We start from the raw sequence: 282,772 nt of genomic DNA on the forward strand, positions 1-282,772 counted from the left end.
CGAAGCATGTAATCACTATTCAGTTTTATTATATTCAAATGGATGTGTTTCCCAAGTGTTGGGCTCTTAAAAAGAAATAAGCACAGTGATGAACCTCATATACTAAATTCTAAGAGCTAACTACCCATGAATCCCCAGTTATTTCCCTGCCGCATTAGAACCATTATCATCTGAGCACACACACACTTTTTCCTCAGTACCATTATCATCTAAACACACACACACACACACACACACACACACACACAGCCCTCTAGAACTTAAGCCCCTTGGGATCTGAGATTTCTGCCCACATGATTCACTGATGAGTGTCTGGCATAAGTAAGAAGTCGGTAGGTAACTGCTGAGTGAGCCCACCCACAAACTGTAGCTATCATCTATTAGTCTGCTTCCCTGTTAAACCGAGAATCTATTGTTCACACTAACGTACTAGAACACCTAATTTCTCCCCTTCCTTTCCGTTGTGGATTGAAGGCATCTTCTTAAAATTCAGGTGGTGTGATGGTATGGGAGTTTGGGATGTCAGTGGAATGTGATAGTAGAGCCTTTTTTTCTCATTTGTGTATGGATTCACTTTACATCCCAATCAAAGCTCCCTCCTTCCTCTCCTCCTGGTCCCATTCTCCTACCCTCTTTGTCCACCACCCCTTCCCCTCCTCCTCAGAAAAGGGGAGATCCCCTCCCTCTGTCCCCCGTACCAACCCACCCCAACTTATCAAGTCACATCAGGACTAAGCACATCCTTTTCCACTGAGGCTAGGCAAGGCAGCCCCACTAGGGGGAAGTGATTCAAAAGGAGGCAACAGAGTCCATATCAGACATACACACACACACACACACACACACACACACCGCTCCACTTGCTAGGACATCCACTTGAAGACCGAGCTGCCCATCAGCTACATACGTGTAGGGGGCGTAGGTCCAGCCCATGCATGTACTTTGGTTGGTGGTTCAGCCTCTGTGAGCCCCCATGGGCCCAGGTTAGTTGATTCTGTTGGTCTTCTTGTGGGGTTCTTGTCCCCTCCTGGTGTCTCGAGTGATAGAACTTTTGTGGGAAGTCAGAGGGTTTGCCTGGTCTCTTTCTATTGTTAATAATTATTATCACTACTATTGTTGTTTTCATTGTTCCAGTGGTGGGAACAGAAGGACACTTCCATTAAATATCCTACAAGTGTTATTGACTGATTACTACTTCAATGATTATGGAGACTTTGAATGTTGCAGATCCAGATCCAAAGTACTATGGACTATCTTAGACTCCTAAGTAGCAATTTATTGCCCAGCTCTCTCTGTAATGTAAGATCCCCTTAGGCGTTAGGTTCACCAACATAATAATCAGACAGCATCTGAGACCCACATCCAAGGTCTCCTGGTCCCTGTAACCCATTTACAAGATGTTTCCAACCATGTATTTGAAAAGTGCCCTGATTTGTGGCTTCCTTTTCCCTGTTACTGTAACAACTTCATGAACCTCTTTACCATGTTAGAGCATGGGATTTGAGAGAACCTGAGTATGTATTCTCAGACCCTGGCTGTGTTTTTCTGTATTGACATTATCATGTGGGAATGTCAGAAGAAACTGGCAGTCTGCAACCTAGGAGGAAGTCCTTAAAAGAGCCGGAACATACAGACATACACACACACATACACCTGCCACAGACTCCCCTCATCCAGAACCGTGCTTCACAAGCTAGTTTACCTCTGATACTCTGTTAGAGCAACTGACTCAAACCAAAACAGTGTTTCCCCCCAGCCCCCACCCCTGTCCATCTGGCCAGACCGACAACCCTTTGACCTAACTTCAGTCTTCTCACTTAAACCCACCTCCCATCCCCCCTAACGATCAAGGCCCAAGACAATAGCATATCTTGTCTCAAATTTAAGACAATGAAGTTTGTTATTATTGCGATACAAGACCATCCCCCCCCCCCAGTACAAGTGGATATAAAGAAAGTTATATTCAGAAAAATATAATCAAATAAATAAAACCCTAATAATTTAGGCAAAGGCTTTCAAGTTAACAGAATCATTACCTTGAAGTACATTCTACATGCCCGAGAATATTAGCACAGACTTAACGATTTGAGATATGCTTAACGATTGGGTGTCCACAGTGGTCAGAATATGTTAGAATCATACAAAATTCCTTTTTATCTTTTACACTCCACTGGTTGGCCAGAAAATCCTTTTCATTTCTCCCTTCAAGCAGCATCCAGAAAGTCACTAATTTTTTTTTTTTTTCATCTTTCCGCTGTCTCTTCTCTGTCCCCAGACCCTTCTCACCCAGACTACTTGACTACCCTCCTGACTCTGGCTTTCTACTCCTTCCTTCTCTACTGACAAAACAACCGGACATGTCTCCTTAAACTAACCTGCACACTCCTCAGAATCTGCTCCCTGCTCAAAAGAAAACCCCAAGCCCTGACCATGACCCCAAAGTCAGCACTTGGCCTGCTCTCTACTCCTGATGTCTCTGACTTCATCTGCTGCTGGCCTCCCTATCCCTCACTCCTGTCCAGGCCTGTTCTAGGGCTTTCTTCTGTCTCCCTTGCCTGGGTGTTCTGTAGACACCCTCAAGTTTACTCCACTCCCTTTTTTACTGGCTTTTGCACAAATGTCACCTCCTCTGTCAACTTACTTGGGTTCATTACTTTCGTGATTTTATCTTTACTGTCTTCCCTGAGATACCGTATATCTTTACCTTACATTTCTCCCCCCAAAGAACGCGCATGCTACTTGGGATTTGGGGCGCATTACTACTGTACTATATTCAGTCACTACAACATGTAACAGGGGTTGATAACAAATTGATTGAGATGTTGTGCCTGTAATCCAGTCTCTCGAGACCAAGTCAAGAGGACCATAGGCCAGAGGCCAGCCTAGACTACATCCTAAGACCTGCCGAGATTTTAAGTCAGAACATTGAGACAGGAGCTCCAGTGCGGCATACAAAAGCTCAGTTTCTTCTCATGGAAGCCGAGGACATGGTCACATGAGAGAGGAGAGCGATGCTAACAGGGTTGAGGATGTGCAGTGGAAGCTCTTTACTGCTTTTCCAAGGTGGGAGTAACAAGATATTAACTATATTCAAGAGAGATACGAAAAAAGAAAGTTTTGATATCAGCCCACTTGAAAAGAAGTCATTAAGCTCGGTGCTGGTCAGTGAGTAAACTGATCCTTTGGAAAGTTCCAGAATGCAGTAGAAGATGCCCTTGCTGCTGCCTTCCTCCCACATGCTTCTGCTTTATGTACGTGTTTCCGGCGTTATACAGCTTGGTTGGGATGTCGGCTTTAGATGACAAGGCACATGGGATACATTTACCTGGCACGCTTTCGGTTCCTCTGTGATGACGTTTTTAGAATCTAACCTATTGAACGACAGGGAGAAAGTGCCTGTTTTCATGTTTTGTCTAAAATACTAAAGTAGGTTAACAGGGTTGGGGAGAGACTTCAGTGAGGAAGAAAATCCATCAAGCATGCAAAGTATGAAGACCCTGATTTGGTTAGCCTAGGTGATCCGCATCCTAAGATGCACAAAGTCACTGTTATAAAAGGAGAGGTGATGATTTCATAGGATAGAAGAGTTCACTGTGTTGGTCAGCTTTCATCATTATGGCATTTGGAGATCCCAGCCCATGGTAGGTTAGGCCCATAGTGAAACAGCATATCATGGCAGGGGATGGGCAACAGCAAAATGGCTCACTTCATGGACAAGAAGCAAAGATGGATGAGGTGGGGACAGACACCTGGAATTTCCTTCAGTGACCCTCCCAACAACCTGAAGATATTCCATTAGGCCCTACCTTTTGAATATTCATCCACAAGACCATTTTACACTGTGCTGTCTCCCACGTGCTCTTGTTCTTGGACACTCTCTCAGCTGGCTTTGGTGGAGCCTTTATGAGGCACGCCTGTCTGATAGAAGTAGATGACTAAGGGAGAGTACCTGAAGGTAGTACCCGCTTCAGCTTTTAGCCTGCTCACTCTGGTTCCGCATCCTGCTGCCATGTGACAGACCCTTTTTGCCACATACTCCTTCTACTACAAGTTCCCTTCGCTGTAGATTGACCTGTTCATCCACCCTACCTTTCCCTCTGTGATGGGTGATTCCATAAATGAAAATATACTCTTTCTCGCTTAAGTTGCTTTGCCACAGCAATGTGCAAAGTAACTAACATAGACACCAGATTCACAGAAGGGCTTTACTTCCATGGTCTAAGCTCCTCTGAAAAGCCCCACCTTCTCATTGCATCACATGAGCAGGTTGCAACAGCAGAGTTTGGGGAGGGTATTGACACTCATACCATAGTGTCCTAGGATTCTTTCTGCTGCTGTAATCAACACAACCAAAAGCAACTTGTGGAGGACTATGGAGCTGGGAGAAGTTGTGCAACTAGGGGAACCAGCCTTGAGCAAGAGTGAGGTCCATGCATGTCCAAACCTTAAAAGTCTTGTCCTGGCACCAGCACATATCCTTATAACCTCCACCTCTGTCACCCTTGAGGTGATCATGTAGCCTGGTGGCCAGATTATAGGATAAACTCCCTCTCTTCTTATAAGATCATGTCCAGCAAGCACCTGGAATTCCTCTTTGTGCAAATAAGGCATTCCCAACACCTTGACCCTGGCCAGTATTATACGATCACCCTGAAAGCCTCTACCCACGCTTCAAAGGCTGAAATAACCTTTGTTCTCCCCCCTCCAATTGAACAAGCTGTTCAATGAGTGTCTGTTCTCACCTGCTCACCAGCCACCCAAAGTCTCCAACAGCCCCAGCCATTCCTGCCTCAGTGTTCCTCTCAGGCCACTGATCATGATCTTGGGTGAATACACTGGGAGTGCAGAGTAGGAACAAAAGAGGGAAGAGTTTATTTCAGCTTACACTTCCAGATAATACTCGAGCAACCAAAGAAGTCAGGGCAGGAGCCTCGAGACAGGTTCTGGAGGGAGGAGCTGAAGTAGACTATGAAGGAAAGCTGCTCACTGGTTGGTTCCCAGGCCTATGCCTAGCTAGCTGTCTTATACTTTCCAGACACGCCTGCCTGGGGATGGTGCTGTTCACTGTGAGTTGGGCGCCTCTTATGGCAATCATCAACGAAGATGATGGAGAAGCCCACATACTAATCTGATCTAGGCAATTCCTCACTTGCAGTTTTGCCTTCCCAATTGACTCTAGATCCTGTCAAGCTTTTAGCTGAAATTAAGTAGGGCACATAAAGCACAAAAATGAATAAGATAGAGTGTTGTAGTAAATAAAAATGAGTGTTTGACTGTATAAAGTTTATTATTAGTCCTATGATTATTGTGGCAGTATTATTTGACCTGCTATCACAAATAACAAGATACAGACACCTGTTAGATTTCATAACTGCCTTATTACCTTGGGCTGGGCAGATATTCTACCTACACTATCTCAATATCCTCACCATCCATCTTTCAGCCTGCATCCAATGCCATCCACCTTAATCATTCCTATCTAGGCTACCTTCCATCCATAATCCCAAGATACTTGCTTGTATTCTTCATCTGGGCCTTCTCATGCCATTATTGGAGTCCTTCCTCCCAGCCCACATGGTTTCTTCTCCGTGCTAACCCATCATGGCATCCTCCTTCCTTCTCTCTGGAAATCCCAATCTGTCTTTTGCTGTGATTCCCCTGTCCTCTAAAGCCCAAGAACCTTAGCCACAGCTACTCCATTCTGCTGTGCTCAGGTATAGGCTGTTAATCAACCAATCAGTTTTAATGTCTCAGGCAGGTTTACAAAACAACCAGAACTTGAGGGCCAGTAATTTGCATCGAAATAAAGCACCAGAACAAACCCAACAATAGAGTGTATAGTTTTGAACCAGCTTAAGAATGGTGAATACAATTAAATGCCGTAAAGAGAATTAGGACTTGAATGAAGTTAAGGCTAGAGAGAAAGACAGTGGTGTGTTTCTGTTACGTATCCTTTGACATCTCTGCCAATGAAAATAGGCCAGGTGAGACAGTCCAAGGACCAATGTAGTATGTGGTTCTAACATTTTTTTCTAAAAGATTGTGGTTTAGATAAAAAATTACATTTTTTAAACTTATTGAGACTTATATTACAGTCTAGTACATGATCAGTTCTTGGGGGCAATATTCCAAATGTGCTTGAGAAGAATATTTATTGTTGGATATACAGTTCTTTTTTTTCACATTGTATTTTTATTTATATTTAATAACCGTTTATTCACTTTGTATCCCCCGTACCTCCTTTCTTCCTCCTCTTCCAACCCCACCCACCCTCCTTCTTCCTCACCCATTCCCCTCCCCCAGTCCACTGATAGGGGAGGTCTTCCTCCCCTTCCCTCTGATCCTAGTCTATCCGGTCTCATCAGGAGTGGCTGCATTGTCTTCCTCTGTGGCAGTTCTAACATTATTATGCCACAGTTTAATCCCATCAACTCCACTGTGAAACCAAGTGTATCACATAGCATATGAAAAAAGAAAAGAAAAAAAAAAAGTCTTACAACCAGAATTACTTTAACCAAAGAAGTCTAATTTTGATCCGAAAGACAGAAATGCGCCCTGGCATGTGTGCCAGCTTATGAAGACCCTTCTCTCTCTCTCTCACATGACTAGTTCATGTTGGCTCATAGAATTTTGCTCACCAATATTGTATCATTCTGGCACTAGTCTTTGTGAAGATTCCAGACCTCCGAGCCAGATTCTTATTTCTTAGCCTACAGCATTTCTAACCCAGTCCTGGGGAAGTGAAGCGTTCTATAAGCAGTCATTCCCAGGCTAACTTCAGCTCAAGCGCCTTTGGCTCTTAACAAGTTCATGAACTCAACCTGCCCCTGTTGGTGTGTATCATTGTTCAGAGCAACACAAACATCTCCCATAGAAAGCGCTTTCCAGGTTTAGACAGAGCAGCTTGGTACATTCGAAGTAACCAAACGGCTGCACATTCGTTTCCCCTATGTTTGATCTAGCCAAGTTATCTGGCTCCAGATACAGCTAGCTAGTGCAGATAAGACCAGACATAGGTGAGTTTACTGATTAGTCTTCTTCATTGTCTCAACAACCTGCTGAAGTGACTCTTTGCAAATCCAGCCTGTGTGGTGGTGCTTCTAGGAAGAAATAGAGAGCTCGTCAAAAGTTGGCAGCAGCCAGGCTGGTATAGATTGGACACTGTTCATGAAGTGATGCCAAAAATCATGGTGGTAAGCCACGTAGATTCTGTAGACCCAGTAAATAATCAAAGTGTGTGTGACATGGGGGTGGTTGAGATCATTTCTAAAATCACAGAGATTGTAATCTGAATGAGCATCTTAATCTAGAGATAAATTTCTAGTGGAAAATGAAGCTCTGTGTGTTCACAGGTAAAACCTTTTGATTTTTATTCTTTAAAGAAAGGTGGTGGTGAAATCATCCGTGGACCCCAAAGGGGTGAGCTATTTCCTGTGTCAGTGTACTAAATCTACTTCCTTCTTACTAGGTGGACAGTCACTGGACTGGGCACTATTTATCATTTCATTAAAGCCACAACTGGGAGGTGAGGTCAACAAAGGACAGTGGGATGGCGTTAGGCCAGAATGGACAAGAGACAGATAGTTTAGGGAGAGGTTCCACAGGAAAAGGGCTGTGGATTTATGCCCAGGTTGAGTGTGAAAAATCAGAGGCAGAGGGATGGCAGGTCTCAGGCCGTGTGCTCCCACGTCACTGTGTCACTAGATTGGTGGCTTCAATCTGGGCACTGGTGGTTGGACCTCCTCAACTGGCATTCAGGGCCAAGATACAAGTAAGCAATGGTCCCTGTCCCTTTCTCACTACCCCTGAGGTGGTTTGAGGTGATGAGTGTATGTGCTAGAGCAATCTGGAGAAGATAGGTAGCCTGTGAGTGTATATGGAGGCAATGGAGGAGCTATGGAGAACTATCTTGATAAAAGCCACGAGTGGTGAAACTTTTACTCCATTACACAGCGGGTAAAATCAGGCAAAGGGCATGGTTAGTAAATGATTTCATGGGAAAACTGGAGCACCCAGCAAAGGCCAATATATCTTATTCAGGAACACAGTGATCTTTCCAAGCTTTTATGCCGGAAAAACAGGCGGTACCATCTGACCCATCTAAGTACCATGGGTATAGTCTATCTATCAGCCCCAGCCTCAAGCCCATCCTCATAACACCTGATGCCCTCCCTGCTCCTGGATGTCCCAGAAGTGATGGTGACATATGTAAAAGAGGCCATAGGTCTACAAAGACCAAACTGCTGGGCTTGCTTCTCTGAGCACCTGCTAGGCCATCCATCTATAGCCATTAGTGCAACAGTTCCATCTCCGCTGCCTTTTCATATTTAACTGCATCCTTTTCAGATGTTAAAGGTTTATTACCTCAGTGGGAAACTCTAGTGGTCATTATGGGGGTGGGGTCTATATCTATCAGCAGAGAGTACCAGGGCCATTGTTTGATTCAGAGCCTATTGACCACAGGCCACGGAGTTCCCTAAAGGGCATCCCTTAAGGGTTGCAGATGTGGGGCTACCTCCTCTGATTACATTTTGGGGGAAAATAATAATCCATCATGCTTCTTACCATGTGTATTGGCTCACCATGCCCTCTGCACAGGTATGTTCTTGGAAGTATGCTGTCTTCTAATTACCTCACTCCAGTGCCCAACAAAAGAACAGCAATGGGGATGAAAAATCACAGTACAAACATCTGGCATCCCCATGTGGCAGTATAGGAATGGTGACACCCAAGTCTAAAGACAGGGCACACAGTACCAGCAGGAAAAGCCATGGTGAATTTAGGAAGAAGTAGAACCAGAATGCCCACACTATGGGTCTCCTCAGAGTCTTTAGGCACTTAGACAGGTGTTTTGCAGCATGTCCTGTTCTAGGAAAAGGTGTCTACAATAACAGGATGTGCCACAGGACTCCTTCCAAAGAGCCATTGTGCAATGTGAAGAGTATGACGAGGTTTGGGGATCACTGGTACCATAACTGAAACCAAAGGAACAGGTATGTCTGAAGTCTATAAAAAATAAAACTACAGAGTAGAGGCCAGGGGACCTCGATTTTGCCTGACCTTGGATTTAAGGAGATACATGGAAACAAAACATTGTAAAGATGGAAACACAGAGCAAACAAACTTATAAAGCAGCACACAAGGGGGCAAGCCCTTCTTCAGGAAATCCGCACGTATGTGCCAATGAGAGGAGCTCTCGCAGGCAGATGAAGGCAGAAGCAAGCACCCACATTCACACTTCGGGCAGAAAGGAGATACACTAGCCCTCTGTTGCTGGGCACAAGAACATCTTTCCTTCTTTTTCTGTCTGATGAACACATAGTATCATTTAGCACAGGGACCCATAAGCTGCAATCATCTAAACCATCTCAGCTACTTTTTTTTTGAAGTATTAGTTATTAGGCCTGTGTAGAATGAACCAGGTGTCACACAGTAGAACCATAACATGTGCTTTGATGGAGATGATCCAAGACCCGGGCTCAAAGCAAACACTGGCACACAATCTAACTGGAAAATTGGCCTTGAGAGTAGACAAATTGGCCCCCATGGGGTTTGCTGTAAACTGTGCACATACCTTGGTCTGTGAGCTGGTCCATTTTACTCATAGCTATAGTAGATATTCACTCACTAACAAATGCCAGAATTAGAGTCTGCCCCTTGGTGGGCAGTTCTGGGTGCTGTACCAGCTGCATTTTTCTTGCAATGATCATTTCTATAAGGCCTCACCTAGACTTGGCTCATTCCCCTTAGCTGTATATAGGGCATCATTGTATGTATGAGCACCGTAGGATCATTCTTCCTAAGGGATAGAGAAGAGCGGTAAGGCCCTTTTTATTCTTTACTTTAGGGTCTCGTGTAGGCCAGGCTAGACTGAAACTTGTAATAGCTGAAGCTGACTTTGAATTTAGATCCACTTCTATCTCCAGAGTGCTAGGATTGCATGCATGAGTCACCACCTGGTTTATGTAGGGCTGGGGATAGAACCCAGGCTTTCACGAATGCTAGGCAAGAACCCCACCAACTAAGCTGCTTCCCCAGCCCTGTTCCCTTTATTTTTTGTCCTGATAAATTTTGCAAAGCTGAGCAAGTCAGCTGGCTTTCCAAATCCTTAGCATATTGCCGAACACACAAAAAAAAGATGTCATGAAATAGGTAAGAAAAGAAAGTTGATTTTCAACAATGGGGAGAGTGGAGCTGGGAAACAGTATATAGTATGCGATAAAGTTATACATCTTTGTTGTTTGTTGCGGAGGCCACAGATAAACCTTCCTCTCCACTCAAATAGTGATTGTATCAGAGTAATACACCGGAAACTAGACTGTAGGAGCCAAACAACACTCCTACTTCCAGGAAAGGAAATTTTTGTATTACCCCACAATAACAAATAATAGCTTCTTTCTCAATCACGTCTGGGCTCAGCCTTGCATAATATCTTAGTTACTTTTTTTCTTGATGTGACAAAATATCTTTCAAAAGTAACTAAGGAAAGATTTATTTTGGCTCAGAATTTGTGGCTGCAGTCGCATGAGGCGGTTGGTCTCGTTGCTGCTGGAGTCCAGAAGCAGAGAGAAGAATTGGGGCTCTAGATTCACTTTCTCCATCTAGTCACCCTGGGGACCCAGCCTACAAAATGGTACCACCCGTCTCAAGGGTGGGTCTCTCTGGAAACAGCATCACAGACATACCTAGAGCTTAGTCTCCAGCATGATCCTAAATTCTGTCAAGTTGGCAATCCAGAATAAGCATCACACATAGCACAAATAATTTAGCTTAAAAGAAACACTTCTAAAATATGGCAAAATATGGTTACCTATGGGACAATCATATATACTAGTTTGCGCATTACGAGAGCCAAGTCTCTCATGCTGACATACATATTGAAAGGCCTAAAATTAAGGGTCAGGATCACATGCCGTCCTGACTTGTTGAAACCAGAAAGATGAACATTCTAACTGGAACTTTTCTGCTCTGCTCTGCTCTGCTCCCATGAATAAGTTCCCCTACATAAATAATGCTCTTTTATCAAGGCCATTGGAGGCAGTTCCCATTCTGCCAACTTGGAGAATTATTCCAGCAACCAGCAGACACCTCATCCTGGATACTCTAAATCGTGCCTCACACAGGCCCTGCTTGTTCCCCGTGTTCCTGCGTGCAGCCTGCATGTCCTCCTCTCTCATGGGGCTGACGTAACAAGTAAGCCACTGTGAGTGTGCAGTTGTTGACCATACTGTTAGCTTGAGGGCAGGCATCTCACCCTCACAAATGCAGTGAAAGGAGGTGATTAAATCGCAGCTTTTCCTGGTGAAGCAAGAACTTTACTGAAAGAAACTATAACTAAGTTGGAACTTTAGAAACTATTAGAAGTTGTGTGTTTGTTTAAAAAAAAAAAAGACAAAACAAAACAAGCAATCACGATACTGAAGCAATCCACTCAGATATTTCCATAGCTTGTCCATGTAGTAGACCAATAAGGCAGGCTGTTGTCAGCAGCCATTTGCCATGGGTTGTGAATCCACTCTGTCTTCTGAGACAGGTATCATTATCCACATTTACGAGTGAGGAAATGGCCTTAGGTAACTTAGGCAAAGCTGCAAAGCTATCAGAAAGGGAAACCTGGATTCGGATCACAGTGAGACTTCCTAAGAGTAACTGCGCGCATCTGGGCATTTGGGGAGTGAAGAGTCTAGGGAGCAAGGATGGAGTGGGTGGCACCTGGAGCCACTGACTCCCAGTACAAAGCTAATAATAGGGCAGGTCATGCCTGTAACACAAGTGCAGACAATTTTGTTTTGGACAGAAAAAAACAGACCAACTGTTTGTCCCATAAATACACACAGGTGGGGACCAGTTGTAATACAGGTAGACCCAGGCAGTAAGAAGGGACAGTTGCCAGGAAATGACATCCAATAGGTAGATATCCACATGGAGTTGGGATGTTACTTTTTGGATAACCGCAGCTCCACACAGCCTCCTCTGTAGAAAAGCACAGTTCCAAACATGTGTGCTCTGAAAAACATTGATCAGCGCTCGGCTCCATTCTCCTTACATAAGTGTGTTTATGTTACGTAACGTCAATACCAGAGCACCAGCCAAATGATGTTATGCTAACTGATGGGAACAGGGAAGGACTGCAGAGCGCAGCACTTCCCAGCAGCTTCCTTCTGATAGTATCTAGTAACAAAAAACGACTCACCTTGGGAACGCACCTCCAGCAAGTCTATAACAGGTTCCTCTGCCCCTACTGGGCCTCTCGGTGAAAGCCTGACTTTAAGTCCCATTGATTTCATATACATGTAGATTTAAGAAAGTATATTTTAAAATTCCCCCTAGTTAAAATCAAAACAACAACAACAACAGAAACCGACTTGCAGATGACCTGCTGACTTTAATTAAGTTTTCTTGAAGGAGTCCCCTGTTTGGAGATAGTTAGATGCAGCGATTTTATAATGGCTTTTAAGGAGTTCAATGGAGATTTGAAAGAGTCTTTCGTGTGTCCTGTAGATTTGAGTTATATGTAGGCTTATGTGTCAGTGCAGAGCAAACATTTACACTAACATGACATCGCAGTGTCTTTCATGAAGTCCTCCTATTATAAGAGTAGATTCCGTTAGTCTTTCTTGCCACAGCAGGACTTTTTTTTTTTTACTAGTATTTAAGCTACAGTCTAGGCATATAATCATGTGCACACACCTGCTCTGTGGTCTCTAATTTACTTGGGTTCCTTTTTTATTGCATTGAAACTTTGAGGTGAGGGATGTATATATATATATATATATGTGTGTGTGTGTGTGTGTGTGTGTCTCAATATATAAAATATACATATATACATACATGTATTTGCTTTGACTTCAAAACACAACAGACTATTTTTTATGTCATATACTATTTACTTATTTATTTATTCACTTTATATTCCAACTGTAGTCTCCTCTCTCCTCTCCTCCTGGTCCCACCCTCCTTCCCTCTTCCCTGTGTCCCCCCTCTCCTCACCCTCAGAACCCCCACCCATCCCAGCACATCAAGTGGCATCCTCTACCACAGTGGCCTATCAAGGCAGCACCGCCAGGGGTAAGCATGCAGGAGGGTCCTTGTCAGAGACAGCCTCTGCTCCCCTTACTAGGGAACCCACATGAAGACCTAGCTGTCTATTGTGTACATATGTGTAGCGGGCCTAGGTCCAGTTCATACATGGTCCTTGGTTGGTGTTTTGTTCTCCACAAGTCCCCCTGGGCCCAGGTAATTTGTCACTCTTGGCTTCTTGTTGAGCTCCTATTCCCTACAGGTCCTTCTGTCTTCCTCCCACTCTTCCCAAAGGTTCCCTGCACTCTGTCCAGTGCTTGGCTGTGACCCTCAGCATCTGTTTTGATCTATTGCTGGGTGGAGGCTGGCAAAGAACAGCTAAGCTAGGCTCCAGTCTGCAAGCATAGCAGAGCGTAGCTAACAGTGTCAGTGGTTGGCTCTCCCCCGTGGTGCGACCAGGCATTGGTGGGACATTCCCTCAGTCTCTGCTCTATCTTTATCCCTGCACATCTTGTAGGCAGGGTAAATTCTGGGCCTAAGTTCTTATGGGTGTGTTCATGATCCCCTCCTTCAACTAGGAGTCCTGTCTTCTTAGAGGGTGACCTCTTCAGTTTCCACATCCCTTGCTAATAAAGGTCTTCACTAGAGTCACCCCCATATTCTCCCAGAAACCTATCCTGTCTTAGATCTCCAGCCTGTCTCAGAGGTGCCCCAAGCCACGGTTTCTCTTCTTACTGCAAGGCCTCTGTCCTCATTCTCCCACTTCCCTACTCTCCTTGTATCAGATCCTCATCCTCATTTCCCTCTGCATGCCCTCTCCTATCCTGTTCCCTGTCTTTGAGCACTTCCTCTGTCTGTTCTATTTCCAGTCTCAGTGAGATTCCTCCTTGTTACTTAGCTTCTGTGAGTCTGTGAATTGGAGTATGGATATCCTATATAGTATATAGGATATGTATATACTATATATATGTATATACCATATAGCTAATATCCACTTATAAATGAGTATATACCGTGTGTGTCTTTCTGGTTTTGGGTTACCTCACTCAGGATGATCTTTTCTAGTTCCATCCATTTGCCCACAAATTTCATGATTTCCTTGTTTTTAATAACTGAGTAGTATTCCATTGTGTAAATGTACCACAGTTTCTTTATGCATTCTTCAGTTGAAGGACTTCTGGGTTGTTTCCAGTTTCTGGCTACTATAATTAAAGTTGCTATGAACATAGTTGAGCAAATGTCCTTGTTGTATGATAGAGCATCTTTTGGTATATGCCCAAGAGTGCTATAGCTGGGTCTTGAGGTAGAGCTATTTCCAATTTTCTGAGAAACCTCCAAATTGATTTCCAAAGTGGTTGTACCAGCAATGGAGCAGTGTTCCTCTTTCTTTACATCCTCACCAGCACATGCTGTCACTTGAGTTTTTTTATCTTAGCCATTCTGACACATGTAAAATGGAATCTCAGAGTCATTTTGATTAGCATTTCTCTGATGACTAATGACATTGACATTTCTTTATGTGCTTCTCAACCATTTGAGATTCCTCTGTTAAGAATTCTCTATTTAGCTCCGTATCCAATTTTTAAATTTGATTATTTGGTTTGTTGTTGTTTAATTTCTTGAGTTCTTTATAGAGTTGGTGAAGGTCTTTTCCCAATCTGTAGGCTACCATTTTGTTCTGGAGACAGGCAACAGACTATTTTTTAAGGTACCCATTTAAGGTGAAAGATGTATCTGTTATTTGTTTCTTTATAGAAAACACTTCTTTCATTTATCACTCTCATTTTCTTTCCTTTGCATTTTTAATTAATACATAGTGGATTTTCTAATATAACTTATGAAATTGCTACTCATAAGCTGGCTAATTACTCATTTGCAGAATATTGTCATTGTTGTGATTTGAATAGTGGATGATAGGAATATTCTGAATAATGTCTCATTGACTGATGCTAAATTATTGTTGTCTTGAACACCAAAGGTTGATATTGTCTTTCCTTCTATTTTATCTAAGCCATTCAATTCTGCAGAGCATGACTCTGGAATCAAGAAGGATTCTTGTAGAGAAGAGGCTTATCTCCAAAAGTGGGCCATGTATGCCCAGAACAGTTTTCTCTGAACCTAAAAGGAGTGCTTATAACACCCAAAAAGTAAGGACAGGGCCAAAACACACATAATAAAATGATGGCAGGAATCCCCCTGCTAACCACAAGATCAAGTTGCGTTGGTAAATGCCATGAGCTTTTTTTTCTTTTCTTTTCTTTCTTTCTTTCTTTCTTTCTTTCTTTCTTTCTTTCTTTCTTTCTTTCTTTCTTTCTTTCTTTTTTGGCATTATTCCAGTCTCCAGATCAGCTCCATTTTATGAAGCAAAAACCATCAAATGTACATTAGGAGAATGCTTTATAACTGTTGTGAAGCACAGAAGAGTTCCAGGGATCCTCTGCCATTTTGAATAGATGGAATCCAGTTATCCTGTGCATCAGTGAACACATCTAGGAAAGGAAGAGCATATATGAAAGGTTTGCTTGGTCTGATCTAGAAATGCTGTACATCCCTCCTGTTAAGTTCAAAGCAATGCCCCACCCTCACCACTGGCAGTGCTGTGGACAATGTCATAAACAGAAGGAGTTTGGCTGGGTAAACAGAAGTCTAAAGGAAAGTTCTGTTTACCAGAAAATGGATCTTATGGTGGGTATCTCGTTACCAGGAACCATCCTTAATCTTCCCCATAGGTACCTTGGGCAAAGGCACCTAGTTCCAGACAATTCTGACAGCCTGTGTTAGCTCAAAGCCCCCATCCTGCTGTCATATAAAATCATATAAATTCTTTTCTGCCATTTTTCTCTTCTCTCTACTTTCCCTCTCCCCTGCTCCTGAGAGGGCTTTGATGGTTTGATCCCAATACACCTTTCTTTCTACCCACAGAGTGGTCTAGTTTGGTGGTTTTACTGCACCCTGGTTTATATCTCTCCCTCCCACTTGCATTTTTCTAGCTATAGTCCTATCTATAAGGGAGATAGGACATGTAGACTGACTGAGGGAGGACAGAAAGACAGGAAAATTTGTGGGTATAAGAGAAAAGATCCCCACATCCTGGAGACTGGTTAAAGCCTCTCACCTGCTGAAAAGTAAGAGTTCCAGCATAATTAATATTTGCTGTAAAGATTGTTGACATAGAGATACCAATTCCATTCATATACAGATATTTTATGTTAGAGTAGCAATGAGCCACACTCAGGATCTAAATGTATTTGAGATCGAAAATGGCCTCATTCCTTTCCCCAGACATTTTCTGGAAAGCTCAAACAAGATCATTAATTTTGTTTACAGTAAAGATCTCCTATCCTCCTGCAGATGTGCCGCCCCCAAATTGCTATGTGATATTATTTATATTCCTTATCAATCCCTTGAATACACAAGCTGCAAAATCTTTGTATAAAGTAAAGACAGTGAAACACAGTTCTCTTTCTGTTTATGACACTTGAACATGTATTTTTTCCCCTCTGAGCATCTCTCTTTTTCTTAATACCGATACTTAAAAATCTATGTTTAAGATCCCCTTTAATAAATGATGACTTGTTCTTACAGAAGCCCATACCCATGCTCTCCAGCTTCCTGTTTGTTTTTAATAATGGTGCTTACAACCCATATTAAAATATCATGAATAAGTTCCAACTCCGCTTCATACTGGCTCTATAAATACCAAGAATCTCCGCTTGCCCCTAACAAAACTTGTCAAAGGATTAGCATTCCTCTGACTGCTGGGGAACCATGACCCTGTCCTGTCCCCTTTGATAGGACTGGGGGCCAGAGAGAAGAAACAGCCTTAATGATCACTTAGTTACTTCAGTCCATCCTGGGATCCTGTGGCTCTCCTGTATCAGAGTGTCAAGATCTACAGGGGAGGATCAAATTACTGGTAATTGTGCTCATTGAAAACATAGTTCATTAATTGTTTGAGAATTTTATAAGTGCAAACAATGTATTTTGATTATCTTCATGCCCTATTATTCCTCATAATTCCTCCAAGATCTTCCACCACCTCACCACCCCCTCCCCTTCATGGCCTTTTTTGTTTTTAATTACTAAGCTTAATCCTGCTAGTGCTGCTCATAATACAGCTTTGGGGCCATCTACTGGGGAGTGGGTCCCCCTAAGGAAGATTACATCCTTAAAGAAAACTTACTCTTCCCTCTTCCCCCAAAATCAACATCTCATATGTTCTCAGCTAGGGTGGGGGCTGTGAGCCTTTCCCACCCTGTGTTGCAACATTGGCTGGCTTGATTTTTGCACAAGTTGCTTGTATAAGCAACCACAGCTGCTTTTGAGTTTGTGTTGTCCAGGAGACACTGTTTCATTCTTGTCCTCCCTGACCTCTGGCACTTATAAGCTTTCCACTCTTTCTTCTGCAGTGGACCCTGAACCTTGGGGATGCATGTGACACAGGTGTCCCATCTGTGGCTAAACACTCCGCTGATACTTTCTCTCCCCTTTGATCACTTGTGGGCATCCACACTAATTGGTGGTATAAATTTTTTGTGTGTAGAAATACATCTTTAGAAGGAAGGTTGATGCTATGTCCATTTAGTAAAATAATAGTAGCAGGTTCACTAGAGGACTAGAAGCTCCTCGACCATGGCCAGATTTGCAGTACCAGGTATGTGCTTCCTCCTGTGGATGAGGAATTAACACCAATCGGACTGCAGTTGTGCCATTACCTTTCTGCCATTATTGCTACTATAGACGTATGTCATTAATTCACAGCGTTTGCAGCCAGGTAAGACTATTGGTGATTCTTTTCTACCAGCAACTTACGCAGTACCTTCTGGTACTATGAAAGCTCGCCGACAAGGACTTGAGTTTTCCATGTCCTGTAACCAAACCATGTTGTGTCTTCAATAATGGGGTCTTATCCTTAAGTTTTGATAGCAACCAAAAGCAATGGTAATAACTTGCACTGTTGGACGCGGGAGGTCTCTGAAACACTCCTGACTAACAACTTGAGGGGAAGTATCCCACATCTGGCGAGTTTGGTTTGGCAACCTATTGTTTCTGGGAGGAAACCTCCATAGGTTAAGGATAACTTCAATCAAATCTTTATATAAATATACAAATATATTTGTATGTAAACATATACGTACACACACATCTCACATATACACACACATGAAGCTTACAAAATGGTAGGTTTCTTTACGGCTTCTTCAAACATCGTGTTAGTTACTCCTCCTTTACCCCTCCTCTTACCTATTTTCTCATCCTTCTCCTCCATTATTCCCCCTTTCCCTTTCATATCTCCTATGTTCTACTTTCCCCCATCACTTAACATCTTTCTCCTCCAAGCCCTCAATGGTCCTCTTCTATTTTTTTGGATTCTATAGGGACACACACAAAAAAGATTCCATGCTAGGATCTACACGTGAGTAAGGGCATGGGACATTTGTCTTTCTAGATCTGGTTCCATCCATTTACCTGCAATTTTTCAGTTTTTTAAAAAAGAGGTAGTAAGATTCTGTTGTGTAGAGGTACCACATTTTCATTATCAGTCATCAGTTGATGGATATCTAGGCTGTGTTGACATCCCAGCTAGTGAGAACATATCAGCTTTGAACATGCCAACACGGTATGAATTTTACTAGTATGGATCTTGCAGCATAACTTAAAATTATGGAAGCTGATAACTAGCCATGTTTTTGTTGTTCAGGATTATTTCTATCTCAAGTCTTTTGAGATAGAAATTCACTTTGCTTCCAAGTGAATTTTAAGATTACATTTTTATTTTCTTAGAAAAATTGTAATGGAATTTTATAAGGATTTTGTTGAATCCAAAATGGCTTTGGTAGGACCACCATTTACATAGCATTAATCCCACCAATCCACTTGCATAGGAAGCCTCTTCATATCCTAGTGCCTTCTTTAATTTCTTCAGTGTCTGAGAATTTTCATCATTCACATCTTTTACTTCCTTTGTTAGATTTATTCCAAGAACATCTATTTCAGTAAGTGGGATTGTTTACCTGATTTCTTCCTGAGTACACATGTTGTTGATATGCAGGAAAGCCAGTGATTTGGCTATGCTAATTTAATAACCTGGCACTTCGCTGAAAGCGTATCTACTGTAGTAGTTTCCTGGTAGTGTCATTGGGGTATGTGATATATAGACCAAGGTCATCTGCAAGTAGAAATATTTTGCCTTATTTATTTCCTATTTGTATCTCCTTTATTCCTTTCTCTTACTTGATTGTTGTAGCTAGGATTTCAAGCATTATTTCAATCAGGAGTGTCAAAGGTAGATACACTTCTCTTGTTCCTCACTTATGAGGGAATGTTTAAGTTTAATCTGATGGTGTTTGCCATGCATGTAATTATGTTAATATATTCTCTCCATCCCTAATATCTTCAGGGTTTTTGTCATGAAGAGATGTTGCATTTGACAAAGGTGATTTCTGCAGCAATTGAAATGCTCGTGTGATTTATATTTGAGTCCATCTTGTGCTTAATTACTTTTATTGCTTTATGAATGTTAAGTCAACCCTGCATCCTTGGGATGAAGCTCACTTGACCATGGTGAATGATCTTTTTGATGTGTTCTTGAACAGAGTTTGCAAATACTTTATTGAGAATTTTTGCGTCTGTGCCTGTTGGAGAGATTAGCTTATAATTCTGCCCCCATCCTACTCTCTAGCTGTGGGGTATTTGTTTGGTTTGGTATCAGGGTAATACTTGCTTATAAAATGAGCTTGGAAATTATTCCTTCCTTCTCCATTTTAAGGAATAATTTAACTAGTATTGGTATTATGTTTGTGAAGGTCTGATCGAAGTGTGTGCTCAATCCATTCAGTCTTGGGCTTGTTTTATCTGAGAGAGTTTCAAATTACTACTTCTATAACATTAGTCTGCTTAAATTATTTACTTCATCTTGGTTTAACTTTCGTAAGTCATTTGCATCTAGCAATTTATCCATTTCTTTAAATTTTCCAGTTCAGCGAAATATAAAAATTTAAAGGATGTCCTTATGAATCCTTGAATTTCCTCTGTATATTTTAATGTCTCCCTTTCATCTCTAATTTTATTAATTCATGTCTTCTTTACCCTTCTGTTTAATTTGTCTAAGAGTTTGTCAATTTTGTTTATCTTTTCACTAGCTAACGGTTGTCTTGTGGAATCTTTAATTATTTTTATTATTTCAATTCTATTATATTAATTTCTGCCCCAATCTTTATTATTGTTCTCTGTTTAGCACTTTGAAAGTGATTTGTGCTTGCTTTTTCCAGTGCCTTTATATTCATTAGGTTGTTCATTTGAGGTAGCTCTGATTTATTAATATGGGTACTTAGAGTTACAAATGTCACTCTTAGGACTGCCTTTATTGCATCTCATAGATTTAAACATGACATTTTCATTTAATTATATGAATTAAAATTTTCTCCTTCTTGACTTCTCCAATGAGCCATGTATTATTCAAAGTATGCTTTTTAATCTCCACGAATTTGTGTATTTTCTGTAGTTTCTCTTGCTGTTGATTTCAGATTCATCCCATTTTGATCAGGTGGAATATACAGGATTATTTCAAGTTTTCTTTATTTGTTGAGACTTGCTTTGTGTCCTAATATGTGATTTGTTTTAGAGAAGGTTACATTAGGGTGCTGAGACAAATGTATCTATTTCTCCTGTGTGGGTGGAATGCTCTTTAGATGTCTGCTAGGTCCGTTTGATCTATGTACTAATTCCAGTGTTTGTTTATCCACAATTTTTTTTTTGTACAGTCTGTCAAATGGTAAGAGTAGGATATTGTCCAACATTACTGTTTTGGAATTAATCTGTGAATTTAAAATTAGTAGTAATTGCTTTACAAAATTGAATGGACCTGTATTTAGTGTGTACATATATTTAGAGTTGTAATTTCTTCCTGGTAGATTATCTCTTGATCAGTAGGAAGTAACCCTCCGTATTGCTTCTGATAGGATTTTGGTTTGAAGTCTGTTTTGTCAGATAATAAAATAGCAATGATTGTTTGTATCCTGGTTTAATTTGTTTGGAATATGTTTTTCTATCCTTCCACCCTTTCTAAGGTAGTGTTTATCTTTGAGTATAAGCTATGTTTCTTGAAGGCAGGAAAGAAAAAGAATTGTTTTCGCATCAAATCTTTTTGATGCATGAATTAAGATCAAAGTTGTTATGGAAAGGTCTGTGCTGCTTGCTGTCATTTTGTTGGTTTTGTGGCATTTGAGATTTCTTAGTCCTCTGTTGTTTAATAAGTGGCATTGCATCATTTTTTCCCCTTTCTTAGTTTCTTGAGTGTTGTTTATTTTTCTCTTTAAACTAAAATATTCCTTCCACTATCCTCTGTAGAGCTGACTTGGTATTCACAAATTCTTTTTAGTCTAGTTTTCTCACTGAAAGTTCTTTTTCACTTTCAATCATGATTGATAGTTTTGCAGGGTATATTACAGCAGGTTGGCAACTGTGATCCTTCAGAATTAGAGAGACATCAGCCCAAGCTCTTTTTGTTTCAAGGCTTATTCTATGGGGCCCGTCTTTGTATGTGTGGCATGTGGCTTTGGTCCTTTTTGATTTTTTTCAATATTCAATGTACTTTCTTTGTTTCATTTAGTATTTTAAGTATAACACGGTACAGGGGGTTTAATTTCTGGTCCCGTTTTCTGTGTGCTTCTTATATCTTGATGGGCTTCTTTTCTCCTAGATTTGGAGAATTTTCTCTTGTTGCGGTGAGTTAATCATAAACTTATTTTCATCGCTACTTCATGACTGTAATTTTGTTATTGTTACTATGAACCATGATGCAAATATCTGTGCTTTCCAATAGTCTTAGGTGACCCCTGTGAACAAGTCGGTCAGCCCTCAAAGGTCGCAGCTCAGTGCTCTACAGGTTGAGTATTGTCTTCAGTAGCAGTCACTTTTCCCAGTTCACCCACTCCGAAAATAGAGCAACGGGAGACTATAGAAGAAGCATGTCAACTACTGATTGATTTATGCAGTACTAGGTATACACTGGTTATACACGAATGGAAATGGAAAGAAGAGGTAAGTGGTCACAGTCAGTCTAGGGATAAGTATCAGTTTCTTACATAAGAAATTGCTGAGAGAGACATACGTGAGAATGGGAATAATTGGGGCAAATAAAACTAATAATAGTGGGGATATGTGTAGGTTTGGGTTAATAGTAGACTAAAAAGAGAGAGTAAAGATGTGTACCCAGATGTTGTCCATCAATTCAGCCTCTAGGCTTTAAGAGATGTAACAGTAAAAGGAATGGAAAAAAGAATGAAAAAGGAAGGCAAGGGGGAGGGAGGGCAGAAGGAGAGAGAGAAAGAGCTCATAACATAAAGGGGTGAACAGCAGGGGACAGTGTTGGCTTGTCACAGTGACTAACTGTATAGAAACAGCTGCAGAGGAGGGAGGAGAGCTGGGGGAGATGTGGCGAGGATGGACAGACAATGGAACCACTGGCAGATGAGGATCAGCTGTGGTGAGAAGGAGCACTGGGTGAGACCCAGGAAAATGGATCACTGGCCTGAATGCTGTTTTTGTCTTCTGCTGTCTTGTCCTCCTGATTCTGGTCTGTAGAAGGACTGGTCGGTCCTTCTCTTGTGGGCTCCCAGCTCCCCGTGTGTGGAGATTTCTTGACTCTGTTCTGTGGGCTATGGCTGTCGCATCCCTCCAGAGCAGCTGGGGGCTGGGATACTAGTGCTTCGCATTGTTTGGAGCTTATGTTTATCCTTGCAGGGTGGTGACCCTGGCAACAGCCACTGGGACCTCTCCTTAGAAATCCCTACTGGCACCTCCTGTGTAAATTTTCTGGTCAGTCTTTTAAACCCAGTTGCCTGTGCTAAAACATAACATTGGTTGCAGTCCTAACACCAACTCTATTCTAACAGAGAGTTTCTAGGTCCAATTGTAGAAGTTTATTGGGGTGTTAATCACGTTGATTTGGAGAGTGGTGAGGCAGCTGATGAAGTAATAATATATTCTTTTTCCCTTTGTCTCCCATACTTTAATTAGCCACTTACTCTGATGTGGCATCTAATCCATGGAAACTGTGTTTTATTTACTCATTACACATGGTGACTTACAACCATCTGTAACTCCAGGGGATTGAGTACCATTTTCTAACTTCTATGGGAACCAGCCATGCACATAATGCACAGATATACATTTAGAGACAACACACACGCACACACACACACACACACACACACACACACTCACACACTGAATAAATGCAAAATCTGAAAGGATTTTTAAAAGAATTTTTAGGATTTTTGACAAAATATAATAAAAGTATATGTAAATGTACTAGCATGAGTATCCCAGACCCCAGCTGCTCTGGAGGGATGCAGCAGCCATAGCCCACAGAACAGAGTCAAGAAATCTCCATACACGGGGGAGCTGGGAGCTCACATATTTGTACATACATATTGTATACATATAGATATTTTCAAATTATAGCTCTATTCAATAGGGTTATAGACTGAACCTGTAATTCTACTAAAAAACAGGGAGATCTGTGTAAGTTCAAGGCCAGAGAGGAAGAGGAAGCACATTGGAAACTAGAAAGAAATTACAATGGGATTACTAATGATCACAGACTTTTAAGTTGTATATCGCTGAACCTTTTCATTTCCATAACGAAAAATTTAAGACAGCCTTCTAAGGAATGTGTTTCGTTATGCATTTTCCCAAGAATTTTATCATATCTAGCACAAACTAATTTTATGTTTGAAAACACCAATGGTAAATGTTACATATTTAAAGGTAATGTTTTCTAATACATGAAAAGGGCAAGTCAGGCAAAGAAATGACACCATCAATCATGTGTTCTAACAAATATTTATAGGGCACACACCAAATGCCAGGCATTGTTCTGTGCTTTGGAGATAGAGAACACTGAGCAAACATGTCACTTCCTTCTTGCAACTGATACATTAGACAAAGGTCAAACGAGTGGAGATACGTAATGGACACATGCAAAACAGCATGAAAAACAAGGAGTGGGAGGCATGCCTTGCCCCACGCTGAAGTTTTGCTTTTTAACTTCTTGCAGAGAAGTGTCTGAAACGGAGCGTTCTGGGCTCTCTTTAGTCCTTGTGACCTTCTGACTCTTAATAAGAATTATCCACAATTTGAGACCTACAAACTCAAAGTAAGCTTTCGGTTACAGGTTTTGCATTTGAATTTTAGTGGCTAAGAGGAAACCAAACAGGAGGGAACCCCAGGTAGAAGTAATCAAACAAGGCCTTTGTATGTGTTTATGAACTGGCTTTTGGGTTTCTTTTGTAGTGACGTAAGCTACTTTTAGCTGTATGGGGACCAGTCCTACTGTTCTACACAGGGATCCCAACCCTAAGCTACACATCAAAATTCTTTGAGTAAGCCTTCCAAGAAGATTCTGCTGAGCTCAGAGTGACTATCCTTGGAAGCTCTGAGATGATACTTGGATTGTCACAACAGTACTTGATTCTGACATTTAAGATCTTCTGATTGCATAGCTGTATGTTAACTGTGCCAGTATTAAAAATTATACCGTTGGAAACAATTCTTCCAAATTCAATCAGTTCTAACACCAAAAGAATGTCCCAGAACGGATTCTATCATTACATCGTATTTTAAACAAAACATGGTAAATGAAAGTCTAAAACAAATGTATGAATGGGAATGCTCTAGCTGAGGTTAAACAGAGATAGTGGGGGAATTAAAACTTATTTGCTAGCCTACCTATGGCACCAAACCCTGGCCTGCTCTTTCCCCAGGAGTCCCTGGGTCATCTCCCCAAGTTCCTTAAGATACGCTTTAAAATCAGTTACTCTTCGACCTACCATCTGACCCTTGATTTATAATACCTCGGCAGCTCATGTAGTTTCATTTTGTGCTCTTTCACTATTGGCTTTTGATTACTTTTTAAATCTTCCTTGTTATCTTACCTAGACACAAGAAAATATAAATCATGAATGTTATGTAGTATAATGAGTGCTCAGAGGGAAGATATATAATAAAAAGTGAAACAGTCAACACACCTGTCAGAAGGCCAGCAGTAGGAGCTCTGAGACTGTATGTGTCCATATTTCCAACTTTGCCAGCCACGTAAACGTGTAGTAAATTCACGAGAAAAATACAGAAAACCATGACTATGAGGCCAATTGAGACTACAAGAGTCTTTTCCACAAGACGCCCTATGCTTCACTCAGTGTTTGGCCGTGAGTCTCAACATCTGTTTTGACCTGCTGCTGGGTGGAGCCTCTCAGAGGACAGCTCTGCTAGGCTCCTGTCTGCAAGCATAGCAGAGTATCATTAATAGTGTCAGGGATTGGCTCTCTCCCATGGGGTGGGTCTCAGGTTGGGCCATGCATTGGTTGGACATTCCCTCAATCTCTGCTCTGTCTTTATCCCTGTACATCTTGTAGGCAGGGTAAATTTTGGGTAGAAGTTTTTGTGAGTTGATTGGGATAGAAGGATCTGGAGATGGCAGGCACCGCACAGGAAGACCAGCAGAGCCAACTCTCCAGGGCCCAGAAGGGCATGCGGGAACTGAAGCACCATCCAGGGACCATGCATAAACTGAGCAGAGACTGAGGGAATGTCCAGCCGGTACCTGGTCTCACCACGGGAGAGAGCCAACCACTGACACTGTTAGATACGCTCTGCTATGCTTGCAGACAGGAGCCCCGTATAGCTGTCCTTTGCCAGGCTCCACCCAGCAATAGATCAAAACAGATGCTGAGAGTCACAGCCAATCACTGGGCAGAGCGCAAGGAGTCTTGTGGAAGAGTGGGAGGAAGATAGAAGGACCTGTAGGGGAAAAGGGGCTCAACAAGAAGCCAACAGTGGCAACTTTCTGGGGCCCGGAAGGGGAGGTTGTGGAGACTGAAACACCAACCAAGGACCATGCATGGGCTGGACCTAGGCCCCCTACACAGGTGTAGCTGATGGGTCGCTCAGGCTTCATGTGGGTTCTCTAGTAAAGGCAGCAGGTGCTGTCTCTGACTTGGACTGTTGCTGCTTTAGGATCACTTCCCCCTGCCTCGCCAGGTGACAGGGAAAGAAGACACAATCCTGATGTAACTTGATGAGCTAGGGTGGATTGGGGAAGTAGGGGCTCCCCATTTCTGAGGAATAAGGGAGGGGGAGGGGGAAAAGAGGAGGGCGGCACCAGGAGGGTGGAAGGGAGGGGCTACAATCAGAATGTAAAATTAATAAATAATTTAATTTAAATAAAAAAACAAAAAAGAATAAACTAACTGTAAGCACCAGCTTGTTTGATGGACCAAATATATATGAGTCCTTTATTTTTGGTCAGAGCCACCAAGAGTGGTCTTATGCCCCAAAGTCTCTTGGTACCGAAGCTCAGAGGTACAGCGTTTTAAAAATCAAAACCTACAATCACGTCAATATTAGATGAGGCTCGCAGTCAGTTTAGGCACACATAATTATTTCAGATACATTGTGACACTTCATTTTGACACCCATACCTTCTTTAGTTATTTTACTTTAAGTTTGTATAAACATTAATTATTTTGGTTAATACATCTGGACCATGGTCATGTGTGTTGCCAAGGAAGAGGTGACTGTTAAGAGGGGTGCTGGAGGGGGCTGAGAAGTGTCTAAGCAATCACAAAATAGAGTCAAGACAAGATGGTGTCACCTCTGTCATGTCAGCCTAGGAAGGTGGCAGAGTTAATAGCTGTTCAGGTGACTCTGGGATTTTCTTCCATTCACCCAGAAATGTGGTTTCTCTCCCACATTGAGGAGAGCCTTTCCTGCCTGATTAACTGAGCTAAGTTAAATGTATTTTCCCAGTTTCACTCAATGGAAGACTACTGCAGTCGTTCACGTAGGAAGTAAACTCGTTCAGATTTCAGATATACTTTATATACTTTAGATGTGACCCTTGAATTCCTGGCAGGAGTGAAAGTAGGTCCTTGAGGAATCCAGGAGAACAACTATTGTTTTTTATTGAAAGCACACACCTATATGAAGTACCTAAGGAAACAGACAGGTTACGTAAGATAAAAATATCATGGGGTCATTAGGAAAAACATCCCAAAGGACTCTTGAAAATGCCAGGAGAAAGGTAATGATATATATACTCATGTAAGAGACTTCCAACCAGAACTACGTAAGCTTACCAGTGTGACCATGCTGGAATTTCACTCAATAAATGTCATGTCTCAGAGTACAGGACAACAGCTGTTCATTCAGCAGCAAGCCATCCGCTGCCAGGAGAGCGGCTGTAGGATAGAACAGGGGACCTCTAGAAGACACCTGCAGAAAACAGTTCACGCAGGAAGTGCCCCTGTTCAGGTTTTAGATATACCTTATACACTTTAAAACATATGGCTCTAAGAACGCGAGACCCCTCAGAGTCCCTGTGACTTGAGAAAGTCTGCAAGCTGAGAAGTACAGTAGTCTCTTAAAGCCCATGTTCTTATTCCAAGGCTTCTTTGCTTGTTTTTACATTAAAAAAAAATCTGGCATCATAATTCTTTAGGCTGGCAGAAAGAAGTAATCAGCTGGTTTCACATTTTCCATCACAGGAAAACCTTGTTTGCAGATGTGCCGAATTTCTACTGGGGCAGGGGGGTGCTCCTTCCTATTCAAAAACAAGCTTTGTCTATTTTGTTACAAGGATGTCCTTTATCTTCGAAGCTGTCAACATTTCAAAATCGCAAAATGGTCTCTGTTGATGTAACCTGCTCTGTTATATAGCTTTTAAAGTGTGTTTGTGTTTACAGAGCTTACGAAGCATATAATGAGCATTAACGAGCCTTTCCAGGCAGGCTTTAGCTCATTCCTGGCATCCAACAACTGTTTTGCTTACTGTGGTGAAGGTTTCTTCCAGATAAAACCTGACTTTGGCCCCGGATCTTATTTTTCCAATGGCTATTAATCAATTTTGCAAGCGGCCCTAAGTCCTTTCTGGAGATAAGTAAGTACAAATAATCACTGGTTCGTCCAGGAAGTGCAAAGGCACAGGCTAGTTGTAAGTGTAAAAAAAAGCATGTCCAGGCCATGGGAGTGCAGAAGGCGACAGACTGATTCTTCTCCATGGCCTCAAAGGTCATGCTTTGTAGGTCAGCCTTTTCTGGGGCCTCAAAGGGGTCATAAATAACATGTGATCCAGGAGTTTTCTATCAAAACAGACATGTTTCATAAGATGCAAGCTGTAACTTGAGATAATTTAAGCATATATAGAATGTTTTCTTAAAGGGCCTCAGCATCTACAATTAGTAAGACTCACGAAGAACAAAATGAACTAGGCTTTTCACACAAAGTCAGAAACTGCTTTCCTTGCATCTGAAGTTGACAAATTAGATTGGTGAGTCAGAGTGTGGGCATAATTGGTGAAGAAATGTCTGTATTCTACATTAAAGGCACTGTTCACCACATTTTGTATGCTGAAAATAAGTATTCAAAGTATAAATGAAAAATAATTAGGTTTGCCTTACATTTGTGTGTATAGGAAAAACTATCTGCAGGTTTGAGGCTTGGGAAACATCATCAGATATAGAATGATTGATGGGCCAAAGAGAGAAAGCTTAGGGCAGGGCATTAAGTGTAGCACAGACCTCACATTACCACAGTGAATTTGCTCTCTCTCATCCCCTCTGAGAGTGGAGGGGGTTGGGGGATTAGGGCCTTAATTATTCATAGGAAGCTAAACTCACCAGGACACCTGAGGAGAGCTGCTGGCCAATCAGCTTCCTCCTGAACGATGAGGACTCCGGTGCATGTCTTCGTGTTTGGGAAGTGTGGGGAAGGACCGAAAGGAAAAAATAATACACACAAATAAAAGAAAATAGTTCAAGATTCCGGTACACTCCAGTCATGACAAATAAAAACAAAGCAAAACTTTTCTCAGCCACAAAACAACAAATCCTCAAACAGTATTATATGTGTGTCTTTTACACAAACTATTTAATTATGGAGATGTTTTTGTCTGTGATGCACAGCCATTTTATCAATGAATGAAGACTTTAATTTAAAAGGAATCACCATGAGGTTGCCTATATATTCTAACTATGTCTATGAGTCAAAAGTTAACATTGTCACACATGTTAAGTAAGTAATTAACATGCCATATATGCTGGAAAGCAATTGAAGACATCATACTTTGGATGAAGAGTTTTAACACAGGCAGGGAGGTCTCTCACTAGCAGGACACTCTCCTAGTATTTGCCAAGCTCCATGTTTAACCCCAAATACTGCAAAAGCAAGCAAAGAAAAAGAAAACAATTTTCAAAAAGCAGATTAAAGAGCCTTCCATTCAAAATAAACAGCCAGTGTGGGGGGAAAAATCCCAACATTCCATTTAAGAAGGAGATGGGGGAATCAAGTCCCCAGTATTTATATTTGTGTGGGACTGTGGGACCTACAGGTTTGTCTGAACAGTTTGAATACCACAACCTATAGTAACCATGTGGAATCAGCTCTGCTCCTCATAACTCAGGCCTGGAACCCATGTATAAGATGAACAAGCAAGTCCAGACAAAACAATTAGAAAGTCAACAGGGACCTACATATACTCAGGCATTTTCTTTTATAATTCCAGGGCTTAAGGAAAGCATCATTCCTTTTGCATCCTTATATGGAAAAAGAATGCATATTGCTAGAGAAAATTAAAAATAATGAGCTGGATTTATGGCTAATTTCCCCAAAGGATGTTTCTCCGTTGGACTTAACCTAAGGATACTTAGTGAGGTGATGGCCCAATTCTAAAGACAGGCGCTCCTGAGCTGCCTGCACATTTGCGGTAGTCTAGGCTGCTTCATTCCACCATGCGCTGAGGGCTAAATTTCCTCCTGAATGAGGAAATGAATGAAGAAGGTGGGGAATGTTGGCAGCAGAGCATTGTCACCGATTACCCTACTTGATAACTGACCGTGGTTATATGACATAGTGTCATGAGTTTGAAAGATGCACACTGGAGTCTTTACAGTTAGCAGCCAAAGCTACAGTGCTACTTCATTACTGGCTTCCGTTCTGTCATTTCTTCACTGCCTATTAACCTTCAGACTTCTAAAAGTCTTTCTCTCACCTCTCTAATTTGAGCTCAGATAGTCTGGCTCAGCAGCTGTCACCATTACCCACCAAGGCACCTCACAGGTCCCACCAGTCAGCATTTGAGTGACACGCAGAAACTCGGTCAGTCTCAATAAAGGACTCATCATATCATTCAAAAGACCTTAGGGGTGTCTGTTCTTTTACACCTTCTTCATCCCCCAAATATGGACACCAAGCAGGAGACTCTCTGTGTGCTTTCTTCCGTGAGAGAAGTAAGCTGGTTTGCTCTGAAGCAATGCAGAAGAGCTCATGAATTTAGAGACACACAGCAGAAGACCCTGCCCTGAGACAATGAGGGGCCAGACTGTCTGACCTTCTGCAACCAGCCGCAGTCAGATGGTCGTTATTCACACGCCGAAAGATTGCCAAGCCGCTCCTTACTCTCTGTTTTTATTAAACACACCTATCTCGAGATGTGTCTGAGGAAACAGTCAGCCTGCGTACACCAACACCCTAGTATTTGCTTCAACCAGGAACTGTGTCCATAGTGCTCAGGGTCGAAGAGAGGCCTCATCAAGGCTAACAGAAATTTTGCGCAGTTCTCAAACCAGAAAAACCTCATAATTCATTTTCAGAGAAACATAAACATACAAAACAATTATACAATTTAAACCTCTTATGATTAACAAAAGTATCTTTGCGTAAAGTTTTTATGGACAGTCTTAAGTTTTTAATATTTACTCATTATTTATTTGTGTAGGGGAATAGATCTTTTCCTAGTCCACAAAATCTTTTAAAATGTTTCTGTTCATTGTTAAATATCTTTAAAATTATGCTAATAATACCTAAATATCTAAACTACATCATCCCCCAAAGATGATATGAACTAATTGGTCTTTGTTATGGAAAGTCAGATCTGTCTGGGCCAGGTGGAGTGGGCTTATACTCCTGGTTTATCAGGAACTTGAAGAAGGAGTTTAAATTCAAGGCCTCCCCATGAAACTTAATGAGATGGTGTCTCTAAATAAAAAGCAGGGACTAGGGAAATTTAAGTGTTTGCCATATTGCATGAGATCCTGAGTGTGAATCCTTAGCACAAAATTAAAAGGTTTTCACGGCAGCACACTCCTATCATCCCAACAATGGAGAAGCAGAGACAGATGGATCCATGGGGCTTACTGGCCAGCCAGTCTAGCTGAGTGGGTGAGCTCTAGGTTTAGTGAGAGACTCTTTCTCAAAAAGTAAAGTGCTGAGAAAGGAGAAACTCACTCTGCATGCATCTCTGGCCTCTGCATGTACAGGCACCACACATACACATGAATACACACACACAAAGTAAAAAAAGTGACTAAGGTAAAGTTCAGTGTATAGCATTTATGTATCAGGAATGAGGCTATAAATTCAATCCTTAACACCAAACAAATAGAATACAGTGTAGCTATGACCTAAAGTTACACTGTCTTTACGGCTGTACGGCCTCTCTGGGGACGCAGTGTCTACCTCAGTGATGGCACTCAACAAACTGAGATGCATTGCTATTGTATGCTAGAATAGGTCCATCCATCATGGACATGCCAGAAACTTCGGATGGAATTAGTCAGCTCTGCAATCTTGCGCAGCAAAGCTCTCCAGTGATGCAGAAGAGAACACTAGCTGAAAACCAATATTGCATGAAAGTGAAGTTTCCAGGGAGAGTATGTTGAGGAAACAGGGGTGAAAAACGCTGTGAAATAGTCGATTATTATAAACCATACGCATCAACAATTCCAATAGTTTGGGGCTGGGAGGAAGCTCAGTTTTTAGCATTTTCTAAGATGATTTATACCTTCAGGTGGCTGTATCCAAGGTGGGATGCCCCATCCACTGGGTGTACACGAAAGGATTCACTGGGGACATTCCATTACCATTTAATTTTCATCTAAAACCAAGATGGGTAGTAAGATTTATAAATATCTAAATATGAGTTGACAATAGGGTTGACTCAGGGGAAGATGTGGGCTCTGGCACCTGCATGCCTGTCATCTTCATCTCTCAGTCTATTTGGATAAGCTCATATGACCCAGTTAAGTTAGTTTATGAATCACATGTTCGAACCCTAAACAAATGTACTAGGCAAAGGTCAAAGAAGAATCCAAGGTAAACTCAAACAGACACCTGTTTGAAGACAAAACCATGCAAGCACAGGGAAGTAAGAAGATAAAGCCGGGGTGGGTGTTTCTGGCCCAAATAGATCTTCCATGACCGTATTATGAAGTTAAACTGATAATGATTTCACGCTCTGAAAAATTCTAAGAATGCTGAACAGTAGCAATTACCAAGATTTCTGAAATTAGGACTTATATCTACAATTTCATGACCAATGAACCCCTGAGCACCTTGTGCCTTGATGAAACTGTCCAGTAAGACGACACAGTTATGGTCAGAAGATATAAAAAGTAATCACTGGAAACGTGAAAACATACTTTCTGGTTTCCTTCAGTAAAGTTTACTCAGAAGACATTTAGTCAGTTTCTTTAAACTCTTTCAGAAGAGTTAAGGAGTTCCTGGACAGGTAAGTTGAGTAGCACATGTGTGAAATTCTTATAGCAACAGCATTCCAACTTCCATGATTTCTGGACAGAACTTACTTAGTGACGAACTTATTTAAAAAAAAAAAAAAAGAAGCTTGATGAGCTTCAACTTTGCGTCTTGGAGTAAATTAAGTGGTGTACAGGGAAAAAAAATTGCCTTTTCTCTATAGGATATGGCTCTTGTAAAAATACTATTATTATGCTCCATGCAATAAAGTTCTGAGACACCCTGGCCTAATCATTTTGAAGTCCTAATGGATGTATTTTAATGTTTCAAAAGAGTTAACACTCAAATAGATGTAAAAATGCCTCTCTACCCTGAGCTGTGTATCCTTCCTAAGATATTTCTTTCAAGGTATTTAGATATACAGAAACTAAAGTTGGCTGAGTAAATTTTTAGAGGGACTTTTATGTAGCATTTGTGTTCCTAATCTACCTTCAAAATAATAATAGTTTTGACTTATACAGAGCCTGTTATACTTAAATATATTTCTGTGTTGAAGGTACAAAACTATGATGACTAATTGCAAGGACCAAGTGAGTAAGTTCTCTCAAAGAAATTATTCACAACAGCCAAGCCCAGAGATCCTGGTTCTCACTGTAAAGAGTGCAGGGATGTTACCATGGGAACAGCATGGGGCTGGGCCAGCAACCTTAGTACCCAACTTCCAATCAAGTTTATTTTATGTGTATTAGTGCTAAGTACTTACATATGTGGACCATGTGCATGACTGGTGCAAGTTCCTGGAACTGGAGTTATTAAGTGTGGTGGTTTGAATAGGTGTGGCCCCCATAGATTCATGTTTTTGAATGCTTGGCCCATAGGGAGTGGCATTATTGGAGGAGTGGCCTTGTTGGAGGAAGTACATCACTATGGAGGTGGGTTTTGAGGTCTTGTATGCTCAGGCTACTCCCAGTGTGACACAGTCTCCTGCTGCTGCCTGAGGATCAAGATGTAGAACTTTTTCCTCCTTCTCCAGCAAACTTTGCCTCCTACCATGATGATAATGGACTACATCTCTGAAACCTTAGCTAGGTGCAATTAAATATTTTTGTTTGTAAGAGTTGCCTTGGTTATGGTTTCTCTTCACAGCAATAAAATCCTAGGACATAGAGGCTTGTGAACAGCCACATTGGTGTTGGGGACGAAGTCCTATATTCTCTGCAAGAGCAGCAAGTGCTCTTAATTACTGAGCCATCACTACAGAGCCCTGTACAGCCTTTTGATTTTGACTTTCCATAAAATACCTCACTACAGATCACCTTATACCTCCCTCTTCTCTTGTAAGTTCTAAGGAATTTCACATCCAACCATAGATTTTTGAAAGTTTACATTCGAGTCATAGTTAAATACAAAAATATTTACATGTGTACTTAACATTTCTCTCTCTGGTGCTTGGCTGGCAGTCCAAATGCATCACCGATGTTGGGGAAAATGCCTTTAAAGATTATTTGTTGAGTTAGAGTTTCTTTGTGTAGAGCAGGTTGTCCTCGAACCCATGATCTTGCCTCAGGATGCTGAGTTCTGGGATTCTGGGTGTGTTCTATGTACAAAAGGCTTCTAGAACAGTTTTCTGGCTCTAAGCAAGCCTCAACTGAAAATCACCAGGACTCAGTGTCTTAATTCCCATCAGCCAATTCCGTTTGCAGAATTTCTTTCCTCGTATAACTATGATAAAGCATGTTTTTTCCCCCGATGCAGATATTTCAGGCTGGGTTTAATTATTCTGGTTTTTAATAGCTCACTAAATCTGCTCTTAATTCCTTCTACCGCAAGCTGCTAAAAATTGCAAATCAAGTGGTAAATGGCACTGATGGCGACATCCTGCCATCAGCAGAGATCAGAATTCATGGGACATATATTGTTTCACAGCATGATTTCCTCTCTGGAGAGAGGGAAGGTACACGTAATGACATTTGGCAGAACGTGACGCGGGCCGTATAGCTTACTGAGTGACGCATGCTTGATGTTACTTGTATTTGCAGGTCCTGGAGTGGTAGAGCGTGCAACTTTAGTTCATTTCTTTCTGCCTAACTTATAGCTTAGGTGACGGGGACCTGAATGTCATCTACAATGGAGCAATAATAATAATAGCAGCATCAACATAATAGAGTTTCTGTAGTGATTAAATGAATTAAGGTTTTCTAAATAAAGGACTGGGATAATGCCGGCTACACAGAAGAACTCAAAACAAACATCATTTAGAGCTGACCCTGAGTTTTAAAAAAAAGCAAATAAATCTAATCTGGTGACAACTCAGATATACTCCCCGAAGTAGATCTTACTATTTCCATTTTGTTAGAGAAAACATAAGCTTAGAGAACTGAAGAGATTTTCTTGGGTTTTTACAGAACTAACTGATAGTGATAGCAATTGTGTCAATGCTGGATGAAGCTGCTCAAAAATTCAAAGTCTTTCCTCTGTCTAAGCATAGGTTTATGTGTACCTATTTGTATATATTTATTTCTATCTCATAAGAGCTAGCATAGCTTTATAACAGAGTTAAAACTGAGTTATAAGTGGTCTTCATTTCTATTTTTCTGGAAACGGGCTTTGATAAAATTCCATTCAGAACACCAAGTGAATAAGGCAATGGGTTTTGTTCTAAGTTGAAGCACCAACTTATGAGAAGTGTGAAAAGATACAGTGTCCACGGGTGATACAATAATCCCTAGCACCAAGTTGTTTTTACAACTCTCGAGTAGCACACGGAAGAACAAAGGTAAATACACATCCGGTAACTTCTAAATATGCTTCTTTGCTTCTAAGTGTGTTCTTATGAAAAACACTAGACAAGCTAGGCTGTTTTGTGTATGTGTGTGTGTTTTGTTTTGTTTAGAATAACTGTTACAGCAGGAAGCTCTAAGTCTAGAAATGAAGACACTTGCATTGGAGGGGGTCAAGTGAGTGTCAACAAGGTAGCAAGCTTTACTTTCCTGCTACTTTAATAAGTAGGACAGCTCAGGCCCCATATCTAATCTCTTACATAAGACTTATGCAAGCGACGTGAGCCAGCTCTTTCCTGAATCAATGCCAGAGAGACATTTAAAGGCCTTTGCTTCCTAATATCCCTGGTAAATGTGACACGCACACTCATTTCCTCAGCTCACTTAGGTTATTTTAGAAATACTTGGAGGAAGACACACATTCGCATGTATAAACATCCTTGCCAACACAAGGAAAGCTCACATTGTATGTGTTCAGGTGTGCTCAGCCAGGGCCTGTGAAGGCCAGACGGAGAGAAAGGTTTGGCATAATTGATAATACCCCTTTAATCCTTTCTAGAAACACATACTCACTGGACAGGTTGAAGAGATGCGGTTATTCCCTGGGCCTTTTGCAGGACATCTCCCTTTTGCTGAGAACCATTCATCAGCCTTATTCGCTGGCCCCGGAATGTAATTTTTCTCATTTGAAACAAAGAAAACAAGGAAGCTGAAAGGTTTGCCACTCTGTTCAAGAATAAAGAGGAAGTCTGCAAGAGGGATGGATTGGGTCCCAGAAAACTCCTTTGAATCACAAGAGTAGCATTGGAAAAAAAAAAAAAAAAAACCCTCAAAAGACACAATTCAAGAAAATTTCTAAGCCTTCATTCCAGGGTCTCTTCTGAAATCAGCTGCCTAGTGTATGTGTGTGTGTGTATACTACAGCGTCGGTTTGAAGGTTAAAGGACTGTTTTTTGTGTGTTTGTCTGTGTGATGTGACTGCATGGCCCACCCATGTGGGACAGAGGACAACTTGCTAGTGTCAATTCTCTCTTTCCACAGTGGGTCCTGGATGGAGAATTCAGGTCTTTAGGATTGGGCCATCCTCCCAACGGCCAGCTATTCTCTGTCTTTGGGGCTTACCTGGCCTAATTGCAGACTAGAGGGTGATCATGCCAGTTCATTTCTGTGGCTTCTTGTGGGACTCAGCCTTGATTCAGGGCAGCCATTGTTCTAGAGGCAGGAACAAAGCCCTGAGCAAGCTTGGCTTGGTTCCTGTCTCTCATGAGTCACTGATTTAGCACTGTCCTCCTTTATGCTGTATGTAATCCAAACCAACTGGAAGCCTTTACAAACTATTACACCTGTGGCCCACTGCCCCAGAGAGACATACTCATGTGACCTAGGATAGAACCAGGGAGCTGCCCGTGATAGTAGAGAAATCTTGGTCCAGGGACAGTTGCCTGGGGCAGGTAGCCATGGTTTCCATGATTTGACTTGTTTGTCCAGTGTGCATATATGTGTGAGATGAGATTTAGTAATCAAGTGATGAACATTTTTTTTGAAAATCCAAATTGTGACATATTTTCTCCGTGCACTCAAAAAGCAAACAGTTGCCACAGTCAGCTTGTAAGTTCAGGGGACTTTTGCTCAGTACTCCAGGAGAGGCAACTGTCTCTTTTTCCCTTCATCATGTTTGCACAAAGAGCAAAGCACATACATTTATTTAATATAAATTTTCCACAACATGAGAACGCTCGGGAAGAAAGACACCCCTCCCCCAGGGCATGAGAGGTGAACATTCATTCTCCGAACTGGGCAAAGAGCAGAAAACAATGAGGCTACGACCAGACAAAGGCACAGGACGGTTCAGGGTCGAGAAGCATGTAGTGAGATGGGTGCTTATTGAGGCTGGCGCAGACGGTTTATCTCAGCTCTGGTTCCCCTCTTTAGTGGAAAAAATGGTTCTTTCTGGCATTGAAGGAATTCCTTCCAGAGGGGGGCACGAGGTTCACTTCTGCTTTTAGGAAGAAAAGGTGGCAATGCTTTTGTTGCTCTGCCTGGTTTTTGTAAGTGCCTGGAGCTTAAAATAACCCTTACGCCACAGTGAAATATTTTAGGGTGGCATATTCTTCTGCCTTTTTGCACAACACTTTGAAAGTTACCTTTTTTTTTTTTTAAGCACAGCAATTAAAAATAGAAACATGAGTCAGGTTAAATCCAAATATTAAATAAACAATCATGAGCATCACTGGGGATACGGCAAAAAAAAAAAAAAAAAAAAAAAAAACAAGTTAGATGAAGCATGACTACAAATGATGCTTTTGAAGTGTGGGAAACGACAAGACGCGGGCATGCGCAGGTCTTGGGTGGTCTAAGGGATTTTCTTGGTGGTGGTTCTCAGGCATCTACCAGTTTCAAGGTAAGAAGTGACCTGATTCATTCGGTTTGCTGTTTGCCAAAAGCAACTAACTCAACTCTTAGAACAAACACAGGAAGACCGACGCTGTCAGCTGGACCTTTTGATGTTTCAACACACAGTCAGGATCAGAAGTAGACACTGTCCTGCAGAGCGGAGACAGCAGGATGCACAGTGCAAATCTCATCTCTTCTCGCAGAACCTTGGAGAAGTATTCTTGCTTCTGAAATTCGAACCCCGCTTAAGATTCAAATACAGCTGAGCTGTGCCTGGGGCACGTTCGTGGGGAGGTGTCTGCTGTGGCTCGGGGCGGGGTGTGTGTGGGGGTCAGTGTGTGTTGGGAGGGGTAGAAACTGAAATTACAAAATAAAAGACCTTAGCCTCGGGAACACTGGCACACACTGTGAAGGCTTTTGCTGAAGTGGCCCTTTCTGAGTCTGCAGCTTGGTAAAGTGGCTTTAGAACAGTAGCGACCTTCCTGGTGGGAAGCCGGGAATGCACATGCGCAGGCGAGTCTTCTTCCATACCTCCTTTCTTCAGTTCTGTTGGCAGTCAGCGCCTTGTTGCAACCCTGCAGCCCTCATCAGCCTGCAAGCCCTGCTCAGGAACGTTTGCTGTGATGCCTTTCATCTCAGGCTGTAATTTAGGACACACAAACCCAAGTCCAACCAAGTCAAATAGCTGTGGCTAGAAATCATGGGAGCAAGATCCATTCAACTATCAGTGGGAGATAAATTTTAATCAGGATTTTTAAAAAGTACTAAACACTTATAAAAGGACTAATTCACATTAAAATAATGAATGAAATACATTTAGTCCTTGAATTCAATTAATAATTTAATGTACTAATCTTTAGTACACAGCGAGAATTCTGTACCATTTTGTAACCTTTCACTTCTGGTGAGTGTTGCCTTGTCAGCTGGTTCTCTTCAACATGACTTAGAACTCTTTCTGTTCTAGACCACTCAGGTCAGAATTCTCCTCTTGACTCAAGTCTACAAGCACTATTGATCTTTTAATGTGTCTTCTGTGCGGTTCTCAAGCTCTTTTATACAAGGATGTCACTCTTGTGTATTAAATGCAGAGCAAAATAGTCTCTTTTATAATACATGCTCAGAGTGCTGGATTTAGACGCAGTATTCATCTGCTGCATTCAAAGAAGCTGCTTTCCCCATGGGTTCCTGCTAAAATGCCTGCACTGTAATGGTAGCATTATGTGACAAGGTCTCTTTACGATGTGACCTTGTGCTTATCTGGCTTGAATGTCTACATTTTGCTCTCTATCGGCAACGGGAACATGGGAAGCTCAGAAACTCCAGCCAGGAAAGTAATTTCCTGATTGGTTTGGAACACTTATGTCCTTTCTCCTGCTTTATGTCAATCAACAGCATGATAGTCCCGGTCAAACATTACCTGTTAGGAAAGTCTCAGGGTTACGTTGTTCAGCCATTTCATGCTCATATTATACAAGCCACACTGTGTGCTACATACGACGTGCTGGATGAATTTAAAAAGCAAATATCGTAAAAGATGTACCTGGCATACTTGCCATACTTGTCCATCTCCACACTTATGACCCTTCTGAGAGATATTTCAGACTTCAATCTAGTCATTTATGCAGAGAGACTGGGACTAGCCATGGACATAAGAGGGCAGATGTCCACTCACATATCAAATAGATCTCTATCTTCAGTCTTCCAGATTGCTATGGAAACTACACTTAGGACAGAGAAATTTATGAGGTATAGAAACCATTACTTGTCACTTCTGGAGGCTGGAAACTCCAGGATCATGGCATTAGCAGATTTTGTGTTTGGTGAGGACAGCTCTTCAGGGATGGTACCTTAAAGTCCCCTGGGCTTCTAAGGGCATGAAACTAATTCATGAGGGCAAAGGACTCAGGGTCTATTATCTGCCAAAGTTCCCCCCTCTAAGCTTTCCTATATGGTATATGAATCTTGAAAGGCCACACGTGTTCAGAACATTCCAATCTTCAACTACAACCTTTCCACCTAGAATTCTACAGTGGGAGGCTTCGGGATATTACTTCAATTGGAAAATTCAACTCTTCCCATAAAGAGGCTTATATGATGCCTTCAAAGGTTGACATCCAAACTCAAGCTAGTGTTCAGCTATCTGGAACTAAGATGGGCTTATGGCAGAGGCATAAGAATGAAATTATGCACAGGTACTTTGAGAATGAAAATAAGCATATGGGGGTGAGGGGGAAGAGAAACAAAGGTGGGGCATCTCCTAGGACAAGCTGAAGACCTTCCACAGGATACACCCCTGGGAGAATATGGGGGTGACTCTAGGTAGATTCCCAGTAGTGAGATCAGTAAGACTGAAGTGGCCACCTCATAGCTAGGCAGGACTTCCAGCAGAGGAAGGAGTATACCAGCTCACCCACAAAACCTTCGACCCAAAATTTACCCTACATATAAGAAATGCAGGGATAAAGATGGAGCAGATTAGGGAATGGCCGATCAATGACTGCCCCAACCTGAGACCCACCCACACGGGAGGGCCAAATTCTGACCCTATTAATGATACTCTGCTGTGCTTGCTGACAGGAGTGTAGCATAACTATCCTCTGAGAGGCTCGGCACAGCAGTGGATTGCAACAAATGCTGAGACCCACAGCCAAACATTCGGAGGAGCTTGGGGAGTCTTGGGGAAGGGGGTGGGGGAGGATTGAAGGACCAGAAGGGGACAGGAACTCCACAAGAAGACCAACAGAGTCAACTAACCTAGGCCTGTGGGGGCTGAAAGAGAATGAAGCACCAAACAAAGAGCAGGCATGGACTGAACCTAGGGTGCCAATACATATGTAACTGATGGGCAGCTTGGTCTTCGAGTGGGTCTTCTCTAGCAAGCGGAGTGGGGTTGTCTTGGACATAGGCTCAGTTGTCTGCTTTGAGATCACATGCTCCTAGCTGGGCTGCCTCGTCTGGCCTCAGGGGAAGAGGATGCCCTTACACTGGATTTGGATAGATGAGCTAGGGTGGGTTGGGGGGGTTTCCCTTTTCTGAGGAGAAGGGGGGAAAGGGAGCAGAGGGTGGGAGATGAGAGTGGGAGGAGAGGAAGGAAGGGATACTTTCAGGATGTAAAGTGAATAAATAAGTAAACTAAAAAAAGAGTAAGGGCGTGGGGACTGGTATAGAAGAGATGAAGGAACAGCCCATTTATTCCCAGCTCTATGGATGACTAGCAGGCCACTGACAAGTACTTTGTGATAGCCATAGCCAAGCCTGCAGACAGTCTCTGGGTTAGGTTTAGTATTGCCCAAAAGAAATTTCTCAACATAAAACCAGACACACTAAACCTGTTAGAAGAAAAAGTCGGAAAAAGCCTTGAACTCATTGGCACAGGAGACAACTTCCTGAACAGAACACCAACAGCACAGGCTCTAAGAGCAACAGTCAATAAATGGGACCTCATGAAACTGAAAAGCTTCGGTAAAGCAAAGGATACTCTCATCAAGACAAAACAACAGCCTACAGATTGGGAAAGGATCTTTACCAACCCTGTATCTGACAGAGGGCTAATATCCAAAATATATATATAAAAAAAAAAAACTTAAGAAGTTAAACACAAACAAACCAAGTAATCCAATTAAAAAATGGGGTGCAGAGCTAAACAGAGCATTCTCAATAGAGGAATGTGGAATGGCAGGGAAACACTTAAAGAAATGTTCAATGTCCTTAGTCATCAGGGAAATGCAAGAAACAATGACCCTGAGATTTCACCTTATACTCATCAGAATAGCTAAGATAAAAAACTCAAGTGACAACACATGCTGGAGAAGATGTGGAGAAAAGGGAGCCCTCCTATGTAATCATCGAAAATCTACTTTATCCATTGAATACATACTGGTATTCAAATTGTGGTTAGTGAGAGTGAGTAACAATTTTTAATTTGAAGTTTTAAATATAAATCATCTCATGAGGCCAGTGGCTACTGAATTAGACACCAGAGGTTGAGACAATATCCCCTGTAAGAGATCTCTACAAACCACCAAGACAAAACTTCTTTAACTTTTTCATAACTTTATTAACTTCTCCCATATACTGAGCATGTGCTAAGCACCAAAGACTTTTTAAGATCTATTAATTCTCATAATAAGGATAGATATTATCATTCTTTCCTCAATGAAAAGGCTGGAGTTGCTTGAGGTCATGAAGGATGTTACAGAGATAGAAGCACAAAGTGCAATTTTTACACCTAAATCTACCTACTTTAAAATTTATATATGGTTTTCCCCATATCATATAACCTACAACAATGTTTTCAAATTATATCTACATCTGATTTTGTAGCTCAAACTACACGTCTGTTATATTTGATTAGCATAAAGACTATAATTTTCTCTTGCTCCATCCCTCTCTGTAGCTATTTTTCTCTGCCATTTTGATACAAAGAGAGTGACTGTCATGCACAGCAGCAAAAGTTCTCCTGGGAAGCACAAATGGACTCATAAAAGACACGAACAAATTTATGACTAATGGGGACATAAATTGCGACTAGCACTCTGGGATACAGTTATTTTTACAGCTTGTTAAGGACAGTTGCATGTTCTCACTACATGCTGTTAGCGGTAACTATTCATAGCTGAGATGGATTAATCCTGTTATGACTGAATTAAAATCCCATGTTCTTAGCATAGGCTATTAGCAAATTAGAGAACCAAAAATACACACAGGTTTTAGTGGTAAACCAATGTCGAATTAGTTCAAGCGAGGTCTCAAGATTTATCTACTGGTGTCATTATACAAAAATGGAAAATGTAAGATTTATGACACCAAACAAATGCTTATATTCATGAGAAGTAATATTATTTCCTGAGTGGGGAGCAATGCATTGGCCACACCTCTTTACAGAGATCCCAAATTTGAGAATTCTTTTCAGTTGTCAGATTCAGTTTTCTAGAACCAGAGTTTCCATGGCGCTAAAATGAACCAGAGCGGAAAGAGAAACATGGAGTATTCAATTAGACCCACAGTGTCAGGATGAGGCCATGTCTCAGAATAAGCAAGTCAGGCTAAAGGTCAGATTTTCCAGAAATAAAAAATACCTAGATATATAAGCTGTAAAGAAGCGCTTAAGTGCTGAGTGTTCATTCTCAAAGAAAATGGGGCAGTATACAAAGCAGAAAGCCCTTAGCACCTGCTCTTTAGGGATGGTTGACCCGTGTGGTGAGGGTGTCTCAGCTGATAAAGGCTTGCCTTACTAGCATTGTCCTCCCCAAGCATGAACACCCATGAAGCCATGTAAAGTGCCAGGCATGGTGATACATACTTGTTGTTACAACACTGGAATTGGAAAGGTGGAGAAGGAGGCTCCCGGAGGCTTGCTGGCCAGCCAGTGTAACCCAATCAGACATGAGCTATGAGCTATGTCTCAAAGGAACTGAATGCTGTCCCTGAGAATGGCACCTTAGGCTGTCCTTTGACATTTTGCAGCCATACCTGCATGTGTACATGCACCCATATAAATACCCGTGTGTGTGTGTATGTGTGTATGTGTGTGCATGTGACACACACATTTTGAAAAAGAAAAAAGTGAAATCCAACAGCTGGGCCTGGTGGTGTGCACACCTGTAATTCCAGAACCTGGGAGGCAGAAATAGAATGCTTCTGAGTTTAAAGACACCTTCAGTTACATAGAAAGTTTGGAGTGGGCGGGTAATTGGCACACACTGTCTAAAGGACACTGCATATAATGAAATGGGAACAATGAAGGCAATAATAGAAAACTGCAACAAGGGGAGGGATTGAGGTGCAGGTCAAGGAAAAGCATCTCTCAGAGGACAGCATAAAAGCCTAGCCACTGAAATGTGTGGGTCAAAGGAAAGAAAGCTAATGATGAGCCTAAACATGCAGCTTTGAGTGAGCTGTGTGCAAGACTGAGTCATTGCTGAGTAAGTGCACAGTGACCTTCTAATCAGGGAAATGGGTGAGGAACTGGCTGGGCGAAGGAAAGACTCATTTCAGATATCAGGAATAGTGAGGCCACTGGTGTCCAAAAAAAGGTGATTCTATGGGAATCAGCACTAAATATAGCCCTTCCCAGAGCTGGATGAAAAACGTTAGAGGTACAAGGTCTTGCTCATGAACCTGAGCAGTCTGACCTCCTAGCTGTATAAACCTACCCCTAATCTGCATATGTAAAAGTTGTGCAAGCATTTATATGCTCTTCTTTATTTGCCCATAGCCTTGGATTCCAGGAAACATTGGGGATGGGGAAGTCATAGGTTGTGTTTGTACCTTGGGGTCCGTTGTTAAAACTCAGCAATCGATTCACTCTCCTTTTATTGCCTGTGGTTGACTCTCTCACAGCCCCTGTAAGCCTTCTGTTTCTGTGTCTTTTGAAGGTCTTGATTGTGCTACAGTTAACAGACCACCAGAGGTACTCAGAAAAACACCTTGCAATCTGGTAGTCACCGTAAAAACCACTCAAGCAAACATCACATGTGAACGACAGGCTTACAGGAGTTTGGAGACATGTTCTGTAATAAAGAATGGAGTGTTCATTTTGTCTAGCAGCATTATATGCCCAGAAGGCAAAAAAGATGCTGTTGAGCACTGAGAAAGAACATTGTCAAGGCTCTACTTGGAGCCTGCTGTTTGGGGGGATTATGTTCTCAGATGGACATAAATCAAACAATCGAATACTGTTTTCTTAGATCTAACATGAAAGCCCTAGGCTTCTGAAATTCCCTTACTTGTTTCTTTGTTTGCAATTCTTTTTAAAATTTGCTTTTTGCTTCCTATAAAGAGATTTGAAAGAAGCAGGTCTCGGCTGGATCAAGGCTATAAGAAAGACCAGCCTTTGCTTAACCAGGCATACAGGAGCTGAGAAGGGTAATGAGAACTTCTAGAACCAAGGAAAACTACCAAAGAAGCTCATTTTTATAAATGCTATTGTCTTATATAACCCTCTGGAAGACACCCAGTTCTCCTTTGTAAGAGCTCCTATGAGTCAATTTGTCATTTGATATTTTGTAGAGTTTGCAGTGAAGTCGCGAATTCTACTAAGCTTCAACTACAAACTATTCTGCTCTTTGATTATTTGGAAAATGAACAGGAGGAAACTATTTTACCTTTCTTTGTTGAACCCAACTACTTTCAACATCTAGAACAATGTCTTCCTCTAGTAGTAGCAAGTGTCCGGAAATCGTTTGAAGGGTTAAAGTGAATTCTGAGAGATTTTCTTCCTTTGAACTGAAACACTCAGAGTAGGGATGTTTTGCCTTTCTCCCTTCCCAAACCCTGAGGACATCAGTTACCCAAACAGCTGGGGCTTATTAGCCACACCCTTGTCTTCCTGCCCCCCACCCCAGCCTACCCCCCTCTTCTTGTGCTGGTAGTTTTATGCCAACTTGACTGGAGCTAGAGTCCTTTTTAGAAGAGGGAACCTCAGTTGGGAAAATGTCCCCACCAGACTGGCCTGTGGGCAAGCCTGAGAAGCATTTTCTTGATTAATGATTAATGTGGGAGAGCCCAGCTCACTTCCCCTTTGCCACCCATTGGCTAGTAGTCCTGGATGCTATAAGAAGGCAGACTAAGCAAGCCATATATGCAGTTTTCATTCCTCCATTTCCTTCACTTTAGTTCCTGCTTCCAGGTTCCTGCTGCAACTTTTCTAGATGATCGACTATGAACTCTAAGATGAAATAAACCCTTTCCTTCTCAAGTTGATTTTGATCATGGTATTTATCAACCACAATAGGAACTCAACTAGACCTTTCTCCTCCCTTCTATTTTTCTTACTCCTCCTCTCTCTCTCTCTCTTCTGTCTTTACCCACCCTCCTCCTTTCCCTTTTCATCTTTCTTAGCATTCGCATCCAAGGAGTCATTCACACAGCAAGAACACAGCCAATGGAAGAGTGGGGTGCCTCTTTATGCATAGTTGAGAAAATGCTCAATATTTCTGACTCTTGGTTCTTAGCAAGGCAGTTATGGAGATATTGGACTTAAGTGAGTGAAGGTAAACCCTCTGAGTTTACTGGGAAGTCTCTGCTCCAAAAATTCCTCAAAAGGCAAATAAAAAGGTCTTACAGCAAAATGGCAGGCATTCCCAGCTTCTCTACTTTTTTGGGAAGCTAAAGAAGGAGACACATTTTCTTTTTGAAGCCCAGCCAACCTTCAAGAGCTGCCCACATGGACATAAGAAACAAGGTAGACTGAGTCACCACAGGCCTGTCCTGCAAAACAGAGGTTTTGACCACCGGCAAAGTGCATCCTGTGGGTGGTCACATTTTCAGCAGTCAGGAAGCAAGGAAGATGCCTTAATGGGGATGGAGATTGGAGGGACAGGCAGAAGGATGGAAGCATTAGCCTCCCTCTTGGACAGAATTGGAACGTGGAAACTGGGTTCTAAAGAGTCTAGGGTGGAGAATTGGCACACAGTTGTACAGCTAGTTAGGGGTTTTGTTTGATCTGTTTTACCAAAGAAACCTTGACATAGAGTTATGATTTTGGCCTGGACCTTCCTGCAATTATAAGAGGACTTACCATCTGCCTCCTACCCATGTCAGCTCTCCATGTGATGTCCACTCTGTTCTTTGCAAGCTTCCACCACATTAGTTTGTGTCTTAGGTCCTCAAGCAGCCTCCATATTTTGTGTCTTTATTAATCCTGTATAAACGTATGCATCCTGCAAGACTCAGTTGAGATACTTTCATTAGAAAATCTGCAGCTGGGTGTGTTTGGCAGTGCCTAGAGAAAGGATCTCGAATCAGAGTCTGAAATGTGGACATGGCCTCCAGCATCTTAGCTCTTACCTTGAGCAAGTTATTTACCTCTTACTTGGTCATCCTGTCATATTAAGGGGACATCATTTACAACTTTAGAGAAACATAGATCACAAGATATGGAACCTGTTATGTTTAAAAGATGCATCTTGCTGCAGACTGTAAGATCTGGTGGACTACATTTATTTGTAGATTGTCACCTCGGCACAAGCTATAGTCACTTGAGAGGAGATAACCTTGATTGAGGCAGGCCTACAGCCTGCCTAAGATCTGGCTGTAGGCAAGCCTGTAGAGTGTTTTCTTAATCAGTGATTGATGGGGGAGGGTTCAGCCCCCTGGAGGTGGTGCTATCCCTGGGCTGGTAGTCCTGGGATCTATCTATAAGAAAGGCTGAGCAAGCCACATAAGCAGCATTCCTCCATGGCCCCTGCATCAGCTACTGCCTCCAGGTTCCTGAATTCTTGCATAGACTTTTTTTTTTTATGATAAACAGTCATGTAGAAGTTTAAGCCAAATAAACCCTTCCTTCCCAAGTTTGTTTTTGGTCATGGTAAATGACCAATAGTAACCCTAAGAAAGGCAGAGACCTGACTTATTCCCTCGCACTGGGTTAGTCTCTTGGGGTAGTACAATACAATAGTTGGCTGCATACTATTGCTTCTCTTCCATCACCATCCAGGTATCATGTATTATGCCCATGATCAAAGTTCACACGATGCATGGATGGACTCAATGAGCTAAAATAGACTCAACTATATCAGGTGGTATAGTACGCCAAGTCTTTAATCACTGCTTACCTCAAACATCTCACAAATTAACTAATCAGTACTGTAGAACTTTCTGTGCATTAATTTATTTCAAATATCAGATTATCTCTCTGTATTTATATATCAAACATTTTTCAAGAGCAGCATTTCATGTGAATAAAGTACTGTTGTCTGTTATTCATCTGTTTTAACTTTTGCTTATCTTTTACCAGAAGTTCAGACCTTTCAAAAAATTCTTTCCCATGTAGATAAGAACTAATTTCACTTGGCCTGGTGGCCTAAAATCTGTAATCTCAACTGCTCGGGAGGAAACAGGAGTATTACAAGGTCAAGGCTTTACCTGGCTACAGGGTAAATCCAAGTCCAGCCCAGGTAACATAATAAGATGCTGTCTTAAAATAAATATTAAAATAAAAAAAAAACTGAGGCTATAGATCTGTGATAGAGTACACATGCTTATCACAGATAAGAGCCTGGGTTCAATCCTTAGAACTGAAAAAATATTCTTTCAGTTTAACCTGTTGTTTGTTTGTTTGTTTGGTAGCATGCTTCTTGGACATGTAGGTGTGCATGTGTGCACTTGCCTGAGCGTGCAGACTCTGGTGGTGGACAGCATGAGTCTTCTTTTGCTCTCTAGCTTAGATCTCTGAGACAAGATTGCTCACGGAACTCGAAAGTCTCTGTTTCTCCTAGGCTGGCTGGCCAAGAAGCCCCCAGAATCTGCCCATCTCTTCCTCACCGTGCTAGGGTAACTGACTATAATTTCAGCTTGTATGTGAATGCTGGGGGATCCAAGCTCAGGTCCTCGGATTGAGCAGCAAGCTCCCTCTATAGTCACCTCCTCAGTTCAGCACACTTGGTTTTCAGTCCTCGGCCTTCCCTCCCGTGAATATGAGGTATTTAGAGCATATCTACCCTCTCCCACCACCTCCAACTCTTCCGCAGCTACCCCCCATCTCCCTCTTAACTCCATGACTCCTTCTTCTTTCTCACTGAGTCCAGTTAGTGTTGTCCATACGCACATGGAGTGGGGCCATGGACTGGAGTGTGTGTAACCTGCCAGCGGCCACAACCCTGAAAAAAAGTGGTTCCCTTTCCTACTTCCCCATTAACTCCCATTAGCTCCTTAACTAGGCATGAGACCTTCTGAGCCTCTCTTCCCCTTCCAGGCTGCAATGTTGGCAGGCTTAATCTTGCAGGTAAGCTTATTGAGATAGAGAATCAACAAGCTAATGGAGTTTTTTTTTTTTTTTAATGATATTGATAATGAAAGGTCACGTAAGTTTCTAATCAGCCATGTCCTATGATGTTTTGCTTTACCAACGGCAGGCTCATGGTGAGTTTGCAGACAGAATCCCTTTGTAAGTGTATCTGTTATCAAACACACATTTAAAAAACACAGTTTAAAGCAACATGAAATGGCTGAGGGTGTGGAGTGTGGCCTAGCACTGAATTCAGTTTGATCTCTAGCATGACAACAACAAACTTTAAATTCAAAACTATCAATAATAGACACATCAGCAAGTTCCCTCCCCCACTCTACCCACACTAAGGGGCAGTTTCTGTCCCATGAGCTCCAGGCAGCTCCACAGGCTTAGAGGCTTTCAGAATGTGGAAGAGAGACACGGAGACTTTGTTCCAGGAGTGTACTTTCCCAGGAGCGCTTCCAAACCCAGCAGGCCCAAGGGGCACCCACTGGCCCTGGGCCAGCCTGCCAACCACCAATGATGGTTCTCAGCAACCTTCAGCTGCTGGCCAGAGTGTTGACAGGCTCTGGAGCAGAAAGAGCAGGCTGTTCACAGGAATCCACAGCTGAGGTAGCCAGAAACTAGCTCACTCATGTCTCCCAGTTCATCTTCTAAGGCTTCCTCTCTCCCCCCAAAAATCCTATTACATACAGGCTTTGTTCTGAAATCCTTCTAACAGTGTTTGCTTATCTCCTGCTCCTTACTGATTAACACTGAAGCTCGAAGGTGCTCTAAAAAAATGGAGAGAGTCTGTGTGCTCCAGCAGTAGTCAGTCCTCTGGGACTGCAGGCAGAGGACGGCGTGTGTGCCGAGACATCTGGCATTTCTTCCCACCTCTGGCGCAGTCGTGTCCTCTTTCAGGTCTCCCCGGGAAACATACGATCTATGCTGTAGACAGGCATGTGGGAAACCCGGTCTTCTGCAAACCATCTAAGTTTTCCTTTCTGCCAAACAATGTTCTGTTTTTCTAAAAGCATATCTAATCTATGCCTCTTCTGATAGTTTGAAGGACATGGGTGCTAAAAGCTGAGTCTGGGAGTGGGTGCCTGTCACTCCAGCCTTGGGGGATTGAGAGAGGCTGACCCCTAGTGCTCACTAACCAGCTGGCTTAGCGGATTAGCAAGCTTGCGGTTCAGTGGGGAACTGTTGAGGAAATCATCCCTCTTCCTGCTTTGGCTTCCCAGGGCACAGCTTGCATAGGCACATACATGTAACACACACACACACACACACACACACACACACACACACACACACAGAAAGAGAGAGAACAGAATGAAATTCTGAGTTTGTACTCTGGAAAGCTGAGAAATGTGGAGAGAGGACAGAACAAAGGAATGAGAGAGGATGAAAAAGAGGAAGAAGAAAGGAGAAGGGAAGACAAGGAAGAGGAAGAGGAGGAGGCAATGGCCCAGGAAATCATTGGTAGAAAATACCAGCTGCCATAATCCTGATTTTCTCCTACAATGAAAAAAACCTGTTGACATTTCCTAGAGACATCTGACCACTTGGAGCAACAGTACCCTTTCTCAAGCTCCCCAGTGACATGGCATATAGGCTGCTTCAGCCATACTTTGCAGATCAGGCTCCTAAAGCCTGGGGCACAGTTATTCTTCCCTTACTTCCTTAGTCTTGATGCATAGACAAGATGCTTCCTTGATGTGAGAAGCATGTCCTACGAATGGCAAGAAAACAACTTAAAACGTCTTAGCCCTGGAGTGTTTGTCTTTGGGCTACCACACAAGAGGGAAACAGTTCTATCCTGTTTATGCCACCGTTCACCCGAGTTTCAATTGTATTGTGTGTCACCAATCACGTCTAAACAAAATGTGTCTTTCATAAAAATATAGTTTACATAAAGATAATGACTGTCAGCGTCAGAGACTGACCCTTGCTTGAGGAGGAATTTCAGTAGCTAATTGTCTGGTTGCAACAGAATACCTGAAAGAAGCCACTTTAAAAAGAAGCTATTTATTTTGGCCCACAGTCCCAGGAGGTGGAGTCCATCGTTATGAGGAAGGCATGGCAGCAGGAGCCTGCTGTGGCTGGTAACACTGCACCCATAGTCAGGGAGTGATGAAAGCTGTGCTCCACTGGCTTTCTTCTGTTGTTCAGTTTAGGGCCCCACCCATGGAACAGTACTATTCACGTATAGGATAGATCTTCCCATCCCCACAGACATTTTTTCAGTGGTATATTTCCCCCAACCAGACTCTACTTCCTACAATAGTCTGCTTCCTGCCAATGGTCTATTCAAGATTCAATCAATCGATTGATTCATATTTATTAAGCCAAACACATTATGGCCTCAGTGTCTCTGGCTTTGATCTCATAGACACACCCAAAAGGGCTCTTTACCAGCCATGGCTGTCCTCAGCTCAATAAGGATGACAATGAAGAGAAACTATAACAACTACCGTATACACAAAGGAGAGTAAGAGCATCCTTGACTCCCTGGTAAATTATAACAAAGGCTTTGTGTCCTTTCAGTGATGAGAAAAAGAGTTGGTTTTCTGAGAGAAATATGGGTAGGTTGAGTAATTGAATCCTGGTATATCATCTCCTGCTTTCCTTTAGACGATGGCCTTGACTTCAGTCTTGTTCTTCTATGTCAGAGATAAGATTTGTCGGTTGCTGCTGCCATTGCTGGGTGATGTCAGAGCTTTGTCAGTGCAGCCAGCTTGCAATGGATTTCGGAGTGATGTGAAAATACCTGTTTTGCTTTAACAACAATTCTCTGGTTTAACTGAGTCTAAAAGGGCCAAAAGACGTCAGTAGAAGAGTTTGAAAAGATTAAATATTAATTAGTTTATCCAAAATTGCTCAACATCGATATCCAGGAGCTACTGCTGCCCTCTTAGTGTCTTTGGTGTAGAGCTAAGCAAATAGCGGAACCATGGTTTGAAGCCAGTGCCTTGACATCTAGAAGTGAATGGTATAATAGGAATTTGCAAACTACTATCCATCTTGCAGAAATTGCCCAAATAGTACTTTATTGAGTTTGCTCAGGATAACGTTAGTATTATCTTTGGAAATGAGTTAATTTTGTCAGTTTAGGAATACTGATTGTCTCGTGCTTGGTAGATGTTCTCTTTAACAATCTTACAGCATTGTTTTTTTTTTCCTTAATTTAAATTTAGATTTCATGTGTGTGGGTGTTTTGCCTGCACAAATGACTGTGGACCACTTTGTGCCTCATATCCACAGAGATAAGAAAATGGCATCAGCTCCCTGGGACTGGAGTTACAGATGGCTGTGAGCTGTCACATGGTTGCTGGGAATCGAATGCTGGTCTTCTGCCAGAAAAACAAGTGCTCTTAACTTCTGAGCTATATCTCCAACCACATGTGTTTTTTTTTTAATTTATTTATTTTATTTATGTGTATGTGTCTCTGTGTCTTTGAGTGTTGGCAGGGGCCAGGGGTTAGATCCCCAGAAGCTGGAGTTACATGCATTTAATTGTGAGCTGCCTGGCATTGAAGCTGGAATTTGAACATGCTCGGGAAAGCAATAAGTGCTCTTAAGTGCTGAGCCATCTCTCCAACCCCCATACATCCTTTTAATAAGTGAAAAATTTTCAAAAATAATGTGAAGCATGAGGATAATAGAATAATAAAATTTTTGACCTTGGTGAAGGCTTTTTGTTTTTTGTTTTTGTTTGATTGTTTGTTGTTTCTGTTTTCTCCAAGGCAGAATTTCTCTGTGTAGCTCTCGCTATCCTAGAATTCACTCTATAGACCAGGCTAGCCTCAAACTCAGTGATTCATCTGCCTCTGCCTCCCTAGTGCTAGGATTAAAAGTTTGTGCCACCATTGCCTGGCTGAAAGGGATTCTTGATTGCTAAGACATTATAAAAGTATACAGGGTGAATCCTGATCATATGAACCCCCTCTTGCTGCACACTGGGAAAACCAAGGCAGTCTTCCAAATACATTGTTCTATTTCTACTAAAATTCATTACTTGACTTAATGCATTTTAGCTATGACCTTCAGAGTTTCCTGTGCAGAAATTAAATGCAATTGTCTGGTTGATTTCCTTAGGGTTACAGAGTTGTCCTGTGTTGTTTTAATGACTGTCTGGAGAGTGACTTTGTTCTCAGAACAGAAGTCAGCAATGCTAAAATGTTTACAGCTAGTTTATACCTTTAACAAACACCTCAGTCAGGCTACACTGCTCCTGTGATTAAAAGACAGAGCCTGGGAGGACAGCAGTACTCTCTTCACAAAATCTCAGGCTCAGAACCAGAGTATGTTACATAAAGAGGGTGATGTGCTGAGTCAGCTTGTCTCTCCTCTCAGAGGCGATAATCCCGCTAGGCTTTCCCACACTCTCTGGCATCCTGGAGAGCATCAGTAGAAATGGCATCATCCAATCCTCCTTGGGATTTCTATGACCTCTCTAAACACCAAGTCAATATCACTATGTTTAGCATACATTTGTTCTTAGACTAGAGCAGGTCATCTTAGCAAAACATTTTTCGCCCTCTGAGAGAGACGCTCCAGAATATGGACTTTACTTTGTTTTCCTTCATTCATAGGTCCTGTGGTAAGCCGTTGCTCACTGCTGCTTTTCCTAACAAACTCCTTAAGACTAGATCATTTTCTCTGAATGGGGGACTATGCCATAATATTCTCTGTTAGGACAATAACTCCCTAAGTGATTTGCTTGGATGTAAGCTTTCTTATGAGGTATATAACATTGCTCATACCAATATGAAAACACTATCAAAGGGTGCAGCTGACCTGTGATACTGTAACTATTCATGGGGCCACAACTAAAATAAGAAATAGCATTCATGGGGCCACTTCTGGGTCACTCCTCATTGTATTCAACTCCAGAAGGTTCCTGACTTCAACCCCCCTTGGTTACTGCTGCCTCTTTTAAACTTGGGTAAATTAGGCTGGCCACACGTGCTCTTTTTACCTCCCTGCTTGCTGAGCTGTCCAGAGCAATAATTTTGTTTCTATTACTGACATCCTCAGTGTATGAAAGTACAAGCAATTATTTTGTTTTGCCACTGACGGATTTTCAGACAGTTTCTGACATTTGACCTAACAAAAATGGCTGCTCATATCTCCTAAGAGAGTGTGTATACGTATATCCATAAGTGACATTTCTGGATCCTGAACAGAGGTGTGCATATGCAAGCTTCTGCTTGCTCTTCAGAGCCACTGTTAATGGTTGGAGGGATGGCTCAATGGTTAAGAGCATTTGCTGCTCTTGTAAAGCACCTGAGTTTGGTTCCTAGCACCGATGCTGGGTAGCCACCTGTGACTTTAGTGCCATTGAATCTAGCATCCTCTTCAGGCCTACCCAGCACCAGCTTGCATGCATGCCCCACCCCCAACCATGTATGTGTGTAAATACTAAAATAAATCTATTTTTTAAAACCCACTATCAAAGTTTTAGGACATTTACAATCCACCTGTTCAGCATAGCTATTAGTAAAACTTTTGCAAATTGAATTAAATTGTTTTTAAAATTATAATAACACCCCAAGCATTTTGATTTCCAGTTATTTTGACACTATCTGTGCTTTTGATATTATTTGCAAACATTGTATCTCTACATTGGAAATATCACTTAATTGTCCCCTCTCTGATCCACATTCAGAAACATCATGCTGGTGCAATGACATTAGATATGATGGTACTATTTAATGCTAAGAGTATTAGTGAACACAAAAAATTTGTGTCTCAATTTATTTGGACAATTACTGAGATTTAAAAAAGAAATGCGAAAAACATTACTAGTATAAATTAGATCTAGAATAGTATACTATCTTACCCATTATGTTGTAGATCACATAAAGATTAAGAAAATGCTTTTCAAATATGTGAAAACCATGAATTCAGCAAATAATAACTCACATAATTGAAAAGTAAATGCAGGTGGAAGATGGAACTTTTGTTTTCATTTTTCGTCTTGTTAATGCAGGCAACGATATCAACATTCATTCTGGAGTTTCACTTGGAAAAGTGAACTACTTACCAATACATACACTGCTGATCAGGAAGGGCAGTATGGTCAATGAAAGTAGAATCCATCAGTTTCCTACTTATGTTCTCATCAGCATATTTGAGAGCTTCAGTTATTCCTGTTATTCATTAATTTCTGTTGTAGATACTTTTCCATTTCATTTTGATCGTTGTTGTTCATCTACAGAGGCATCTTGTTGCTTTTTATGTTTCCTTAGTGAATAATGTTGTTGTGAGTCTTGTCAAATGCTTATTAGCCTTTGAAATGTTCTTTAAAAGGAAAGTCTCCATCTTTTAATCATTTGAGTAGCTCCCCAGTGGGTCCTGTGTGCTTTTCTTACTTCATGGGAGCCCCTTACAACATGGCCATAATCAGTATTTGTCTTCTCTCTGGATTCTTTTGCTTTTTTCCACTGATCTTTGCCAAATGCCTATTTTTTGTTTGACTTTTTCAATCTTTCTTTATTATAACATTTTTATTAATTACAGTTTATTCCCTTTGTATCCCACCTGTGGCTCCCTACCTCTTCTCCTTCCAACTCCACCCTCTTTCCCTCTTCTCCACCCATGCCCCTCCCCCAGTCCACTGATAGGGGAGGTCTTCCTCCTTTTCCATCTGATTCTACTCTATCAGGTCTAACCAGGAGTGGCTGCATTGTCTTCCTCTTCGGGTTGGCAAGGCTTCACCCCTCTAAGGGGGAGGTGATCAAAGAGCAAGCCCATTAGTTTATTTCAGAGACAGTCCCTGTTCCCATTACTATGGAACCCACTTGATTACTGAGCTGCTACGGGTGACATCTGTGCAGGGATTTTAGGTTATCTCCATGAATGAATGGTCCATGGTTGGAGTATCAGTCTCAGAAAACACCACTGTGTCCAGATTTTTGGTTCTGTTACTCTCCTTATGGAGCTCCTGTCCCCTCTAGGTCTTTCAATCTCCCCCTTCATGTTTCCCTGCACTCTGCCCAAAGTTTGGCTATGAGTCTCAGCATCTGCTTTAATACCCTGCAGCGCAGAATCTTTGGAAATCAATCTGGCTCTTTCTCAGACAATTAGGAATAGTGCTACCTCAAGATCCAGCTATACCACTCCTAGGCATATATCCAAAAGATGCTCAAGTGTACAACAAGGACATTTGCTCAGCCATGTTTGTAGCAGCCTTTATTTGTAATAGCCAAAAGCTGGAAACAACCCAGATGCCCCTCAGATGAGGAATGGATACAGAGATTGTGGTACATTTACACAATGGAATGCTACTCAGCAATAAAAAACAAAGAAATCATGAAATTTGCAGGCAAATGGTGGGAACTAGAAAAGATCATCCTGAGTGAGGTATCCCAGAAGCAGAAAGACACATATGCTATATACGCACTTATAAGTGGATATTAGACATGTAATATAGGATAAACATACTAAAATATGTACACCTAAAGAAGCTAATTAAGAAGAAAGACTCTGGGTAAGATGCTCAATCCTCATTCAGAATGGCAAAGAGGATGGACATCAGAGGAGGGGGGAAACAGGAAACAGGACAGGAGTCTACTACAGAGGTCCCCTCAAAGACTTTTTCAATCTTAATGGTGTCAATTGGATCTCATTTTCAAGTTAAGTTGATTCATGAATTTTCCTCTGTGGTTTTAATGTACCACTTATGTGTTTGTTTTCATTTTTTAAATATTTTGTGGTGCTGAGGTGAGTCATCTTAAAAACATTCACCATGAGGATATAGTCATATGTTCTTATGTGCCTCAATTGTCATCCCAGAGTTTTTCTTGTTCTTTTATACTTAGATTGATGGTGCATGTAGAATTGATTTTTCACTTTGTATGAAGATTAAAAATTATTTTTCATGCCATAATATTTTTAAAGAGTGTTTGTCTTTTACCTTTTAAAGATAGACATTGAAAAAATTACGAATGACTTGGTAAGTTTGGAAATTGTTCAAAATGTTATGGCAACTATCAGAAATTATTTCTGTAAAGCCAAAATGGATCAAACATCTATGGTGGATTGTAAACCAGTGAGCAGATGGAGGTACTAATGGAACCAATATGGCCAGGATTTGATTAATGTTAAAATTAAGGTGACGGGCTATGAGTACATTTTACTCATGTTCTCCTTCTTATGTGTGTACAAATTTCCACAATAAACCACAACAACGGGCTTGAAAGATGGCTTAATGTTTAAAGGCATTGACTGCTTTTTTAAAGGACCACGGTCCAAATCACAGCACCCACATGGCAGCTCACAACTGTGTGGAACTCCAAAACTTGACACTCTCATATAGACACAAATGCAGGCAAAACACCAATCCATATAAAAGAAAGAAAAATAAAAATTTAAAACTTTAAAAAACCTACAACAAAACAATTTTAAAAATCATTTTTGTATGCAATTATCCAAATACTATCTGATTTTACCACATGGATGTACAAATATCCAAAGAACATGGTTATTAAAAAGAATGTACTTATTTAAAAGACTATCTTACCCTATTGTAATAAAATAATTCTTGTCATAAGTCAAATAAATAAATATATATATACATATACAAATATATATATGTATATATATATATTCCTATGGATTTTCTGTTACAGTCCACTTATCAATTTGTCTGTTAATGTATTCAAAATACAATTCTCAAAATAAGTCTTGATATCTGCTTTTATAAATTACCTACCTTTATTGATCTGACATAATAACAAAGATAATTATTTTGGTTATTCTTGGTTCTCTCTCATATTTTCATAAAATTCAGAAATGTGTATTCTTCGACTTGAGGGAAAGAGACAGGCCGTGTAACACTCTCCTGTTAGAGAGCACATGAGTGTCTGTATCCATGTGTGTACCCATGCATTTGCATGTGAGAGTGAATAGCAAATCCTCCAGAGTTTGACAGTGAGCTGGATTTGTACATTCTACAATAGATGTATGTGAGATGCAAGTAACAGAAAACATAGAATCAACTGGCTTACTTTTGTATTTCCTCACTGGTTTTCTTCCTAGTAAGACTCTCCTCAGCTGACATAGCTCCTTTTTTTATGTACTCAATATCTATGGGCCCACTTACATTTTTTTGGCCTCCAAGTGTTTTAGTTTTATCTCAGTATGATAAAAGACAACCACAGTACTGTGTCCTGTCCATAAAAAAATAAAACCCAAAGGAAGAAGCACTGTTTCTTCTTTGTGTCTTTCTTACAACATTATAACCAGACTTCTTCACCTTGACATGTCTACCTCTATGGGTAAACAAGAAAATCTAAGCTGCTTTTCACTTTTTACATCCTCAGTTCTTTACTCCTGACAGGAGTTATGTGGGGGTTTCCCATGCCCTAAAAACCCAATTCACTTTTCTGGAATACAGAACTAGGATGTCCTATAATTCAGTCCAATTCCAACACTAACCCAAGTGCAGACATCACAGGTCTCAGTCCTAGAACCCTCCCTGCGTTCTTCCTTCATATGCTAATTACTAGTTTGCCTTTAAGTCACCCTGGGGTATAAACTGGATATTCTTATGTCCCCTTCTTTGGAAGGTTTGCTGGAGCAGCTCGCAGAACCCATGTAAACAGTTTACTCACTAAATTATGATTTATTTCAAAGAACATGTTAAAGAATGCAAACAAAAAGCCATGTGAAGGAATGTGTATGGAGGAAGGATGGGAGACAAACAGACAGAGAGGGTTTCTAGAACAAGAAGTTCTGTCCCTTTGCAGTTTGATGACAATCCTGACACTCTGGTGCATTCTTGTTCATCAGAGCAAAAGTCCTGTAACTTCCTTCCCTTGAGGTTTTGTGTCCACTAAGTACTGGCGAAGGCAGCAGTTGGGTAGATAAGTAATCTCAGCATCCAAATGTACTCTCCTCACTGTGACGAAATACCTGAGATCAACCTAAGGGAATAAAGACTCATTTGATCCCATGGATTCAGAAGCCTCAGGCCATGATTGACTTGCTCCATTGCCATGGGCAGGTGGTGAAGTAGAATATTATAGTGGCAGGAGGGAGGGCATCACTGATCAGAGGGTGAGGCATAGCCAGTCGTCACAGGGTGTCCAGGAAGCCAGGAAATAAAGAGGAAGGAAACATTGACGAGGAGTACCCTTCTAATGCATACTATAAGTGACCTACTCTGTCAACCATTCTAGTTTCATAATAATGCTAGTAAATTATTGATCCAGGCCTTTAACCCCAGCATTTGTGAGGCAGAGACAGGTGGATCTCTATGAGTTCAAGGCCAGCCTATTCTACAGAGCTCGTTCCGGGACAGCCAGGGCTACACAATGAAGCTATCTCGAAACCAGTAAGTAAGTAAGTAATCCATAAATGGAATCATCAATTGATTAGGTCAAAGACCTCAACTTCCAATCACCCCTCAATAATTGGACCCATAAGCTGAGGATCAAGTGATTCAAAGGAGGTTTGGGGAGCTATTTCATAACACCACCATACCATTAATCTGAATCAGGCTGCTTTTGACTGCTACAGTATTGTCAGTCTCTAAAGTGGCGAGCCTCTCAATAGAGAAAGAGTTTGTTCATTTAACAGGGAGGCGGGTGCAGTCTACACCCCTGAGGATAAACTAGGAAAGTCTGTGGAATGGGGTGGAGAGAGGTGAGAAAAGGCAGTATGATCACAGAGCTGCACAAATGTACACAGACCTCCTACAGGGAATGCACATTCAGAAAACGGCCATTCTTTCAAGGTCTGAGTGTATGGTCTGTCCCTCCAACACAGAACATACCCTTTTGAATGCTTATTGGAGCCCAAGTGATGGCTTTAATCAGTTTGAGGTAAAGAAGGCTATCTTGAAATCTCTAAAACATACATGAAAGCAGGCAAAGAAACAAAAGCTGAAGACAGTCAATTACCAAGAAGACAGTACATGCATGGTGTTGCCTACAGTTCCAGGGTCTATCACTTGTGCTTTGTTAAACAACTCTTACCCCCAGTTTTTAAACTGAAAAACATGTTTATACAGTGTGTTTTTCTCATGTTTCTCTCCTCAGTTTCTCTCAGCCTCTCTTCACATCGCCACCCACCCTTCCTTACGTCCTTTTCCCTCTTTCTCTTAAACAAACAAACACACACACACAGCAGCAGCAGCAGTAGCAACAACAACAAAACAAACACACATGCACACAAACCACAAAAATAGGAATCAAAATAAACAAGCAAGAGACCTTTACAGGTGGCCAACCAGAGCTGACCACCCAGACTCAGCTTAAAGCAATTCAAAGTCTTTAGTCCAGCCAGCTGGGACCATACCTAGGGATTCATGGACCTGGGTGTGAGCAGAGTGTCCAGAGCACAGTGTTTTTGAAGATAGAGATCACTTCCTGTCATCTCAATGGGCAGCTACAAGGGGCTTCACCAAAGCAAGCAGTAAGCTAAGCTAAGCTAAGCTAAGCTGGTGGCTGGAGCAGCTTCACCATAAGAAGGTGGTTTAAAAGATCCATGATGAGTGAGCTGGGGCATCTTGACCTGGGTTCCTAGAATAGAGTTCGGTAATTTTCCATTTGATCTCCATCAAGATCAAATTCTAGTTAAACCTGAAATGACCTCAGCAAGAATACGAGGTGGAGGGACCTCTACACCGTCTTGCCCTGTCACAGGATTAATAGAACAGAGAATACCCAAACAAGGCAGAATGTGTTCAATGACTTCCAAGTGCATTCATGAACACAAGTAATGAAAGGCAAGAGAGGCTGGGGAATATATTCAGGTTTCTCTTGAGTTTCAAAAGAAAGGATGTGCCTTGTGGTTTTCAAATTGAGGAGAGGGAGAAAGTGATTCCTGCCTCTTACAAAAGAACATTAATAATTTCTCTATAGGGGCTCAAATCATAGGACTCTTACTTATGTGATCAGAGCACAATGGGAGATAAGACTCACTTATGCTGATTTAAGGGAATCTTGTCTCCCTGATCATACAGTTGAATAGACTGGGGTCTATCCTTCGTAGAATCCCATTGTGTTATGATTTATCATGGCTCATAGCTACCAAAAAGGAAAAAAACAAACTGTATTTTTAAAACAGATATTATAACACACACACACACACACCACAACACACTTTGAGAGTTTGCTTGTAACAAGAGCCAAAATTCTGCTGAGCTGCACCGGTAAAACTGGAGTCCCTCGTTTGTAGCACAGAGCTCCTACAGACCCAAGCAGCTTGTCTGGCAATGATTTGTTGTGATGTTATATCACAGTCTCCTCTTTCAGAGTTTCAGAGAGGAAGTGACTTTCTCACTATTGGGTCTATCTCATAATCTTCCCTGTGGCCCTTAGGTGGGGAAAGGGAAGAACAAGACAAAGGCGGCCCCCATTTTTCTTTAAACTCCCTCCCCATCTGTAATCCCTCTGATCCAACAGGAGCTAGCCTTCCCTGTGAAATCTATGATTTTACATTCCCCCCCCCTTTTTTTTTTTACATAGTCCCATTACTCCGTTCTTCTGTGGCAGTCATCCACTGTGTAGTAGGGAAGCAGATCTGTGGTCTGAGTTGGGCGGAAGTGACAGGTGATATGAGAATTGAACTGTTGAGTGGTCCGGGGATAGTCTGACTTGCCATTCTCCTGCTATTCCTTAATCTACTACATACCTTTGCTAATTCCACAAAAATGTTCCTAGGGAAATGACCAGCTGGTGTTGTTTCCTTCTGTATTGAATTGCTCCACTCGGGAAGAATTCAAATCGTGCCAGCCAGTAAGCTTGGAGGCTATAGAACTACTTTGGTTGGTTAGCAATAAAGCAGTCAGCTGTGCCAGCACGGTAATTATAAAGATTACTGGCACATCACATGATACCACACAGATAGACATAATTTTGTCGCCTTTGCGATCAGCAAAAAAAAATATTTGTAAATTAAAAATTTTAAAATCTGAACAATATATTTGGCACGAACAGCTTGTTCTAGAACCTGAACATGCTGAGGTACAAATGTGCTATTCAGGTTTGCACACTGGGAACTTGCACTGGTCTCCTTCTGAAACATTCAGCCTCCAGGTTTAAAGTTACTATGTGGAAGTTACTTCAGAGAGTGCGCATGAAGGTCTTTTCTGTAAACAAACAAACAAACAAACAAAAAACTGCTAACCTAAACATGGATGAGGCAGGCTCCGGTAGTGCAGCTCTTATAGAGGCTCAGCCCTTGAGGAGAGGGCCTAGCTAAGCAGGAAAGCTGCAGTCCTGTAGCCAGAGGTGGGGAGAATGAGAAGAAGGTAAAGAGAGGGGAGAGAGAGGCAAAGGTCGGAGGGTTGTGCTCTTGGACTCCTCCTCCCCATACACAGCTTTTTCTCCTGCTAGTTCCCTCTCTGTTGGGTGGTGCTCCCCACATTTGGAGCCCTTAGGTAATTCTCTCTGGAAACACCAGAAAGAACCAGAAGTATATTTTACACATTTGTTTCTGCATTCAGTCAAGTTGCTAATTAACCATAAAATCATAACAAGAGTGCTGTGACTTCCTGATGACTAAGGACTTTGAACATTTCTTTAGTGTTTTTCTGCCATTCGATATTCCTCTATTGAGAATTCTCTGTTTAGCTCCGTACCCCATTTTTTAAGTGGATTACTTGGTTTGTTACTGTTTAACTTTTTGAGTTTTTTATATATTCTGGATATTAGCCCTCTGTCAGACATAGGGTGAGTGAAGATCCTTTCCCAATCGTAGGCTGTTTTGTCCTGATGACAGTGTCCTTTGCTTTACAGAAACTTTTCAGTTTCATGAGGTCCCATTTATTGATTGTTGCTCATAGAGCCTGTGCTGTTGGTGTTCTGTTCAGGAAGTTGTCTCCTGTGCCAATGAGGTCAAGGCTTTTCCCCACTTTTTCTTCTAAAAGGTTTAGTATGTCTGGTTTCATGTTGAGGTCTTTGATCCACTTGGACTTTAGTTTTGTGCAGGGTGATAGATACAGGTCTATTTGCATTTTCTACATGTAGACATCCAGTTAGACCAGTACCATTTGTTGAAGATGCTATCTTTTTTCCATTGTTTTGTTTTGGCTTCTTTGTCAAAAACCAAATATCTGTAAGTGTGTGGGTTTATTTCTGGGTCTTTTATATCAAAACAACCCTGAGGTTTTACCTTACACCATCAGAATGGCTAAGATCAAAAACTCAAGTGACAACACACTGACTGGCTGAGCCTCACTGCCACAGGCTGAGCCCCAGTCCATCCAGACAGGACCTGGAGTTGCTGTCTGACCCTGCTGAGGTGTTCTGAGGTAGAGAGAGGAGCTGGAGTCCAGGATGGCCAACACTCCACTCCATGCCCTCTTCTGCTTCTGTCTTCCTCTCACTCTGGTGCTCATGCATCCCAGGACAGGGTGGTGGCCAAGCAGACCCAGCATATTCTCCTGGGTAATGAGGGGTTTGAGCAGGCAAGGGAGTGAAGTCCCAGAGAGTACTGGGTGGGGGTGGACCTTTTGCAGCTGAGCTGAGAGACGGATTACCCCAAACACTTTGCCCTATCTCAGCTTGTCAGAATGGATTCGATAGATGTTGGGGATTCTGGGTCACGAGGCTCCCGTAGCGCTGGGACAGGAATGTCAAACAAATGACTCGCAAATTACTAGAAGGAATCTGATGAACTTATGCTCCGATTTCATCACTTGGCAAAGTCACTCTATAAGATTCATGGGCTTTTTTCCTCTTAGCAAAGAACAGAGGGAAGAGCATTTAAACATTTTAAAGCATTTAAGCATTTTAAAACATTTGGGGGTATGCGTCTGTAATTTCGGTACTTGAAAGGCCAAGATGGGAGGATCTCGAGTTAGTGGGTCAACTGGGCTACACTGTGACTTCAAGATCGGTCTGATCCAAATGGTTAGACCATATGTCAGAAACCAAACCAAACTTGGGAATGTTGCTCAGTGGCAGAGTGCAAGGCTCTGGATTTGATCTTCCTGGTTTTCAAGTCTGCTTATCAATTTATAGTACCCTCCTGATGTATTCAAGATTATGGAAACCACCTTTCTCTGAAGAACTAAGTTGCCAATGAAAATATTTTGCTTCTGGCATATGGGAGGATTTTAAGCTTCCCCACACTATGGGAAATCAATCAACTGAGATATCCTTGATGTCTAGCTTGCATAACAGCGGCATCTTTCTTTGCTGTAGCCCTGAATACTAAGTGATTTTTTTTTTCTGTCCTTTCCCCTCCACCTTCAGTCCTATAAAAAGGCATCCTTAGAAATGCAGGATTCGTCAGTCACCATTCGGTCTAGCTTCCTGAGCATCTCTGTGACCTGGCTGTGCTGGGTCCGAGGGCTGTTATCCTCATGCCTCCTGAACGATTCTGAGATTATCAGAGGCTGCACCCACAAGCCTCAGTACACAGCATTTGGGTCCTGGATATTTCTTCTTTCACTCCCCAAAGGGCTTATGTTCTGAGAGTCCTCTGACCCTTTCCCTCTGGAATGTCTTTGTAGTCATCTCTTGGAAAATTTGTGCATTAAATCTGCCTGCTGTAAATTCCATGTTTTGAAGGCTTTGAGTCCATTTGTCTCTCTCCTTTTGACATTAGTGTTGATGTAAAAGCCCTTAATCTTCAAGCATAGCCAGGCATCACGGAGTCCTTGGACACATTTCTCTGATTCTTTCCAAGGCATGAGCACTCAGTGATCATAAACACAATTTATGCATCCCCAGCCTCTAACAAATGCCAATTTTGCTTATTCCAGTGAATTAACATTTACATGCAGTAAGACCAAACTGATGTTGATGATAAAAAGAGCTTATATACGATTTCTCCAGTTGCTTTTCAAGATCAAATTTTAAATAATTAAATGTTCTACTTCGTATGAAATATCTATCGTTTGCTGTAGTTGTTATTTTCTTGTTAGTTGTATTCCCAAGGAATCCACCTGTAGATAGTGTTTCTCAGAGCTCTGTTGCTAGGTTAAATAATTTCAAAATGTAGCTTAAGGTGTTTCAAAATATTTGTTTCTCTCCTTCCCCTAAATTTCAATGGCTTCCTGTATAGTCCTACTGATAATCTTTGCATATATCCAGTAGGATGAGTTCATTTTCATTAATTTCAGCTCAATTTGATTATAAAATACTAAATTGCTTTGAAACAGACAGCCATATTTGAGAATCTCCCTCTCCCTCCCGCTCCTTCTTCCCCACCTCTTTCGTGTGTGTGTGTGTGTGTGTGTGTGTGTGTGTGTGGTATATGTAGGTGTGTTTATGAAGAGGGGGTGGAAAGAGGGATTTTTAACTAGCTGTGTGACCCCTGGGAAATTCATAGAGAAAAAAATCTGAGGTCTACTCTTAAGACTAGCAACTATTCACAACAGCCAGTTGACATTAAGTTATTAAATGTTACTCTGTGTGTGGCCTCTGGTAGATATCAGACAGTGTTAGTTGATCATAACCATATTTCCTGGTTCTGAAGAAGTTGTTTTGCACAAGACAACAGTAAAACCGTGCAAGCTTTGTCAGACTCAGTTCTCATAGCCACAAATGATGTTAAATGCAAAAAAAAAAAAAAAAAAAAAAAGAATTGGACTCTGTTCAAGTAAGTGACAATCTAATTCAAAAATAATGCAAAGCAATTTGCCAAGTGAAATCACAAATCCTGCAAGGGGAAAAAAAACTCCTTCACAAAAGTGGTTTTGCAGAAACTGCTCAATGAATGCATAAACCTATTGATTAGTCGACATTTGCTAGAATCGAATAAAATAAGCTCTGTGTATTTTTTGGCAGAAGAATGTATGTCAACGGTGTTCCAAGGAGCTGTCAATAAAATATGCCAGGTCTCATTCCATTCCAGCTTTCAGTGGACCCCAGACCAATGTGAGCTTTAGTTCCATAAACCAATTCTTCCAGGAGCCAACAATGTCTGGATTAATCATGTTTAAAGTTTTGAGCTGAAAGAACAAGGAGACTTGTTAAAAGGCTAAGGGTGACTGTAAATCTTTCTGGGCTGGTGAGTGCTATCAATACTGTTCATGCCTTCTCTTTTTCAATCATTTTTATGAAGGTAAAATTCATATTATGTATTTTGATTAAAAAGTATATACTTCCATTAGTTTAGCATATCCTCAATATTGTACAAACATGGTCACAAATCTCAGCTCATTTTCATCACCCCATGTCATTTAACGTGAATATGCTTCTGGAAGAGCAATTCATAAATCTGATACTAATACTTATTTATTCCTAGAGTTTTTTCAACTGATGCAAAACATTTTAAACTTTTCCCCCTTTTAAGTAAAAGTTTTATCTCACACAATGTTTTGGTCCTGTTTTCCCTTCCCCCAACGCCTTCCAAATCCTCTCCTCCTTCCTGTCTACCCAACTTTATATTCTCTCTCTCTCAACACACACACATACCACACACACAAAGAAAGAGGGAGAGAGATGAAAATAAAAAAAAAATGCCCAAAAGAAACAAAGAGTACACACACACACACACAAATGTGTTTTTGCTTTGTGTTAGTCAACTACTTCTGGACATAATGTCTACCCTGGAGTGACTGAAACACCCAGGACCCAGGACCCCCATGGGAAGAAAACCTATCTTTCCCTTTGCCGGTGGGTATCCATTGCAAATAGCTTCTCAATAAGCTGTGTTCACTTCCCCCTTTCCGTGCTGGGACACCATCTGCTTTGAACCTGGCTCGTCTTCCATGTGCTGCCACAGTCTGAGCTCTTGGTGCAACAGTCCTGTTGTGTCTAGAAGATATTGTTTCCTTGGTGTAGTTTATACCCTTTGGCTCTTACCATCTTTCTACCTCCTCTTCCACATAGAGATCCCTAAACCTTGAGGGGAGGCATTTGATAAAGACGCCATTTAAGACTGAGGGCTCCAAAGTCTTTCACTTGCTGTTACACTCTCCAGTTGTGGAGCAATATGTTATTTCCCATTGATTGAAAAAAGAAGCTTCTCTGATAACAGCGGAGCAAAGTACTGACCTATGGGTATAGCAACATGTCGTTAGGAGTCCGTTTGCTGCTCTGTTTGCATAGCAGGACAATAATAATAGATTTTCCCTAGGCATGTCATCTCTAGTCTCAGGTTCTTGGCTACTTTAGCAAAGTCAGGCATGGGCTCCATTACATTGCAGTGTCATAACGTTTGTGCCACTGTGGCACCATTATATCTTGCAGGCAGATCAATATTGTAGGTCACAGGGCTTGTAGTTGGGTGATACTGATGATTACCTTCCTCCTCCAAGAGCGTGCAGAGCACCTTCCAGCACCGTGAATGATGGTCAGTGGTGGTGAAGCTTCCAGTTGGGCACCAGTTTGATGTCTCTGTATTTGATGACATAAGTGTTGTTTTCAACAACAGGGCTTCACCATCAGTTTACAGAGAGCAAGTAATAGCCTTGGAAATAGCCTGTGATGTTGTCAGGGGGCATTTATGAAACCCCTTTGGCCAACAACTCAACAAGTTGTAACCCATTCTTGCCACTGGAGGTTTTACTTGGGGGCAAAAGATGTCAAGTTGGGGTATTATCTCCCCAGTATAAAGTGACTCAATTTAGATTCCATTCATGTGTGTGTATGTGTGTGTGTGTGTGTGTGTGTGTGTGTGTATACACATATATGCATATATATGAAAGGAATCTACTACATAGCTATGAAAGGAATCTATATATATGAAAGCTTCTAAGTATTAGATTTTTCAAGGCCTTTTTAATATTAGTTGTTCCTACCCACATTCCCTCCTTAAAATTTCTCTTTCATCCTCTCCCTATTTAATCCTCCTTGTCTAGATTTCCCTTTACCTCTCTATAACACTATATTCTATTTCGCCTTCCTTAGGAGATGCCCCACCCCAACTCCACCCTGATCACTTCTTAGGTGACTAACCTCTGTGGTTATTCAGATTGTAGCACACATGTTGAGAACTTAAAAGCTAACATGCACATATAAGAGAAAAACAAACAATATTTGTATTTTTGGGTCTGAGTTGTTTCCCTCAGGGTGGTTTTTTTTGTTTGTTTGTTTTGTTTTGTTTTGTTTGTATCTCTGTCCATTTACCAGAAAATATCATGATTTTATTTTTCTTAACAGCTGAATTATATTCCACCATGTAAAGCTTTCACATTTTATTCATTCATCAGTTGGTGGATATCTAGGGTGTTTTGAATTTCTGACTACAGCAACAATTAAACATGAATGAGCAAGTGTCTCTGTAGTAGGGTGTAGAGTTCTTTCAGTGGTAGAATGCCCAAGAGTGCATAGCTGGATCTTGAGGAAGATCAATTCCCGGCTTCCTGAGGAATTGCCGCACTGATTTCCATGGTGGTTGTACAAGTTTGCACTCCCACCAGCAATGAATAAGCGTTGTTTTTTCCCCACATCCTCAACGGCATGAGGAATCATTTGCTGTTGTTGTTGTTGTTGATCTTGGCCATTCTGATTGGGATAAGATGAAATCTCACAGTAGTTTTAACTTGCATTTCCCTCATGGCTAAGGATGTCAAACTTTTCTGTAAGTGTTTCTCAGCCATTTGAGATTCATCTTTTGAGAACTCTCTGCTTAGTTCCATACCCACTTTAAAATTGCATTGTTTGTTTTCTTGAAGTTTTTAATTATAAAAGATAATGCAAGGGAAGAGAAACCATGATCAAAATATATTATCTGAAAAGCATTATTTTCAATAAAAAAAGAGGATAATACAAAGTACAATGGACAGGGGGAAAGCAATCACTTGAAGCAGGCAGAGAGGAACATGGAGGCATACATCAGCAGTTTATTTATTATGTGAGGTAGCTATGCTGTCCTGACTTTACAATGGCATCCTCACCTCTGACTTATGCTTGTCCCATATTGTGTGGTTCCCTCTCAGCTCATGTTGGATTTGGTCAGTGTGGACAGAAAGATTCTGCAGAAGTCCTGCTCGTGACTTTGGAATTTTGACTGTGAAGAACTCTGTTCTTCGATGTTCCATCTCTCAGATGGCTTAGCCTCTGTGGAGAAAGCCGGCTGTCACATCATGACAAAACACAGCTCTCACAGTGGCTCACAGGGGACCTGAGCTCCATTCTCCTATGAGGAATTACAGCTTCCTTCCTATACCTATTGTCTTAGTCAGTGTTTTATTGCCATGAAGAGAGGCTATGACCATGGCAACTCTTATAAAAGGAAATATTTAATTAGGGCTTTCTTGCAATTTCAGAGGTTTCGTCCATCATCCTCATGATAGGGAGCATAGCAGTGTGCAGGCAGACATGGTGCTGAAGAAGTTGAGAGTTCTACATGTGGCTCCACAGGCAGCAGGATAAGAGAGTCACTGGACCTGGCTTGGGCCTCTGAAACCTCAAAGCCCACCCTCATCAACATATTTTCTCCAACAAGGCCACACCTACTCCAACAAGGCCACACCTCCTAATCCTTCCCACGTAGTATGACTTCCTGATGACTAAGGATTCAAATATATGAGCCTATAGGGGCCATTATTTTTTTCAAAACACCACACCTGCATAGGGGCACCACCTTGGGAGCAGATTCTACAAGCCTGATTAAGATTCAGATAACTGCAGTCTTGGCTAACACTTTGATGAAAGTCTCCCAAAACTCAGATCCAGAACCACTCAGCCAACTCTTCTTGGATTTCCAACCCTTACAAAGTGAGTGTGATAATAGGCTTAGTGGAACAAAACTGTAATTCCAGCACTCTGGATGTGGATATGAGAAGATCAAGAGTTCAAGGCCAATAGTAGCTACATAATGAGTTAAAGGCCAGCATGGACTACATGAGACCCTGTGTCAGAATGAAGCAAATAGAAGAGAGGGAGGGGAAGAGGTAGAAGATTTGTGTCCTACCCTTTCCTCCCTTCCTTCCCCTCATGCCTTTCCTTTCCTTCCTCTCCTTCTTCCTCTTCTTCCTTTTTTCTCTCTCTTCCTACTTTTCTTCTTGCCTACTCTATAATACAGGGTGGCCTCAATCCTTCCCCCCATCACCCAGTCTCAGCTTCCTGAAATGTCTGTGTTTTTTATACTGTTACTTCACAAAATAATGAGTGACAATATAAGAGGGAACTAATGCTATGGTATAAGATGTGCCATTCAGGAAAGCTGCTGGACTGAGAGGAGAAAGCTTGTCTGCCATAGAAGGCAAAAAATACTTGGACATGCAGACGCACCATTAACATACATACACACACACCCTTCAACTGCCACTGACCTTGACCAGGCAGGCTGAAGTCCCTTCAGTAAGGTGCTAAGCCTGTCACCAGGACGCTTTTGTTGCCACTTCTATTAAAATTAATCTTTAATTATGTATATTTGTGTGTATATACTCAGGTGAGAGCAAATGTCAGTAACGGCCAGATGAGGTCCTTGGAGCTTTCTGGAGCTGAAGCTACAGGCAGTTGGGGGTGCTGGGAATCCAGCTCGGGTCCCCGAAAAGAACACTACACACTTGTAGGCATGGAGTCGTCACTACAGCCTACCCGCTAATTATAACCTAGATCATTCTTAGTCAATCAAGGAATATATCTTATAAAAGTCAACATAGAAGCCAGCATGGATAATCTTCTCTAGGCCCCATGATTGGTTAGAGATGGAGTTCTTTGAGATCCTTAGTCACCATAGGGGTGGGAGGAGGCTGACCTTAAAACTTTCTTGAGAGGAATTTGCTGGCTTTCTGTTTGTTTGTTTGGATTTTATTGAAAGAAGTAATATATGTATTACATACAAATGATAATGTTAGGCCCAGCAAGAGCCTAAATATAAGAAGGTATGAAGAGAACTCAGGAAACTAATCATCCATCGATGCAAAAACGCAAGAGGTTCCTCTTGACCATTGCGCAATGGGGTCACCCCTGCTGGTCAGCTAGGAGTGGCACCGGGAGACAAAGACCTTAGGTTTTTAAAAGACACAAGGCGGGAATCTCCTGGGGTTGCTATCTTGGCAATTCAGGATTGGATGAGGTGTTTAACTTTTAAAATAATTGGTTAGTTCTGGTCACCCTTAGGTCCAGTCAGCCCTGTTGTAAATATCTGATCTTCAAGTCAGTTTGGAATTTCCTGCCATCCACAGTTAAAGGTGGGAGAATGATTAACTCATCCCATGTCTGTTCTGAGGAGTGGGGATTACAGGCTTTGGATCAAAGGTCAGGAGAAGGATTGGGGCCATTTGGCCCAGTTTCCAAACAAAGCCCATCTCACCGGCACCAGCCGGTGATTTTTCTCTCCATTTAGTAGAGATCTCTGCTTGTTCTCTTCCTTATCTCTGCCCTCACAGATAGCTAATGTCAGGAACTTTTACATTCCTCGGCTCTCTGGAGAAGCACTAAGAGGCTTTAATTAACATGGGCCTAAAACTTGAAAATATAAGTTATAAGGCAATTAAAGGAAACATAGGTTACAAAGTTAGTCTGATTCTTTCAATAACAAACCCATTCAAAATGAGTAGGAAATCAAAACAGAGAGTTTAGCAATATTAACTCAGATGCTGATGTCTTTATCATTGTCTACCTTTCAAGAAAAGGAATGCTTTCCTAGGCACCACTTAGAAACCTCCTCAGGCCCTGTGTTTTAGAGTTGTTTAAACCATTCTACAGAGTTTTCTCCTGGCACCAAACGTGTTTACATAACTTGAGCCTCCAGTCTGTTCAGCTCTTGTTAAAACGTGCCGAGCGTTGCAAACTCCCGGTGAAGCAGGCCATTTCTTAGAGTTTGGGCAGTTAGGATTAAGCTGCTTTCTGATGAGCTGTCTGCCTGATACCATCAATTTCTTGTCCCCTAGTCAACAAATTACTGAGGATAGAGGCTGCAGTTATTTAGTTTTCTTTTTGTGGAACACAGACAAAAAAAAATGTGTTTAGTGATCCAAGATTCTGGCTGTCTCTGATTTGCAGAGCTTTTAGATGGCACCTGTGGGAAGAGGCCAGATGCTGTTCGGTACTATAATCAACAGTTGGGAGCCTGGGGAGCTAGTCCCTTGCTTCATCAGATGAAAATGTAACACGCATGCATTAACTAATTGGCATGAAGGGCAGACATCAGATTCACAGACTCACTGGTCTTTTACAGAGACAAAAACTACATAGGTAGATAGATAGATAGATAGATAGATAGATAGATAGACAGACAGACAGACAGACAGACAGACAGACAGATAGATAAAATAATCAAGAGGAGGTCTGGAGTTCTCGGAATCAGGTGTGCCAGAAGCAAGATGGTGTTAGAAAGGCTGGCCTCCTCAGGCAATGTGCTCTCATTGTGTTCGTTGGGCTCCTCTAAATTGTCCTTTTGCAGTGAGCTCACTTAAAAAGAATGTTGCTTCAAGGACTCTGCATGGAGATAACCTAAAACCCTTGCACAGATGTAGCCCATGGTAGTTCAGTATCCAAGTGGGTTCCATTGTAATGGGAAGAGGGACTGTCTCTGACATGAACTAATTGGCCTGCTCTTTAATTACCTCCCCCTGAGGGGGAAGCAGCCTTACCAGGCCACAGAAGATGACAATGCAGCCACTCCTGATGAGACCTAATTGACTGGGATCAGAAGGAAGGAAAAGAAGACCTCCCCTATCAGTGGACTTGGGGAGGGGCATGCATGCAGAGGGTGGAGGAAGGGAGGGATTGGGATGGGAGGAGGGAGGGAACCACAGGGGGGGGACACAAAATGAATAAAGTGTAATTAATAAAGAATTAAAAAAAGAAAAAGAAAATACTTGCATACTAAAAAAAAAATGTTGCTTATGTTTAAAACCATTTCAATTCTAAAGAAAAGTCCAGAATACTAGAACAGATACCTTTTTATATAACATCGAAGCAAATATTAAAATTTGGATTCTGGGTTTTTTTTAATTTTTATTTTTATTTTTAATCGTGTGTGTGAGAGGATTGTGTGTTTGTGCATGCAGTGTCCATGGAAGCCAGAGGCATCAGATCTGCTGAAGGTGGACTTACAGGTATTTGTAAGCTTTCAGACATTGGTGCTATTCTGAATCAAACTCAGTTCCCCCGTTACATGATCTTATCCAGTGAGACAGCCCCTGGATTCTACTTTTTGAAAAAAAAAATGAAAGAAAGAAAGAAAGAAAAAAAAAACTTTATGCAAAGTCATGCTCTAACTGTGTGTTGGATGCAGCTTAGGGTAGCTACCAGTCACCCGCCCTTGAATGGTGCTCTGCCCCCAAGCCAAATACACTTTGATTTGATTCTGACCAATAGAAGGATGATGGGATACCATCCATTGATTAGGTTATACTCTATAAAAAAGGATAAGAGGTTTTCTATGTAGAATTAAAGTCTCTGGTCAGAGGAGTTAACATTGACAAACAGAAATTTATATTCATAGCAACTAGTCAATAATGGAGCCTTATTAAGCAAGGTCTAGGGACCAGAGACCCACCAAAACAGACTGCCTTCCTTCATGGAAAGCTGCCAAAACAAGATGCCAAAATTCTACAGCTGTGAGGAATTGCATCCCACCAACAGCCTGAGGATGGTTGGAAGTACTTGCTTCCCCACTGGAGGCTCCAAGTGAGAACATTTTGATTTTAGTCCGTGGGAGCCCGACAAGAGTAGCTAGCTTACTATGTTTAGCCTTTTTACCTACAGAAATTAAGAGAATAAGTAGAAGCCCCATCTCATTCCTCTCTCTCCTGCGCTAGAGGCAGGCATGCAAATTGATGGTCAGCCTGAAAGAAAAAGAAAACTCAAAATAATAAGATGCTATTTCACATCCACTAAACTGCCAAAAACTAAAATGTCCAAAAGCCCAGGCATTGAAAAGAAGGGAACAAAGGGATTTTACAGAAACTTCTTCTGTTTATGTGATCCAGAGATTTCCCTTCTGACATGTTTATAGACTACTGCTGCCCATAGCCTACATATGCTTCAATGGAGATTAACCACAAACAAGAGTTGCTATGTTTTAAGTTTGACATGAACAGGACACTTTTACAACTTTATTTTTTGAAAAATGGGCATTAATTTTTCTTAATTCTGGAAGGAAGGAAGCCACAGATTAAAAAGCTGGTGGCAGGCTTCTTTTCCAGTGAGCGCCCCTTCCGGTCCTTAGAGGAAGCTTGCAGCTGTGTGCTTACATCATGTTATCAAGATCTGCTTAGTGCTCTGGGGACTGCCCCAACCTTACACTAGGCAAGTACTCTCTTGTGGAGCTACACCTCAGCCCTTTTGTTTTTACATTTAGGCTGGTCTTGAACTTGCGATCCTTCTGTCTTACTCTTCTAGGTTCAGCTAAGGTTTGTCTTAATTTCTTAATGTGCGTAGGTTACACTTTTTCATTTTTGGAACAGGGTCTCACCCTGCTGCTCAGGCTGCCCTGGCACTTGCTCGGTATCCCAGACTTACCTCAACTGATCCTCCTGCCTCAGCCTTCAGAGTACCAGCATTACAGGACTTTCAGATTTTTATTCGGTAAGATATTTGATTCTTTTGCAATAGCAGCCTATGTTTTCCCGGACTTGCATGGAGGCGAACCCATCTGTACCCCATCTTGGGCTCAGTCTTTCTAGGGTGTTGCAGTGGTTCCTTTTCTGTCGCTGTGGTGAAACACCACGGCGAAGGCAACTTACAGAAAGAAGGGTTTATTTGGACTTAAGATTCCGAGGGGATAAAGGCCCATCACCATCAAGGCAGGGAGGTGTGGCACAGACAGGCTTAGTGGCAGGCACAGCGGAGAGCTCACACCTTGAACTGCCCTCACGAAACAGGAAGAACCAACTCCAAATGCTGGAACTGCCTCCGATGACATACTTCTTCCCGAAAGGCCACACCCCCTAAGCCTCCCCAACAGTACTCCACCAACTGGGAACCAAGTATTCAAACACCGAAGACAATGGAGGACACCCCATTCAAACCACCGCAGGTGTGTTCTCAGAAGTGAAATTGCTTGGTCACACGAGCATTATAAAACAGCTTTCCTAAATGGCTGTGTTGGTGGTTGGTAAAGGGAAGCTGCTCCCATCTTTCCATATAAAAAGTTCAGAATCTAGGAACCAGGAAGAAGATAGAAGAGTGGGCCCTGCAGTTGTCTTGAGGTCCTATTGAATGTTAACATTCCGGCTTGCTAGCTTTGTGACCCTGAGCCAGTGCTTTGAGCAATCTCAGCTTTCATTCTCTTGTTTGTGAAATAGATCACAGTACTTTCTCCATAGAACCACTTAGAGCAGTAGTTGTCAACTTGTGGGGTCATGACCCCCTGGAGGGGTGGACCTTTCACAGTGGCAGCCCAAGACCATTGGAAAACACAGATATTTAAATTACGATTCATAACAGTAGCAAAAGTACAGCTATAAAGTAGCAATAAAATACTTTTATGGTTGGGGGGGTCACCGCCACAGGAGGAACTGTATTAAGGGGTTGCAGTATTAGGAAGGTTGAGAACCAGTAGTTAGGGGCACAGAATACTGATGAACCAGTACCTTTCACTTGAAAGCCATGGCACATGCCATTGTCATCATCATCACTGCTAGGGGAATAAGAGCTGGAGTTGGATAATCATGAGAGAATGGGACTAGATGGATAGATACCTTGGTTGGAAAGTGGGAGCACAGTAAAATGTCACATATGATTGTTCCCCAGGTCTGGGGAGGCAGAGCAGGCAGATGCTTGAGGCTCCCTGGGCAGCCAGCCTACCCTAACATGCAAGTTCCAAAACAAAGCTGCAGGTAAATGCCTTTAATCCCAGCATTCGGGAGGCAGAGGGAGGTGGAGCTCTGTGAGTTCGCGGCCAGCCTGGTCTACAAAGCAAGTCCAGGACAGCCAAGGCTACACAGGGAAACCCTGTCTCGAAAAACAAAAAAACAAAACAAGATCAACTGAAGAGGATGACAACTGAGGCTGTCCTTTGGATTCCACACACGTGAGAGCACGTGCACACATGTGATAGACTGTTATAGTGTCTCCATTACAAATGTCAGTTTGCTGCTAATAGAATGCAAAGGAGAAGAGAGATTATGTACAGGCAGTGATTGATAGAGATTGCGAAAATTCTTCACATACCATTTACATGTAGCTTGGAAGAAAGGCCGGGGTGACAGAAGCAGTCAGAGATCCAAATGGAAGGAGATTTTGCAGATGAAACAAGAAGTGGAGGTATTTAGAAAACAAATAGCAACCACAACAAAGCTTGAGAATCTCCACTGGGTAGACTGGGGTGAGGGTGGGGGGTGAGGGAGATAGCATTGAGAAAATGGGGTGAGGGGAATCTGTGGGGGTGACAGGTTTGTGTGTGTGTGTGTGTGTGTGTGTCTGTGTGTGTGTGTTACAGCAGGGGCTGTTGTGGATATGCTGGGAAGCTCTTAACTGTGGGGGAAAAAAAGCTGGCTCACTGGAAGCTTACAGGAATCCTTGACTAGACCACGTCACACATTCTACCAGAGGACTGCATCAGGCTGGGAAATCACATGTCACACAGGGCATCACTGAGTGGACCATCCAGGGGTGGGAGCTGTGGTATGACAGTGATGTCGAGGGAAGGGGCCCAGTAGGTACATTAGCAGAAGCAGGTGCTGTGTCCCTGGCACTCCAGCAGCCAGCCCGAAGCTGCTCAATTACATCCGCTCCAGACAGCAGCAATATGTGTTGGCCGGCTTGTTCATTTTTTCCTCTTAGATCAAAATAAATAAATAAATAAATAAAAATAAAAAAATAGGATCGTAAATTAGAAAAGATAAGGAAGTGTGTATCCTTTGCTCAAACCTAATTCTTAATCTCTAGGCAATAGTTTGAGTACCATCTCTCTCTCTCTCTCTCTCTCTCTCTCTCTCTCTCTCTATATATATATATATATATATATATATATATATATATATATATATAAAGTTAAACGAAATACTTTTTTCCAGAGGTTTTTGGACACACTATGCATCTCATGTCCTCCTTTTAAAATTTAAGGCTTAAATCATAGATGTTCTTTTAAACATAGGGCTCAGTTGTACCTAACTACGCTGAGTCTATACTTACTGAAATTTACTTAGTTTTGCAGATGAGGTGTTTTTCCTACATGACCACTGACTTTAAAAAGATGTTTGGAGGCTAGTGAGGTGGTTCAGTGGGTAAAGGTACTTGATGCTAAGTCTGAACAACCTGTGTTCACCACATAACCATAAGGATAGAACTGATTCCCCAACATTGTCGTCTGGTCCTCCCAGCAACACACAAGTAAGCAAAACTTTTTTTAATTAAAAATAAAATAAAGACAATTTTTTTGGCATCATAATATTGTTGTCTTACCAATGGAAAATTCTAAAAAAAAAAGCCCTTTCTACTTACTCACAAGAGAATTGAAATAAAAATAACTAGATATGACTACAGATTTGTGCATCCAAATTATGAGTCTGTGCTTCAAATGATTCCTGTTTTCTAAGTGTGTGCTAGGCTTCTGCATGAAATGCTTTCTCTCAAACAGAAAGGGGCAGACAACTTCATTGGCAAAATGAGAAGTGAACTGGGCCTTTAGACGATTCCATCTTGAGATCTCCACTGTGTCCTATTTATTAGAATCCTCCCCTAAAGGAAAAGCTGAGACTGTTCCCTGAAAGTCACTAAAATCTAAAATGACTCTGTGGTATCGAGTCCCAGTGGGCCCAGGCAGGGAGCTGAAGGGGTTTTTTAGAAACTGTCACATTTCCCTGATTTTCTGGCAGGTGTTTTGAAGCTTCTGCTATGATAGAAGGAATAGCAGGTGTGTTTGCTGCTGTGTGTTTCTGAGTGTTTGGCTTAAGCCTTTCAATCTTTCTTTTTATCCTAATCTAATTAGTGGAAACCATTAGGTGCTTTTATGAAACAAAGTTATTGTAATGCAAGTTTTGTTTTTTTTAAATCTGAGAGTTTAAGACTGAATGAGCAATCAATTAAAACACTCCTTCTTTTTAAAGCCAAAAAACAGAGGGGGAGAGTGTGAAAATAGGAGCTGATAGCTGGCTACTTTTAAAGAGCTTGTTTTTCTATAAAACAAAACTGAAGGGGAAGCAGAGAGCTATGCCATAGGCCCTCAGCCCTCAGCCATGCAGAAACTCTCTTTCCATCAGCCCCCCCCCCCAACAGCATGTGTTTGGTACCACCGAGAAACCTATTGGCCCTGCAATTGTCAGCCAAGTTCATATTTCCCCTAGGTTTGCTCTTGGCAGTGGGCAGCCTATAGGCTTTGATGTATACCCACTCACAATAGCATCAATAACAGTTTTTCTGTCTTGAAAGTGTGCACTACCTATGCCTCCAATCTAACCCCTGGCGACTGCCAGTCATTTTGCTTTCTCCGTATTGACAGACGTTCATTTTGCCTTTTCCAGAATGTCCCATAGTAGGAATCATCCTTTTCTCGGTGTCTTCTTGACTTAAGATGCAATAAAGATCTTCTGTGTCTTTTCACAGTACGGTGCCTCATTTCTTTTAGGCATTCAATGACATTCCACTGTCTTCCTGTACCTGCTCATTTTTCCACTTGCCTGTTAAAGGACAGATGTCTTGGTTGCTTCCAAGTGGGCAATTATGAGCAAAGCTCCTCTATACATCTGGGTACAAGTTTGGTCTTTACCTTGGGCTATGGTTCTCAGCCTTCCTAATGCCGCAACCCTTTAATACAGTTCCTTATGATTGGTGACCCCTGATCATAAAATCATTTCATTGCTACTTCATAACTCTAATCTTGCCATGGTGGTGAATATTGTAAAATGTAAATATTTTTGGAAATAGAGGTTTGCCAAAGGAGGTCTTGATGTGATCCATGTGTTGAGAATTCCACTGCCTGTTGGGTAAGTACAGAGTGTGATTACCAGCTCATACGAGAGTGAGTTTGGTTCTTCAGCAGCCGGGTGATCTCCCAAAAGGGCGGTAGCCTGTCCTCCCCTCCAGCACTGGCTGCGAGCCCCGGATTCTTCATCTCCTAGAGTCCTCATTACCTGTGTTCTGAGGTCTGTGCATTCTGACAGGTGTCTAGGGTTGACAGCTAGTTTTTATTTCTTGTCATAGACATTTCAGCTGTTGTTTTTAAAATTAATATTAAAAGGATGTTACCCTTCTCTTTCACAGAAGGTATGAGTCTCTGAGAGTCGACTCCCAGTGAGGTATTGACCTGATGGCAGTTCCACTGAGAGACAGGCATCCCTCTATTTGTCTTTCAAATTGTGAGTCTCAAATGACCCTGGAAACGCGGTTTTCATCAGGATACTTTCGCCTTTATTGTCGAAGTGAGGCGTCTTTAGAAGATTTCTATCAGTTTGCTCAAAATTTCCTCAAGTAACTGCTCCAGATGGCAATTAGAGCGGAATGTGAGGAATTAAGCGTTTTCGGGATACAACGCTGTCTCTAATAACACTTTCTTCTCGATAACATGGCCAACCTTTTCCTTCCTAATGCCTTCTAATTAACCAAGATGAGAGCTGCCAGTAGGAAAATTCCTATTTTTTTTTTTCCCCTTTAGAATCCAGGCTGTTTTTATGTAGACTTTGGCACCTGCAAAGCCTGTGCTGCAGCAGCCCACACGGGTGAGCGGTTTGGTCTTGTTGGTAAATAAAACATACACACTTCTGATCAGTTTCATTTAAAATTAAACCCAGCTTATAATCCAGGCCCATGAAAGGCATTGCCTTTGGCAGGGCAGCGTCTCCAGCGGCATCACTGACAGTGTAGCGCACAGCTCCAGGTGGCACGAAGTACACATCGGCACAGACTGCTTCTCCTTCCTGTTTTTTGTTTTGTGTTTTAATATCCAGATTCCAAGAATTCAGTTGAGCGTAGGACTGTCCTTCAAAGTAAGGGTCCATTACCACGTGGCGCACGGGCCTGACCTCATGTCGGCTCCCAAGACAAGTGGAAATGGACTGTCTGATTCTACTCCGCTGAGGAAAAGATGACAGAAAGTATTCTTAGATTAGCTTTAAGCAAACTTCCTTGGTGTGGTTCCATTGTGTGTGTGTGTGTGTATCTGTGTGTCTGAAATTCAACACTTTTAGCATCATGCCCTTGGAGGAAAGGGAAGAGGCCTCTTTATTTTGTAGCCCACCCACAGCCCTCCCCTAGTCTCTGGTCCTTGGCCACCAGAGCCACACTAACAGTTGGCACAGGAGCCCATGACAGATGGGCTGTTAATAAGCTCTCCTAGAACATGACTTGGCTGTGCTTGGACCCTCTTCTCCATTTCTCTCCTGCTTCATTTGATGGAAGCCACTGGGACTGAACGGGGTCTAAAACTGGCCCTTGACCAGCAGTGCATGGACTGCAGGCAGACGCTCTTGTCTTCAAGAACAGACAGAGACTTCAGAGCCTGCCCCTTTGCTCCTCTATCAGCAGTGGATAAAAACAAAGTGCTAAATCCTAGTCTTTTCTCACTCTCCATATAAATAAGACCTTTTGGACTAAAGGGTCAGTTGATTTGGATAAAAAAAATGTTCTTTCTGTCTCTCAGGTCACCTTCCCCAGGGCCACACAGCCTCTGGTGGGGAAAGGGCACTCTGGTTGGGAACTGGATTTAAACCTGTGATAGGCCACATCTGCTGGACATCTAAGGAGATGTCACTTAATCAGGTGTTTCGAAAGCAGTTTTGGGTTAATGAACTCGCAGGTTGTGAGGGTGCTGTGACAATGCTCCCAGAAAGGGCTCCTGGGCTATCCTGGGCTGACTCAGCTTCTCTTTATGTCCTTTGGCCTCTTGTTCCCCATAGAGGGTCTCTCCTCTTCCACAAGATGGCCTGCATTGATGGTTCATCCTTAGTGTCTGCTCATCCTGACAGCCTCGCAGATGCTGCTCTAGCCCTCCATCGTGTCCGCATCATGAGGAAATGGAGGGAGGCCTGGGAGGATGAACTTCAAGGCCTTGCTTTCCAGGATGCTCCTGGACTGCTTCTTGCTTCGTGTGGAGCTGTCTAGACAGTGTCCTTTTCCGAGACTTAAATAAACAGCACCGTCATCCATGAACTCTGTGTCAGTACTGTGGCATCTGTCTGGCCATCTCGTTCTCTCTCTGTCCTTTACAGAATTGCCTCAGGGACAGTGAAGAGGGTTCTTCCTATTCTCTTGCTCTATTTGCCTCTTACAAAAAACTCAATGGTTCAGCCAACCACACTGAAGAAAAAAATTAGATGAATTTAGCTAATCCCCGCGTGCATGTGTGCATGTGTGTGAAAAGCCTTTGCCAGAACGGCTTTTGTTTTGCTTCATTTAAACCACATTTCTAATGTTTCTCAACATTCTAAATGTTTTTCTTAGTTAAAACTAAACCATATTCTGAGCCAAACTGTAATTTAAATGACAGAAGCTAAGTATTTATCATTTTGTTGTTAATTTTGCTTTGTGTTCCCTTTATCAAAATCTTAATATTCCTCCCTTGGGCGGATGGAACACCGAGGGTTTTCTGATGTAGGCCATGTATTTGTAAAGTCAGAAGTAAAAATTTAAACACACACACACACACACACACACACACACTCCTATATTATTACCCAACTCTTCCATCCATCTTGTTCTTATGCTGCCCCATCCTCACAGCAAGTTAGCAAAGTAAGTATAATTTTGAATAAGTGTGATTTTAATGCTTTTCTATATAGAGGAGGCAAAGTTTTCTTTAAACAGACTCTAACTGTGTTTGGCAGGCTCCGAGTCTACGTTCTTGCCTCCATACGGTGGTGTCTCTGGAGAACCTGCAGAAAGAAGGGCAGAAAGGGGTTGCCTACAGCACCGGCCACCATTTACACTGCACAGATTCTCGATCGTGAGAGGACAGAGCAGGGGAGAAATCAGTGTGGCTTCTGTCCTGCACACGCCAGAACCCATCCCGGTTCCTCCCAGTGGTCCTAGGACATTGCGACCAAGAAGCTGCCCCTCTGAAGATCCACCGCACGTGAGTGTTCATTAATAATAAGAACAGACGCCACCGGTGGCTCAGTGAAGGTCTTGTAGCAATGTGAGTTCAGCACTGGGTACGTTCACTGGTGACTGCCCTTGCCCACTGGCCGGCATGGCATCTCCTAGCACTGGGGAAGCTAGCCATCAGGGAGGAGTTTCCAAGTCAGGGCTAGGCTGTATTCTCTATGTCCTGGAAGTATATTGTGTCATAAAAACAATATAGTCTTGCCATTTAGCTATAGTGCATGACAGCATCCTGTGTTCTTCTGGGGTCCTGTGAGAGCTCCCTGACCAATACTTTATAGGGAGGTATATCCCACACCTGGCCATGCAATTTTTATTTAACAACCCGTGTCTTCTGAGGGAAGTCCTGTCTGTTTATGTAAAGGTAATCCTGTCCAAACTCTTTTAAGAATAATTATACTTCTTAATTTGCTTACAGAGAAGTGGGTTTTCATAAGACTTTCAAATGCAGTCAATCTTTTCTCGAAAGTCCCTTAAAGGCCCGTCCAGAGGCATTTATCTTGCGAGGTTCTGGATTTTATGAATTTGACCATTAAAATTAACCATGATGGTGCTAGTTCAGGTTTTACTTTTGGAAACTCACTGGAATGTTTCTTAAACAAATACTTATGGCCTAAGTTTGGTTAAAAAGGTAGATGCAGAGCCCATGGGTTTGGAGAGCTGACTATATTCAGAGGTAAATAAACAAATTTGAATAGACATACTAACTTATGTTTCCAGCTCCATCCACTGACAGTCTGTGTGAAATAATATTCTGATGCCAATAAAGAAGCTACCCCAAAAGGAGATCTGTTCCTTACAATATCACCCTCCACAAAAGAGAGCCAGTGTCCCTCAAAAGCTAGGCAAAGACTGTGAAATGAGGTGAAATCATCTTTTTGAGTCAAAACTCTAAAAATATTCAAAGAACGGTGGTGACATGCTATATGAACCAATTTTAAGAAGCCTCTGTTGGTCATAGTAGGGCAATTCCCATTTCAGTAACTGCTGGTTACTTGTTGTCAGCTTGACAATCTAGAGTCACCTGGAAAGAGGGAACTTCAGTTGAAGAATTTCATCCAGCAGACTGACCTGTGGGCATGCCCGTGGGGCATTTTCTTGATTGATGAGTTATGTGGGAGGGCCAAGCCTACTGTAGGTGAAACCACCTCGAGCAAGTGGTCTTGAGACTCATAAGAAAATAGCCTGAATAAGCCATGGAGAGAAAGTCAGTAAGCAGCATCCTTCTGTGGCCTCTGCTTCAGTTCCCATCTGCAAATCCCTGCCCTGGCTTCCCTGGATGGTGGACCGAGTCTTTCCCCAAGTTGTTTTTGGTCAGTGTTTTATCACAGCAAACAGAAACCCAAGGAGGACAGTAACCTGAATCCACTGTCTAAAATAGGAAACTGTAAACCTGCATTGATTGTAATAAATTATGAATTCAATGAGGAAGGAGATATTCTCAAAGTACCTCTACACAGAGCACTTATTACAAAGATGAGAAGGGTATCCCTCCGTTGGAGAATACTGACAGATATCAGACTTGGTCAAGTAATCAGAAGACATCAGGAACAGGGCAAATGAAAATAGCACATTGTCAACATCTGTGATGCATCTGCCAAAGAAACAAGATTGAAATCAAACACATGCATGCCACGGGACATGCGTGAAGGTGAGAGGACTACTGTACAGATCAGTTCTTTTTATCTCATTCTACCAGGTAGATCCTGGGAATCAAACTCAGGTCAGCAGCCATGGTGCTGCCTTTACCCACCGGCAATCTTGCCAGCTGTATATATAATTTTTAAAGTGTGTGTGTGTGTGTGTGTGTGTGTGTGTGTGTGTGTGTGTGTTGCATTCAGGCCCAGGTGTATAGAGTCCAGAAGAGGATATTGATGTCCAGCTATATTATGCTTCCTCAAGACACTCTCTCTGAACTCCAAGCTAGTATGTCAACCAGCAAGTCCCAGCAATCCTCCTGCCTCCACCCCCAACAACACTGGCATTATAGGGGTATGTGGCCACACATAGCTTACTGTGTGCATGCTTGAGATTTGAATTCATGTCACTATGCTTTCACAGCAAGCTTTCTTGTCCACTGAGCCCTCTCCTGCCCCCCCATATGTTTCTTTCTAAATGATTTTGTTGTAATTTCTCAGCATTGATCCTTTTCCCCCTTAAATATTTCTTTTTTTTTAATTAAATTTTTAATTTTTTATATTAATTACAGTTTATTTCCTTTGTATCCCAGCTGTAGCTCCCTCCCTCAGTCTCTCTCAATCCCTCCCTCCCTCATCTCCTCCCTGCCCCTCTCTAAATTCACTGATAGGGGAGATCCTCCTCCACTTCCATCTGACCCGACCTTATCAGGTCTCATCAGAACTGACTGCAATGTCCTCCTCTGTGGCCTAGCAAGGGTGCTCCACCCTCGGGTGAGGGGAGTAAAAGAACCAGTCACTGCGGTCATGTCAGAGACAGTCCCATTCCCCTTACTAGAGAACTCACTTGGATACTGAGCTGCCATGGGCTATGTCTGAGCAGAGCTTCCAGATTATACCCATGCATGGTCCTTGTTTGGAGAATCAGTCTCAGAAAAGACCCCTGTGCCCGGATATATTTGGTCCTTGTGGAGCTCCTGTCCTCTCCAGGTCTTCCTAACTCTTCCTTCATTCATACGATCCCCTGCACTCTGCCCAAGGTTTGGTTATGACCCTCAGCATCTGCTTTGATAAGCTGCTAGGTAGAGTCTTTCAGAGGCCCTCTATACTAGGCTACTGTCCTGTTTCTTGTTTTCTCCTACTTCCAATGTTCATCCCATTTGTCTTTCTACGTGAGAATTGATCATCTTACCCATCTGTATGTTTTGCTTGCTTGTCTCATTGCTGTAACAACAAGCCTGACAAAAGCAACTTGAGCTTCCGATGCCACATGGTTTCAGGGTGTTTCAGTCTAACAGAGAGATTAAGGTCAGTTACAGCCGTGGGGGTGGGGATGTATAACAGCCTCTTCACACAGTGTGGACCAGGAAGCAGAGAAAGCAGGCCAGAGCCAAAACTGGGTGTGACTTTCAGGGTCCAGCCTCAGTGAGCAGCTTTCACTAACTAGGCTCTACCTCCTAAGAGCTCCACAGACTTTGAAATCAAGTGCTGTAGCTGGGGAACAACTATTCAAAATACGGGCCCAGGTACATGTCATATCCAAACCATGACAGTCTAAGAATAAGAACATTCCTTTACAAAATTATGCCACCAGGATCAAATTCAGGAAATGCAACATGGATATAATGCTCTATTTAATATAAAGTTTATGTTTAAAATTTTTCAATTTTCATTTTTTTTAAGATAAAGTCTGGGTACATAGCCCAGGCTAGTCTTGAAAGGTCTTGCTCCCAGCTCCTGAGTACTGGAAGTCAAAATGTGTCCCACCATATGCCAAGATCAATTTATGCTTAGAGCAACTTCTTTCTCTGTTTTGAGATCATCCATTATGTTCAGGTGCCTTGTGGCTAAAACAGGGTGATCTCTCCGGCTTACTTTGTCTTGCATAATGTTGATAGTTGCTTTATATCATGTTCTTCATCTCCAGATGTTTTCACTGGACTATTTTTCACTTATGCTCTCTCCTTTGTGCCAGTTTTCCAATGTGTACTTTTCTTTGCCCCTTTGGGTTCAACTAAGTCCCAGAAACAGACATTTGTGTTGATGGATGAGTTGTTTACAACATTAGTGTCTTCTAATCTTTGTTTTACTTTGTTGAATGTCCTATGGATCAGTACATGAAGATTTTCAACAATTTGAAACTAGATAAATGAAACAAGGGACTAGTAGAGAAATGTTAAGTATTTGCCATTAATTGAACAATTCAGATTAACTCTATACAGCGAAATGCAAACCATAGCTTTGCAAACTATCTGACCCACAATGTGTGCTTGGCATTAAATGGCAACAGCATCTTTTGAAAGTACCTCTGAGGGATGAGGGATGAGGATGCCTTTTCTGTCCTATGAGGGTCTTCCCTAAGTTCTTCCTCCACTGTGCTGGTTCATTGTTGATCTCTCACATCTGCCCTCTCCCTAGTAACAGAACCTAGTAACTGCAGTGGATGTGTGAGAATTTGGAAGGCAGGGAACTCATCATCAAAAGAAAAAGATGGAGCAGCCTGAGAGGAAGAGGATACTAAGTGCACTCGGCCTGTGAGGGGATGGGATGGAGATCAAGGTGAGGGGGTTGTGCAAAGTACAGAAAGTGATGCCCTGGAAACACATAGGAATGCAGAACTGTGAAGTAAGAAAACGGAGAACAGTAACAAACCTCCAGGTTGTCAGGACAGTATTTTTTTATTCCTGCCCACAAGAGCAGCCACTAGTTTATGAAGTGCAAACGTAGCAGTGTGCAAGCGAATGGAAATGTTTGTTTGTTTCGGCGGATCCATTCACCCGGAAGGGCACGGCTCTAATCCCACGCATGTTTCCCAAGGTTCTCAATGGTTTTGGTTATATAAGAGGCAAGAAATATTCATACACATATCCCACCGCTTAGAGGCCCCACCAAAGGAGAAAGCTTACGTTTAAACAAGTCATTGAATGAGATAAAGTTATTTCTAAAATTTTATGAGCTCACCCAAGAAAATGACATTTTAGTGTTTCAGGTGCAAAATATGAGACTCAGTAGATATGAGCAGTTGGCACCCCTGCCGTTGCTGGGCACGTGCTGCCCCCTGGTGTTCCCTGGGCATCTCTATCTTTTTGGCCAGTGGGCTTGCTTTCAGGCCAGTGGGCCGTGGACAGCAGATCTCACCTGGGAGATGCATCTTTTTCCTTCTTATCCCTGATTTTTACATCCCCGGTATTCTCCCCCGTGCTTGGCACAATGGTTGACATATTGTGCCTGACATAGCGTTCACTATTAGTTCAATGAATAAATGACTGACACCTGTCACTCAAACTAGAAAACAGGATTCTATTTTATACTCTTCCTTTACTTCCCATCAAATAGCCAATGGTTTTTAATCTACTGTTTCAGTCCAAGCATTCATCATTTCATGTGTGGACTAGCTCTCATGTCTTTCCTCTCAAATGAAGTTTCCACCCCACCCCCACCCCCTGAAACTCTGGATATCACTTTCTTTGGCACTTACAATGCTGGTTCTCTCTGTCGGAGATGCGTGGCTGGAGCGTAGAGTGAAGATGGCGTTATTCTTTCATTTGGGCATTGCTGGCGATGAAACCCGGGGTCTTGCACTGCCAGCTTATACCCTTGGGCCAGACAAAGCTGCAAAAGCTGTGTGTGCAGACTGTGGGGCAGTTTTGCCACTTGCCTGCTGGGTAAGCTGCCATAATAGTCTCCTTAAGCTCCAGTCCCTCCATCCACAAAGTGAAGATAACAGCCTCTTGCTTGAGGTGTGCAGTGAGCTGCCAAGGCTTGCGGAATGACACAAATTTCTTCCTGTTGATGTTACTTTTGGGGTGTGTTTGTGCTTTGGAAACAGGCTCTTCCTACAATGCTACAACCTATAGACTGGCCTTGAACTTAGTAACCACATACTTCGGTCTCCCCAGGGCTGCCATTGTAGGTAGGCACCAACACACCTGGCTAAGGATGTTCTTCAGAGAGACTGCTTCCGTTTGAGTGGACCGAAGGATACTTAAGGCAAGAATCGCTGCCTGGGTTGGAAAACATTGCCTTGGAGTTTCTTTCACGTGCAATGGGCAAGGCTACTTGACCCTCCCCATAAGCCAGCTCACTTTCTATGTAAGGTTTCTTTAACTCCAGGAAACCACAGCTTCTGCAGGGAGCAGGATGTAAGTTTGATGCAGTTTGGAGGAAAAGAGTAATGGATGGAAAAGTTCCCGTCAAAGAAGAGAACTGTTAGGTGCAGGATATTTGAGCTTGTCTCCAGTTCTCTGTGTACTTACTTTTTCTTCTTACTGTCCAGAAAAGTATGTTGCCAGAATGAGTGTGATGAAGTTTATGGGACTGAACAGAAGAGAAAAAAAATTCCAGACTGGCACAAAGATAGCATGGAAAAGAGGAGCTAGTGGCTAATTCAGTCAGGGAGAAGAAAGCTAGAAGAGGCAACTTGCCACCTACCCTCACCCATCATAACACACCCTCTGAAAGCTCCCTAAAGGCGGTGCTAGATATTTGAGGACTTTGAGCCTTGTGGGGAAATGAGGGTCACAGTGTTTAATCTCAGTATTAAAGGAGACAGACCCACAGAGAGCTGAAGAACTTAGCATCCGGGTTACATTAAAGAGCACTTCACACCAGGCCTAGGACCAAGCAAGCGTTCAAACACAGAAGTGGTGTGCTAGAGGGCCTGGGTTCAGTGTTACCGCCATATTTACGTAGAAGCAGATGGCAAGTGTAAATGTTCTAGAATATCCCTTATAGGTCCAAATGAACTTCTTGTTCTTCCTAACTCCCTCTCTCTCTCTCTCTCTCTCAAATCTTTATTGTGCACTTCATTGTATTTGAGCATTTTGCTCAAATGTATGTCTGTGCATCGTGAGCATCATGCACATCCCAGAACTGGAGTTACAGACATCAATGAGGCACCATGTGGGTGCTGGGGCCACCTGGGTCCTCTGTAAGAGCTAGTGCTCTCAACCACTGAGCAACCTCTCTCTAGCCCTGTGATTCTTTCTAATGCGTGTTAGCATTTAATCTTCACTTTGATTTCTTCCCAGTGTGGGGTGAATTCTGTAAGAGACGGCAGATAACTCGTTTTTTGGTTTAATGCCTCAGAGCATTAAAAAAAATGAGGCACTCTGAATCAAACTCTGAACCTCATAAATGTTACATATGCCCCTTTCCACCAATCTATTCTCCCAGGCTTATTTTCACTCCTAAAATTTTGAAATGGCATCTTGCTTGGTTGTCCAGGCTGGCCTTGAATCTGCAATGCTCCCACTCCAGCCTCCAGCACAGCTATTATCACAAGCTGGCACCATCATGGCCAGCTTTCCCTTTTCATTTATGCATTCTGTTGGGGATCAGGAATCATGTGTGCTTGCATTTAGACATCCAGGTATCAGCTCCCTCCCTTTTAATGAAGGGCTTGACTCTTGAAACAGAGAGAAATGGTTCTAGTTCAGACCTCCCTCTCCCCCCCCCTTTTTTTTTGGTTTGGTTTGGTTTGGTTTGGTTTGATTTGGTTTGGTTTTTCAAGACAGGGTTTCCCTGTGTAGCCTTCACTGTCTTGGACTTGCCTTGTAGACCAGGCTGGCCTCAACATCAACCCACCTGTCTCTGTTTCCCAGAGTGAAATTAAAGGCATGCACCACCATGCCTGGCTTCCTTGTCTTTTTTCTTTTTCTTTTTTTTTTTTTTTAATTTTTATTTCTGGAGTTTTAATTACCTGTTTCAAGACTGTCTTCCTGAAAATACTTTGAACCAAATATTTACCTAGCAGGGTCCTAGCATGGAACCTATTCAAGACAATCCACAAGCAAAAGAACCTCATTCAACAGCAAGTAACTCAGGGCTGTAACTGAACTCATCCTGTAACTGGGCTCCAGGCTCTCCTGCTGGTGTGAGGCTGCGGCACATACATTTCTGTGGCTGAGATGGCCTCTATCCAAACACCTCTGTAAGCCATCTGTGCTGTGAGGAGGTGGCTCCTTGACTTACAACTGGAAGCATCAAGTGTGACATCACCAGATGTGACATTACTTATTTGTTTGCTCACTTGGTGCTAAAATAAAAAGGACCACTAACACTGAAATAGGGAGTCAGAAAGTGATTGGGAGGCCGGGGGTTGGGGGAGCTAAGGGAGCTTTGGGGCCTGCAGGACCTCACAAGTTGCAACCAGTTTCTTACAATTGAGTATTTAATTTAGCATCATGAAATTGCTTTTGAATAAAGCTGTAGTTAAAAGAGCAGGAAGAAAAGCTGTATTTCGTTACGGACGCACAAGAAGAAAGAACAGAAGAAAAGCAGATAACACTCCAACCTCAGGAGCATGGTCACCTCCGAGGGAGGAAATGGAAAGATGTCAGTGCCTCGCTCTACTAGTACAGTTGTAATTTTCAAGCTGTAGTGCTTCGGGGGTGACAGCAGGAAGATCAGGAAATCAAGGTGATCATCCTCTGTCACGCGTCTGAGTTATAGTACCTCTACAGGTTTGTAGTGGGTTCCTTTTGTGATTGTCTAGTTGGCAGTAGGGCATACTATCTAAGTAGTAATAACAATAACAATAGCAACAATAATAATAAAAGAATGCTGTTTGATACCTCTCACCCATGGGACATAATCACAAAAAGGTTCAGTTTCATTGTTCTCCAAACCCAGTCTCCACTGGCTTGCTCCCATTACTCTCCCATTTGTAGCTCTCTGCTCAATACTAGAGTTCACTCCTTTAACACCACTATCCTCATGAGAAACCCACTTTCTGTTCCCTTTGGCCCCCAAATTCTCTGCCCCCTATCAGACCTGAGCCCACTCTAGTGGAATATCCTACCGAGTAGCCATGAGAATGCACCTCTCAATAGAGGGTGGGAAGTTTGCTTTGCTTGCTGCTGTAGGATGAAGTCTCCAAGGGATGCCGTCACATAACAGAAGTCCCTTAAACATGTTTGGGATATAAACAACCAATGGTTTAACCACAACATAACCCAGAACACCGTGCAACATGAATAACCAACATGCCACTGGAAGCTTTTGATAGTGAGTCCAGCTCCTTCTCAGCTTCTAATGTTAGACACAGGCCAAGAACACCAACACATCCTTACATAAAAATAAAGGAAATATTTTAAAATAAAGAAAATATTCTTTTAAAAATTAGACATTCTTAAAAAAAAAAAAGCAGAAATGAGTCTAAAGTTCCAACCTTAGTTTCCTGCTTTAAAAACAAATAAAGTAGTAACAACAACAGCTGGCAAATTACTGAAGCAACCAAAATGGTTTCTGTATGGAAACCTTGCATCACATTGCAGGAACCAAAATTGGGAAGAGGGAGAGAGAGGGAGAGAAAGAGAGAGAAAGGGAGGAGGAGGGACAGAGAGAGAAAGAAACAGAGAAGGGAGGGGGAGGGGAAGAGCACAACAGAGAGCCTTTTTAGAAACTTCATTTAAAGTTTTCTAGCCTGCTCCTAAACAAACATTTCCAAGTAAAATGACCACAAAAATAGCGAGCCAATGTCCTGAAGCAAAACCTTGTCAAACGCTCTCTGAACTCAAAAAACACATAAATTCCCAAATGTTTTATTTTTTCCCCCTTAAGGAGGTTTCCTCTATATTTTCTGAAACCTTCCCCATAAAGGTAATAAAAACATGTGTGTGGTGTGTGTGTGTGTGTGTGTTTTAATGTAAAAATTCCTGTTCTAAAAAAAAGTTTGATGTCTATTTAATAAAACCGTTGAAAATATGCTGCACACGCTTGTAACTTTTGGCACGACTTAGAAGCTTCTGTGGGCTGGAGCTGGCACCGGGGCCTGTGTATACTCCTCAGATCTGCCTTTCTTGGATGAGGTTTTTTGTTTTTGTTTTTGTTTTCTTTAACTATTCTTTTTTTTTCTGTTCTCCCTCTCTTTCTTCCATCCCCCCTCTTTTTTTTTTAAGATTATAATTAAATCACTTCTCTCTTCCCTCTCCTCCTTCCAAACACTACTTGCTCTCTTTCAAATTCATGTCTTATTCTTTCATTAATTGTTGCTTCATAGAATACATGCATACGTGTATACATGTATATTGCCAAATATAACCTTCTCCATCTGTGTAATGTTACTGGAAGGTATGTTTTCAGGGATGACCATTTGGTATTGGATAACTAATTGTCTTGCTCTTCCTGGTGAGACTGTTTCTAGTGCTCTTAGTACTCCTCAGTTGCCTGTGTTTCTCTGTATAAAGGCCTCACAGATTTTCCCATCTACTATAGCTTGTCTGGTATTGTCATCCTCACTCAGCTCATGTTTAGGCAGTCATGTTGGTGAGATTTCATGACTGTAGCTTCTGACATTACTAGAAGACACAACCCCGTAGCAAACTCCTTGAACCTCTCTGGCCCTTACTATCATCCTACCACCTTTTCCACAATGTGAGCCTTAGCTGTGGGAGTTTTTTGTGAATGTATCCAAAGGATCTAGACTCAAAACTCCACATTTTGATCAGCTGTGTTTTCCTGTAGTGGCTTAGGAGGGTGGTCAACATCTATGACATCACTAGCCTGAGTAGTGGCCATGTCCCCAGTAAAGACATGTTTTCCCTCTTGTTGAGTGGGTCTTATGTTCAATTGGAGAGTTGCTGGTTACTGTGAAGATATGTGTGCCACTACTGCAATGGGTGAGATGTTTTTAAGGAAAATCTAGAAGCGACAAACAGGTACCTTTGTAAGAACCCCTCATTCCATAATCCTTTTGGAGGTTTGTACTTTCATTTTCAATTATGTGCATTTGCTTGTGTGTGCATATGGTCATACAAATACCTGCAGAGGCCAGGAAACTGGAGCTGGAGTTACATAGGTTCTGCGGATGGAGCTTGGATCCTCCACATGAGCCATCTGTCCAGCCCCAGGGACTATATTTTTATCAGTATATATTAACTGTATAAAATAATGGGTTTCAGGCTACATTCATATATGCATAGTATATACTTCAGTCATATTTGCACCAATGTTACCCTAATTTATCCCTTTCTTCCCTATCACTTTCCTTGTTCCTAACAGTATTCCCCTTCATTTTAATCATTTTTTTTCTTGATTCTGCATAAGATAGACACTCCCAAAACTTAGGTCTCTAAATCTGGCTTATTTCACTTTGCATCGTCTTTTGCAGATTCATTCATTTTCCTGCAAATGTGAGTTTGTTCCTTATGGCTGAACAATTCTGCATTGTATATCTATACTGCATTTCCTTGTTCGTTCATCTGTAGGTGGGCACCTAGCTGATTTTACTGGCTCTTTTGAAAAATACCACAGTAACCACAGTAACCAGGAGATTGCCAGTGCACCTGTAGCATGCAGACTTAGATCTTTCTCAGGCACATACCTAGGAGTGGAATAGGTGGAACACACGGCAGTTCTATTTTCTTTTTCTTGAGGAATCTCCAGGCTGGGTTCTACTTATGTTTCCATCGATAGTATGTAAAATATTTTTTTCATGTATTTATTGGCAATTTGAATTTCCTCCCCCTCTTCCTCTTCCACCGCTTCCTCCTTCTTCTTCAAAGGCAGGGGTGAAGATTTGCTCAGTTCACTTGCCTTTTTCATTGATTAAATTTCTTACTCAGTCAGTGTTTGATTTGTTTTAGGTCTTTATGCATTATTCTGGGTATTAATCATTTGTTGACTGGATGGCTTGTGGAGATTTCCTACTCTTCCATACAGCAGTATAAACTTTACTTATAGTTTCCTTTGCTCTGCAGACATTTTTAATTTGGTTTGACCTAATTTGTCCACTTTTGTTCTTATTTCCTAGGCTATCAAAATTCGATTCCAAAAGTCCTGACCTGTGTATCTTAAAGCATTTTTTAAAGCCATGTTTCCTCTAGTGGTTTCAGAATTTAGGTCTTACAACAAGGTCTTTGCTCCAATTTGAGTTGATTTTCATTCAGAGGATGGAAATAATAGTTTCATTCTTGCGTGTTTACATGCCCCCTGTTTCTTGTGGCACTGACTGAGGTTGTTTTCCTCCCGTGTGTATTTTGACACTTTTCAAAATCAGACGACAGTGAAAGTATCAACTTTTGGACTTTCAATCATAATGTCAAAAAGATGACCAAGTAGGACGTTAGTGTTTTGGAACACAACCTGCTCCTGGGTTACCCAGCAACTTATGATGTCATCATGTGTCGCTGGCCAGGTGGCCACACTTGGAAGGTGTGGTTACCTTGCCCCTTAAAGGGACAACCCCAACACATGGTCTCTCTTTCTCTCACTCACTCCTCTTACTCTTGCTTCTCTCTCTCTCTCGGGGCACCCCATTCCCCTTTCTTTCTCTCTCCCCATCATGTCCTGTTCCCCCCCTCCATACCCTCCTATTAACCTGTTGCATAGAAGATTGGTTGATGGAGCCTCATTTCTTTTAATATAGATCTAACATTGGTGCATTGCTGGGAAGGGTCTCTCCTGGCTTTGCCAGGGGCTCCCCTAGCTTTGCTAGGACCCCTTTCGGACTTCAGACTCCTATAGGACGGTTGCAACCGATTTTCTCTGCTCTATGCCTAAAAACCAAGCCCCAGCGAAAAGCATCAGCTTGCAGCAGTGGCTGTTCTGGTGCGCAGACCCCCTAGGGCCATGGCCTCGAGGCTTCGCACCTCTCTCTGTCCTCTCTGGTTTCCAGGGCTGCTTCGGCTCTCCCCAGGCTTGGATCCCTGTGCATAGGACACAGCCATCGACACAGTGGCTGCGTCTGGACCCTCGGCCCCAGCAAAATGGACTGTTTGGTAGGCGCTATACCCAGGTCCCCTGGCGGAGGGGGGGGGGAAGGCTAGCGAAAGGGACTGTGCATGTTTGCTATTCCGGCTTCGAGCCTGGGAGATGCACACCCTGCTAAAATCAACTTTAAAGGCTTGGCGCACTGCTTTGGGTAGGACAGTTCTAAGAAGCCAGCACAATCAGGGAACTTTTAAATCTCCCTCGGGAATCTCCGGCGCCATGTTGATCTCGGGAGGAAATGGGCGAAATGGGCGTACCTATAGCTTAACCATAGACTTAACGTGGCGCAGCACCATCTTAGGTTCCGGCAAAGAGGTCCCGCCTCCCGTGTTGCCCCGCCCTGGCAGCTGAGGAAGCCATCTCCCCATGCGCTTCCCCCTCCTCTACCAAGCTGCTTTCATTCCTCATTCTGCATTTGTACTCTGACTTTTAAAATTCCGCATACCTTAAAGTGCTGTTTCCAAGCTTTAAAAAATCTTTTTTTCTTCCTGATTTCTGTATACTCTGCTCTTATATTTTAAATGTTTTAAATTCCTTATCTAATGATTTATATAATCTTCTCATGGGGTTTACATTTATAAGTCTTAATCATAATTAACTATTTATTTTATCTTTTAGACTAGGCTACAACAACAAGCCTCATTTCAAATTGGTATGGATTTTTCTAAAAATTCAAAGTTACATTTTACTATCTTATGATTCAACCCTGCTTCAAAATAAATTTTATTTAATAATAAAATTTCAAAGTTATAAATATCTATTCAAATTAAGTTGGTTTAAAATATAAATCTAAATGCCTGTCTTTTCAGTTCCTAAATTAATAAAGGCTATTACTATCTCCTGTTATATGTTGCTCAAATATAATTTTAAAACTGCTTTATACCAACATTCTAAATTAAGATCTATTAATTTTAGAGGTATTTATTTATGTTAAAACTGGGTCAATTTGCTACATCTCTACTATCAAAAGGTTAAAATATGCTTGGTTAATTTTAAAATTGTTTTATACTGTTCTGCTAAATTGTTGGTTTTAAACTTATAACTCAAGGGTTCATTATTATGTACAAGTTGTTTACCAATATTCTAAATTAAGCTCTATTAATTTTAAAAATATATTTATATTAAAACTGGGTCAATTTACTGTATCTCTACTATCAAAAGGTTAATATAAGCTTGGTCTTGTTCTCTTAAAATAATGTTATTAATCTGTAGTATAGCCTTAGACTATTATAAGCTATAAACTTTTACATATTAAATCATACAAAAATTCTTATGTTCTCACTTTAATAAATTATATTCATGACTTTTAAGGTTCTAACTTAGCAAGGACAAAACCTAAAGTCCTAATATTTAATGGTTAACAAATGCAAGTTAATAGTCATTTCATAAGATATATATTTATAGTCCTACAGATGCAAACATGGTCTCACAGCAATTTTTAATTAACAGCTGAGGATGGTCCTTGAGTCATCAGATAGGAGTTGGTAAAAATAGTAAGTGCCATCCCAACTGGCTCTAGACCTTAGCTGCGCTCTGAGGCTGCTGGTGTTCCCGCAAAAAAAAGGTAAGAGGTTTGCATAGTCAAAAGTCCATTCCACCAGATGATGTTTTCAAATGCAGCCAAGGTCCCATGCTGATGTAACATGCCATAGCTGGCTGCTGGCAAACTGGCCTCTGGAAGTCAAAATGCTCCCAAGCAGGCTTGTCCTCTGTGTCCAGCCATGGAGGTTCAGCCAGCACAAGAGCCACAGACACTTCCAGCCTTCTAGCTTGTTGGCCTGGTGGAAGACGAATGGCTCCTTGACTTTGCAACCTCCACAGCTCTCGCACAGGTCTGTTTTTGACCTCAGAATGAGGTCCCACAGACATATTGCCAACTTCTGTGTTGGGAAACTTCAGGTGCCTTCCCAGTTCCCTTCATATGCAGGAGACCAAGCCTTAAGCCTAAGTCCTAGAGCTGCTATTTTCAGGCCTAGACACAGTCCAGACTCAAGAAACAGGCCTAAATGAAACCTTTTACCATTCCTTTAGCTAAAGGACAATAAATGTTCATAGCAGTCTCTACCATGTCTCATGGTAAATAACTAAATACAAAGGTCCCTCTCAAAAAACATATTTGAGAGATGTCTTAAGGATGATAAACATAAGTTATACATGTTTGAGAATCTAAGAAGGTGTCTTAAGGTTGATAAATACAAATTATACATACTTGAGAGTCTTAAAATGTATCTTAAGGTTGGTAATGCAACTTATAAATGTTTGAGAGTCTAAAAAAATGTTTTAAGGTTGGTAAATGCAAGTTATAAAGGTTACAAGGTCTAAGGTGATTTAAGGTATCTTAAATAGGTAAAAAGGCTTAATATTTCCTCCTGTTGTTATGCTACTGTTGTATTGACTGTCCAGAGTTTTAACCGTTATCAATAGGGCTCTACTTTATTAATCTGACTCTGATACAAAAACATTCCACTACACCACGTACTGTTATGGTTCTAAGCTCAAGATTGTAAGCCTCCGTAATATGTAGCTTATACTAAAAGTTAAGATCAAGTGTGTTTCCCTTTTACTTCATAAAAGGCTTCTGCCTTTTCAGACCTCACCTTAAAAAATACTTATGCTATTAACACAAACATGTATGTCTACTGCCTTTTTCTACAATGCAGAGTACAATTGTGATACTAACATGTCTAAAGTTTTATCTCCTTCTTAAAACTTAAAAGTAATTCTTGTAAGCTGCAGAAAGTCCACCTAAATCCACCTCTCAGGTCAATTGGACTCCAGATAAGTACTGCACTTATTGCCTATCTCAAAAGGTGGGACTCCTCCCCTTTTCCTGGTTTTAGGACTTCCTTTACTGGCTACCAGACTGCTATTTACTGCATGCAACCACTAACTGGATTGGTGAGTTCTCCTTATTGACCAGCCACTAGATTGGTGAGTTCACTCCATTTTTCCAGCATAAAACGCCTCTCTTGGTAGGGGAAGCTTGACCACAGAGCTCTGGCAACTTTATACTAACTTTTGAGACGGAGGGACCCCCCCCCCAGCTGTAGCCTTAACTGACTAGGGTTGACCCTCTATGCTGACCTCCATTTTAGGGTCCCACTCTCCCTTGGGCGGTATGTCCCCACTCGCACACGGTTCCTTCTCCCCCTCTCTCACTTGCTTGCTCATGGGAAGACCTAGCACTAGGTAAAACGTCGTGCCTCAGCCTTGCCCCACTGGGCATCTGCGCCCCAGTCCCTGGCCAAAAACTGATGAGCTATTGGACCAGGTAGTACCCCTCTTGCTCAAGTCACACCTTGCCATTGGGACACCTCTGGAAGGTCCCTGACTTCTGCCCCCAATGGGAGATGCCCAGATGCCTGTCCCTCCAGACAGGATGTCCTCTGGAGAATTTCAGATTTCTGCACCTGGTACCAGCTGGCACCAGGGCCTCCAAGTTTACACACTTCTGTAACTAACCTCACCTCAATGACAGATCCAGAACAAAGCCTCTTTAATTATTGCCAGTGATTGGGTAAATAAAGGTCCCCCTGGGTAGACAGAGGTTCCCATGTTCAAGTCTCATCGATCCAAACCTTCTGTTTCTGTTTGCTCTCCCAAAAGTTTTCAATGTATAGCTAAAGGATTTTCTCCATAACCTACTCAAATTTATCTTTTGCCTATATATGTGTTTCAGTGTCCGGCCAGACACAGATGTTTCCTATAGCCACAACAGCACCAAAGCAGCTACAGGTATTCAACTCTGATCTCACAGACTTCCAACAAGCTGGACCTGCACCTTCCCTCCCAGCCATGGATGTTCTCACAGACCCTGGAAAGCATCAAAGCAGCCTATTCTTTCTGGACTTGGCCAACATTTCAGCCTTTTGACCTCCCTACAGCGCCCCCAGTGTCAGCAGGAAGTAGCCAGAAGAGAATCTGCGCCCATTATTCGCTTGTTGTTAACAAAAGGCTGAAATGGTGTGCTTCAGGACCAGGACAGGTGGCTCCAGGTTCTCCCAGCATTACTCAATCCCTACCTGCTGCCTTGCATGGCTGACAACTCTATTGACAACCCTCTACCCTAAATTTTCCAGGGCAGAGGCTTCCCTTACTCTTGACCTTGCACTCTGACCATTTTGTTGCTATAATTCTTCCCGCTCTCAACCCCTTGCATGACAACCAAGAGCTGCTTCCAATGAGCCTAAATTTATATACTTTAATTTACCTTATAAAAAGCAGCCCAAGCTCCCCATTTTTTAATTATAGAAAAAGCAAGGAATGTTAGTGTTTTGGAACACAACCTGCTCCTGGGTTACCCAGAAACTTATGATGTCATCATGTGTCGCTGGCCAGGTGGCCACACTTGGAAGGCGTGGTTACCTTGCCCCTTAAAGGGATAACCCTGACACATGGTCTCTTTCTCTCTCACTCCTCTTACTCTTGCTTCTCTCTCTCTCTTGGGGAGCCCCATTCCCCTTTCTTTCTCTCTCCCCATCATGTCCTGTTTCCCCCCTTCCTTCATACCCTCCTAATAAACCTCTTGCATAGAAGATAGGTTGACGGAGCCTCATTTCTTTTAATGTAGATCTAACATAGGATTTAAAGAATATACTGCTTTGCAGAGTGTCACTGTGTGAGGTTCGTAACTGACATCGTGTGTATAGTATTAGGGTTAATATTCTTACATACCTTGTTCAAAATGGAGTCCTCAAAGACTGTACAGTCATCCTGAGGGCATTCCCATTAAGAGCTGGCTAGAGACAAAATTAGGCAATGTTTTATGCTTTTTAGGGGAATAGTTTTAAAATCTTTTTTACAGAGAAGGGTGAGAATCTTTTTGAACTCCCTAGTTTAGAGCTACACACATTTGAGTGATCCACAGGCATCTACAGTGGGGGAAAATGCTTCAACTTTAGTTTTGTCTGTTTGTTTGTTTTTTGAGACAAAGGTTTCTCTGTATAGTCCTGGCTGTCCTGGAACTCTCTCTCTCTGAAGACCAAGCTGGCTTCGAACTGACAAAGTTCTGCCTGCTTCTGCCTCCTAAGTGCTGGGATTAAAGGGATGTGCCACCACAGTATGAGACTGAGAGTGTAGTAAGTGAGCGAAACCAAAGAGAAACCATCATTCCTAATTTTACTATCACCGTTATATTACTATTTTTGTACTAGTCAAAATAAATGTGTCTATAGAAATAGAAGATTATTGGTTTCTGTGGGTCTTGAGAAAAGTAGATGGGCAGTGGTCTCCTTTAGGGATGATTAGAATAAAATAGAATAGATGAAAGCATGATTTGTGTGACCTTGTAAATACATTGTGTAAAATAATATACTTTACAAGGGTCAATTTGTTGTTGTTGTTGTTCTATTGAGGCAGAGTCTTGCTATGTATTCCAGCCCGGCTAGAACTCACCATGACTCTCAGAATGGTCCTGAATTTAGGAAATACTCCTGCCTCAACTTTCTGAATGCTAGAATTATAGGCATGAGCCAGCCACACCATTAGTTAAAATGGTTGGTTTTAAACTATATAAATTTCTCCTTGATAAAAATTAAACACATATAAACATAAACATTAAACATCAAAATTTACATGAAAACATTGCAAATAATTATTCATAATTTCTAAAAGGTCTTATGGCAGAGTCTGTGCATTCCTGAGATGCCAGAGCCTGCCAGCGGAGTCGAACGGTTCTTGAGTAGAGAGTGAGGATTAAAATTAATAAACTAACACACAACTCATGGGACTTTTCCAAGAGGCTCTAGTAGAAACTAGACATCTGGCTTTGTTTCAGACTCCTTTTAAGCCAGAGTAAAAGCAGCTCAGCACAATGAGTTAAATTCACAAGGAGATGAAACAAAAGGTATGATTTTGACAAGGTATCCCACCTGCTATCTCAAACAAAAGACCTGGAAATTCTTCCCTGACTCCAGTGAAGCCCTGGTAAAAGCAGTTTTTCCACTGAGATTTAAATATCAAAACAGCTGCTAGAACAGTGGCACCCAGCACTTGGAAGTCTGAAACTGTACTCTCCTCACATCTGTAGGATAAGGCCCCAGCCAAATCCAGAAACCTTGACTGGTACAAAATCCTGCTTACACTCATTTTCTGTGGTACGGAAGATGGAGCCCAGGACCTCAAGCATGACAGGCAAGGGTTCTATGGCTGATTTACACGCCCAACTTCTCTGCTTCCCACATGCTGGAATTTACAAGCATGCAACTGTCACACACAATTTTCCCAGCCTTTTAGCCACGTGTGTGTGTGCGTGTGTGTGTGTGTGTGTGTGTGTGTGTGTGTGTGTGTGTGAAAGAGAGAGGAGCAGAGACGGAGAGAAAGAGAGGCAGAGGAGAGAGAGAAAGGGTCTCACGAAGTTACTTAGTAGCCCGGGTCCAGTTAGCTCATGGTGAACAGCCTTTGTCTGGTTATCTTGTCCTCAGACAAGCCTTCTTCCTAAGTGTGCATCTGGAAAATTAATCTACCACTTGCTAGAAATATATTTTCTACTTAATTTACCTTTTAAAAAGTAGACGTAAAAGCTCATTTTAGCCACGAAGACACTACTTTTATCTCTCGCTCAAGATGCTATAGGACAGAATCGCGTTTTAAAAGGCTACTGAGAGTGGATAAATGTACTAAACCAACCAGCAGGGGGAGCCCAGTTTCCAAACGTGGGTTCTACCTTCTCTGACATTCAGCAAGGATTCAAGAGGGAAAAATACAGCATTTGGCTTTGATAAAAATTCATCAGAAACTCAAACATACACTACAAATAAAGAGCATTCAAATACAGGAAGGTGTTGAGAATTTATCTGAACAGGGTCTGCATTGCCCAGAATATAGACATAGCCCTTGTCTATATGCATAAGTATGTATATATGTAAGAGCCAGTAGAAACATTAACTGAAGAACTCAAGAGTTTTAAAAGGTAGTCTCTTTTTAAAAAGTACTATATTGGCTTTTTAAAAGAAAACAGAATGTACCATGCATTTATATTCTCTGATCGAGTCTTTTTTATAATACGTAAACTGTAATTTTCAGAAAACCCATTCACATAATCGAGGTTCTTAAAAATCCACTTGGGTGGATTAAAAATATATGAATGCAATAAAACTATAATTTAAAATTCATTTGGTAAGAAAGTTGGCAAGATTATTTTAGCTTTTATCTGAAAATGCAAAGTGGTAGGAAGGAATTTGAAATGCAAAAAAAAAGGAGGAATAATTTTTTTCATAAGAGGGAACTTGAACTTGCAAAATTTTGTATCTCATTCAATGCCAACATCATTCGCACAGCGTGACACATGTGCTAAAATATGCAGATCCAAAGACTAGAATAGGCCGAGCAGACCTTTGTCTACGGGATTAGATTAGCATGGCTTCCCACACTGTTGAGCAAATTGTGAATTGTTCAGTAAATGTGACAGCCTAATGATATGAGGAGAAAAATTATATACTTCTTAGCATGTTTTAAAATAAAGTCCAGAGGGAAGACGTGTTTAAATGCAGTATTAATATGTGTAAAATATATTAAAGGCAATATACTATTCCTATGATGATATATATACATATATGTATATGGACATTCTCTATGTGATCAACAGCCTTCCGTTAGTGCGTAGCAAAGTTCTGCCATACTTCTGTGGGTCTGGGTAATCACCTGTCCTTTATTTTCTACCCACTGCCTCTCCTTCTACCTACAGGACTGTCTCTATTCACAACAGACTGGTCTATTCTAATGGGGAAAGTACTTTTCTGTAGAGAAGAGGGCTGCTGGCCATTCTCAGCAGAGGGATTTAGAGGAAACAGCCTCTTTGCTCTGGCTCCAGGAGGAAATGCCAGTGATTTCTATTTTTCTTCCTGTTCACAACTGCTAAAAAATTTAACATTCACAGAGGTAGAGAAAATAGTATTATCAAACTCTTGCAGCCATTATGTTGGGGAAACATTGTCTTAGTTTTCATACTCTTAAATGTCCTCCAAAGATCCATGTCTTACATATTTAGTCTCCAAGGTGGTACAGTTAGGAAATGGTGAAATCTTTAAAAAATGGGACTTGGGGGGGGTACCCTAACGTTAAAAGACCACTTTCTTTTCTATTTAAAATTTTTTTAATTTTTTTATTTTATTAATTACACTTTATTCATTTTGTATCCCCCCATAGGCTCCTCCCTCCTCCCCTTCCGATCCCACCCTCCTTCCCCTTTCTTCATGCATGCCACTCCCCAAGTCCACTGATAGGGGAGGTTCTCCTCTCCTTTCTGATCTTAGTCTGTCAGTTCACATCAAAAGTGGCTGCATTGTCCTCTACTGTGGCCTGGTAAGGCTGCTCCCCCCTCAGAAGGAGGTGATCAAAGAACAGGCCAATCAGATTATGTCAGAGGCAGTCCCTCTTCACATTACTATGTAACCCAATTGGACTCTGAACTGCCCTGGGCTACATCTGTGCAGGGGTTCTGGGTTATCTCCATGAATAGTCCTTGGTTGGAGTATGAGTCTCTGGGAAGTTCCCTGTGTTCAAACTTTCTTGTTCTGTTGCTCTCCTTGTGGAGACCCTGTCCTCTCCAGCTCTTACTATTTCCCACTTCTTACATAAAATTCCATTCACTCTGCCGGACAGTTGGCCATCAGGCTCAGCATCTGCTTTGATAGTCTGCAGGGCAGAGGCTTTCAGAGGCCCTCTGTAGAAGGTTCCTAGGTTGTTTCCTGTTTTCTTCTTCTTCTGATGTCCATCCTCTTTGCCTTTCAGGATGGGGATTGACTGTTTTAGTTAGGGTACTCTCTCTTGCTTATTTTGAAAGACCACTTTTTTCGGGGGGGATTATAGGACTTCAACCCTCTTCTCACTCTGCCTCAGAGCTATAGAGTGTGCAGCTGTGCACCACAGCTCCTGCCACTGTCATCCAAATTCTCCCTGGACACCCAGAAAACAGTGATTCTGCCTGATTAGACGCCCCCCCCAAAAAAAAAAAAACAAAACTTGTTACCGTGATTGAAAGCTAAATAACACACCTGCCCCCGCTCCCTTGAATTATTCTCATCATTTTTGACTCAGACATCGGAATACTAATTATTTCACTCATAAAAACTTCAGTGTGCACAGCTAAAGGACGAGGGCAATCCTACCAGAACACCTAAAAACTCAGGCCTTGCATTTTTCTAAGGTTCAATACACAGGCAGCGTTGGAAGGGCCCAATTATGAAATAAATGCTTGTGTTGCTATTGTCAACCTAAAATCACAAACGAAGAGAGATTCACCGACAGCCATGAGTTTACCAGGGAATGATCGTTTCAGCGACTGGTGTGCATAGTTAGGGATACCAAGAGAGACAAGGGCCTTGAAGGCTACCTGGAAAGGCTTACATAAGTTGTTTTGAAACTATTACCCTCGCCGGGGAGGATCGATAACAATGGTGGCTCGAGTCCAAGGTTAAGGAGTCAGTTGCTGGGCAGATATTCTTACGGAGCTGTTTTCTGGGCGAGGTTACCGCGGGCTTTGGGCAGGACCGCAATTGCAGCCCTCTCCTTCGGCACCTCTTGCCTCTGTTTCTAAATACTTGCAGAGCTTTTCACACAAGCCGCTTCCTTTTGCTCTGTTCGCATTACACCCTCCTCCGCTTGCTCTGAAGTATGTTTTTTTATGTTCACTACTCCCAGGGATCTCTGGGTACCATACTGTAACTGGTCATGCCTTCTCCCTCAGAAGATGGAATCTGTTCCGGGAACTGTGAGGTTCTAGATAAAAACAGACAACCGTCGACGTGACCAATACATCCAACCGTTTTGATGGCAAAGCGTTTAGTTTTTAAAGGGCCCCGTCGGCTTGGGAGTTAGAAACGCAGCGGTTTCCTCTGCCGCCAGTCTCAAAGCAGCCTATCACTATCGGGAGCTCCACATCTCTGTGCAGTAGCTAGTTGCTAAGAACGTACCAACACTAAGAATTCTCCCGGTTACTTCTGAGACTTTTCAGAGATGCTTATATGTTCCAGAAAGAAGATCCCTGGGTCTCACCCTCAGTTTTCCAACCTAGATCCCTTGCTGCTGACTCTCATGTGATGCCCTCGTCAAACCTTGTGCTCCTGGGAGGGACCCTGTGTGAGTGGCTGCCTCTTAAAAAGAGTGACCCACCCAGGGGACCCTTTGACCTCCAGCTACAGGGAGAAGTGGTCGCTCTTGTGATCCTGGGTCTGCTCTTGCAAGGTGGAAGATGGTCTTTTCATGCAGCCTGTAGCACAGCTAACCCACTGGGCATCTTAATTAATCCCCACTTATTCCTCAATTGCCGCTGTCATGAATTTGTAGGTCAGGTGGCCCCTGTGGTCTACCCATTGCGGGTACAATTCTATTTCCCCATGTCAGTTTTCAGTAAGAATCCAATGAAGCCTCAGTTTCAGATTGCCTTTATTTATGGAATGATATAAACATATATAAATCATGAGTCACCAATTAAATAGCAGGTATTTCCTGAAAAAATCTGGCAGGTGTAAAATCCTGAGTTATTTCTTGTGAAGTGAGAAGAATGATCAAGACAAGTTTCACTTTCGTATCATCCAGGAGCTAAAGCAAACCTGGAAAATCAGCTTTGATTCGGATCCAGCTGCCTCTGGTAGCTGGCAAGTGAAAGTTCGGAAATTTCTTTTTTAAAGTTAAACGCCTGGCACATTCGTCTCTGTAATGCAGCTGGTGAGGTTTGCAATAGTCCCAGAATTCACTGCAATCTGACAGCATTCAGAAGAACTCATTCATCTCTGAGTCCCCACAAAGGATTCTGCATTTTGTGTCTTCCTTACTTGGTCTGATTGTTCAGCCTGGCTTTTTTTTTTTTTTTTTTTAAGAAATATTTGTCTCTTGGGTCTTAAACAGATGGCAGGCTAAAGAAGGCAGACAGATTCATTGTTTCAATTGTGGAAAATCCACCAAGAAAATCCCATGCATTCTGTCAGAGACTCGGTCTTCAGAATTGAGAGTTTGCATTTCATATGGCATCATACATACTCCGGTCCATTTTCTTTTCACCATTGGTGTCTGGAATGTGAACCTGGGTTCTGGAGTCAAGTACAGCTCATAACCTCAGCATCGCTTGATAGTTCATGTTATGTGACATAGTCACTCCTGTACATAGTAAAGGTCAAGATGTCATCTCATACACTGTTCTGTTAATTCTGTGTGTGTGTGTGCGTGTGTGTTGAGATACATTTGCTTGTGCGCTTTTACACTTAATGTACAAAGTCAACCAATCATTAAGTACATGTTACCCCTAATTAGGGGAGCAGAGTACACGCATTTTAGTTGTGCTTTCTCTGTGTGTTCATGGATGTGCAGGTGTGTGTGTGTGTGTACCTGTACATATGGAGACCAAAGGTCAACCTTAGCTGTTGGTCCTCAACAGTTACTTGCTTTGGTTTTTGTTTGTTTGTTTTTTTGTTTGTTTTAGGGTTGTTTGGTTGTTTGTGTTTTTGCTTTTTATGAGATAGGGTCTCTTATTGGGACCTGGGGCTGGCTCTAGGCTAGGCTGACTTGCCAGCAAGACATGGAAATCTTCCTGTCTGTGCCTGCCAAGTGCTGGTTTTCCAAGTGGGTTCTGACATCCAAGTCATGCCCTCATTCTCGCAACGAAGCTATTAGATATCTCCTCAGACTCCCTATTAACTGAGTTTTCAGCGCGCCAACCATATAAAATGTAAACACTGGAATGGATCATTCACCCGTGTGAATTCCCTTCCTATGACCACCATCGAACCATCATACCAATGCTTCCCAAAGAGTGCTCGTTCATAACAGTCCTGGAGGATAGCAATACCTTCTAAAAAGAAAGGCTTCTGTGACTAAATAATTTCAGCACAAAAAAATGCCCAAGATCAAGACAGTCAACCTGCTACCACAATGGGGCAAGGCTCATGAGCCCGACCCCTAACTACACAGATGTTGGCTTCTGAGGAAACGTCAATTTTCCTTAAAGATGTGGACCCCAGAAGGTCAGCCATGCTCCAGTAGATGGCCCCACAGCCATGTGTATCTGGGAAACACAAATTAGACTCACTGGTTTATTAAAAGAAAAAAAGAAGAAAGAAAAGAAAAGAGAAAAGAAAAGAAAATATATAGTTGGGAGGGGGTTAGGAAGTGGCGGGTAGATCTAAGAGGAGTTGGGGGAATTGGGGGTGAATCAAAGCACATTCTATGCATCTATGAAATTCACAAAGAATTAATACAAGATATTAAACATAGCTTCAGCAAAACCGATTGTTAGGTAAGCAGCTGCAGACTGTTTTTGTGGTTTTGTTTTTGTAAACAGATGCTGGCTATCTATGGTTGCTAGGTCTGAGGAAATACAAATGTCCAGAAATGAGCTCATGCTGGACTATAGAAGGCTTTCTGATGGTTAGAGAAAAGCCAGCATTCCTCAGGAACTTGTGAAAATGGGTTTCCTGTCCCCAAAAGGAATCGTTTTCCTGCCCCTGGTAGAATGGACATATGAGTCCACCGACCTGCAGGACTCCTCGGTCCCTAGTCATAAGCACTGGTAACACATTTCAAAGCCCCCACAGGACATCCTGGACTTTCTCACCTCCCCAGGCTTCCCTCCTCCTGCTGTTTGTCCTCCACATAAGAACAGGTTTTCACCCTTTGCCCTTCCTGTTTTGCTGTTTTTGATATCCTCTTGCTCTCTCTATTCTCTATTCTCCATTTTGCATTCACTATTTTCTATTCTCTATCTCCTGCAATGTCGACTATCCGCTCTGGCTCTCCGGCATCCCTAGCACAGCTTGTGTCCAGTCTTTTTTTTTCTGCTCTGGACCCTTCCAGACAACTCCGTATATCTTCTCTCTCTTATTCACAATAAAAATTCCTTCCCATTAACCAGACGGTGGAACAGCCATTTCAGTGATTTCTTTATTGAGCCCCCTCACATACAACAATCTTTCTGTACAGCTTCAGCGTGCAGCTTTTTTTTTCCAGTCTTGTTTGCATGTGGAGCATTTTATCATCATGTAAAATTAGCGATCTTCAGGGGTGATATTTGGTCAAAGATCCCATCCCGAATGGAATGCAAAGGGAAACAAATGGGTGATGCTGAACCATGCTGCAGCCATAGAACAACTCGAATCCATAGAACAACAGTTTGGTGCTTTTCTGAATGATAGACCAATAACTCTGTTCCTTATATGACATGTTCAGAAACACAGAGCACCCAAAAGAACAGCTTTGTGGTGACTCTACTGCTATTCGCTCCCCTTTGAAAACTTGTTACGGTGAAATCTGTCATCGCCCATAATTGTTTCTGTTCAACATTAAAATCTGGACAGCAAACACTTAAGTCCTAACCCTATAAAGAAATATAAAAGGGCAATGGTTTTAGCCATCTTACTGGACCTACTTGTTATGGAAAGGACCACTGTTGAAAATATTTTCAGATTAGAATCATAGTTCCGCCATGTTTTGCTCATTAAGAGTATCTTAGGGCCATGCATATAGTCTAATGTCTTACGGATATTGCAGTTAGAAAAGTTACAGAGCATAAAAATATTCATGCGACTTTACTTACTTAAACTTGACTTTGTAGCGTGTATCAAAGAGAAGCGTATTCATTTCCCTGTCAGTTTTACAAGCCTAACAAGGAAGAAGAAAGAACCCCACCCCACCCACCTACCACCCCCACCACTCCTACCCCACTCCCAGCCCTGCCCAAGGCCAACGTAGGAAAACCTAAGAAACAGATTCAAAAGCCAAAAGGGGAGAATGGCTATGTGGAGCTCTGTCAGTGAGAACAAAGATGGGGCTGAGTTTTGATAACTGTCAAGAGACGTTTGTGAACAGAGCTCTTCCCCCGGAATCTAAGGTGTCTGCAGGAAAGAATAACCCAGAGTCATAAAAGCAAGATGCAATCAGCGAGGGTGATGACTGAGTCCTCCAGGTTTGGGACAATGATGGGTGTCTTCGTTACTTTTGTCATTGCAGTGACCAAATACTGGCCAAAGCGACTGAAGGGAGGAAGGCGGTGCTTTTGCTCACAGTTTAAAGGTACAGACCATCAGGACAACAAGAGCAGCAGAGGCCTAGTTGCGTTGCGTCTGCAGTCCAGAAGCACAGAGAAGAATGCCTGACTTCCTTGATTTGTTCTTTCTATTTCAGTCTAAAACTCCAGCCCATGGAATGGGGCGGCCTCATCCAGAGCAGGGCCTTCTTTCTCAGTTAAGCCTCTTTGGAAATGTCCTCCCAGACACATGCAGAGGTTTCCTTCTGTGTGATTCTAAATCTCATCATGTTGACCATCAGGGTTAACCATTACAGAAAGAGACTTGTGGGTACTTTTCCAGGGGTCTTCAAGGGATGTTGCTAAGATGGTCTTGAAAACATTAAAAATGCTTCTGTTTCTTTTATCAGTGTCTGCTGAAAAGAAGAAGAGCTACCATTTTAGTTAACTCTTTTTTCTTTTCTTTTTCTTATTTATTCACTTTACATCCCGATCATTTCCCCCTCCATCTCCTCCTAGCCTGACCTGTCCTCCCTCTTCCTTCTTCCCCCTCCCCTAGTCCTCAGAGACGGGGAGCCCTCCTCTCTTACCAACTGACCCCAGACTATCAAGTCTCTTCAGAACTGTCTGAGTCATCTTCCTCTGTGGCCCAAGCGAGGGTGCCCTGCTTGGGGAAATGATGGAATAGCATGCACCCAAGTCCATGTCAGAGACAGCCTTTGCTCCCTTTACTCAGGAACCCACATGGAGACTAAGCTGTCTATTGGCTACATCTGAACATGGTATTTGGTTGGTGTCCCCACACTGGGCCCAGATTTGTTGGTTCTGTTGGTCTCCTCATGGAGCTCCTGTGCAAGTGATTAAAAAATGCTTACATTTAGAGGCGAGAAGGATAAAACAAAGGCAGAGGGGCTGGTGGTGGCTCAGCGGCTCAGAACACCTACTGTTCTTGCAGAAGACATGAGTTCAGTTTCAGTACCCATATCTCAAAACTGCTGAAACTCCAGCTCCAGGGGATCCAACACACTCTTCTATCATTCTTGGGCATGTGCACATATCCACACATAAACATACACATGTACATACTTAAAATAATGAAAATAAAAGATAAAATGAAGACAGAAATGCAAGATTGTATCTTGCTTTTATAGGACACCTGCAGGCCCAAGTGAATGGTCAGAGCTTTTAGCTAAAGCAACCACTAGGTTTCTGTCATCAGAAGACTTCTATTACTTTTTTATTATATATCTTGTTTTTACTGAGGTTATCTATTAATTGTGGTGGAGACAAACACATGCATGAGCATATCCTGGCAAGCGCCAGATGGTCAGAGAACTTGTGAGAGTCCTTTCTCTCCACCACATGGGCCCTAGGGATTGAACTCAGACTGTCAGGCTTGCCAATAATTACCTTTACCTGCTGAGCCGTCTATCAGCCTGAGACCTCTGCTTTTAACACACATCAGTCCCTTGGACATTTTTAAGTCCTGAAGATTAGTGGGGATGGGAACCTCAACTGTCGTAGCCATTGTTCTGTTCCCATGGAGAGTCAGTATCTGGCACAGAGCCAGGTCTCGCTGGATAATATCTGAATGAGTAATGCTGGAAGTGGGTGAATTCTGATACTTTCAAAACAGTGTCTGAGGAGAGCTGACCTTATTAGGAGAAAGAAGGGATAAAGAAAGGGGAAAGGTTGAGAGAGGTGAGAGAAATGTAAACTACAGCACTCAACACAATTCGACCAGATTATATCTCCTCCAAACTGCTTAATAGTCCAGATCTGGAAACTATTCATTTCAACCAAGAGTTTCAAAGAGAAACAACATAAGTGGTCATAAGCGCACCAACATTTTGAAGCAAAACTAAACAATCTTAGAATCTTTACTGCCTCTCTTCTGAGATGTTTAAGTGCAGGAGTTTGTGTTCTAGAAATGTCCACTGAAGTTGGGCACCCCAGGATCAGCTGTTCTCTGTTTTTATCAGATGTGGGTTTCTGTAATGGTCTCGATGAGTTGGAAAGAGATTATTTGGTGAGGATTAGGAGGAACACTGGTCTGTGAGCATAAGATAAGTATTTAGAATGCAGTTAGGAATTAGACTGGCTTAGGAAAGTGGTGGTTGTAGGTTCTCCTCTAAGGTCCATGATATCCCTAGCTTCAGGTAGCTGGCTAGGTTTCTAACAGGAGGCATGGTTCTTCTCCTGTTGAGAGGCATTAAGTCCAATTAGACAGATGTCCATTGCCATCAAGGCAGGAGTGGAACTATTGCCACTATTTCACCTTTATTGAGAGCTTGCTATACTAGTCACTGAATATTATTTTTACAGCTTCTACAGCACCATGGGAAAGAAAGCCCATGACTGAGGTTAGCTGAGGTACTTTTTACAGCACTGCTTTTGTGGTGATCACAACCATAGGCCCTCCTTTGTCTACCCACACATAAACAGTAGACTAGCTGATGATTATTTACTGCTAAGTTAATGTATTTCTTTTTCCCCTTTTAAAACACTGCCAGAGACTTTTAACAAAGGCATTCTATTCGCGGTGTTCTCGTAACCAGTCATCCTGATCACAGGGTCGCCACCACTAAACAAAAGTTAGGCCTTTCCCAGATGACATTTGCTGAGGTGGCAGTGGCTGCTTTCCCAGCTCTCTGGCTGATTCTTAGTTCCAGGCTCTTTGTATATCCGTCACTATTTCTCTGGTGTCTTCCAGGCTCCCGTTTCTGCCTCATTGCTCTGTTCAGATTCAATATTTTAAAAGCAAACGAGGAGAAAAATGAAAACGCCAAACATCCTCTAAGTGAAGGAGAAGAGGTTGTTCAAAGACACACGAGACCCACGGGAAACTGTTTTTAAAGGCCTTTTCCCGAAATTCCCTAGACGAGAAATAATTTCTGGAGTGGGTGGACGGAGACTCTTCGGTGCCGTGGCTGCCTGTCAGTTGGGCAAGGAACTCCAGTAACGCAGTTTTCACGAGCTGTCGTCCATACAGATGTGGGCCTTAAGTGGCACAGCTGCCAGAGTCACCCACGTTCTTGTAGGTAACTCCTTGCCTATTATTGCTAAGCGTACTGGCCTGTCTCCGAAGGATGTGTGTACTGAGCCTTCGTAGCGTCGCCATGCTCAGATTTCACCCTCTGCTCGGCAGCTAAAGCTCTGAACTAGAAAAAACAAGGCCTCCTGTAGCTCCGTTTGGATTTCAAGGCTCTTATGAGTGACTTGCAGCCATTCTCAAGTGCAATGGTCCTGCTTAAAGGGTATTTTTTTGTGGGTGTCTCCTTACACGGCCACTCCTCCTGTGTAACCACATGGCTGAGAGGAGGAAACAGAGGTCTGGAGACCTTGTAGGTGCTGAGAGCTGAGTCAATTTCTGCCTCTGCTTTTCTTCTTCACTCGAATACATTCTTTAGTGCGCGGTTCCCAATGAAATTTGCTTTTCTTTTGTTCTGCAATAGGATTGCTGCAGCTGCTTTCTTAAATTATCTGCTTCGGGTGTCTGCCTTCCCTAAACAATTATATTCCTCATGAAGCGTACTGAAACTATATGGAATGGTTGTGTTTTCCCTCACAGAACCTCAGAGGCTTTTACAAAATATTTACTTTTACACACACACACACACACACACACACACACGTATAAATATATTTTTACTATATATTTTACTTGTATATGTATATATGTATATTTTACATATATATTAAATATATACATTTATCTGTAGATATAAATGTGAACCACTTACGTGCTGTCTCCTGGAATTAGTGTTACAGGCAGTTGTGAGCTGTCATGAGGGTGTTGGGAAGTGAACTTGGGTGCTTTGGAAGAGCAACAAGAACCTTTAACTGTTGAGACATCTCTCTAGTCCCAGGACCTCAAAGGTTGAGTCTCACTTGAATTCTGCCCAAGAACTTTATGTTCCAGAGACAATTCAGTAGATTTCCCAGGTCTACCCTTTGGTGGAAGATCTAAGAACATTCTGCAGCTTCTAAACCGTTACTGGAAAGGGAGTTGTATGATAGAAATTATGTCTCAAAGAATTATGTGTATGGATTACCACTCTTAACCAACTAGGCTCTGAAACAAAGTCTTTTGCATCTATTTTAAAATCCACTGCATCTATAATCCATGAACAACATGGAGTTCTTTACTGTGTTTGTTCAGTACAGAAATTGTAGATCATCTCTCTAAGTATGTGTTATAATCTATAAATAAATAACATTTTCAAATGTACTTCATGCTAATGTATTCATAAAAACTTATAAATAATTCCATTTAAATTATTCTCCTGTCCCCTTAGGTATTAAAGCACCTGGCTCTGCCTGTAAGAGGAAGGAAAGACTGTGGGAGGCAGTGTGCTATTGGATACATAGCCAAGCCCTTGCTTATCAGATAGACGTGATGTTACATTTTGGCTCTGTCCTGACTTTGTGACTTTGAGTAGATCACTTAGCCTTCACAGTCTGTTTCCACATGGCGAATGTGAGAATTCGTAACACTGATGTTTGAAACTGTTTGAACTCAGCAAGTACAGAACCTGGGGAATAGTGATTCATGGTTGCTTGCACACAGGGACACACACACACACACACACACTCTCATGCACATACTCCAAAAATAGAAACTCACTTGCCTTGTCTCAGGAGAGAAGTCAGCTGAGTCCTAACATTATTGTCCTATACAATGTGCCCTTTATCTTTTGTCAGAATTTACCTTTTAATTAATTTTTAAAACTTGAGAGTGATGGATACTGACTTGGATTCCTTTGTGCTTATGTGGTCTGGGGATTCTTCGAGCATATTGGATCACTAACATTTTCCACTCAGTGTCTCAAATCTGAAGTCTGTCTGTCTGTCTGTCTTTCTATCTTCCTTCCTTCCTTCCCTCCTTTTCCCTTTCCTTTATTTTGAACTGAAGAAGAGTTTAAAAGAAAAACCCTAGGGAAAGCAAGCTGTAAGTCTCAGCAGCTGTCTGGAGAAGGGAAATTGTGGGAAAGGCCATGCTCATTAAGTTAAACCAACCTGGAGGTCAACCACATGGAGAACTAGTGGCAGGATTGGGGGGAGCTCTAGCGAATGTTAGGGAAAAAACATACTTAAAAAAGAGATAGAAAGAAGACCAGGGTAAGTTACACTTTTATAAGTAATTCAGAAAAGTGAGCAGACTTACAAAGCTGTGTGACTACTGCTTTGTAAATGGCTTGCCGGACATTATTTTTTTTTAATTGTGTGTGTGTGTGTCTTTACTGTTTTTTCACACCTGCCTTTTCATTTATGTTACTGATTTCCTGTGAGTTTTTAGCTCATCTGAGGAACACACTGTTTCCCATGTGCACTTTCTCAGTTCATGTTCCATTAGTTAATCTATGAAGCCTCACACAGTTCCCTAGTCTTCCAGGACCACTTTTCTCTTAGCATTAGATCAGGTATAATCTTAGAAGTCAGCTTAGACATCCGTCTGCAGATAAAGTCAGAGAAGAGGGTGAAATCTCCCAGGGAGGGTATGAAGAGGGAAAGAGAGACTTCAACATCCAACTAGAAAATGTCCCGGTTTTGAGAAAGAGAACAAGCAGTGTTCATAAAGTAGGTTACAAAAGAAAAGTCAGAAGAGTAGAAGTAGGGATTTTAGAAGTCATTTATTTTAAGTATCGGGGGTTGGACCCATAATCTTACACATGCTCTACCAGCGAGCTACAACCCAGACCAGAAAAAAAATATGAAAACAAAACAAAATCCTCTTATTAAAGTAGAACATTTATTTCTATCAAGGTAGTAGCTATGGTTCTTCTTTAAAAGCATATTGTGAAAAGAAGGCATGTTTTAGAGTTACCCCTCAGGATGACAATTAGGGTTCAGGAACATTGACTGATGATTGCAAAACATCTAAAAAGTGTGGATCTTTGCATATGGTGTGTGCCACGCACAAAACAACCCCAACAAAGGCTCTCATATTAATTCTAGGTAATTTGTTTGAAAAAAAGTTTGGTCAAAAGCTCAGCAACTTATGGCCTCACATTGCACGGAGCAGAAAGCATTTTCCAACACATTCTCTTTTTCTGTCTACCATTTCAGATAAGCCAGAGCCAATACACTGCTTCATAAAATTCTTATCTACTGTCTGATAGTCTGGTCATCAAAAAGCCACCACCATGCACGCTTGGCTATGTATCAACGGAAGAATTACTTTCCTTGGTAGAGTTAAATAAATGAGATGGCCTTCACATGGCATTCTTAATGAAATAAGGAGGAACACACCAGTGAATTGCTTTCATTCCCGCCCAGATTTCTATCACTCCCTGCAGTCATGTATCATTTAACAACTGGCATACGTTCTAAGAAAAGCCTCCCTGGGCAATATCATGACAGTGCAAACATCACAGAGCACGTACAATGAGCAGAGCTTAGGCTCGGTACTAGAGAAAAATCACTCCATCAGGAGACTCTGTAAACATGAGATGCATAAGCAGACAGCTCCCATGTGATGAGGCACGCTCTTTCACAGTAGTTTATGAATATGAATGCACTCCAAAATGACCATAGGAGTTAGCATAATGAATGCATATGCCAGCAATACAGCCATTTATGATCAAGTGCTTTAATAAGCATGTTGCTATATCTTTACAGGATGGGAAGTGCAGTAGCTTTCTTTGTAACAACATAACTATAAACATGAGTAATAAATGTTCTATAACATTAAGAAAAAACTGTATTTAGAAACGAAAGCTACTAGCTGGGTGTTGGTGGCACATACCTTTAATCCCAGCACTCAGGAGGCAGAGGCAGGTGGATCCCTGAGTTTGAGGCCAACCTGGTGTACAAAGTAAGTCCCAGGATAGTCAAGGCTACTCAGAGAAGCTCTATGTCAAAACAACAAAAGCAATAATAAAAGAGCAAGCTCCATTTTCATCTTATGGGACTCTTGCTTATGTTGTCCAGCACTGACTATGACATCATAGGTAGAAGTAGAATACTTTTGCTTCACTGAGAATGGCAAGTTCACTTTACGTCAAAACAGGTGGCTGTAAAGGACAATGAAAACAATAGAATATTATAGCATTATAAAATAGAAAGGAAGGTTTGATAGGTACCAATTGGCACCAACAACCACCAATCCAGAAGCAAGTCTTCCACACTCACCCACCTCCCTCACTGAAAGAAATATAAATATGAAAAAAAATCAATGAGCACTAGGTAGGGCAAAAATATGTGTTATAAAAAAGTGGTACCTATTTCTGAAGAACTGACAACTGTGGAAATAAAGCTAATATGGGAAAAAAGAATCAACAGATTCAGACTTTTGCGACAACATTAACGTTATAACCACAGGCAAGAACATTAGCTCTGACAAAGAAAGCTCAAAACCACCCAGATAGCTAAAGAAGGTGCACGTGTTGCTTGTTTTCTTTCTGCAACAAGTTACGTGATGAAAACAACTTAAAGAAGGGAGGTTTTATTTTGTTTTCCAGTTCTAGGGTAAACAGTCTATCATGGCAGGGAATGGGCATGGCAGCAGGAAAAGGAGGTGGCTGGTTACAGTGAATCCTTAGTTAAGGAAGCAGAGAGACATAAATGCTGATGCTTGCCTCTCATTCTTCTTTTATTCAATCTGGGATACTAGCTTAAGGAATGGTACAGCCCACATTTACGGTGGGACTTCTCACTTCAATTTAATAGTCTAAATAATCCTTCATACACATACCCAGGGATTTGCTTCCACCAGGATTCCAAATCCCATGTAGTTGATAATCAAGATTAAACATCACAGAAGAGCATCTTATGAATGTTTGATTTGTAAGAAGACAGCTTTTTCTATCATATTAATACAGTTGAGAATGTCTTCCTTACATGTATAGCATTCTTGGAGACTTAGTGAATCAGAACAAATATCATTTCCTGCACACGGAAAACAGTAAATACACGAATGATTTTAAATCCCAGTAAATAGCAACTTTCACCCTTTTCACCTATGCTGAGCATCTCTATTTTGAAGCAACAAGATATGAGTTGGTATGGGGTTTCTGTCTCCAGCTGAACATCCATAGTATAACCCCAACACCTAAAGCTCAGAGGACATCATGAAAGACCATAAAAGCTTTTATGTCCTATCTGCCCTCAGCCTGGGAAATAATGGAACAATTATAGGTACCCATATATTTCTAATAACTTACTATGCTGTTTAGGCAATCTTAAACAATAAGAGCTAATTCTTTCAACAAATGCTAAAGAAACGGCAATTGTCACTGCGATTTTACTGAAAATGTATTCTCTCTTAAACTCTGTCACTATATCTCAAGACAACATATACCACACATACATAAACCATACACACATCATACACATATACACATACATACACACATATATACACACACATACACATATACACTCATATATGTACACACACATATGTGGATAACACATACATGCGAAACAAAAAACCTACATCTTATTCCCTGTTTCTTCCTTTCTACAGATTGAGACTCTAAAAAGTTCCAAATTTCTTTCTATTTAATAAAAATGTCCTCCAAAATTAAGACTGTCGAACAAATCTTATAATAGGATTTATATCTGATACAATGTGGAAAAGAACTAAGTCCAACCCTTTGAAAAAGAATCAACAGTAAAATTAATTTAGCAGGATTGACGAGTCTAGCACATGATGCTAGAAATAAGTGATTGTCTAATGAATAATGCATGGCTTCTTCAGTTCAGATTGCTCTCTCCATATTTCTTCATTTTTTTCCTTTTGTAAACAGATCTATATTAGTTATCAGGATTGCTCTGGTAAGCATTCTGTTCAATAATTAGTTGCAAACTTTAACAAAAAGTAGATTAGAAAAAAAAACATGTTGGATATTTGGTTGCCTTGGAAACCTAAGCATCTGCATGAACTGAAGAAGAGCAGCTCACCTGGGTTTTGCTTCAAGTCCATTACAATTACTGCACTAGGGCCCTCAGGGACATCTAATTGTGAGAAATTTGCCATTATGATGCTCCCTGGTGTCTGAACTTCAGTTTTGTTCTGGTTAGAACAGAATGAGCTGTACTGAAGGATAAGAATAAACAGTCCAAACAATAGGGAAAATGGACACTCCACAGTTTATTAGGATTTTTTTAATGATGCAAAATGTTTACTCAAGTACAAGATTGTATTCTATAATGCAGATGTTTTTTATTTTAAATAATTATCATTTTTACAGTTGTGATTTTTATAGGCAAAAATAATCCCAAATGCATTCCAGAAGGTTTTGTTTCCTCATTTTTGTTAGATTTTTTGAGAGTTTTATACAGCATTTTAATCATATTGACCCCTTCCATTTACTTTTCCAACATTCATTCCCATTCCCTCACCACTTTGTATGCTCTCTTAAAAAAAAATCAAGCATAGTTTATGTTCCTCGTATTCTTCTCTTGGGTGTGCGACCTTTACTGAAGGATAATCTATCCACCAGAGGTGGGCTATAAAGAAAACTGACCCTTTGCCAGCATCTATCAGCTGCCAATATCTCCTTAACCAGGGACAGGAGGTTATGCCTGCTTCCACTCTCCATGCTGGAGTTTTGTCTGGCCTGAGCCTATGCATGTCTTCTGCATGCTGTCTCACCTGCTGTGCATCCGTATGTGCAGTTGCCCTGCTATGTCCGGAAAACAGTTTCCATGTAGCCATCTATCATTTACCCGGAACTTTCACTCTTTGCACTTCCTCTTCTGCCATGATTCCTGAGTCATGGGTAGAGGGGGTGTGATATTATGTCCCACATGAGGCTGAGCACTCCATGGCCTCTTATTTTCTTCACCTTGATCAATTGTGAATTTCTGTGTTAATCACCATCTATGGCAGAAAGCTCTGATGAGGCTGAATGGTGCCCTTATCTATGGGTCTAATTATAAGTCATTAGAAGTTTGTTAAATTCTACACCCATGTAGCAGAGTAACAGTATATGGTTCTCTCCTAGGGTCTACGACCCCTCTAGCAGAGATTCTTGATCCCAATAAGAGTGCGAGGCATAGGTTTCATCTTGTGGAGCCTCAGCTTCAATTATGAAGTGGTTGGTTGCTTCCGTAACATTTGTGCAGCTATTGTAATGGTGGGTGCATGTTGTCAGGCTGCTCGTTGCCGTAGCTCACAGGATTCAGACCGGGCAAGACTGTTGGTTACTCTTCTCCTCCAGTAGCACTCATACACCTTCCAATATTAGAAAAACTAGATGGTATGGGCAAAAAGCTGAATCAAAAATGACTGGATTTTCTTAATCTTTTTCACTAAGTGGGAGAAGGGGGAAATGTAGATACATAATCCCTTCTTTATCTCTCACACACACCTTTCATTGCAATTTTGTATCTGTGTCAAAGGTTTTCTCCAAGAGTAATCATAGACAAATGTGAAAGGTTCATACCCAACAAATTCTTAAAATTGTGAATAATCTTATCTGAGCACTGAGGGGACACTCGCCAGCAGTGTTTTCAGTCAACTATTTCTGATTGCTTTGACTCCCTTAAGGCATATAACATTTCAGTTTCTCTGTGTGCAGAACTTTTCCAGACAGAGAATTATTTTGTGTAATCCAAGCTAACTCACACACACACACACACACACACACACACATATATATATATATATATATATATATATATATATATATATATATATTCCACACAAAAAGATGAATCTAAGCATGTGAGAGTTACTAAATGAAGGTATGTTACTGCCCAAGGCCTATGTATTTAAACCCTTTCCAGCTTTAAGTTTTTATATAAAATAATTGAGTTTTAATATGACTGATTATTTGAAATGTTTCATACACATACATATATAACAGTATGATTACCTCATTAATTACAGCATGAAAACATTAAGCATATTTCTTTGTTTGGATGAAAGTCCATGTTTCTATGTGTTTAATTGACAGTTCTGGGGTTCAGTTGTGCTTGTATTTTACCATGCTAATTCTCCATGAATTCATCAGTCTTTAGAACTGGGCATGACATTAATTATTAAAACCAAACTTGACAATAATTGGGTCATTGTAGATTTTCTAAAATATTTGTGGTTTGTTCTTTTGGCCAGCTTTGAACTTGTAGTCTTCTCCTTCCCAAATGCTGAGTTTAAAGGTATGTATGGACCAGCACACTTAGCTCCACACACTTCTTTTTTCATTTTCAGAACTTTTCCCCATTATTAAATCTCTAAATATCAGTAAGGTATGAACCTTTATTATACATATATATATATTTCTAAAACTTAAGATGTTTCTGAGTAACAGTTTCCCTGAAGTTTAAATTTCCTGTCAGATAGCTTATAATTCAGTCCGCCGTCACTAGTGTTTTTGGGTTAATTTGGGGGAAGTTGTCAATGGAGTGTTCAATGACAGTGTACTTCAGAAGTCAGTGACTCTCATGGCAAGTATAAACATGTACACATTTGTTCGGGGTTAAGTGTTCTGTGAGAAATGTGGATATTTTATTTTCATTTTGTGAAAAGACTTCCCTTGTGAATTTTCTTTAAAGGTCACAGAACGCACTTGGTACAGAAAAAGAGAAATACATTTGAAGCTCATTAAAATTGAGAAGTTACGTTCAGAAAAGAAGACCGACATTGTTAAAGAACAAAAGGCACGCAGGAGACTGGGCAAAGGCATCGTGGCACCCTTTCTGCCACGGGAGTCATGTTTAAGCAGAAAGCTAATAGTCTGCTAAAAAAAAAAATAGACAACTCAATGTCCAACTTCCAAAGGTGTGGATGAAGCAAATTTATAGGATTTTAAGGTGGTTCACTAGCTAAAAGCACTTGCTGCCAAGCTTGAGAGCCCGAGTTTGATCTGCTGAGTTTGATCTCCTTCTGAACTGATGCCCACAGGTTGTCCCTTAACCACCGTCTGCATGCGATGCTATGTATGTGTCCATCTACGCACAAATACATGGGATTTTTTTTTTAATGAGTGAAGTTAAACAACATTTCACAAGGAGACATCTGAAATGGCCAATAATGCGACGAGACAGGTCACAACACAACTGACCACCAAGGAAATACAAATTATACCCACAGGAAATACTGTACAAGTGTTTAAATGTGAGAGAATTCACGGGGCCCAGTCTCTCGTACCACAGTGGTGAGTTTAAATGGCCTCACTTTGACAAGATTTTTCAGGTATGATTTACAAAGTACCCAAAGCATTTTAATTCTATGAGCTAGGATTTCTAGAGAAATAAGTGTCCATGTCCACTAAAGAAATCTTCAGTTGGTGCTCCCTGTCTCTAGGATCCACGCCTGAGTTCAACTAACTGCACATGGAAAATACTAAGAAGGGAATTGCATGTGTGTTGAGCATATATATAGTTTTATTTCCTTTTTTCCTAAACAAGATTGTATAACAACTATGTATAAAGCATTTGTGCACGTGGAGGCCAAGAACAACCTTGGCAGTGCTCATGTTTTTTGAAACAGGATCTCTTGTTGACTTGGAAGCCACCAAATAGGCTAGGCTAGATAGCCAGCAAGCCCAAGGGATTCACTCAACATCACATCCTCAGGGCTGACAAGCATGAGCTACATGAATAGCTTTTTAAAATGGCTTCTACAGGTCATTTTAAACTCCTCATGCCTTAAAGGAAAGCGGTTTACTGACTGAGATGTCAACTTAGCTCAAGAGTCATTCTTAATCATCCCAAAGTAGCATCTGTCCATCAGTCAAAATAAGTAGCTTGGCAAAGTGGTGCATGCTTATTATCTCAGAGCTCAAGAAGCTGAGGCAGGGGGATTACGAGTTCAAGGTTACTGTGGACTGCATAACAAGTGTGAGGGTAGTCTTGGCTACTTAATGACCCCTAGTGTATCAATGCATGTCTTAATGTGTCAATGATATTATAATGATACATAATGTATCAGTAGAAGAAAAATCTGGGCTGGAGAGATGGCTCAGCAATTCAGAACGCTAGCTGCCCTTCCAGAAGTTCTGAGTTCAATTTCCAGTACCCACATGGTGGCTCACAATCGTCTGTAAGAGGGTCTTCTGTCATAAGTCTACATGCAAGTAGAGCACATTATATGTACAAATAAATAAATCTTTAAAAATATAAAAGGGAGATTGGTTAGTTTGGCATATGTGAATTCTTAAAAATTCGGTGAAAAAAAGCTGCCACGTCGGTGAAAAAAAGCATGGTATGGGACATGGCTGAGAGACACAGCACGGATAGAACAGCATGTCCTCATAGCCGCATTCATTTCAAGTCCGAAACTATTATCAGTTAGCAGTGAGGGAAACCAGGACAGTAATATTTTCATAGGGTTGGCCGTGAACTGGGAGAGGGCGTGGGGAAGCCTTCTAACTTATGCAAATGTCTTCTATTTTGATCCATGTACCATAAATGTAATGGACATATTAGCTGAAGGTCTCTGCAGTTGTGCTTACGACCCCCGGCGAAAGCGTGTTTTAAAGCAGGGATCAAAACTTAACAGAAATCCCAACCGAGCTTGAATTTATACCCAGAGAAGAAAAGCACTGGGGAGAAAATGAGTTCTAAAAAAGGCCTAGAGATGCATGTTTTATATACGATGTATATCATCTCAATATAGAGTTAGGTAGCACTGTGGTTACTCATCGTTGGTGAGGTTGTTTGTGATGTATTTAAAGAACACCCCCTCCCAGTTCTTTTGCTATTAGAAAAGCAATCAGTTTGATTTACATAACTTGACTTTGGTAGAGAGCTCATTTCTACCGAGTCATTCTAAAGTAGGGCTTCATCACCTCCCAGCATCATTTTCACTTCATTAATTAACATCTGATTTATAAGCATGTCAGCAACTGACACATCTCATAAATAGGGCAAACTAAAATAAGTACAAGTTTGAGCATCTTGGCAAAATGAAAAAAATGGCCCTTTCCTGTTCTATTTAATAGTTGAAAAAAAAAATCTCTCACTGTGAAGACTTCTTGACCTGCTTAGTCACAAATAATCATTCCATTTTTCTTCTTTCTGTAACATTTTGTTCTAACCTTTATCCCAGCATCTGCCCCTTTATAAATAACACTTGCTAACTGGAGTTCACTGAGGACAGAGAAGGGCCTTACTAATCTGCTCATACCTTTTGCATTGTACAGTGGGCTTTTGGTAAATGTTTGCTGAAAGACTGAATGCATTAATAGACAATTCCCTTTGAAAACTCTGCCTCAGAATCTGACATGCATTTTTACCCACCTTGGAAAGGAATGTAACATTACCTAGTCAGGATTCTCCAGACCGAATACTTAATCACATTGTGATGGCTGGCTACAATGTTTTTGTTCTATGCCCCTCTTCCTTGAATGCGTTCCTCCATTCTTTAGGATTCAGTACAAGAGTTCAGTCTTCCTTCTGCCTCCTCTGACTGGGTTGTGTGTCCTTAGCATGTATGGGTCTCTAGCTGTTGTCAGGTGAGTCTTTTTTTTTTTAATATTGGGTCTCTGACTTCTTTATATATTTATCCAGCACTTAAACTAAAATTAATCTTTAAAGGCCAGAAAAATGTTAAGGATGCTCGGAATAAATCCATAGTGAGTGGCTGCCACTTTCCATTGCCTCATTCATTCATTCTGCAGTGAACTAGAACGATGTAGACACTGTCTGTCCCAGTGAGAAGTCCTGCAAGTCCAGAGCTCAGGGTTGTAGGCCCAGTCCCTCCGTTCTCACAAAAGAACCGGTCACCACACGCTTTGTGCCTGATGAGGAATACACATACATACATACATATGCACATACATATATATGTATGTATATTCTTAATATATGTAACATATGTAACATAATATGTCATATATGCATGCAGTAACGATTAGTGAAAAAGAAGGCCATGAATTTAAAAAGAAGAGGGGAGAGACATATGGGAGGGTTTGGTTGGGGGAAAGAGAAGGGAGAAATAATGTAATTTATAATCTCAATATTTTTTTGTGGTTTTATTTTATTTTATTTTATTTTTAAATTTTTCATCAATTACACTTTATTCATTCTGCATCCCCCAATAAGCCCCTCCTTCCTCCCCTCCCAAGCCCACCCTCCCTCCTCCCTCTGCTTGCATGCCACTCCCCAAGTCCACTAATAGGGGAGGTTCTCCTCTCCTTTCTGATCTTAGTCTGTCAGTTCACATCAAAAGTGGCTGCATTGTCCTCTACTGTGGCCTGGTAAGGCTGCTCCCCCCCAGAGGGAGGTGATCAAAGAGCAGGCCAATCAGATTATGTCAGAGGCAGTCCCTCTTCACATTACTATGTAACCCAATTGGACTCTGAACTGCCCTGGGCTACATCTGTGCAGGGGTTCTGGGTTATCTCCATGAATAGTCCTTGGTTGGAGTATGAGTCTCTGGGAAGTTCCCTGTGTTCAAATTTTCTTGTTCTATTGCTCTCCTTGTGGAGACCCTGTCCTCTCCAGCTCTTACTATTTCCCATTTCTTACCTAAAATTCCATTCACTCTGCCCAACAGTTGGCCATCAGGCTCAGCATCTGCTTTGATAGTCTGAAGGGCAGAGGCTTTCAGAGGCCCTCTGTGGTAGGTTCCTAGGTTGTTTCCTGTTTTCTTCTTCTTCTGATGTCCATCCTCTTTGCCTTTCCGGATGGGGATTGGACATTTTAGTTAGGGTCCTCTCTCTTGCTTAGTTTCTTTAGATGCACAGGTTTTAGTGGGTTTGTCCTATGTTGTATGTCTATATGAGTGAGTATATACCATGAGTATATACCATGTGTGTCTTTTTGCTTCTGGGACAACTCACTCAGGATGATCCTTTCCAGATCCCACCATTTACCTGCAAATTTCATGATTTCCTTATTTTTCATTGCTGAGTAATATTCCATTGTGTAGATGTACCACAATTTCTGCATCCATTCTTCAGTTGAGGGGCATTTGGGTTGTTTCCAGCTTCTGGCTATTACAAATAAAGCTGCTACAAACATGGTTGAGCAAATGTCCTTTTTGTGTACTTGAGCCTCTTTTGGATATATGCCCAGGAGTGGTATGGCTGGATCTTGAGGAAGCGCTATTCCTAGTTGTCTGAGAAAGCGCCAGATTGATTTCCAGAGTGGTTGTACAAGTTTACATTCCCACCAGCAGTGGAGAAGGGTTCCCCTTTCTCCACAACCTCTCCAGCATGTGTTGTCACTTGAGTTTTTGATCTTGGCCATTCTCATGGGTGTAAGGTGAAATCTCAGGGTTGTTTTGATTTGCATTTCCCTAATGGCTAGTGAGGTTGAGCATTTCTTTAAGTGCTTCTCTGCCATTCGGTATTCCTCTACAGAGAATTCTCTGTTTAGCTCTGTTCCCCATTTTTTAAGTGGATTACTTGGTTTGCTGCTTTTCAGCTTCTTTAGTTCTTTATATATACTGGATATGAGTCCTCTGTCAGATAAAAGGTTGGTGAAGATTCTTTCCCAATCTGTAGGTGGTCGCTTTGTTTTGATGACGGTGTCCTTTGCTTTGCAGAAGCTTTTCAGTTTCATGAGGTCCCATTTATTGACTGTTGCTCTTAGAGCCTGTGCTGTTGGTGTTCTGTTCAGGAAGTTTTCCCCTGTACCAATGAGTTCTAGGGTATTTCCCACTTTTTTTTCAAGCCGATTTAATGTGTCTGGTTTTATGTTGAGGTCTTTGATCCACTTGGACTTCAGTTTTGTGCAGGGTGATAAGTATGGATCTATTTTCATTTTTCTACATGTAGACATCCAGTTAGACCAGCACCATTTGTTGAAGATGCTATCTTTTTTCCATTGTATGGTTTTGGCGGCTTTGTCAAAGATCAGGTGTCCATAAGTGTATGGGTTTATTTCTGGGTCCTCTGTTTGGTTCCATTGATCCACCATTCTGTTTCTATGCCAGTACCATGCAGTTTTTAAAACTGTTGCTCTATAGTACAACTTAAGATCAGGGATGGAGATACCTCTGGAAGATCTTTTATTGTAGAGGACTGTTTTAGCAATTCTGGGTTTCTTGTTATTCCATATGAAGTTGAGAATTTTTCTTTCCAGGTCTGTAAAGAATTGTGTTGGTAAGAATTGTAAGAATTGTGATGGGCATTGCATTGAATCTGTAGATTGCTTTTGGTAAGATGGCCATTTTTACTATGTTAATCTTGCCAAGCCATGAGCATGGGAGATCTTTCCATCTTCTCATATCTTCTTCTAATTCTTTCTTCAGAGATTTGAAATTTTTTTCATACAAGTCTTTGACTTCCTTGGTTAGGGTTACTCCGAGGTACCTTATGTCATTTGTGGTTATTGTGAAGGGTGTTGTTTCCCTAATTTCTTTCTCAGCCCTTTTGTCTTTTGTATACAGGAGGGCTACTGATTTTTTTGAGTTAATTTTGTATCCGGCCACTTTGCTGAAGGTGTTTATCAGCTGTAGGAGTTCCCTGGTAGAGTTTTTGGGGTTACTCACGTATACTATCATATCATCTGCAAATAGTGGTAATTTGACTTCTTCCTTTCCAATTTATATCCCCTTGATCTCCTTCAACTGTCTTATTGCTCTAGCAAGGACTTCCAGCACTATGTTGAAGAGATATGGAGAGAGTGGGCAGCCTTGTCTTGTCCCTGATTTCAGTGGGATTGCTTTAAGTTTCTCTCCGTTCAGTTTGATGTTGGCTATAGGCTTGCTGTATATCGCCTTTACTATGTTTAGATATGTGCCTTGTATCCCTGATCTCTCCAATACTTTGAAGATGAATGGATGTTGGATTTTGTCAAAGGCTTTTTCAGTATCTAGGGAGATTATCATGTGTTTTTTTTTTTCTTTCAGTTTGTTAATATGGTGGATCACATTGATGGATTTCCGTATATTGAACCACCCCTGCATACCTGGGATGAAGCCTACTTGGTCATAGTGGATAATATCTTTGATGTGTTCTTGGATTCGGTTTGCAAGTATTTTATTAAGTATTTTTGCATCAATGTTCATAAGGGAGATTGGCCGGAAATTCTCTTTCTTTGTTGAGTCTTTGTGAGGTTTAGGTACCAAGGTGACTGTGGCTTCATAGAATGAATTTGGTAATATTCCTTCTGTTTCTATTTTGTGGAATAGTTTGAAGAGAATTGGTGTTAGCTCTTCTTTGAAGGTCTGGTAGAATTCTGTGCTGAAGCCATCTGGTCCTGGGCTTTTTTTGGATGGGAGACTTTTGATGACCGCTTCTATTTCTTTGGGGAATATAGGACTATTTAGTTGATTTACCTGGTCCTGATTCAGCTTTAGTAAGTCAAATCGATCAAGAAAATTGTCCATTTCATTTAGATTTTCAAATTTTGTGGCATATAGACTTTTGAAGTAAGTCCTAATGATTGTTTGGATTTCCTCAGTGTCTGTAGTTATATCCCCCTTTTCATTTCTGATTTTGCTGATTTGGGTGGTGTCTCTCTGCCTTTTAGTTAGCCTGGCTAAGGGTTTGTCGATCTTGTTGATTTTCTCAAAGAACCAGCTCTTGGTTTCATTGATTCTTTGAATTGTTTTGTTTTTTTTTTTTTTTTTTTTTGTTTCTAATTGATTGATTTCAGCCCTGAGTTTGATTATTTCCAGCCGTCTACTCCTTCTTGGTGTGCCTGCTTCTTCTTTTTCTAGGGTTTTTAAGTGAGCCATTAGGGTGCTTGAATGAGCTGTCTCGAATTTCTTCTTGAAGGCACTTAGTGCTATGAACTTTCCTCTTAGCACTGCTTTCATTGTGTCCCACAAGTTCGGGTATGTTGTGTCTTCATTTTCATTGATTTCTAGAAGGACTTTAATTTCTTTCTTTATTTCTTCCCTGACCCAGCTGTCATTTAGTAACAAGTTGTTCAGTTTCCATGTGTGTGAAGGCTTTTTGTTATTTCTATTATTGTTGAGGTCCAGCTTTATTCCATGGTGATCAGACAAGATACATGGGATTATTTCAATCTTCTTGTATCTGTTGAGGCTTGCTTTGTGACCCACTATATGGTCTATTTTGGAGAAGGTTCCATGAGGTGCTGAGAAGAAGGTAAATTATTTTGTGTTTGGGTGTAAAGTTCTGTAAATGTCTGTTAGGTCCATTTGATTCATGACCTCTGTCAGAGACATTGTTTCTTTGTTTAATTTCTGTTTAGTTGACCTGTCCTTTGTTGAGAGTGGGGTGTTGAAGTCTCCCACTATTAATGTGTGGGGATCTATATGTGCTTTAAATTTTATCAATGTTTCTTTCACAAATGTGGGTGCCCTTGTATTTGGGGCATAGATGTTCAGGATTGTGATGTCTTCCTGGTGGAATTTTCCCTTGATGAGTATGAAGTGTCCTTCCCCATCTCTTTTAATTAATTTTGGTTGAAAGTCTATTTTATCAGATATTAGAATGGCTACTCCTGCTTGCGTCTTGGGTCCGTTTGCTTGGAAAGTCGTCTTCCAACCCTTTACCCTCAGGTAATGTCTATCTTTGTGTCTTAGGTGTGTTTCTTGTATGCAACAGATTGCTGGGTTTTGTTTACGTATCCATTCTGTTAATCTGTGTCTTTTTATTGGAGAGTTGAGTCCATTGATGTTGAGAGAGATTAATGACCAGTGGCTGTTAGATCTCTTGATTTTGATGTTGGCTGTGGTCATCAGGTTGTGTGCTTGGTTGCTTTTTGTTTTACTGAAGTGAGGTTATTTATTTCCTGTGTTTTCTTGAATGTAGCTAGCTTTCTTGGGTTGTATTTTCCCTTCCAGTGTCTTCCGTAATGCTGGATTTGTTTGTAGGTATTGTTGAAATTTGTTTTTGTCATTGAATATCTTGTTTTCTCCGTCTATGAGGACTGAGAGTTTTGCGGGGTATAGTAGCCTGGGCTGACATCTGTGTTCTCTTAGGGTCTGCATGATATCCGTCCAGGCCCTTCTGGCTTTCATAGTCTCTGTTGAAAAGTCAGGTGTGATTCTAATGGGTTTGCCATTATATGTTACTTGGCCTTTTTCCCTTGCAGCTTTTAGTATTTTTTCTTTGTTCTGTATACTTACTGTTTTGATTATTATGTGGCGGGAGGATTTTCTTTTCTGGTCAAATTTGTTGGGTGTTCTATAGGCCTCATGTATTCTAATTGGCCTCTCCTTTAGCTTGGGGAAATTTTCTTCAATGATTTTGTTGAAAATATTTTCTGGGCCTTGGAGAAGGGAGTCTTCTTTTTCCTCTATACCTATTATTCTTAGGTTTTGTCTTTTCATATTGTCTTGCATTTCTTGGACGGTCTGTGTCAGGAATTTTTCGGATTTTACATTTTCTTTGACAGATACGTCGATTTCTTCCATTGTATCTTCTACACCTGAGATTCTTTCTTCCATCTCTTGTAGTCTGTTGGTTATGCTTACCTCTGTAGTTCCTGTTTTCTTCCCTAGATTCTTCCTTTCCATTATTTCTTCCATTTGTGTTTTCTTTAATTTTTTCCAATTCTATCTTCAGGTCTTGAGTTGTTTTGTTTATTTCCTTCACCTGTCTGATTGTACTTTCCTGTTTTTCTTTTAGTTCCTTCAACTCTGTTTCTATCATTTCATTCAGTGTTTTAAGCATTTCCTTTCTAAAGGCCATAAACTGTCTGGCTGCAGCTTCCTCTATTTCTTTATGGATGGCAATATTCTGTTTGAGTTTATCTTCCTCTATGTCTTTACGAATCTTATTTGTTTCCTCTGTTATCATCTTCATGAGCATACTTGTTAGGTCATCTTCTTGGATTTCAGTTATGGTGGGGTGTCCAGGGCTACTTGCCCCTGGGTAACTGGGTTCTGGAGATGCCATATTGCTCTGTCTTTTGTTGTTTGAGCTTTTACGCTGGCCTCTACCCATTGTGTTATCTTAGGTGTTTAGGTTTATCTTAGGTTATTTTCTGGTGGTTCCTGGGGATCCTGTGGTGGAGAGAATCCCCTTTGCAGAAAGCTGGTTTTTCCTGAAGGATGTCTTCTCAGCTTTTTGGGTATAGTCCCTGGATGACTGGTGTTTTTTCAGGAGTTGCTCACCTCAGGGATATAGACCTGAGTGGTAACTGTGGTCTTTGTTAGTCGAGAGGGTTCTCCTCTCACCCAGGGAAGTCCTGAGGGCAGCTGCCCTGTTTCTGGGTTTCTTGTTGTAAATTTAATGATCAGCTGCTGTGACCCAGTTGAACATCAGGCGCGCCTCAACTGTTTGTGCCTGTGTCTGGAGCACAGCTGAGTGCTGGTGCCTCGGCCCCACTAGAGTGCTAGACTTTTTCTAGGGAAGGATTGGGTGATTTAGGTCAGTACAGTTTCTTTCCTTCCCCGTGGATTCTCTGGAGACACGGACTCCCAGTGTCTTTTTTTGCCCTGGTGCACACTGCTCAGTGTCCGCCAGCTGGCTGGCCGCAGAAACTGCCTGTGCCTGGAGCACAGCTGTGTGATGGCGGCTCAGTCTCTGCCAGCTGTCTGGTGCGCAGAAACTGCCTGTGTCTGCCTTTGCGGCTTTTGGGAGCCTGAGTGCCTCCCTAAGCTGGGTAATTTTCCGGGGACCTTTTCAGGTTGGGGTGAGCTTAGTGCTCTGAGATCAGACCCGCCGTTTCTATCTCCGGCGGCGAATCAGGCATGCAGGCAGGCAGGGCTCTGTGCCGGAACCTAGGTCCCCGGCTCTGGCTCTGGCCTGGCTCCTGGGGTGCCCGTGGAACCCGCCTGAGTCTTTTCCAGGGGATGTCTGGGTGACCTAAGGCTGGTCCCAATCGTTTCCTGTACCCTGGGGTTATCTCTCGACTGAAAATTCCAGTCTCTGATAGTGTGGGGCACACGGTTCAGTCTGGGACCTTGACCAGAGACACTGGCTTGTGGCTCTGGGCTGGGGCTGGGGCTGGCGGCCGGCAGCCAAGCGTCTGGCGGAACCGGGATCTCTTCCGCGGTTTAGCCGGGTGAGTTAAAAGCTGATTGAATCCCCCACCGTGGGGTATCCTCTCACCTGGGAAACACAATGACTGTGTTTTATGGCCGAGAGTTCTGATTGCTGGTCACTGTGCTGATCCTGCTGTGTTGCTGCTCAGAATGAGAGTCCTCCCGGCGCCGCCATATTGCCCCTCCGTCCTATAATCTCAATATTTTTTTAAAAGTGGGAGAAAAGGAGACATTTTGCACCATATTTTTTCTTTTTTCTTTACACTTTTTAAGTTTGATGCTTATTTATGTGTTTATTTATCTAGTGTTTTGACACAGGGTCTCACTGATGTTGTAGCCCAAGCTGACCTGAAATTTACTGTGTAGCCTCAGCTGATCTTAAACCCACAGTTCTCCTACCTCAGACTTCTGAGTGCTGGGGTGATAAGCATGCACAACTATGTCTGGATCAGTGTTCAAATTTTCAAGAACCTAACAGTAACAGTAATAGCTGTGTGCAAGGATAAAGGAGGGGGGGCTCGTTTGAGTTAAGCCTTGGCGTTTGATAGATAAATGCTTTCTACCTTTTGTGATGTGTGCCCCTGGAGGCACATAATTCTAGAATACAAAATCAGAAAACATCTTATCTACCTTCCCCTCACTTTTAACTAGACCAGCAGACATTGGGTGCTGCTTTCAAGTTCACACCACAGGCTGGTGAAGGTCAGAGTTGGGAGCCCAGCCAGCCTCTCTTGACTACTCACACCTTTGTTCTGAGCTCGAGATCACATTTCCAACTCACTGTTTATGCAGAGGGTGTTTGAGGTCACATGCAACTCAAATGTCTCTTTACAATATTTGTTTCTCTCTAAAAGTAGGAAAATCAGCAACTGACCTCCTTAGCTTTTCAATATTGTAGAGCTGGGACACAGTTTAAACAGTGGTTCTCAACTTATGGGTTGAAATATCTGATATCCTGAATATTAGATAATTATATTATAACATATTTACATTTATAACAATAGCAAAATTACAGTTATAAAGCAGCAACAGAATATTTCAGAATATTTTTATGATTGGTAGTCATCACAACATGAGGAACTGTATTACAGGGTCACAGCATTAGGGAGGTTGAAAACCACTGGTTTAGTGAAATCATGAATTTAAAGTTTTTTTTTTACTACATTATTTAAAAAAAAATACCTTGGAAATAAATAAAAACATCACACACCAAACTTAACTAGACCCAAAGACTTTAAAACTTAACAAACTTACATGCAATCAGAGTGGCATTCAAAATAGAAAGTATTAAGCTTCACATTAAATTTATACACTTGTCTGCCTCTGAAACTAAAAATATTCCAGACAGAATAAAAACTAGAAAAACAATTAGTTGTGTGTGTGTGTGTAAGTATGTGTGTGTGTGTGTGTGTGTAATACATGCATACGCTCTTATCTTCTTATATTTGACTTTCTTGTTCTCTTTTTTTCTGTATGTTATATGAATCCACATGTATGTTTGTTCACATATATACATATATGATTGGCTAGGTTATGCACATGAGAGATAACGTGTGGTTTATTTGTTTTATTTCTTTCTGAGTTTGTGTGACTGGTCTTAACTATACATTCTAAGTCCGTCCATCTTCCTGGAAAATTTCAAACTTCATTTTTTGAGTTGAGTAGATTTCATTATATATGCACACAGATATACTCATATATATGTATATATATTTCAGTTATCCATTCATATGTTGAAAATAATGAGTTTGATTCTAATTTTTTATAGTGAATAAAGCAAATTGACATTTAATACATTTTTAAAGAATCTATTTTTATTTTATGTGTATGAGTGTTTGCCTACATATATTTATGGGTGTCACATATATGTCTGGTATCTGCCCTTTGGTGGCCATAAGAGGGTCTAGCATTACCGAAAACTGGAGTTACAGGTGTTGGTAAAAAATCACCATAGAACCAAACCTGAGTCCTCTACAAGGATATGTTCCTAACCACTGAGATTTCTCTCCATCCCCAGCTCATTTTTTTTTTAATTAAATTGCTAATATACCCCTACCTACCCTTAATTTAGCTGGATAAAAAGAGTGTGCATCTCCTGGAAAATCTATCTAAATTTGAGGTCCCTAATGTTCTGTTCTTTCCAGGAAACAAACATCTTTTGAATTTTACAAGTAAAATATCCCTAGCTTCTGGAAAATGACTATAAAACTGCTCAGAGTATTTCATTGCTTTCTATGCTCAAATCCTCAGCAAAGAACTGAGAAGCAGAAATTAGTGTGCCTTAAGTGTACCCAAATGACTACTTCAATTATGATGACTGGCTGAGTCAAATTAAATGGGGGAACCCTGTTAGAACGGCTATTGTTTAAAGGGATAAAACAATCAAGGGGGTCATCAGGTAAAGGCACTTGACACACAAACCTGATAACCTGAGCTCAGTCCCTGAAGTTTTGATGTATCTGAGAAAAAATATTATTATGAGGCCCACTGCTCTGTACAATAAATACTCGTTAACTGTGTGTAAACAAGGACGTGACTGCTCCAAGGCATGGTTAAGAGAAAGGATTTTGTTGTTGTTGCAGATATGAGAGAGAATACAGCATCTGGAGGCATCTGGAGGATTCCATAGCAGAGAAAGTAGTAGACTGAGTGTGGCAAGTGGACTGGCCGTGAGAGGAGGGGCAGGCTGGGTGGAGAGTGAAAGAGAAATACAGAGATAGTGTGGGCAAGAGACTGAGGGCAAAGAAGACCAAGAGAGAGGGACTAAGAGCGCACATAGCTGAAATAGCAGTGTTTTATGAGAAGCTTGGAAGAAACAAGCCCATAAGCTAAAGAAGTTGAGTAGGGCGGGATGAAAAAAGCAGAGAAGAACCAGGATGCCAGCATGGACTCTGTCACAGTACTTGAGACACTGACGGAGCCTGGAGGCCGCCATGTTCTCTGGTTCCTGTTCTTTGCTGCTGCCTCCATAACATGTTTCCTTGCCCATAACAGCTGGTGGCACCAGCTGTTATGGGCAAGGAAGCTTCTTCTGCAGTCTCATGATTGCAGACCAATGATTGCAGACTTGTAATTAAGAATGAGAGACAAAACCAGGCGTGGCTGCAAATGCCTTTAATCCCACACTCAGGAGGGAGAGGCAGGCGTATCTCTATGAGTTCAAGGGCAGCCTGATCTCCAAAGTGACTTCTGGACAGCCAGGGCTCTGTTACACAGAGAAACCCTGGAGACAAAGACAGAGAGACAGCAACAGAGAGAGACTGAAGGCTCCTTTGCCCCCCACAAAAAGAAAAGAAAGAAAGAGAGAGAGAGGAAGGAAGGAAGGAAGGAAGGAAGGAAGGAAGGAAGGAAGGAAGGAAGGAAGGAAGGATAGAGAGAGAAAGAGAAAGAAAGAAAGAAAGAAAGAAAGAAAGAAAGAAAGAAAGAAAGAAAGAAAGAAAGAAAGAAAGAGAGAGTCCAGATAGGCAACTATTGAAGAGAGGCCTTAGCAATTGTGACAAAGATGCTGAAGTGTAGCTCTTCACAGCGGATGGCTTCTGGCAGGGGGCCAGTGAAAGGACTCAGTTGTCTTTAAGGGGCTGGCCAATGGGAGTTTAACCATGCTCCAGTGAGTATATGGGCAACAAACACAATTAGACTTGACATACTATTTTTCTGTTTCTCAGGAGAGCAAAAGGGTGTGAGGGGTGGACCTGGAAGAAATGGTAAGTGAGTGTCATTGGGATGCATTGTATGGAACTCCCAAATAATCGATAATGATATTACACTGGAAAAAATAAAATAAATAAAAAAATTTAAAGAGTAATAGTTTATTGAGTAGCTAATAAATACTTCACTCTGCAAGGAAAAGAGAATAAAAGGTAGAAAGATGGAGCAGTGAATAAATGCAGGCCTTGCCACTGGCTCATTATGGATTGTCCTAAGTATTTTTGTTGTTGTTGTTGTTTTGTTTTTCTTTTAGTGCGATGAATACCATCACAGAAAACAGGAGAGGATTTCTGGTTTACAGTTTATAATCCATAACTGAGAGCAGCCGCAGTGAGAGCTCAAGGTAGGAACCTGGAGGCAGGAGCTGGAGCAGAGATCTGGGCTCCCAGCCAAGTTTCTTTTATCTCCCTGGACAATCTGCCTAGGGATGGCACCACACACAGTGGGCTGGGCCCCCCTACATCAGTCAGTATTTCTGAAAATGCACCCAGACATGCCTACAGGACTATGTAATAGAAGCATCATCTCTACTGAGGTTCAGATGATGTGACTCTAGTTTGTGTCAAGCTGACAAAAAACTAAGCAGCTCATGGACCTAGGGAAAGGCCTGGTCATTGGTCCATGAAGCCATCATACTTTTATTTAAAAAGATGCAATCCCAACAATAATAATTATAGTACGTGGGGTCCTAAATTCAAGTAGTAGTGGTGACACTGAAGGAATTAGAAGAGGGAGAGAAAAAGGTGGGAAGGATGTAAATACAGTATACTCATGTATGAAATTCTCAAAATACAACCACTTTGGAAATCAATCTGGCGCTTTCGCAGAGAAGTAGGAATAGCACTTCCTCAAGATCCAGCTATACTACTCCTAGTCATATATCCAAAAGATGCTCAAGTACACAACAAGGAAGTTTGCTCAACCATGTTTGTAGCAGCCTTATTCGTAATAGTCAGAACCTGGAAACAACCCAGATGTCCCTCAGTTGAGGAATAGATTCAGAAATTGTGGTACATTTACACAATGGAATACTACTGAGCAATTAAAAATGAGGAAATCATGAAATTTGCAGGCAAATAGTGGGACCTAGAAACGATCATGCCGAGTGAGGTATCCCAGAAGCAGAAAGATACACATGGTATATACTCACTTATATAGACCTATAAGATAGGACAAACATACTGAAATCTATACACCTAAAGAAGATAAACAAGAAAGAAGACCCGGGATAAGATGATCAATCAATTTGTTAGAAAGACAAATGGGATGGACATTGTTTATGGGAGAAAACAAATAACAGGACAGGAGCCTACCACAGAGGGCATCTGAAAGACTCTACCTAGCAGTGTATCAAAGCAGATCCTGAGACTCATAACCAAACCTTCAGCAGAGTGCAGGGAATCATATGAAAGAAGGGGGAGATAATATGACCTGGAGAGGACAGGAGCTCCACAAGGACCAGAACAGAAAAGAAGAAAACTCCTTTGCTCATTGGTTTGAAATAATCCCCACAGAGACCTGTTGTGCTCCTCGGCTCAGAGGAGCCCCCTCTGTAAAGGAGAAGAACCAATAGTGCCTTGGCCTGGTAGCTGCCCTGGGGCACAGGCTCTTAGGTGCTTGGCAACTCTCAGCCCTGCATCTTCTCTGATTAGCGGATGCTCTAGGAGTTTCGAGCAAAGGCTTGGGGCATAGCTTGATGTAAGGAGCAGGAAGGCCCTTGTCTCAACTCTCTGCAAGAGAAAGTTGTCTGTTCATCTCCCTTGCTAGTTGGTGTGATGGGGAAAGGGAAGGGGGCCATTCATCCACCGGATCTGAAGTCAGAGAAACAGACTCATTATTTCTGCTCCATAAAAGTCCGTCCTGAGTCCTGATTATTTTTAGCATCACTTTGTCGAAACTGAAATGTCAATTGAAAAAATGTCTTAAAAGGGACTAAGGGGAACCTCCTCGAAATACAAAAAGGTTCCTCTTTCTGGCTTCCCCACTATAAATGAGCAGTTTAACATAGAGGTGGAGGACCACTAATGTAAAACACACACACACACCAAACATAAACTTAATTAGCTTCATCAACAAACACCCCACATCCTAGATGCACAAGCAAGAAAATAAGCCATTACTGAAAGACTACAACAACAAGCCAGCCAGTCAGCAAAACAAACCAAAACAGAAACAAGGACCACAGCGTGATTTAATAGATAACTACAGAGACTGTGAACCTTGATACACATTTGAAAAATATAGTTCTCACTCGTCGATGCATTTCTAATACCATGGCTAATGACTACACATTTAATTTGTCTTACTTAAAGTGTAAGTATGAGTGTAAAATCCAAGTTGGTGAACTTTCCTCCTCGGTGGTGGTGGTGGTTTTTAGATCACTTTTGAAATTTGCACCACTTTTTTTTTCTTTTAATTTTTAAATTCACACCCAAGGTAATAGATATCATTATAGAGATGTGTGTTTTAGTGCTTTCCTTCGGAAATATGCCACCTGAAGCTCTTAGTGTTGCTGGTGTTTGCTTTGCATAATGGTGTCTAGGACAGCCCTCGCGGGGTCCCAGCCGATAAATCTGGTTCCGTGTGGCCTGCTGCTTACACGTTTACACAGGAAAGCACAGGAGACTCTGAGTCCTACAGCTCACCTGGAGCAAGATTCTCCGTCAACTGTGATTTTCAACTGTTTATTTTGCCTCTTTAGGCTGGAATCCCTTCATTTGTAAAACTGTAAAATGAAATTAGAGCAGCTTAGGTCACCTTAAAATGACTCTAAATATCCCTAATTACATGCCATACAGAGGTGTTCCACAACAATGGTATAAACACTAACAAAACCCCATGAATACATTATAGCCACGACAGAAATTTTTGGTTAGTTACACTGAGCAAATAAGCTGATCATGTGTATGAGATTCTAATATCCCCAGTCAGTGATAAATTAATTTTGGCAAAAGAAAGAATTTAATTATTTTTTTTAAAGTGACTATAAACCTTGGGTATAAACCTTGTGGTGCTTTCCATCCACATTTAAAGTGTGATATGGCCAAATTATTAAAATAACAGTAAATCTAGTCTCTAAAAAAGTAATGTGCTACATAATAGCCACCGAGGCATTCCACATTAGCTTTTAGGACCTCTAGGGTAATGAGTAATTGTACTACTTTTTATATACTTAGTATCTGCTCATTGTAAAATAGAAGCAAGTCTATCAAATTGATTTATGACTAAGTTATAAAAATAAATATCTGTGAGTCGGCTGGTTCTAAGGCTCATTAATAGTAAGAGTTTGAGAAATTACTCTGACAACCTGAAAGTAATCCTTTACTTACTGCCATAATAGATATCTCTTCCATAAATAATATATTAAAATATTTTTCTTGGAATCCAGGCACAGTAGGGCATGCCTGTATCCCAGCACTTGGGAGGCAGAGGTGGGCGGATCTCTGTGAGTTCCAGGCCAGTCTGGAAATAAATAAATATATATATATATATATATATATATATATATATATATATATATATATCCCTTTGGCGTTCAGTGTAGTGAAACCTCCTGCTGAGCAAGCATAAGGACCAGAGTTTGGATTCCTGTACCTAAGTGAAAATAAAAAGCAAAGATGGACGCACACTCATGTTATGTCAGCTTGAGGTATGTGCCACCATTCCTGGATAGCTCGTTGTAGGTCATATCACTTTTGAGAAAGAAATTTCAACGTATTTTTCAGCACAAATAGGAAGGGAGGAGGCTGCAAAGGGGAAGGGGAGGACCTACTCAAAATACATGTAGGAAGGCAGCTTTATAAAATCCATGCCACGTGCAAAGAGACATTCCAATAAAAATATTCTGACGTGTATGTTTATTTATCCTCTGTGTCTATAGGTTCTCATTTTCTCACCTGCAGGTTACAGAAGAGGCTCATACACACTCCATTCTACAGTAGACACCTCAAACTCTTCTTTTGCCAACAGCGTAAAGATGAGGAGCTAAGTTATGCCATCCATCTTTACAATAAGTGATGATAAAGGAGAAATATTTACCTGCTCCCCCCTATGAACTAATATGTCCCAATACCAGATAAAGACCAAACACCCCTGTAATTGAACTCGCACTCTCTGTTTATGCATATCATGTAAAAGCCAACCTCATCAAAATAAAAATCTCACTAAGTTGTCCTGTCTAGTCTTCAATTCACTCTGTAGTCCAGGCTGGCCTTAAACTTTCAGTCTCCAAGTGGTTGGAATTACAAGCTTGTGCCACTAGCCCCAACTATTTGTTTTACAAGCCAGACTGTCTACTTATCCTCCCTCCCTCTGTGACCTCTAAGATCTATTGAAAAATTTTTTCTTCCAGTGTCTAAAGACATCTCAGGACATGTCCTGCACTTACTGGCCACTCCCATCTTTTCTCTGGCTTTCTGCTCCTATTCCCTGCATAGCAACAAGCTCTCCCTAGGTGTCCATTGGTGAGCACTCACCATGGCTCCAGCACCACCATGATACTTGCCAATTAGAGCATTGCAAATGTAACCTCTCCTTCCACTGCCAGTCTCTTACCATCTGTTCGTTTTTTTTTCCCTCAGAACATATTACCTTCACACATTCTGTGCAACTTTGTTATTTTTGTTTATTGCCTCAGCAAGTGCCCCCATTCCCTGAACATAAGGGCAATAAGAACATTTTACTTCATTGTTAAGTGCCTATCTAAAGAGGAATGCTCATATTTATTTGACTTTTTTGATTATTTATTATTCATTAGTCGCTTCTCTTTTCAAAAGTGTTTCTTCTAATATGTGTGTGGGGGTAAGGGGTAGTGTGTGTATGACCTCTATGGACCAGTACAGGTGTGCATATGTAGTTATCAGAGAGCAGCTCTGGGAAGTTAGTTCATTCCTTACCGCCTTGTCTCTGAGGCAGGGTCTATTGTTTTTGCTGCTGTGTATAGCATATTAGCTAGCTCACAAGCTTCCAGGCATCCTTCTGTCTCCACCTTCCATTCCTCATTAAGTGTGCTGGGATTGTAGATGTGTGCTACAGCATCAAGCATTTCACATGGATCCATGTGAACCTAGATTGTCAAGCTCTTTATCACATATGATACTACGTAGTTGCTGCCCTAGGAAGCTTGAGATGGATGTCAAGTTAAGATATTCATGTGTTACATAACAATTTTCTCTGACATGAAACGTTCTTTCCAGAAAGGAGACAGAGGCTCACTAGATTTGGGAAGTGAACAACTCAAAAGTCTCAGGAAATTCCTGAAATGAACAAGATTTGCAAAGTCTTCTTCACAAGACTATAGAAGAAGCAAACAACCTCTGGGAAGACGAGATTCTCTTACCTGTCAAGCTGTCTACAAGTCACACAGAGAGCTCTACGCTAACTTTTGTGAGTTATCTTCCATGCTGGGGTGGGCTTTTTGGTGATCCATTTGCCTTGGTCTTGTCCGTACTGCTATGAGTGTATCCCTCACCCATGCTCTTATAAATAACACAGTAAAGTTATTGGTTTACCATGCTCAATTTTGGTAGAATTGCTTCATTAGCCTGAGGTAAGTAGATGTCTATTCATGTCATTCCAGGAAAAATCACACAACACACTTGACTTACGAACAAGGAATGACAGAACCGTTGGAAGACATGATTGCATGGTTCTGGCTATGTGTAATACATGCAAACTAGATTGAGCAATCTGAAAGTGGAGCTCTTGTGGAGGAAGCATCAATATGGCTTCTCCATATGTGTAAATGTGTCTTCTTATAGTTGCATGGGTCTTGCTAAGGGTTGGGAGAGATGTGCCTGAGACAGAGCCACCTGAAGGTAGAGTGTCTGTGGGAGGAAACCCAAGGTGGTAGTCTTCCTGTATCTGACATGACATGGCACAGTTGTTTGATAAGTGGAGTCCACCATGTGTATATAGAGATGTTCTGAACAGCTGGAGGTTTAGAGCAATGTTTTAGTTGCTAAGAGTAGCAAATATGACACAAGAATGTCAGCAGGCTGATGGGAAGGTTGTGTCACCACTGCTATAAGTAAGAAGACATACAACTAAGGTCAAGATAAATACTCAAGGAACTTGTTTATGCAAAGGAGGAATTACAAAAACAAAAGGCATGTGACTGGCAACTTCTGTGCTGACCTTTGATTTAAAAAGTACAATGAATAAAAAAAATAGATAAGATGGCGTGTGTTTGCTACTTCTTATGGCAAGTGGGAGTAAGCATGGGAACTGAACAGAAAAGAGTAAAAGTTTGATCTATACTAAAAATCCTTCTTGGGATCCCAAACTCAAAACTCATGGGGAGAGCTGTAGAATGAGGAAGAGAACATGATAGAAGTGATAAAAGACAATTCTCATGTCTGACCTTTAATAGAGAGAAGGGATCTAATACACACATGAGGTCTTCAAAAGGGCTCAATGTAAGAAACTGTGGTAATGAAGAAACATTCAGCATCCAATTGATTGAATTGGGAAAGGCTTTTAAACAAGAAACAGAAAAGCCTCTTATAGCCTGGTCTTTGGGGTTCTGGGACATGATGGCCGGGATTTTTCTGAGAGTCATGAGTGCTGAAATACAGAGTAATGTAACTACCCATCCCCCATTAATAAGCTGAGACAATATTAAAGAAACTAGTCCCTGGGGCACTGGTTCATATAACCATTGGGAACACATGGTTATTGATTGCTGAGGTCCCCTTACCTAATAAGGAAAGGAAGACAATAGAGGAAAGAGAGACATTGCTGGGAGAACTGAGAATAAGAGAAATGGTGTTTAAGTCCTGCTTCAATGGATAACTACAACTATGTTTACAGAAGAGTTAAGAAGAACACTGATGCTTCAGGGACTAGGAGGTTGATATGGGACTTTAGTGGCTTTGCTGAGTCCTACTAATGGCACATGATCTTCATGAAGTAGGGACAGCTTTGGCAGATGTGAATGATCTAAACTGCCATATAAATTGAATTTGTAAGGAGATAAGGCACTTGGGAGAAGATGGGGGTCAAGGAGAGGGGAACATTGGACCTTGTCTGAGTTAACTGAAAACAAACAAGGAATGATTTGTACTGAGCTGGAGTTCCTTGGGGGCAGGGGAATGGGGTTTGGGAGGAGCAATGATAGAAAGCCAAATGCTGTGTTTGAGAATTTTTGGAAGGTCAGCAGTTCACCAAAGGGTTAATTTTAAAAAGTGGAAGACAAAGAGGTACAGGGAGTCTCCATTGTAACCCTTGATATAGAGGGTAAAGATGTCCTGAATGGGAACAACCCAAGCCACTGCCCTAAAGGAGCAGCCAGTGCTGCCTGTGAGTTAAGGCGGAGAGGATGCCTCATGTGGAATTATGGATTTCTTAGTCTTCTTTTAATGTGTAAAATACATGGCTAGCCACCCCACCCGCAACCATGTTGCTGTGCCCAACATTGCTCTTTCGATGAAACAAGTGACCTAACTGAACAGGTCTTTCCATGTTATTAGATGTTGATAGCATACTTTTTTTTTTAAGTGTCCCTTTAGTTTCCAGATTTGAAGAGCAGTTTTCAGTCACTTGGAATAGTTTGCAGTGGACCATCAGAGTACTCGTCCAAGGTTCCCCTCACAGTACCACCGTTTGTCATGGAATGGTAGCTGGAGACCGTGATTCACTGTCCTGGCCCCATCCACAAAAAGGTTTCATTGTAGATAATATAATGCTAAGCACCAAGTTCTTTTCAGATTTAAAAAAAAAAAATCTAAAATACTACATGTAAGAGTATTATGGTCTGGTAAGACAAGTACGATATCTGACAATAACAATTTAAAATTATTTTTAAGTTGGGTGGTGGTGGTGCACGCCTTTGATCCCAGCGCTCAGAAGGCAGAGGCAGGCAGGCCTGTGGGTTTGAGGCCAGCCTGGTCTAGAAGGCGAGGTGAGAAAGGCAGGGTTACACAAAGAAACCCTATCTCAAACAAACAAACAAAGAAAATTTTAATTTCACAGCAGTTTGTGCCTGTAAATTTGAAACTAGCTCCAGGTTTTGGGTAAGGAGCTCTTAAGAAACTGATAGATTTTATACCTGACCTCATTCAAGCTGCCGATCCTTCATACAACTTGATAAAGAAGAATTTGAAGTGAGACTGAACAAGAAAAAAAAAAAAAAAAGCTTTGACTTTGATCCAGCTCAGATCTTCAAGGACAGGCTTAACATCTGCTGTGGATTCCATTATCTCAATGTCCCTACATGTGACAAGTCACTCAGAGCTGAGAGGGCTCTACCTGGGGAATGTACACAAAAATAACATGAACAAATGATTCCATCAGGGGTTTGGTCTCAGTGATTCAGTGCTGGAAAGGAACAAAAGCTCAGCCCACAATTTTAGAACAGCAATTGCCAGCTGTGTATAGATCATTACAACAGTGGGACTTCATCTCTGCACAAACAACTAGTCTAATTACAGGCTGAATTAAAGGCCTTTGGGCAAGCCTCTCTCTGGGGTGGCACATAAACCCTATAAAGGTGACATACAGCAATGAGATGGGTGTCTATAGGCCCTGCTGAATATGCCATTCAGGCTGTCATGGAGCCACTGTCCTTTCAAGCCCCTAAAACCTCTCCCAGCGACACTACTCATTCTTACTGAGGCCTAATTAACATACAGAATGAATAAAGATGAGTAGAATACCAAACAGGAATTTGTAGCTATTGGTGGTACAAATGATTTCAAACACCATGTAGCTGGAGGGAAAAAAATAATAAATAAATAAATAGTAGCCAGAAGCCAAGTTAAGAACAATATGAATAGTAGGAGCTCAGGAGACTTGGCCTGTGACCAGGTGTAATGGAGTTGCAGTACATTCAGAGGCTTCATGGGTACCCAATGTGTCAGAAAGGAGACCTGGCAAGTGCTGGGTTGACCACTAGGGGGACAATAGAGGTAAAACGAATTACAGATCTGTTGGGGGCTGTGCTGATGCTAGCCCTCAAGATCTGGTTAAACCTATCTTTGTTGTGTAAACCTGCCTCAGTCATTGTATCTGACTGGCTGATTAAACCGCCTATACCTGGGCAGGGCAGAACAGGATAGATGTGGCTAAGGTTCTCAGGCTTTAGGTTCAAAAGAATCACGGGAAACAGACAGATGGGAAGAGAGAAAGAAGGAGGATGCCACCATGGGTTAGTGTGGAGAAGAAACCATGCGGGCTTGGAGGAAGGACTCCAATTAATGGCATGAAAAGGCCCAGATAAAAAATATAAGCAAGTGTCATGGGATTCTGTATGGAAGGTAGACCAGATAAGGAGGATTAAGGCAGATGGCATTGGATGGGGGCTGGGAGATGGATGGTGATGTTACTGAAAGCGTAAGTGAAATATCTGCCTGGCCCAAGGTAATAAGGCAATTATAAAATCTATCAGGTGTCTGTGTCTCATTATTTGTGATAACTGGTTAAATAATGCTGCCACAATAATCTTAAGGCTAATAATAAGCATTCTCGTTGTTTTTTGTTTACTACACAACATACCGGTGATAGAGAGGAAACAGAACTCTTGTGGAAGTCCACATCCCATTGAGATCTTTTAAGATTCAGAAGTCAGATATCCTTATCAAAGCACAGGCCATCTGCCCTCAGGTGTCACGAGGAACTGTTCAGTGGGTCCATGTAAAATTTGGTCACTGGGAACCAGCAAGAGGTGACATATTCTAAAATCCTACATGTTCTTCAGTCGTGCGGCACCTGATCTCAAGCTCAGCGGATGAATGCTTAAATGAGACATTGACCTGTCAATCTGTTCTGTAAAGGGCCAGGAAACAGACTATATGGGCTTTCGCTTGTTGACAAGGCATACAAATATGTCCTCATCTGTGTAGACATTGGCAGAGAATCACTACAAGAATCACTGTGCAAGTGAGCAACACCGGAAGCCACTAGGAGCTGTTTCAGACAACTCAGTGTTGGCATAGACGTTCCTAGAGAGGAGTACTTCATTAACACAGACCTGGGCTGATGATGTGCAGTGACCATGAGCAGTGGTAATCCACTTACTTGACTGTTCTCTTCAAGCTAGGTGAACTGAGAAAGAGAATGGTGTATTAAAACAGCACCTTAAAGAGGCGCAGGAAGCACCCTATATGGATGTAAAAGGACCCTTTCAGAGGCAAAGAGGTTGTTAAATGAAAGTCTCAGTGCCAAGGGTAGGCTACTTCCATATGAGTTGTTGGCCAGGGAGATCCCTGAAACCTCACAAACCACAAAGGCTACTGTCATTGCTCTTGGTTACATGCCAGGACTAGATGGTAACCCTTTCTTGCTAAAGACACATAGCCACATGCTTTGGTTGCTCCTTACTGGCCGGCTTTCATAGTGTCTGAAAGTACTAAGTGAGCTACTGAGGAAGAATTGTCAATAGAAGTCTACTCTGCTATGGAGCCTGTGTGTTACAGTACTAAAATGTCAGGCACCAACCGCTTGGTGAAGCAACGGTGGCAGTAGTGATGTGGATACAACCAACACCTTTCCAGTTAAATTTAAACCCTTTCCACAGGGGAAAATCCATATCTGGAACTGTAAGCCAGTACAAAAACTGGCTGAGGAGGTCATAGATGTCAATGGGAAGCCATTGCTATTGTTTTGATAAATGGATGCAATAGTTTTGTCAAAGCACCTTCTACATATTTATTAAAATATTTAAAATCACTGATGCTCTCAGCCACAATCAATCACAGACAAAAACTTTTTTTTTTTTTTTAATTTCATGGTGTCCCGCATAGACTCATAACCATTGCTAAAGCTCCTGAGTCCAGTTGACTGTTTCTGGAGCACCATGGCTCAATACTTAGCCATAGACAGACATCTACAGCTCTGCTCCAAGGCTCAAATAACCATTGCGAACGTGGGAGTCATAAGAATGTAAGAAGCTGAAGAAGGGGTTAGAACACAGTGAAGCACTTTCCTCTAAATTGAAACATCCCTCTCAAGCAGACATATGGAAGCTCTTCAGATGTGGGAAGTTAACAATTCAAGTCTCAGGAGGTTCCTAAAATGAACAAGATTCACAAGCCCCTCCCCCACAAGTCTACTGAAGCAATAAACAAATGTTAGAGAGAGGATATTATCCAACCTGACAAGATGCCTACAAGTAACACAGAGAGCTCCAGGGCTGCAGCTTTCATAAGTTATTGTCCATTTGGCATGACGAGCAGCCTTAGACAAGCTCATGTAAATAACAACTTACCCTTACTCCTTTAAGTAGTCCAATAAATCCACTGGTTTACTAAGTTAGACTTTTGTAGACTTGCTTATTTAGTCTGTTATTATGACTCTATCTGGGGTGAGCCGATATTTGTTCATGTCTCCCCCAAAATATATGTTGTAAGCTCAGTTCAATTATGATTCCTATTTCATTGAAAGTTGATCTTTAACAAATGGCTCAGCAGGGAATCATGTCTACCACTAATCCTGATGACCTGAGCTAGATTCCTGGAACACACACACACACACACACACACACACATAAATAAATAAATAAATTATAAGAAAGAAATATGAAATGGCTTGATTATATTTTGATTGAACTTTCTTAACATAAGGCATTTTTTTTCAAAATGGAAAAAGAAGTCAACTTCTTAGGTAAAATAAAAGATGAAAGAAAAGGATATTAGATATGTGGAGATGCCTCACTTTTTCTATTAATTTTCCTAACCCTTTCTGAAAGAAAGCTGTGATCATGAACTCCACATTTGTTGTTCATAAGGGTGATCGTGCTCAAAATCAACAGGCCATTAAAGATCCTTCCAGAATTAGAACATAACCATAGCAAGACTCCACTTCAGCTGCTTAGTCTATGGAGAAACACATAGTGGTTGTGCCCTTTGAACTCCTGTTAAACAGATAAAATATATAACAGTGCGGTAGCTAATTTTATGTCTCTGCTTTAAATATAGTGCTCAGTTGTTTGGTCCAACATTAGCCTGGCTGTTAATACAAAGATGCTTTTTGGATGCAATTAACAATTACAATTAGTTCTATATAGATGAAAGAGACACTCTTTGTAGTCTAAGTAGGTCTCATCCACGTAGGTGAAAGCCTTAATAAGAAAGACTGGAATTTCCCAGGAAAGAATTTTGTCTAGATTGTAACAGACATTCTGCCCGTGATCCAGGCTTCAGATGCCAGAATGCAACCTCAACTCTTATCAAAATTTTCCATCTGCTAGCCTGCTATGATTTGATCCAGCTCCTGAAAATAAATCTTATGACAGACAGATGATATCCTACTCAGTATTAATGCTCTGAAGATCTCTGACCAATACGTTGCAACACGACCATCTCTGCACTGATCTTGACCCCCAAACGCCAGTGATTAAAAGGGCTACCAGTTTCTTTTCAGAGACTTTTTAATCTTTAATGCCTCAGTATCAGAAAGAATCATCAGCCCGACTAGTTTATTTATCCTCAGAATGATATGAATAAAACAAAGGTTAATTGTATTGTCCTCTGCTTTACCCTGCTTAGCAACACGGGTTACATAACACACAAAAACCCCACAGATCACAGCTATGGCCTGGTCTCATTGTCAGGACAAATGATGACCCACTTCCAGACAAATGATATCCAAAACATAAACATGTTCAATATAATGTTAATTCTCCCAAAGAAAATAAATTATAGCAACATGCAGAAGAAAAAGAAGCTGACAGCAGAGATAATAACAAGTATCATTTTTATAAAGTTTCTTACTCACAGCCTAAACTAAGTGAATTTTTAAAAAGGGTGACATTTTATTGCAGTGTATTCCAGGGATCCAGGAAATGTATCATGCAGACACACGGGACATACAGCAAACATCCGTGGTCATGTGCAATGAACACACCTGCTTCCCCAAGGCAAACTGATGAACCCTCATGAGATATTAACAGGGATGTGGTTTCTTTTGTTCTTATGAAAGAGGAGCTTTTTGCTTGAGACACTCACTTTCTTCAGTAGCCAGAGAGAAGCACAAACGAGAAAAATAATGAAACATCAGCTTCCAGAGTTATAGAGATTCAAACATTATAACACTCCTTGTTAACCAGAATGAGGCAAAACTTCTAATATTGGCTCAGTGCTGACAGTGGCTTCAAGGGCTACATTTTGGAATAGAAATCTGTCATGGCTTATTATGTCTATTCACACTCACAATGCAATCATTTGACCCGTCAGTCTTAATGGGAAAGATAAGCATGCCTATGCAAGGATGTGGGTACAAGAATGGATTTGTGTCTCAAGAATGTACATAGTTATTTAAAGAAAAATTAACAAACCTGAAAATAGCATACTCGTCTGTAGCAAGAAGATGCTTGAATAAAGTATGATATCCACTCTACAAAATAGGAAGCATCTATTTAAAGTAGACTGGTAGCAAGCCATGTTAATGTCAAGGATTATTTGTGGAAATACAGTCTAGTACAGTGGTCCTCAACCTTCCTAATGCTGCCACCCCTTATTGCAGTTCTTCATGTTGTGATGACCCCAACCATAACATTATTTTATTGCTATTTCATAACTGTACTTTCGTTACTGTTATGAATTTTAATATAAACATTACAATTATGTATACGTAGGATATCTAGTGTGTGACTCCTAAGGGGATTGTGACCCATAGGTTGAGAACCACTGGTCTAGTAGACCCTAAATGGCAGAGAGACACGGAATGTGGATCCACCTTCACTTTTAAAGGGTGCCAGGTCCCTGGTGGACTGGGGTTTTCTAAAACAGGTTTCTGTGATGTTTGTTCTGTTTGGGCTGAAGATTTATGATGGGTGCTGACAAATGATTTTCCGTGCTCTGCCTCCTGGTTGAACCCACCTCTCCAGACTACCTAGGAATCACAGAGGTCGTCTGTGGTTTGCATGCTTGTGTTAGACAGAAAGCTATAAATAAGGCCATGATGGCTCTTCTTCGTTGTCAGTTTGACCACATCTGGAATTAACTAAAAATCCAAAATGGGGCACACCTGTGAGGGATTCTTGCTTATTATGAAGTAGGAAGATCCACTTTTAATCTGGATCTTTGAGGTGGGAAGAGACACCTTTCATGCAGATCTTTTGAAGTGGGAAAATCTGCCCCTGATGAGAACATGCCTTCTGCTAGAAGCCTATATAAGGACATGGAAGAAGGAAGGTTTTGCTCTTTTCTTGCTTACTTTCACCTTGGTAAAGAGTCCATTCCTCCACTGATATTACAGCCTGCTTCTTCAGAATTTTGGCATAGACTGAAGACCAGCTGAGACATCTAGCCTCATGGACTGAACAACTACAGGATTCTTGGACCTTCCATTGATAGGCAGCCTCTGTTGGATTAGCTGGACCATAGCCTGAAGGTCATTCTAATAGATCCCCTTTCTCTTTCCCTCCTCCTTCTCCTCTTCCTCTCTCTCTCTCTTTCTCTCTCTCTCTCTATATATATATATATACACACACACACACACACATACATACATATATATTCGTAAGTTCTATTATTTTAGAGAACCCTGACTAATGCAAAGAACAACCCTAGCGTTACATTCAGTGAAGCATTTAATAACACTTATGTTGAATTTTTCTGAACAGAGTATTCACAAAGAACTTCCCACTTCAGAAATGAAAAAGTTGGACAATCTCTGATGACAGATAAGGGGTTCTCTACGGAACAGTTAAGGCTAGTTATGTCCAGGGGCATTTTATTGTGGCAATGGTAGATGAAGCCGCTGGGCTTAGTGACAGAAGCACTTACATGTAGGGGTAACCCGTCCACACCCACATACCCATCGTCCTAGTTTGCTTCTCTGTTACGGTGATAGCACACTAAGGTCAGCTGAAAGATGAAGGGTTTATTTGGCTTTTGAACATCCTGAGCACAGTTCATCACTGAGGCAATGAAAGGCAGGAACTCAATGGTAAAATCATGAAGCAGAAACTGAAGCAGAGACAATGGAGGAGCATCATTTGCTGCCTTACTCCCGTGGCTTGCTTTCTTATGAAATCAGGTCCATTTGCCTATGGGTAGCACAGCTCACAGTAGACTGGACCCTCCCACATCAATCATTAAAAAAAAAAAAAAAAAAAAAAAAAAAAAACATGCCCACAGGCCAATCTGATGGAGGCAATGCCTCATTTGAAGTTCTCTCTTCCTAGGTGACTCAAATCTGTGCCAGGGGAACAACAAAAAGAAAGCCTAACTGAATGCCTATGAGCTATATTGATAGGCACAGACCTCTCTTTTCCTTTCCTTTCCTTTCTTTTCTTTTCTTTTCTTTTCCTGACTTTTCTTTTCTTTTCTTTTCTTTTCCTTTCTTTTCTTTTCTTTTCTTCTTTTCTTTTCTCTTCTCTTCTCTTTTCTTTTCTTTTTTTTCTTTTCTTTTCACTCATCCTCCCCCTAACTCTAGCACCTCGATGAGTTAAACAACAGCAATAGATTTTTCACAGTTTAAATGTAGGTCTGGAAATGTGAAGTCAAAGGTCCAGCACAGTCAGGTTCTGATGTTTCAGACATCTGCCTTCTCAAAGGATCATCCCATGGACAAAAAGTACTATCTGGTCCTGTAGCCCCTTCTGGAAAAATTGCCACTCCGGTTCTCGAGGACTCTATCCTCTTGATCTAATTATCTCTTAAGAGCCTCACCTCCATGTAGCACCAAGCTGGGGGTAGGGTTTTATGTGTGGATTAGAAGGTTCAGGAATAATAAGCAGAAAATTTAAACCATAGCTACGTGGGTCTTTTCTCTGTCTCTCTTTTTTTTTAATCAAGTGCTATGTTTGGTGTAGAAATAATGAAAGGCCTTTCTTTGTCTTGTCTGAGTGAGATGCTGAGCCTTCTTCCTGAATCTGGCAAGACAATAGGTGCCTGAAAGCCAGACATTTGGGAGTGAGCCTCCCTGTCTTTATGAGTCAGTGTACACTTTTAACACTGTCAGCCATGGGCTGTCACATCCACTCATTTTAGGACAAAGATTTCTTGGCCTATCAACTTAGTAGTAATCAAAAGCAGCAAAAGTACTATTTTAACGTACAGAAGCTCAAAGACCTTGCAAAGGGCAATTGTAGAACATATAGCCAGTTTTTTTTAAAATATAGCTTTTTATCAATCCATTGTGCTGTTTCATAATGATGAATCTATTTTGAAAAACCAATTAAATCCTGGTAGCAATTTCACATGAAAAAAATTAAAATTCCTCTCTTTGTACATTATTCTGAAATGTAGACAATAAAAAAAGAATATGAGAGCTAAAATTAAATTTTGTTTATTGACCAATTTGTACCCTTCTTCATGGAGTGAAGGTAAGAAAGGGAGACTGACATTCTTGGCTCACCATGGCCAAGCCTTCTACATCCTGAGTATCCCTGGGATCCCATGATGAGAGTCCAGCCTTCTGGTATGTAAAAAAAGAAAGTGAGCTCAGTGGATCCATTTAGGACAGACAATACAGCGCCATTGCTTTTAAACCCCAGGACTTTGAAAGACATATTTTTGCCTCAATCACCCTTGTGTTACCTTTATTTAGCTTTTCTTCCTCCCTCATCTTTTCCATTCCATTCAGTCCTCTGTTTCAGCTAATAGTCAAAATGGCTAAGGCTAAAACTCATGTGGAGATCCATAGGTATTTGAATGTGACTTTCAAAATTCAAGACTGTGAAAATGGTTCCTTTTGCCTTACTGCTGTTGGATGCAGGAGAGGATTTTCTCTAATATTTACCAAGAACCTGGCCAAACTTCTGCAGATAAGGCACATAAACTATGGAGAGCACTCAAGATTGGCTCCCCCTGGAATTTTTAGTTCACAGATTTGTTCACACTGAGCCTCTGCAACTCAGCAATTACCACATTAACCTTTTTATACACTGCATGCTTCCAAGATTCCATAATGAGACTCAGACATGGTAGGTCAAAAGGAGAGTCGGACTAAAATTTTAAGAAATCCAGATGAGCCCATTCTCCTACTCAGGCAAAGGGTTCTGAAAGTGTTTTCTATTTGTGAGTTTCTTTTCTGGAGAAGACTCTAAAACCCAAAGAGAAGTGGTATCACAGGTAAAAGGCAGCTTGAGTCCCTGATGCACTGGAAGAAAAACCGCTGAGTGAAGTTTTACTCCAGTGTGGTATTCTGAGGTCTTCTGGGTCAGAGGCTGGGCTAGAAACTGCCACCATGAAAGACGGTAAATAAGAGAGTCAAAAATAAAGGTAAATAAGTCATAAATCAGAGGTAGTATATAAAGGGAAAGGGGTTTCTGTTCCACGATAAAAAGAAGAGCTTTGAAAACCCCACAAGGAAAAGGAAACCTAAAACAACAGTGTAAAAAGATGACAGAGACAAATGTGCTGACCATAATTTAACTGTGCACCTCCCTGGAAAGGAAACAGGAAAATAGAATCCACTTCCAAAATCAGAGCATTGAGCCTTCAATAGGAAGATTTTCAAAAAGAATGGTCTCCCCTGCACCAACCCAAACAAAAGCAATAAAGCAAATAGAAGAGATACTCAAAGGTGCATAGAGACAAACCACAATACATAAACACAGGACACATGAAAACAGAAGACACATGAAAACTCAATACAGCATGACTCCTCCAAAAAAAACATCATCATAAGTCAACTACTGAACTCAAGGGTACCAAAAGCAGTAAAATGCCAGATGAAGAGTTAAAAGATACTCTACTAAAATGATCAATGACTTCAAAGAGGATTAAAAAAGAAGCAGGGGGCTGATGAGAAGCCTGAGAGGTGGAAGGAGATACCAGCTCCTATGACTTGTCCTGTGACCTCCATATTCATGATGTGGCCTATGAACACAACACACATAGGCAGTCACGCGCGCACATATCACGCACACCCACCCACACACACACCACACAAACACACATCACACACACATAGTCACATACATACACATCACAAAAATATAGAAATTAGTAAACATCTCTCATTGATAGCCTTAAATGGCCTCAACTCACCAATAAGATCAATGCAGCCTGGATGAGTGGGTAAAATCTAGATGAAACTATCTTTTGTCTCAAAGAGACACACCCACTGGTGAACACTGAGAGTTAACAGGAGAGGTTTGAGGACCTAGAGAGAAAAGGGAAACTGGAGGCGGGGGCATCACTGAGACAAGCTGGAGACCTGCAACATGGTAGGCTACAGACAGGACATGGGGATGTCTACAAGATGAGAGATAAAGAGGGAGTAGAGACTGTAGGAATGACCAACCAATGCCTGGCCCAACCTGACACCCATCCCATGAGAGAGAACCAACCCCTGAAACCATTAACAATACTCTGCTGGGTTTACAGACAGGAGCCTAACTGAACCATTCTCTGAGAGCCCTCCCACCACCAGCAGCAGCTGATTGAGTCAGATGCTGAGACTCACAGCCAAGCATTAGGCTTATGGAGCCCTGTGGAAGAGTAGGAGAGAAGGCAGCTTACAGCGATGGAAGCACCAACCAAAGAGCATGCATGGACTTGACCTAGGCCCCCTACCCACCTGTAACTGAGGGGCATTTTGATATTCATGTGGGTGTCCTAGTAAGCTGAGCGGGTGCTGTCGATGACACAGACAATGCTGCCTGCTTTCGATCACTTTGTCCTAGCCAGGCTGCCTTGCCTGGTCTCAGTGAATGAGGGGGAATTCAGTCCTGATGCACTTTGATGTGCTGGGGTGGGTTGTAGGGGAAACTCCCCTTTTCTGAAGACAAGGGGAAGGGGGAAGAGGAGGAGAGGGAGGGAAGGACCAGGAGGAAAGGAAAGTGGGGACTATGGTCGCAATGTAAAGTAAATATATGAATTAAAAATAAATTTAGAAAATAAAATAGAATACATGATGTTTGTGGAAGGTGGCATGGGAAGGGGTACAGCACAGATGCCTGTGGAGAACAGAGGTTGACATTGGGTGTCATCTTGAACTGATTTCCACTTTAAACTAATTTTTATTTGTTTTTGTTTTTATTTTTTTTTTTAAAAAAGCAGAATCTCTCTCACATATATGGGAGCTAAAAACCAGCTGATGTGTCTATTCTGATACATGATAATATAAACATTAAACAAAAATACCAAAAGAGAGAAAGAAGACTACTTCATATTAATAAAAGGAATGGTTCAAGGATACACATCAAGTGGAAATAGACATGCAACAAATGTTGCGGCTGCAATTTCATCAAATAAAGTGCAATGAACATAAAAGGTCATATATGCTTCTACACAATATAAAACAGGAGTAATATGCTCTCATCTCCAGATGGGTTGGTTATACTAACTAAAAGTCAACAAAGAAACCGAAGTAGTAAACTATACCATGAACCAAATGGTGTAACAGATATCTCTAGAATATTCCATCCAGTAGACACAGAATAGTCATGCCTCTCAGAGTCTGTGATGCATACACATTTTTTAAAGTATACCACATTCTGGACCACAAATAACATTTTACTAAATAAAAAATAATTGAAATAATTTCATATTTTATCAGATAATAATGCAATGAAGCTAGTTATCAAGAACAAGAGACACTATAAAAGCTGCACAAGTGTATAGAGAATAAACAATATACATGAACAATCAGTACAGTATTAAAAATGGGGAGGAAATGTAAAAATTCCTAGAATCAAATCAAAATGAAACCACAACATATCTGAATTTTTGAGATATAACTAAGGAAGTTATAAGATTAAAATTTATAGCTGTGAATGCTTATGATAAAAAGAGAGAAGTTCCAATAAATAACTTAATGATGTACCTCTAGGCCCTAGAACGATGAAGACAACCCAAACCCAAGATCAGTAGACAGCAAGAAATAATAAGGATGTAGTAAGGAATAATAAAGATCAGGAAAATAATGAGTAGAGACTAAAAGAACAATAAGTGGTATCAAAGAGTTGGTTCCTTAAGAAAGTAAATGTTGTGACCCGCGCGACCGTCTGGTCAGCAAGAACGCATGCGGACAACAGGATCCTTCTGCAGCAAGCTTTATTACAGTCAAGCCATGAAAGGAGGAAGACCCCGAGCCCCAAAATGGTGCTGCTTAAATACACCCTAGGGCGGCGTGTACTCCGCTGATTGGCTGCTTGCTCATTGCCCCATATGACGCCCCGGGCTGGGCAGTGACTTGGCGCGCTTTCGCAACTTGCACATGCGCTCTATTACTTGTTCACTAGGGCCGAGGCCGGATGTCGGCGCCATCTCGTAATGGCAATTGCATTCTCTCGGCTCTCCACAAGTAAACACAATTGATATGCCCTCAGTCTAAACAAAAGAAATTAATTAATATGAAGTAATATGAATAGAGATGAAAAGGTAGAGGTTACTGCAGATTCCAGTGAAATCTACAGTCATTAGTAAATACTTTAAAACTTAAATTCCAAACAACTGGATAATTGAGAAGAAACGAACAAATTCTTAGACTCAGGTGACAACCAAAGTCAAATCAAGAGATATAAATAGATTTGTAGCAATAAGATTAAAGAAGCAATTTTAAAAATCTGTGCAACAAAGAAAAGTCCAGCAGTGGAAGGATTCACAGCTGAATTCACTCACGCTAATGCCAATGTTCTGCAAACTGTTGCACGAACTAGAAAAGGAAACAACATAACCAAAGTTATTCCCTGAAGCCAGAATTTCCCTGATTCCAAAAACCAGACAAGGGTGCAACCATTAAAACAACGACTACCACAACATGAGACCAATTATCCCTGATGAAAAAAAGATGGAAAAATTCTGAAAAACAGAATTCAAGAATACATGAAGAAGATTATATGCCACAACCAAGTTACTTTCACTGCAAGATTAAAGGCCAGTTCATTCACAAATCAACAAGTGTAATGCAGCATGTGTGCATATATGTGTATTTATGTGTATATGTGTGTGTGTGCACACATGTTTCGTTCACTTTTTTAAAACTCTACTTTATTTGGGATGTTTAGGCCTCCACCCCCTTTCAATCCTATGTAGTAGAAAGAAGATTAGTGGGGAGAGGGGCCAAAGACACCTTTACTTCTCCTGGTTGCTTAAGGTTAATGTTTTTGTTTTTTTTTTTTTTTTTTTTTTGGTGGGGGGAGGGGAAGGGGGAATGTACCAGTCTCTGTCAACAGCAAAAGCAGCAAGCAGGCTCCTCCAAGCAGCTGTGCCCGGAAGTGTCTCTCTCTTTGTCTGTCTGCTCCAAAATGCCACACCTTCAGTCTCTGTTCTCTCCAAACTGCTATATGCCATACGCCAACACCCCACGCACCACGATACCACTTTCTGGGCTCTCAAATTTATATCCTCCAGATTCCTTGACCATGCCCTTCTCCATGCCACATAAGGCACAAGGTAGGCCATTACCAGCTGGCAAAAGCCACGCCCCCCCCATGAGGTAACTATAGGCTGTGGAAAAACTAAAGCTCAAACTAAAATCCCACACTTGGAATTAAAACAACAAAAACATATTTACATAACATAACCGAGTTAACAAAGAACCCAAAACTCCCATTACATATACATGTACATTCAGATACATGCATGTGTACACACACTTGCTTAAGTATATTAAGTACAGAAACCACATGATCATCTTAGGAGATGCAGAACAGGTCTTTGACAGAAGTCAAAGTCCTTTTTCATGGAATGCCAAAGCTCCAAAGGAACTAGGCACAAAGGAAAAGTAGCTCAACGTAGTAAAAGCTGCATACTATAAACTTGTCAGCCACAGTGAGTGAGGAAAACTGATAGCATTTTTCTCTAAAATCAGACACAGGACATGGGTGACACACTCCATCTACTCTTATTCAGTATAGAGCTCCAAGTCTTATCTAGAACAAGACAAGACTAAAAACATTAAGAGAAAAGAAAAAAGTCAAATTCTGTTTGTGATGATACGATTGATACAATCCTATTCTTAAATTTTGTCTATTTATTACTATGGGGTGTCTGTGTATTGTAGATATGGTGTGTGTGTGTGTGTGTGTGTGTGTGTGTGTGTGTGCAATAGGAAAAGAAGAGATCCCAAGGAGGAAGAGAAAGGTGATAGGGAAAGGAAGGAAAGCAATCAGAGAGTGACAGGAACCATAGAGGGGGGTAGTGGAAAAGAGAGAAACAAATGAGAACAGAGCATAATTAAAGGCATGTGTGAAAATACCATAATGAACCTTAGCACTTTGCATGTTGACCTAAATTTTGTAATAAATAAAACCCAGTCCCTCAACAACTATAAAATAAAATACAAAGACACCAAAAGATTAAAAAAAAATCTTTGTTACTTTTATTAGCACAGTAATAAATACCAATATGTCAAGTGAAAGAGGGGCCTGGGGACCAAGGTGGACCCCAACCCATCCCTCTGCCTTTGGTGCTGGCTTCAAAAGATTTGCGTAAGACACAGTATGGCTTGAAACTATTAACTAGCCACAAAGCAGCAGAAAGAAGAGGAATTTTTATGAGAAAAGGACAAAAGGGCGTGGCCACAGAACAGTGAAAGCGCCACAGTCTAGCTGTGTCTTCGGCGTACATCAGCGTCTCATCTGGTATGGGATGTGGGTGGACATGCTTAACTTCAGCAGCTCCGGCTTTGCTTTTAGCGTGATTCCGCCTGTTTGTTTAGAGCTCTTGGCTCCGTTTTTAGGGAGCAGATGTTTAGGCTCCTGTTCCTTGAGCTAGCAATCTCCATAATTACGAGTTTGGAGAGAATATTGGAAGGGGAACAACCCAGTTCTTGGACGAATTTATCTCTATGCGTGGGGAACGCATTTCCTTCCGATGGCTTTAATTATCATCTTGGGTGTCTACCGCATTTGTTTAGCATTTAAAGTCTCACTTGCAGAAGAGACAGCAGACTTTCTTCAATGATTTCCTCCAAGTTAATCTTCTGGTTTTGCTTCCATGTTTGCCACTGGTGGGTTCTCATGGAGTGTTTGCAAGTTTTAAATGTATAGCTTGGCCTAAGCTCGGGTCAGCTTAGGTAAACCAGTTCATTCTCGTCCCCTTACGCGGCACCTTCCAGGTCACCGTGATAGAATGAATGTGGACGGAGTTTGCCAGCCAAGATGTAAAGGGTGTATGCTTCCCTGCCTATCAGATATTTACATTACGACTCACAACGGTAGCAAAATTACAGTTTTGAAGTAGCAATAAAAATGAGTTCAGGGTTGGATGTCACCACAACATGAAGAGCTGTATAAAAGGGTCACAACATTAGGAAGGTTGAGAACCACTGTGCCTGGCTTTTATTAGAACCTGTGACACATACTGACTTCACGAGGAGCAGGCAGGAAGACGGCAAGGCATTTGGAGAAAGTTGTGTGTGGTCCCTGTGAAGGTAGAGGCTCACAAGCATAAAGAACAGGAGGGAAATGTTAAAAAGAGACGAGGATTCCACTAAGGGCAGTCCATCTGAAACTTCACGGCACATGTGACATTTCTCCACAACCCTATCTGGATTAACCAGAGCCAGATTTCTGAGGGTCCACCTTACACTTCTGAATGCCATGAAGTCATCTGCTGTCAGGGCTGGAGACTGTGGTGGTCAGTTATTAGTTAGTATTATTCAGGTGTCTCCGCCAGCATCCTTACAGGTGTGCTGTAAACTTAACACAGGGCCTCAAAGAACCGCCTAAACATGTGGTCAAACCTGATGATTAAAGCTTCATTGGAAAGCAAGGATGGGTGGAGCTCTGTCCTCTCCCAGCTGGTGAGAATGGGGTGGATCAGGACTTTCCCATTGAGAGCTGACAAACACGATACATTGAACAACACACACACAAACAAACAAATGCACACACACACACAAACACAAACATAAACACATGCATACAACATATACCCACACACTTGCACATACATACATATATGCATACACATACACACATGCACGCTCTCACACATGTCTCAAGTGCATGAACAGCCATTTGCATGACCTAGAGCCAACTGACTGAATTTTTAGGTCTCTGCCTTCTCAGCCACATGTGTATTGCTTTCAAGAGAAGTACTGAAAGTTTCTTTCAGCTGCAAGAATTCTAGGAGTTCTAAATCATAGGGCGGAGAGCACACTCTTGCACTCTCATGAAGCCCCACCAAGTATCCTTTCTTCTGCCCTGGCTCATATTTTTATTTTGATTTCTGGAAGTACATTTGTTTTTCCAATTTCATAGCTAAAAGAAGTCTGAGAGACGCAGCTAAATGGCAGATGGTGAAGATCAATATTAAGTTTCTGGCAGAGATCTAGAGACAAAACTGAAAATAAATATCCAATACTTCGAATTGATGTTAGCATTTCAACAGATTTAGTATCAGAGACTGTAATGTGGTTTCCAGGCCAGACAGCAAGTCTTAATGGGCTAGCTCCTGAGCTGAGGTTACACGGCTGTGCCTTACTCTAAAATCACTCTCTGCCTCCCTTCTCTACAAATTCCACCTTCAAAACACCATTTTCTTCCCTAATGCTCCTAGCTAGAAGCTGTTCTAAAATATTTATTATTTTAAAAAAAATGATAGGACTGCATTCACGTGTGTGGCTTACAGTCCTCACTGTAGATGAAGATCAGGTCCTAAGGTTAACAAACAAAGATAAAATGTTCTATGGGCAGAAGGACCATTGAGAGTGTGGGGGAAGAAGCTACACTAAAGGGCGCTGTGGCTGCAGAGCGGAGCCCCTCTGGCTCCGAAACAGATCACCGCCTTGTCCTTTAAGCACGGAATGAAGCAGCTGGCTTGCGTTCAAGGACAGACTGCAGCCAGAACACTCATCTCACGCTGAGCACAGTCAGGGGCTCAGTCTGTGGTCCACTGGGCCTTTAGCTCCCGCTTTGCCACTGCGTAGAGGCAGCTATTCTTTGAGCAGAATGTCCCCGGTGTGGTATGGAATCAATGTCTACCCATCTATCCATCCATCTGCTTCCCATCCACCCCTCCATCTAGCTGTTCATTTATACACACATCCATCAGTCAATCCATCCTTACATTTACCTGTGACAGAATGGTGCGCTTATAATGAATTGTTCTTTAAAGACCAACTAGAGAAAGAGAGTGGATTGAGAAACTTCTCTTTTTTTAATTCCCTAGAAATCACACTGTGTGTGTGTGTGTGTGTGTGTGTGTGTGTGTGTGTGCGCACACACGCCAGAAACTGAGGGTGAAGTCTCAAATTCTTTGCCAGCAAATTTGAAAGTTTAAAAAAATTAATAGGGGCTGTAAAGGTGGCTTAGCAGTTGATAGCCATGGCTGCTCTTGCGGAGGACCTAAGTTTGGTTCCCAGCACCCACCTAGGGTGGCTGACAACCTCCTTTAACTCCAGCTCTAGGGGATCTGACACCTTCCGTCCTGCACTCACATGCACGGAACATGCATATATATATATATATACATATACATATGGATATGTATGTATATATATAAAACCTAAAATAAACCAAACCTTTAAAAGCTAATCATTTCTGACATTACTGAGAATACGGAGAAACGAGTCCATTCTTGTAGTACTCATGGAAATAAAATTGGAGACATTTTAAAGCCATTTTTTGCAGGTATTTCTTTTATTTTTGAAAAGGCGTGCACTCGTTTTCCTCAGTAATTTTACATCTTGATTCCAAATGGGACTTTCTCACAGACGTACACAAAGGGGACTCCAAAGCCCCAGAACAATACACAAGGAGTACTGTTTCAGCATAATTTGATGCGGCCAAAGTGGAGAGGGATAATGCAACAGTTCAGTGCATGACTCTGTCCTGCTAGGGTGTGTTTTGGTTTGCTAGGTCCTCTAGGATCTCAGGTGGAGGTTTTTAAACAGCAGGAGCATTTTCCCCCAGCATCTGCAACCTTCAAGTCTGGGCTGCAAGTGTTAGTGCCATAGGTCCGTCTCTTGCTCCAATCATTGGCTTGTAGATGATCACCTTCTTCCTGTGAGTTCACCGTGCGTTTCCTCTCTGTCCTGCCTCATCGGGACACCATTCATATCAGAGTAGTGCTCACCCGAAGCTTAACTATCTCTTGGAAAGCTTTATTTCCAGTCAAGAGATGGCCCAGTGGATAAAGTGCTTGACGCCTAAACGTCACTGTTTGGATCCCCAGAACTCACAAACAACTCAAGGAGGCTTGGTGGGCAACCTGTGAGCTCAGTACCTGAGAGGCAGAGGCAGAACATCCCCAGCTCAGTGGCCTACACACACACAACGTGCATGCCACATACAAGCATGCAAAGATAGTAATAAATAAACATAGAAGCCTTTCTGAGATACTGGGGATTGTCACCTCAACATATGAATTTGGGGGTGATAATTCTGCCTATATCACTGTGGAATGCCACGCAACAGTTCACAACAAAGAGATTGCATGCACATGCATATACAGTTCTGTGGGACACCAAGTTGAGTTGAAAGTACAGCTTCATCTGATCTGCTTTAGAAACTGAACCCTCACTTACGAGATTTGAGAGGTCTGAACACGGCGTGTCACCTTGAAACGTCGTCTCTAAGCTCATCCACAGTAAACCGGGCACAGTCAATCTGCGTCTGCTGCCGCTGGCAGGGTCTCGCGAGACCTCATCAGTGGCGCGAATGCCGTCAGCTTTATGAGGAGACTGGCAAGTACACTTAGCCATCCCTGTCTCTTGCTCCGTGATGCCCTGGGCCTCACACAGCCTCAGTGACAGCCTCCTGTTCTGACGTCAGAACAGTGAGATGGAAGGCATCTCAATTCTTTATAACGTGCCAGTTCATGGAATAAGAGAGATAACGAACGGGCTTTATTTTATTTACACTATTTGCACTTTCACAAGGGGAACTTTCCTGAGTTAGCTGTGGAGCCCTTCCTAGAGAAGTCCGGAAGGCGGAACACGCAAATACATCTCCTGGTCAGTTTCAATACAGGAACACACATGATAAATAAGGAAAACCTTCCATTCTTCCTTGGCTCAACATACAGCTTGGAGTGGCCCTCACACACTGTTTTCTATATATATGCAAACATGCACACATATAAACAGAGTCGGATTACTGCAGTTTTTTCCCAAATCAGAAAACTTAAAATGTGAAAGTGGGCACTGGCCATAATTATAACTGGGCAAATATACAAATGAGGACTCTTTCAGCAAGCCGGGTCACCTAGGCAATGCAGGAGCTTCCCCCACTACACAAACAGGCGTCTATTACCAACATTACACTGGAACTCTTTGTCTTCAGTTTTACCTCTTAGACATCCTTCCACATCAGAAGAGGTGGCTCTCCCTCACTCTGCCCCTTCCATGGTACAGCTGTACTTTAATTTGCTTAAACAATATATCGTTTACAAGAGTGACCTTTTAAAGGATTATAAAATGCTTCTTTTGTTTTCATTAAAGTGAAAGGTGCACTAGAAGATGCGCGGGGGGCGGGGGCGGGGTAGCAAAGAAAAACAAAACAGACACAAGCCAGAGACCCAAACCGTTGAATATCTTCTACGATTTAAAGCTGGAGGCTTTGCAGCTGTCGGTTTTCCTTCCCCCAATGTAATCATTCCTACCAGCCTCTAGTTCTCATTGCAGCCTGGGCATTAATTTCATAACCGAAAATAACATGTCCACTTATTGATTTCCTGAACTTTAGAACTGAAAGTCCACATGAAAGATGAGAAATGAAATGCATTCAGACCAGCTTCCCCAAGCTCTTCCCGCATTCCAAAACCTTATTACGTGGAAAAATCAACATGATTAGAGAAAAACCCACTGATACTTTGAGCGATCACAGATTTCCAGAGCTTCAGAGCTAGCCTTACTGAGAATGTTTGCATGAACTAAATTCTCACTGATAAAGAGGTGCAAAACGAAAAAAAAATGGCAAGTAGAGTTTTTGGACCGGAGGATGTGCCATGGGGAGGCTGTCCTTTCTGTGGCCACTCCTCACTGCCACCAATGTAGCCAACTTCTCATCCTTCTCAAATACAAGGCCTTTCTTTCTGAGGTGTTCCAGCCTAGATGGGATGGTCAAAAAATGTCATTTAAAAATATTTTCCCCATTAATATATATTTAATCATTTTACAACCTCATCACTCCCCCTCCTTCATCTCCTCCCAGTCCCACCCTCATTCCCTCTTCCCGAACCCTCTCCTTTTCTCTGAGAGGTACCAACCCACCATGGCACATCAAGTCACAACAGGACTAAGTGCATTCCCTCCCACTGAGGCCAGACAAGGCAGCACAGCTACGGAAAAGGGATTCAGGGGCAGGCAACAGAGTCCCCTACTCCCGCTGTTAGGGGACTCACATGTTAACAGAACTGCACATTTGCTACATATGTATAGGGGGCCTAGGTCCAGCCTGTGCATGCTCTTTGGTTGGAGGTCAGTCTCTGTGAGCCCCCATGAGGCCAGGTTAATTTACTCTTTAGGTCTTCTTGTGGTGTCCTTGATCCCTCCTGCTCCTTCAATCTGGCCGTCCTCCCCACTCTTCCACAAGACTCCTCGAGTTCCGCCTACTGTCTGGCTGTGGGTCCCTGCATCTGTTTCAATCAGCTGCTGGATGAAGCCTCTCAGAAGACAGTTATGCTAGCCTCCTGTCTGCAAGCATAGCAGAGTAACATTAACAGTGACAGGGGTTGGCTCTATCCTATGGGCTGATTCCTCAAGTTGGTGCCCTCATTGATTTGCCACTCATTCAATCTCTGCTCCATCTTTACCCCTACATTTCTTGTAGGGAAGACAAATTAACCTTGCTACTCCATCTTCTCCCTGCCACCTCCCATCTTGGAAAGATGCCACAGACAACTAAATGCTGGGGTGATATTTTAAAGCTGCAGCTATAGGGCATGGCTCCAAGAGGAAACTTTCAAGTCACATTCAGTTGTCACCTTGCGCACCCCTCTGTCCACCAGCAACTACCCTAAATGCATCTTCCTCCCATGCATGGCAGATCTCTCTCTTTCTCTCTCCAGACTCCTACCCTGTTTGGCTTCCCAGACCCCTTGCTGCACAGCTTAGTGCCCTTCCATGTAGGAAAAAGAACTCATCAGGTACTTAAATACTTGACAAAGAAACCAAGAAGCTGAGATGATGCCTCAGACAGTGAAGGGTTTGCCTTGCACCTAGGAGAGCCTGAGCTTAGTACCCGAACCTACCTAAAAATAATAGCTCTGGTGGCACATGCCTGTGATCCCAGCCCTGGGGAGGCAGAGACAGGAGGATTGCTGGAGCTCACTGAGCAGGCAGTCTAGCCTAAATGGTGAGCTTCAAGTTTAGGGAGAAGCCTTGCCTGTAAGGATGTGTACCTGCACAGTACCTAGGCACATTCGCCTGAACATACATGTATATCTACATATACATGAACACACACAGACACACAGATACACACACACACATACACACACACACTTTTTTTTAAAAGAAGAAGGAATTGAGTGCTTGGGCACAACCTGAGTGCTAGAATCTCCAGAAGGAGAGCCTAAATTTAAGCTTTAGCATCTGATGAAGCAATTTATGAGTCTCCGTAAGAGAATCCACAAATTACATGGCTCTAAAGTGCTCTTTGTCTTCTCACGAGAAAGCCGTCTTCAGAGGATACCTCACTACGTTCTCAACAAGGCGGTTGACATGGCTTCCTGAGCGGCAGTTTATCTGAGTTAAAGTGTTCCTCTCTGGGACAACAGGTCTTGGATCAAGTATCACGGACTAGTCAACGAGGAAACTCTCAGCACAGCTAAGGTGTTTTACATACAAACTTAGACCCAACAGGGTGTCAACCCTACGGTCTATGGAATCTGGATAGTCAAAAGACAAAAACAATGTAGCATATTATACTCCAATCCATACTCACTAAAGAGCCAGACTAAACATGACATAATTTTCATCGTATTTATCAGTCATTACACGGCCAAGCAATGCCCTTGATCCAGGACTCAGTGACTTCCTTCTTCCCTGTCTCCCTTCTTTCTTTTCTACTTCCTTCCTGAAAAAGGAACAAGTGTGTATGCAACAGATGTGCAGCATGGCTAACATCTGGGTTCCCTAACAATGGGAGAGTAGGGGCTGTCTCTGGCTCTGTTGCCTGCCTTTGGATTCCTTTCCCCTAGCTGGGCTGCCTTGTCTGGCGCCATGGTTCTGCTGTGACTACAAGTGCCAAGGTGGCACCTTTTGGGGACCTCTTCCTCTCTGAGAAGGAGAGGAGGGAATGGGTGAAGGGAGGGAGAGGGGTGAGGGGGTGAGATTGGGAGGAGAGGAGGGAGGGGGCTGGATCAGGCTGTAAAGTGCTTAAATAAATAAATAAATGAGAAAATAGGGACAACTTAGGGGCTGTCTTCTGCATTGGGAGTCCTATACTTGCAGTTAGGTCACAGGCTTCTTGCTGTTCTGATGCAATTTTTTTCATTAGCAAATGACAGTGTCCCTGGCTGATTCCTCTGACGGAGATTTCTATTAAGTTAATAGATGAGATTAAGTCAAGATAATTGAAAAGATTTGTAATCCCTTTGATGCAATCATTCATTTGCAAATCTAATCACAGCAACAAGGCATAGGGAGAAAGCATTTTTCTTTACCAAGAGGGAGGTTTTTTTTTGTTTGTTTGTTTTTGTTTTGTTTGTTTGTTTGTTTGTTTGTTTTTGTTTTTTTTTTTAGCAGGCAAGACTCACCTCCTGGGGAAGGGGACCATCAGTTTCAAGCTTATTAAGAGCAGATCTGTAAAAGCAGATTGCTCCTGCAGGTGATCTTGGAGTCATACCATATAGCTGCAGCTTTAAAATATCACCCCAGTATTTAGTTGTCCGAGGCATCTTTCCCAGATGGGAGGGGGCAGGGAGTAGCAAGGTTAATTTGTAAATGCATTCCAGTGTCTGGTTGCCATGTGCCCAACCCTGCCAAGAACTGCCAATCTCTTGAATCGATAGTTAAAAACGTCCATCTTGGCCAGCAAAGAAGTGGTTCACGTGTCATAAATTAGTAGCTGAGTGATGAGGAGTTGAAAGAAGGGCCTGACAGGCTGGCCAAGCCTCTCTACTGAGCTGCCTCCATCCTGAGGTCTCAGACAGGTGAGGCAAATACATGTCAGCATGTCCTTGCTGGAAATCACTCGACAGAGGCCTCACTATGAAATTCCTGGAACCACAAACTAATAGATTTAAATATTTTACTGCAGTCGGGTTGAAAGGCTCCTGGAACGTTGAGTTTAAACTAGAACATTGAATTCAAGTTCCTCAATCTTTTAGCTTTTGGATAGGAACTGATTGTGAAAAGGAAGAGAATATACATACAGTCTTTTATCGCTTTTCCTGTGTTTGACCCATGTGCATATTTCCTTTTCCTCATCTCTCACAGTGACTGGCATTAAGAGATAAAAACCTATGTGTAAGGTTTTTTTGTTTGTTTGTTTGTTGTTGTTGTTTGGACTCATGCAAACTGAGTAGAGAGAGAGAAAAGAGTACCAGGATGAGGAAACCCTTTACTTAGGAAAGACATCAGACTCTAATTATGAACAGGCAGCTCTCCACGATTGTTAACGTGTAAAACCATAAAAGCAGGGCTGGAGGTGTGGCCAGTGGTTAAATGCCCTGGCTGGTCTTCCAGAGGATCCAGGTTCAATTCCCACCACTCACAGGGCAGCTCTCGACCATCTGTAACTCCAGTTCGGGGGGGGGAGGGGATCGAACACCCTTCTGACCTCCGTGGACACCAGGCATGCATGGGGCACACAGACATACGTTTGAACAAAGCACTCATATGCATAAAAATGAAATAAATAGATCTTTAACATACAAAAGCTTAAGTCACAAGAATTGATAACCGAAGGGAACGCCATAGCCGTTACCATGTGTCACACGCATCACATCTGACATCTTTAATCGTCACAACACCCATAGAGACAAACAGTTTCATAGACCTGTTGTAGGACAGGAGCAAACCGTCTTTGTCCTCTCAAGCCCGTGAGAAGTTACTCAGAGACTAAATTCCGGGTGCCTGTGAGCCTGATGTTTGCTGACTTTAGCGGGGCAGAAGTGAAGTATGTGCTGGGAATGCCGCCACAGCCAGCTCTACTTAGGGAAGGCTGGACAGGAACAGAGGGAAAACATAAGAGTAAAAAGCCATGCACCTCATCAACTCGGGAAGGAAATGGAAATCAAAGGCTCAGCATGCAGAAGAGACCCTCAAAGGGAAAAGGAAAGCTTATAAGGAGCTGGAGAGATGGCTCAGCAGTTAAAAGAACTGACTTCTCTTCCGGAGGATGGAGGACAGGGGTGCAATTTTTAGCACCCACATGACAGTTCCCAACTGCCTGGAACCCCAGTTGCAGGGGATCTGACATCCTCTTTTGATCTCCCGGTGTACTGAATGCATGCGGTTCACAGACATACATACAGTTAAGAGGAAGGCAGGGTTAGTGCATACAGCTGAGTCAGGAGGTGAGGTTATTGCGTACAGATAAACAGGAGGCAGGGTTTGTGGTATAGAGCAGGATGAAGGGGACAGGTTTAGCTAATCTCAGTAGGAGCAGTATCCATAGAGGAACAGTATTCAAGCCACAGACATCTAGGGTGAGAATACAGGGCTATGGGGGACAATTTCTTCACACACTATGGACACTCACACCCAAATACATAAAATTATAGTAAACACATCATTTTAAAAGTGTTTATAGGATTTAAAACATAATGTAGCTTGCCAAATATTGTACCATAAATCATCTCAATCCAGCCATTTCCAGAAAACTCTTCTTTCAATAAAATCCATGTTGGATTAGCTTTATGGGAGGGGACAGTTCAAAGAGGGAAATATCAAAGCCAGAGGTTAGAGAGGTTTGACTTTTTGGATTCTGTAGAAGTTGGGCATCTAGATTCTCAGAGTTTAGGAAGAACACAGGGAGATGTATAAGAAGCCGATGATGGGATTACCCCTTCTTCCTGAAAACTCTGAGCTCAGTTATTGCCAGCAGCAGGAGCCACTGACAGCTGTTTCTAAAGCAAGACGGAGACTTTTCTTCCCCAAGGAATGTGTGCACATTCCTGAAAGCATGCTTGATTCCAGATAGACATCACTGAGCATGCTCAGCCAAGGTCTTCAAGAACTAAAGACAGCTTAAACGATCGCTTGGCATGCTTAGCTTGGTTGGTAAGATGATAGCCAGCGTTACCTCTCAGTTTACTTACCTTCTTTCCCCATAAAGGTTTTAACTTCAGCCTTAAGAAAGGCTTTGAGAGTGTGTCAAAAGGTGGAGAACCCTCGGCACCCTGGAAGTTCAGCGGGGTTAGGATATAGAGTTGAACAAGGAGATGGAGATGTTGTCTGCAGGCGAACAAGGAGGTGGCTCATTATGTAAGGAGGCAGGACATTTTATTCACAATCTCAACACTCAGACTCTATCTCCTGAGGAAGCCTTTGCTATGGGGTCCTTAAAATGGCCAGGCCCATGTCAATAGCACACTTTCTCTCAGGGTGCCTTGCTCCCCACGGGCTTTGGTGCAGCCTAGCTCGCTGCTGTTTTGTTTGTTTGGCCTCTTTGAATCATCTCACTATTCCAAATGTTCAGACGTTAGTCTTGTTCCTTCCCATCTTTGTCCCTTCTTTCTTCTTCCCTTTGCAGAAGCTTAGGGGAAGATGGTTGTTAGGCTTGGGAGGTGGAGATGGTGAGAAGTGTTCAGATTCAGGGCATGGTAAGTGTGGGAAGAGTCAAGGGTCAGTGACCTTTCCTCCTTTCCTCTCCCCTCCCATCTCTTCTCCCTCTTCCACCCCTCCCCTTCAACCCTTCTTCCTTATTGCTCCCCCCTCAACAGATTGTCCCATGTGTACTACCTGTTACTTTGTTTTTCTTCATAGCACATAAACTACATGGAATGCTGCCTACCTGTTTTAATGTTTATAGTCTATGTCATCTTATTTTTAAAAATAAGTTTTACAACTTGGTTTCATTATACTTAGGACTAAGAACAACACTGTTTGGCAAAGGTAGGCAATCTATTTTTGTCAATAAGTTGCCCGCTCAGTCCATTAAGGTGATTCAACATGTTTGCTAAAAATTGTAGGTGCCAGCAATGGAGTGAATGTAGCTTAGTTACACACTTTCTTCTTCTCAGTTCTGACCTCCAAAAAAAGCTCTGTTGGGTCATGTGGTGGTAATTTGTCAGCTTTCCCCGATATTTTGCTTGCCAATAATTTTTTTTTTAATTCACTTCAATTCAATGAATACATCCCAAGTTTAGGTAATTTGGGTTTTGGTAAGTTGTCTGCTTTTCTCATAGGACATCATTTTTTACTTAAAAAAGAAAAGTAATAGAAAATTCTGGGTATTCAAAGTTGTGTGCTTTGCAGATATTTTCTATAAGGTGGGTTAAAGAGAACCCATTTCCTCCACTGACCAAGCACAGTTTTCATTGCTGATGGTAAAATTCAAGCTTAAAAGTGAAACTTAAGTTTTTGCAGAACCTGTATTTGCCATAACAAGTTTGCCAGCTTTCCAATACTTTAAGCATTTTCTGCTAATATCAGTGACATTGCTGAGTGTGTCGAGTTTGCACAACAGTTGTGCTTGTGTGTAATGAGCCTCGCATCAAAGGACAACTGTATCATGTTACTAAATAAATGAATTCACCCTTGGAATCCTGTACCCAATGTGAGGCAGGAGGGTTGCAAGATTAGGGCCAGTCTGGGCTGCCAATTTTTTTCTGACAAATTTTCAGACTTGACATTTCACTTAATCTCTAGATCATTACTTCTTCCATGTGTCAGCCCATATGTATACGAGTATGCTGTGGTATATGCACATGTAGAATCCAGAAGACCGTGTTAGGGTTCTCCTCTGTTACTCCTTGTTCCTAGAGCCTCTACCCCATGATGCAGGGGACTCCCTGTCTTAATTTGTGGATCCAAACTCATATCAAATGCTCTTCACTGCTGAGCAGGCTCTTCAGACCCACTGCTGCTGTGTACATTGTAGTACAGCAGCAAATAGAAACAAAGACACAGCTGAGAAAGCGACTAAGGCACTCTTCCCTGTTCCAATTATGTATTTGTGCAAGGACGTTTTTTTTTCTCAAACAGTTGGCTTTCCTTCTCTGTGAGTCTGTGTTCAGATTCAACCAAATGCAAATTAACAATTTTTTAAAAATTTGTCTCTACTCAACCTGTACAGACTTTTCATTATCCATCCATCTTGATGGGCACCCAAGCTGATTCTATTATTTGACTATTGTCAATGTCCAGGCAAGTGTTCTTTATAAACATGGGAAGGAGAAAGAATTATAAACTGCAAGCCATGATATAAAAGACTGATAGTCTTCATGACCCAAAAGCTGAGGGTGGTAATATGATAAAGGACACATAAACATGAAACAGGGTAGATAAAATGAAATAAAATATTGTTGCATTAAAAACAATAGGTTACAATTTATTAATTGTCCTTCAGAAATCAGTAAGGAAAAGAAAGTGAATCCAATGTTAGGAAGTGAATAGAATAAGAATAAGCAAGCCACAAGAGGAATACAAGTGAGAAAAGTTGCTCCATCATTTTAACGACTGGGCAAGCACAATGAAAAAAAAAAAAACAATGATAATTTTGTTACCAGAAAGCTGATAAAATGAGCCGGGCATAGTGGTGCATGCCTTTAATACCAGCACTCAGGGAGGCAGAGGCTGACAGATCACTGTGAGTTTGAGGCCAGCCTGTTATATAAAATGAAAATCCCAACTGTTCTATTTGATCAATAAAGACTCAGGAGCGAGATGCTGGGGTGAAAACCTGCTAGCTCAGAGAGGCAGAGAAAGTACCCTGCTGACCTTCCTTCTCAGCTCATGTCCCGATAGAGGCTCACTAACTCAGCTGACAGCCCAGGAGGAAAAGGTCAAAAAATCCAATGCCAAAGGCTTGTTAGCTCAAAGTTCAGAAAGTCCAAAAAGCCAGAAGGCTAAACCTCCTTCTGCTTCTCCATGCTGTCTTAAATACCCCTCAATGCAAAGGCTTTCCACTCTTTAGTTCCTGTCAACTGGTTTCTTGCTCTGCCTCTTGACCTAGGTTTAACTTTGTTAAATCCTGTGTACAGAAAGCTCTGGACTAAAGGTGTGTGCTAGGGATACCTGAACTGTTCCATAATCACCTGTTTACAATAAACACGAAGTTCTTGGATTAGAGGTGGTTGATAGGGCTAAGCCACACCAAATAAGACACAACGTTTTACAGTTCACAATTTTGGGGTTAACAGTGGGATCAGATATCCTTGCAACACCAGTCTGCTCTGCAAAGCGAGTCCAGGACAGCCAAGGCTACACAGAGAAACACCGTCCCCCCCCAAAAAAGCAAAAGCTAAAAAGAAAGTTGACAAAATGAATGCCAAAGATGTTCAAAGCTGAAGGTGGGGTACTCTTTTGCTTCAGATTTTAAGTGAGATATTGGTAGAGTTCATCTAAAGCAATTGTTCTCCACCTGTGGCTCATGACCCTTTCATAGGAGTCATATATCAGATATCCTTCAGATCAGATATTTATATTACGACTCATAAGGATAGCAAAATCACAGTTATGAAGTAGCAGTGAAAATAATTTTATGGTTGGATGTCACCACAATATGAGGAACTGTACTAGAAAAAAAGTCTCAGCATTAGGAAAGTTGAGAACCACTGCTCTACAGGACCACTGTTGAGGTGTAAATGTGAAATGCCCCCCAAGGAAGTGCATGCTTAAAAATATTGGGCTCCAGCTGGTTTTACCGTTTGGGAAGGTTGAGGAACCATTAGGGGATAGAGTCTTGCTAGAGGAAGTGGGTTACTGAAAGCGGTCTTTGAGGATTTGTAGTCTGGTCCCACTTCCTGCTCACCCTCTGCTTTCTGAGTGTGCATGAAAGTGACAAGCCAGCCTCCTGCTCCCCTCATGCCTTCCCTGCCTCTTGCTGTATCTTCCCCAGCACTCTAGAACTGGAAGCCAAAATAAACCTTTTCTCTCTGAAGTTCCTTTTGTCAGTGACAATTCATGTCAATTACTGAGGAACATTCCTCAATTAAAAAAAATCATAACTATCTTTTAAAACAGCTATTTCATTTTTCGGTTTATAATCTAAAAATGAGCATGCATGTGCAGAAACAGACATAAGCATCATTTTTTAACTATGGCAATTTATAATAAAATTCCCAAAGTAATGTGAATCTCTGGTTATAGAAAATGTAGTAGGGGCTAGAGAGATGGCTCAGTGGTGAAGAGTGCTTATCACTCTCACAGAGGACATGGGTAGCACCTTGTAGCACCTACAAGGCAATTCACAGCCATGTCTAACTCCAGTTCTAGGAGACCCAGTGTTCTCTTCTGGCCCCAGTGGGTACCACACCCACGTAGTGCGCAGACGTACATACAGGCACACACTCATACACATAAAATAACAAAAAAGAAAAATGAACTTTAGAAAATGTAGTAAATCCTTGTTCTGGGTGTCAGAGAAGCAAATGCAGACAGTTTTCATAACATAACTGCCGAACAAATGACAAGCGGTACGGTATGATATGAAGTATGATGATGCTTCTGTGTGTGCTAATCTCCATTGTGCTTGAATGGGCAAATACATATTTTACAGTTGAAGCCTAGAGGAAACACAGAATATCCTACCAAGTTTTCTTCAAGAAGCAGAGAACAGCAGGGTAAGAAAGGGCTTGTAAATATTTACATCTTTTGCGTCTCTTTCTTAAGTGTTTGAAATTTACAAAAGCACCCATGGGATTCTTTGTACAATTAACGTTGAAAGTTTCATTTTCCTAACTTTTCAATGTTGGACACTGATATATTTTTATATGTCAGGACATGATTTAAAGTTATCCACAAAAACAACCAGGAGGATCATATTCTGTTTTGGTTGGTTGGCTGGTTTAATTTTTTTTGCATGTGTTGTCTTTACATGGAGTCCCACTTCATAGCACACTCTGACTTCTGAGTCCTATGCTTACTTCCTAGCTCCACCTCCCAAATGCTGGGATCAAAGATACGTGCCCCATGCCTGCTGAAGGTGAGCATTTTTAACACGTAGGTACGTTTTCTGGAGTCAGATCGTGTTTGGCCACATTCTCAGGAAGTCACTGCATGTCACTCTTACCACAGTACCCTTTTGCAGGATCCGCATCTCTTGGTTGCATAACCACAAAGCAGCTGTGCTCTATTTTTCTTTTTTATAGTACTGATTAGGAATGGTTTGTAAGAGCTTTGGCACCACCAAATTGCCAGCTCCCTAATTTCTCCCCCAAAGCAATTATATCTCATTTTCCCACCTACGTGCAAGCATGAATTTGTGACTAATTTAGAAACCATGAGGGAAAAGACTCTTCAAAGCCCCATCTTTCCTGAAATAATGCCATAGCCTTGATTTACAGCAGCTGAGCCGGTACCGTCCCTTCTGGAACCACATCCATTTGACAGAAATAGCTTAGGCAAACTGAATCTCTGCCTGCTCTACAGCACTGGGGCCACCGGGTAAGTGAGACTCACCTGAGGTGTAAAACTTCAGTAGAGGGAATGTAGGTCGCGCTCAACAACACGTCTTTTTTTTAAATGCTTACGGGGCTCTGCTGAATACCTAACCTAAATAAGAAAGTAAAGAAATCACACCTTTCCATCACTATGAACAGCAGCTTGGCCATTCCACAGCTCTTTAGAGACCCTGTCATAAGCCAGTTCTCTAGCTATCACTAGGAAGTACAAAGATGATTGTGACAGCATCCCTCACACATAAATGCACTCCATTCCTTCATTGGATAGTTACTATTGAGTGCTAATAAGTGCTGGTGATATAATGGCGATCAAAACTCAGCTATGGAAGTGCAGAAAGGGACTAGGGCTCTGTGGCAGTTGAAAGGGGAACGGGATCATTTTACCTATAAGAAGAAACAGAGCTTCATGTAGGTGGTGTTTTTGCTGTGTCATATCTGGGTCTTAGTGGGTAAAGACGTGGAAGTGGGGAATTTTAGGACAAGAGAGCTAGAGGAGCAAAGGGAAGGGTGTGTAATAGAGTGTGTGGGATGTTGAACACACACCTGAAACTCCCACGTGGCAAATACCTGGGATGCTGGGTGTTGCGGCAAACAACGTCCAGATTGCAGCTGTTACCTCGTGGCAAGATTCAGTATTCAACAGAGAGTTTTCTACTTGGAGATATGTGGGTCCACAGTTCTCTTTGTGTTCAGGAGGTGGAGATGGAAAAGGAGGGGGAGGGGAAAGGAGGGAGGGAGAAAACATACGTCACTGCTTCTCACATCCTACCAGCCAGAGAGAAGTCACGTAGACAAGGTACCAGTTGACTGCGAAGAGGACTGGGCCATATGGACTCCCCAGGGGCACAAGAGGTAAGTGAGTCCAACCTGTGACTAGTGTTATTTCTGTCCTGAGGAGAAAATTACCCACAAGTGTTCATTTGTTTAAAGAGCTATTGGGGGTTTTTGGTTTTGGTTGCTTGGTTGGTTAATTGGTTGGTTCTTTTGGAGTCAGGGTTTCTCTATGTTAGCCCTGGCTGTCCCAGACTCGATTTATAGAGCCCACTGGCCTCAAGCTCACAGATCCACCTGCCTCTGCCTCCCTGAGTGCTGGGATTACAGGCATGCACCACCACCCCTGGCTTAAAGAGCTGTTAACTACTTAGTGTTTTGCTATTGTTGCATGTATACTGATTGCCACCATATATATTGCTAGCAGATGCTGAATAACTATTCTGTAAGACAGTGTGCTGGATCCTGGAAATGCAGGTGATGCTGTAATATCCTGTGGCAGTTTAGGATTTGACAGGCTTGGGTTTTTTTCATTTGTTTTTGGCTCGGGTTTGTTTTTTGGTGTTTTTTTTTTTAAGATTTTTAAAACTTCACCTTATATAAACAAATGCTCTGCCTGCATGTACACCTGCATGCCAGAAGAGGGCATCAGATCATATTATAGATGGTTGTAAACCAGCATGTGGTTGCTGAAAATTGAACTCAGCACATCTGGAAGAGCAGTCAGTGCTCTTAAAGGCTGAGCCATCTCACCAGCCCCAGGCGCAGGGTTTTTAAGGACTGGCAGAAATTACAATGCTGTATAAATTGTTTTCCAACGAAAATACATAGCTTCAACTAATACTCTCCAAGCCAAGGGATAAATAGGCCAAACGGTGAAAACTCAGGGTTGTACAGAGAAGATTGAAGTCCCGAGTTAACAGTGCTGTCTGTTCTGAGCAAGAAGCTCCTATAACCCCAGTGGAAACGTCTTCAGTGAGCCTTCTGAGGGGATTTATTTGATCTCCTGACAAGTTAAATAATGATCACAAGAAGTTTTGACATTTTGTTGGGGTCGTTTACATTTCATATGTCAAAGCTGCTCATTATTACCCTGAAGAATACTCGGGTGCTAGAGAGATGGCTCAGCAGTTACAAGCCCTGACTGTTCTTCCAGAGGACCTGGTTCTGTTTCCAACAACTACATGTAACTCTAGTCCGAGAGGATCCAACACTCCCTTCTGGTGCTTTCTTGAACACCAGGCACACACACTGGGAAAAAGACATACGTGGAAAAAAAAATACATGAAATACATTTTAAACACTTCAAAAGCAAATAAACAAATAAAACTGGAGTTAGTGTTAAGCACAAATAACTCTTCCAGTTGTAATACAATCATTTATTGTCACCTAATCTCCTGTAGCCTTCGTTTTCTCACTCGTAAGAACAAACACTTGAACAGCACTGTTCAAAGGCTGTCTCAGGCTCTCCTGAGTATTTCATGGCTTAATGCACAATTGTACTGCACTCGCCATGCAGCACATGCAAAAAAAAAGTATCAATAATGTTCAAAATCAATATTTGGAGGGACGATTTAACCAGTTTGAAGTAAAATTAAATACAAGGCAATCCCAGTGTTGGTTTTTGAAAGCCTCGAACATTTTCACAGGCAGGAGAACAGTGTAGCAGTTTTCTGCAGGCTCCATCTTTAAGAAGCACAGTGGTGGCTGCTTTCATTGTCTTTGCATGATTTTCTTTCTCTTACGTGCACTTGATTTCTAAATCCCTTCCATCTCCTAAATTTGCTACTTACACATAATTGCTCTATTAATGTCAGCTGCTCTTTTATGTCCCTTCCTTTTAAATACAGGAAGACCCCACCCCCCAATCAGGAAACCCGTGCTTTGCCCTTGTCTTCAAATAATTGGCCAACAGCATTAAAAATTAATTTCCTGAGAAGCAAATCATAGTTCCAGTCCCTTGATGTTTCTGTTTTTTTTTTTCCTCTCACACACAGGAAGAATTTCCTAAAATATCTTTTTTAAGTCCTTGCCCACCCTATTTTTCTCTAATATGTACCCGAATCATGAATCAATACATGGAATACTACCAAATAATTTCTCATGTAAAATTTTATTTTATTTATTGTCATTGAAAATGACAATCAGCGAGGTACTCCAAACTATTCCAAGCTTTTTTTTTAAGCTAAAGCTTAATATATATTGAATTTACACATTTACTCTAGTGTGCAACCTCAGGTATAATCAAAATTTTGGGGACAGGTCATTGGTCTCAGCATAGATGCTTTTCCCGGGTGCATGGACACTTCCATTTCTCAAGTGTACTTAACCTTTTCTTTATATAAAGCATGTTTTGCCTTTTAACATTGATTTGGATGCAGGAGAACGGTACTTGACATCTTGCTGAAGTTACCCACTTTAGGGTACACCGATTTGATTTATGGCAGAACGGAACTTGTGAGAGAGATGGCTACACAAGCTGCATTATGCTTTCCTGTATGCAGACAGAGCCACAAACTCAGGAAAGCTTTTGTCGTGGAGAATGAGAGAGCAGCAGTTGAAAATGATCTATGGAGTTCTCACCTTCAATGTTAAAAAAAAAAAAAAAACTTTTCTGCCCTGTGACCTTGACTTCAGCATGTAGCCCATGTAACCAACTAATATCTTGGACATGGTTGTGAATAGCTCTTTGCCGTAAGAATGCTGTGGTAATTGTGGCCATTGTACTTAAAACAACTGCACTCTCTTGCATTTTGGGAATCAAAAAGAACAGTAGAGAAACAGAAGGGCAGTATGTGGCCATTGCTTTTTCACATTTTCCATAACACTAGCAATGATGCAACCAACCTCCTTGCTCTGCAAGAGAGCACTGTGACTGTAAACAAGGGTGTGCTTTGCTCCTGAGCAGTAGTCGGACCCTCTTCCCCTTAAACAGGCCTAGATGAACATGAAAATGAAAAGTCTACCACTTGGAGAAAACAGCAAGAGTTTGGTGTGCTTGTCCACCTTTTTCCCTGCTCATATATATAAGTATTTGCAGAAATCACATTAAAATACTGATCCCTAAACAGTGTGTTCTGTTTCCAAGTCATTCACTTGTCTTCAGAATCACGACTCTGTATTTTTTCCTTGTGTAATTGTTTCATTATTTATGCAACACATTTCTGTTTGAGGAATTTATGTTTCATAGTCTCTCTTTTCCTATTGTGTCAGTCAAGGTCACTTTCTGCCCTATCTATTCCAAACTAAAAACAGCACACACGGGGGGGGGGGGGGGGGTTGCATTTTTGCGTCTGAAAGAGCTTCTTGGGAGAATTATGTAACCGCTCTTGAAAAAAAGAATTGACAACATAAACCAAAATGTATGTCACACACTATTCCTGAAAAAACAAACAAACACACACACACAAAAACTGATTCCCAAAATTGTATGCCCACAAATAGCAGGTTATGAAAGGGGAGGAATATTATGGCGTGAGAGAGAGATAGTAAATGTATAGAAAGTCTCCGGCCCACCATGTCCTCGGCAACTGAGAGAAAATGGGTAAATAACACAAAGGCTAGCTGCAGAGTGACCTAGTTTCTGCAAGGCAAAATAAACAACCTTGTCTACAGTTAGAACAAACACTAGGGACTGGTGGAGAGTGATTGAGGATACTCACTTGACACCCTCCACACACACACACACAGTAGAAATTGGGAGAGTGGATAGCACTGGAAAGTCATGGGACACATACAACTGGGGCAAAAGAATAAGACAGGGAAACGTAGATTTGAAAGTATTACAAAAAATAAAGTTGGCAGACTGTAGCTGCCAATGGGAGACAAGGGGCGAGAAACAGCAGGCACCTAGAGGACAGGGATTCACAGAAGAAAGCAGCTAGAATCTCGGTCCACAGAGGACACAGGGACTGGTTCCAACATGAGTCACCCTCATAGAGATGTCTAGCAAGATGCCAGTCATGTGGACCTGGGGGGGGGGGGGTTCTGAGATTTTGGAGGCATCTCACAAAGTCTCTCCTGCAATGAGAGAGGTGGATGAGGTTAGGTGATTCTGAGAAAGATCACAGAGACAGAAAAGCAGAAGATAGAGGACAGTTGGTAGGGAAATGTTAACATTTGGCAGGTCAGTTTTCATAGGACACAAGAGAGGAAACAGGTTGTTTCTCCTCTTGGCTCATGCAATCTTTTCAGACAGATGCTGGGAAAAGCACTATGGACCATTGGGAAGCCCCCCAGCCTTCATAGGGGTGCGCTTTGGTTCCCAGAACAAAGACCACAGCTCCATACTCTGGTAACAAAAAGGCTGGAGAAGAGATGGGCACAGGGCTGAGGCACAAGGCTTGTCCCCCAGATGCCTGGAGCAGCTCAGGTTGGCACTCCCTTGTCTAAATTGTGCTAATTTACATTATAAACAGCTGCGAGCTCTTTGTTCCCCAGACCAGTCAGACCGGTTTGTGGCAGAGAATGCTTTAAGCCTGTGAGGCCATAAATCCTTGCCCATCTCTCTGGAATGAGTGTTTGTCTCTAAGGTGATCTCATTACAGAAACTGCACCTTACAATTTCTCCCCATAATCTCAAACTGACTTCTCCCCTATACATCATTCCACTGGCGACAGGTTCTCTTTTCTATGCTTTAACATTATAATATATAAACTAACTAGGATCACACAAAAAACGTGGGGTGACTTTGAAAGAATAAAAAGAGTAATTTTTTTTATAAAAGTCTCCATCATCAAGATACATTGTATAAATGTATGGACATTTCAGATAATAAATAAATGTTACATATAAAAGTCTTTGTTATAACTATAACAAAAATGAAAGATAGCTGATAGATAAATTATATCTAGATGGATGGATGGATGGATGAATGGATGGATGGATGGATGGATGGACAGACAGATAGATACTAGATGGATACCAACTGTAGCAAACACCCAGTGCTAAAGAACAGCAGGGCTGTGAATGAAGTAAAGCCCCGGAAATTGAATGAAATCATGACATCAAGCATCATGTAGCCTATTGGGAGCCTTACAGCAGTATATGCAAATTCAATTCAGATAAATGTGCTAACTCATTTCAGATATATGTACTGAACTTTAAACGCTTGAGGCTGTGAGCATCAAATGCTTGAGCAGTGAGAATTAAATACATTAAGCAATGTTCAACAGCTCTAGAAAAAGTACTTGCATGTATTTTCCACAGGAATATGAGTGGCAGTTGGGAGACAAGAGGTGTAAAAGTTAAGACTGTATAAGCTGGAAATAACTCGTCATATAGCCAAGCAGGGCCCATGTCTTGAAAGAGTACTGCATTTCGCTGTATAGAATTTATAGTACTACTAAGACAAGGAAGGATAGTGGTGAATGTCAGAAAAAAAGGACCATGGAATAATTTGGTTTTAATATTTATTATTTATATGTTTATTACATATTTCCATAAAATAAATGATTTAAAACACTAGCTGCTACATCCTGGTTATAGCTTTTTATAATGGTTCAAAAATACTTTGCAAGAAATTGTTTATTTTACTAGCAAAAATAAAAATGCCAAAGATCTGAGCTAAAGAGACAGCCCAGAGGTTAGGGGAATGTATTGCTACTGCAGAGGACCCAGGTTTGAATCTCAGCACTGACATGGCAGTTCTAAATTGACTTTTAACTCTAATGCCAATGCACTCTGCTGACTTCTTTGGGCCCCGGGCATATCCATGGTGTACACACATGCACAAAGGCACAACACACAAGACACATGAACCAGAAGTGAAAGAAATAATTCTGTTTAAAAGATTGACTGAATACATGACTTGAGGGGGTCGGCTAGAGAGATGGCTCAGCACTTAAGAGCTGGGAAGGAACCAGGTTCAAATCCCAGCACCTACATGGCAGCTTCCAACTGCCTGTAAGTCCCATGACACCCTCACCCTCGAAGGCAGAACATAAAATAAAAATAAGTAAATCGTTTAAAAAAAAATCAGTGACTTGATTTACAAAAATTGTCAGAGGAAACATTCAGAAAGTGTGGCTTGTGCTTTCATTAGAAAGAAGGAAGAGAGAAGAAAGGCCCACGGGGAAAGCCATGAAGGGGACAAGCAGACACACACGTATACACAAACACACACACTGACCCTGCTTGTCATGAAAGAATCAGGGACAATGAGGAAGTTGTATGACCTCATTAGGTCAAGTCAGAAAAAAGAATCAAGTTGTCTGTGTTGAGTTAACTAGACTTTGAAGCTACTGGAGCAAGGAAGCAAGAGCCAACTGTTGCCTTTACAACTGTAAGCAGCCATCCACGAGGAAACAGCCTCCCAAGAAAGAACAGTGAGCGAGCATCTCGCTCGCCAAGGCATCAGCTGCTCCCTCCTGTAAAACTCAATTTGATGGTGTTTTTGACCCTCCCCAGGCAGAGAAGAAAGCAATTAGCATGCAGCTGTCAAACATTCAAAGCCTGGGTTCTAACCCAGAGGCCCCTTCTAAAACAGCCCTGGAAAAGGCCTGAACCACTCGTGGTGTTACTATCAGTGATGGCTAGTTTTCACTGTCACCTTGACACAATGCAAAATCACCTGGGAAGGGATTTCTCAAAGAAGACTCTGAACTGGGTCGGCCTGTGGGCATGCCTGTGAGAGATCTTCTTGGTAGGGAAGCCCCACCCTGAATGCAGCTGCTAGACTGCGTGGATTGAATGGAAATCTGGAGAGCCAGCTGAGCACCAGTGAGAATTCCCTCCTTCACTGCTCTCTGGAATGAATAGCTGTTTCAGAACCCTGCATCTTGACTTCCCTTCCCTGGTGAATTGGAACCTGGAACTATGAGTCAAGTAAACCATATCTCATAAAGTTGCTTTTGCCTGTTGCCTGTTGGGTACGTTGTCACAGCAACAGGAAAACAAAGAGCTAAAACTGTCTAATAGAGCGCACCCTTGGTCGTAAGCTAGAGACTAACATGCGTTACTGAGCTGGTCACAGGTGGGCGATGTCAGGCTGTGTGTAAGTTGGCACTGTGGGGGCCTTTCTCAGAATGGGAAGCAAGCAAGGCAGGTGCTGAAGCATGCACTAGGCAGGTGCTCAGAGGTTCAATCTGCCCCTTCATGTATGTGCCAGACATGAAGAATTAAATAGAGGGTGCTTCAATTAAGTAACATCATCTTCACCATCACCATCACCATAATATGAGTAGCAGCACATAGTGTGGTCATAAAAGTTAATTATAAAGGAACCAAGCTAATTAGGCAGTATAAGGTGAAATGAGCTATAAATCCAGGGTGGGGGAGGGAAGCCAACAGCTTTTCAGCATTCTACAGTGCTCCGGTTTCTGTAGACACTATGTCAACACATACCCTTATTCATTGCAAGAGAATATCCACTGTTTCTATTAAAATTCTACTTGCTAATAATAATGTCATGTATATCGTCACACATCTTTGGATTGTTTCCTTTTATCATTTTTTTTTTACACTTTATTCATTGTGTGTGTGTGTGTGTGTGTGTGTGTGTGTGTTTATGCAAGTGGGCACATGTGTCCCTTAGCACAGGTAGAGGTCAGAGATAACCTTCAAAAGTTAGTTCTCTCCTTACACCGCAAGAGTCCTGGGTGTTGACTTCCAGTGGTCCCTCTTGGCAGTGAGCTCCTTTGTCCTCTGAGCTGTCTCATGGGCACCTTATTTCTTTTATTATATACCAGTTCTCCATCCTAATAATTGAAGCTGAAAAACAATACAGGATTGGTTATGACTACTCAAGAGCAAGGATTCATGAGATTTCTTTTTTTTGTCAAACATCATAAATAATGAGGAAATAAAAAAACCCCAAGTCCCCATCAGCACCAACAGCTGTCGGTATTTAGATAGCTCTATTTTGTCCCTTCTAGATTGGCTGAGCTGTGGAATTCTCATGTACAAAATAACATAAGCTGATTTCTTTCTAAGCCCAGCTGCGTTTCCCTAGCATACAAATATTCTTTCCATTTCCATGGTCATCACCTAAATTGCTCATGGTCAGGAAATAAATGCCTTGTATCATAGCCTCAGCTACAGCGATCTACTTTTCATCCTGCTTCCAGACAAGTGATTCATAATTCAAAGCCATGTAATATGTCAGAAGTGACCAACTGGAGTCCACACGTCCCAAGATAGCCGTGAGTGGGGCCTGTTACACCATGGAACAGTTTCACAGGCTTGCACAGATTTACTTCAGCCAGTCTGTGCACGCCCATAAAATGCACTCTATTTTATTTATTTTTTTAATATTGTATATGTTCATTCTACAGAGTTCCAGTGCTCCTCTCCCCATGTTGTACAGGCCTGTACTCAACGTACAAGGACAAGAAACTCTGCTCCTAACATGTCTCAAAACTCTCCAGCTCTTTACATCAAAATAGTGCCAGGATGCCCTCTCTGCTAACTTCACCTGGAATCATTTCCCTCATGTTTCTTATGAAATTGAAACCGGGTCACTTCCCCACTTCTCCCCTCCTGGTTAGCTCTCTTTCACGGTGTGAGACTTATTAGGCCCCTGCTATGTACCAAGTTACATGCTGCAGAAGTATGCATTGCTTGTGCACTGTTAGATGAGAGAGAGAAAAAAAATACGTCAACATGTGAGATGAATTCTGTTCACCATTGTTGCAGATTCCTTGAATGGAAAGCAGAACACGCTGTGAGTGTCTTTCTTGCTGGCGTGGGATTCAAGAAGACAGGAGACTGGCTAGTGAGTCCTCCCATCCCTTTTTAATAGGAGGAAATGGCTTTGTTTTTGTTGTTGTTGTTGTTGTTGTTGACATTGCTACAGAAGTGCAAACGGAGTTCTCCCTGCACGACCCCAGTAGACTGAGTACTGTGACACCCTTCCGGGACTAAATTATATGCTCGCCAGCAGCCCTCCTAGTGGCATTATACATGCACATTTTCTTTGTGAGACCCTAGCTGCGTCCCCACAAACGTCCATAACTGGACAGCAACTCAGCACCACCTGATCCTCATCCAAAGGCCAGCAGAGCATTACCGAATATGCTGGGCTTCGACGTGGAGAACACGCTTTTTTTTTAAAGTACATAGACCCCTGTCGGTAACTGTGGTGTTCACTAATAGGGGTTGAAGGTTATTAGCCATGACACTGAAAGCAATTAACACTGCTGTTGCAGAAAAAAAAAAAACGATCAATGTCCATTTTAGGCGACCGCTTCAGAATTCCACCCTGCACTGTAACGCATGTGGCCTTTGACCTGCTCATTTTGGCAAAACATTGAAAAGATTAAGAAAGCAGGGCTTTTTAGTGAAAAACCCAGAACCTATGTAATGACAGCCTGGACTTGACCCCTCCAACCCAGAGTCAGCCCACATGCTCAGATACCCAGGAGGGATATTCCCTTGTCGTTGTTGGGATCAAAAGGAAAGAGACGCGCTCAGGGTCACGTGGGTGTCACCACAGGTACTGAGCTGCCCTTGGGGCGGGCCAGGTGTACCCGTCTCTGCGGCTGAGGACTCGCCACTCCACCGGGGACTGGAGAAGAGAGAGGCGCGGGGGGTGGGGGGGGACAGCAAGTCATCCCGACTCCAGGCTCACACCCTTGGCACGTCCGGGAGCGGCGATCGCAGGGGACAGGACAACACGACCACGCAGCCTGGGCTCCGCCGCGCCACACTGAGCCTACTCAGAGGCGCCGTGGGCTTGCGGTCGTAGCCCGGAGAGAGGTGAGGGCGGGTCCCGGCGGCGAGGACCGCTCTGGGAGGGGGGGCCGGGAAGTCTTAGCTGCTGTCACTCTGGCGCCCAAGCCGTGCAGCTCTGCACGCAAGCCTGGGCGCGCGCGGCCTCGCCATCGCGCTCCAACTTCTCTACCCGGTGGCGGTCTAGCCCGGGGACGCGCACTCCCGCCCTGCGCGCTCCCGCTCACCCCGTCTACCCCTTCCTCCCCCCTCTCCCAGCTCCTCTCCACTCCACTTCCTTTCATTCTCACGCTCCTAGGCCGACGGGTGGAAGTTGCCTCTCGGACAGCCCGAGCAGCGATGCTGACCAGCTCCGAGGCAGAGCTCGGCAGAGCTTCCCGCCGGGCTCTCTGGCAGAGACCGCCAGCAACCTTGTGCTGACAATCATCTGCGCCGCTCCACAGCGACCCGCCGCCCTAGCTGCGGCCGTCCTGCACTCCCCGGGACTGGGGTCTTGAAGGGGCTACCCGCTCGCCAGGGATCTGCACGCCTGGGTGAGTTCCTGGTCTTCCTCGGCCATCCCGGTTACGGTGGGGGGTTCGGAACCTGTTTACCCTGCAAAACTTGAGACGTGACCAAAGCAGACCAGGCTTCCTTGCAGGACATGCTTCAGATGGCATCCCAGATAAATAGGCTCTCAGAGCCCACGGGGGACACGGAGCTCAGAGGCTTGAACGTGAAGATAAATTCTTGTTTTGGGGCGCACGTGTAGCTTGCCCTTTAAAAGCCGTGACTTGGGAAATGATTTTTTTTTCTACCCAGCAGGAGGCGGGAACTAAGATAGCTCAGCAACCTGAAAGTTTCCAAAGCTGAGGATGAAAATACAGTTTATTGGGAGGAAAGTCGAAACAGGATGATGGGATCTGTGTAATGGTACTTGCCTTCTGTATGCGCCTTTTTGCAGTAACTTGAATTCTTTGCCGTAAACAACATGTAGGAAGAGGCAAGGCTGCAAACAACTGCTGGTCAAGCCTTTTTCTTGGCGTACTTTGATATGCATAAAGTCTTTAAGATGCACGTAGGAAATTTCGTGCAGGAATCTAGAAAGACTAGAACAGATCCGTGTCGTTCGAAGATTAAGGTCATTCCCCATACAACTGGTGAGGAGTGGCATTTAACACTTTCATTTCCCCAGATAAAAGCCTTATCAGTCACGTGGACCATTTAAGGCTCTAATCTTTCTGCTTCCTGGATAAGTTGAACTGAAGTTTAGCGAAGGGAAAGTTGTAGGAGTTTCAGAGATCAAGATCCCCGCCTGGCTGCTGGGACAGTGTAAACAGTTCTGGTGGTGTGTGTGTGTGTGTGTGTGTGTGTGTGTGTGTGTGTGTGTGTGTGTGTGTGTTGGGGATGGGGAAGGCTGCCTGTGAGATATGGGGAGGGTCCTTGGGGATGAAGATCGCTGGGGAGGAATGCCTGCTGCTCTTTACAAGAGCCATTGACAGGCTGTGTGTGGTTTACTTAAAAGGAGTCTGTGACAAGCTGCAAAGCATCTCATCTCTAAGGAAACCATTCATTTCAAGAGCTGCTGCTTTATTGGATGCCTTTGGTCTCATGCAAAAAGAGATCTCTGTCTGGGCCCCTTTCCTCACTGAAGAGAAACTGTACTTCTAGGAAAAAATGGTCACTGTAATGATGCTCTTTGAAAGCAGTTTGTTCCTTTGGTATGTGTCTTAGTATAGCTAAGGTGCCAAGGTAGTTCAGGGATTTTTCTTTTTTAAACTTACCAAAGAGATGGTGATGTTGAAAATGGCTGGTTTGCATGGTTAAGAACTTAACTTGATTTTAAATGTAGGGGCTAGGTGACCGTGGGTTCCCAGGACCTCTTAAACCTCTGTTTTGTGTTGTGTTGTGTTGTTTGTTTGTTTGTTGTAAAGCTGAACCTCACTGATGTTTGAGAGGACTGTGAGCAAGAAGCGCTAACTTGGCTACTTCTGAAGGGTAGTGCTGTCGATGCGTCCTTAAGAAATGAACTCCAAGCCAGGTACAGTCACATACCTGGAATCCCAGAACTCAGGGAGGCAGAGGCAGGCGGCTCTCTGCGAATTCAGGGCCAGCCTGGTCCACAAAGCAAGTCTAGGACAGCCAAGGCTACACAAAGAAATACTACCTCAGCGAAGACAAGCAAGCAAACCAGTAGCACGGAAGTCTGAAGAAAACTGGGAAATGTGTTTGAGGAGAGACAGGAGGGACTAGAGCTGAACTGAGCTCAACTCTGACATAATTTGGTCCCTGAGAGGCCTGAAAGAATAGTGACTCTAAATGCCGGCTAAGTGTCCCTTAGCTTTTGTGACTCACTTCTCTAGATAGCCTGAGCAAGAATTTTGCTTAAGAACCTTTGATAAGAGCTGCTCAAAGGGGGTGAATGTCTTTCATTTGGGGAACTTCTATACCCAAGAAACTTCCAAGCACCTTAGGAAAGCATTTTTGTTTTAACTAGGTCTTCTAAACTGAAGCCCAGCTCAAGCCTTTTCCCCCTACATAAAGTGGGCATAATGGCTTCTCCGAAGGCGGTTGTGGAGAGTGGAGGGATGATGGTTGTAAAATGCTTATTCTACTGTTAGCATATGGCAGGCAGTTATAGAGTTTGGAGAGGTCCTAGAGAGGTGGCTCAGCAGTTAATAGCACGTACTGCTCTTTCAGGGAACCAAGAGGTCAGATCGCAGCATGCACATCAGGCAGCTCATGAATGCCTGTAACTTCAGGGGTCCAAGGGATTGCACCTTTTTCTGGTCTCTGTGGCCACTCTTCACACATATGTACACACTTACACACACATACCACACAGAGAGAGAGAGACAAAGAGAGAGAGAGAGAGAGACAGGCAGGCAGGTAGACAGACAGACCAACCCTGGGTAGAAGAGGAAGTGAACTGGGTATGTTGATGCAATGATGGACCCTGAAGTTTGCCCCACTGTTGACTAGAAGTGAATGTGCTCGAATTTCCCGCCTATGGAACCACCAGCTAAATGGAATTCCCAAACCATCCCATCAAGATATATTAAGGAAGAACATTTAGTGGGAGGACTACCAGAGCATGAGTATCTTTGATAGAAGCTGTGTGAAGGAGGCAGGAATAGTAGAGCTGACCTGGGCTATAGCTATATATATCTATGTATAGATATACCTATATGCAGACATATATATACATATGCACGTATATATATATATGTGTGTGTGTGTGTGTGTATCTATCTATCTATCTATCTATACTTGTGGTTGGTTCTCTTCTCCACATAGGTGGATTCATTAATTTTGTTTTTCTTTGTCTTTTGTCTCTTTCCTTCTGTATTTCCTTCCTTGATTATTTCTCAGCTTTTATAGCTATCTTCAACTTCATCTCTACCCCTTCATCCCTGGTCTGCTCTGTGGCCTTGTTCTCTAACGCACAATTGTGTGTCAGATGGACGCGATGTTTTCCCCTTTATTTTTCTCCCAAAGCACTTCCTACTACTGGTGTATTAATTGCTCTCTTTCTCGTGACAATCAGAAAATTGTCACCAGCTGCTTTAAGCAGAAAGGGGCTTACTGTGAAAATAAAGTGAGCACAAGAAAGTTAGAGTGGAAGGCTGCTAACTGAAGGGAGAAGAGAGAGGTCTGGTGAGCCTCATGAGATTGTAGCCAATCAGCAGGGCTGAAGTGGCCCCAGAGTGTCTTCATGGCCACTGTCTGAGTTCGGCGACTCATCTGTGGCAGAGGTGCTGACTCCCTGAACAGGTCACTCTTCTGTGTTGCAGTAATCAGAGGAAATGGTGTACTTTTCACCCCCAGAAACCAAGGGAGGGAACACTGTGACCAACACCAAAAGCAGGCCAGCCAACGCCATCCCTATATACTTTCTGCTCCCTTCTCCACACATTCTCTCTGGCGGAACCTAAATCTCTGTGTTGCATGCTTCAAAGAACTCCGGTAAATGTAGTCTACAGATGTGTAGCCTCGGAGGTGATGGAATGAACAGTTGAAGAAGTTAGGAATGAAGGTTTTGTGACAAGCCATCACGTCTAACACAGATCTAAAATAGAGCTGTCAGAGACAGAATATTTACTTCAAAGTAGACTCAGATTGACTTTGGATAATATTTTGTAAAAAAAGAAAGAAAGAAAGGAAGGAAGGAAGGAAGGAAGGAAGGAAGGAAGGAAAGAAGGAAGGAAGAAAGAAAGAAAGAAAGAAAGAAAGAAAGAAAGAAAGAAAGAAAGAAGAAAGTAGTTGGTAACCAAGCACCCTTTGAAACAGAAGTATATCACAGGTATAGAGTTGAAATTTCTAGGGAAAAAAAGGCATGAAGTAAATAAAACTCACTACACCTGCTCTATACATCTAAACATGAAAATGGGTTTTTATGTGTAACTGTGTGTTTTTATGTTGTTTATTTGATGTAAGGACTTCCTAGGGTAGATGTGTGCAAGGGTCAGAGGCCAAAGGTTGATGTTAGGTGTCTTTCCTTGATGGTTGTTGGTCTTCACTCTTTGATAGAGGAGCCATCTGTGAAGCCAAAGCTCGTCAATTCAGCTATACTGGCGGGCCTATGAGCGAAAGGGGTCCTCTTGTCTCTCCAGTCTCTCTCATCCAGTGCTGGGATTGCAGGCACAAGCCATAAGCTCTGGGGATCCCGACTCAAGTCTTCGTGCTTCCGTCAACAGGCACCACAGACTAAACCATCTTTCTTGTCCCGGGAAAATGGTTTTTTTTTTCAATGACACTCCCCACCAAGGGTTCAGCCGACTATACCCATTCTGTGACCCACAAAACAAAGCAAGACCAGAGTCCATTCAGAAGTCACAGTCTCCAGCTGGCCTGGCTCACTCATTAGATAAATCACCTGTGAACTTGTCCTTTTTATGACTCTCTCCTCTGCAACATTCACAATGCTCTTTTTAAAGCTGACAAAGATAGAAATGACTTTTTCTTGGATAGCAAAATTAAAAAAAAAAAAACCTGCTTGAATTTACTCCAATCACTTCTTTCATGCCGTGACATTTGTCAGATCTCCTTTTTGCAAATCCCTTCTCTTCTCTTAGTAAATGGTGACCTTGTTTGCACTCAGAAATTGCATTAGGAAATCTAAGAATAGTCTTGATTGTTGAATCAAATCATCTTCGCTTTGCTCATAAGACTTGGGAAAGGGAAGAGGCCAGAACAAATGGAAGGTCATAATGAATTTGTTAGTCTGTTGCATGTATTTTCTTGTATTGAACTTCATGTTTCAAAAGATGAGAACCATTTCATTATCTTCCCTCGTAATTAGATGAAAACATTTAAATGCAGGATTACAAATGTTACCTGGGTAAATCATACCATCCTATGACTGTATTCTTTAGGTACGGTGATGACGCCACTAATTTAGCCACCCCGCCTCTTGGAGCCAAAAGTGAACATAGCTAAATAAAACAGTGTGCCCTGTTCTATGAATACTCCCTCAAGTCTTCCATCTCAAGCCACCATCACAATGTTGTCTGTGGATACTCCTTATTTCATAGTCTCTGTGTGACTCTGTTATGAGCTGATTAGTTACAAGGGAGAGTAGGAAATATTAACCTTTCTATGTTGTCGTGACATGTGAACAACTTCCCTGATCCCAGCTTCTCTTCCTTCAGTTTTCTTCTTTACTTCATAGTTGAAGAAGCACTGGGAGTAGAGCTCTCTATTTCTCTGGGCTGTGAGGGTGACACATTCTGTCCTGTCCTAACGTATCGAGTATACTTGGAGATAACATTGTTTTAAAACGGCTGTTGTGGACTGAAATGTCAAAATGGGACTGAAAAGATGACTCAGCCGTTAGTCGTGGTTGCTGCTTTTGCAGAAGACCTGGCCTCAGTTTCTAGCACCCTGCCAGAAAGCTCACAACCTTCTGTAATTCCAGATCCAGGGGGCCCAATGCCCTCTTCTGGCCTCTGTGAGCATGAGGTACATTGGTACATACATAGTATGCACCCATACCTGCAGGCAAATAGTCATAGACTTAAAAGTTTAAAAAGTAGTAAAGAAAAATCAAAGTCATCTTTCATTTGCTAAGTATTATATGGTATAGACCATCTAAATATGACTCATCCTGATTAGGTCATTGGGGTGCCGATTTGAAACGGTGGTAAATAATGAGAGCATGTGTGGGTTTTGTTTTGTTTGCTTGTTTGTTTTTCATGTCTTTTCAAGTATGTGAGGAGAGCCAAACAAAGCTGGCATTTAATGCTAGCTTTAATGATGTGTTTGTTCACTGACTTAAAAAGCAGATATTAAGAACTTGTTAAAAACTAAGACTGGCGCTGAGCGCTAAGAGGTATGGCTACACCCTCCTCTGTGACACAGATGACAATGGTGTTAGTGGGCAGTAGTCAATGTCAGTGGTCAGCTTGCTGGATTTATAGTCACTGTACTGGCTGGTTTTGTGGCAAGTTGACACAAGCTAGAGTCATCAGAGTGGTAGGAGCCTCGGCTGAGGAAATGCCTCCATAAGATCCAGCTGGAAGCATTTTCTCAATTAGTGATTGATGGGGAACAGTCCAGACCATTATGGGTGGTGCTGGTAGTCTTGGGTTCTATAAGGAAACAGGCTGAGTAAGCCATGGGGAGCAAGCCAGTGCTTCCATCAGCTCCTAACTCCAGGATCCTGCCCTATTTGAGTCCCTGTCTTGACTTCCTTTGAAAACAAAAAGCAATATGAAAGTGTAAGCCAAGTAAACCCTTTTCTCCCCAACTTGCTTTAGGTCATGGTGTTTGGTTGGAGCAATAGAAACCCTAACTAAGACAGTCACCATGGAAACATACCTCAGGATATGTCTCCGGAGGTATTTCTTGAAAGGTTTAACTGATGAGGGATGGCCCACCCTGAATGGGGTGTCAGTGATGGACTGTGCTCCTGGACTGGATTCAAGAAGAAAGGAAGCCGAGCATTTATCTCTTCTGGCTTCCCTATTATAGATGAAATGCCTCATGTTCCTGTATCCATGACTTCCTCACCATGACTTCTCATCATGGTAGTTGAGTCACACAACAAGAAGAGTAACTAATACAGTGTGTTACTTTTAAGTATGGAGAGCAATGGCTTCCTCACAGAGATGGTGCTGTATTTGCTGATGGTGAGGTGGAAGATGAAATGAACTGAATCGCTACCTCTAGCTTCAGAGGATATTCGCCCTGACAATAAAAAGGGATCTGCAGAACACAGTAAGAAGGCTAGGACCATGTTTTTGTTTTTGTTTTTGTTTTTAATTTGCCTGGGGGTGGGCATGTGTTAGGGGACACATGTGTGCAGGTGCCCTCAGAGGCCAGAAGAGGGAATTGGTTCCCCAGACCTGGAGGTGAAGGTAGTTTTGTGCTGACAGGTGTGGGTGTTCGGGACTGAACTCAGGTTCTCTGGAAGAGCAGCAAGTGCTCTTAGCCTCAGAGCCATCTCACCAAGCCCTGTGTGTTTCTTTTAGCTACTTTTTATAACCTACAGGAATGGAACCATATGGTCCTATGCAACATTGGGTAGTTTTAGTGTTCAAGGTAGTGATTTCATAAGAAGAGAAGCCTGCTTTGGATGTTTGAATATAGTCCGAATGTAATAAAAACCAGTTAAAAATGAGAAGACTCTACGGAGTTTCACTCGACATCAAATTCATAGTCACAGTAATTCAAGAAAATGCAGGCATGCACGTTTGCCAACAATGGCTTCTTCAACTAGATGTTGCAGAAGTAGGTGTGGAAATGGTCCCTGGGACTTATTGCCTAAGTAAGAACACCTGTGAGAGTGAATGGGGTGCTACTAATGGCTGTTCTGGGAAAAGAAGCATACATGAAGACTGTGTTATGAAATCTGGAGTGGCCACGGTTTAGGGTGACCTAAGATTAGACTTACTATATCTGTGGTCCACGCTGTTGCCAGAAACCATATGAAAATCCATGCTCCATGCTCCTGCTGACTGTAACAGGCAAAGAAGCCACTTTGCCGTGGTGATGATGACTGCTGATTTGCAGTTAAAAAGAGGGACAGAGAAGACTTCTGTGACAACCCCTGTTCCCCACCCCACAAAAGGTAACAGCCTGGACAGAAAGCTTAAAGAGAACTCTTATTACAGGGATGTAATAAGGATGCTGAAGTGTGGCTCTCCATCATTGATGGCTTCTGGGGGGGATAGAGTAGGACTCAGTTTTCTCTAAGGGGCTGGACACAGGGAGTTCGCCCATGCTCCCGTTTCCTTCTTCTTCTTTTTTGGAGGAGAGAGGTCACAGGGCTGGAGTGGGGAACAGGCCTGGGAGGATTGGGAAGTGAGTGTGATGGGGTTCATGATGTGAAATTCCCAAATCATCAATGAAAATATTACATCAATAAAAGACTTTAGTCCTGAGCATGACTGAAATACCTGCACCATGACTTTTTTTTTAATGTCATTAAGTAGCCCTAACTAAAACATAATGTTTTACCCAGTTTTAATGGACAACTCAGTGCTCCATGGTTATAGTCACAACATTGTACAGTAGACCCAACCACCCATCTCCAGAACTCTTTACCTTCTCAAAATGGAACAACAGGCCCATTGTATAGCTCCCCATCTCCCAAGCTTCAGTCCCAGAAAGCGTAAGTTTGGCTACTCCAGGAACCTTACAAAAGTGGGCTCACACACTCATTTGCCTCATGGTGGCTGGCATATTTCATTTACCATAATGTGTTCAGTGTTACGACATCCATCCTTTATTCATGCCTCTCATCCACATTGTAGTGTTATTAGAATCTACTCTTTGCAAGTTGGGGAGGAAAGCGTTTATTTAGCTTACGCTTCCACATTGTAGTCCATCACTGGAGGAAGTCAGGACAGGAACTCAAACAGGACAGGAACTTAAACAGGGCAGGAACTGATGCAGAGGCCGTGAAGGTGTGCTGCTTACTGCCTTGCTCAGCCTGCTTTCCTATAGAACTCAGGACCACCTCCCAGGGATGGCTTCACCCACAATGGGATGTGCCCTCCCCCCTATCAATCACTAATTTAAAAAAAAAGATTCTCCACAAACCTATCAGATCTTATGGTATCTCACATTCTATCCCACTCAAGGAACAAAGCTGGTTTTCCTGCCATAACCACCGCGATGCTTTCGCATGTGCAGAGATGCTGCTAGGAGTAAGGGAATATGGGTTTTTACCCAAATGAGCACCCGTCAGCAGTACAAAGAACCAGTCGGCCCGTGTGTGATTGAATACCAGTATGTTCTATGTGATAAAGAACATCCGAAACAGGAACCAGGAATTTCCTGGGAAAAGGAGAGCAGCAACTGTCGGAGGAAGCTGCAAGGAAAGGAAACTGGCTCTTTCAGGATGTGACTTCTAGGTACAGAGAAAAGTTTTGTGTCCCTGGCTGTGGAAGTACCTAGCAGAAGGCCATTGTAAGGAACGCTGGCATGGCTGATCTCCACCAAGCTCTTCCCTCTGATGATGGAGGACAGGCCTCAGAGGATAATTCTTTGAAACTGTATGTAACTCATTTCACTAGGTAGTTTCAGTCCTGGAAAGTTATACTGATGTGCCTGAAACAAATGAGGGTAGAAATTGTCTCTGTCTTTATATCCCTATTCATTGTTGGATATGTGTCAATTTAACAGGGAAAATCTATGCATCTATGAAAGCAGCCTTGAAGTAAGGTGATAAACTTTTGTCCATCGGAAGCAAATGAACTTCTGCCTAAGTTATGGGATAATCAGAAATAAGAGCACAGGGTTGTCATTTTCAAAAAATGAGCCCAAAGGCCTGGAAAGATGGCTCAGTGGTTAGGAGAACTTGCTGCTTTCCCAGAGGACCCAGGTTTGATTTTCTATACCCATATGGCAGTTTACACCCATCTGTAGTCTCAGTTCTAGAGGTCCTGGCTTCTGTGGACACTCGGCATGCACACAGTGCATAGACATACATGCAGGCAAAGCACTCATGCACATCAAATGAAATAAAATAACACCTGAGCCCAGAGTGAGTTTTCTACAAAAGCCTTGAATGAAAACCATCCTCATGATTCTTCACAGTGAGTATAGTTGTATTGGTGAGGATGAAAAATTAATGGGTAGGTACATCAAAACCTGCATGGCAGCTTTATTCATAATTGAGTGGTTATACAAATTGTGGTATGTCCATACAATGAGATATTAGCTGGTATTTAAAAGGAAATGGCCTCTATGAAGACATGGGGGAAATTTAGATGCATATTGCTAAGTGAAAGAAACCAGTCTGAAAAGGATGAATTTGCTATGGTTCTACTAATTGACATTCTAGAAAAGCAGAACTATAGACAGAGTGAAATGATCAGGAATGCCGGGGTTGAGGGTACAAGGGAGATGTAACTGGCAGGCATGTAGGAAATTTTAGGGCCATAAAGTTCTTCTTGTTACTACCATCGTAGATGCACAAGATCATACATCTGACAAAACTCAGAATTGCACAGTATAATGAGCAAATAACTAGAGTAGATTATATAGCTATTGGTTAACAATAATGAATCAAAATTGTTCCGTTAGTTGTAACCTATCACACCAGTGAAAGGTTTTAGTTTGAGCATTTCATGAGATGGTTTTTAACAATGAGAAGTCCTGTTGGTGCTGCTAGACTAACAGACACATGAAACATTAGTTTGAGTGACAGCATGTCAAGTCCCAAGACCATAGCTGTGCATCCAGATGTGTGAGTAGTTTTTCTGTCCTGTGCCCGTCAGAAGTCTCCTAAGTGACTCAGCACCTTAGCTGCAGACATTGCACCTGAGCTTTTAGCAAGTGAGGGGAAGGCACACAGACTTCTGAGGAAAGTAATCCCTCCCTGCCATGCAGTTTCGTATTGGTTAAGCACTTGGAAGAACCTACAGAATCCACTTACTGATGGGCATGCAAGCCGTGGAGCTACAAAGCTGTCCATCACCACGCCTCTCTTGCAGGTTGCCGCAGGCCTGGACTGACTTCTCAGCGTGCTCTCCTATGAGGAAAGCTCTGTGGCTTTATGCCAAGTTAGCAGGATTGTGGGCAAAGCTCTTATTTTAGAGAGGAAGGACTATTGTGGTTTTTACATACCGTGGGAAAGACTGTATCCCACACCAGTCCCATCAGAAGCTACAGAGACACCTCCATATGGATGCAGAGCACGCAGAAATGTGTGAGTAAAACTGTTGAGCTACTACATCTAAAGGTTTATTTTTTTCCTCAGCCAAAGTGATTTATGATCTCATTTCTGATAGCCTGTCTATTCTACTTGTTAAAATGCAGGCTTTGGGAAATGTGATGGCAGTGTGTGCACATAAAAGCCTTTTATCCTTATTATGGTGATGCATTTTCTCTGGAGTAAGGAGGACGGGTTTGTGTGTAGCATATTGTGTTAGTGTGAGCATGATTTCTGAAAAGCAGGAAGCCCTAGAAATCCCAAAACTGCACAACTAAAGAAGAGAGACCTCATACTCTGCTCTGTGTTCTGCTATAGGCAAGAGGTATCTTGCCAAGTATTTGTAAAGTTAAAAACCTTTTTTAATGTGTAGTGTGTATGCCTTCTTGTATGTAAATGTACTGTTTAAGTGCAGGGGCCCTCAGAGGCCAGGAAGGAATATTGGATCCCCTGGAACTAGAGTTACAGGCAGCTGTGGGTGCTGAGACTTGAACCCAGGTCCTCTGCAAGAGCAATACATGCTTTTTACTGCTGACCCATCAAATGTTCCCTTTCTTCTTCCAAGCTTTTAACCAAACTTTTAATTTATAGTTTGCCTTTTGATTTATTCTATACTCTATGTCTTAGGCTTTATCCATTCATGTAGGAAACAAAATTAATTGAACATTTTTAAAAAAATATTTGGCAAACTATATGCTGTTTCTTAACATGATTTTTTATTATAGATCAACAATACTCCTAAAAACATTGGGGCTGTGCTTTCTGCTAATTCCTGCTTTTTGTGTATCTAAACTAGACTGTGGCTTGATAAAATGGGTGCTAATGAATCCAATGCTTGGTCCTTAGGAACCAGGTATGTAGCATTTTCTGTGCTGATGGACTCTCGGGCATACATGAACCTCACCCCTGGCATCAGCTTTGGTTTTGCACTTATCTGCCTACTTTTGGCTCTGTTTTCCTCCCATATAAGCTGATTGATATCTCTGTTCCTACAAGTTGAGGAGACCATTAAACAAAGATCTGATGGTCAACACGGGATGTGGGGCTTTCCAGGGGAGGCTGAAAGAACCAAGTCTTTCCAGGCTGTTTCTATTATTTTTAATGAATTTTTCAAAAGTACAGTATCTTGCCACTTTTAAAACCATGCTTTCACAGTGCACCTGGTTGATACATGAGCATACCTTATACTCTATGGCATACATTCCACTTTCTTGATTAAAGTAGTTATGCATCAAACAAAACAAATTGTATCTTAAGTTCTTTGTTATGTTTCTGTCCATTTGTGAGAAACGTTTCTGTCCTGCCTCAGGAGCTTTGTGTTGAATGCTTTGTCTTATTTTAAAGATTTAACTTTAGATCTCACCCTATTTCATATGCTTGAAAAGTGGATTATAATGGCTTCCCTTGAAAGTTAAAAATTGTATCTGTGGCTTTAAATCTGAAATGATAAACAATGTCCAACTATACCTGGGCTTATCTCCAAGCAAACCAACCCAGTCATAAACTGCAGCATGGAAACTGAAAAAAAAATTTTTTTTAAACTTTCCAAAACAGTCTGGTTTATTCTGGGCACCAACTTAATAACTCCTGCTACTAGCAGAAGTACAATTTGCTGCCACAGGAAGGCTTAAAATGTCAAACACATTCTTGTAAAATACAATGCAAGCTGCCTGCAAGTGAGAGCATCCTTTCAACTGGCGTATTTTCTCCTTCTGTGCAGCTTTCATAATTGTAACGCTTACTCAGAATTGAAAGCCTGTCTGCATGATGGAAACAGTCACACCCTCATAGCACTGCAGAGGCTTTCAAAAGCACATGTGGGCAGCTGCAGACAATGGTGGAAACTGTAAGACCCAGCTATAAAGGGCTCAGTGCCACTCCCAAGAGAAAACCCAGAGTGTGGGAGCATCTCAGAGTCGAAGGTATGGCCAGCCTTCGTCAGCATCTTCATTCCCTCATCACAGTGCAGAGCCATCACAGCCTGTAGATGGTCAATATAGGTACCGCTAAGTTCTCTTATCCAAAGCTCACTCCTCTATTACTTGTAAGCCTTTTGGCTCATGTTTTAGTTAGGACTCTTAATAGGCATGGTCAAATGTAAAGCAGGTAAAATGTAGTGAATTGGAGAGTGAAGAAGCCTATTTGAGACAACTCACAGGGGGAGAAATCACAGCAGGTAGCCAGGCAGGATGCACAGGGGTTAGAAGCATCCCTTTCATCCATGGTTCTGCATCCACAGTCAACCAACAGAGAATCAAAATATTTGGGGGGAGAAAAAAAAAACCATGTGATTGCACAATTTTTCCCCTTAGTGTTGAAAATAACAGTAAGGGAACAATACAATTCGACAATTATTTACAGAACACTTGCCTTGTATCAGATACAAGGGACGTAGAAACGATGTAACGCTTTCAGGAAGGAGTGTATATATGATGTGTCATCAATGTGCCAATGGCACTGGAGCATCCTTGACGCCTACAAGGTGAGAGTTCTTGGATAATTCTTGTAGATACTAATAGTTGTCTATATTTAAAACAGGTAAAGCCCTAGAAGGCATCACTACTCCAACTCTCTGTCACAATTTGTCCTCAGTTGAAAACTGATATTTATCAGCTGCTTAGGAAGACCAAAATTATGTAGCATAAATAGAAAGTTTTCTTGGAAAGAGATTAAAATAGATAATACCTCTGCACTGAAACAACCATTTCAGCTGTTTCTCTGCTTAAATATTGTGACAGCATCTGCTTCAACTGATCTAAACATCAGACTCAGCCCTTATTTATTTCACAAGGACTCCACATTAATACAAGAAATGGTACACACCAACACCTTCTAACTTCTAAGCTGTTGTAGTCTCTTCTCACTGCTGTAGTAAGACACTGTGACCTAGGTAGGAAACTTATAGAAGAAAGAGTTTATTGGGCCTTACAATAACAGAGGGTGAGTCTATGATCATCATGGCGGGGAGCATGGGAGCAGGCGGGCAGGTACAGTGCTACAGCATTTGTTGAGAACTCACAGTCTCAGCCACAGCCGTGAGTCAGAGAGAGCTGACTGGGAGCAGCACAGGAGTAATGTAGCTTCTTCAGCAAGACCACACCACCCAATCCTTCCTAAACAGTTCCGCCAAAAGGAGACCAAGTATTCAAATATATGAGCCTGGGGGACCGTTCTCATTCGGCCTACAACAAGAACAGAAACTGGAGTTTGTGGGGGCCTAAAGAGCAGCTTGCTTTTGTTGTGTGGATCAGGGAATCACCTTTTGGAGATGGGGCTTGAGCTTATTAGTGTTCATTACTATTTTATAGTGTTTTTCCCCCATTTTTACCTTATGATGGATTATAATCCAAAGACATCTTGGGCCCTGAGAGTGTTCAGGGTCATTACATCCACCAATTGTTCTTCTTCCAGAGACATGGGAAATGTAGGTGATTGAATCCTGGGTAGCACGAAAATAAGTTTCTTGATACTACTGGAGAGAAAGCAGAACCAAAGCAAGCAAGCAGAACCACAAGGAGAGCAACAGAACCAAAAAAATCTGGGCACAGGGGTCTTTTCTGAGACTGATACTCCAACCAAGGATCATGCATGGATATAACCTAGAACCCCTGCACAGATGTAGCCCATGGCAGCTCAGTCTCCAAGTGGGTACCCTAGTATGGGAACAGGGACTGTCTCTGACATGAACTCAATGGTTGGCTGTTTGATCACCTCCTCCTGAAGGGGGAGCGGCCTTACCAGGCCACAGAGGAGGACATTGCAGGAGGTCCTGGTAAGACCTGATAGGCTAGGGTCAGATGGAAGCGGAGGAGGACCTCCCCTATCAGTGGACTTGAGGAGGGGCATGGCAGGAAATGAAGGAGGGGGGTTGGATTGGAAGGGGATGTGGGAGAGGGCTACAGCTGGAATACAAAGTGAATAAACTGTAATTAATATATATAAAATTTTTAATTTAAATTTTAAAAAAATGACTTGAAAAGTTGTCTTGTTCCTGTTAGTATTGGACCATCTTAGGATATCTGCAGTCGGATTGTTTTTAACCCCTTCCCACAGGAGCAGTGTAAGCAATGCACCTGCTCTCATTAAAGTCGCTCTTCAAAACCTGGCAAAGCGTCCTGATTTTCTAGTTTTTCTGTTCCACTAGTCACTTTCCTACTATCATTACAAACACTCATCCCCCAAACGCCAGGTGGAATCTTCTCAGTGCATGAGTGACTGCTGTGGGTGTACTGCTTTCAGAACATTGCACGTTAAAGTGATGATCAATAGGAGGATGGAAAGTGGGGCCAGCCTTACGAAGTGGGTGTGAGGTATCGTCACACGCTTAACTGCGCCATTGTTCCTCTCAGGCTGAGGAGTCTTATAGCACAGCTTCTTTTTAAAACACAGAGCAAGCACTGGCAGATTAGATGCCTTAGCCAGAAGGGGTGCTGGCTGGCCAAGCCCTGCAACCTGAGATCAATCCGCAGGCCCCACGTGGTAGAACGAGAAAGCCGTATCCCCGCAGCAACTTCTCCTGAGGTCTCTACATGTGCACCAGGGCACAGAGGTGCACACGCATTCACGCAGTACGGAATGCAATTTTAGAAAGACGATATACAAAGTGAGTGTGTATACACAGAGATGCTACTCCGATCCTAAACGTCATCTGTGTCAGGGGAGTCTACAGGAGTAAGTGGCCTCCCTGTGTTGTGGCCTATTAATAAAGGATGTCAGAAGGGAACAAGGTCCACAGACCTTCCGGATTCTGATCCTTTAGAAAGGTGTAGGCTTTCCCTTCAGATGGAATGGCTCCACATGAATTTTTTTCCTTCTAAATAAAGGCTGTTCTGTAAGTACCTCGCGCTAACCGATTGCACCACTGGAGCATCCTAGCACAAGGCATGGGAGTAACCTAGTAAGCCCTGCTAGGACATAGCCGAGCAGCTCGGGATCCAGGTATCCAAGGGGATTCCCTAGTAAGGGGAACAGGGACTGTCTCTGACATGAACTCAGTGTCTGGCTCTTTGACCTCCCCGCCCCTCAAGGGAGGAGCAGCCTTACTAGGCCACAGAGGAGAACATCGCAGCCAGTCCTGATGAGACCTGATAAGCTAGGGTCAGAAGGAAGGGGAGGAGGACCTCCCCTATCAGTGGACTTAGACAGGGGCAGGGAGGAGATAAGGGAGGGAGGGCAGGATTGGGAGGGAATGAAGGAGGGGACTACAGCTGAGATACAAAGTGAATAAACTGTAATTAATATAAAAAATAAAAATTTAATTAAAAAAAAACAAACAAATGCTGTCCAGTGACAGACACTTTGACAATCCTGGCTTGTTTGTCACCAATAACTAGATACTTCTAATTAGGTATAAAACAGCTGTTTTTTTTCTTTCTAACTTGAGGTCTGGATGTTGTTTTTAGAGTTCTGCCAGTTTAGGAGGCCTCTGAAGACCACCATGTTTCCAGGTGCTGGCTGGTAACCAGGAGAACTCCCTCATCCCATGTTCAGCTCCCAATGGATCCAGCAGCCCAGCAAGCAACACTGTGGGCATTCTCAGGAGCATCAAGTGTATACATCCCTCCTTTCAGCAGGCATTGGGAAACATCTAATAATGTTTAACATTAATGTTAGATGTTTAACAATGACAGTCAGTCACTATGTGTGGGCCATGCTGTTCATTAACTACCAAGGTTTGGCCTGCCTGGATTGCAAGCAGGGGCAGGTCTGTGGGACCAAAGTCAGAAGACACACAGGACTCGTGTATATATATATAGCCTGCACTCAGCCTACTGGGAGGTTGGTTCTAGGATGTGTCCTGAATCCACAACTCTTAAGAAGAGTCTTGGTTGCCTGGGGCGTGGTGTCCTTAGGGGATAAAAGAGCTGGATCTTGGAGAGCGGAAACAACTAGACGCTGACCAACTGCTCCTAGAAACAACTGTTGTGTGGAAGGACTGTTGCCAGGCAACTCTGGCAGAAGCAGGAAGCTAACAGAGAGAAGCTGGTCCCTTCTCTGACTCTTGTGCTCTAACTCCCCTGTTGTCAGAGTCACCTGGCGAGGAAGAAATGTTCTGTGTAGAGTCCTGCCCTCCGAACATGAAGCAGTGAATGCAGGGGACAGTTGGGAGAGGGAAGCTGTTAGTGTGATAACAGGTGTGGTCCCGAGTGTGTTAGGTGGCCATTGCTGTGCAGACGAAGGTGGCTACAGCACCTAAGCAGGACTTGCAGAGTAACTGAGAGTTTTGTTTATATTGTGGTTTAAAACACACACACACACACACACACACACACACACACTAACCCTTTCCAAATACACATTTCAGTGGTATTACATATATTCATGTGACTATGCAACCATCACTGCCAAGAGAGTGTTTGATTGTCTGAAAGTTAGTGAAAAAAAAAAAATATATATATATACATGTATATATATATATATATATATATATATATATATATATATATATATATATATATATATTATATATCCATGTCTCTGCCCAGGCTCCTTTTAACAGCAGCAGCAGCTGAACAATCCCCACGGGTTCCACTTTCAGGTACATGAAGTTATCTACAAGTCCTCATTGTCCAACATTACAGTCTTGCACACAAACACTCTAACAGTAAGAAGGCTTTGGTGAGGATGAAGGAGTCGCTGTGGTAGCTTGTGGCTGCTCAGTGATTTGGAGTTGGATCAATGGGAAACATGCCTTAGATGACACTGAGCACCCAGCAAACAAACACTAAGTTCACTTGTAAAAGGGCACACAGAGAAAACAGCAGTAAATGGGCCCTCCCCTCACCTCCTCCCTTCCTTCTTTCCCTTTCCTTCCTTCTGACCTTCTTTTTATCTTATCTTTCCTTTTTCTCCTGGCCATCCAGTTTGCTGGATGACAGCCTCAGACCTGGCATTGTCAGGTGCTTTGTGGTCATAAACACGACGCTGGCAGAGCAGAGGAGAGGAAAGCCATCAATCAGGGCAGCTTAATTTAAGAAAGTTGTCATAAGAAGCAGCAGTGAAATGAGGGCTCAAAGCAGACCGTGATCTATGTTCACACATGAAAGGACTGTTCATTTTTTAGCGATATTGAAACATGCTTTATGCTAATGAAAGGATCTAATAGCAAGGAGAAAATTGATGATTGCGTAGAGAGGAAAGAAAGCAGGAGGAACTTATTTTCAGAATGAGATTTAGCGTAGGGCTGTGGGCTGGCTATATGGGGCAGCACAGTTCATCTCCTTAACTCTGGAACGTAGAAGAAGATTATGGAAAAAAATGCAAATAGGTTAGTTGACTGACTCGCATGAACTTATCATCTGCTGCTTTCTTCTGAGAGTCATGGGTGGGAAAAGCAAAACGCTTTGGAACTGACGCGTTAAGCTGTTGGGGAGCACTCATCTACCATTTGTAATTACCCTGGGTTTGCCTTTGTAACTGTCCTTTGAAGCATTTAGGAAGGTTACCGCAGATCTAGGGGAAGTGAGAACTGGACGAAACATGGGATGGGTCGGGTCAACTTGTCTCTTTTATAAGCAAGCTCCTCTGGTGTGGGAGTAGGAGGATGTGCAAGACAAGGGCCATTCTTATGCAGGCAAAGAAAGACACATCCCTAAAGGCTCAGGTCCGGCTTTTATCCTCAATCTTTGAACTTCACATAAACTACCACAAGGTATGAAAGTTCACACACTTTATTAGCTGCTAAGTTCAAACCAGGAGCTTTTTGTTCGGCTTCCATAACCCTGTGCAACTTTAATAGTTAAGGGAATCATGCTGACAGCTTGAGTTAACACCCTAGTCATTAGATTTTAATTTTCTCCTTAAGCTATTCAAAGGCCCTACCACCTTCTCCATTCCTTGAGTCCTTCACACCTGTTCCTTAGGGAGAGCACCACTGACCCCTAAGGGCTTACTCCATATGGACAACTAATTCCAACAACCGCAGGTGGTTAATAAGTTAGTTTTTAGCCACTGGCAGCCGTCAGCTCACTCCTGGGTTGTTAATGCTTTTCAGAATTGTAATATTTCATGCAGTGGATGGGAGTACAACTGATAATGCTTTAAAAATTAGTCAAAACCAGGTTTGAAGATACGTTTCCCAGTTGAATGCACTTGCTGTTCTTGCACAGAAGATGGATTCAGTTCCCAGCACCTCCTAGGAACTAACAGCCATACATAATTCAAATTCCGGAGAATCTGCGGCCCCTCTTCTGGCCTCTGCAAGCGCTTCTCACATGTGGTCTACACACACATGTGAGGAAAAGATACACACACACATTAAAATAAATGAGTAGTTTTTTTGTTTGTTTGTTTTTTGTTTGTTTGTTTTTTGTTTTGTTTTTTTGAGACAGAGTAGCTTTGGCTGTTCTGTACTTGCTCTGTAGACCAGACTGGCCTCAAACTCACAGAGATCCACCTGCCTCTCCCTCTCTGAGTGCTGGGATTATAGGCGTGCTCTACTGCACTCGGCTTCATGGCTCAAGTTCAGTCTCTGGAACCTATGTAAGAAGATTCAGAATCTTGAGTGGCTGAATGATTATAGGTCCTATGACCAAGCCATGCTATTTTATTTCTAGGGCTGCTATAATACATGGCCACCAACTGGGTAGCCTAAAACAATATAAATTTTCTCTTCCAGAGCTCAGAAATCTAAATATCCTAAATCAACTTGTCAGCAGGGTCATGGACCATGGGCAGTTCCAGGAGGAATCCTCACTTGCTCCCACGGTGCTGGTGGCTGCAGACATGCACTGCCTGTGGCACCCTCCCCGCTAGCACGGCCTCCCATCATCCCCTTCCTGCATACTCCTCCACTGTGTGTTGTAAGGATACTTGCCTTTGGATGAAGGCTTCCCATGGATAACTGGGATAGTTTCATCTTGAAGCCCTTAAGTGCATCTGCAAACTCCTATTTCTAAATACGCCAGCTCTTGCTGGTCCCAATGACACAGGCATCTTTTGGAAGACCATGGTTTCAACCACTAAACCATCGCACCAGGAAGCAGGGAGTGGGGAAATTCCCCTGCTTCAGTGAATGATGAGACAGGCAGGGCCCCGAATCTCACCAGTTTTGCATACCATGAGATTGTCCGTATAGAAAATGCAGTTGGGACAAATTATAGCTTGATGTTGGACCACCAATAGAACTAAAGAATGGCCGCTGCGGTACCAGTACCACAGTGTATCTGCATGATATAGTGTGCTTTAGAGAGCATCCGAGATGTTGCTTGTCTGTAGGACAGAATAGCTCCACAGAGAATGTAGCCCACGGTCAGCCTCAATTGTGTATCTGCAGTGCTTCCGGGGAGAAGGACGTTGCAAGCGGAGAGGGAACAAATGAACAAGCAGCATGAACACACACACACATGTACAAAGAGTGTATTCAGAAGATCATAGAGGCATGAAGACAGTGCTATTAGACTGGAGGCTCCGACTGTAATGTATGTGAGTTCTTTATTGCCTTGTCAAAGCAAGGTTTTCTTCATGAAGGAAGCCGTGCATTGATTTACCTCCTGGTATAAAGCTCTTATCTTACTGAAACTGAGGGCTTGCTGTCTGTCTCCTGCCAGGGGCAGCAGTGGACTTCACACACACACATACTCACACACATACACACACACACATACATATGCCTGGTGAGTCATGAGAAAAGCTGCCAAGGCCAACTGGACTCAGGCCATGGCAGCGTATCTGTGGCATGCTAATGTACCAGAACTATTTTTGTCAGTGCTGACAGTGGTAAGACTACAAGGGTGAGCTTCAGAGCACAGATCTATGGAAGTGGGGTGTCTGTGGGATGGGGGTTGGGGCGCTATTGCAGTGATCTCTTTCCCAAAATTCCATTCTCTTATGACAGGGTTGATTTGTGAAAATGTTGTCACCAGTCCACAGTGAGATAAAAGCAGTAGAAATGGTTTCATTACCTCTTCATAAAGCTACCCTTTATTCAACCCGAGGGGACCCTCCATTCTGAAATTATGGTCTCCTGCCTTCTGTGGAAGTAAATCTCTCCCTTCATCTGAGTAATAACGGCAACACCAAATGCTGAGCTTTAAAGTTCCTGTGTCATCCATGCGGTCTCCACAACTCACGTCCTAGATTTTAGCGACAAGTTAGCTCCTCCTCGTTAAGTGAATATCCCCGTGAGATTCCTCTGGACTGTGAGATCTTCAAGAGAAGGGGACTCCTCAGGCAGAAGGAACAAAAAGGATTTAGGGAGGCACACAAGAGGAATCCATAAATTGAGATCCTTGGCAATCGGGTTTTCTATATTTTATACACATGAGGTCTCTTCCTGAGACCCAAGTATGTCACCAGCTTTAGGCTTTCAGTCAGAAGCCCAGAGTGCCTGCTTTGAAGTTAATCGTATTATACAGTATAGTTTGTGAAAAATGCTAACACAGCCTCATATTTCCCCCTCAATCTCACTGTTTTGAAATTCATGTTTGTGTGTGTGCACTTTATGGAATATTTTTCAAAAAAGCCCCAAATCCTATCTTTTGGGACAAGGTGTATGAACACACACACACACACACACACACACACACACACACACATACATACACACGAATGCTCACGCACATTTGTGGTTTTCCGGTTAGGCACCATGATCCTCCTTTAAAATCTTCTTACAGAACAATTCCCCATCCTCCAGCCCTGCATGACCGTTCATCCTGACAGCAAAACGACGAGTGATGAATGACCGTGTCTGGCTCTGCAGCTCAGAACATTAGAATCCTCTCCTTGTGGGCTGCTGTCGTAAGGTCTGATCCTTTGATCTCTGCCCAGACTGGAGGCTGGTTTTGTCAAATTGACACCAGCAGGGAATGCCTCGGGAAAGCTGGCCACTCTGTTTTCATTTCCCTTACATTTCACATTTGATGTCCTTGTTCTTTTCTGGCATTTTCTAATCTGCGAAATCAGAGTGAATGATAATCTGGTTACCATGAAGAAGACCGAGCCATTGACTTTGGAGGAACAATTGCGCTGGTTGACATTCCCCACCCAGATGTTACATTCTGGTCTGATTGCGAAGATAATATTCCACTACAAAAGAGAAGTTTATTTAGACATTGGATCCTTGAAATTTTTGAACAAAAGAATAAAGTTTTGTTGGGGACCTGTTTGGTCTGTTTTCCTTAAGAAAAACAAAACAAACAAACAAAACATTTCCTATTGTACCCTTCCCTCCAATATACTGTTTCGAAGAGAGGCCTGGCAGGCATTGCTGTAACTATAAAGGGGTGCACATTCCCCCAGGGCTGGGTATTTTGTGTTTTGACACCCCGTGTTGTAGGCTTTCCGATGGAGCACTCTCCGTTCCATTCCTTTCCCTTTTGTGCTTGCTGTGGTGTCTCTGGTGGATCTTAGGGAGATGCTCTGTAGCATTTGTGAACACTTGTCTCATTACTTAACAGTCACAGAGCCGGTGTCACTCCGAACTGTAGAAGCAACTCACGCTCTCTGCGCTTTCTGTCCTTCGGTCGGTCAGTCAGTCAGTCAGTCAGTCAGTGGTGCTCTCTCCTTTCGCACCCAGCCGTTATTCCTGGCTGATCCCGATGATCTGCTTAGACAGTGCGGAAGCAAGCGAACCCCTCCACGTCTTTATTTCCTCTTCTTGTGCAGTGCAGCTCTTGGTTAGTACACGCACACGCGTGTTTCTTTAATTGCACAGAGCTGGCTGTCACTCTAGTGGACGTGACTAGCTAACATTTGTGGGTGTTGAGTGTTAGCAGCCCTGGGGGCGCGCTCCTCGTTCTTTGTCACTCTGCGAGATCTCCTCTGACTGAATGTGTTTCCATGGCTCTAAGTGCCAAGTGCCAAGTGTTTTGTTTTGTTTCATATGATAGCTAATCCAGTCCACTGTCCCAAGCTTCATAACCCTTTACTTGTCCTTCAGATACCACAAGAACCACCTTTTCAGTCCTGAACCACACCCCACCACACACACACCTCTGATCATGGCTTCATCCACCTCAGGGCCCAGAATGGCAGAGGGATCCGTTTTATCTTTGTCCTTGTTGCTTTATCTGTACAGACAGAATATTGTCTTCCTCAGGATTTCATTGCTGTGAAGAGACACCATGACCACCGCAACTCTTATAAAGGGAAACATTTAACTGGGGCCGGGTTTCCATTTTGGAGTTTTAGTCCATTATCATCATGGTGGGAAGCATGGTGGCTTGCAGGCAGACGTGGTGCTGGAGGGGCTGAGAGTTCTATGTCCTGAACCGTAAGCAGTGTGCCACACTGGGTGTAGCTTGAGAATATAACACCTCAAAGCCTGCCCCCACAATAACTTCCTCCAACAAGGCCACACCTCCTAATAGTGTCACAATCTATGGCCAAGCATTCAAACACATGAGTCTGTGGGAGCCATTCCTATCAAACCACCACGAGTATTAACCTTAAAAATGCTCCATTAGTTTCTGTTAAATCAATGATGGTGCAGGTTTGCCTCAGTAAAGAAAATCCTTTAACACTAAAACTGCCTTTGATATGTGGTTCGTGTTGTTGATCTTCTGCACACATGCAGCACCCAACGTTTCAAAAAGTTTTTATTGGAAAATGGCTTAGCATTAGCTCAAGGAGAAGAGGAGGCAGTATATTTATTTTGATATTAATGGCCTGACAGGGTACAAGGATTCATTTAAATTCAGACTTCTAAAGATAGATACTACTATGCTTTAATTTTACCCAGTAACTCCCTGGAGGTGATAATGGGATTCAAATACCTTAGACAAAGGCAAATTTGAATGATAACTTAGGAAAACTAAGCAAGTCAGTAACATGTCCAGCTATTTGGAGAGTATGAATTGAGCATATAGAAAATCCAGGTTGCATGCCAGTTGCAGTGGTGCACGCCTTTAATCTCAGCACTTCAGAAGGCAGAGGCAGGCGGATCTCTATGAGTGTGAGGCCAGCCTGGGGGTCTGCAAGTCCAGGACAGCCAAGGCTACACAGAGAAACCCTGTCTCTGTTGAAAGAAAGAAAGAAAGAAAGAAAGAAAGAAAGAAAGAAAGAAAGAAAGAAAGAAAAAGAGAAAATCCAGGCTGTTCAATTGTACCTTCTACAACAGTTCCTACACTATGTTGACTGAAGACCCCAGCAGTCTTTGGAGAGGGATAACAGCTCTGCCACTAATGGCTGAAGAAAAAGCACATACACTGCCAACCTCGAGGAAAGTGATGTGTGCCCAGGACAGGAAAGGGTCATCCACGTGGGAAGACTTTTCATCAGACATAGCCTACCGGTTCAGTAAACAGATGGACTTTATTTATATCATTAAAGCAATCTGGGAACAGGTACTTAACCAGTAACTATCTCAAAATCTCTCTCTAACGAACTTCCTAAAGAGTCCTTTTTTGGTGCTCAATAGCACAGACCACATACCTGCATGTGACTCTCAGCTATCTTGAGCTCCAGTGTCATTGCTAAAGACAAGGGACTCCTCAGAGATCCTTAAACAGGGATGATCGTGTGCAGTTTAGAGAATGGCCTACCATGCCCATTGTATCTCTGCGTTTTGAATGAGTGGTTTCTTAATTATATCGAGCAAGCAAAAAGGAAAGACCAGTAAGTATCAGAGAGCTAGGAAATCATCATCAGATCAGGTGCTCACAACATCCAGGATAGACAGCCAGACTAACTGGACTGTGGGCAAACTGGGGTCTTTCAAACACGCAGCAGAAACTGGCTGGGAAGGTTGAGACTAGAGTTCCTGAACAAGGTTGTTCTCGGTGCCTGCATGTCCATCTTCTTTCCCACTGTGGCCATTTTTAGGTCATGGGATAAACAATACTAGCCACTTTCATTAATGGGCTACCTTCTAGCTGTTCTCAAACACACGAGGTTTTTACTCTTGAGGGGCTTTGCTGTTCTCTTTCCTCCTAGTTTCAGAACGGGGGCAGAGGGCAGAGCAGGCAGATTGTCCCCAGATGCTGGGTCCTGGAGAAAACTTTGAGATAAATATGCTTGCATCTGAGATGGAGGGGCTGGTCCCACTTCCAGAGTCAGCCTCTGGTGAACTCAAATGGTGCTTGGGAATCTGTCGATGTAATGTGCATTACAGAGACCAAGGTTGGGGTGGGGTAAAGAGCAACAGAAAGATGCGGGAAGCCCCATGCACCTGCTCAACCCCCCTGACAACTGCTGCATGTTGTGGCCTTTCACGTGTGGAAAACATAGACAAAGCATCTACCCAGCACAGACAATGGCGGCTGATGGAGACTGGAGTCTGGTGGTCTCGTTTATAATCAGAAATGAAGGCACATTATTTACTTCAAGGTGGGCTTTTTCTTTGACATCAGGCTGCTCTTGGAATCTCATTCTCTACCCCGGAATCTCCATGTTACATAATCTCCATGTTGCAATGCTGCTCACTTTCTCATTTTTTACTTGTTGAAAGCCTTCGATAGATTTCATGATAACCTTATAATTTTTTTTTTAAGTATGAAGAATGCTGATTGACTAGGAGTATTTGCCAAAATGATGGGGAGGTGGTGACACTGTGAACAGAGGCTAATGCCCCAGTCTCTGTAAGTCCATGTGTCCATCAGTCCCCCTGTGTCTTGAAGGTACTATTTTCTTGGTGCCTTCCATCCCCTCTGGCTCTTTCAATCTTTCCACCTCTTCTTCTGCAGAATTCCCTGAGCCCTGAGGGGAGGGGTTTGACAAAGACCTCCTATTTGAGACTGCGTGTTCCAAGGTCTGTCTTATTCTGCGGTGTCCAGTTGTGAGCTGTGTGTGTATTAGTTCCCATCTCCTGCAGGAGGAAAGTGGTATACATTTCATTAAACCGCTGGGTTTGGGATGACTCTCCTTGCTTACAGGTTTGGGTAAAACTACTGCCTGTTTTACAGAAAGCTTAAAAACGGATTGGTAAACTGTCCTGATAATTCTAGCACATTCCATATATTAGCCTTTATTTGTAGTTCTCGTCTCCTGGAGTGATTGATGCATAAGTCAAGAGTTCAACCGGAAGTAACAGGTTTGATATTCTTATTTTGTAAAGTGGCTTGTTTTCGTTTTTGTTTGTCCTTGTAGGGTCTGGATTCCCTTCAGAAACTCACACTGAATGGTGGGTCCTGTGAAGGGCAAAGGATAGCACCCACTAGCTTCATTCCTGCTCCTTCCATTTACATTAGATGTTGAGAGAGTCCTGAGCAACAACTGCCCCTCTCTGAGGAAGGAAACTGCCATGATTTACCAAGGCAAGAAGAATAATCTCCTGTGATCACAAGATGACTCAGGTTAGTACTCGCGGCTCTTACAGTAGTAGTTCAAGTACTGTGATGGGGTTTAGTGATGTGCATATTCAGGAAACCTAATTAGTCCAGTTCCTGTAGTTTAAACTGTAGGACAATGTGCTAGAAAGTAGATTGAAGCTTTGTACTTTGCACCAGGTCGGGGAGGGGAAGCATTTGAAAATAGTGTACAAAGTGAATAAAAACTATACAAACATATGTGGTATTTCGTGCTTTTCTAAGATATACACTAAGATTTATGTGTATACACATTATACACACACATCACACACATATATATGTATGTTTACCTATATACATATATATAGAAAGAGTTAGTTTTCTGTGTAGCCCTGACTGTCCTGGAACTTGCTCTGTAGACCAGACTGACATCCTGCTTCTGACTTCTGAGTGCTGGGATTAAAGCTTTTGCTGCCTGGCCTGATATAAACATATTTTAAATGATAGGTTTTGTAAGTAATAATGTAGATGTTATTTGAAGTACCATATGTTTGAAAGTGCAGTAAAGGCTACCTATTCTAAATAAGTCTTGCATTCTTCCGATCAACTTGTATTCTTACTCCAAAATTACAGTTGAGTATTTTCAATATCTTGGAAATCTACCCCAGAATTTGATGCTGCATTTTTATGAAATATTCTGTCTTCTTAGCATTGACTCTTAGATGAAGATATGTAGCAGTCATATGCCTGAGGGGTGTCTATAAAACATGTTTCTCAGTGGAAAAGCAATAGTACAAAACAGTACCAGGAAACCTGAGTCTTCACTTTGCTCTCCTCTGAGTGCTTGCTAGGACTGAGGCACAGTGTTTACAGCTCCAACCTAAGACATTCTTGCCTCAAATAAAATAAATATATGAAATATATTTATTTTATCATGTATGTACATCACATATATAAATTAAATATATTTTAAATATATTTAAACATATATTAAATATATTTATGAAATATATTTTATTTTATCATGTTTGTACATCACATATATCTCCTGTCCTGGTGCACCTTAGAAACATACACGGTTAAAAGTTGAAAATCCTTCAACCATCTCTCTTGCCTCTGGAATAAAGCTTACCCTCCTCATGAACCACCAAAAGCCTCCATGATGTAGCTCCTAAATCTCCAATGGTTTGGAGAGAATATGAGTGTGTCCGCTGAAGGATCGCAGGTTGTAGCTTGGTCCAAGGGTGGCTGAGAGATACCATCAGAAAACTGGTCCAGCCTTGCCAAGAATAGAGGTCCCAATCTGCTTTTTATTATATATTTTTTTAATTCATGAAGGTAAAAAAATGATAAATTATAGCTAGGAAACTAGAAATGTCATAAATGCCATTGTGGAGCTGGAGAAAGTACTCTGAGAGGACAATACTCATCCTTCACAGAGTTCCTTGGGCCTCTCTGTATCAAGGATAGTGTCTGCCTCCTTGATAGCCCAGCTCTTCTTAGCACTTTTACCCCTGTATATCCTCAGTCAGTGTTATACCTGGTGAAAGAAAACAAACCTTCCATTTTGTTTTATGTTTGGTCAATCATATATCTAGAGTTTTCCCTTTGCAGTTGTGGCTATTGCTGTTTGCTTTTTCTCAGCCCAGAAGTTTGGCATTCCAAAAATTTCTCAAGGTGAAGGCAGATGGGAGCATTGGCCCACGGACCTTCCTAGAGAGGAACACAGGAAGCCCACCTTTGGGGGAGGAGTATGCTAATTATCTTCATTGTCCGTGTAGCTTTCTCCCTGGCTACATCTATCAAGACTTAACAGATTAGGTATTTTCATTATTTTCAGGCTTTTGTCTGTCAGCCATTTTAAAAAGAAATATCGCTGAATTGTCTTGAGTTGCGTAATTCATTTTCACATTAAACCTGTTTTAATGTTTTCAGATGGACTCTGTAGGTCAGTGATGGATTATGAATGAGTGTGAGTGAGAGTGGTAGAGAGTGCCTAGTATACGTGATACCCTGAATTCTATCCCCATGACCTACTAGAGAGAGAAAAACAGACACACACAGACAGACACACAGAAACACAGACACAAACACATTCACACAACAGAGAGAAAGAGTGTGTGTGTGAGAGAAAGAGAGAGAGTTTAGTGTTAGGATTGTGCCATCTCAACTTAATCCAAACTGGCATGTTGTCTCTGTCACACTGAAGTCACTGTAACTTCAGAAAGGGCCATTTGGCTGTATTTTCCTACATGCAGCAAAACATAAAGGTTGTTTTGAAATGGATGTCCTCTGCCTATGAAGGCTGGATGCCTTCACCTTGTCACCACAGCCTCACTGATACTCTAACAAATCTGTATAAACAGTCTTTGAATGAACTCTTATCTTCCACAAACACTCTCCTACCCCTAAACCTATCTCTTGGTAACAACTCTGGGCTTTATTCCCCTGCTCCACTGTTCCATTCGTCCCGGCATTCCTTCACATGTCTATTGCTCTTTGTCTAAAAACCGTAAAACCATCATGGGCTGTCCTGAGAAGAGCCCTGTGTACATGCAAAATCAATAAAACTTTCCTTGTAGAGACAAGGAAAGGGGATCCGGCAAGCCACATGCTGTTTAAAGATTTTCCACTCAGAAGTAATCCTCATTTTTTGTGATCATGCTTGACACTCTCAGACAGTCACATGGCTCTCCCTGACTTCTGAGAAGATGAAATGTTTGCTCAAGAATGCAGAAGAGATAATCCAAACACTTGTAACTTCTTAATGAGGACCCTGCTGCTAGGAGCAGCAATTGCTAACGTCCTTCTAGCTGGTTTCCAGCCAGGCACCTGCTCTGTTATTTTCCCATTATTTTCTCTTCTCTCTTTCATGCTCTAAGAAACAAAGGTTGCAAAATGAAAGGAAGCAAAAACTCCAAAGCACTTGTCAGGAGTCCATGATTAGCACCATCACCCCATAGTGATAAGATCAGAAACCCAAGGAGCTTAAGTTGAGAGGCATTGACTCTGCCCTGAGAGGGTTAAGTTTAGCTTGTGGCACCACAGGAAGCCAGTCCACGGAGACTGGAATACAGACTTCCTGCTACCCAGACTCTCTCCTCCCCTCTCTCATCTCTGCTGGCCTTCCCTCACCTCATTGCCTCTACTTGGAGATGGGTCTTTTCCAGATGGCAGGAAAGATGGAGCCAACAGCTTGACCTTTACATATTTCCAACTCTGACATCAGAGGCAAAGCCACCTGCTGTTTAGCACCACACTGAGATATCTGCAGAAGGACCCTTGTGATCCTGTCTGACCTGCCCACTCTGGCCAATGGCTGTGTTCAGGGATATGGGTCACGTGAACCTCGACATCACAAATCCATCGAAGCAATGAAAGACACAAGTGCTTAGAAGAAAGGCATGACAAACCAAAACAGTAGCTGCTCTATGTAAAGCCAGCTGTGCCTAGAATGACCTTTTAAGGTAAGCAATGTGGTCCTGTTACCTTCCCACCTCACCAATTTAAAGCCACTGCATTTGGAAAAAAAATCCGAGTTAGCTCAGAGTTTCAGCATGTAGCTTCTTATGAATTCTTCCTACCTTTCCCTTCTCTCCCTGACTCACCAGTGAGTATCTCATGCACCTTTGCTCCCCAGACAGGTTTCCACCTAGAGGGCACTGCCTTACAGTCACTTACTTTCTTGTCATGAGTACCTCCTCTTCTTTCCCTTGTCCCCCTCTTCCCCTCTCTTACACACACACACCCCAAAACAAGCAACAGTAAAGCAAACAATAGCAAATAACTATAGACTTATACATGAAATATTTTTACTATTCTGGGATCTTCTTACCTTCCAGTTCTCTCTCTAACACCACCTGACCCCCTCCTCCCCCAGCACCCTGGCAAGCAAGGATCTCACTTCACCATGCAAATGTAAACTAGTTTGTTTAGTCTTGCTCTGTTGTGCTTTCATAAATAGAAAACATGTTTTGCATATTCAGAGTTTAAAACACAAAAATAAACAAACAAAAATAAAAACAACAGAAAAGGAGCTTGCGAGCATCAGGGGGATGTGGGCAATGGATGGAAGCCAGGAGTCAGCAGCTGAGACCTGGCTTCTTTGGAATCACAACTGGAAAGTCACACATGACAGGGTTTATGAAAAAAAAAAAAAGTGGGAAGTATTGAAAATAGCAAACAGCAGTGTGGTCTGAATACAGCTTCTGAAGCTTAAGGTTGAGATGTGAGTTACTGCTAAAGACAGGCAGGGCTTGTGGCCCATGGAAGAGGCAACAGCCAGCCATATCAGCATCCATGACTCTCTTCTGGGCTTTCATCACCTTCTTCCTGCAGAGTCACTTGTTCCTTTTGATGTTGTTATCCTTTGGATCTGGAGTCACATGCTAATCACCTGGGTACTCCTGATGGCATGAGTGGGAGGTGGGAACCTCAGAAGGTGGTCCTGGTTAGAGAGAATGGATCAGTGGGGGTGTCCCCTGGAAGCATATACTTTATTTCTCAGCCCCTTTCTCTACCTCTTTTCTTTGGGTTCCTGGCTACCACTTAGTGAATGGTTCTGCCTAGGCATGAGTTCCATGATGTTCTACTTCAAACTCACAAGCTCAAAGTAAATGGGCCAAGTGTCCATGGAAATGGGGGAGATGAAATAAACCTTTCCTCCTTTTAAGTTGTTCATGTCAGGTGCTTTGTAACAAAGAAGCTAGCACATCCATTGGATTTTGCTTGTTTTGCCGTGGTGTTTGTTACTTTATTATTATTATTCAGGTTTGATTCTGTTTGTTTCTACAATGCTTACCTTGTAAGTTTTATAGATTGCTTACCTACTGACACTGACACTGTCCTTGAATACTAGTTACTTGAAGTGTAAAACAATCATTTCTAAAAAAAAAAAAAAAGAAGCAAGTTAAAAGTCTTTCAAACTGTCTAAAAAGAAAGAATTTGTCTGTTTTAGGAAGACGAGTTGCAAGAAATACCAATACCTTAAGGCTAGCTAGAATGCACTTGAAATTTCAGGTTAGGCACTGAAGACCCTTGGGACTCAGGCCAGCACTGTGATGTAACAGTTGTTTGGAGTCAAGTGGCCCTGAGGCAACGGTCCAGACCCCACAGAGGAGCTAGTACCAGGCCATAGAGTAGGCTGTCCCCTCCCCCTGCTCTCTTCCCTCCCGCCTCTATAAAACAGCACAGCCTCTCATGCTGTTTAAACCCTACAGCTACATTTATTTTTTTTCAGAGCAGGTTTTTTTTTTTCTCCTGTTTCATTTATGTGTGCAAGGTTCAAACTGGACTCTGAAAACCCAGGAGTACCTGTGCTCTCCTATGATTCTCCCGGTCCTTTGGTTCAGATTCTCAAGGCTAAGCCAGCTCCACCTATGACCTTGTTTCCTGTCGGGCTGGTTTTCACCCTGGATCCAGCCAGCAGAGCACCCTCTCTCAGACTGCCAGTGGTGGCACCTCTACTAGGTTTTTTTCTACAAAGTCTGTAATCACAAGGTCCACTTAAAAACTATAGATGAAAAGGGGGTCCTCGGGAAAAACTTTCTTTGTTTTAGGGACTTCCTTGAAGTTGGAGTAACATTTCCCAAATACTTTATGCAGAATATTATTCTCTGGGAAGAAGCAAAGAAAGAATAGCGTGGGCCCAATGGTTTTGAGAAATGGATGGTTTTACAAACCAACCAGGACTCTCTTCTGAACCCCACAGCATGTTGATTAACCTTTACATCTCAGTGGAGAGATACATACATAGGACTTTGATGACTGAGCCTTTTTATCTGGAATATTTTTCAGGTCTGGAATTTGGTGACACACAGAACAGGAAGCTTGGCTAAGATCATTTCCATGTCCCTTCCTTCACCTAGAATCCACTGCTGTTTTTCCTAGTCATATTAGCTTAATCAGCTACCAAACGCAGAAGGAATTTGCTTATTCAGCATTCATAAAATTGCCCTGTACGAAATGCAAACCCACAGGATTTCAAAAGTGTCACGTGCACAATCAATCATTGACTCTGCAGCATTTTAAACCTTGCGTGTGCTGCAATAAGAACAAAATAGATCCACCCTGCTCACTCATTTAAAGACAGTGGTTTCCAAGGTTACTTGCTTTTGGTGGAAGCCAGGCAATTTGGGAGAGAACTCAGAGAAATATTTCCAGGGGATGCTACCTGGACACTACACACTCTTGCGCTTAAACTGGAGCCATTTAAAAAAAAAAAAAAACCAAACAAACAAACAAAAAAAAACTTTGGTATTTTATTTTCTGCCATTTCTTAAAACTGCATTTTAAGTGCATTTTAAATTTGCCTTTAATTTTTTAAATTAATGTATGACACTCATATGTTACATCCTGATCACAGTTCTCCCTCCCTTCACCCTGCCTCCCTCTCCCTCAGATCCATTCCTCCTCTACTTCTCTTCAAAAAAGAGCAGGCTTCCCATGTATATCAACCAAACATGGCATAACAAGTTACCAACCCTCATATGAAGGCTGGATGAGACAATCCAGGAGAAGGAAAAAGGTCCCAAGCACAGCAAAAGAGTCAGAAACACCCCCCCTTACTCTCACTGTTAGGAGTCCCAAAGAACATCAAGCTAATAACCATAAGGTATATGTGGAGGGCCTAGCGTGGGCCCATACAGGGTCCTTGCTTGTTGCTTCAGTCCCTGTGAGCCCCTCTGAGCCTGGCTTAGTTGATTCTGTGGGTGATATTCTTGTGGTGAAATTGGAGCCATTTTTTAAAACGCACATTGGGAGGCTATGTCATTTGCCACTCTAATTTCGCCTCATCCTATTTGTCATTGTCATTTGTTCTAAGGTCCTCCATATATATATATATTGATATTGAATCAATATATATATATATATATTGATTCTCCAAAAGGCGTGTGGCACTCAAATAGACACATTGCTGAGACGGAGATTTTGACATAAACGAAAAGTAAGCAGGGGCTGAGGAGATGGCTCAGTAGGTGAAGCGTGTACTGCACAGGTAAGTAGATGGACAGGAGCCATCTCCCTGGCTTCACAGGGCTTCTTGTTTGTTGCCATAGCTTCCTGTTACAGAATTTAAAAATCTATCTATCACTAGATAGGATTTCATCCAAAGGAAACCATTTGGTGCTAACGTCAGCCACGCTTCCCAAATGAGGAACCGACCCTGTGCAGAAACTTGACAATGATTAACCCAGCCCTAAGCCACTGGCTTCTGAGAAGCGAGTAGATGAACACGAAACACTTGTTCGTGTTACGGTGATGATACCGGGGCCCTCGTGAAGGTTTCGTTACAGCCATCAGAAAGCACGAAGGCTAATGTAAGGTTTGCAGTTGTGGGTTCCGACACCAGGAAGTCTATGTCCGCCTTTAGCCGGGTCCGCTTCCTGCTCTCACCTGCACGTCTCCTCTCCGCCGCGCTTTCCCCAGGATGGACCCTGAAGCTGCCCAGCTGGAAAAGCAGCGCGTTCACGATGTCTACGAGAGTACTGCTCCCTACTTCAGTGACCTGCAAAGCAAAGCCTGGCCACGCGTCCGCCAGTTCCTGCAGGGCCAGAAGCCAGGCAGCCTCATCGCCGACATTGGTAACACAGCCTTTTCGTTTTGCCGTGTGTGTTCTAATGTGTGCCCAGACACATCCATCGTTTCCATTCGTATCCCATTTTCATTCTATCAAGACGCCCGATGTCGTGGTAGGAGCACGGTAGTCTCTAGAACAGCCTTCCTAATGCTGGGACCCTTCATTGCATACAGTTACTCAATGTCATGGTGACCCCAAACCACAAAATTATTTTTGTTTTTGCTACTGAAGAACTTTAATGGTGCTAACGTTTTGATTCATAAAGGTAAATATCTGATACGCAGGATATCTGATATGCGACCCACAGATTGAGAACCAGTGGTTTAGAGTATTCACATTATAGCAAAATTAAAAAAAAAATCATATAATCAAAGTAGCAAAGCAGAAAACACCTTCCAGCATATAGTTAGAGAAAGCAATGATCCATTCTGGGCCTTTACTCACATCCTCCATCAAAACCAACTTGTCACAGATGGAATAAAATAAGGATAAAAATGGTGTGACCTTAGCGGTTTTCAATTTAGAGACTCTCACATTTGCAAGACGTGCTTTGCACACTTGGCTCATGTTGAGAGGTTCCACCTACTTCTACACAAGAGCCAGACTTGTGAGATTATGAACAAAGTCTTTTTTTTTCTTTTTTAGTTTTATTTTTCTTTTTAGTTACATTTTGTTAATTCTGTATCCCAGCTGTATCCTGCTCCCTCATTCCCTCCCCAACCCCACACTCCCTGGTCTCCTCCCTGCCCCTTTCCAAGTCCACTGATAGGGGAGGACCTCCTCCCCTTTCATTTGACCCTGTTTTATCAGGTATCTTCAGGGCTGGCTGTAGAGTCCTCCTCTGTGGCCTAACAGGACTGCTCCTCCCCTGGGGAGGGGAGGGGAGTCAAGGAGCCTGAACTTGAGATCCTGTTAGAAATAGTCCTTGTGAACAAAGTCTTACACCCTTGCATTATTCTGATGGGTCTCTCCTCCCCTTACTTGTAGGTATCCTACTGTGGGTGCTTGTCTTTAATTAGGTAGTCCTTCCACAGCCACAGGTTTATCTGGAGAACTTAAGCTCAGCATCTTTCTGAACTAAAACCACACTTAGTTTAAGACTAAGGCTTAAGGTGTGGTTGGATTCCCCCTTCCCACTAACTCTGCTTTCCAAGAATCACACGCTTGCTGTGCCCAGGAGAACCTGAAGTCTATAGTCACTCACCCTTAGTCTAAGTTGACATCACTCTTGATACTGACGAGAATGACTGCTGTGTGTGCAGAGCATATGGCAGAAGATAGGAGCAGTTAGTCCAGAGTTTAAGAAGAGGAACATATACTGTGCTGCTGGGAGTCTGAAAACTATTTCTAGTATGTCAGGTTTTTAAAATAAATATGATTACCTGGGGCTTGGGGACATGGTTCAGGGGTAGCATGTGTGCTATCCCACTACCACAAAATAGGGAGAAAGCAACTCACTGAGAATACAGTGAGTTGAGAGCTTCTACTGTCCACCATCCACAGAAAGCACAGGACTTTCATATGGGTGGAAAGAAAAGAGTCAATCCACTAAGGAGGTTTGGGATAGCAGCCAATATAATAAGAGGGTGCTTCCCTTACATCTTGTGCCAAAACAAATTCCAAAATGAGGCAACGGTGTAGGTGTAAGAAAATGAAATTATTGAAGGACAATAAAACTGTTTTTAAAATTGTCCTGAGACAAAAGGCCTTTATGTCTTAATGTCTCTCTTGTTCTTGCTTTTTTTTAAAAAAAAAGGCTATAAAATAAATGAATTGATTGTCCTTATTTGTGCTGTGTTCTAAATGTATCATGAACACTGTACTTGTGAAAACGGACTCACTGTCCTGAGGATACAGCTTGGAAAAGTTCAGGTAGGCACTGATTACACATTTCTGTCAGTTTACTTTGTTTCTTTGTATTTCTGTTTAAGGGTTCCTTATTCACTGTGTATCTCTGATTTGTTAACATCGAAATCTCAGTCAGTACATACACTCCTGCTTGAACAAATCACTGCCTCACCTATTCTGCCCACAGGCACTGTAGCCTTCTATCAGGGAACCCAAGGAGGCTTCAGGGAGGAGGGGTGCATTAAAAAAATAAAATAAAGAGAAAAGCAAAAACACAAGACAATGCAAAAACTTAATGAAATAAATGGTGAGAAGGCACTCATGTGGTGTTAGCTTACAAAGAGTCCGCTTAGTCAAGAGCGGAAGAAGAGAGTTTACTCACTTGGGCTTTGTTAGGGTGCGAATGTGGGAGACACCAGGTTCCAGCAGCTGTGAGCATGCGCTCTGAGGTTTGATAAAAGCTTAGCCCGTGTTTACTAGCACTGTGAGGAAGTCACTGGGTGGACCTCTGTTTGCCAGGGCTGGTGACCCATAATGCAAGAGTTTACAGAAAAGGAATTAGGCACACTCTGACTCTGGGCAGTTTAGTGGGAGAGGGGGAGATGTGCTTTTATAAACCTGTACAAAGCCGGTGGGCTTCGTCCTAGAAAACCGCAGTTGGCACAGGTGGTGAGGTCAGCATGGACCTGGGTGGGTACCAGACAGTCTGGTTCAAAAGTTCATCTGCAATGAGCCCGGCACATTCGTGGCTCGGCGGGTCCTGGCAACTCACTTTAAGTGTCCAGAAGCTGTTCCTCCGCTTTGATTTTCTTTCCCTGACAGCCATATGAGACATGCAAGTACTTAGACATGCACAGTGTACATGCCAGAATGACCAGGCAAGGGGTGTGAATGCTGGTCTTAGGGGTATGGATGAGGCTTATCAGAAAAAGGAACAGCTGTTAGGGAATAAGTCCGCCATGTAGAAAGTCTGTATTGACCACTTTGATCCTATAAACATTTAAAAACTGTTTGTCAGATAAAAAGTCTAGGTGAATATAGAAAGCCTAAAGTTCGAAAGAGCAAACCAAGTAACACGTCTGTTATATTTCTTGTAGAAAACCACATGTGCAGTGTAGGTATGCTAGTGAAAATTCAAAAGCGAATTGCCGAGATACAGAGGGAATATGCTAATGTGACACTTTATGTGATCCTGTCCACAATCAGAGTAGAAAAGAAAAAAATAAGGACAACTTACTTTATGGAACGTTTTTTCAAAAAAGCCCCAAATCCTATCTTTTGGAACAAGGTGTATGAACACACACACACACACACACACACACACACACACACACACACAACATTATGCTTAATGAAATAAGCCAGACAAAGAAAAACAAAGGTCACAGACCCCAGTGAGATATGAGACCTAAAATAGTTGAGCTCACAGAAATGGGCCCAACAGCTCATGATGAAAAGATATAAACAAATGATTGCATGAAGTTGGAGAATTCAGCTGTGCTTCAAAATCTTTTGGCAGATGACCCGCACGCAGGGTTTTTGTTACAAAGCTATGGAAGGATGTGCAATGAGAGAAGCCACTCCAGCATATCCAACCTCCGGACACCCAATGACCCACGCAAGGGACAACACTTCCAACTAGCTCACTATGCAATCTTGAGCTACTTTGTGAGACTCTAAGAGCCATGTGCCTCTGTACTCATGGGGCTGGATTTCGCCTTTGTGGCTACACAGATTAGCATCCAATCTCACATCCAGCCTTTGTCACTTTCCAAATATTGCATATCCATCTAGGCGAGTTGCCCAGGGTTAAAAGCTGCATAGTATCCAGGCTGATGGTACCACATTACCAGACAATTTTCCCCTGTGTTTTGGTACCATAAATTACAAGATGAATGGTACTCTTTGACTCCCTTCTGTACAAATCACTAACTATATCTGTAGTAAATAAGTTTTTACCTATTTGATTCCTTTGACTCATATATGATTTATGTATATAAACAAATCAGTAAGCAGTAATGCTTTGATTAGAAAAATGAAAGGTGTATTTTAAAATAAAATTGAAATTTAAGAAGAGATAATACTATTCTAACCAGAAAAGGTGTCCTCCACTGTGCTGGATTTAGCTGATCAATGGGAAGACCGCTTGGGGAGAGCTGCATTACTAACCAGGTAGATTAAAAGATGGGCACTTTCTCCAGAACTAGGCCTCCCAGCCAGGGGTTGTAGGCACAAGGCTTTTATAGGATCTTTGAAGAAGCCGTATCAGCAAGGCCGGCACGGAAATAGCCATAATTCTGGGGTGGTCTGTTTTTTTTCTGATACATGGCTGCTGTTATCTGCAGATCATCGAGTGCACTGGGCTCTGAAAATCTAAATAAAAGTTTTTAATTAGATAGCCATGACTCATCTTCTCTTTTAATTTTTCCTTCTGGGAATAGCTAATTCTGCAGCTAATGGTTAGGATTATATGGGTAAGGTGTATGTTGGATCTGAATGAAAACGCCACAAAAAGTATCACCTTGTATGATATGTCCTAATACAAATTAAAATCAGGTTCTTGGAATATAGAAAGTGTGTCTCCCCTGGTCTCTCTCTCTTTCACACACACACACTCCAAAGGAAGAAAGAAAATGGATGCTTTTACGGCGAGGTGGAAGAAGACAGAGAAAAACTGCTTTCACATCTCTTGTTTTGTATCATCCAGAGAAATGATGTATGATAGCTGTAGTTATGGCTTGAATGGTTGAGTTTATTAAGCCTGTAGGAAGCAAAAGTACAGGGACAGATAACAAGTCGTAGCTAGACAGAAAAGGAAAGCACATAGAAAACATCATCAAATTACGTTTACAACACCCAGCAGAGAGGCTGGGATGGAAGAATGTCTCCCTGTGTAGCCCACATTGGCCTGAAGGTGCCAGTGTCCTGCCTCAACTGAGATTACAGGTGTCCGCTCTCATACCGTACAGAAACCTGAAGGACAGAGATTAAAGGAACATGGAGAATAGCGTCATGATAAGACTTTCTGTGATTCAACAGCAGAAACACCGAGACATACCTTGAAAGCCCTGTCCCCCACCCATGTGGCCATGGCGGTTTTTCAAAGATGGGCTGCTCCACTTTACATGTATTGCATGCAGCATGGGGGGCAGTGTGTGGATTGAAGTTGTTACCCAGATGAGTTCATAGAGTAAGAGAAAGACCAGAACTCCTCATAAGTAACTCTAGAAACACCGGCCCTAATAGCACTGAAAATATACTTTTCTGTTCATAATAGAACAAATAATTTTTTTAATAATTAAGACTCCCCTTGACTTTTATCTGTCAGTGTTCTCAGTTTCATTGGCAATAATTCTCTAAAGACTGTTCCTTGGCAATAAAATTTGATACAATAAAAGTTATGAATACTATCCTCATATGGCCTACACTGTGTTTGGCTAATGAGAGATTCAACTCTGGACTCAATAAATGAATTTAAAATGTGCATATCATTTGTCTTTTTCAAAGGAAAAAACAAAGAAAAAACTTTTTTAGGTGAGATATTAACAACTGATTTTTTAAAATGTCTGGAGATGTAGCTCAGTGGCAGAACCCTAGTCTAGCATCATGGGGCCCTGGGTTCAATTCCAAGCACAAAAAGAAAGTATGTTTTTTTTTTCTACAAACATTAGAAAAATATTCATTTTTGTTATTTTCAGCAAATATTCACCCATCGAGACCCAAAGGATTCTGATGAATTGGAGCCATGCTCTGTTCATCTTCTGTAGTCACTTTGTGGGACAGAGCACAAAACTGAGAAGAATGTGAGCAAACAGACCACGGTCTGCTGTCTCTCCTCAGTGCTGGGCCTCGTTAGGAATGAGGTTTTGCAAGGAAACATGATTGTTATGGACTGGAGCTTACTGTGGTATCGTGAACAATCTGGGTACATCTGAGATCTTGGGAAGACCTGGCTTGATGATGGACTTGACTTTCTGGTTACAGGAAAGTCCTCAGAGTGTGGACTTAGAAAGGACTGATTGTATCGTGTTTGGAGGTTCTGTTCAAAGTGATGCCGGTTAGAAATGAATGTAGGATGAGCCGAGAGAGCTGGTTACTAAGAGAAAACAAAACAAACAAACAAACAAAAAAAAAAACCTGTGCCTCTTTGCTATCAAAGGTTTCCTGAATAGCCCCCACCATCTATTACGAGTTTTGAACAAGTTCTCAGCAGAACCCTTGAAAAGAATTTTTTCCTGTTTTTTAGTAAACGTATCTCCCCAGCCAGTAAGAGGAGAAATGAATTCTCAAGATACTTATTAAAAATAGGGCAATCATCCTTGACACACACACAGGACTTCAACTTTGAGACACGATGTGATTAATGTTTTCCCTGTGACTGTCCTCAAACAGCTGGGGCTTTTATTCATAGGAACATTGACTGTGACATCTAAAATGAGTATCTAATCTCAGACATTTATATTGAAATAACACTGGAAAACTAATTTTTTCATTCAGTTTCATTCTGCTGTCACAGCTGGCAGCAAGGCACCTTCATTTTGTTTCTCTTGCCTCATCATTTTGAAAACAGTATATTAAGGAGGAGTTATTACAGGCTGCCCCAGACTTATTATTCAGAAGCAGCAAAGTCTACATTTAAATAGTGATTGATATTTTTGTGCCACAGAAACAAATTTCTAAGTAGGTAATGCCAGTGGATAGAAAATCAGCTCCACTCTCCTCTGGAAAGGACCTAGATTAGATGTTTGAGACTGAAGAGCATAGTAGGAGCCAGGAGCAGTGGCATGTGCCTAGCTTGCCAACTTCTTGGAATACTGAACTGGGAAAACTCACTTGAACCCAGGAGTTCAGCCTGGGCAGTACAGCAAGGTCCAATCTCAAAACAAAACAGAAACAACAAAAGCTGATGGCAGATGCTAGATGGTAGAAGGTTTCTTTCAGGACAGTCATTCAGGTTACTCTCCATCATACTATAAGATTTGATTGACCTCAGTGTTTACACTGTGTGCTTGGACCTCTGCCACTAGGAAATGAATGTCAAAAATTGTCTGTTTGTTGTTGTTTTCTTTAGACTCATTGCTAGAGCTATAGCCTGAGCTAACAGAGATGCCTTGTACCTGCCGTTAACCTGAGAGTGTGCAAGAGGTTACTTATTTTTTTTCAGTCAATTTTTATTTTTAAAACTACATTTTATCACATAGAGTATTCTATTTCTAGACATTGAAAAGTTGTCAGCAATGGTTTGCTTAACAGATAAGACCCGCTGGATGACTCAGCATGCACACATAATGTGTACATCAGCATAAAGATACCAACCCCTCACTGTCGGCCTCAGTTTCCGGATGTTGGAGATTTTGTTTCCTAGTGACAGGCCAGCTCATGATGCTGGCTCAGACTGATGGACTGAACCACACAGGCACTGCCTCAATAAATATTATATATATAATTATATATATATATAATTTTTTCTTCGCATACCCTGACTCTCTTCTGTTCTGAATGAAACTATGTAGGTATACTCTGAAGCGTTGTGTCTCGGTCGTTTGATATAAAGTTTATTTAACCATTATAGGAAAGTCAACTTGAATGCCCAGTAAGAGCAGCATGTAACCCAGGTTTTTCTCTTACAGGTTGTGGAACTGGAAAGTATCTTAAAGTGAATAGCCAAGTACATATCCTGGGCTGTGACTACTGTAGGCCTCTGGTAGAGATTGCCCGGAATAGAGGGTGTGAAGTCATGGTATGTGACAACCTTAATCTCCCCTTTAGGGACCAGGGCTTCGATGCTATCATCTCCATAGGAGGTAAGGCAGCCAGGCCGCAATCACACTTTGCCATGAAAAACCAGAGTCAGGCCACTCAACGATTCAATGCCCATTCTGGGTAGAGGTCTATGCAATGCATTTTGTCTAAATTTAAAATATGTCTGCTCTACTGCATGATTTATTTGACTGTTACCTAATACATTTATGGTATATATGCTGTTTTAGCTTTAAACCTTCAGGCTACTACTGTATTGTTTTTGACGATTTGTTCCCATGTGTTTAACTATGTGCAAGAAGAATGTTAGGGCTCTTAATGATTGAAAATACACTTTGCTATGTTGCTATCAGGCCAGATTCTCCTGACACAAAGTAAATTTTTTTTCAGGAGTCATGTTACTGGAAACAGACCACCACAGTGCCCTCGCTAACAGAAAGTTCTAGAACTAATGTATCAGACATCCCCTGGATAAATGTGCCAGTCACTGGTTCTCAAGTTTCTGGAAAAGACGGGCCCTACCTGGCCCTAGATTTCATTGTTTTATCATGTCTTTCTGTTCCCAAGTCTAGAAGTTGTTGATGAGTCTAGGTATTTTTTTTTTCTTACATTTCACATGTAAACTCAATGCCAAAACAGACAAAATAACAACAGCAGCAAAATCCATGCCTGCAACATGCATGGTTATATGAGCCTTAGCTCATTTTCCCCAATACTCTTTACCTCCAGTACATCAGTTGGACTTAAATGTGCTGGGAAGCCCTGCAATAAGGGAATTCTCCAGCCTGCTGTGGTGGCGCACACCTTTATTCTCAGCATTTGGGAGACAGAAGCAGGTGGATCTCTGTGAGTTGAGGCCAGCCTGGCCTACACAGTCAGTTCTAGGACATGCAAGAAAACATAGTAAGACTTTGTCTCAAAAATCCAAAATTAAAAATAAAGGACTTATCTGGTAAGTTATTTATAGTGGTAAAATCTTTTGCAAAGCAAATCACTTGATTAAACACTTTTTTTAAAATTAGCCGGAAGGCCTTCACCATGCTGACCCATTGGTTTAGGGAATTGCTATGCTATCCTCTGGAAACATGAGCCAAATAAATTTCCATTGCTTATAACTTACCTAGTCTTTGGCATTCTGTTATAGTAGCAGAAATGCTCTAACATACTCTGTTATGATCTTCTAATTAAAAATGCCCCCTAGGTGGACACAGTGGCACATATCTATCATCCCAGCCCTGTGCAGGCTGAGGCAGGAGGATCATGAGTTTAAGGTCACCAGGGAGTACACAGAAAGGTGTTCACCCAAAATAAATGAACCAAAACAAAAATGCCCCTTTAAGTGGAAAAAAAACCAATACTTTTTGGAACTATAAAGTAATGAGATTAGGTCATCTTCAGTCATATTTCACGTTTAGAATACCATTACCAGGAATTTCACGGCTCACCCTCACATTCATATGTATTTATTCCCTATTTTGAATTGCATATTTTGGTATTTCATGATGATCTTGACATGAGGACATTTTTTTTCTTCTTTAATGTCTTCCATTTTGGAGTCTCTTAATAACAGAGAGAACTGTCATACTTGGCTGTACACTCATCACGCTTCCCTGGCAGATTCAGAAGAGAAACATACTTGCTGCCCTTAGAGCAGTTTGGCAAACGGTCCAGACCAATCTAGCGGTGTAAACTGGTGTAAATCAACCGCCCACTTGACAGCAGAGGCTCTGAAGTGTGGCGCTATCGCTCCCAGCCCCCATCCTCCAAGGAACACAGAGCAACAACAGGCGACATTTTAGGGGAATCACACATATGCTATTGTCATCCAGTGGGTGGCTCCCCGACAAAAGGAACCATCTAGCTCCCAATGTCAGTGATACTGGTGTTTTTTTTCAATAAACGCTTTTCTGCCAAACCCGGAAGTCCTGAGCACTTTCCAAGACCCACGCACTTGGGAAGTTTAAGAACAGTAAGTCATAAAATATAAGCTATGACAGGGTGTTAAAGCAAATCTGCTGTCACCATTGGGTTCTGCTGTCACAAGTTGGATTTCAGTTTTTGTTTTTTTTTAGTCTCTCCCCCCAGAATATTGCTTTGATATATTCAGTGTACATATGGAGTGCATACATTTAAGTTGTGATTTTGATTCACAAAACAAAAAAAATATTCTTTTAATTTTCTAAAATTCCAGCACAGTTTCTCAGCAATGACATGTCAGATAGCCCTCCCTATGGTGACGCTCATGGCGCTTCCAAACAGAACGTAACGTGTGTACGTGTGTACATGGGGCGTGTTTGACAGGTGTGAGGGAATCTTCCTCGGCAAGCTTCTTTTTCCTCCAGAACATTTGGCTTGGGGCTGGAGAGATGGCTCCGCTCTTAAGAGCACTTGATACTCTTGCAGAGGACCTGGGTTGGGTTCCCAGAACCCAGGTTGGGTGGGTCACAACTGCCTACACCAAGCCCAGAGGATCTAACACTCTTCTTAGCCTCCCCAGGCCCCTGCGTACACCTGGCATTGGCTCACGCAGACACAGATACATACACATAAATAAGCATTTAAAAAAAAAAAACTTGCTTTAAACGCTTGTTACTTACTACTTGTTAAATATATTTAAAACACGAGTCTGATTTTCTGCATAAAATTATAATTAAAAATCGATTATTCTGTATTGCTTGTAAAGAGTCCTGCTTTGACAGGTTCCCTTGGGCTTTGGGCTTTACAAGATCAACGCAGTGAGCTGTCATGAGTCACAGAAGCTCTGGTCTGTGGAGTCTGTCGACACTGCATGGCAGCTCCAACTGTAACCCCCAGTTCCAAGGGATGCAACGCCCTCTCCTGACCTCTGTATGAATATGGCATACATACAAACATGCAAGCAAAACACCCACTCACATATACATACGTACATATATGCATACATGAAAAGATAGAAAATAATGCAAATTGTACTGCTGAGTGATCTCTCTCTCTGAAAACTTACCTGTATCAGAATTCCCTTTAGATATTTAAGGCATCTCTGTGGCAGGTAAACCGCAGAGGTCATTACTTCAAAGTCATCACCAGCAGCTAAATGATGTGAGCATGAAGAGGGACAGTTTCAGCTGCTCTCCGCCAGCGCTGCCCGCACAGAGCTGGAGTCTCTCAGTCTGCTCCCTGGTCTATGCAGATGCTCCTGTTTCAAAGACTAAAACTGTTTCCCCTTAACACGGTGCTGTGATTAAACCCCTCCAGGATCTAAAAGAATAGCACTTTCTACATATATCTTTGGTGGAAATATACCGAATAAAATTGGGGTGCAACCTGAGCATGGTGGTGCACGCCTTTAAACCCAGCACTCGGGAGACAGAGGCAGTTGGATCTCTGTGTGTTCAAGAGCAGCCTGGTCTGCAAACAGAATACAGGACAGACAAGGCTACACAGAGAAACCCTGTCTTGAAAAAACACAAACAGAAACACAAAACTGGGGGTGGAGTTCAGAAGTAGAGTATCTGCTATCATGTTCAGTCCCCTGGGGTTCTTTAATTACCTGACACAGCAGAGTAATTGTTACTGCTTATAATAAGCACCCGCATAGCGCACATATATGTAAGGAAAAGATGGATTTTACTTAAAAAATACATCTCCCTTTGGCTTTTCAGAGATTGAAAGTAAAATGATACCTTACAAATCTTTTTTTTTTAATAAACAATTCTAAAATCTTTATTAATTTAAAATCAAGTCAAATACATGTATGTTTTTGAGCACACACAGTTATTGTACTATCTTTAAGAAATGCTCAGTGAGCATTTTAACTTGTGTTTAGCTAGCTTCTCTTTGCTCTTTCCTTTCCTATATCCTATTTGTTTTATTACTCTCACTGGCACTGGTGATTCATGGTGCTCATCCTTTGTTTCTATAGAAAGACCGGCTAGTTAATAAATCAATGAATTGTTTCATAGACCCCACCAGTGAATTGTTTCATCTACCTCACTCATGTCCCATCCATACTCATTAATTCACCTTGGTTAGCCTTGTTTGTCCAGTTATCAAATTCCACAGGTTTGGGGACCACAGAGAGCTTGCATGTTATCGCCAGATTTGTTGTTGTTGTTGGAACTGAAGAAACTTAAAATCTATAGAATTTCCCAAGCCAAAAACTGTGTCTCTGTAAAAACCAGCCTCATGTTCTTCCTCCAGTTTAACCCAATAGGGCTCGCTCTAGGTCAGAATTGCATCATTGTTCTGTGAAAACATCATCAGTGTGTGTTGATGCGCATGATGTATGCACAATGAGATCTAAATTTTGTTTTGTTTTTCTTTTGCTTTTTCAGTCATACATCATTTTTCTACAAAACAAAGAAGAATTAGAGCCATAAAGGAAATGGCCAGGATCTTAGCTCCCGGAGGCCAGCTGATGATTTATGTTTGGGCAATGGAACAGAAGAACCGACGCTTCGAGAAACAGGATGTGCTTGTGCCGTGGAACAGGGCACTCTGTTCCCGTCTGCTCTCGGAGCCCCACCAGTCCTGGGGCCATCAGCGTGAGCATCCCACGAGCCACGGCTACCGGGGCGGTGGCTCCGCGTGCGGCTGCGCAGTGTGTTTTAAGGGCCGATGTGATTCCAAGCGGTCCCACAGCATGGACTACGGGCCTGCGGTGGCCAGAACCTGCTGTGAGGCTATGTCGAAGGAAGGCGAGGAAGAGAATGGATTATATAACAATTTTGGAAAATCTTTTCGCTCCTGGTTTTTCTCCAGGTCTTTGGATGAATCAACCCTAAGGAAGCAAACTGAAAGAGCCAGGCCAATGAAAAGCCCAGAGGCTTGGGCCAATAGCACAGTGTCCCACCAGCCTTCAAGACACCCCAGTTTAGACTTGCATCCTCAGGAGCAGTTTTCAACAAAAGAATCGAACTTAGATGAGGTATTTGTAGACACATCTTCTCAAACACACTTGGGCTGGCTAGGCGCAGCGGGAACTTCACAGAACTTTAGTGGACACAAGGCAGGAGAGAGCAGGAGGGAGCGGAAGGGCGATTTTCTGGACATCACCGATATCAGGAACGGTGTGGCTGCTAACGTCAGTGACCCTTCTTCCAGAAAAACGTTAAGGAGGGTATCTGCGTTCGACTCTACGGATTCCAACCCAGAAACCCCAAACTCTGAGGAGGAGCAGCGGGATGCCCCAGATTGCACAGCCTTCATGCGCTACTACCACGTGTTCCGGGAAGGCGAGCTGTCCAGCCTGCTGCAGGAGAGTGTGTCCGAGCTGCAGGTTCTGAGCTCCGGCAATGACCATGGCAACTGGTGCGTCATCGCTGAGAAAAAGAGGAGCTGGGATTAACTGCCTAGATGGGATTAACGACATCCGTCCCTCGGGAGCACAGGCTTGTCCATCATCGGTTCACTGAGGCTGATGCGGGCACCCGAGTCACCATCCTATTTCATTGTTGTCAAATGCAGGCACGAGTTGGTCGTTGGCCACTTTGACCTGATCCTCCCAATTGCTGACTAAGCGCTGAGCCTGGTACTACTCCCTGCATCCGCCACAGGCTGTGCCTGCTGAAATCTCAGTAAAAGGATCTGAGGAAGCAATAAAAAAAAAAATGAACTTCACTGCAGGATTGACGTTATTCTTCTCAGAGATGAAAATATTATAATACACGTATGTCAAGTGTCAGTATTTAACCAGTCTGCTGTTAAACATACCATTTAAGAAGCAGTTTTTTTTTTTTTTAATAAAATATGTTGGCCCTCAGGAAGTTACGTAGATCTCTGTGGAAGGTAGCAAGGACACCTATTTCATTGCTCGTGTGTATTTGTTGAGGGTTGCTGTGGGGATGTCTTGTTTCCAGGCTTTGTTTCTAACTACTTCAAGCCTTCACAGAAATTCATTCGGTGCAGAGAAACAAGAAGTATTGTCCCGACTCTCTACATGACATGCAAGCGTCCTTCAGGATGATCACTGTAAACAATACTCTCTTCAGAGCTGCGCTGAAGTTTCTTAAAGGCACTGTTAGCAGAGGGTGTAAGTTTAGTGTTAGAGCAGGCAGCTCGAAGGTCCAAGAACCAGCATCCACCCACAGCACCACAGACAGAAGAAAAAGAATAATGACATGGTTAGCACGAAGAGAGCATTGCAGGGGCAGAAGGTGGTATCTCCTCTCGTGACATTTTCCCCAAAGGTATTAGAAGCAGAAATGTCCTACCCAGATAGTGTCAAAATCAACCGAAGAGTTTTCAGCTAGGAAATGCTTGAGTTATCTGAGAATCTAACTGGAGAAATTTTTCTTTGCCTGTGAGGACATACCTGAAAAGCGCCACGTGTTTAGCCATGGTGGACACATAGCTGTTGGGATTTGTTGTCGCATGCTGGGTCTCCTAACCTTTTGAAGGTGACCACATTAGATCATCATATCAATGATCTGGACAGAATCAAATCTTAGTCACAGGTTGAGTTTCTGGTAGTCCGTAATGTTGTGTTTAGACTGAGCACGGTAAGATCAATGTTTTTTTGTAGATTTAAGGATGGGTCCGTTTAATTCTGTGCCGTGGATCCTGAGGCACAATTATGACAGAACTAAAGACTGGACTCAGGAGAAACAAAAATAAGTTGGCCAAGGAATATGGTTCCAGATAATTCTTTAATAAGCAGAAAATCAAATAGTCATTGTACTTTCTGGACCAACATAATGATGGAGATTAAATTAAAATCCAATCTTCATCTTATTTTTTTTCCACTACAAAATTAACAAAAACCACAATGGATCATATTTATTTGGTGTTTACTCTCTTCAGTGACGTTGCTAGAACTTAACAGAATGAAGCTACTTTTGAAGAAAATCCAAAGACGGTTTTAAAAACCCTATCAGACAATCACTGAGACTCTCCGCCTCAGAGGCTGGTCCCCGCGCTCATGCTGTGGAAGTGGCACATGTGACTTGTACTTTTCAGTGCAGGTTTTGAACAGGGAACATTGGAAATACACATAGGTGTGAAGTACAAACTGAAATGTAAGGGTATGTGCCTTCCTTTTTTTTTTATTTTCAAATTAAGACATTAAACTGTAAGCACAGGTGTCTTCCTGGGAGATACAGTGACCCGGAACTAGCAGTGACAAGCCCCTTTATTGTGGTTTCCCTTCTCTGAGGTCTACTGTCACTGCTCTCGCTTGGCTTTGCCGCTAGACATAAGAGTTTGACCTTGCCCCTTTCTGGTTCGAACGTGCTACTTAAAGGTCATTACATGGAACTCAATTCATTAGGCTGGGATGGGATGGCTTGCCCACTAAACGTGTTTGAGGGATATCATAAAATAAATATGCACCCTACTTTGTATTAAAAAGCCTTTGGAATGGTTATTGGAAGAGAGAGATTTCCATACAGCATTGACGGAGCTATGAACACTGTGAGAAGTCTCACTCTGTAGAGCGTAGGAATTCTATGCATCCAGACCCGTGGCTGGTAACTTCTCTTTGGGGTATTCTTGTGGAAAGCACTCTTACATTCAACTTTTGCCTTTCGATGATAAAAGCCATTGAAAACCAATGTAAATACGTTGATCGTTTAAGAGCTTGCTCATCTTTAGGGCTGTCCTCAGAAGGAAACACAAGTCATAAATGGAGACAGAGTGTGTCTGTCAGCCTTAATCAGCCTGTATGTAGACTTTACTGATGTATCTAAAGTGATCTGACTTTCTCCACTGCTAAGAGAAAACGATGTTTGGTTGTTTTTGTTTTTGTTTTGTTTTTTCTAGTGTCTTCCTGGCATCAACACAGAGTCCCACTGTCTGACATGGAGGAGAATGCTCAGGGAGGTTGCTAGGGAATCATTAGAACTCAGACAAGTACTGTCTGGTTTGTGTGGGGAAGCCTATGAACACAGACAAATTATTTGAAAAAAGCACATTGATATAAACAAAAGATGCAATCAAAATAATATTTTCCTGTGGGCCAAGGGATTAGTGAGTTTCTCTGGCTTATTCGGTTTAGGGGGTTGTTCCTTTTGTTTGCTCGCTTGCTGGCAGAGTGATGAAAAATGATCCGTGTGCAGCACTGACTACAGACTGGCTGCACACATATGTTGGCTGCCATACGAATTTGGTCCTCCTGTTTCACCTTGCATCCCATGCAATCTATCCCTCATTCCTGTTTCTGGTTTTCCCTTCTCCATCACTCTGACTCTAGATGCTAAAGATGCCTGTGTGTTTAACTGACCTTCATTTGAGGCTGCAAAAACTGAAGGTAATCCAGATGGGGAATTATCTAAGTGTAGGTTAGGAATGTAAATGTATTTGCATTATTGGCCACTGAAAAAAAGTGAATACTGGTGGATCTTTCAGATACATGGGTTCCCAGAGAATAGAAAATGGAACCCTAGTTGTACTCAGTATGGAAGTGAATTCCTTAAAAATGAGGGATAAGAGGTTAGCGGGCGGCTCAGTTATTTAAAGTGTTTGCTGTTCCTGCAGAGGTCCTGAAATTGGTTCCTACAGACAGACACACAGACACACACACACACACACACACACACACACACACACACTGTCCACATAAAAATAAATACTTTTAAAATAGGCTATGAACACCCAATTTGGGAGAGATGAGAAAATTGGAATGGCTGTTGGCTCTGCAGCCAGACTGTGAAGAACAAATTAAGCTGAGTCTTACCTTTCCTGAACAGAAATAAAGGAGTGGGGGTGGGGATAATAATAGCAGCCAACTATAGCAGCCAACATTGATTATTTTATTTGTAACCCTCTCCATAGCTCTCTCAGGTAAATGTAATTCCCATTGTGCAGATTAGAAAACTTAAGGCAGAAAGAAAGGTGATAATTTATCAAAGCCTACAGAGATTTAGTTAAATTCAATCTTAGATGGTCTGGCTCCAGCCCAGGATTATAACTATCATTCCCCGAATGCCACCTGCTGGGTGCCAGGCACTGTGCTAAGCAGACAAGAGAATGTTCAAGATTAAATCTAATTGTCCCCTGTACAAAGGCATTAAACAGGTTAAGAAAAGAGCATGTTTCTCTCTCCCCTTTATGTTTTCATTTTTTTTTACATGTATTTGTGTTTGTATGTCTATGTCTTTGTGGAGATCAGAAGACAACTTGCAAGATTTGGTTTCTTCCTCCGCCAAGATCTTTAGGTTGGTGGCAAGCGCCTAGACTCCCCGAGCCCTCTTCTCTATGTTGTTGGTGTTGTCGTTTATAAATCCGTCTCTATTCGACTTTAATAATAAAAGTTCTTGATCACAGAACACTCTGATGACTTTTCTAAAACTCCCTAACCCTCTAAAAAGCATATGTCTCTTTTCCTGTTTTATTAGTGGAGAGCGTGAGGGCCATTTACTCTATTTGCCCAGAGCTGTGCAGTGTCACCACAAACAAATGATGAGAGGCCATGGCATATCTGGGGTCTTGAGTTCCACATACTATTAGACTTAATGACCTAAAATTCGAATGTACTTCTGGAATGCTTTTTGTACTTGCTGTCTGCCCGTGAGCATATTATTTATTGTTAGTTTTTTAAAACACAAGGTTCAGGTCTCCCTCTTGGGGGGTGGGCGCAAGGACCACAGTGCATTTTATTTGGCATGGAGAAAGCCTGTCTTAAACACTTTTAGATGTGTTTAACCACCAAGACACCATTTAACTGAGCTTACCCTAGGCCAATTGACAGCTTCTAGCACAAGGGTTCTGTAAATATATTTCAGAAAAGAATGTGTCCTGGAGGGCAAGATATGAACTCATTTGGAAGGTATGCAGGCTCCTCGTCAGCCAACTCGAGTTACTTTTCAGACTAATTTCCTACAATTGCACCTGTTTTCTGTTCTGCAGTCTGCCATGTTAAACAATGATTTCATTAAAAATACATAATAACAAGTAATTATCCCATCCCTTGAAGGGATCCAATATATCCCTACTTGAAATGCTGTAATTATAAGCTTTCCTCAAAAGACAGATGCACAAACAGGCTCATTTCGTCATTGGCTCAGGAATGCTAATCCTTGCTCATTGGGTGAAGGATGGTCCATGGGAATGCAAGAGGATCAGAGGCCCCCCTTGATTCTTCAAGTCCGCTGCTTCCAGCTTTGGCTCAGAAACCAGAACTCTGGTTTTGACACTATGACCTTTACTCTCACGCCCTCAGTTATGTAAAAAACTGGGGTAAGAATGTAAAAGCCAACTGCTGAAATTTTGGCACAAATAGCATTCTGTGGGAGAGAGAAAATAATCAAAACTAAAATGCAGGTTTTGAAATGTACAATGTTTTGTTTGGGGTCTTGTGGGTCCTAGACTGACCTCAAACTTGCTATGTACTTGAGGATAACCTTAACTTCTCACCCAGAAGATCCAGTGCAGGGCCTGGTTTATACTAGGCAAGAACTCCACCCGCTGACCCTCCTCTGCAGCCCCAGGTTATGTAATGGATGATGCACCCTGAGATCTGAGGGTGCCACAGTAGTAGGAGCATTTCATGGCAGTGTTATCCCATCGTCTGTCCCTCCTCTAAAAAGGTTCTCCTTCAATTGATTATAAACAGCTAATGGACCACTTTATGTTGCCACATAATCTCTCTGGCTAATCTGATGGACCACTGATATCCAATGGGATGCCCAATAGACAAATCCATGCTTTGTCTTTCCTTCAGCTAGAGCTTGGAAGAAATAAAGCTGTCTTTAGTTTAATTAAGTATTAATCTGACCACCTGAAAACGACTGATTTTTCTCCACATTGTTTATTTGTCTAAGGGTCCTATCTCATGGGGAGAAAAGTGAGCCCTAGAAATTCCTCTATAGTAAGTGTAAACAGACACCAAAGTTCTTAGACAGTGTATACATGCACCTGCGTTCACACAGCCGAAAAACTACATGAAAGACAAGCCTTTTTCCTATGCACGAATCCTAAAACCTCTACTTAGATGCTATCAGTGGGTGGTAAAGTTCAAAATTCTCCTGTTTGTTTACCCAGAACATTGGCAATACTTAAGGCCCACATATAAGTAAAAGATCCAAGACGCTCTGAATATGTATGTGAATATGTCCCATGTTCTTCAGATTCTCTTAAGTATGTATGTATATAAATATATATGTGCATATGCATATTTTAGACTTCCAGTGTTTGCTGTCATTACTGACCAAGAAAAAGTTCTTTTTGTGCACTTTCAGAAAACATTAAATTAGCAATTGCCATAGAAATGCATTCTATTGAATTGGCTTTTGTTGTTGTTTCAGGAACATTTAAGATGATTGCTAGATGCTTTTGTGCCTTCCTTGGTGTTGACATATGTATTTGTGTCAAAATTGTGAAGCTCTTTTTTTCCTACAAAATAGAGTTCTTTTTATTTTTTTTTTCCCAAGAGGAAACTAGCAATAGATTTGGAGCACAAATTGATGTCAAACATCTTGACTCTTATAATAACCTAAAAATATTTTGTTTATGTTGACAAACAATGGCCAGGATCTTTTTGTAACAAATATTAAAAATAGTTTAATTTGTATGGCTGTGATATGTAGTTGATTATTTGTGTGCTTGTGTACCCTTTAATAATAGTCCTAGACAAACAGGATTGAGCTTTTCTTTCTTCTGAGTGTCAGGGCAGATGCTGTTCAGTTCATTCATCCAACACTCGTCACACTCCGACAAAACTGGACGTGTTTGTACTTAAATTGCATTCCCGGGTCTGGAAGCTGGTGGAACTATCTAATAACACAGTATCTTTAAAGGGTTAAAAAAAAAAAGAGCATTATCTACTTTTTAAAAGACGTATTTTAAGACTAATAAAGATGTAGCAGAGCATCCCAGGGTGGCACTGTGGTGCTGTGTTTTTTCATATTGCTTGACCTTCGACCCTCTCCATCTGCAGGTTGTCAGGTGGCTATCACGGCCGGAGACTGACTGACGAAAAGGATTTGCACCTGGCACCACTGTGGCTCCCACAGAGCTCCAAGGAGATGAAATCCAGTAGCAGATGGTACTTTAGCATCCTGACCTGTGCTCTCAGAAAGGGCTATCGTCAGAGTGTTGCTTTGGCCCTCAGTGTCAGCTGAAGAGACAGAAAAAGAAAAATAAGCAAAACAGGGACTGGAGCCTTCAGATGCATGCTCTGCAATCTGGCAGAAGTCTTCCAGGTCAAAAACACCTGTCACTCTGGTCTTCAGAGGCTGTCTCACTCTCCTCTTTTCACCTTCCATTTTTTGTAGTATGAAATATCAATTTAGCTTCAGAACTGTCTACTTGCCAGGCATATAGCAAGGTTTTTACAGTTCTCTTGAGAGTTAAAATTGGAAGCAAACTTTCAGCTTCAGCTTTCCCTCTTGATTCCCCATACTCCACCCCTGGGAACTTGGGCTGTTTGAGGCCCATACTCACCCCAATCCAGTTGAGATGCCCGTCCTCAAAGGGCTTAATCAGTGGAGAGGAAGGTTTGAACAGCAGCCTCATGAGCAGGAAATCCTTTGGACATAAGCAGGCCCCTATGTGATGTCCCATGAGGAGAAGGAAACTGAACCGGGGTAGCCCCTCCAGTAGACGTGGGTCTGATGAGGGACAGAATGGCTTAGCATGAGGTGAATAGAGCCACTGCCTGTAAGCAGCACAGTGGGCCACGTGGCTTCTCTGCTGCTTGTGAGACAGCTGTGGCCACTCCAGTGCACGAAAGGGACTCAGGGCCCAAGGGCATAAACCGCAGATGTAGATGAGATTCTCACCATCAGCAATGTAGCTGCATCCCACAGCTCCAAGACGGAAGGAAGACGATGCAACAAAAGCTGACGGTGCCACGTTCTACCAGAACAGTGAATTAAAGTGACTTGCGCTCCACACAGGCAGAGTGCTAGGAAAGGATGGAGAATGACTCTTCCCCACACATCCCTTAAGTCTTCAGCCTCAGAGGGAGGAGTTTTAGGGAGACCTAAGGTCACAGCCTTGGTAGGGCTCAAACATAGCTGCTTCAAGAACGGTACACCAAGAATGGAGTAGACAGAACTCAGTTCCCTATTGATTGAATACGGCAATTTAAAAACCTACATTTCTTTATATTTTTGTTGAACAACTTATAAACACATTCTATGCAGGCAAGAGGCATTCTTATTTTCCAGAGCTGAAGCCCGAACCCGGGGCCTTGCACTTGCTCAGCAAGCACTCTACCACTGAGCTAGATCCCCAACCCCGCCAGAGGCATTTTAGAAACCTTTGAAGAGTTAATGGGAGTAACATTTAGTTCTAGGCGTGGTGTCTCATACCTGTAATTCCAGCACTCGGAGAGGCAGAGGCAGAGGCATGCAGATCTCTGATTTCCAGGCCAGTCAGGTCTACAAAGCAAGTCCAGGAAGCCAGGGGAACACAGAGAAACCTTGTCTCAAAAAGAATATATATATATATATATATATATATATATGTAGTTCTCAATTTGGCAAATTAAAACCCAGCAGGATGTAAGGATGGAGGGATGGCACAGAGGTTAAAATCAGTGATTGCTCTTCCAGGAACCTTAGTCTCATTATGAACGCCCACATGGTGGCTACAACCACAAATAACTCTGGTTCCAGGGAATTCCATACCCTCTTCAGGCACCAATGTGTTGCATATTCATGCACGCAGACAAAACGCTCATACAGTATGTAAATGATTTTTAAAAAGGAAAAAAAAAAAAAGAGGAGTGAATGCAAAGAGAAGCTAGCCCTTAGAGACAGTCAGTAGACAGAAGGAAATGGATTGGACAATTCTTAAAGGAATCCGGAGGGTCTAAGTCATTTGTTGATGATGACAACGACGGTACCATTTATTATGTAGGCTCTACAGGTCAGAAATGTTTATGGTACTGTCTGTTTCTAAAACCAACCCTGAGGGTAGCTGGCCCCGAAACCTCCGGATAGACAGAAGCTGAGATTCACAAAGGCTCCGCCACTGCTATGGACGGTGAAGGCGCGGCTGTGTCCTGAATCATTACTACAAAAACCACAAAAACCACAAGAAAGTGGTTTTTGTGAGGGACAGGAAAAGGCAAAGTCTGGTAGAGAGGCTTTGGGAATCCAGGTGCTTCGTGCTGGGTAAGCGAGCAGCTGGCTGTTGCAAGGAAGGAAGATGTTGAGAAAAAGCCTGCCAGCTTTTAACCCGGACAAAAACCAAGATCAACGAACGGTAGTGAGGGAAGAGAGCGTGTGAAATCTGGAGAGAGGCTGCCCTCTGCTGGAGAATTGAAAACTTCCTTTCAAGCCCTGACTGAAATGCTGTGAAGAAAAGGAAGGCGAATCCATACTTCTTGCAAATACCGGGTAACTAACAAGTGGGCGTCCAGGCTGGAATTCAAACAGATCCCACAGTGAAGAGAACAAGAGTCTGCGGAGGCAGATTGGTACATCTTCAACGCGGACCACTGCAGAGTTGAGACATTTGGTGATAAAATGCCACTTAGTGAGTGGTTAAGACGACAGCGCTGGTGGTGCCCGCTTGGCAATCCCAGCGCTGAGGCCAGTTCAAGGTCACCCTTGTCTACAGAGCAAGTTCCAGGACATCCAGGGCTACCAAGAGAAGCGCTGTTGCGAAAGCGTCGAAATGTGAGGATTTGAGCAACTCCCAACTATTAATGGTGAAAGAGAACAACTAGATTGGGTCCGAGGAGAGTCAAACAGGAGCAGCGTCATCTTGAGAGGCCAGACAGCAGGACTGTGCTAGCTAACCTGCCTATCATAAGAGAGTTGGCCATCTCGTTCAGAACCTGGTCCCATTCCTCTTACCCTCTCACGATTCTGCTCCTCTCGACTTCTCTGCCCTGAGACTGCTGGATGCTCATTATTGCTCAGGTTTTTTGGGCCTCAGGACATTTGCACTTTCTAGTCTCTCTCCTAAGAATACTCTCCTCTGGAATATAAGCAAAATTCTCCTCACCTTCTTCCAGCTTGGGCCAAGAAGGACTTGTTTGGAAGATGAGCTCCTTGTCAGCCGTTTTGTAGTTGCCCGTGGACACCCCTCCTCTTTGTACCAACACATTCCCACACTCCCTGGTGCTGTTTTTTCTATCACCCCTTGTCTCATTTATTTCTCTAACATATATTATTCTGGCCTTCTCCCTAGACTCAGGGCTTCATGGAGACAGCAACCGGGGTTTTATCTTGTTGGCTGCTCCAGGGTCTCCATGTCTGTGCTGCCAATCATTCACTGAGCTCTACTGGCTGTCATTGGGGTGCAGCACCACCCACAGCTTTAACCACTTCCTGACAGCTGCCACTAGGCACTTTCCTAGACCTGGCAAATCCAGAGTATGCTGGAATTAAAAAAAAAAAAAAGGAGTTGAAGACTTAGAAGACCAAGTCGTGGCTGCTTTGCTTTTCCGGTTTCAAGCCCTACCCTTTCCCAACAACTGAGCATCAGTCTTCCCAGCTGTCTTGCAGGGAAAAGTCTGAGGCCGTATGAGAGAATCTTGAGAGCACAGTGAACCGAAACCTAGAGGAGGCAAGGAAAACAAATGTCTGCTTCTTTGAAGTCTGAGTTTAGTGTGTGTCTTATTTAAGGTTTTTATTGCTGCAACAAAGCACCATGACCAAAAAGCAAGTTGGGGAGGAAAAGGTTTATTTGGCTCACACTTCCATATCATAGCCCATTATTGGAGGAAGTGAGGACAGGAACTCAAACAGGGCAGCATCTTGGAGCCAGGAGCTGATACTGAAGCCATGTGTTGCTTACTCGCCTGCTTCCTTATAAATCCCAGGACCACTAGCCCAGTGATGGCCCCGCCCACCGTGATCTGGGACCTCTCCCACTGATGACTAATTGAGAAAATGCCCTACTGCTGGATCTCAGGGAGGCATTTCCTCAACTGAGGCTTCTTTCTCTCTCTGAGGACTCTACCTTGTGTCAAATTGACACAGCAAACCAACCAGTAACGTGTGGCTCCCTAAAATCCTAAAACTGAAATACTCTAAAAATCTGAAACTTTCTGAGCTCTGCCATGATGTCACAGGCATGTAATAAATTCCATAAACAATGCTATTTTTTAATTAACTTTGGGTTATATGTACAAATATATGAAGTGTAAATTTATTTTGTGTGTAGTCTTCGGTCCCATCCCCAAGAAAGCTCATTATGAATATGTAAATATTTCCAAATCCACAAAAGTCTTGAATCTAAAATACTTCTGGTTTCAAGCACCTGGATAAAGAATCTTAAAATACTTTCAGTTTTCCATTCCCCACCTGTCTCTTGCTTGTATTAACACTCACTGCCTTAACCAAGTTGCTTGAAGCCTCTGAGCCTTAATTTCCTCCTGTGTGCAATTTCCTCACCTATGCAATCACGTTAATGATCACAGTGCTGGGAAAAATAAATAAGATGGCTCCTTGGCTGGAGACTCAAAGTCCCAGGAATAGAAACTTCTGTGGAGAGATCCCAGCACATGGTCAGGTCTTCAGGTCTTTGGGAAGTCACATGGTCAGGTAAGTTACTTGCTTCCCAAACATTTGAGGAAACTCGCAAGGACCCCTAGGCTTATTGGGGGTGGGGGGTGACATATGACTTTCTCTTTTCTAGTTATGAAACGAGACACATTAGTTATCTGTATTGACTGAAAGTAAGCCAAATGTCAAGTCCAAAGAATACATGAAGTAACAACCATGTTTAGAATCAGCAGATCAAATTCTGAATTTCAAATTTAAATAAGCAATTTTTTTTAATAAGACAGCCACCTACATGAAAGTGTGAGGAATGAATAGATTAGCGCAAGGTCAGGGCCAGTGACTGTCACTATCCCAGGCCGACACTGCTGTTGTTCTTATGGGACCCATCAGGGGTTACCAGTTTTAGGCAACTTCCAGAAGTCTGGAGACTGAAGGGCCCTGTAGGCCATATACTGCTAGGAAACACTTCAGTGTGCTAGCATAGTGCTCTCACAGGAGACCTAGCTTCTAGTTCTTTCCCTGTGGCCATTCCATAGTAAGAACCCCCTCTCCCCCAAGCTCTGCTCTCTGTTGAATCTGGCCTCCTCTCCATTACACTTCTGCTCAGCTGTAAAGTCACTGAGAATCAAACTGGATGTCTACATGCAGAAAAATGAAAATAGTTCCGTATTTTTCACCCTGCACAAAACTAAAGTCCAAGTGGATCAAAGATCTCAACATAAAACCAGATACACTAAACCTTTTAGAAGAAAAAGTGGGGAAGAGCATAGAACTCATTGGCACAGGAGACAACTTCCTGAACAAAACAACAACAGCACAGGCTCTAAGAGCAACAATCAATAAATGGCACCTCATGAACCTGAAAAGCTTCTGTAAAAGCAAAGGACACTGATGTCAGAACAAAACAACTGCCTACAGATTGGGAAAGGATCTTCATCAACCCTATATCTGACAGAGGGCTGATATCCAGAATATATAAAGAACTAAAGAGGTTAAAAAGCAACAAACCAAGTAATCCAATTAAAAAATGGGGTACAGAGCTAAACAGAGAATTCTCTGTAGAGGAATATAGAGTGGCAGAGAAACACTTAAAGAAATGCTCAATGTCCTTAGCCATCAGGGAGATGCAAATCAAAATGACCCTGAGATTTCACCTTACACCTATCAGAATGGTTAAGATTAAAATCTCAAGTGACAACACATGCTGGAGAGGTTGTGGAGAAAGGGGAACCCTCCTCCATTGCTGGTGGGAATGCAACCTTGTACAACCACTTTGGTAATCAATCTGGTGCTTTCTCAGACAATTCAGAATAGTGCTTCCCCAAGATCCAGCCATACCACTCCTAGGCATATATCCAAAAGATGCTCAAGTACACAACGAGGACATTTGTTCAACCATGTTCGTGGCAGCTTTATTCGTAATAGACCTTTAGAATCCTTTCCCAGGCTCTAATTTACTGGTGGGAATGCACCTCAGTGCTAGTTATAACGAGATGCAATATAGCTAGTATGCAATCAACCATACTAATTAACTATTTAAGGTGATGGTTTTTCTGTTACCTTGCTTAGATCTTTATATAAATGCGCTTATAACATTGTACCCCATAAATGTGCACAATTGTTATTGTATTAACAAGTAAAAAAAAGAAGCATAAATAACAGCAGCAGCAATGACAAAAAGACTCTGGGAGCCTTTAATACATAGCAGGAAGCAGGATCCACCTGGAACCCACCAGTTCAGACCTTCCACATCTGAGCCTTTTAAACACATAGTCCTGCAAAGGAACTCCAGCTCCTGTGCCTTTGAAGCCCTCCCCAGTTAGGCGACTCCTCCTCCCTGTGCCTGGAAACACAACTCATGAGACACCCAACGCTGTATCCACACAAATGCCTGTGTGACTCCTGATCCTTTCATGCCTGGAAGGTTTTGGGCAACTGCCTGCTGATCTGGGACTGGGCTACTCACAGCGTGGCTAATGGATAGCATCAGCCACATCCAGGATCCCGGAATCATAGTGTCCTAGTGAGTATTTCTATTGCTGTGATGAAACACCATGACCAAACAGCAAGTTGGGGAGGAAGAGGGTTTATTTGGCTTACGCTTCCACGTTGTAGTCTATCACTGGGGGGAAGCCCAGACAGGAACTCAATCAGGGCAGGAACCTGGAGGCAGGAGCTGATGCAGAGGTCATGGGGTTTGGGGAAGGGGGGGGATACTGCTTACTGGCTTTCTCCTTATGTGGCTTTCTCGACCTGCTTTCTTATAGAACCTAGGGCCACCAGCATGGAGATAGTAGCAGGGAAATGGGCTTGGGCTCTCCTGCATCAGTCATTAAGAAAATGCCATACAGCCAGCTCTTCTGGAGACATTCTCTCAATTGAGGCTCCCTACTTTTTGATGACTCTAACATGTGCCAAGTTGCCACCCAGCACACGTAAAATCAAAACCTACCCCTTGACCACCATGCTCTAACACTGAGGTTTGAGAAACATTCTGAAGATTTCACTTTCAGGCTTCCATCCACACCTCAGGTAACTCCTCTTCTGAAAAGCCTGACTCAGCTCCACCCTCTTCACCCCTGTCAGCTTAAATAACAGAGAACATCTAAAGTGTAATTAAGCTCAACTGGGAATAGAATGCCAGGGCATTGCCATAGAAAACTTAAAGAAGATGGTATATTGAAAGTATATTGAAAGAGGATGGACAGGAAGTCAAAATGGAAAGATGCCATAATTTATTCCGATACAATAATCCATGCCCACAAGCCCCTAAAAACAAAAGTGATGTCAGCCTGATGTTGACTTGACCATCAGTAGTGAGCTATTAGCACAGAAGTAATTTTTGTGTGAGGTTGCAGTGGTCCTTATGCAAAAGTGTGTTCTGGGTAGTCTTTTCGGGGTCATTACTGTGAAGCCATCATACTTAGGAGAGCCCTTTCTGCACAACTCCTTGTCTTCTTGACACAAGTGACTCCAGAAGGTCAACTTCTGCATGACCTTCTGTTTGAAAGAATAAACTCTTGTCTTCTTGTGCTACCCAGTGTTTCCAGGCTGGTGTTGCTCACAGAGAAGAAACTCAGAAACAAGCCACGCTAAGGAAGTCTTACTACAAAGTGATAGTACACTCACAGAGGATAAGTATGAGCTTCTCAAGAGAACTTTCCATCTACCTGGATTTTGGATTAGCTAATCTTATAAGAAAATTTTTAACAAAAGGGAGGATTATTTATAAATTAGATTGAAACAGGGAATTCTAGGAATGGATTGGTATTTTACAACTCCCCCCCCCAAACTCCCCACATTTCCCCTTTTTATCCTTATATGGTGATTAGGGGACTTAGTGCACGGTGAAAGCAATCAATTTTACAAGGCTAATGACAAGAAGACTCCATTTAAGCAAAATAAAGCCTACTTAAGTGGCTGGCTCAGCCAGCCATTTTGACCCAGCCATTTTTGAGTGCCTCGTTTTGCTATTCTTTGGATGATCAAACAATGTCCTCCAGCTCTATGGCTCCATCAGCCTCTATATACCACTGCAACTTGGTTCTTTCTTTCCCCTACCTAACCTACCACAAACATCATTCCCCATGCTTTCATTAAACAACATTCAGGTTGAGCAAAAAGAGCCTAGTTGCTTGCTCCAAGAAATCTGGGCTTTCTAGGGCAAAAGCACCCATAAGCTGAAGAGCTTAGACCTCAAGACTCACACTTTGACCGTAGAAAATAGCTCCAGGACCCTGACTTCACTGTATCTAACACACCGAAACTGCCTGCCAACACTGTGTATGCACCTGTACTGGGTGGTTTTGTGTGTCCACTTGGCACAAGCTAGAGCCATCAAAGAGAAGGGAGCCTAAGTTGAGGAAACACCTCCTTGTGATCCAGCTGTAAGGAACTTTCTCAATTAGTGATCAATGTGGCATCAATGTGGGAGGGCCCAGACCATGGTGGGTGGTGCCATCCCTGAGCTGGTGGTCCTGGGTTCTATAAGGAAGCATGCTGAACAAGCAGGGTCCACCCCTCCCTGTCCTCTGCATCAGCTCTAGGCTCCAGGTTCTGGCCCTGCTTAAGTTCCTGTACTAACTTTCTCCAGTGATAGACTATGATCTGGAAGTATAAGCCAAATAAACCCTTTCATCCCCAACTTGCTTTTTGGTCATTGTGTTTTCGTCTCGGCAATAGAAACTCTAAGACAGGACACAGAACCACCTTGAAACAAACGCTTTAAAACCACTGTCCTGCCTGTGTGGCATGTAGATCTTAAAAGTTCTTTTTCTTTTTTTTCTGGGGGTTTAGTTTTGTTTTAAGACATTATTGGGAAGTGATATCACCCTTCCTACAGGAAATCTAAAAAGCTCAGCTTTGTTCAACTGATACATTTTGTACACTGTTGGTATTATGTTCTTGTGGAATGTTTCTTCTATTTTTTTTTTCATTTTTATTAATTACAGTTTATTCACTTTGTATCCCAGCTGGAATGTATACAATTTACCCTTGTTCATTCAAATGCTGATTTTTCTACCCCACTATCTGATTTAAATGGGACATTGCATTGTGATGTTTATTCTAAGCATCACCTGTCTCGTTTGTGTAAACATGCCACCATTTGTTTTCTGCATTGTAAATAAAACAACCAGCCAATGCTGAGCAATGGAGAGAATAGGGTGGGACATCCTGGTCCAAGTGGAAAGAGAAGGAAGCAAGTGGGAGGAGTTGAAGAGGAGAGATCAGCAGGAGGGGACTTGGATGCATGAGGAGAGATGAACCAGAACTATGATATGACCAAAAGCAAGTATAATGTGGGAAATCTGAATGGGAGGAAACTATGTGGGCTTGGAGGTTTAGGATGGAATAATGATTGCCCAGCATTATGCTCTAGGTTAATTAAATAAATCCTAATCTCTATGTGGTCATTTGTGTATACAGCTGGTTTAGGAATAACCATTGTTTAACTAAAAGATAAATTAGTAATAAATATTAATAACAATACTACACAGTGAGCAGGCATCATATTCCCTGGGTATTTAGGGTGGGAGCTTGGGCCCTGATAGTCCTAACAAGTGAAGCTAGGCCATCTCCAATGGGCCAATTAATGAGGTAAAGCGGTGTTGAAAAGCAGAGAAGGTATATTAATTCAATATGGCCACATGAAGAGGAGGTACAGAGAGTCTGGGTGATACCACCTAAGACATCTTTGGGGTGGTAACATGAGGTTCAGGCACCAACAGCTGGCAGGTGTACATAAATGAGCAGTCTCCATCTAGGTGTGGTCCAGGCCACCATACATCCATCAACAACTAGGCTTCAGTTTCTCCTGTAAGTTTTCAGCACTGTGTGAAATCTCTCTCCAGGGGACAATTTCCTCCATTGTCTGGCACCAGGCTACAGCTTTTTCCTTCTCCCAGCATGAGATTCCTGGGGAAATTCCAATTTCTTGGGGTCTATTGTTTCAATAGATTGTTAGCCAAGGGGAGGGGAACAACTGTGTTTAGAATGTCTTTATTCCTTCCAGGAAGCATAGAGCATATCCAACACACAATACTACCATTATTTATCTGTGCAGTGGACACTTCCCTACTCTCTGCTCCATCCTGCACACAGGCACAGACAGACACATCCTGCCCTTGGTTCAGGAGACCCTGTCTAAACACAAATGAGACGATGAAGAAAGTCAGTACTTGAGAGCAATCTAAATGCAGAGAGATGCCCCCTTGTAGCCTGTATCAGAGGAACCACAAATATTGACAAAAAAAAAAAAAAAGAACATGTGTCTTGTGGTTTCTGCACATTGAACCCCAGCCAAGAGGAAGCTCCTGTCCCTTCCTGTCTCTGCAAAGCTCAACCCCAAGAGATCTCCACGGAGGCACGCTGAGCTTGTGACCATCAGAGATCAATGGAGGGAAGCCAGAGTCTGAGGCACAATGCAAGAGGAAAAGCACTGAAGAGAATTAAGGACCAGGAAGTACATATATATATATATGTGTGTGTGTGTGAGAGAGAGAGAGAGAGAGAGAGAGAGAGAGATCCCCGGGGAAGGCATTTCCCATCAGCCTGAAAAAAAAAAAAAAGAATCCAGCACTCCTGTCCCCCTCCTGCCTGCCCCAGCAATGCCCTCCACTCCCTAAAGGCACAAATTCCCTCAAGAAGCCAGTTTCCTGAGCAGATGGCTCTGCAGCATTCTGAGGATGGAATGTAAGCCAAAAGCTAAGGCCTATCTCATACATCCTGTGTATGCTTAGATAGCCATTGTTTGTCCTTGGTCAGCCGATGTTTATGATGTATAAATATTTAAGTGTGCAATATACATAGTACTGGCTTGGCTATCTTAGTGTGATAACTATTTTCATCCATTCACTGTGAAGATCAGGTACTAGCCAAGTACGTCTCGAGTAAAAACCTATACTTCACATGCCGCTGGCTGCAGAGGAGGGGCAAAGATGTTGAGTGGTATACAATTCCCCCGTAAGGTGTTCCTTCAACGTAAGAAGACAACAGTGACATAAAAGGACACAGCTGTGGTTTAACTATTCTTCACCAACACACAGGACTCAGCAATTCTATTCCTAATATATAGAGCAGGAAAGAGTCCTCATACCAGAAGGTACACATGCCCATGTTCCTAGCACTTTTCATCAGAGCCCATACGTGGAAATCATGTAAACATTCACCAAAGGTCAGGCGGAAAAAAGTAAGCTGAAGTGTATTCAGACAGTTTAATGAAACAGAGCAATGACAACTCGCTGCCGCATTTCCTGTTAAAGTAAATCTCACAAGTATGGTTTAAGTGGAAGAAACCGGAGCCAAACACTGGCAGAATTAATATAAAGTAAAAGAGTCAAAAGGAACCTTTGCCTTGTGCCTCCTTGTCCTAACTCTCCCTTTGGCAGGGAGAGTTGCTGTCCTGTTGCTGCCACATTCCTTCACAGCTATTAGAACCTACTTCTTCAGGGTTCCAACACAGGCTGAACACTAGCCGCCCTCCAGGAATCCTCCAGGCCCTCAGTGCCAGATTGGGACTGCAGAGATATCCAACTTCAGGGACTCAACAGCTCCAGCCTCTTCACCCCTCTCTAGTGTGCCACAGACATTGCTGACCTACCCAGATGGCTTCCTATAAGCAGGGTTCTTCCTCCATGGTTCTTGCTTCAAGCTCCTGCCTTGTGGGTCCCTGCAGTGGCTTTCTTCAATTATGGACTCTTACATGTAACCTAAAAGAAACCCCATCCTCCCCAATTTGCTTTTCATCGTGGCAGTTATCTCGGGAACATAAAGCAAACTTAGGACAGCCAACAGGGGAAAATCACGAGTTTTCTCTAAGCCTCCCTCGGTTGCCTTGGTTTCACAATGGGCATACAGTTGCATTCACGAGTTTTTAATCACAATTCTTACACGTACACACAACTCCTACACAAACACATCCGATCAACTAACAATCAATTGATAAACAGTTGCTATTGCAAAGATCGCCTCCTGATTTATAATACAGTGGGTAACTGAGTTATTAGGCTTCTTGCAGCTTTGGGAATTTTAAACCATTAGAAATGGTAAAAAAAACTCTCTCAACCACTCACCAAACAGAAAACCAAGAACACGTGTTACCTTTTAACTCTAACCGGATCTCATCGCCATCTTTCCCTCCAGGCTTCTTTTCTGCTGCCCATGGTCAAAGTCAAAGTGTACAAAAATGTTTACCGTAGCTTCTTTCACTTTGTGTCTTTTCACAAAGACTTAGGCAGGGCCAGGCTATGTAGCTCGGGCCAGAATATGTGAACTTTTTAAAGAATTTGACCCAGGCGCTTGTTCCTGTGTGTCACCCCTGAGCAGTGACTAGGGGATAGAAATAGGCACTAGCTGGGCTGAGTCAGAATCAGATGCTGCTGAGTCAAAGGTCACCAAAGGGCTCGCTGGAAGGTGTTTGGAGATTACTGAAGTTGTGATAAGGGAAACGAAGGGTGCTTAGCTAATCCCAGCTCCTCACCTGTAAATTTAAAATGTTACATGCATCTGTTGCATGTGTCTCTACAGGACTGCATGGATGAACAGTTTCCTAGCACGGAAATGCAAGAGGATAATATAGAATTAGCCAAAGAATAGATGAAAGCTAAGAACACTTGAACTCGTGGCGTCAAATCATAAGGGAGGGAACCAAGTGAAACTTACTCTATACTAGGTTGTCCTTGAACTCAAGATCTGCTTGCCTCTGTCTCCTGGATTAAAGGTGTGTTTCTAATCCTGCAGGATCACACACACCTGAAAGGTATTGGATATGATCTCTTGTCAGAACAGCGGTGTTCTGAATTAAAATTCCTCTACAGGACAGCTAGAGGGCATTTCCACTACATTAGAATCATTTTGGGCCATGCTACAGAAGCAAGGTGATGCTACTAGAATGTCCTGGAAACTTACACATACACACACACACACAGCTCTTGGTTGAATGTGCCCTAGTGAGACTGACTGTTTCCTCATGGCTGGAGAAGTGGTAAAATGTTTCGCTCTATCCAGTGCTATGGGATCTTTGAATTATCTCACAGACGTGTACAGTATTTGTACAGTACATCATATGTTAAATAAAAAGTACACATTAGAGGCTGGAGAAACAGCTTGGGGTTTAAGGACACTTACTGCTCTTGCAGAGGGACCTGGGTTGGTTCCCAGCATCTATATGGCAGCTCCCAACCACCTATAACTGGAGTTGCAAGGGATCAGATAACCTCTCTGACCTCTATGACTACCAGGCAGGCCCATGATGCATACATGCATACATATAGTCAATACACTCACGAACATACATGTATGTACATATGCATGTGTATTCGTGTATGCACATGTTAACAAGGGAAAGTTTTCCAAACATTTTACATTTTATACTCAAGCAAGAAAATCCACTTGCCCTTTTTCAGGCCTCTGTCTGTGTTATACATTATGTGACCTCAAAGTTTTGTCCCACTCAAAATTAATGACCACGTTGTAGAAAGGTTGCTAATCTAAAAGACAAGGACCAAATCGACTAATTAATTGAAACAAATCCCATGCCGTGGAAGGCTCGTGCCCAGGTGCCCTCACCTGCCCCACCTACCAACCGTCTTTGCATTTAGCACCTGGGATATGGGGGAGATCCTGGAGCCCCCATTTCTTACAGCTAAGCCTGCAGAGTAGGGTTGGAAGAAAGAACCAGTTCCGCCCTACTTCCTTAGTAAGGATCATTTCTGCATAGATCTCTGAAAAGTGTGATTTTATCCTCTCCATGTATACACATGCTTCTGTGAGTACAAATTACAGGAGTGCAGCTGTTCTTGTGTGCACATTATGCATGCGGAGGTTGGAGAACGACCTTGTGTGTCATTCCTCGATCACTGTACACTTTGTTTTTTGAGACAAGGTCTCTCATTGACCTGAAGATCCACAAGCAGTCAAGGCTGGCCAGTGACCCCTGGGGATCGGCCTGTTTTCTGCTTCCCCAGCATGAAGATTTGTAATGCACAGGCCACCGTACATGGCTTTTAGTGCCGGCTATGACGTGGGGATTTTAATGCATGTGCCACCGCACACAGCTTTTTGTTTGTTTGTTTGTTTTTTAATGTATCAATTTTTAAAATGGTATTTATTGTTTAGTCATCTCACATTTTATTTATCGAGTTAAATTTATTTATGTATTTACTCACTTTACGTTTCAATCCTAGCCCCCTCCCTCCTCTCCTCCCAGCCCCACCCTCCCTCCCTCTTTTCCCTGTCCCTACTCCCTCAAAAAAGGGGAGCCCCCACTAACCCACTCAAACACAGCAAGTCACATCTGGATTAAATGCATCCTCTTCCTCAGTGGCCTGGCAAGGCAGCCCAGCTAGGTAGAAGTGGTGGAAAAGCAGGCAGCAGAATCGTTGTTAGAGACAGCCCCCCCCCCCTTACCAGGGCACCCACATGAAGACCAAGCTGCCCATCAGGCACCAACAGTATAATAATAGTAATAATAATGATAATAAAATAACTTCTTTAACACTTGCCAGCAGTCTTCTGAGCATATGACAGGTAGATAAATACATCTTCTCCTTCCGCTTGAATACCTACCTTCCACTTTAGTTTGTAAAATGTGAGCGACAGCAAGGGTGAAACGGGTACAATTGATATAGTAAATCACAGCTGGCCAGGGCTGACAGACCCTTTTGTAAATGTTTGGAAGGCCTCTTGGAAACATTTACACACCATAAAAGAAAAATCGAGGCTGTTTAGAAAGCAAACAACTACCTCTCCCCCACCCCCAAGTTCTTACACAGGCACATAAGTTACCCACAGGCATCCTATACTAAGAAAACAAAAATCTCTCTGAAAAAATAGAAACCAAGTATGACTCCTACCTCAAACACAACCCTCAGAAATATTCATGTTTCATGGCCCATGGATTCTGTAGCTTACAGAAGTTGTTGGGCTCAGTAACAAATTTGGTTTTCCCGGAGTCTACAGGACCTAGGTGCAAGTCTTCCAATGTAAAAATGTTGCCTGTTTCAGCCAGCAAGTTTTCAAGTCCGGTCCATCAGGCAGCAAAGCTTTAGCCGTTCCATCGCTAGATGGCGCTAACCCCACTTTTGGAGGAACCCGACGAAGCCCTGAGCGTGGGACGAAAGAAGAAGGGAAAACGAAATTTCCCATCCTGGTTCCATTTTAAACGTTCACACTCAGATGCAGACACAGATGGATTAAACATGCCACTGTGCGTACTTAAAACTAAATGACTTTAATGGGAACAGAACAGAGCTGGAGAAGTGACTGGCAGCCCAGCGACTCCCCGTCGACCTTTGTCGGGACGAAACCCAATCTCCAAACTCTGGAAGCTCCAGGAACAAAACAGGAAGCAAGCACACTGCGGGCTTTCTTTGCAGATAAAGCCTGCCATTCGTAATATTTGTGTGGAGACAATGGGGCCTGGATAATAAGGGCTCACGGTGGGGACCTAGCACGGAAATGCAAGAGGATAATACAGAATTAGCCAAAGGAAGTATGAGGGCCAAGAACACAGGGACGCGGTGTCCAGTCGTAAGGGAGGGAACCGAGAGTTTCAGAACACCCAGCAGTGGGGAGCAGAAAGGCAGCCTTTGAGCAGAAGCCAGAGATTGCGAGCCGGAAGGAGCCTCCTACAGGAACAGAACTGGGCCTGAAGATGAAATGATTTGCCCAGATCCACTTGGGTAATTAGGAGCAGCCCTGCGAAGGTGCCTCGCTGTGGCTAACTGGTGTATTTTTCCATCGGGCGTCCAAGGAGGTGCCTGCAGAAGCCTCCCTCGCTCTCTGCTCTCCTCTGCACACCCGTGCCCATGTGCACACACACACCCACCGTTATAACAATCCAGGAAATGGAAGGAAGCCGTTCGAAACCCCCGCGGTGCCCGGCCACCGCTGCCCCAGATAACACATCCAACAGCGCGCTGGAAACGAGCCCCGCTGGTACTCGCACTGGAAGCGTGCCTCCAGCTGCTGGCTCCTATTGAACAGTCTGCCCCATGTCCACAAAGAACGTCAGGACAAACCCACAAGGGGGTTAAAGCCAGAACCCGGTGATCTTTCCGTCAGGAACCGGACTGATGCCGAGAATTCTAAGAGGGGCACTAACGGAGCAGAAAATGTGGTAACTGTGTCGTCATTGTGTCATCCAGCCCAGGAAAACAACCTTTTTTTTTTATTTTTTTTTATATTAATCACAGGTTATTTATTTTGTATCCCAGCCGTAGCCCCCTCCCTCATTCCCTCCCAACCCCACCCTCCCTCCCTCCCTCATCTCCTCCCTCCCTCATCTCCTCCCTGCCCCTCTCCAAGTCCATTGATAGGGGAGGTCCTCCTCCTCTTCCACCTGACTCTAGCTTATCAGGTCTCTTCAGGACTGGCTGCAATGTCCTCTTCTGTGGCCTAGCAAGGCTGCTCCTCCCTCAGGCGGGGTGGGGGTGGGGGTCGAAGAGCTCACCATTGGGTTCATGTCAGAAATAGTCCCTGTTCCCTTACTAAAGAACCCACTTGGTTACTGAGCTACCATGAGCTATATCCGAGCAGGGGTTCTAGGTTATATCCATACATGGTCCTTGGTTGGAGAAATAGTCTCATGAAAGACCCCTGTGCCCTGATATATTTGGTCCTTGTGGCGCTCCTGTCCTCTCCAGGTCTCACTAACTCAGGGAAACAATCTTCTGAGGCATTTTTGAATTAACTCCACTCAAAGCCACATTTCATTTGGACTGCTCTTTATATTTCTAATTATCATCCAGTACTTTTTGATCTGATGAGAAGTGTCGAAGGGACCTCCTTGTAGCTATGCCTACATAGCAAGCTTTGGGATAGGACAAGATAGCCAACGTTTTGAGCCTCTTACATCAAAATGGGATGAATTAGCTGTTGCCTCATGGAATACTTTCTTTTCAGTGAGGAAGTGAGTTTATGGCCTCCTGAACTAAGGAACTTCATAAGCTAGCCATTCTCTACCTGTGGGTCACATATCAGATATCCAATATATCAGATATTTACATTATGATTCATAACAGTAAGCCGGGCCTGGTGGCACACACCTGTGGTTCATGCACTCTGGAAGGCTGAGGCAGGCAGATTTCTCTGAGTTCCAGGCCAGCCTGGTCTACAAAGTGAGTCCAGGAGAGCCAAGGCTACACAGAGAAACCCTGTCTCAAAAAAAACCAAAAGGTAAAAACGATAGCAAAATTACAGTTATGCAATAGCAACAAAAATAACTTTATCTTTGGGGGTCATCACAACAGGAGGAACTGTATTAAAGACTCACAGCATTAAGAAGATTTAGAACCACTGCCCTCAGCCATAAGCTATTTCCCTCAGTTTAATTGTTTTTATGAGACTTACTTAAAGATCCCGTGCATCCTTAAGCAGTCGTGGGTGAGCCTGAAGCAGAAACACCGGAAGGTCCATACCCTGATGGATGATGACCCCACCAATGGCTGCATAGATGAAGCCTTCTTTCCTCATTTTCTTCAGTTTGTGTTCTCAGCATCTACCCCAGACCATGAAGGCAAGGCCAGTTAGGGAATAATGCCTGCAAAGGGCGGGGAGGAGTGTCTGTAATACCTGCAACGATGCTTCCACCCTCTCGTTCTCTGAGAGAACGTCAACAGGCCGCCTCATTACAACGGACCCTCTCAGGTTGGCACCGCTAATTTCACGAAGATGGTTATGCTTTGGCTGGGAGAATAGTACCTTACAACAGGCTGCTAGAAAATTTCCTTTAAAAGTCCACAGGGTCGGGGGCTGGAGAGATGGCTCAGAGGTTCAGAGCACTGCTTGCTCTTCCAGAGGCCCTGAGTCCAATTCCCAGCAACCACGTGGTGGCTCACAACCATCTGTAATGAGATCTGGTGCCTTCTTCTGGAGTGCAGGCATGCATGCAGACAGAACATTTATACATAATAAAATAAATAAACCTTAAAAAAAAAAAGTCCACAGTGTCAAGCAGGGCATGTATCACTATGCCCTGTAGTCCCAGTATTCAGGGAGGCAGAGGCAAGTGAATCTCCATGAGTTCAAGGCCAGCCTGGTCTACAAAGTGAGTCTAGGACAGCCAAGGCTACACAGAGAAACCGTGTCTCAGGGAGAAAAAAAAAACAAAACAAAACTTCAAGTCTACTGTGCTAGCTTCTTTATAATGTGCCCATCAAGGGTGAGTGCTGATGATGACAGCGAGAGGAAGATGAGTTTCTTTTCTATCTTTAAATCAGTACATCCCCTGTGCTACAGCATTGCCAGTCCCCCGACTTACTATAAGGTCCCTTTTTAGGATGGCGTTTCTAAAACAGAGCAAGGAAGTAATCCTTTTTTTTAATGTTTTTTTAGAGACAGGGTTTTTCTGTGTACTCTTGGCTGTCCTGGACTCATTTTGTAGACCAGGCTGGCCTCAGACTCACATAGATCCTCCTGCCTCTGTCTCCCCGAGTGCTGGGATTACAGGTGTGTGCCACCGCCCCCGGTGAAATAATACTTGTCACTAAGGAAGAAGAAGGCAATCAAGACAAGGCAGGTTTGTAGCACTTACAACACCCTAACCCAGCTCTGCACTGTGCGTGCCTGCTGTAGAGAAGCGGGGAATATTTGTCCTATGGACTCAGTGGCTGGCTCTTTGATCACCTCCCCCTGAGGTGGGGAACAGCCTTACCAGGCCACAGAGGAAGACAATGCAGCCAGTCCTGATAAGACCTGATAGGCTAGGGACAGAGGGAAGGGGAGGAGGACCTCCCCTATCAGTGGACTGAGGGAGGAGCATAGGAGAAGAGGGAGAGAGGTTGGGATTGGGAGGGGCTGAGAGAGGGGGCTACAGCTGGGATACAAAGTGAATAAACTGTAATTAATAAAAAAATAAATTAATTTTAAAAAATTAAAAAAAATATTTGTCCTGAACAAATTATTCTGGAGGTGTGTTTAGCTAAAGGCTACAAAGCTACCAGGACACAAACAGAAAAGACCAGAAAGCAGCAGGAGAGATGTCCAGGTTCCTTAGTCCATTCCTCAGAAAGGCTTCAACTTTGCAATCGTTTGTGCTTTATAAACCAAAGCTGGGAGATCATGGTACATTCTAAGCGGCCACCTTGACCTTTTTCTTCAGTTCTTTGCTGTGTTTTCACTTCAATGCCAACCTCCATTTCACACTGGCCTTCTGCAATGGCATGACCAGAGCTTGCCTTCTGTCTCTCTCTGAGTCTGCTCAGCTTCTCGGTTTGAACATGTCCTTGCTAAATGTGGGTCTCATCCTCCCTAATGGACCAGCGCTAGGTGTAGAAGGAAATAGGCGTGCAATCTGAAAGGCCCATTAATACCATCTGGTTAAAAATCCCGGGCATGAATGAGCCCACGGTAGTTCTGTGTGGCTCAAACCCTCACTGTTCAAATATTTTCCTTCAGTTTTCCCAGTGTCATAAAACTCACAGAGAGGAGAAATAAAGGAGATGAGATACTGGCCTGTGTATAACATATTATGTGATATCAGTCCGATTATTTTTACACAGAAATCCCATCTGTTTTGTAACTGTCCATCCGGGACCTTGGTACAGAGGGAAAAGAGTAAGGCTGTGTTTTGTGGTCCGTTTCCTTTGGCTCTTGGCAACCAAAAAAGGAAACATCCGGCAAGCTTGCCCGGGAACTCCCAGCATGCCCTTGCTCTGCTTGTCTAAGCCCCTGCTCCAGCGCTAGCGGAAGTCGCCCTCAGCTACACCAGAATAGAAAGCTTGAGTGCGAGGGATGTTGAAGCCGGCTTGACACCCTCCCGGTTGACACACGTGAGTCACTTGAGGGACACATGCCCAAGTCATGGCTTATTTAAATGGGGATTTGAGGAAGATAGGGGGCAGCAAATACAGAGAATTTCACTGGGCTTTCTTTGGTTTTGGTTTTGTTTGTTTATTTTTGTTGTTGTAGTTGTTGGTTTGAGGCAGGCCAGTCTCTTCTTGAACTTTTCATCCTTCTGGCTCTCTGTATAAAATGCTGCTACTATGGGTGTGTGCTATCACGACTAAGAATTTAATTTCATTTTTAGCCTCCAGAGCCTTAAAATTGTCACTCCAGGGACTTATGAGATGGCTTACTAGGGAAAGCTTCCTGCCACCAAGCCTAACAACTAGAGTTCATTCGCTAGAACCCATTGGAAGGAAAGATCCAGCTCCTACAAGCTGTCCTCTGACAGGCACAGACACATAGACACACACAGAGGCAGAGACAGACTAGATAAATAAATGTAAAAAATGCCACACACAGTGATATATGCCTTTAATCCCAGCATTATCCGTGAACCGATGTACATGCTATCAATAAGGGCAAGCAAAGAATGGAAGCTTCCTTCTTCCACACCCTGCAATCAGAAGATGTGATCCAGAATAAAATAATTTAGAGATATTCATGAATATAACAATTCTATGCAAAAAAATATATATATATGCATATGGGGAAAATGGTGAATGCCTGTAATCCCAGCATTCTGGGAGGCAGAGGCAGGTGGCTCTCTGTGAATTCAAGGCCAGACTGGTCTACAAAGGGAGTCCAGGATAGCCAAGGCTACACAGAGAAACCCTGTCTTGAAAAAAAACAAAAGAAAAATAAAATCTACGCAAGCCAGGTACTTTGACTGAGCTGGGAGCCATTCACCAGACTGTAATTCAAACCAGTGTTCTTCTCACAGCTGTGGAACTCACTCCACAGTAAATGGTTTACCTGACACATTCTTGTTTTCTTGATATAATCCTGGCTGCCCTGGAACTGGCTACATAAACTCGGCTGGCCTCCAACTCTCAAGAGATCCTGCTTGCCCTCATTCTTGATAGCACTGGTGTCAGAGACTACTTCTTGGGGGACGTATACTGAAGACCAGCTGAGACATTCGACCCTGTGCGCTAGCCATGACATCAGTAAATGTTTCTGGGATGGATCAGCCACGCCCTTTCTATCCTTCCCTCATTCCCACCTTCTGCCCGGAATCCTTACTTGGATGTCAGCCTGCATGACACTCATTACCTTCCTGTGGTCCCATCCAAAGTATTCAAGCAGATACGACCAATTTAGAGACCCTAAGCCAAGTGATGATTAACTCTGAGCCCATTACCACCAATGATGGGTGTTTCATTCAGACAGTTCCATAAAGCAGAAATCAGGTGAACACTCAGTTCTAACAGTCTGCTTCTACTTTCTCTTTCATTCAATGTGAAGACTTTATACAAAATGGAGTTACAGTTTTGAACTGTTCCCTTTCATTTAGGTTCTCGTGTGCTTGCTTGCTTTCCTAAACGTGCAACCGACTGCACCAAATAATTAAGAAGTGAATCTGGCAGTTTGTTTCTCCATCACCCCTTCTTAGAGCCGCTTCTGGGTGTGGGGATTTTAAATGAATCCAGCCAAGGATTACAGCTTCTGACTTAGAGACAATGAAACTGGGCTCATGGTGAGAATCCACCACGGTGCTCCACGGCCAGGGCACACCACGGTGCACCAAAATGGGATGCTGCCGCCTTGTGAGCCTCATCTCCTGGTACTGCAGAATGCATGTCACATTCAAAGTTCGAGGCCAGCCTGGTCTACAAAGTTCCAGGATAGCCAAGGCTACACAGAGAAAACCCTGTCAAAACAACAGCAAAAAGTCAAGAAAATACTGGGTTAGGTGGGTTCTGGTAAAAGGAGATGATAATACTCTGCTATGACATGCTCCCAGATAGAAATGATCAAGAAAATGAAAAGCAAAAAAGTGCTGCAGTTTTTTGTTTTTGTGGAGTGTGTGTGTGTGTGTGTGTGTGTGTGTTTGTGTGAGTTTTGTTGCGTTTTTGTTTTGGTGTCTTCTGTTGGGAGTAGAGTTCTGAAGTATTTATTTGTATCCTTTTGATAATGCACACTTCCTACCAGATGATAGCAAAGGCAGTGAGATTGCTTTGTTTAAAAAAAGCATTGACCTTGTATGAACCCTTTAAAGTCAAACACTATATTTCTGCCACTGCAGAGGGTGGATAAGTGGCTTGTTTCCTATGAGGTTTTAAAGAAAGCATGGGTGCAGGTCTGAGATTTTTGAAGCTTAAGTCTGCTGTTCTGGATTAGCTGGCAAAAGCGGCTATCCGAACTGGAGGACCTTGAGAAGTTATACTCCTTATCTCTAATAGCTTCAGAGTCACTCTTTCTACCAAAGGAACAAAATGTGGAAGTAAAATACACTTCCTGAGTGAGATCACTCAGTGTTCTCCTTCTCTAAGAGGCATACAAACTGGGGCCAGGGGGATAGAATGAAACTGGGGAGAGGAAGGTATTTTGAGATGGTAATATGTAATCTATAAGCTAAGGGATAAGAGGCGGTTATCTCTGCAGAGCTCAATTTATAGACTCAGTGTCAGATAACGTGGACCGTGAGGACAATTAAGACAGAGAAGTCGTGTTGAACCCAGGCACACCTGGTCTGCTCACACGGTATATTTGCAAAGACAGCAGAAAGTGAGAGGAAGGTGTGCAGGAACACCAGAAGCCCTGTGCTGCTTGCACTGCAATGCCTCTGATCATGAGGTGTTGCAAGAGCTGATGTCAGCTCAGGGTCCTAGCAGGAAAGTTTAATATATGGGTTGTTTACAGTAGTGTGAGCGGAGTTTAAGAAAAGCTTCGTGATCTGTAGTTCTTTGATGGCAGTAGCACTGTGGAGCCATTTCTACAGCTAGCTTTAATAATCGGAGGCAAGAGAAAGCAGGAGGGGGAAGGAGAGAGAAAGAGAGGAAGGAAGAGAGACATATGGATGGCAACCTCTTTGGATCTATAGCTTTTGGCAAGGTGATACAGCCAACCTGACTAAGAGGAAGAAGTAAGTTTACCAACCTCACACATCTCCAGCCTCTAAAACCTCGTTCAAAACCACCACAGGACAAACGTTTCTGGAAGTCAGAAAGACTGTTGCTGAAACCCATAAACGATTGATGTGTCAAGACAGAGAGGTGGGTCAGAAAGAGAAAAATGGATAGAAAAGAACAAACAGGGAACGTGCAGCATAAGACAGTCTTTCTAAAGAGGGGTGTTCACTAGCTGGGAATAATTAGCATACAGGTAAGAGGTAAAACTACAAAAACACATGAAGTCAAGGAAGGAGAGAAGATCCATCAAGAGAAGTCACCAAGCTACAAAGAACACTGGTAGTAGAGTGAGGTAGCTGGGGAGAGGTTGTCACAAAGGAGAATGAAAGGGGAAAGCCAAAAACCTGAGAAAAACCATGATGTTATGGTGTCATGAGGCAGAATCAGGAGACAATTTCTGAATGAGCAGATAGCTACATAGTCTAGTGGTCCTCAAAAAATTTAAGCTGGGTGGTGATAGTGTGTGCCTTTAATCCCAGCACTTGGGAGGCAGAGTTCAAGGCCAGCCTGGTCTTTAGAGTAAGTTCCAGGACAGCCAGGAATTCTAGAAAAACGCTGTCTCGAAAACAAAAACAAGGAGTAACAACAAACTTTTGAACTGTAATTATTATATAGTCAAACAGGGAACTGGAAGATAAGGTCTTGAGGAGACATGAGCATGCTCAGGTCCACATAGGCAGTATTCATGATAGCAAAATGAAGAAGCTGGATGGTGGCTACCTTAACACATTCATAAAATTTAATGCACACACAATCTCACACATACATACACACACACACACAAATATCATTCATCTTTAAAAAAAAGACGACGATGACCTTTGTGACACCCTCAGTGAAACTTGAAATGAGTTAGGTGAAAGAAAGCAGCCACAAAAGAGTAAGAACTGCATCATTTCATTCATTTGAGATGCCTAATATGTAGTGGTTAAGGGCTTTAGGAAGAAGGAAAAAGGAATGTAGTGGGTCTGGAGACCTTGTGCTGCAAGAAGAAAAGAATTCTGCAGACTGGCTGCATGAAAGATGGTAAGCGTACACCAAGTATCTTAGTTACTGTTCTCTGGAAAGACACCCTGACCAAGGCAGCTCACAGAAGAAAACATTTAACTGGGCACTTGCTTACTCTTTTAAGGGGTTAATCCATGGCAGCACGCAGGCAGGCATGCTGAGAACTTACATCTGGTCTGCAAGTTTCAGGCAGAGAGAACTTGCTTTCCCACGAGGCTTTTTTTTTTTTTTAATTTTCAAGAAACTACAACTCCCAGCATTCCAGGAAGTTACCTGGGGTTGGGGGTGGGGGCAGGTGGGGTTTACAGGTTAATTTTTGGGCATTACCAGATACGCATCAAGTGATTTATAAAATGTGTCTAGCCATTTTGAAGGGAGATGGTATTTGTTCATGCATTTGTGGTATAAATGCCATTGAAAGCCTAGTATGCTGAGACATACCATTGCCCATACTGTATTTGCTGCTTACTATTGAAGGGAGTCAGGACAGGAACTCAAACAGGGCAAGATCCTGCAGGCGGGAGCTGATGAAAAGACCATGGAGCCAGTGCTGTTTACTGGCTTGCTCGTCCTGCTTTCTTATAGACCACAGGACCACCAGCCCAGGGTGGCACTAACCGCGATGGGCTGAGCCCTCCCTCATTGATCGGTAATTGAGAAAATGCCTTACAGCTGGATCTCGTGGAAGCATTTCTCAACTGAGGCTTCTTTCTCTCCGTGGGATCTAGCTTGTGTCAAAGCAACCAGTACATTATATGTGAATGTATAGCTGAACAACCCTGAAAAAAAGAACACATCTGGGATGACCTAGAGAAGGTTCCAAGTGAGGACCAGCAAGACTTGGTTCGAGGAGAACAACCAGGCCAGCTATGCTTACCTCCGTGTCCACAGAACTGGCTGTATTCTTGCGTGAGGCCTGGTGAGAACATGAGCATTTGGGAACAGGGGGTTTTAAGGAGGAGGAGGAGGAGGAGAAGAAAAAAACCCTCTTAGAGAGAAGAAGACAAAGACACATATAGAAAGAAGCCCAGCAATGAGCAAGAACTAAGAAACTTGAGGAGACTATGCAAGCACAAACGCTAAAATCACGGGGGCCTGGGGAGATGGGTCAAGCCACAGAAGGGCGAGGACTTCAGCTCAGACGCATGAAGCACACATAGGAGCCAGGCATTGTGGCGTGTACCTGGATTCCTAGTGCTGGAGAGGCAAAGACGGGGGATCCCTCCATTTCCTGGCCAGCCAGTCTTGCCAAATCTGTGAGCCTCTGGTTCCGTGAGCGAGTGAGAGGCTGTCACAAAACAAAACAACTACCACAAAAATCTACAAAGTGGTGAACACACACCCAGAGAAAGATGAAATAGGGTGTTGTTGTTTTTCTGTCTTTTATTTTTTTCTGTTTTTATTTCTCTCTCTCCTCCTCTCTCTCTCTTGACAAAGTTTTATTATGTAGCTCAATTTGGTCTCACACTGTGTATCTCCCTACTTCATCCTCTCAAATGCTGGCATTGCAAGGCTGTATTGATACCCCAGATTAAAGCAAAAAAAAAAAAATTGTAAAATGATATAATAACCAACCCTCAGATTAAACAAAAAGGTCATGACATGATTTTACAGTATAGAAATATATTTCATCCTGTAGGTTGCGTAAAAAGATATAACTGGACAAAAAAAAAAAAGAAGCCTCGTGTAACTAGACTAAATGGTCCTCCACTGTTCCCAAGTCAAAGAACATCTCCAGGGCTGCAGGCCTTTGGTCTCAGGTCATTTTAGGGAATCGCAATATTGACAAGCCACTGACCTCAAGCTGCCTCGTCTAGGAGGAGGAAAACAAAGATGCAGAGGATGACAAAAGGAGGACTCTCTCTGCCCCCGGTGTGCTGGGTATCAGACTCAGGGCTGGGGTGTCCTCAGCCCCCTCTTAAAGATTTATCTGGAAACTCAGTCTCATTAAGTTACTCACACTGGCCTTGAGCTCACTTTGTAGCCCAGGCAGGCCTTAAACTCATAATTCTCCTGCCTCAGCATTTTGAGTAGCTTGAGATTACAAGCCAATGTCACTAGGCCTGGCTAGCTGAGCACTTTCATAAAATAATAATAATAATAATAATAATAATAATAAATTAAATTTTAAAAAAGATACAGTTGAGAAAGGGGAGTTTGAAAGCCCTGCCCTGCCTGTCTCTCCCCGTCTCTAATTTATAAATCCATGTAATTGAGATTTTTATTTTAAGCACAGGTATTTCTTTTGATTGATCTAGTCAGCTAGCCCTTTTCATGTGTACCCACCATGTGTCCTTGTGTGCCTGGCCCTCCTGCCAAGCCCTGGGTGGCTAAGTGCCATACCACACAGCTGCCTTAACAGTTTTAACAGTCCAGGGTGCTCCCCACAAGAGCAACTCCTGCAGCCCTCCTCCTCAGGCCAAAGACCTGGATGTGACCTTTGACTCTCAGTTCCCACCCTTCATCTCCAGCCCACCAAGGTATCTATCTATCAGCTTTCCCTTAAATGAAGGTCCAGAACCTGCCCACTCCTCAGCACTTACCTTGGTAGGCATTGTCTTTGTCCCCTGTCTGTTCAGGTCCTGTCCCTCCAGGTCCTGTCCCTCGACTCCACCCCCTACATCACGGCCACCTCTGCTCATTGTCCCCCCACGACCCAGATGGAAGCCTTGGGCATCTTTTACTTTCTCTTGTTTGTCTGTCTTCCCCTTCTGGGCTCCAGAGAGTAGGACATCCATTTTCAAATCTGTTCCCAGCCTCCAGCAGTCAGGCAGAACCAAACCTTGACAGTAACAAGGCTGAGTTCCTGTTTTCAAGAGCTGCGGATCTGAAGGCGGAGAACTGGCCTTCAGCAACAGCATGGCCACAGTGCTGTGTTAGCCACACAGTCGAGTGATTACGGAAAGCCGCAAGGAAGGGACAGGGGAAGTGGCTTGGAGCAGAGGTGAAGGACAAGTAGGGAACAGGGAAGAGGAATCTACCTGTGGAAACAAACAAAGGACAGACAAGGGACGGTCCCTCCTACCCTGAGGTGTGTGGGCCTCGGTGGTGGGGTGGTGCGGCCTAACTGGGAAAGGAGTTGCATAATATTGCATCCAGCCTTCCCTCCCCTCCCCCCACAGGACAACCAGCCCCTGCCTTTTTCTTTCTTTGCTAACTAGGGCCTGGAGGACACTGCCCAGGCCACCTACCGATTGATTAGATCTTAGTCTTGACTAATTTACCCTGACCGGCATTGAACTTCCTTGATAGCCTAGGCAAACCTTGAACTTTCTGTCCCACTGGAGCTGGGATTACAGCCTTACACCACTTGCTCAGTACCCTTAGTTTTTACCTGGCAGATATTTCGTTCATACTTCCCCGGGAGAGGGAACAGAGCCTCTGGTGCCGTGCTTAATGAAGGGAAGGAACAACAGCATCCTGTACTTCCGTTTGGAACTGCACAGCCCCTGGTGGGTAGTGCATCATGGGTGCTTTTTGTTTGTTTTGTAGTTTTGTTTTGTTTTTTTTAGCACACTCTGTTCTGGTTTATCCTCTTGGAGGGCTGTATGTGTGGCTAGAATTTTGAAAGGTTTTGACCTTAAAGGATGGCCAAAGTTTAAATAGAATTATTTCCTTTCACCGCAGGAGGAAGGCTGCCTTGGTGGCAGAAATGAACCTTGGGTGCTGTTCCTGGCTCACACCCCCTGAAGGCTCAGCCACAGAGAACAACACTTCCTTCAAGGACCAGAGCAAGGCAATGTTCTGTTCCGACTACATTCTGTCGTCCGCTCCGGTGGGGGTGGGGGTTGTGGCGTGGTGGAAGCCCCCAAGCGGTTGAACAAGTGATCGACGCAAAGGCACACCAGCAGACCTACAGCTGCAGAAAAGAAGTAGCTTTTCCAGGACTTTGCTTCAAAGTCTTAAATTACCAGCCCTACCCCCCCCCCCAAAAAAAAAATAGGCTAAGGGTAGGATAGTGTGAAGCAAGAACGCAGGGCCTGCGGGTGGGGGTGGGGTGGCACCTCCTCTTAGCGAGTCTCCTTATCTGCCAAACGCTGCTGAAATCCCGGGTCCCAGAGAACCCTGCAGCCTCGGCAACACTCCCTCTTTGAACTGTGCAACTTGTATAAATGTGCCTGGTCCCTGTTTTCTGTCAATTTTTAGCAAGTATGCAAATAAGATGTGATCAGGAAGACCCAGTTGACCCCTGCGCCATCAAATGCTGACCTCCAGAAGTCCACAGTCCTTAGTAGCCCATGGACACTGCGCAAGGCTCAGGGCTACGTGACTGAAGGCTCGCCACGCCCCTGGCCACCCTAGACCGTGTCCCCAGCTGGGCTGGCTCAGCTGCCTGGGACCCGCTGCTCCGCCCCGCCCCACTCCCTGGGCCCCAACCGAGCTAGACCAGCCAGGACGGCCATCCACGTGCAGAGTCCTTCCTGCGTGCAGAACGTGCCAGCTCATTCCTCTTTCTGAGCCTCGGTAATTCATCCTTAAACTGTAATGATAGAGGCGAATCTAGACAGCGAAAAAGATCTGAGGATCTAGGTTTATGAATGTTGTATTTCTAATATGCAAAGGCTAATGAGGTCACGGCTATTAAGTGCTACGTGTTTGTTGTGGTCAAAGTGCTGATTTAATTTTGTCGCCTATTTTTTTTTACGTAATCTCAAATCCAGTGCTTAAAACAATGCTTACTGAGATATAATGACAGCAGAACATCTCCATTTAGTTGACAAATAACTTTGAGCTATCATCAGTCATTAGTCCTCTCTTCCAACTGAGAAGATTCGCATAATTTTGTATATCAGTCATAATATTTTTATTTATGATATTCATTTTTGAATGAGAACACAGGGAGGAAAGAAATGCTTGAGAAACTCTCTTTTTAGGCAACTTTCAAAGAATGCTCCAGTCCTAACCTTAAACAAACCAAAAGGGCAAAGAGATGTTATCTTTTCCCGTCAGGATAATAAACTGGTCTTTCTGTTTTCCTTCGGTCTTTTGCAAGCAGTGACGCTTGAGAAGTTTCTCACCAGCAGGTTTCTATCCCCTGCCTGAAAATTGTCTGACTGACAGGAACCTAAATAAGGTTGGGGCACAGGGAGAGGGGTGGGAACCTCCCCAGCTCTACAATTGTGTGGTGAGCCAGCTAACAGAACCCAGCCTAGAGATTTGATTCCCACCCCTCACCTCCCCCGAGATAAAATCTCAGGCCTTGTGCAGTTAGACAAGCTCTTCATGGGTGACCTACAGCCTCAGATCGGAGGCTACAGGTTTGGGGGAATCTTCCTGATTTATTTATTTATTTTGTTGTTGTTGTTTTTCTCTCCCAGTTAAATAGTAGGGTATTTGTGAACTACAAACATGGCGAGAAGGCTAGGAACTAGTGAGATTACTCAGCATTAGCTTTCTCTCTGTGTGACGTTTGGACAAGGTCAAAAGGACCCCAGTAGTGAAGGTCACACTGCTGACCCACAGGAGGAGTGGAGGAGGCTGTATGTAGAAAGCTCTTCTTGCTGCCATTTTAACCTGTGCTCTAGCCTTGGTTAATTTGCATGCCTCATTATGATGTTTTGTTCAGCAAAAGGCAGCATCTAAGGCAGTGGTCCCGAAAGACTGTAAAATGAAGCTTATAGTCTAGTGACATCATAGCTGCCATGACCTCACAGAACAATAAATTACAGGAATGCTGATGTGAGACTATTGTATTGCCATTTGTGTCAAAGTACACGCACAATACAGAAGTCTTGGTAACTGCAGCACTTTTGCTTGTTCATGAATTTTCTGCACTAGACTTTTTTTGTTGATATTTTTGTGTATTCTAAATTCTACTAATAAAACACCAAGTTTGGTGTCAGATGGCATGCTGCGGTATATCGGTACCGGCCTTGCACATTGCTGGTTAGACACATCTCTTGACCTACAGTGACCTGTCCATGCCATCCAGGTTTGTGTCAGCAGGATGACGGAATTGCCCAAGGCTGCATTTCTCAGACCAGTCGTTAAGTGACACAGGGCTCTGGAAAACTGCCGCAAGGGAAGCAGCCAGCAATGAGAAAGCACTGGCCCCCAAGCCCAGCTGCCTAAAACTCAAGTAAGATTGCAGATCTCTCTAGCAAGCCGCCATCATCTGATAGCTTGAAAACAGGTGATGTAGTAGGAACTGGCAAGCAGTGGGTCACAGTCAAAATCAAGCCATGCCAACCATTTTCATACTATATAAGCTGCTTTCTCCCTGCAACTACAGAGTGGCCTTCAAGCAGCTCTTGTTTTTCAAGGCACCTTTAATCTGTGAAGTTACCATGAATATAGGATTAGCAAATACTGAACACTATGCTAAGGAAAATACAACATTAGTTTCTGGTGTCATATTTTTGTCAACTGTCAATATATACCTTTATTCTACGTATGTTTCTATAAAGAGATTTTCCCCTTACCCATAAATTGTTGACTCATTAAGTGAAACTCAGACAGGTTTGGTGTTACTTGGGAAAGTAGAAGCAGAAATGTTGTAAATAAAAACGTGTGTTGGGCTATATAATGTTTTTATTAGCCATATAATTGTTGCAGCGGTATTATTTGACCTACTATCACAATCAAATAAGATACAGACACCTGTTCGATAATTGCCTTACTTACAATGGGCTGGGCAGTTTTTCTACCTACACTGTCTCGATAACCTCACCGTCCATCTCCCAGCCCCCATCCAATGCCATCTGTCTTAACCATTCCTATCTGGGCTACCTTTTGTCAATAGCCCCAAGATACTTGCTTATATTTTTCATCTTGCTGTTTTCTCTATCCATGCCATCCTTAGAGTCCTTTCTCCTGGCCCACGTGGTTCTTTTTCCACGCTAACCCATTGTGGCATCCTCCTGCCTCCTCTCTTCCCATCTGTCTGTTTCCCATGATTCTTCCAACCCCAAAGCCCAGCAACCTTAGCCATGCCTACCCCATTCTGCCCTACCCAGGTTTTAGGCCTTTAATTTTCAACCAATCAGGTATAATTTCTTAGGCAGGTTTATATAACAAGGATAGGTCGATCCAGGCAGTAACCAGATCTTGAGGGCCCATAATTCGATCAAATTACAAGCATCAGACCAACCCCCAAACACAGAAAGATCAGGAGTTCAAGATCATCTTTAACTAACTGTATATCAAGTTCAAGGTCAACCTGGGCTACGTGAGCTTCTGCCTCAAGAACAAGAACAAATGCAAGTACATAAAGTTCACCGGGCGGTGGTGGGGAATGCCTTTAATCCAAGCATTTGGGAGACAGAGGCAGGGGGATCTCTGTGAGTGTGAGGCCAGTCTGGTCTACAAAGTGAGTCTAGGACATCCAGTGCTTCACAGAGAACACCTGTCTTGAAAAACCTAAAAAAAAAAAAAAAAGCAAGTTCATAAGGTTCCTGCCGGGTAGCACCTGAAGCTTGGGTGGCAGGAAGGCTCTGCAGAGCAGGTATTCTGTCCACAAGGTGAGTCACAGTCTTCCTCACACATACACTAGCTCTGAAATGCTGAGGGTGGAGAGTGGGGGGGACAAGGTGGTGGAGGGTTAAACGGTGACACTCTAACAAAAAAGCACAGAAATTCAAATAAATAAACACATACATACTAACCAGAAACAGTTGCGATCATGGCATTTCCTTACACAGTTGAAGCAGAGCATAGAATTTGCCATGTTTATCACCAACTGGGAACATACAAGTCAGGGATCTTAAAATTTCCACTGCTTTCCACACACTGTCAGGCCTGTTTTTTTGTTTTTTAATACTTTTATTTTATGTGCATGAGCATTTTGCTTGCATGCGTGTAACTATATGGACACGCCTGTTCCTGGTGCCTATGTAGGGCAGAAGAGGACTTTAGAGTCCCTGAAACTGGAGTTACAGACAGTTGTGAGCTGCTATATGGGTGCTAGAAATTGAACCCCAGTCCTTCTGGAAGAGCGGTCAATGCTCTGAACCGCTGAGCCATCTCTCCAGCCCCCACCTCAGGTATTAACAAGGGGTTTACATATACATTTCAGTGAGCAGGCGAATTTGCAAGGTCAGACTCCACAGATAAGGAGAGTGGTCAGAGATTGAGCGGAGACCAGCTGGATGCAGCAAAGTGTTAAATATCCACTGTGTGCCCCTTTGCGAACAATGTTCTCCAACCCCCGCTCCGCACCAAGGGGAGGACCACCAAGGGGAGGACCACCAAGGGGAGGACCTGTTCCTTCGTAAGAACATTCAACCTAAAAGAGCTCCCTCAAGGCAAAAGCAAACCTAACTGAGGTCAGAAAACTGGGAACTTGGGTAATAATACTCTGAAGAGACTCTCCATGCTGGGTTTTGTTTTTTTGTTTGTTTTTTGTTTTGCTTTTTTTTTTCCCTCAGAGCTTCTGTTATTCATTCAACAAACATATTTCTCTAGTGCATCCTGGGTTTTATGAGTCTGCTGAGTATTGTGGCCATTGGGACTTAATACAGGTGTGCAGAACCGAAGTCATAGGAAAGGGTTTCTCAACCTGTGGGGCATGACTCCTGGGATTTTATATTAGATATTTTCATTATGATTCATAACAGCAGCAATACCACAGTCATGAAGTAGCAACATAAATAATTTTATGTTTGGGGGTTGCTACAGCACGAGGAACTGTATTAAAGGGTCACAGCCTTAGGAAGGTTGAGAACCGCTGTCATAAGGGAAAGAAAAAAAGAGTCTGGTTGACTTACGGCTTTAGGTGATGAGACTTCAAAACTGAATATTTTAAATACTCTGTTTGTGTCTTTTCCCCTTCCAGAAAGGACCCATGGCAATGTATATAACAAAGCAGAAGTGAAAATCCGAAGAGAGCTGGAGAGCTGGTTCATCAGTTAAGAGCACTGGTTGTTCTTCCAGAGGACCTGAGATAAGTTTCCAGAGCCCACAAGGAGGCTCACAACTGTCAGTAACTCCAGTACCAAGTGATCTCACATACGTGCGAGCAACAAAGTCAAGGAAGTAACATGACACAAGCAGCTGACCATGGGGACCAAAATATAAAATAAAATAAAATAAAATAAAATAAAATAAAATAAAATAAAATGTGTGTGTGTGTGTGTGTGTGTGTGTGGTGTAAGGGGTTGTGCGAACGGGAATGGGAGTTCCTGTGTATATAAAGTCCATAAGAAAGCCAAGTCAGAAACTCAGGAAGAGCAGGGCTTTCTAACCCTTTAAGAGTAAAGGCTTCTGGGAGGAGCTGTATGTAATATTGGACCCACCGTGGCCCTATGTCTGTGCTATCTCTGGCCTGTCTGGGTCTGGGGATTGTGAGCTTTATCTGTGCAACTACAGAAGACCAAATGCTCAAGCAGCTGCTTCCTGCCCCGGCAATCCCAGCATCTCTGATAAAAAAGTGTGTTGAATCATCATTTAGAAACAAGTCATTAAATATCTCAGGGTCCATTTCCCTGACGTTCCCCACCCACCCCTTTGGATCTACCTACATCCAAAGAAAGAAGCTGAGGTAGCAAGAAGAGAAAATGGACGGAGGTTTTGAAAGGAGGTTTCTCCAGGGATTCCCTCTCGCCCAGCCCTCCACTCAACACAGACCACGTTCTGTGCTGCTCGCTGAGGGGAGACTCTAGACCTTAGCAATATTAGTCTGTGTGGAGGAGGAGGGATGTGAAGGCATGGCCAGGAATTTTTTTTTTTTCAGGAAATCGTGTGGTCCACCCTAACTAGGAACAAGTGAGAGCTTTATTTCTACAGAGAAGGCCAGAGGTGATTTCATCCTGGAAGGCTGTCAAAGCTTCTATCCACCACCCCACAAAAATATTCCAGCAATTCCCACATTTGTAAGAACAAAAACTCTTGGTTCTCCTGAGCCTTTCTGCAGAGCTGTGCACACGCAGTCCTTTTGGGCTCACCACAACTTCAGTCTTCGGGGTGACTTTTTTTCTTTTTTCTTTTCTTTCAGTTTTTCAAGACAGAGTTTCTCTGTTTAGTCTTGGCTGTCCTGGACTCATTTTGTAGATCAGGCTGGCCTCGAATTCACAGAGATTTGCCTGTCTCTGCCTCCCTGAGTGCTGGGATCACAGGCTTGCGAAGTGAATACCATCAGAGACCGATCAAAGGATCAAAGTCACTGGATATTTCTACACTGAAATCTGCCCCTCCCCCAATGCCCATACTCTGTCAGGCTGCAAGATATCTTTGGCATCAGCCGGGTGTGATAAGATAATTGGGTTTCTTGAAGAGCTTTATACCGGGCTTTTTTTGGACCACCAGCAGATGGAATAGAGACACAGAGACTATTATTATTTATTAGAGCCCAGGCTTTGGCTTGTGACCTACCAACTAGCTCATATAACTTAAATACCACGTGTATTGTAGTCAAGTTTACCATGTGGGCCATTACCTGTTAACTCTTCTTAGTTGTCCTTCATGTTGGCTAGGGAACCCTCCCGCTTCCCTCCTACACTCTTGATTCTTTCTGAGTTCCTGTCGTTGCCTAGATGTCCTGCCTTTCCTCTCCTGCCCTGCTATAGGCCTTCATCTCTTTATTGAACCAATCAGAAGGCGAGGAGAGCATGTTTACAAAACATTGAGACAGGTGGCGCTTCATAAAAATAATAATACCAAAGCTGGCCTGTACTCAACTACCTTGCAGGTACAGAAGTCAGTTTGTACTATTCTTCATAAACCCTGTACTAATTTACATTCCTACCAAGCACAGAGGGTTTCTCAATATGCACCAAAGTTTGCTATTTATTCTTATATAGTACCCAAACTACCTGGGATGAAGCTAACCCATGTTCTCGTACCCTCCAAAGAAGTGCTTTCCTGGTGAGCTGTATCCCTTGTCCCTCCTTGTAGCTTAATTTCAATTCTCATAACGGCTGAGCATTTTTTCCATATTTACTCGTCATTTGTGCTTCTTCTTTCTCAGTGTCTAGTCAGATCATTTATCTATTTTTACATTTGATTGCTTGTTTTTTCTTATTGCTGTTGCTTTTTAATTCTTTAAACCTTCTAGACATTAACTGTCTATCAGATGAATGGCTGCAGAGGCTTTCTCCCGTTCTGTAGGCTATGTCTTTTCTATGTCCGTTGTTTCCTTTGCTGTGCAGAAGGTTTTTAGTTTAATGTGCTACCCCATTTGTCAATTTTTGCTTTTGTTTCCTGTGCCTTTGGGGTCTTATCCAGAAAAATATCACCATATGTTTTCCTTTAGTAGTTTAGGGGTTATGGGTCTTACATCAAAATCTTCGATCCATTTTGAGCTATTTTTGTACAGCATGAAAGATAGTGGCCAAATTTTAATCTTTTGCTTGTGGATATGAACTTTACATACACTTTTCTCCCTTTCTTACAACAACCAAATAAACACTGGCCACTGTCCCAAATTTCCCCTCCCAGATTTGCAAGATGAGAGGGTGGGGAAGGGTCTTTATTCAGGAAGAACAGAGTTGGGAAGCAGGGTGCTCATGAAATTAATTGCAGGCCATATGTTTCCCATCTAACACACACTGATGCCTGGGGTAGTTGAAGAGTTTAAAGGTAGCCGTCTCAAAACAGCTTAAGGAGCCAGTAAGAAGGCTCAATGAATAAGAGGGCTAAGCCTGAAGGCCTGAGTTTGGCTCACATGGTAGGACAAGATAAAGACTCCAGTAACTTGTTTAACTGTCATACATGTACCATACTATATCATATTTACACAGACAGATAGAGACAGAGGAAGACATGGAAAATAAATGTTTTCTTTAAATACATCTTTTTAAAATATTTTTTTTAAAGATCTCTAAGCTTCGTTTTTTTATTTGTGAGCTGTGTGCTCTGTGTGAAATATGTTCTTGGGACTTTGTTATTTTTCCTTTGCTGAGCTTGAAGCCAAAGCCTCATTACACTAGGTAAGTGTTCTAGTGGAAAGCTAAACCTATGACCCTAATGTTTATTGTTTTTTAAAGGACAAAGTGAATAAAGAATGACTTGAGAAGTCAGTTAAGATATAATACATCTACTCGGGCACACAGGGAGTAGTACCCTTACCCCACAACCAAACAAACGCATCCACAAGATCAACTGTTAGCTTCGTATTGGGAAAGCTGAGGTCAGAAGGCAATTACAGCTGCAATAAAGCCACAGATGTGTAAAATCTTAATTTTAGGCAGGGAGGAATATACTTGCTCAACATTTGCAATTGAAGCTCTTGGCTCTTGAAAGAAAAAGGGATGAAAGAGGAACATCCGATGCAGATACTTTTGAAAAATCTTTCTCCTAATTTAAAATTCTTTCCAGGCTCCACCATTCTTATCTCTGGGGTAAAGGCATGTTTAAATCTTGTCTTGCATGGCCCAAATAGTGAGAGAAAATATTTAGAATCCAGCTCCCTCCCCGATGATACCCACACCTTCCTTCCAGAAGGCATTCAACAAGCCCAGAGACATCTTTTGTTTTCCTAAATAGATGGAGGCTCCAAGTTTGCAAAAGCTCATCTGATATTCATTATGCCACCTGATCACCCTAGAGCCTTGCACAGAGCAGGAATTTGTGTTTGCTGGGTCCCTGCTCTGGTTTGAATGTATCCCGCTGCTTAAATGATGAGAAGATCTCTCTTGTGAACAGACTGGCAGAGTTAATGTTTTGTATATGAACATATTATCAAAAGCAATCTTCAGATTCCTCATCCCAATTCTAATGGCTGTCTTTACTGAAATAAAGGAAAAAAAGTTCCTAAAATCCATATGGAAGCACAAAGGTCCCAGACTAGTTCAAAAACTCCTGAGTAAGAAGAGAAGTGGCAGAGATACCACAATACCTAATTTCAGCTTCACAGTCTGAGGAAAAACAACAGCACGGTGCTGGCACAAAACAACACAGAGGCCATTAGAACAGAACAGAGACCCAGAAATAAACCTGGTGTTTACCTGGGCAGTTCCCAACAAAAGAGAAAAATGGAGCTGGAAAACTGGCCATCTGCATGTAAAGACTGAAGGTAGACCCACATCTCCCAAGATATACAAAGCTCAGTGCAAAATGGATCAATAGCCGTACAGGAGACCCAAGACTTTAAGATTTCTAAAGAAAAACAAGAAAACACTTCAAGATATAAATAAGGGCAAGCACTTTCTGTAAAGAACTATAATAGCTCAGGAAGAAGTAGCAAGAATTGATAAATTGCATTGTAGAAATTAATAAACGTCTGAGCAGCAAAGAAAACTATAACCAGGAGGAAGAGTTGGTGTTAATATACCAACATTAGATGTTGGTGTTAATATACAGAATAGAGTTCTTTGGGCATGGTGATGACTCTAAGCCCAGCACTCAGGAGGGCAAGGGAGGCAGATCTCTGAATCTGTGGCCAGCCTGGTCTACAAAGCAAAGTTCCAGGACAGCCAGGGCTACATAGAGAAATCCTGTTTTGTTTTGTTTTGTTTTAAAGATTTATTTGTTTATTATGTATAAAAAATTATGTATACGATGTTCTATCTGCATATATACCTACACAACAAAAGAGAGCATCAGGTCTCATTACAGATGGTTGTGAGCTACCATATGGATGCTGGGAATTGAACTTAGGACCTCTAAAAAAGCAGACAGTGCTCTTAACCCCTGAGCCATCTCCCCAGCCCTGTTTTTTGTTTTGTTTTATTTGTTTGTTTATTTGTTTGTTTGTTGAGACATGGTTTCTTTGTGTAGCCTTGACTGTCCTAAGACTAGCTCTGTAGAACAGGCTTGAACTCACAGAGATCTGCCTGCCTTTGCCTTCTGAGTGCTGGGATTAAATGTGTGCACCATAACCTGCCTCACCACCATTCATTGAGAAATCCTGTCTGGAAAAACAAAACAAAATCAGAATATAAAGAATTAAAAAAAAAAAGAGTAAATAATCCAATCAATAAATAAGCAATAACATTTAATGGCTATGTCTCAGAAAAGAAACATAATCAATGAATTAATGAAAATGTAAATAAAAAGCCCGGTGTCAGGGTTCTCTCTTTTAAAGTTGTTGGCCGCTGAGGTTCCATAGATCCCTAAACATTACAGGCTTTATCGGCGTTCTTGGATGCTCTCTAGAGCTCCATGGTAAGATCCCCGTTGATGAAGATACCGCATCCATGAACATGGAAAAAATCAAGCTGGTACCGATTTGGAATCTTCATCCCTGTTGGCTAGGTTTTCTAGTGCTGGGAGGTACTATGCATCTGCTCAAGGAGGAAGATAAACCATCCGAGTTACCTAATTGTGAACTTTGAGAGCTACAGTAGTGACTGGCCTGGCAAGACATGTTCACCGGTGCAGTAGTGGCATAAACATCATGAGAGTAACCAACGTGTGCTAGATAGCTTTATGTCAACTTGATACCAGTTAAAGTCCTTTGAGAGGAGGAAACTTCGATTAAGAAATTGCCTCCATAAGATTCGGTTGTAGGCCTGTAAGGCACTTTCTTTATTAGTGATTGATGGGGGAACACCCCATCCTGATGACACCAAGGTGGTGTCATCCTTGGGCTGGTGGCCCTGGGTGCTATCAGAAAGCAGGATCAGCAAGCCATGAGGAGCAATCCTAGAGAAAACACCCCACTGTGGCTCCTACATCAGCTCCTGCCTCCAGGTTCCTACCCTGTTTGAGCGCCTGTCCTGAGTTCTTGATGATAAACAGTGATATGGAAGTGTAAGCCAAATAAACCTTTTCTTCTCAACTTGCTTTTTAATTTCATAGCTGCAATAGGACTAACTAACTAAGACAAAACCACTGCCTGAGTGGATTTCAGCTCTTCTCCAGAAGATGAAACCTATATTTGCCACCATTATTGGGCCAAGAACCTATGTCTTGACAGGTCATGGACCTGTGGGAGAACCTACTGATAATGGAGATAGTATTAAACTGGCTCCTTCTAACTTCTTGTTATACCCATATATTATTGCATCTCTCAATCCTCATCAGAAAAGTTAACCATTTGCAGTAACTTTGGGTAACACAGTTAATCACATAAAGTGCGGAAGATAAGAAACTTCGTTATTCTCAGCCCTAAATGGAACCACACCTCCTCCCCCCAAGGTGATGGATGAAAAGTGTCTTTTGAACACAGCAGGACAGACACCATGTCAGGTACTGGGGACAGAGAAAGAAAGAAGCAACGCGGTGTTTGTCTTTAGAAAGGCTCCTGTCTAGGAGCAGAGCAAGACCAAGACCAAAGCAAAACAAGAGGTGAATTGAGACAATGACTGAACAACGTGACAAACAGAGCTTGCCCCGAGGGACTCCTCTGAGCAACTTTTCTCTGCGAGGATTACCTGGAGTGAGCTAGGTAGGGTTTAAAAAATTTTCCACTCACCATCTTACTGGCAAGGTTGGGACATGTTAGTGTCTCTGGTTCACCGCAGGGAATGCCTGCGGCCTTGCTGGCTGATGCCCAGTTCCCTCACAAGGACGGTGAGTATGGGCTGAGGGCTTGCAGTCAGTTCCAACGTTTGTTTGTTTTTTAATCCCAGGGACTTCACGTTTTGAAAACTAATGTCTGCCTGTTAAAATGCATTGATGAAACCACTCCACTCTTCATGTTCATAACACAGAGAAACCACAGGTATGCTTGCATTTGCATGCACATACAGACATATACAGATGATTAGAAATGGAAAGAAATTTTTACAAAGTTACATAACTGCCAATGGAAGCTTCTGGTTACCGTAAAGAAGCCAGTGACAGGACCCAGGGAACAACACCCACTACTCTTTATAAAATCAGCAGGGTATAGTGGCATATGTCTTTAATCCCAACACTCAGGAGGCAGAGGCAGGCAGATCTCTATGAGTTTGAGGCCATCCTGATCCATAAAGCAAGTCCAGGACAAGCCAGGGCTACACAGAGAAACCCTGTCTCAGGAAAAACAAAACGAAAGATCAGTCAGTTGACAGCTATACTGTGCTAGGGTTTGATCTTGCACTCATCTCTTCTTGTCTTTCCTTGGTGTTGCCTTTGCATCTCGAGGATATTGAGGTATGCATTGACTTCACCGGGAGACAAACTCGCTCTGTGAATCTCAGGCTGTGTGTAAACAGCGTAAGGTCCAGGCTACTTCAATGCTTAGCTTCCTGGATATACACACTTACACCATTTAATTGAGTCCCTTTCCCCCCAACCCCGCAGCCATTCTTTATTTCCGTTCAATTTCTGCCCTCAGTCGCTTTATGGAAGGAATCAATAAACAGTGTTCATCGTTTCCAGCAGGGTAGAGAGTTCGCAAATCTAAAACATTATGTTAAGGAAAACCCAAATACTTTAGGTTCTCGGTGATTATTAGAGGGTGTCCCCCATCCTGTGACTCCAGAATCTTTTTTTACAGTGATTTCCAGTCATATGCCAGCACTCCGGGCAGGGACAGCACAAGACTGGAGTTTTCTTCTCCCTAAGGCCATGCATCATGGCTCCTTACCATCCATGGCTATGGCTACATTTACCTTTACAAATTCATGTCTGTCACCAGGCTTTCCTAGGAAACTCTTCTCACATCTTTCCATGGCTCTTGGAACAGTAACACCCAAGTATCCTATAGGCATCCAGAGTCCACCTGTCTGTACTTTTCTGTTTTCAAACTTGTTTCTCCTCCTTGACCTGCCCGTCCCTTCCAGCTACTTCACCATTATCTTCCAGAAATGTTAAGAAACCGTGGAGAGCAAGCTTTATCCCTGGTCTCGTGTTCCCTGAGGACTGTCATCAAGAGCTGCTGCTGGTGCCTCTCAATTACCTTCATTTTAGCCTCTTCTCATTTCTTCCAAGGCACTCTCATATGTTTAACCTCATGACTGTGTGTGTGTATGTGCATGTTTGCACATGCAGGCATGTGCTTGCAGAAGATGTCACTTCAGATTGAATTTAAGACCTCCTTATGCTAGGCAAGTGCTCCATCTACACTTGGTTCTGTCTCAGCCCACCCTTGTCTTTTGGGATAGCCTTGCAAAGGATGCCACACTGCTGGGCCTGCCTCCATCTTTGTGGCCAACACCAGACTCTATGTCACTTTCTTCTTGAGAAGTTACATCGAATGGCATTGCTCCTTTCATTCAGACTGCTCTGAAACTTCCCACTACCATGGGTGACATTCAGATTTCTCGGGTGATTAAAAAAAAAAAAGTTCTTTTCAGGCTCACCAGTGCCTTCCCAGATCCTGCTTCTGCCTCCCCTCCAGCCATGTAGTCCTTCCTGCCCATACCCACCCTCCTAGCTCTTCTAGGCTACCCATCTCCCCAAGGTTGCCAAGCCTGGAATGTTCCCCCTTCCCCCGTCATCTTTCAACACTCGGATCAGGTGTCACCTCTTTCCCTGAAGCTTCAGTGGAATCTGCTCTGCAGCACATCTCCCGAAAATGATTTCTCTGTCTGTCCCCTTGGAGCTATTGAAAGCACATCTAAGGCAAAAGGAGAGACAACATTTCTGTGGCTTTCCTCTGAGAAGTTCTGAACAAATAAGTGTTTGTTGAATGATTCTCTAAGTATGCTGTGGGGTCAATATTGCTAAATTCTAGAACTTCTGTAAGGGATAAAAAGGAAGAAAGAAAGCAGTCAGGCTTTGACTATCTTGCTTATGGGGTTCTGACATCCAAGCTTGAGTCATATTAAACTTGATAATCGTTGTTGTCTAGGTGTGTGCAGCTTACTCATGTTTAAACTAGGAGAAAAAGAGGACATTCAGAAGAGTCAACACTCCATAGGGTTGACTGTGTGTTCTGATTCTGCACTGCCATCTCTTTTTTATAGGTACATATGGAGACAAAGGAGACATAATGAATTCCTTGAACTCACACTGTTGATCCACATGATCATTTGACAACAGTGGCATAGAAGTCTGTGTGGTTACCTGATCCAAGACGTGACCCCTAATATAATAATCCAAAGAACAACAGCTAACAGACATGCAGGCTTACCACAGGCCTGGCTCTGCTCCTAAATTCTGTGTGATTAACCTTCTATCAAACACCGGGCAAACCCATCCAGCAATACTTTGTTTCTCTTGTTTGTAAAATACGATAATGCCTCCAGTCTTTCAGGGATTTGTGGCAGGGATTAAATAAAATAGCAATGGAGAAACTTGGATCATAGCGATCAACCTGCTTCAGCAAACAATTGTCCATGAACCTCACTGAAAGCACACTTCCTGGGTGTCTCTGCAGAATGGGTTTCAGGCCCTCTCTCAAATATCAGCAGACACAGAGGCCCATGCTCCTCAATGAAATGGCGTAACGTTTGCACATAATCTCCTCCCATCTTCCCATACGCTTACATCATCTGGGATTATGTGTAATACCTAATACAGCGTACATGATGTGTGAACAGGCGTCACACTATGTTGTTTAATGAACACTGGTAGGATAGTAGTAGGTATCTGTTCGGTACAGATTCAATTAAGACTATTTTCGATTCATGATTTGTTAAATAGGCAGAGGGGCATTGCCAGTAGGGAAGATGCATGGCAGTTAGATTCTGGTAGACTTGGCTGCAGTAATTATGCGTGCAGTGCAATTGAAGCTCTCAGTTTGGGGGAGTCGGGGAAGAAAGTGGAAATGACAGCACTGGTTAGTACTGACTGCGGTCCTCTTTGTGGGGTTAGAGGCTTGAATGACACCGATCCAGGGCACCTCTATGGGGAGACGCTGAGAAAGAGATGGCTGAAACCAGCATGCTTCTCTATCTTGTTTAGGGCTTCTAGCCTGTTTGCTGCACTTGTTTGAAATCTTGAGGCAGCCCCAGCCTTGTAGAATGATTATAGATATTTAATATTGATTCATATAATTATCAAAGTGGCAGTTGCTCCTTAACCCACTATTAATATAAAAAAAGGCACAGAGACCTTTTAGATTTTTGATACGCCTTAATACACTAGGGCTGAGCAGATATTGGGCCCCAAACTGTCTTGTCTGCTCCCCAGCTGAAACCCCTATTCGTACTTGCATGTGATCCATTTGGGCTGCCAGTTCCATCATGCCAGTACTCAGTGCAAACTGCTCTAGGCTATGTCTCCTTATTACCTCATGGTGACCTGTTTCTTTTTCTCCTCCTTCCTTGTGGTCCCTCTCAGACCCCAAGCTTGACACCTCAGCCCCGCCTACCTCTTTTCTGCTCAGCCCAGGTGTCACCAGTTTCGTTAATCAATCAGGGATAATTGGAGGAGGGGGCAATATTACATTCAGTGTTCATGAGACTGTGTTCACCTGGGGTGTAACCAGATCTTGAGGGAGCCAGTAATTAATTAAATACATAGCACCAGATGAAACCCCCCCCCCCCAACATAGGCTCTCTAAGCTTGCTTTGCTTTCTGGAAAATTCAGCATCTTGACATCCTATGAACATCAGTGACATCTTATTTGATAGACCCAAGGCACACATCAACATACTCTCTGAACTGGCTGTCCTCAAGGAAGGTATGTCCTTAACCCAAGCAGGTAGTCCTCTCCTCATAGGCAAATTTGTGTCCCAGTCTATATGCCCCAAGATTGCTTAGTCATCACCTACCACCTTGAGACATTCTCTGTGATGTCTCCCTTTCTGAGTGGTCCTTGGCTCTCCATCCTTTCCTTGCCTTACCACCCCCTTGCAATATTCCTGCTGTGATTTTACATGCCCCCCCCCATTGCAGACAGAGCATGGCACAAAGCCCATAGCCTGTGTAGAGGAGGTGAGCTGAATACTGCTAAGTACCAGGTCTTTCTGCCCTTTGATTCCTGCATTTTTCCTCCTTTCTTTGGTTGATTAAATGAGGGTTTTTATTTTACATGGAGGCACTGCTCCCAATGTTGCTGGATTTTATCTTTATTTGTACTTTTCTTGACATTAGATGGGTTTAGGATGAGAGAAAAGTAGAAAGTACACGAAGACAAACAAGTGGAGCAGGGTTATAAAATCAGCTTCTTATTCTCTTAGGGTTGCTCTGGTCAAGGAAGTTAGTTGTTTAAAAATCATCCGTGATGCATTCCTTGCATTTGAATGGGCATGGGTCCTGTGAGAGGCAGGTGGACATCGGGCTGAACTGCCCATAGGTGCCACTTATTCAAAATGAGAGTTTGTGGAGAGTACTGGTCAACCCATGCTGTAGAGGGGCTCCTGGAGATGCTGGTTGGGGACCTCCAGTAGAGACTCAGATAAACCCCACAGTGTTTGTACCTTAGGGTGGCTGAAACAAAACAACAACCTTGAATAAGAAAACCTCTAAGGCAACCATTTTACCCTTATTCTGTCTTACCAACTGGTCAGTTTCCTCTAGAAATTTAGCTTTTTTTTTTTTGGAACAGAAACTCCTAAGGATAAGGGATAAGTTAGATGTTCCATTTTTAGTATGCTAAGATCTTGGGATGAAATATTCTCCTGATCCTTGATATATCCCTACGGGTTCATTTTTCTCCCTGCCTTAGTAATTTTTACAGTGTATGAACTTTGAATTTCCTGTTTCCTTGGAATGTTATTAGTGACCTGCTTGTCTGTTTACATTTTGAAATGCTGAAACAACAACAAAAAAGGAGCTTGGTTTATCTTCGTTGTTGGAAAAGCTTTACCCTGTCTCAAGCCCTGGAAATAAGGAAAGCTGGCTGCTCTGGGCCAGATCTAAATCCCTCATTTCCTTGAGTGTTCATGTCTTTGCCAAGTGCTTCAGAGAGCATGGACCCTTTGCTGCTGCTGCCCTCAGGCAGCCAGAGCTCCAAAATCCTGAGAAAGTCGCTTTCAATTAAGAACATTGGCAAATCACATATCAATGAAAGATGATTTATACTTTCTTCTTCTAAAAGGTTTCCTACGTTGGTGAGCAATGAGAAATTATATAGAAATAAGAAAATAAAGACACTATGTCTTATCATGTTAGATTATTTAATATGATAAACCTCTGGAAATATTGAAAGCATATATTGAAGAATCCTTTTGGGGAGAGCAAAGCCTGGGACTAGAAGTTTGTAGAAGGAAGATACATCTTAATCTTAGTGTTTAGCCACTGACATTTGGGTACAGATGTCCTTGCTGCCAAGCTGGGTATATTAATCCACTTTCCAGTACTGAAAAACAATAAAATACTGAGTTAAAAACTCATGAAGAGAAAGGTTTATTTTGGCTCATAGGGTTGGAGGTTTCATTGCATGACCAATTGGCCTTGTTGCTTTGGGAGTAGAAGTTGGTAACTACCAAAGAAAAATTTAGTTTGAAATTTTTATTAGAGTGCGCGCATGCAGGTATCTACAGAAGCCAGAATGTGGTGTCAGAGCACCTAGCCCTGTAGTTTAAAAGCGGTTCTGAGTTGGAAGTAGGGTCTGTAACTGGAGAAACAGACAGTTGCAAGGTGCCACGTGGACACTGGGAACTGAATCCAGGTGCTCTGGAAGAGCAGCCATTGCTTTTAGTCGCTGAGCCACTGAGACTATCTCTCCAGCCCCTACAAGTTATTCTTTGTGATTGATAAAAGCTTTCTTGGAGTCAAAGGATAATACAGACTTCCTTTTAAAAATCTTTTGTATCTTACCTAGGAAGAAGGAGACGAGTAGTCAGCTGGCTTTCCTGTCTTACAGACAAGTGACGTGAGAAATTTCTGCAGAGAGGTTTGTTGCAGGTGTCAGCACAGCCTTGAGCCCATACGGGTAGACTGCCTGCTGTCTGGGAACCCCTGCACACACACCAAAGGTACCCTGGCTGCAGCTGCTGACATGATTTTGCAAATTCCCGGGCTGCAGAAGACGGATCACTCCACCCCCGCCCCTACAGAATGGGCCTGAACCTATTGCAACTGTACAGGGCTGGCAGCAATACCTGAGTTACTCCTGTCTGCCACCGCCTCTCTCTGAGGGCTTTCGTAATTTGCATTCCTTAAATAAGTGGAATTTAAATCCCTTAGGCAAATTTCATCCTGATGGAACACCAAACTGACATGCATGCCATGATCTCATTCCTCAGGATTCCTGTCTTATAAGCACTCCTGGCTGGGTGCTGGGGACTCAATGCTGTTTTACACTCATGGCTGTGGAGAGCACCTGTACAGTTGTCCCCATTACAGTCCACAGAGCACTTGCATACAAAAGACCAGAACTGTGGTTCTCAGCTACAGGTTGAGAAAACAGATGTTCCCATGCACCATCAAACAACGCTACTGGTGAGTTATGATCGGAAAACGTTTAATTGTCCGAGTGTGCAAACTGGGAGTCACGCCCCTCTATGCTACACAAGGGTAAGTGGAGTCATTTATTTGACTTGCTTGAAATCATTTATTTGGCTTGCTGGATAGAACTATTAAGTTATTGCACCAGCCATTAAAATAAACGTTGTCTCCCATCTCTGTTGACCTATATAATTCCTTTTTGATCTTTCAGTAACGGAGTGACAGAATAGCAGTTTCTTTGGATCCTATCAGCTCTAGGCTTATTATTAGCTATTAGCTCATTATTAGCTTACAGCCTAATTTCTCTTGGTTCTTCCTGATTCCAGTACAGAACTGACAGCAGATGGGCTCTGAGAGCCAAAGAACAAACAGCCAACACCAGGTATTTTGAGGTATGGAGCCTGAATTGGAATCACCTTTTGGGCACTACCCAGATCTGTGGACTTTATCACTAACCCTCTTAGCCACATATAACCTGGTCAAATGGCCACGCCTTACAGGCTATCCCTGATGCTTAGGTTAAATATCAGAAAAATGGACAAAGGTAGTGCAAAGGCACATGTGTGTAGCTGCAAAATCAAACACATCTTGTTGGAAGACACTGACACTGAGGTCATTGGTTTTCTCAATTTTTCTGCAAAAGATAGGTATATGTTATATATATATGAAAAAATATAAATTCACATGTGAATATACATAATTTTTCACATATATGAAAATATTTAAGTATATATAAATTCCACATATATAAATTCATATATATGTGAAAATTTCAAGTGTATGTGTGAAATTTTTCACTTATCTCCACAGCCCTGAAAAAAAAAAAAGTCAAGAAGGGGCTTGGAGAGATTTAGCTTAGAGGTTAAGAGAATTTGCTGCCCTCACAGGCTACCCATGTTTAGTTCTCAAGCACTCATACTGGGCAGCTGAGAATTGCCTGTAACTCCAGCTCTAAGGATTCTAACACTTTCTTTTGGCTTCCATAAAAATCTACACAAATGTGGTGTAGACAAATATACTCGGGCACACAATCATAAAACAAACATTTAAAATATAGTAAAGCTTCATCCAATTTTTAAAAAAGCATTTCCATTATTCTCATCTGAAATTGGTAGGTAGGAAGTTGCACAGATAGCTCAGCAGATAAGAGCATTCGTTGCTCTTGAACAGAACCAGGGTTCCATTCCTACCACCCACATGCTAACTAACAACCATAATCAAACATGCCTCTTCTGACTCCATGGGCATCAGACACACACGTAATACATATACATACATGCAGGCAAGGCATTTACACATGTAAAATGAATTGAATAAAAAATATCGGTAATATGTGTGGGGCTTAATGTTTGCTTTGAGCTTTGACCATTTTACCTCTTCCTGAGTGAATGCAGAGCTGTGTCAATTCTCACTAGTGGCACTGTCTCTACTTTAATGTCTGGGGGAGTAAGTCAGTTAGCAGTGAGCTTGGCTAACATGTATAGAGCTCTGGGTTCACAGCTGTGTATGCTTGTGATCCTTGG

At 42.4% G+C, this 282,772-nt stretch overlaps 1 protein-coding gene and 1 long non-coding RNA gene across 5 annotated transcripts; one reads left to right on the forward strand and one right to left on the reverse strand.

Moving 5' to 3' along the window:
- Positions 1-15,286: 15,286 nt before the first annotated feature.
- On the reverse strand, positions 15,287-159,646 carry LOC132653489 (uncharacterized). The gene is made up of 2 exons (XR_009591218.1): positions 159,481-159,646; positions 15,287-15,509 (listed from the first exon to the last, which is right to left on the reverse strand). It is a non-coding gene; the product is annotated as an uncharacterized LOC132653489 (long non-coding RNA).
- A 22,021-nt stretch (positions 159,647-181,667) lies between these two features.
- Trmt9b (tRNA methyltransferase 9B (putative)) lies at positions 181,668-232,665 on the forward strand. Of its 4 annotated transcripts, none has more exons than XM_021651068.2 (6): positions 181,668-181,938; positions 182,210-182,444; positions 208,076-208,281; positions 215,665-215,819; positions 223,294-223,467; positions 227,737-232,665. In XM_021651068.2, the coding sequence occupies exons 4-6, from the start codon at positions 215,666-215,668 to the stop codon at positions 228,747-228,749; spliced, it is 1,341 nt and encodes a 446-aa protein (XP_021506743.1). In that variant the 5' UTR covers positions 181,668-181,938; positions 182,210-182,444; positions 208,076-208,281; position 215,665; the 3' UTR covers positions 228,750-232,665. The 4 variants fall into 4 exon arrangements, with proteins under 4 accessions (XP_021506743.1, XP_060237600.1, XP_060237601.1 ...); XM_060381617.1 differs by having other exon boundaries at positions 208,177-208,281; XM_060381618.1 differs by lacking the exon at positions 223,294-223,467 and having other exon boundaries at positions 181,669-181,938.
- Positions 232,666-282,772: the final 50,107 nt, after the last annotated feature.

This window comes from Meriones unguiculatus, chromosome 4 (assembly GCF_030254825.1).
Source record: "Meriones unguiculatus strain TT.TT164.6M chromosome 4, Bangor_MerUng_6.1, whole genome shotgun sequence".
In the NCBI taxonomy this organism is placed as follows: Eukaryota; Metazoa; Chordata; class Mammalia; order Rodentia; family Muridae; genus Meriones; species Meriones unguiculatus.

What these genes read in the sequence shown, in the direction of transcription:
- Trmt9b (XM_021651068.2), top strand. Translation starts at nt 215,666, where the DNA reads ATGGACCCTGAAGCTGCCCAGCTGGAAAAGCAGCGCGTTCACGATGTC. An exon ending in CAGCCTCATCGCCGACATTG is followed by an intron (nt 215,820 to 223,293) that starts GTAACACAGCCT and finishes TTTCTCTTACAG; the next exon opens with GTTGTGGAACTGGAAAGTAT. An exon ending in TGCTATCATCTCCATAGGAG is followed by an intron (nt 223,468 to 227,736) that starts GTAAGGCAGCCA and finishes TTGCTTTTTCAG; the next exon opens with TCATACATCATTTTTCTACA.